The sequence below is a fragment of the Gallinula chloropus genome, assembly GCF_964237585.1.
Source record: "Gallinula chloropus genome assembly, chromosome: 4".
NCBI lineage: Eukaryota > Metazoa > Chordata > Aves > Gruiformes > Rallidae > Gallinula > Gallinula chloropus.
The window spans coordinates 45,609,960-45,898,317 of NC_140088.1; the positions used below are offsets into that span (position 1 = coordinate 45,609,960).

General features: G+C 38.9%; 3 protein-coding genes across 3 annotated transcripts; 1 reads left to right on the forward strand and 2 right to left on the reverse strand.

Annotated features, from left to right (window-relative positions):
• Nucleotides 1-51,790: 51,790 nt before the first annotated feature.
• FANCF (FA complementation group F) lies at nucleotides 51,791-52,897 on the reverse strand (the record flags this gene model as incomplete). The annotated part of the gene is made up of 1 exon (XM_084262891.1): nucleotides 51,791-52,897. One exon carries the CDS (start codon nucleotides 52,895-52,897, stop codon nucleotides 51,791-51,793), a length of 1,107 nt encoding a protein of 368 aa, XP_084119017.1.
• Nucleotides 52,898-81,566: 28,669 nt separating this feature from the next.
• On the forward strand, nucleotides 81,567-159,706 carry GAS2 (growth arrest specific 2; the record flags this gene model as incomplete). The annotated part of the gene is made up of 8 exons (XM_084263914.1): nucleotides 81,567-81,603; nucleotides 81,853-82,014; nucleotides 90,441-90,565; nucleotides 109,649-109,790; nucleotides 119,067-119,130; nucleotides 123,833-123,977; nucleotides 127,891-127,998; nucleotides 159,488-159,706. Exons 2-8 carry the CDS (start codon nucleotides 81,873-81,875, stop codon nucleotides 159,704-159,706), a joined length of 945 nt encoding a protein of 314 aa, XP_084120040.1. The 5' UTR covers nucleotides 81,567-81,603; nucleotides 81,853-81,872.
• A 5,800-nt stretch (nucleotides 159,707-165,506) lies between these two features.
• Nucleotides 165,507-170,318, reverse strand: SVIP (small VCP interacting protein; the record flags this gene model as incomplete). The annotated part of the gene is given in 5 exon segments (XM_084263557.1): nucleotides 165,507-166,266; nucleotides 166,892-167,005; nucleotides 169,184-169,234; nucleotides 170,145-170,240; nucleotides 170,244-170,318. Coding segments are annotated over 5 exon segments (351 nt in total). The 3' UTR covers nucleotides 165,507-166,251.
• Nucleotides 170,319-288,358: the final 118,040 nt, after the last annotated feature.

The window sequence follows — 288,358 nt, forward strand, 5'->3', positions numbered from 1 at the left end:
ACACAATGCTGCAGTGCTGGGCGAGTTCAAGCTCTGCTTGTGCAGCAAAGAAACAAAGCCTGTTTTTTTTCCTGGAACAGACTGTTGTTGAGATGAAGAGGTAAAGATACGCCAGAACCTTTTATTTGCTGCAAAGGTATTGTTGCTTACTTTAAAATGCAGAAGGGCTTTTCTAAGCAACTGTGGTTAGACCTGGCTGGCCACAGTGGTGAATATTGAAATTGTTTGCCAGGATACAGAATACCAGAATTGGCTGAGTTTGTGACTAATAGAAAAACAGTTTCTTTTGGGTTCAGGGTTTTTTTTTTGAGGATATTTTTGGTTTTGTTTTGTTGGTTTTTTGGGGTTTTTTTGTGTGTGCATACAATACTATATGATGTCTAAAGACAACCAGCTCTTTGCTAAGGTAATGTATTTTCTCACATACCATTTCACAATACCAAGAGCACTTTGATTAAAACTTCCAGATATATGCCGCACGCAAAGTGATTCAAATAGCCCATAGTTATGACATACCTGCAATAATCAAGCAGCTGGGTGTACATAAATAAAATGGAGACAGTAAACACAGCTTCAGTCTGAACGGTCTTGTCATATTTCATCCCCTCATTTTAATTCAATACTAAGCAAAGCATGGAAATGTTTACTTTTGTCTGATCTTTAATTCCCTAAATTTATGTGGAATCATGCACAGATGCTCTGGAAACCAGCCTGGAAAAGCCTGGCATTTTAATTGATCCCAGAGCCTCTTTCCTCACAGCCCCTGCTGCTACGAAGTCTGCTACTTGCTCCAAAGGGGCTGCGTGGTTGCCTAGCCACGGCGAGCAGTCAGGCAAGGTGGAGAAATCCAGGGTAGGAAGTAGCCAATCAATTTTTTAATTTCCCTGTGTAAACAGCAGCAAATCAGGATGGATTTTGAAATCTCATTAGTGGAAAGTGAGACGTATTGTGTGCATTTTAACATATGTATTAACTATATGCAGTGTCTTACAGCCAGAAATTATAAGCCTTTGGGCACGTTTCACAAAGCTTATTTCATAAGGCAATATGAATCTGTCATTTAAAACTCTGGATGGTTGGGGTTTTGCTTTTTTTGGGGGGGTGGGGGGGAGGGTGGGGTGTTATAATTTTTAATCTTCTATCACTACTGATTTATTAGTTTTAATGTTTCCTTATACAATTAGTTATTCATATTATAAGAAATGTACTTTCCTTTATACCTGAAAGGCATTGATGGAGTGGGAGAATGATATGCAGAACCAAATCCTGATGTCAGGAAGATTTAGTACAAAAAGAATTATATGCTTGTCCTCAAAGATTTTTAATTAATGTTCTCTTGGCATAGAAGTAAAAATGAGTGCAAATTTATCAGTGTGGTATTTGCAAGGCAGTAAGTTGTGTGACCCTTCCTGTGTAACAGGATGGGATTGGTTTGTTTCTAGGCGTTTAATACAGGTTGCCTAGGAGGCTTGTCTTTCTCTGTTAGAAGAGATTTTTTTCAAAGTATTCCATGTTTCCTGCTGTATCACCCCAGTAACTTCCATGGAGAAAGGATAAACATCATTTAAAACACTAACTATTTGCTAATTTCTAGAAAAACATAAATTCTACTGTGCCACTAGTAGTATGCCACTTCTGCCTTTGAGATCTCCACTGCCTTAACACAGCCCAAAATTTTAATCCAGACAATGAAGAGCATAATGTATGGTAGACAAAACATCTGACTTTACCATAAGATTATATAAGAATTTGTTGTGGTGATACACATGGAATTTGAAAACTATGATGCGTACCATAAGCTTTTTACTCCATAAAAAAATGATTTGAGAACAAATGCCACGCATACATACACACAACTTGCTGGAAAATGGCTTTTAGACTTTCAATAGGAAAATACTTTCAATAGGAAAATTTGCTTTGCTGGTTCCTTTTGGTACAGCGAAAGTATTAAATATGGACATTAAAGACTTCAGAGATCAACTATGTTTTTCAGTATTAGTAGGGGGGGGGGGGGGGAAAGAAATCATAGCCACATTCAGATCCACATGAGCTCTGCCACTGACTTAAAGACAACATTTCTTCCAAGGTTTGTACCAGAGAAAAACAAAAGCCACTGAGAAAGTGTCAAGGCTGGCTGATTACCGGAGGTGTGCATGGCAGGGGGAAAAGAGGAGAAGCAAGAAACTGAAGGAGGACCCTGCAAAAGGGACTAGGGAAAACTTTTCAGAAAAATAAATTCTAAGCCTATCTCCATGAATAAGGCAAATATAGCCCATACAATTCCAACCTAGCAGTGCTTTGGGGAGATAAGACTTGCAAAATCTAATCCTTACACTGTCCAAACCCCAAAGTTATTCTGAATGGAAACCAAACCATTCTGTCCACTCTGCCAGAGTGTTGCAGACTGACATCTCTGAACACTACTGCATTTCGAATTATTATATTGGTATTAAGAATAGGTACAATGATCCTCATTAAAATCTTCTGAATGCTGAGTGCCAATGTTTGTGAGCTCCTTGATGAGTTGTCTTTCTATAAAAATTAGAAGCTGACTGTGTCTGAATACTGGCAATAGGTAAAGATGACTGGAGAAAAGGCCAGAGCTAACTTTTCTGAAGCACAAAAAATACTATCCCCATTTTCTTAATCACAGTCAGCTCACATGCTTATTGCAACTTCTCCAAAGATTTCACTTCACACTCCATCACAAGCCTCAATGCAGATGTGTCCAGATGAAAAGAAAGCACATAAAAAAATGACCAGTGAGCCAGAAAGAATTCAAACAATTCCAGGACCTGAGTGCCAATGCGCACGTTGAGATGTGTGGCAAATCATCTGGTTTTGCGTAACTAAAAGGTCTGGTTTATTTATATCCAATGCCAGCTTGAGTTTTCGAAGCACTTCAGGAACAAGAATAGATTTAATTAAAAAAATACAAATAAAAATAATTTTTAAAGTGCTGTTCACAGGCTGTGAACTTGAACTCAAGAAAACTTCTTGAAAACATAACTACTTCTTCATACATATTTATACTCATTTAACTGAAAATGAAATTTGGCCCAAGGCTTATAGCTTGTCTGAAGAACCTTATCTAGAAGATAAATTATTTTAATAGGAGGAACACTGTCTATCCAAGACAATAAATTTTCATTGAGTGTGATTGATAAACTGCATTAATCTGCACAGAGTTGTACACACCTGATTTTTGTATCAGACCTATGAATGAAATAACTGTTAGAAACCATGTGACCTTTGTAATTACCAATGTGTCTGATACAAATGAGCACTGGTATGCTCAGATTGGAAAAAGTACAATCACAGCATTGGCAGGGCGAATGTGGAAAACGGTATTTTCCAAGAGCTCTCCTTACCAGGTATTTGGTATGCATGTTCCAAATAATCCCACCTTTAAAATGTTCAATTCTTATGTAGGGTAGCTGTATCCAGAAAAGCAATCTACAGCTGAACAACAGCTGTGCAACTGGAGTGTTTATTTAGAAAACTGTAGAGCTACAAGCCCTGAAAGATTTTGCTAAATGAAAAGCTACTGTTCCATATCCCTCCTTGGCATATATGGACCTACGTTCTGTGTCCTGAAACACTAAAACCTTTCAGAGGAATAGGAATGGGGTGAGAATTTATCTGCTGTTTTCTAGAAGAGCCAGCCCAGTCAGCTCCTCTTTTTCCCAACATATGAGACACTGACAAAATTGAATTACATTAGTTTTGTGTAATGAAGTAAAAGAGGCATGAAAATTCTCAATGTATTATTGAGAATTGTTGATCCATTGGAAGCTGCCTGGCAAATTCAGACCAGCTTCACAAATATGAAAGAGAACCATGTTAAACTGGATAGCAAAGAATTCCTTCCAGGGCCATCCCCACACTGCTTTGCCATCAGCCCATTTTGTCATATAAGGAAACACACATGTTCTTATATTTAAACATAATTTAAAGACCCTGACAAGCCTCTAACATTTAGAGTAATATTTTGCATTTAAAGTAGTGCTTTGAGTGAGCTAAAATTATCATAATAGTTTCATCTGTTCTTAATAATGAAATAACTAGACTCAAATAAAACGTATATTACTTAGGGACTGGCATTAACTTATTTTCATTAATTTTCATGAGACAAGGTGAAGCGCAGTCAAATTATACTAGATTTTATAATAAGTAAAAGATGAACAAAGAGGGGCTTTATGGGTGTTTGAGTGTTCAAAAAGTTGTTTGTTGATTTGTTTAGCAAAAATACTTTTAGTTGTCTTAGGGCTTTATATAATAAAGTTACTTACATATGAGCAGAAGGAAATCTGTGAAAGTATCCTCAGTAAACTGCCTCAGAAGGGAAAAAAACCCACCCCACCCATTAAGCATCAGCTGTAATCTGTAAAATCCCTTTGTTTACATTTCTTAACTTTGATTCACCCTATACGGACAATAATTTGATTATGAAGGTCAATGAAACCTGTCTTTATCAAGCGTAACTGAAAAATGGTACTTTTATAAAATGCAGAGACTTCCCTGTTTCCATCTCTCAGTTATTGCCTAGAGAGAATAGGGAACGTGTAGGAAATAACACTAAAGGGATGCTTCATTCTCAACAGACTATTGTGTCCTTGACCGTTTTGTTCTAGCCTCCATTCAAATTGCCAACTTACAGACAAAATGGTAGCAATTTTCTCTTGTAGATGAAAATCCAATAGGGAAAAATAGACTGACTTGTCTATTGTTTAGAAGACCTATGACTTCTTGAGTTTTCAATCATTATCAACATAATCTAATTCTCAATTTAGAATATCAGGTGATAACAGTGTCACAGGGACACTGGAAAAACAATATTTACTGAAAATATTTATTTTCAGTACATTGGCAGTTGCTGTTAAAACCAAAAGAAAATCTTGTAGATAGAAACTGAGTTCAAGTAAAAGAGGTATCCACACTAGCTTTTCGGTTGTTTGCTTGGAAATATTCCTTTACAATGAGTGAAAGAGGAGACAAAGATATCTTTTTCTCAGAGATCAGATGGCTGTCACAGAGCAGGCATTTATTTTACCATCTTTCAAATAGCATGAAAACCTCTGATATCTTTGATCAGTTCTATACCTCGCAGTCCAACAACTGGTAACAATCTTAAAATAGACATTTCATTTTAAAAGATCGGGGTTTTTTTCACATTCACCTCATTAGGTCTGAGGTGCTACAAAGAGGAATAAAAACAAAAGTAATTTTCTTTTGCAGGTTTGAGGGACTGCATTTTAGACTTCCTTTCTTCTGTATTACAAGACCAGCCATCAAATATTTCTTCTCTCTCCTACAATTCTTTACAATGGATTTTCCACTTCTTTACCTTCTTGGCCCTACATAAACATTAATTTTCCTCCCATTTCATTGTGTGCAACCAGAGAGGTGAAATAATTGTGGATGTTACCCTTTTTTCATTGTGGTAAATAGGAAGACTCTTTTCATGCTGACAACATATTCACAAAAAGCTGGACTTTACTCATCTTAACAGACATTTGCTTTTTAAAACTCTCAGAGGGCTTGACCATATGTTCAGCCCACATGTACACAGCCTGGTTAATTTAACCCATTAGAGTCTCATAGCTGCTTGAGGAAGTATACCAGGATTGTAAATGTAATTCTATAAAATACAAATAAATTTTCAGTGTTAGGACACTGAATCTAGGTTTTCTGTTCAAAATTCTTAAATAAATTGCAAAAGTCTCAGGCCAGAAACAAAAAAGTCATCTATTTAAACACCTCTCAGACACTGGAGATCCTTTCCTTTTGCATGGCTGTCATTACTGCAAAAGCAGGACTCGCCATTGGTGAGCTTATGCAGAGCCAGGCTTAATACTATGCTGGATCTGGTTTGTCATACCGAGGCTGAGATTTTCCAAAATATGCAGTCTTGGCCTTTGTTTCTTTCCATACACTAAGTGGAAAGAGAAATAGCTAGCATTGAGTGCTTTAAAATTCCCGTCCTTCTGTTATTTTACTTATTTATAAGAATATGATATTCTCATGTGACATTAAAGATAATGATTATTTGTTACTAGTTTCAGTACCACCTTCAAATACAACAGGCTCTACAAGATGCAGGGAAAGAACCATTCTTCCCTGGAAGGTTACAGGATAGAGGGCAAGCAAGAGGAAGAGAGGAGATTCCATCTCAGACAAGAAAGCAACTCAGGTAGTAAGAGACTTAAACAATCCCAGTCCTTAAAAAAATCATACTGAGGCCAGTTAAAATCTTGATTTTTAGGATTAGACTCACAACAAATAAATTGTAGATAGATAGAACAAAATATATAACCATAAAAAAGAAGATAAAGCTTTGAAAATGAAAATACAGTTCCCGTTACTTTTATCAGCTGGAAAGGACAGGTAGTATGTGTGGCTGTACCACATTTTGGACAATGGATTTGCAGGATACTTTGTTAGATATTTCTTTTATAAAGAAATGAGACAATAATAACTAAAAATACCTGTAACACCCTCAATGTCTCTCATAAGTGAAAAGCAGACAACCTAAATTACAAGAAATTCTTCTTGCAGAACTTCATCTGAAACACTAATTTTCAGGGCTAACGTTTCATTTTCTCACTATGCTGGCACCTAGGTAACAAATTTTAGGTACATGTTCAGGTTACATTTCTCTGCTTCTTGCACATTCCTTGTTAATTTACTTAATCCCCAAAGTGGTTCTGCGAGCAGGAAGCACACTATCTTTCCAACTTATTTTCTCAGTGACAGTAGAAATGCGTGACAGGGATCTGAGCCCATCCACTCATAAATTGAAGTCTAAATGTTTTAATTACAAGGTGGTTTGGGTTTTTTTTTTTCTATCCATGGGAGAAATTAAGGGAGACATGTCATTTAAGTAGCATTCATACCACCTGATTTTGGAGAACTGACTATCTCTACTCCTATAAATGAATATACAATCTCATTTTGGAACCAAATCAACTCAGAAGTTCTCATTTTCTCTCTTCTAATACAAAGGGTCATGGAAGGTGAGGTTCTAACTGAGGCACTGAATATAGCTTCCTAAAATCTGTTAGCAGGAGTACTAGCCCAGATTTTTCTTGAGGCCAGGAACTGCCCAGAGTACTTTTCTTCCAGTCACTGATTGGAAGCACAGCACGCAGGGTGTCTGGTAGAAACACAGACTGACTCTTTCTGAATTCCTTCAGCATTCAAAAGCAACTCAGCTGTTTTCATTTTCACTTGTTTCAATATCTCATTGCTATTTTTATATTTTAAAGGAAAAACTCTTACCCTTGCTGGTCATTCTGTTAACTGTGATGCCATTTTTAATCCCGTAACAGAGAGCAGCATGACGTTTCACAGTATGAGCTGTGACTGGTAGTTGTATAGTCTTCTTCTTTGTCACTTCAGTGCAGTGGATTATCTCATTAACGAGTTATGTACCATAGCATCCTACAGCACTTTGTAAACCTTACTCTATGGCCTAAATGTAATGAGGCTCAAGAGCCTGGTCCTGCCTTTCTAAAGGCAGATCACAGTTGAAATTCAATTCCACAAATGTGTGCATATAAAACCTGCATGTAACCTCAAGATCTGTAACTTTAAAGATTGCTTCAAAATTTTAAATTTTAAACCCTGATCCTGCCATGACACCTCCTGATGACTTTGGCAAAGCAGGATCATCTCTTAAAAAAAAATAAATTTAAAAAAAGTCACAACTGAAGATGTGATTTATACTGGGGTTCATCAGAGAAAACTTAAATGGATTACATGCGTGTGACATACATTCCTACTCTTATTATCTCTAACCTTTAATTCACTTTTTGTAATTTTTTATTGGATTATAATTGCCAGTCTTGACAGCAAATGATATTGGCACCACCAGTCACTGTCATTCAAAAGGGAGGAGGTGACTCTCCTGCCTGGAGCAAAACCCTGGGAGAAACAGATTTGCTGACGAAACGCTTCTATGGGATTAGAATAGAAATGAGCACCAAGATCTATAAATCTACTACTTAAAATGAAAAATAAGGAAAATTAAAAACATGGGATAATTTCAAGCTTTGTAGCCCTTACAGATTAATTTTGCCCACTGATAAAGCAATCACTGAACCCTAGAGTAGTTTGGGTTGGAAGGGACTCTAAAGACCTGACATAGGCAGGAACACTCTCCCCTAGTTCAAAGCCCAAGCTTCGGTTGTCCAAAGCCCCAGCTTGGCCTTGAATACTTTCAATGAATTTGGGGCAAGTCATAGGATACTATTTTTTAGATTCAGTGGGTATTTTCTATTAGAAATGAAATTTGGGCATTCTCTATTAATGTACCAGGCACTGGAACAGGCTCCCCAGAGAAGTGGTCACAGCACCCAGCTTGACTGAATTCAAGCATCTGGAAACTGCACTCCGGCCCATGCTCTGAACTGGCTGGCCCTGTGTGGAGGCAGAAGTTGGACTTGATGATCCCTATGGGTCCCTTCCAACTCGGCTATTCTATGATTCTATGATCAATAATGCAATGCGCTCAGAATAGAGCAGGCACAGGGTCTCACTTTACAAAGGGATTCTGCTTCACCCTTAATGATTAACTCCTCTTTAGCCAGTAGCAGTAGCTTGGTGGAAGGTCTTCCGAGTATTCAGATTTTTTGCATTATTTAGGAAGAAAAGTTTGCAAACATAAAAGCATAAAACAGAATACTACTTTTTATTAAAATAAAAATTGGAATTCTGATACTGTTATATGTTTTAGGGAATGAAGACCCTAGGTATAGGGTCAATGCACTTGTGATTTGATCTGCTTCCTTTACTTTGACCTTTCTTCTGGTAGTTAATGACACAATTTTGTGATTCTTGCTGAGGAAAATCAATTATTTTAGATTAGTAAAAATCATTCCTAAAATGTATGTGTGGAACAGAATTAAAACATTCTCAGTATTACAATATTACATTTAATAATCATGGATGTGTGGTAGCAATTTTTACATGTTTCACTGTGTAGCAAGAATTTCAGGTAATATTCCAAGCAAAATTGTATTTAATTGAAAATGTTCATTACTTCAAACCTGCACCATTTTTCTTTCTACAACTCCTCCCATACTTCATCTTCTGTAAGAGAGTTAAGATATAAAGTTAAATTCTGATCATGAGGTCATGTTTTGGTTTTATTCTCCAAAATTAAACCAGCAACAAAAGCTGCTAATGCAGACTGATTCTGCTGCACGTACTAATACAGACTTTGGGATAGATACAAATTGTTGTCACAAAATGTACTCGAAAGACCAGTGTTTCTGCATGTTCGGGAGAATGTCAAACTACAGCATCATTAACATTGTGTAGTGTCCAATAATTCTGTTCTCCCCATGGACAAGGACTGTGCAGAAATAATTACTTGGCAATCACATGCACTTCATCACTTCCAAATTAGATTTTAGTAATCCACTGCTTTATTTCCAGAGTAATCAAATTACTACAATGGAGTTTCCTTCACTTTTTTTCTTTTCAATTTCTTTCATTTGATATTTATTGCCACAGATGCAAACTGTGAGTTAAGCACAGTCAAGAGAAATGCAATTTGGGGAGAAACAGTTGGATAATGTGTTTTAAAATATGAATTAAAATGATCCTTTAAATCTTCTCCATTCTAAAGTAAACACACTTAATAAACCAATGATATAAAAAAGAACTAAAAAATATATCTAGAGAATACTCTGAAAAAGTTGAGATTTTGAAAAAGGAAATAAAAATCAGTCTGATCTCATAGGAATACCTCGTTCACTTTTAACACTATTCTTTCAGTGGAATCCTATTAAAAAAAAATCATTTAGTTACCTTAGAAAACTTTGGGTGATTTCATTTTGCTGCTATAATCTCACCAGAAAAATATTGAACCAATTTTTTTTCTGTGCTAATAAATAATTGGCATGTGAGAACCTGAGGTTTGCCTGGTCTGTGGACGAGGCAACAGGCCCACATTTACCAGGTCATGTCTATTGATCCCAGTATTTAATCAAGTGCTTAAATTTAAGCACACAAGCGTCCTGCTATTGAATGAAATTTGAGGAGTTGCTTACATAAAAACTGTACTTCAGGAATTCACTAAAGCAGATTTGAACACATTTTACATGCTCAAGCATTTTGGGTTGGGGTTTTTGTTATTATTATTAGTACTATCAATTTTCTGGATTGAGGACTTGGTGCAGAACAAAACCTATTTGAATTAATTTCAAAACTTGTAGACCCTCATGATCCACACAGCAAGGTGAAGATTATTTCTGTATTTTCTATTCCTCTTTTTATGAGTCTAAGACAGATTTTTATTTTTTCTATCACAAATAGGTAGGTCTGAAATCCAGCCTATTGATCAAGTGGTTATTTGTTCAACCAGCACTGATTAAACTGGACCTTTAGGCAATTACATACCTGGATTTTATTAAACTCTCAGTATGCCTTTTACGGATGATGTAAGTCCTATAAAACTAAACCAATCCCAGGACCAATCACTGCTTTCTGAGTCTTCAAAAAGAATAAACAGTGTTCTGTCTTAGTGATATATTTGCAATTAGAAAGGTATGCAGATCAAAATGCTAAAGGAATCCTGGACACTTGGAACCTAATGGCATGTTGTCTAGAAGCAGAGTTCTCTGTTACCTGCTGCCTTGATATTAATGCATTGAAATATTATTGCATCTTTATGGATAAAAGATATGTATGGATAAAAGTACCGAGGTAGAATGACACTCCAGAAATCAGTATTCTTGGTAGACTTAGAGCTTGGATCTTTATTTCTACAATAATCTAAACCTAATGTTTCAAATTAGAAATACATGCTACTGGTTATTATAGCAGAACCCATAAATATCTCTTTCACCACTCATAGTCCAGATTATTTCATATCAATTTTACTTCACGGAATATGTATACCTGCAGCTTCACAAGTCAGGACAAGAACCACATTTCATACTATTCTCCCACAATCTTTATTGGATTTTCAGTCTACTGGCTTGCACATCCTCTGCTACACAAAGGCATTCTCTAAGATCCTTTGATTCAGGTTACTTACTAAGAAGGACTTTCAGGCACCCTCAGGGGCACAGCTCGCTCTAGTTCTCATATGTCATGAAGTGACGGAATAGAGATTGCAATACTGCGGTCAACAAGGTCAGCCTTGCAAACCAGGGAAAAGAGTACCAGATATCTGTGTGATGAGGATCTGGAGAGCCTTTCTCAATACTAAAGAAAAGACACAGCTCCTTCCCCAAAGCACTACCTTTGTGCAAAAGATATTTCTTCTCCCCAACAGAGGATAAAATTCTGGCTTCACTAAAATCAGTGTGAGTTTTGCTATTGCTATAAGCAGGGACACAATCCTGTTCTGTCACATGTTCTCTTGTTTTGAAGCACAGCTAAGTCAGCACGTCTGTGCAAATTTAGCTTGCGGTATTACCACTGCAGAACAAAAAGGTGAGCAAGGAAAGAGGTCCCTATGTGAAGTCTGCATCAGCCTTCGAACCTTTTTAATAGCAGGAATACTTATGTTTGGATTTTCATCTTTCAACTTGAATGCTGATGCAAACTGCCATTCCATCAGAATTGTCTTTAATCATACTTTATGTTTTCCATTTTACACTTATTTAATAAAAATCCGGTGTTATAAACTCAAAAGCTCACAGTGTCTGTTTTCAGAATTAGCAAGTTCATTTAGCTTTTGTGAAAGAAATGAAAAAAAACCTGTTTTTTAACTACCGAAAGCCTAAACTCATTAGACATTTATATTAAGATTGGGTTAAAATAATGCAGACATTTTAGTAGAGATTCACACAGCATAAAATAACGCTATTTTTAAGGCAAGGGAAGCTACTGCAATGAGTCCATTACAGCCAAACATTCTGGTGCACTCTGGTGGCAGAACACTGAGATGTACAATAGCTTTGCTTTTTCTGCTCTAAAATCCTGGAAAAGACAGATTTTTTTTTAAATTTATTCTAAATGTATGTGTAAGTAAAGGTTCCTGTACTCTATTTAGCTAATGTTCTCACCTGAGGGAGAAGCTTCAAATTTAAGGCTACATTGCAACAGAAGCAAGGAATCCCTTACATCCAAATGATGCTGATTTGGACTCAAAATTTCTCTCCCCTCATGTCCTGGTTTCAGTCAGGATAGAGTTAACTTCTTTTGTAGCAGAGGATGGAATGCTGTGTTTGAGTGTTAAAATGAAAGCAGTGCTGATAACACCCTGATGTTTTTAGTTGTGTCAAGCAGTCAAGGACTTTTTCAGTTCTTCATATTTCTCTATTAGTGAGAAATGAGGGGACAAAGCCAGGACAGGTGACCCAATCAGGCCAAAGAGAGTATTACATGCCAATTACGTCATGCTCAGTATAAAGGGGGGCTGATGGGAGGAGGAGCAAGTGGCTCCAGGACGTGCGGTTTTTGGGAGACGGTTGGGTTCCAGGACGGCTCTGGGTGACATGGCCTGAGTTGTGGGTTCGGTGAGAAACTGCATTGTATATCAACAGTTTCACATATTTTTTTGCTCTAAAGTCCTGTTAGCATTGTTATATTTTATCTTTCTGCTATTTTAGTAAACTATCCTTATCCCAACCCACGGGCTTTTTGTTTCTTAGTTTTGGGGTTGTTATTTGCCCCTTCCTTCTCCCTTCCCTTGCTTCACACCGGCCCCATCCCCCCCCCCCCCCCCCCCCCCCCCCCGCCCTCTTCTTCCCCTCCTCTTTTCCTTTAAAGAGCAGGCAGCTGCGTGGATCAGCTGGGTTAAAACCACGACACCTCACTTGGAGTTTGTAGCCTTTCTTTCAGTGTTTTATGACCGATAACTGCTACTACAAAGTTGATGTAACAGGCATATGCAGGCACACGTGAACAATTGCGTAATCCTCTTTTACTAATTGTGTAATCCTAATTTTACTAATGAACATGCACATGGGAGTAAAAACATTATACCAGCCAAAGGACTGTAACACGGGAAGTGGAAAGAAACTGTGCATGCCATTGACCAACAATCTCCCGAACTGAACAGACAAACACTTGAGAAAGAGAGGAAGCCAAAAAAGGAGACTGAAGGTACACTCATTTTGCATCTGTTTAAAAAGCCACACAAGCAGATGCCAGTATGATATTCTGAAGCTACAAAATGAAAAAACAGTGCCAGAACTGCACTGAAATATGGTATGCACAAGACTGCCATCGTGGTTAACAGAATAAAATTGGGTTTTCTACAGTGGCACTTATTTATCTTTAATGGCTAAATATGGAGTTATTAGGAAGAAATCTCAAATATTCTGAAGAGAGAGAAAGGGGATATTCTACCCCTATAGGGAAAACTAAAAAGAATTTCTTATCCAAAAGTGCCTCAGACAGACAGATCAAGACAGCTAATTCATACACACCAAAACTGAGATGCAGAACGATGAAGTGTCTTGCCCAAATTCATTCTGCTGCCTAATGGCAAAATTGAATTAGATCTCAGGTCTCTTAAGTTCCTCTCTGGTGCTTATCCAATAAAGAGTCCTCCTTGGTGAAAGCATGTATCTTATCTTGAAAACCTAATGCAAAGGCGCTTGCTTTTGTAGAAGCTGTCTTCACCATAATCAGTATAGTCCAGCTGATTTTTCTAAATGGTTCTGTGATGAACTCTTGTTTAGAAACTGCTATACGTCTCAAGATAGATGCTGGTGACTAAGAACGTTATATGAGTGTATGTCCCCAGGAGAGTAGCTGCATTAGGACAAAATAAATACGTTGCCTACCATGAGCATTCAAGAGTCATTACACTACTTGTCTCTTTCTCAAATACATAGACCTGGTTCTTTTCACTTGCTTTCTAACCTCTAAATTTCTAGGTACTGTTTATTTCAAAGCATATAGGTTTCTCCTAGAAGCTTACTTTAAAAAAAAAAAAAAAAATCAAGATTCTAGATCTCTACATGTCCTAGATCTGAGGCTTTAAATCAAGACTAAACTTCATTAAGTCTGTGAAAATTACGAGAAATTACAGAAATTTACATAGCTGGAGATTACAAATAAGCAAGCCAGAACACAGGATAAGAAATAAGCAAAGATTCTCTGACTGAAAGACAGCAGAAAAACCCCCACAAAAATCCTGCATATGGAGAAGCCATAACATGTTAGTAGATCAGAGCCTATTCCTTCACTCCCCCTTGCCAGGAAGCCATAGATGGCAATAAAGTCTCCCCACAGCCTCTTCTTCTTCAGGCTGTACAAACCAAGAGACTTCATCCTCTCCTCATAAGACATCCTCTCCTCATAAGACTTCGCCTCCAGACCCTTCATCATAGAATCATAGGGGTTGGAAGGGACCTCGAGAGATCATCAGGTCCAACCCCCCTGCCAAAGCAGGCTCCCTAGCTCATATTGCACAGAGAGGTGTCCAGACGGGGCTGGAATATCTCCAGAGAAGGAGACTCCACCACTCCCCTTGGTAGTGTTTCCCAGGGCTCTGTAACCCTCACTGTGAAAAAGTTGTTCCGCATGTTGGTGCGGAACTTCCTGTGCTCTAATTTGTAGCCATTGCCCCTTGTCCTATCTCCACACACTCCCCAATATTTTTATGTCCCTCTTGTATTGTGGCACCCAAAACTGCACATAGTACTCCAAGCAAGGCTGTACCAGCAGAGAGATTATGTCTACTTTGTAGTATAGAAACATGATCAGAACTTCTGTTAATGTGTGTAGACTAGCTTTAAATTAGCTATTTTCTATGTATAGTAAGAATAATATCAGTTGTTCCTACCTAGGACCTGAACTCTGTATTCTACACTGAAAGTCCATGCCACAGCATCTGGATATTATCAGTAGCCCATGTTACACGGTAAAGGTTTCTACAAGGTGCAGTCAAAACTTTGGACTGAAAGGAAGGTATTATCTTTGCACAGTTTCAGAACCTTTCCGATTTAGAATAATAACTTCCATTTAACCAGCAGAGGTTATTTTCTGGTACACCTAAACATCATGAATGCTATCCTGCACCGCAAATGAATCCACTGAAACCAAAGAGATCCCTCAATACACAGAAAATATACCACTTTCAATTCTAGGCACATGAAAGGAGTTTTATTTCTTTGTTCAGATAAAGAGACACACAAAGTAACTTCGTTGTCTCAATGTTCCTTCACAGCATCATCACCTGACAATGTTCAGATAGAAGTTTGAAAAGCAAAAAGTCTTTGTTAGTGTAGTTTATTGTTTGTCAGTCAGATGAAAGCTCACCTTTGCATTATTCTACTGAACTGCAGTTGTTTGCAATTGTTTGCCTCCCCCACATTCTCAGAATGAATGAAGAGACAGAGTTTAAAGAGAGTTTACTTGAAATGACTCTTGAACATAAAAGAAAATATATCGGTAATCAGTCATTAAATACCTTCTAAATATAAATAGCTAGTTACACAATTCAGGGCCATGAAAACTATTGTGGTTTTTTTGCTGTAAAAAGAAAGGAAAAAGCAGTCTTCATTTAGGACTCTCATTTTGCCCTACACTAATGAGTTATCTCCCATTTTCCATATAGTTTTTAACTGGGGAGCAGAAGGAGTTGTTTGGGGAACTTGTTTCACATAGCAATTCCGAAAAAAATATTTACATCCTATCTGGATGTTGCCTACAGGCTGGTAGCTATCCAAACTGGTGGAGGAAATCAATCATTGGTACTGTACTAGGGGTGGTATGAGACAAGCAGTGTTTTATAGACAGAGAATGAATATATCCATTACGCCCAAAATCTGCTGCTTCTAGAGCATGGTTTTCCCAAGCTGCATTTCAGGCTCTGAGAGCACTCATATGCCAATAATCTGCCAGCCCTAGGGATACAGGAGTATGTCCTGCTCGCAAGGGATGTACATCTTCATCCTAGGGTATACAGAAAGAGAATTGGTTCACAAAACATACCACGAAAGTTTGTTACCAGCAGAGAATGAAGAGGTTGGGCAGCTGTGCCTGAGGAAATGAAGAATTTTACTTGACTTACTCTTCAGAGTACCTGCGTTCACAGCAATAGCCGTTTCAAACTACATTTAAGTACATTCGACCCTGTTGTGAGATTAAGTAGAAGAAGAGAGTTAAAGCAGTCAGCCCAAGGTCTGTTACCATAATTGGTTTTAGCATAATTTCAGGCTGGGGAATGCCCAAAGGATCTTAATCTGCAAGAGATGCTAGAGTGGGCTAGTACTTCTGCTATGCAAGGGAAAATCTTCATTGCTTGATAGTTGAACAGTACTGGAGAGAAATTGTAAACTGCATGGACAGCTTTTGGATGTGTGCACTGCCCAAAAATTTCAATGATTGCCTTAAGTTTCTCCTACATGGAAAATGTTTCACCATCCAGACACGACTGTGGATGCAAGTAAAAATTAAAATAAAGGATTCTCTTTGCCTGGCTCCTGTAAGATTTTGAGGTGTGGGAAGGAAAATTGGAATCAGTGGTCTTCAGATTTTTACTCTCTCAAGTGATTTTTAAAAGAAAATAGTTGCAAAAAGTCAGTACATTTAATACACCAATGAATATACAAAGTTTAGGGTTTTTTTTCTTCACTAAAGAACAGAAATGTTCTCATTAACATATACTTTGAGAATGAGTGTCAGACCTTGGTGACAAAGATTCACTGCATCAGATGTATATATACTAAATCCATTACCTAGTGTGAAAATACAATTTAGGAAAAATAGAGATGCAAAGTTTTAATGAGTAATCACATCCGTAAAGAAAAAGTGCCAGATGATTATGCTTGTCTAGGAACACTGAAGAAGAATAAAGACCAAAAAAGAGTTCCTTTTTTTCTGAAAAGAATTACAACAAACTTTTAAAGATATCCCCCCCCAATTAAATTAATGCCTGTTCTATGAACATTCACCATATTAGCTGCTATATTATCACAGGAGCCGGAATGTGCCTATTACATGATGATGTTGGGGAAGGTTTTTATTCCCTTTTTAGATGTGAATTCAGTGGAGGTGTGAACTGTGTTCAGCAAAGGTAATGTAGCCTAGCACGATTTCTGGTTTAATATCCATTGCTTCATTTAACTCCTGGAAATTTTTCAGATTGCATTATTTTCCATTTCATAATGCTGCAATACTGCCTTTTAACTGATGGCTCTTTCATTCCCAAAATGTTTTGCCTTTCAGGTTCTAAGTCACAAATTGATGGCCTGGCTCATTTGCTTTTTCAGGTGCTTGCAATAGAAAACTACAGACTCCATAAACCATAATTTAATCATGCTAGGCAGATAACCCAGAAGAGGCTGCTATCCCTCTAGAGAGAAGAGTGAATGCATTCCTGCAGAGCTGCAGGATAAAGAGTCAATCTGCCTGGGGAGGATGACCTGTGGAGCAACAGAAGGGAGCTGCTGGCAGCATCAGGCAAGGTTTTTGAGGGTCTTTGCCTGTGTTCATATCGTCATGTCCCGGAAGGGAGACAGAAAAAAACCCTATACACCAATTTCTCAGCAAATCTGGAGTAATCTTAAAGACAACAGAAATATTAGGTGAAAAATACATGAATTTAAGAACCAGTCCAATTCATTAATTACAAAGACACTTAGGGATGCGTTAGTATCCCCTTACCAGTATGATAAGAGATGTAGAATCTAGAAATACGCAGACAAGGAGAAACAGTAATAAGAAGTACAAAATCTAAAAGGAATATTAAAGCATAAAACCAAGCCTTTTAAAAATGGGAAATCAAAGACAATTGTTAGATACAGAGAGCAATTACACGGACTGATTATAAACTCACATTCCATAGATAAAAGGGTACGATCCTCATTCTGACACAAAAAGCACTGCAGTGTTCAGACTGGTATTGATTGGGCAAAATATTCCAAGTAATTTCAAAGCATAGCCTGGGACTAGACTGAGAAAGTAAAGTCAAAGGGCTTTCTTTCTAGCTCTGCTAAATAACACAATGTTTTATCTACATTAAATATTTCAGTGAATCATTCACTTTTCAGGTATCAAAAAACTTCACCCAGGTCCAAATTTCATGATTTGAGAACATTTATAATCAGCCATTCCAGAACTTCAGATCAAGGCAGCCTTATTTTATTAGGAAATCTGGATTTAGGACTGTACTTTCACAATACAAACCCCCTTGTGCTTATGAAAGGCTTTGAGAACCACAGTGAAAGGTGTTAATAACAACAGTCCCATAAGATCCACAAAATCTTCTCTGTAGCCATACTGGGATTTTACATCTCAGACAAGACAGCTCTGATAGCAGACTTTCATGTAGTTGCTTTCCTAGTTTAAACTATAGATTCTGGCACCTATATGGGTGGTGTTCTCCTCTACTGGCTTCAACATCTCCACTGGACAGCCCTGCTCAGTTTCAGCAAGTGGAGCTGCAAGTAAGGTTCCAATGAGGAAGCAGAGAAGATAGGAAGTTGTATAACCCTTGTCCTGGAAGCACGCAAGCCCTTCACTGTGACGTTTTGTTCTGATGGATATCTAAGACTTGCAGATATAAAACCTACAAGGAATATATAACCTGAACACATTTATCTTCTCTGCTCTTTTGGTCTACAACCTTCTTCCCCCATCTCATTTTTTCAACTCCCATGCTAGTATTTTTATCTTTGCTTTCTCTGATTTATTCTTGTTATAAATTCCATGAATTTGTTTGTTGTACTTATCATTGGCATTTCATGTGATATAGAAATAAGCAAATGATATGTTTGCTAAACTTCTATTTGTTTCCCACAGTCCTAGTTCTTAGATTTTTGTCTTTTAGCCTCCTGTTCAATATTAACATCCACCATTATCCATCTCTGAAAATATTCTCAACTACTCAGATCTTTTCACTGACTAAAATGCAGCTTGTTTGCAAACTTTTTAATGAATAATTCACAAAGGGAAAGAAAATCTCCATTTTAACAAATATGTCTTGTGGGAAACTATTAGCTGAATCTTCTAACATGTATTTTAGACACTGAATTCATCATTAAGAATTCCTGTTGAGACTGGTTTCATATATTCAGCAAAACTTATGTGCTGAAATCTAAGTCAGTTGATCAAAGAAGTGACATTTATTTTCAATGACATGATGATGATCATGTTCCTAAAACAAGTTCCCTGCAATTTCACATTCAAAATCCAAATCCCATATCCTGCAATACTCTCTTAAGGTTTCCTGTGTTAGTGAATAGTTATGTCATTAAATTAGTTTCCTACAATAATAATGGAAAATGAGAGCAGAAGGTAAGTCTACTGAGTTGATTTTGATAGCTGAAATAATATATCTTCATGGTTTCTGTTGCTTGCATTTGGCTAAGTAAAAGCATTTCTGCCCTAAGCTAAGAATAATGCTAGTGTCTTCAGTAAGCTAAAAAAAAACCAAAAAACGCAAAACCCACTGTGCATTAGAAATATGGCATAGCCACTTATTTATACGTGACATTGCATGTTAAGTGTGGTTTGCTCTTGTTCAAAAAAAAAAACAACAAACCGAAAAGCAAACAGAGATCAAGATGTTACCAAAAGTCCTCTTTGAAACCAACACAGAACTGTATTACCATTATCCTAAAAATTCAGTGTCTAAATACAAGGCCTTATTCATACAACTGATAACTAACTGTAAGAAGGGAAGTTGTAATGCAGTCTAAATGGTCTTCCAAATTCAAGTAGTAAAATATCTTAATCAAAACCTTAGCAAATAAACTTATCTTGGTTTTGTGCTGTGTAGCTGCTTGAAAATCATAACTGAATACAAACTGTGTTTTCATACCATTTTAAATAGTTTTACATACAAGTGTTTGCAAACAGCGATGAAGATTCTCCTTACAAAGAATAATTATCCTTGTAAATTATACCATTATAACCAGGCCATTAGGACACATGTACTTTTTTACTGCAAACTAAATTGAAAAACAGTGTGACTAATAGATTTGAAATATGTAACTTAAAAGCTGTAATAATTTACAACAGCTCCTATTTTATCACAACATCATGAAGCGATTACCATCAATATTACAGCACAAAGACGATAAAATGTTCTGAAAGTAACATATACACGTGTGCTACAGCCAATTTTCAAACTGAAACTTCTTAGCAGTTTCAAGGTTTTAAAGCCTATCTTCTGAGAGGGGTCCTGCTTGCAAAAAATCTAAGATTTCTTTAATAGGCAAGTGGATTTTGGCAAAAAAAGTCGCACAGGACTCTCTAAATTACCTTTCTGCACTTCTCAGTAACTGGAGCATAACTTCAGGTATCACAACCATTCAGGACTGTAAAAAATGTCTTCATGCTGAAAAGCCGATCAGTGAAGTTTTAACCTCATACAATCTGAAGCATCTGGGGCAAGAAACTCACAAAATCAAGTTCTGTAATAAGATAAGCATCTCTGTTCCCATTAGGAGCAGCATTTCTAGAGAAACAATTGTTTTTCAGGGTGTCAATTGTCTGATCACAGCAGTGACTTTTCTGAAAGTCCTAGACAGTCTGAAAAACTTGACCTCGTCTTGTGCACACAGACGCACATCCCAGCTCTAATGGCACCAAACAAAAGCCCTTGCTCAATATTTTCAATAAAAACACTGCTCCTGGATCTGTCAGTCACATGCAACAATCATTTAAAGCTCTGCTAGTGCAATAAGCTTGAGGGTTGATAAAAACAGCTTTTTCCACACTTTTGCAGGAGAAGATGCGCTACATGTCTGGATCATAGTAGAAGGCTGCCATCCAGAAAAGAAAGGTTTGCTATCTTACCCTAGTACTGTTATGATGCACTTCCACTATTCTGAATGATCAGAAAACCATAAAGCTTTCAGGAAATGTTATAATCCTCTCCCAGTCCAAAGGCAGGTGGTGAGCTGAGATCAAGCCCGTCTCACTCTGAGCATGGAGGCTACTCCAGAGACACACAGTTCTCCCTACTAGGAAGCACCCTTTGCCAAGCAGAACAAACTTTGCTGCTCATAGATTCACATCCAAAAGATTTCTACAATTATAGCATAATTTTTTTCAGTCAACAAGTGGTTACAGAAGTCAGAAAACAGCAGCTCGTGGAGGAACAGCTGCCAGACATTCTGTCCATAAGGACCACCATGGAGACAGTCGTTATTATGGATTCCTCCTCTAAGTGGGCATTATGCACAGGTCCTTATAGAAAGCCTCCCTTCACTCATAACCAGAGCCTGTATGCCCTGACAGCAATAGCATTCACTGCACCTACTATGCCAATGGCTACCTGTGTAGGGAGACCACAGCTACTCCCTTGCCTTTTATTTCACCACATGCCTGTGCTTCGCAAAGCATTGCTGCTGTGCTCAGCAGTTCCACTTCACCTTCCTGACTGCCACTGCACACCAGAAAACAGAATCAGTGAAATTCAAAAGGCCCTAAGGCATATGTAGTCCCACTGTGTCATAAGAACATATTTTGATAAAAATGTGTGCCAGGAGTGCACAATCATATTATCCCAGAGCCCAAGCACAGGAGTCCTACAACTGTGATTTCACATCCCCACCTCAAGGAATTGCTGAGATTTAAAATCCTACCAAAACGTAGTAGCAAAAGTGCAAGAAGGCAAATTTATTTCTTAAGTGGTAACTGTAAACTAGTGAACTGGCTCAAGTCACAATGCAAAATCATTAGTGAGCCTAAAACAGATGGTATCTCATTTTTAGCTATAGGCAAAATGCCAAATGACATGACTAAATAGAAAAAAAATCCCTATAGTATTGCATTTTTGTGCCTATTGAGCATGGAGACTGAAAGGCAGGAACATTTTTAATAACCTTTCTTTGACAAGCTTAAAGCCATTTAATGCTGAAGCCTGTCCTCGACATAAAGCCAAGAGAATAGGCCTCTAGAGAAAGCTCACTGCTGCACAGCTTCACCTCCCAACAAAACACATTATGCAGCAAACCCACATAATACTTACTTTCCATTAAAAAAAACAGACCCTCACCGGCTATCACAGTAGTGACCTTTCAATCCGGGCTTCTATAGCATTTATTGGCTGAAAAGTTGTTTCTGTGAATAGCAATTGTCTGCTTTAAAAACTGAAAATCTCTTTTCTGTTTTAGGGAACAGCATTTGTAAAGGCAATGGAGTTTGGTGTCAAAGTAAAGGTACCTAAAAGTAATCAAATATGATGTACTCAATGGCTGCTACCAACAACTACTTGTACTGCACAGGTTTTGCCAATATAGCAATCTTCATCGAAGCACCTTAAACTAATTCCAAACACGAAGGCCCTCCACATGAAAGTATTCCGGACATGAAGGGTTCACAACACCTTTGAGAAATACTTAATATGACAGATGGGTAAATTAATTAAATAACAGGCCAGGCTCTGGAATTCATTCTGGCCCATTTTTTGCTCCTTTGACATCAAGAAGAGGCCAAAAAGCAGCTCAATCTTTCCATCTCAGGATTCACCTGGCACGGAAAAGTCTCCAGCTGGCCTAAGTGGCACCTACTTAATGCTCACCTGGAGCAGGATGCCAAGAACTGTAAAGACACGAGAGCTGCAATTTCCCGACTGGCAGATGGCCCATTCCAAGATGGAAGGAGGAAGGCTGGATGATAACAGCATCAAGACTGCAATGATTTATGCTGGTGCTCAGATGAGGATACAATTTGATCTAGAACCTGAGAAATTACATTTTGGTGACTTTCTGCTCTTAAAAGATCAGTCTAGCAGATACAAGGAACAACTTTGACGGAGGCCTAGGAGACAATGTTTTGTCCATGTAGTGCACTGTGACTCTTTGGTAGAACTGAAAAATTTCAACACTTCACAGCCCTATCATACACACCCCATGTCCTGACACACCCCCATCCAGCTCCTAAACATGCATGCAGTAAAATATAGAAGAGAAACAACTCTATTTGGGGATAAAAGGCAAACAATACCACAGTCAAAAGGTGGCAATTTTGCAGACCAAAAGGCAGAATCAAGTTTTGATTAGCCTGTTGGTATTTTCTAGTGCCATTAAAGGAACTGGTGCTGAATTCTAGACTGATTTAAACCCCAGTGATCTAACGGGAAATCACTGTTGCCAAATCTTGTGATTTTAATCCCAGGTCTTGAATTAATTAGTGATTTACTGTTTATTGGTTTAAAGAATCCAAGCTCCTATTCATATTAAGTGAGGTTTTTTTCTTTTTCTAAAGGTTCTTAACACTCTGGGTGTAGGAAAATAGAACAAATCTGAAGAACAGAAGCCTTAAGGTACTAGCACAGAAGCCAAGGCAAAAGAAGTAAATGCATCCATTTAAAACACTTATATATTTTAACCAAATTTATGATTTGGAGTCAGATTATAACTCAAATACCAAAGCTGCAACTATCAAGTATTATAATAAGTATAAAAAGGTTTTGCTTATGCTGTGCATTTTGTACAGTTTATGTATTATTAATCAGTCTACTAAAGCAGAATAGGGAATTCTCAACAATAGGATGTTAAAATTGTTTTTTCCCAGCCCAGTGTCTCCCAGAGCTAAATTAGTAATTTAGCAATCTCTTTGCTCCTTTGAGCTCCAGTTATTGGCACATATTTTGCCAATAGATTGTATTTGTTTTAACAAAGGTTCTAGTAAGAACCTTTATATAGACACTGGACATTTCCTGCTTGCATTAAGGGGCTCATCTTGTCTCAGCTGTTTCATTTTCTTTTCAGCAGCCCACAGTGTCCCTGCTATAATAACTATGAGCCCCGGTTCCTTCTGTTCCTTTTCATAAGGATACAAGGGCATTGAGGCTACTTTCATTCAGAGCTTACTGATCTCTGTGTTTCATTTAACCCTTGCTGTGTAAGCTAATAGGAAATCCAAACACCCCCTTGACCTAACCCCAAAGAAGGTAAATCCTGCAGAAAAGTTATCAGTATTTTATTTCTGCAGTGCTGTTTGCTTCAGGCATACATGTTACGACCTCCTGCTTCTGCCACGCTAGATCAGACAGGGCAACCGTTTTACTTTTCAGTATAAATGAAAGGGATTTAAAATACCATTAGACAGAGAGGCAGCAGAGTCTGATGTAGCCCCATTAACGTGCACATATGTACAAAAAGTATGTTGTAAATACATTGGTTTTCCACTTCATTATATGTTTACTGGTCTTTTTTTCCACCTACTCTAGTGGAAAGTTCAGCAAGACATTATCAGATTCAAATCACTGTACTTTATCCTATTACTACTGATTTGCCTTTTGATGAATTAAATTACATATGTAATATGTGATAGTATAACTACATAGGGTCATTTTCAGAAGAGCTCTTTAAAGTTACCATCTTCTGTCTTTAATAATATTATTAAACCTTACTTTATATGATAAGTAGCACTTTTTCTTTCAAAAAACATGTATTATGCCATGCATATTGATGATGTATTTAATGTTACTTAATGGCTATATTGACATCTGATCAAGATATTTCTGTACCTTAATATCATAGAAGGTTTTGGGTTGGAAAGGACCTTTAAAGATTATCTAGTCCAAGCACTCTGCCATAGGCAGGAACGTCATTCACTAGCTCAATAAACATGAGAGCTGGAAATCAGTAACAAAATGTATCCTCCTTAACCTGTTTTTGGATGAGGTAGAACTCACGGGACACAGAATAAGAAATTTTCTTGCTCAAGCTGTACAACATCAGAACATTTATTGCAGCAGGTCCTGACATTCATTACATGGTACTCTCATTGCTGCATATGCTATTCAACCATGCAAAAACCTGTCAGAGATGTCTTGCAGCAGACCAGTTGCCCTTCCTAGCACGTGCCCTGCTCCAAAGAATATTCTTTTTAAGCTAGGATGGTGTTCCAGAAAGTTAGCTAGATTTATATAACCTTCTTTTTAGAGACTGCAGTTCAACTAGTCCTTATTAAATACGAGAGATTTTGTGACAGGTAACTCACAATAGGTTTCCCAATGGGCACGACAGCTCCCTTAACAGACTTTTGGCAGTGGCTCCTATGGGAGAGATCTTCATCCCTTCCACATCCTCAAAGGTTCCAGCCAAAGGGCCAAGTGTTTCTAAAGGCTCTGCTCTTCTTTGTCTTTCCATTTTAAGTACGATTCCCAGCCTCCAGCACCATTATAGTGGAGTAGTAAAACTTACCACTGCCTGCTTTATAACCAGGCTTTTTCTCCCCAGCATTACATCTTTAAAACCCCCTAAAATGCAGTTGCAGCATATACCCCATCAGGAAATTTTAAGAAAAAATCATGTGCTCAGAAGCCTTAGTAAAACAAATCAAAAATTCTTGTACCAGGTAGAAATGACAAGGACATAAAGAGGAACTTATCTGTTGCCAGTGACCTCATGAACAGCATATTTTAGAAAAAAAGAAGGAATGGGACGAAAGATGGTCCATGTTTCCATCCACCCCATAAACTGATGAAATGACTTGCCGACTAAGAGTAGGCACAACACAAATTCTGCAAACACTTTAATGTTTGCATACAGAAACATATAAGGAAGAATTTTGGTTCAGAGGGACTCCCATTTCTGCATGACCTCTTCATCCTTCCTTCTAACAGGGGAGAGGAGAAACAGGACACAATCCTGTCTTATGACATCAACATTACAACAACAAAAAGATTAGCGTAGTATTTTATCTGATTTTCTATATTTCGGGCATTCAGACAGAAATCTTAACATTTGAAAGGTATGATAAAGATCTAATTTTTGCTTCTGTAATATTATAGCAAATTTATTTTTCTTGTTATTTAAACATCTCTACTCTGAAATACTAAGCTTTTGAAGTTACAGAAGAAGCAGTGAATTTTATTTTTTCCATTTCCACTTAAAGTAAAGATTTGTCAAATTCTTTTACTCCTTTAGGTTCTGTGGGTTTTTTGTTTTGTTTTGTTGGGGTTTTTAAATGTTAAAATCTGTTGCGGTATGCACTGATAACGCTGCAACAATGGAGAAGTGACAAAGAAAGGTTTTTAAATAGGTACTTCACCTACCCTACTATTTTGGTGGCTAAAAAAATTCCCACTAAAGAAATTAGTAACATTGAAGTGTCTTCTGCAATAAGCATTCAAGACAAGTAATTCTGTATTGCTAAGTGATGATAAACCTTTTGTACCTCCTGGATTTCTGCATTACTTGTTTTCTTTCAAAAACAAGAGACAGCATGAGTTTATGCTGTCTCAGAAAATTCTCAGTAGAAAAGAGCTGAAATGGCATGATTGCTGTTCTCTACCTCCTGGAATATAAATTTGCATTAAAATATCATTTAGTTTGTTCACTTAAAGTATAAGGTAATATGACAAAGTATTCAGTAATCTATCTGGTATTTGTATCAGATACCTTATATTCCCTCAAAATGGCCCGCTTACCAATGTATCTAGTTATAAACCATAGATTGATAAAACACAGAAGTAGATTCGAACCAAGCCTGAACGCCAAATATATTTACCATTTTTTATTATATTTTGTACCAAAAATAGTTCAAAAGTTAAGAATCTTGAAGCAAAATTTAAACTTCAATTACAAAAAAAGGACATTAACTAGTACAGACACAGACAACATTTTCTGTTCTGTTCTTAACATAAACTTGCTATTCTTTCCCCTGAAGAAGTGGAATTATTGATTTTAGGCACCTGGTACATTTTCTTACTGTGACAGAATCATCTATACCTTTATTGTACTGAACACAAACGAGAATATAAGAATGAAGATAAAATTTGTTTAGCATAAAAATAAATCTGATTAATTAGAAAATACAAATAAAAATGTTAGAATGTTTTTAGCGTGTTTGTATGCATCCTATGAATGGGTATAACTTGTCGGTTCGGTATACAAACAGTACTGTTTTCTCCAGTATTTCAACCAAAAATATTGTTTCATTAATTAATGAAACATCTTGGAAAAAAAACCCAAAATTAATTTGGGTTCACAGATCTCTAGGCAACAAGGAACATCTAATTAATCTTGTATAGGTTTAAAAAAACACCTTACAAACCAACAGACATTTCCCAGAAATCCTGCAATTGCAGAGAAGCCAAACACTCTTCACCTCTGTTTGTGACTGTTACAAGAACTACAATATTTGCAAGACTCAGAAATGGGCTAGTGGCTACCATACGTGCTAGGCAGCTCTGCTGGGCACTGAATGGGCTTGCGACACAAGTCATTTTTGCTGTGAATCCTTACACAGCTATGGAAGGCTAAGGTCCCACACCAAGAAAGAGCTGTTCAAATGAAAGGTCCCTGAACAATCACAGTTAATAAATTGCCCTGAAACCATGAGGGCACAGCATGAACAAAAAATTTACAGGTGTGGAACAGATTCTAGCACAGGGGGAGAATCAAACTAGGGGTGAGTGGAATTTTCTCTACATTTGGCAGAATGTTTATAGAGAAAACACCATGGAAAGTGAGAAAAATTCAGAATACCAAATGTACTTTCCAAGTATCTGTGCCAAGAGTAGTAAAAATTTTGATTATTTACTCCATAAATGCTTTTCATATGTACAAGACCTATAGTAGGGCAAATGTGATCATATTATTTTTAAGGATTATTCTTTCCTGTTTATTTCAATCTAATAAAGAGATCATCTTATCAATAGAATAAAAAGAATCACTTAAACTTACTGATCCTCATTAATGAGCCTTTAAATTAATTAATGTATGTATCCATAAATCACTACAGTTACTGATAACTATATGGATATATACTAAAGTTCATTGCTGTACAAATAAACATTAAACTTTTTTTAGCTTGAAAACCAAAATAGTAAGCTAACTACAAATGAATTTTCAGATTTGTATTTCCTTAACTTTGTTTCCAAAATGAAAATAAAACCAACAGACAAGAACTGCTTAGTTGCAATGTCTTTAGTCAGCAGTTACCACATGAGGAAGAGGAGAGACATGTCGGGTGATGAAGCCATAAGAGAATGACAATTGTTTGCAAAAAGGTTGTTATCTGTTGGCCAGAAGTGATGTTAGTCTATTCTCAGGTTTCCATAAGAAAATGAGGCAAATACAGTGCAAACTAAATCAGATTCTGCCTGAGTCAGAAGACTGACGGGTTGATAGAAGAAAGTTTTTCTTGCCTACAATTCATTTGTGTAATTCTGTGGATCAGCATATTATCAATATCAAGAGTTATGAAGTAGCATTAAACCCAGAGATCAACATTATGAGAAAGAATGTCATTTGAGGGAGACAGGAAAGTGTAGTTTGCTAGCAGATATCTTGAGTCTCCCAGATGTCTGAAAAGAAAGACTACATCATCAGTCAAAACAAAAGCCGGTTCATGAACTGCTAAACCAGAAACTGAACACTCTTGACTTCATGCCAGAGAGGATGCAGTTCATCACAGTTCCACGTACTTAATCTCCATCATTGCGCTCAATACTGTGAAACTTTAGACCAGCTCTCCCGCCCCAAGGAGTTGATCATTAAAATTAACAAAAAGCAAGCCATGTAGACAATGCAGTTCAAAAATAACACACCATATTTTATGATATAGATGCACTAAAAAAATTGTAATTTGATATTCAAACTAAGCAATAAATTATAAGGGACCTTAAATCTGCAAAAGAATAAGAATTCTGTGAAAGAGGAAGATGCTAAATATTCTCTGATATAGAAACATGCCAGAAGGCAACTCCAAGGGAGTGATAATATGCAATCGCTATTGATTTCAGCTATACAAGTATAACTCACAAGCAACTTCCATGGTATCCATCCTTAATGTAGTTTTGCTTTTTCAAGTGTGTAAGTTTTGCACAAGAACTCATGATATTAGCGTGCACAGACCCTCTAGAAAGAAGATTCTGTATTCCCCAGTTCAGGTGTCACAAGGGAAAAGTCCACTAGACCATCCAGTAAGAAGAGAAACATCACTTACTAGGGCATACTCCATTACAGGCAACTATCTTAAAGATTTCAAAACCCGCTAAATACTCTGTCCTACAATCTAGCCTATGGCTAGCATTTCCTAGTTCCTTCGTTGGGTCTTTTTATATACCAGCAGCAAGGTCATGCATTTTATATATTTGCTTGGTACAAAGCAGAGTAGAGGATGGCACAAAGTTGTTTCATAGCTGATGATCCAAGATCTGTAAAAGGATAAATATGCTAGCAATGGTGAAAAAAACCCAAATAAAATATCTATCTGCAGGCCCTTCTCCCCTAACATTAGATTACTTCAATAAATAAGAAATTCTGATGTTATTAATGTATTTTCCTTGGGTATAAACCATTCATAACTGTGTATTCACCCAGCTGCATGCCAGTGAGCTCATAACTTTAAGATGTTTGTACAAGCACAGTACAACTGGGAATCTTAAAATATTTATAATGCAGCTGAGACTCTAGGAGTTTTGAAGTTATTTGTAAAGCTGCAGCCTATCCAGAGAGATGCCCAACATCCCTTGGTGGCTGTGTCCTAGCCTAGCAGCAAAAGGAGCGAGTGCAACATTGGATTTCTGGAAGATAGGTTATTCATCTCTTTCAAAATGACTCAAACTTGGAAAGTGCTGTTCAGTAGTATCCAAAAGCTTAGAAACATTTAAGACAATTTTGTTCTTTAAAGCTTATTTATTAAGAAACCTCAAAAAGTAGGTTGAAATTTTCCTTTTGTTATAACTTCCTTGAGTCATATCAGGCATGACTTTGGTCCTCAAACTTTTGAGGGACAAGCATGACATTAGCCCACATTCCATGTGCACTGCCATGCTGGTTTCCAATATACTAGCATAGGAAATGAATTGTGAACAGGCCAAACTGATGACAAGTACAGATCAGATACAGACTGATTATCTGATACTTCAGTAAAAAAATTTCATGTTTCAAGTTATTAAAAAAAGAGGATTAATGCCTAAATTACACCGAATACTCTCCCCACTACATCTCAATACTTATTTCTAACAGCCTACTTGTGTGATACCGAATTCCTTACATAAATTACTACAAGCTTTTTGTTCCATTCTTTAACAAATGCCCCAAAGGTCTGAGCTAGGAAGACACATAATGATTTTCTGGAAGCAGAGAAATCCACAGCAGGTAAAAACACAAAGTGATCAGCCTTGACAGGGACTGTGCCATAAGATGATGTGCTCCAGCAACCCCCAAACGGTGATTTAGCGCAGCAAACCCTTTCATTTGTCACTTCCAAATGCCAAACTACTACAGAATAACTACTATACAGATTTTCAGTTTGGCAATTTTTGTGAAATGGGGAAAGGCTTACTGTGCAGCATGTAATAGCCAGAACATCAAAACAAAATCTGACTATCCATTGCAATAAAATTAGACTCTCAGGTTTCAGTTTACACCCCTTTCATAAACTGAGGCACTCAAAACACATCAGTTACTCTCAGAAGCTCTTCCCACAGTTGATCATAAACTGTAATGCCTATCATATCATAGTGACAGAATTCATAAATTACAGTAAAATAAACCCCACATATCCCAGTAACATATCCCAGTCCTAAAAGATATTTCCTGCTGTTGAAAGGTTTGGGACTGTGAACTTGTCTGCACAGCAGTACCTGAGATTTGCAAGATAAAAGCAAATTTAAAAAGCTGTATACTTGTCTCATTATTACGTGTGTCACCGATTATCAAGTCTTGACACATAATAGTGATTGTAACAGAGGCTAATAATGTTTCTGACTGGCCTGAGACAAGATGCATTCAGAGAGGACATTTTTTTTCCACTGAAAACTGCTGTGGACTTTCTGTGGAGTAGAATCTCTGGTAGGATAAGTACACAGATGTTTGCGGCCCATCTGGTTCCCACCTTATTCATGCTATATTTGTATAAGTAGCATAGGTGGCTTGTCAGTCTTCTCAGAATTTATACAGGGTTATTGTTTTGTTTTTCTTTTGGATAGGTATTAAGCTTTCTCCCATTTATTAAGTCACTCGTCACATGACAGAGATCTCCCTTTTCTGATGTTCACTAAAAATCTGCATGCTTGCAAGCTATAGGACACCCACACTGGCTCTACACCTGATCCCAGTGGTCGAATAAAGTCTCTCACCAGAAAGATGTTTTGGAAGGGAAAACAGGAAACTGACTTTGGAGCAATGTCTAAACAACATAAAAGCCAATAGGCTGGGCCATATTTGAAAGTGATGAGAGAGATAAAGATGAGAGGTACCTCAGCAAACTAGCAATAAACAAAAAAATACATCGAAGCAGCCAATATCAAAGGCACAACAGTCTATTGGCATACACCAATATGTAACAACTGCAATTTTTCAAAGATTGTGTTAGTTTTATCAGGTTACCATAACATAATTTAAGCATTGTATTAAAAAGCAGGCCAGTACCATTGAACCATACTGTTTGGCTAAATGTGGCAGGCTAAAAATGTTTAGAAGTCCCAGCTAACCTTGTAACCACACATTTTAAACCTGTTAAATTTCATTAGAACAGAAAAATCAGGAGAGAAATCCTACTGTTCAAAGTAATGCGCCTAAATGCTTGTCTGTAGAAGAGATTACATTTTAGAGTTGTACTTATATAGAAGTATAGCCAAACTGATACGATCAGACCAGTGTAATTACCCCAGGTTAATACTTTGGTTACAGAGTAAGAGTAGCTTTATATTATTTAAAATAATAGTTGCTTGGCCAGCAAACAAGTAGTTGCTATAGGACACTTGCCATGCTCTAAAGCCTCAGTAACTTGCTCACGTGCCCATATCCCAACATCTCTCTTGGATGCTGACTGAACAAGTGGCACAATGCTTGAAAGTACAATTATGATAGCTAATACTGAATAGTCTTTGAAGTGAAGATGGTACATTCTTTGTTCTCTGTGGGAGTGTTTATAACATAGACTATGCTCTACAAACACGGTCTTTCCAATCCATCCCAGCCAACAGGGTCAGCTGAAGATCTTAAACATATTTAGTTACTATCTTTTACATAAAGATTTGATCTTATGACCAGTGTTACTTATGCAAACAAAAGGCATGACAGAAGTCCCCATGACCACTTTTGCACTGCAGTATATGGCTACGGTGCAATGAACTTAAGTTTTATTCCTAAATTCAGTGGGTAGAGAATGTTACACAATTAGGTCACCACTCACCAAAAACTATCCAGAAAGAATTAAAAGTATTATTTTTTACCATTCAACAGATCAGAAGGACACTACCTTAAACCTCACTGGGTCAGATCATTAGCCAATACAGCTGTAGTCTAGTCATGTTTGTTGCAGCAGGGGTTGTCTTGTGACAGGTAAAGACCCATTCCTACATCTGCAATGACTTGTCCATACCAGGTTTGTGGAACAGACTTAAGCTTCTGCTAAACTTAATTCATCTGCACTGAAGTAAGCTACATCTGCACAGCACCAGCTCTTTGTGACAATGTGCATTCTATTATCAATATTGAAAGCATATAAAGTTCAATGCTCATTAGGTCTTTGTTTATAACATTCTTATGGACACATCACTACTCCATATTAGCTTGGAAGTTCTCCAGTCATCTCACACTGGTTTGTGTCCCAGCAGGACAGACCCTTCTGAAGCCCTCCAAAATTCTGATCTCAATCCTATTTAAAACAGCTGTAAACTGCCAGAGCCTTCTCATCAAGGCTGCCCATAAACTGAACAGAGAAAACACTCCAGGAGTACCCAAAAGGCTTATTACATTATGGCACCCGGATACAAAGGAAGTAATGTGGAAAGAATCAAAAGAATAAAGTTCACAATCTGCCAATATCAGGAGGAAACGGAAAGCTGCCATCAGAATTGAGGAGAGATACTTTATTTCAATATTGTGGGCTTGAAATAAATTAGCGTGAATACTATCTGCAAGTCTCACAACTGAACGGATACAATACACAAGAAGAGATCCATAATGATCCAGCACTTAAACCTGTGAGGAATTCCAGAAAGACCCCAACAAAATGTGCATTCAGAGATCTCTTAGAACATGAAAAGCAAACACAGATGGCTCAAAAATGCAGAGGATTCCTCTGGTCTGAGTAAGAGGAATTAACCACTGTGAACTGGTTCTCACTTTGCTGAGGAATTGGCTCAAAGAATAACACCATAAAATCATGAAAAAGTACAGAGGCAATTTCTGAAGATCACCAACAGGCATGGCTGGCTTCCTCAAAAACACAGCAAAACTACTCTCTTCCAGAACAGCAAAACAGCTTCCCTGAAACAGTGCCCAGACCACAGGACCAACAGCACTAAATCTCTGCTTAGCACACGCTGCTGCTTTCCTCCCCTTCCACAGCAAACCTCAGCTCCCAGCAGTAAGATCAGTCGCTCTGGCACCAAAATTTCCAGCATCAATACTAAAGCAGCGTTTCAGCCCACAGGTTACTGGTGACAGCTGCTCAGCAGCTACAAAAGACTTAATGAATTTCAACTTGTACATTAAAAACATGGCTCCTAAAATTTTTAAGCAGCTATATTTCAAATTGTGATTTCATTATATTTGCACTTGTAATAGTTAAATATCTTTTGAGTTTAGATTTGAAAATATTTTTCAAGTACTGAGTGCTTAATAAAAATTTAATATAAAAATTATATATACTTCACTATCTCTATGTAAATATGTGCAAAAATATTATCTGAGATGTTATAGAATAAGGAAATATGATGAGTTTAATAAAAAGTGCATTTAAAATTGCATAATCATATCCCCGTAGACAGTTGGGAATATGAGGCACTGACTACATGGTCCCTCCACTCTGCTCCAGGTATTCTCATGTTACATACGGCATTCCAGAAGCCTTGGCCTTCCTGCCTCTTAACCACTGCTGCATACCCCTTTGCTTTCCAGAACCAGGGGAAGAGAAACTAATTTTTAGAGAAACTAAACTCTTTAAACTAGGGGATGCATCTTTATGCGCTCAAAGGACTGTAAGAACTTTCCTACTACTATTTAAAATAAAAAAACAACATTTTTTTCAAATATATATGTTAAAGACAATTAAGATTTTCATGCATCTACACCAAGACAGACTTGCAAAGGGCTCCTGTATTCATTGGGCACCCCAGTACAGCAGAAGAGAGCAGTGGTTCGTACTGCTACTACATGTCTTATGCAGAGTACCCCACCACTGCCCAGAGCATTATCTCCTCTTAAGCATGATGGCAAAGCTTCAAAACAGAACCCTTTTTTCCTTCCTTCTTCCCCCTCCTGTTACATGACAAAGAGCAGCAATCTCACACAGGCCTTATTTTTCAATCCATGTGTTGTTACAATTCAAATAATACGACACCTTAGGAACAAGACCTTGCCACTGAAATCATTTCAGAGAATATCCTTATAAAAACTATAACCTAGTAAAACACCAATCTTCCAAAACATACTCACGCAAAAGGTAAGCAACTGTGTGTCATGTTAAAATAAGCAGAGAAGGAAACATTTTCATTAATGAACTTGAATGTTTGAATTCATCATGGGGATTACAGAAAGAGGGGTGGGGGAGGGAAGACAAATTACTGTTCTTGGTAAAGGCCCCAAGGAAATAAAACAAGCAACATTGAACAGAGCTCAATTTTCATTTGTCACCAGAATAATGACTACTAAAATAATAATTAGATGACCTACAGATTTCTGTGGTAGCTGTCGATAACTATATCATGAACCACCTAGTAAATTTTTTGCTTTAAGATTCCTTAGCTGAAGGTATGTTGGTTTAGTGGCTCGAAACAACTATGGTACAAAGCCTCAATTATTTTCTTGCATGTATATCCCCATACACGGCTGCCTATGGGTCTGAATAGCAGGACAGCAGCTCTGCTATCATAATAACCTTTGACATTACCTTTAACTGCACAGTTTTACCCCACTTTGCAGGGCAGGCCTTTGCAATGAGCCTGGCACCCGGACCAGGTTAGTAAGTCCTACCAACAGCTGACTAAGCCAAGTCCTAACAGGGACTGAGTTTGGAAATTTTTTTTGCATTTAGGAGCACACAAAGACCAAGCTTGTAAAAGACTGTGGCCTGTATCTGCAGCTGTGTAAGCACTCTGACACAGGGTGCTCCTTCTCTCTCCCTTTGTCTCTTGCTCCACAATACAACCAGGACCCTGAGGCTAGCTAAGTGGCAACAGCGCTTTTGTGATACAAAGGACAGCAATCAAAAGTTTAAAACGTTAGGGAGGGAGAGAACCTAAATATTCTTCTGACGTCCTCTTGGCTTTATGGGAGTAAACCAATTTTTTTCTTAGGATAGCTACTGGGTTTGACCATCACTTGAAGACACAATTTTTCTGCCATGGCATTTACCCTGAGTAAAATTGTCAGTCATTATTTAAGTTATAATATTAGCACTATGCTCTTAAAAGCATGAACAGGAATGCTGCTTTCATGTTCTGACCAAAATAACTCAATAGTTTTTTTTCCAAACTTATTTCTTGGAATAAGTTTATACTAATAAATTGGATAAGACTTCCGCAGTTTTTTTCTTTATGTCTGTAGCTGTGAAAAACTTGCTGTGCAATCATAACGTAGAGACTTTGTACACATACTTTCTGCATATGAAGTAGATTAAGCGTATATTCTCACAAAACACTGGGCCAATTACTGCTTTCTAGCAGAGTAGCAAGACAGTAATTTGAATGTGTATTCATATGTTGATTTACTCATTATTCAGATAGGCAGAAATTGCCTATTCCACACCAATATGCAGAAGAACATTTTCACAGTGAGGGTGACAGAGCCCTGGGACAGGCTGCCCAGGGGGGTGTGGAGTCTCCATCTCTGGAGTGATTCAAGACTGGTCTGGACCTCTCCCTGTGCTACCTGTCCTGGGGACCCTGCTTTGGCAGGGGGGTTGGACCCGATGATCTCTTGAGGTCCCTTCCAACCCCTACAGTTCTGTGATTCTATGAAATTCACCCTGGGAAGAAATAAAAAGACAAAAAAAGAAAATAGAGATAATATTGACTATAGCAATTTAAGGAGTGACAAAAAGTCAACATGATAAAACAGAAGAAAGCTCCACTACAATATCATAGAAAGATAGATTCAAATACAATAGCCTCAGTAATCTAAGTCTGCAATGCTAAGAATATATAGAAATGTACAAAATATATACAAACAAGTCCGTGCATTTGTTAAATAATTAAGTTATTCTTAAAAGGCTGGTTCAATACCTTGCTGCCTTGTAAGAGCTTATTTGAATTGTAACTTAAAATGTTTTAAGTGAGAATAAGGTGTGAATAGACCTTATGTTGCCTTTTGCACAAGACTAATTTCAGCCCTATAGTAACACATAGAGAGAAATTGGCATTCTTCAAAATGTCACCCTGCTTGTCCTGGTAGATCCAGCCACCAGCTCCTGTTTAACAAATCTATATCCATTCTTTGTAGCTCTTTTATGGGAGGAAGAGGAAAATATAAAACAGCAGAATAATTATGGAATTATAAAAGCAAAATACAAATTAAAAAAGAAAAAAAAAGGGAAAACATGTTAGCTGTAGTGCCTGCACCCCATGTTCCCCACCTCCCTGGCTCAAGCTGGGCAGCACCCACTTGCCAGTCAGCTCCCAGCACCCACTTCCTCTGCTTTTACCAGCACCAGCGACTTGCGTGCTACCAGGATGCAGAATGGGTCCACCCTACATTTTCCTTCTTTCCAATAGAGACCCCTGTTGCATTCATAAGTAGATACCATGTCAGACTGTCTTGGAGATCCCTCTTTCTCTAGTCTGTGCTGTGGCAGGTCACCTGGCTCAGCCTTTTGTACTCCTGGGGCTTCCAAATTCCCCAGTAAACTTGATTCCCTTTGCTAATTTCTTGCCCAGCAGCAGAGTAAAAACTGACCTGGGAAGGAAATGACCACTCATATTACGAAGTCTCTGCCATGAGCAAATAAGCATCCATCTGAAATGCAATGAAGTCTAATTCTCTGTATCTAAAAAAATAGTTTTCATCAAATCATTAAGCATACCAAAACTGTTACCAATTACTTTCTTCAAGGGGACTGCAGAATTAGTAATCTAATTTTCCAGACCATAAAAGCTTCCCTAGATTGTACCAAAAGAAATATTTGATTTACTCTCCTGGTATCCTTTTGTACTTCTGCCTATGCATTCAGAGAGAACATTGCATGTTCAATCAAGGTATTTTAGAAGATAATTTGAGGCAGAAATGCAACTTGGCTCCAAACAATCCCGTACCACCAAGAACTTATGGCCTTCCTCATTTGATGATTTTTATTGTTTCCTACAGAGCCTGAGAAAAGAAACAAAACCACCCCCCACCCACCAGCCCCCCACCCCCAAAAAAATCCCACAACCTTGTGAAAGAACACATATATTTAGATGACCATTTGGGCAGTCCTATTCTGTAGCACTTTGTGAAGTCTGAACCTTCCCTCGAATCAAAAGTACACGGATGAAAAAATTTTGACCCTAAGCCAATAGATACATTACTGTCATGCAACAGAGTCAGGATTTGACTTACAATTTAGGTCTACATATTATCGTCTTCTAAGGTACAATAAGAAAATACAGGAAACATAATGAAAGCAGTTGCTTGCTGTTATTGAGGTGCCAGGGGGAAGAACTTTAAGTCCTTTCCATACTGGTCTCTACCAGTGACAACAGAAAAACAGTGTTCATGCTTAACAATCATTTTCTGTGAAGCATCAGTTATTTTACAAATGACAATTTCAGAACAGATATTATTAGGTGTTTCCTGTAAATAAAGTATTACAACACAAGAGGAAATTATGACCCTACCTGCTGAATTACAGAGCACATAAGCAGGCAACATTCAAACGTAACAAAAAACCTGAGGCCATTTTTGTGAAGCAACACTCAAGAAATCAAGCCACAGAAATCAATGAAAAGACCACTAAGTTTCCATGGGGATTTTCAGGTACATCAGTGAAATGGCAGTGAATTCACACAGCTTTATTCTCCCTACATCTCTATCAACAAAAATCCTTTGCGTTAAGAATACTGATGATAGGATGGCTAAACATGGGTCTGTACATACAATGCTAGTGAAGTAAATAATCTAACAAGTCCATAAATTAATATTAACATATTTCAAATAATCAGGTGGTATAGCTTATTGAAATCAGCATTTTACTATGTCCTACACATTTAATATCACAAAAATAATTCCAACCTGCATTTCCCACATTTTATTTGTATAGAATTTATTTTTTTTGCCTAGACTGATGGTTTTTTGCAGAAAAATTTAAAACAAATGTTGCTGACAACAACCACCTACTGCTTTTACAGCATGGAAAAGTTTCAGATTCCAGTTACTAAAGAACTCCATATGTGGGTTTGTTTAGGTTTGAGAGAAAGCTTAATTAATCAGCTGAAAGTTTATCAGAAATGCATTTAATGCTATTAAATTCTGCTACAGATTTAAAATAGTAGTAAAGGCAGGAAGACTTCACTTTCATCAGTTTACCCTTATTTCAGTTACTATAGTACAATTATGTCCAGAAAAAAATAATTAAAATATAACTGTGAAACATGAATTTTAACAAGTGCCAATCCTGAAAGTCTGGAACAGACAGAAGATCAATGCCCTGTATCACAAGCTGTTCCACTACTTGGAAGGTGCAAAATATTTTTTCTTTTTCAAATTTGGAAATAAGATTTTTTTTTTAAAAGAATGCACCAGAAGTGAGTGCACTAATGCACTTTTAAGACTAAATCTTAGCTGATTCACCAAAATATACTAAAAGTTAACTCTTTCAGCCTATGGCATCTGAAATGACTACATAAATAATTCATCAAGACAGCCCATCTTTTGCACTGGCACCAATGCTTTTTGACTAATAACAATGTTGACCCATTTTCTAATACTGTTGGTAACAAATAAAGAAAATACACAAAGTAAAATGCCAGTGCTTCCAGAAGAAACTGCTGCACATACCCGCTGCCCCAGCAGTATGTTCCCACAGATGGATCTTTCGCCATTGGTGGAGCACACACACTCTTGAGCTACAAGGTAAACCAGAACTGGAAACAACTCAAGCAAAGTTTAAGCTATGCCAGGCTAGCAGGGACTCTCACCCATGTAACAGGGTGACCATATAAGCACTTGGCCTCTCCCTAAGTGGGGGCAGGTGAGCCAGGCCACCTCCTTCAGCAGCAGTAAGGCTTGGAGGTCTGTGGAAGCATTGCATTACTGAGCTAGAATCCTGGAATGGTCTGGGTTGGAAGGGACCTCAAAGATCATCTAGTTCCAACCCCCTGCCATGGGCAGGGACACCCTACACTAGCCCAGGTTACCCAAAGCTCCATCCAACCTGGCCTGGAACACTGCTGGGGACGGGGCACCCACAGCCACTGTTCCAGGCCCTGACCACCTTCACAGGGAAGAATTTCTTCCTAATGTCTAGTATAAATCTCCCTTCTTTTAGATTAAAGCCATCATCCTTTTTTCTATCACTCCATGCTCTTGTAAACAGTCCCCCTTCATCCTTCCTGTAGGCCCTTTTAGGTACTGGAAAGCTGCTATTAGGTCGCCCCAGAACCTTCTCCAAACTGGACAAGTCCAACTCTCTCAGCTTGTCTTCACAGGAGAGCTGCTTCAGCCCTATGATCATCTTCTTGCCCTTGCTCTGGACTCAGTCCACCAAGTCCATGTCTGTCTTGTACCAGGGACCCTAGAGCTGGACACAACACTCCAGGTGGGGTCTCACAAGAACAGAGCAGGGGAACAGAATCACCTCCCTCAACCTATTGGTCACACATTTTTTAATACAGCTGGCCACCTAGGTACACACAGGCACTGTCAACTCACGTTGAGCTTTTCATTAACCAACACCCCAAAGTTCTTCTCAGGGCTGCTCTCAATCCATTCTCTGCCCAGCCTGTAGTTGTGGAAGTGGAGCAAATCGAAAGCACCATCCTCCAGGGCAGGAGAGGAACCGGGTTGAGCTGGGCTGCACAAGGACACAGCATGCTGCACAGAAAAGATACCAGAGCTGCTGCTGAGCCAATGCAGCTCAGTGCCCAGCACCAATTCTGGGTGACAATCAAGCTGCGCACTGCTGGTCTACTCATTGCTGTGTCTTGGCTTTGACTCTCCAGGCTCAGAAGCAGAGAATCACATGAGAGAAACTATCAATCCTCTTGGCCTTTCATAGGCCTTTGGATAGATTTATTGGTCTTGAAAAATTAATCCCAAGTAGTCAAATAGTGCCAATGGTTTTGTACCAGCGGGATACTCTCAAAGAAGAAACCACCTCTTCCCCAAAACCAAAGAAATAAAGCCCTGATAGAATGAAATGGCCCAGTAACTGTTTTGGAATTGAACCAGTGAAGGTATTTGGAAAAATAATACAGGCTGCCCATGTAGAAATAAAAGTTAATGGAACAGTAAAATGCCATGTCAGAAATTATATCTAAAGCAATAATCTATTTTCTCTCTTCAGAAGCCCAGTTGAAGTGGGTGCAACTTGTCAGAGTGCTGTGGCAATTCTATATTAGAAGAAAATTTGGTCCTTGAAACCTACAGATTCATGTCTGAAAACAAGAGATTAGAAGAACAGATTTCCATATATACCTGAGAACACTGATAATTTGGCTAGAGCTGGTTTCTAATGCTGCATTTCATTAGGAAAGCAAAAGGAAAAAAATGAAAAACAATGACTGCCCCATGAAAAATTAGAAGTATCTTATAAACCTTTGTTAGTTTAGCTGTTACGAGGCTATTGCATAAGTGCCCCATACTAATTTTATTGGCTCATAGTGCATATAATTTGAAAGTATTGTGGTGCCTGCATAAACCATACATATGGTTCAGAACATCAGCATAATCGTCTGTGGGAATGGTAATTTATGGTTCTGGAATAGAGATGGTGAACATAAATTATGCAAGGTAATCTCTAATCCCCACAATATTTCAAGGAATAGGACAGCCATTATGTAACAAGAAATGTCTCCTACACCTTTCTGACAGATGGGACATGAACATTATTGCATTTCCCTGTACCTTCAGGGCAGGTCACTCTCTCAGTTCGCTACAGTAACATGCCACTAATTCTAAAGGCTTCATCATTCATTCATTCAGCATTTCATTGTAGTGGAAAAGCTACCATTTTCCATTTGCTTCATAAGGACTTAATTACTTTTTACCACAGGAGTGCCAAAGGAATAAGAAAGTCACCTAGATGATGGCTACAACAGTGAGGGTGATGAACAATTTTGTTGGTAATATCAAATGACTATTTTCTTTTTCTTAAAAGTTGCCTTTGAACTGCTACAAAACATTTTATACCCGTAATTAAACAAAGAGAGATTTTCAATGAGACTCAAATATAAACAGCTGCATCAAATGGCCAGCTGTCACAAACTCGCTATATCACCCTGCACAAGTCACTTGGTTTCTTTGAACTTAAAGTTCTCCATTTGCTTGACATTGCCAATGCCATTATTTCCCTTCTTTAGAACTTAATTCAATTAAGAGATAATTTTTTGATGCTAGCTTTAAAGGGAGTGTATTTTAAATTTGAAAATCATGAATTTCACAATCTGGAAATATGATTTGACAGTGAAAAGCTGTTACACTTATTTCTCCTTTAAAACATTGGTATGTTTGAAAGTACATACAGGCCTATAGACTGAGATTTTGTAAAAACATATTATAATTCATATATGAAAATCCTAATTTTACATTTCAAGAACTTTCTTCCTGACACCAGTTGGTTTAGGCCGACCAAAGCATTTTAGTTACACTGTAGTACTGCATACAAGAGGCTCACAAAGGAAGACTGAAAGAACCAATGTTTCCAACCTCTGTAGTGGCAATTTACACTACAAAATATGAAGCTAAATACAAAGAGAAAACCAAAGGTTTCCTCTAATCTTGTTACAAAAAAGCTCCCTTCAGACCTTAATCAGTAGCTGAACTTTTTACCTCTAGGATATGTGCAGTGTTCAAGAAACACTGAAGTTGTGATCTTCAGCATAAAGAGCAAAATGCCACTGTGCCTGAAGCTTTTGTAGTGACAAGGATTCATCAGGTGTGTTATGACTGCATGTCACGGCTGCCAAGATGATAAAAAACCTTTGCATTTTAAGAGGCTCTGTATTTTAGGTTTATTTGGACTCACCTTCATGAAGACTGAAGGAGGAAAAGCTTAATCCAGTATCTGGATTATTTTTGCACCACTAGAAGACAGTAAAATTCTCTTACCTTTTATGTTTTTTTAATCTATTATTTTTAATTGATGTCAAAAGAAAATTAAAAGATTTACAGAAGGACCATCATCCCCATCAACACACACTAATTCTAGTTAACTTCAAGAATCAGAATACTCTGGGACAGTTTTTCTGCCCCACTTCAGGTGGGCTACTTGGCTTTAGTGCTCATCATACTCATCATACTCAAAGTGACAGAATCCTAGAATGTGTCAGGTTGGAAGGTCATCTAGTCCAACCCCCCCTGCAGTAAGCAGGGACATCTTTAACTAGATTAGATTGCTCAGAGCTTCAAGCCTGATCTTGAATTCCTCCGGGGATGGGGCCTCCACCACCTCTCTGGGCAACCTGTTCCAGTGTTTCACCAACCTCATCATTGAGAGCTTCCTCCTTATGCCTAATCTAAACCTATCCTGCTCTGTTTTAAAACTATTGCCCTTCATCCTATCACTCCTTACAAACAGTCCCTCCCCAGCTTTCCAGTAGCCCCTCTTCAGGTACTGGAATGCCACTATAAGGCCTCCCCCAGGCCTTCTCTTCTCCAGGCGGAGCAAGGCCAACTCTCTCAGCCCAACAGAGACAAGACTCAGGCTGTCATTTCTTCCAATTCATAATGCAAAAGTCAAAAGATACATTCCTTAATTTACCATTACTTAACATTTGCAGAGTCATCCTCAATCACTGCAAACTAGCAAAAACCATAGTAATGCAGTCATGCCATGTATTTTATCTTTGCAATGCAAATGTAAAAGGGACTGAACAAAGCACATGGATAAAGGTGATTGGATCTCATGGCCTTAAAATGTTTAGATGATCATCATGTCAGTTAAATCATGGCAGAACAAAACCACATGCAAGTGTTTAGAGACTGTGCTCTAATACAATGCACACATGCACAAAGAGATCCAGATCACTGAAGCATTACAAATCAAAATACAATCACTTTCTTGTGCTTAAAGTGCCCTATGAGGAACCAAAAGGTTAATGAGCAGGGTGGCTATAATTGCTTTTTTTTTCTAAATACCTGGCCCATAAACTAAACACAACTGCCTTTAAAAGCCCTGTATTCCAAAATTTCTACAGTAAATACTCTATTGGAATTTTCTATTCATGGAACTGGACTATAAATAGGGATATAATATCTTTAATAGGTTGCAGACACCATACTCTTTTCAAATATCCTGACTTTTCTAGAGGCTATAATGACAACAGTGAAATAGCTTAGATACCACTGGGAGCAATTTGTCAGTGCAGTGCACAGCGCCCAGTGTTTTCCTGTTGTAATTAGCGGCTAGTGCATGCTCACTACTACCTGAAGTTACTGTAGTAATTCCAGATTCAACCATATGTCTGCTGACTAGTGCAGTGTGCATGTGTCTGTCTGGATAATGCACCTTCTGTAAATTGTTCCTTTAATCCTTTGCAATTTATTTCATGTTTCAAACAGTCTTGAAACAGCAGTGTCAGTGACGTGTGGTTTTGACATTACTGAGAACACAGACAAAAATGATTTATAACATTTTTCCCTTTCTCAGATTGAGCAGATATAAAAACTGTCATATGTAGGAAAGTCACAGGACAAAGTTTTAGAGAACTTTACATAGATGGAGGGCATGAAGATAAGCATTTTACGTTGCCAGAGTTAATACCTTCAGAATCATTCCTCAATTACTTCAAAGCAGCAATTATTTTTTGACATTATAAACTACTTACATAGGAACTCCTGCCCTAATCTTTTGTACAGTCTGTCAAAAAAGTGTGCAGAATTTTTTCCTGCTTTGGTGACAATATTACCTGTTACATTTCACACCAAAACTCATGCTCGATCTTGCTCAAATACAGACAGTGACAAAGCGCCAATTACATTCAAAAGGAAGCAGTATTAAGCCTGATCCAGATAAAACATCTTCTCACCTCTGCTGGATGGACTCCAATAGTCTTAAACAATGATCACTTCAAAAATGCTACCATGTGTTCCATGCTACACTCGCCATGTACAGAAGATGAGGCTCCCAAGGTGTGACAAGCAGCAAGATACAGAATGTCACAGTGGGAAAGGGCACACAGTGGCACAGTGCTCAATTGCTATCTGTGGGGGGACGTTCTGCTGTGCAGGGAAACCATGTTTTTTTGTCAAATCAGAAAGAGCAAAAGTGGGATATCAGTGAGAGGTGGCAAGATGACAGCAGCTCATACTTGATGCTGTTGCAGTACTGTGAACTCAACACAAAACTCACACAGGGTCTTCACACTTTGCAAGCCAGTACCCTCTCCTGACCTATGCAACCACACACTTGAAGCATTCAGTTGATTCTGAAACAAAGAACATGCTGGCTTCAGTGACAGCAGCTAATGTCTTCTGGCCATATAAACATTTCTCTAGCTGTATCTGTCTCCCTGGGCCTTGAGCTATATCCATGCATTTACAGTAAATATATTTGCAAGAGGAATGATGACACATGCCCAGTTTAAACCTTTTCTCTGGAGCTCACAGGCTTGCCACCAGGTACAGAACCAGGTTGTTTGCCTCACAGCAAGAACTTGTACTTGAAAACAATCCAAACAACCCTGCCACAACACTACCAGTACTAACAGCAGGATTGTACTGCTGCTCATCTCACAGGTCTGTGCTGCATCACAGTCTTTGTGCTGCATCCAGGACATGAAATTAATCACACATCTTTTCAAACCTTACATCAGGAAGATGGAGAGAGCACATGTTCATACCAATACCTAATAGAATACTTTTTTTTTTAATCCTCACTTTTTTCTTTAACAGGCCATAGGATTTCACTTGCTTGGTCCTACTTTTAGCAAAGAAGCTTTTGCTTGGGGAAAAAAATGGCATATTTTCAAAAGACAGTCTCTGCAAAGGATTGCAACCAATGGAAAAAAAAAATCAAAGTGTTAAACTCTTCCAATAAGCTGATAGTTTATCATAGAAAACAGAATCTTTCTTTTAACTGTTTAAGCTTTCACATCATGGATCATGGATCTTATTTATGCTTTTTAGGTTAAAAGGCAGTTTGATGTGCCATTTGAAGGTGTGGATGGTTTTGATGCATTGTTGACTTTTGGCTCATGCAGTAACTAACTTACTGTGAACTTCATTTAAAAATAAGGTATTTAATTGACTACTCCAGTAGTAGCAAGAAATTCTAGTTACGCATTATAGAAATTATTCTGCACTATGGTCTTCTTATCATTATCTTTTGAACAACATTTTGTGCACATTCATGAGGAATAAAAGGGAAGGTGCTTTGACGCAGTTGGGGGAAAACAAACTTGTAAAAAAAAGCAAAAGATTCAGGCAAATTGGAGGTGAATTCAATGCTCAAACTAACTTGAAGTAAGTAAATGATGGGTCAGATGACTTCATTAGTAGAATTCATAAAAAAAGAAATCTTACTCAGGAGTTAAAAAAAAATCCAAACAAAGTAAGTGACATTTTCTTGGTTATCACTTCCAATGCCTGAAGATCCTTGAGTCACAAAAATGTCCAACTCAGCAGAATGCTAAGCACATCCTCACAAGTACCATCAACCCTTCTAGGACACAAACACATGTCATATTCTGCAGGTGGGAAGAGAACTCCATGTGTTCTCTCAGAAGTTTGGGCCAGACAAAGCAGGTATGTGTCACTTGTAAATATTAAAATTTCCTTTCACCCTATATTTTCACCATGTAAATAAATTTAAGCTTGAAGAGAGATAGCATTTACAAGGCAAATTATAAACCATCTCAACTCAGCAACTTTCACCTCAACATTAAGAACAATGAGGTTGTGAGGGACAACATACACAAATTTTGTCAATAACGTAAGGATTTAAAAGGCTTTTCCCCAGGGCATGGCATCTTTTCCTAGCTGAAAGGGCAAGGAAAGGCTATTGCAACATTAAACAGCTGATAAACGACCTTGCTGTCACACTTCTTTTAGGGATTGATCATGCCCAATTAATTCTTAGAAGAAATCAATTGTTCTTCCCTAGCTCATTTACATTAATAAGAAAATATTAATGATTTCACTGCCTGTAAGTATTGGAAATAGAGGCTGCATTTACATTTTGGCCTACTGGCATTTCAAAAGCATTCATTATCTCCTCCTACATGAGCAAAACAAATATACCCACACAATCCTTCCCAGTTATTCAGCATTAAAATAAAGTACTTCTCTAAGCTAACCAGTGATTGGATCATATACCAATTAGTCTTGTACTGCTGGCTCGTTTTATGGGTGTGATTTTTAATCATACACAATAGAAAGTACATAATCACTTTCTTCCATTGCTAACTTACATTGAAAGAAGCACCATGTACAGAAACTCAACACCACAATTACGATTTCCTGTTCAGATAGTCATAAAGTCTAACACACCATAAGAACAGGGCTACAAATGTGCAGGTAAAAGCAGTTCATATCATTTCATTCCTGGAAACAACGCTTAGGAAAACATTCAAACCAAATCTTTGTGGTGGAATTTAAAACTCCTGACTGCCAAAAACTTAAATAACACTTTATCAGATGCTAGGATTAGTTTCTTTGTGGGCTACACACTATGAATAGCCCGTGTCTGAGCATTCATCCTGGACTTTCTTCCCAGAGGGAGAAATATAATAAGAAGGTGCATTTCAAGACCAAAAAAAAAAAAAAAAAAAAATCAGACTTTGATTGCTGTATTTCTGTTCAGTGCATACTGCTGTCATTTCTGGTAAAACCTCGCAGTTAAAGGTTACAGTAAATTGATCACGTAATACTAAAGGAATTTATCATGTAATAGAAAAGGAATTTAAGAGCTGAATACCTAGTATTATTAATAAAACAGGTCTGTGGATAGAGACAGTTAGGGGATATAGTTTATACTATTACCTGATCCTACATTAAATTAAAGAGCTGGTAAAATCAGAATTGCAAGGGCCAAACAGACTCTCAACAGGATTTTTCCAATTGAAAAATCCCAAGTGGGTAGCCCAGCAGTGGGTATTTATTCCAGGCATCTCTTCTGCCTGTAGAAACAGCCCAGGAGCTTGGTTTCTGCCTTTGGACCTGAAGTTCAAGCCCATCTGTGCAGAGAGACTCTGCTGCCACCCTCTGTGGTATCTGAGACGATTCAAAACACTGACTGAAGTAAAATGCCAAACACTCCAAAGATTAAGGGATAAAGACCTCTAGTTGTTAAAGAATTGGCAAAATTATTACAATTACTATTACAATATAATTAATATGGAAATTAATGCCAGCAACTAAGGTACTGGCACACAAGGAATTAAAGTGGCACTGGTACATGAATGATTTCATTACTGAAGAGTAGCTACATTAACCAGTTTAACATCTTTTGAGGCTACATTTGAAAAATGAAAATAGTGCATACATCGTAGCTATGTGTATATATCTGATCTAGTTAATTGCTACAGACATCTCTTTCTGAGATACTTAAAAGAGTATATAGGTAAAGTAGAACAAACTTGCAATTTTTTTCAGGTTGCCTCTGATTTCTTAATCTGAAATTCAGTACAGGCATATTACTGATTGATAGAGTACACTGCATTTGGTCACAATAACATTTAAACACAAAGATAAAATACTGAGAGCAAACAGCTTGTGAGAAGGAGTTATAATAATTAACTGATAAAAAGCTATTTTTCCTGACCATACTTGTGATTACTCAAGTCTGTTTTACACCAAGGCAGATAAGATAGTGTTCTTTTGATCTCTCCTCTGTGAGAGTAACATCTATTTAAATAAGCTGTATCCTACCCTGCACACACAGCTACATTTCTCATTTGCTACCTTAATATTCTTCCCTGTTAAACCATTGATCCAAGCAGTCATTAGGGAATGCAGAGGCCGAGTGCTTTAGCAGAGCAATCAACATCAAATCAGAAGTAGTTTGGTTTTGGATTTTTTTTTTTCTTATTCACAACATTCACAGACCCGATACCGTCTCCAGCAGTAGCAAAGCCACTCAGTTTCAGTGAAGGAAAACTCTACTCTTTCTCCAGGGCATTCAGAAGGAAGCAGATTGCTTCTTTTTCTCCTCACCAACTCCACTTCTGTTTATTTAATTTACTTTTCTATAACTCTGCCCATCAAACTAAATGAGCTTCTCAAGCAGTTGGTTCCATGCTAGTGGTACCTTTTTGTTCTAATTCTACATGAGGATGATGCAAGGCCTTCACTTGCATGGTACAATGGTCATTCATCCAAAATCCTCATGAGGAACAGAATTTAAACCTTCCTTTTTTTTCCAGAAAGAGATAACTAAAATTAGCCACAGCTTTCCACTTAAGCAATACTTGAAAATACTACTGCCGTATGATCAAAATGTCTGTCTTATTTTACACACAAGAAAAAAAAACCCACTTTCATTGCCTCTGAAGAACATCAGATCCTTACTCATCTAGTTGTGGGGCAAGACAGAAACCTTGTGTGCAAAACAAGAATTCATTTTGATACATGGTTGGACTTGACATTTTGACTATACATTGTAAATTTAACATTGTCTGCTGCAATCTGGCTCATCTGAACAGTACCAGTCTGATTATATTTCTTCCTAGATGAACAATTTATTCTGCACTATTTACCCTTATTCAAGTATCTAAATATATACTGCAAATTACTAAAACATATACCTTATTTTACTCTAGATTTTGCTTAGTAGGGTTGTTACAAGGTAACACACACCTCACTAGAGAACTAAGGAAAAAAAAGTAGTATCCAGACAGCTCCTAGTATTTCACTTATGGAGAGGAGTTACACTACAGTTTGACAACAGGTGAAATGTTTTCCCTTTACTACTTAAAAATAAATAAGTGATAACAAAATGTATTTGTCTTGACTATTTCTTGGGCAAGGAAAACCCTCCAGATTCACTGTGTAAAACAGCATGTCTCAATACTTACCAATCTCCTGAAACAGGGATAGCAGTTTCTTCAATTACCAGTTTAACAAAAAGATAGATCTGTTTCTATTAATAAAAAGAGGAGCAGGGTGGGAGGGAAGAGGCTAGTCATTTCCAGTATCTTACTTCCTGTGACAGTTGAGATTGCTTAGGTTAAGAGTTTGCAAATTTGGGCTGCAAACTTCAGCATGCAAATACAAACTGGAAATACACAGAGGAAGGCAGCTACAGGTATCATACTTTTCTGTTTATACTTTATTGAAAATGGAATTCTAAAAATATTTAATTAATTGCCATTCACATGGCAACCTGGCAAACTCAACAAACATGTTGAAGTAACAGGGGACACAAACCAGTGTATTAATTTCAGTAAACGCCAAATGGAATTTGGTAATTGTGGATCTGGCATTTTTTTATTATGTATTTAGGCCACACTGGAACATTTTTGCAAAATTGCTATAATCAGGTGCTTCTGCCTCACTGAGGCTAAGCTACCTTTCACGATTCAGGTTTCCTATAACAAGGACAGAACTGGTAATCATATGTATGTGGCCCATAACTTGTCTGACCCTCACCGATTATTTCTTCACTTTCTTAAAAGTCACACTGAAGGGAGTATTACTTCCAGCTACTGCACTAGATTCTGTAGTTGCACGCTAGCAAAAGTGTAATGATATGTTACCTGGAAAGAAGACATTCATTTTCATAAACTGACACTTGACTGACATTGTCAACATACTGAGTACATTAGGAAAAATATCTACCCTAACAAGTGGGGAAAAAAAAAGACTTAACTCTCATTGAAGTTGTCACAGACAACTCAGGTACCCAGGATCAGTAAAGTTTTTTCCATTGTTGAGATCAATTATCCCTTACAGAGAGAGTGCCAGCAACTTCTACCCAACTCCTCCCATTAGATCTCGAAGCAGGAGAACTGATAGTTTGTTTTGTTACTGTAATATACACAACATTTGATACTCACCTTTAACATATAGCTGGGGTGTATCTCTACATAGGGAATGACTATGCCTAGTATCTATGGGTATATTATTCATCATAGCAAAAAGTATTCTAACAGGCAAAAATAACCCCTTAAGCCTGTTAAACACGTTAAGAGCAAGCCCAAGTGCAGAGTTTCCATAAGAAATGCCAAAACTACATAATGCAGTGTACTGTGGCTAGACAACATAAGTTCAAACTTCTGAGCAGTTTTTAAACACTTACAGACAGCGTTCATATTCCTTTCAATACCACAAAAATACTCAGTCCTGAGTTCCACTGACACTACTCTCAAGACAGACCACCATCACAAGTTCCAGGAGGTAGGACAACTGTGCTGAAGAAATAGTAAAACAGCTGTCACTTTTGGAATAAGTTAATCTGCAGATCCCCATAACTTTATTGCCTCATCGACACCATGTAGCAAGGAATCCAAAGAAAACAGCCATATTTTTGATAGGAGATTAGCAGCATGGCCGTTAACTATTTAAAGTGTGCTACCCTTGAGTATCACGGTTTTTTCAGAAGCGGGGGAAGAATACAAATTTATGTATGTCTTTATTTCCATGCAAGTTAGAATAGGCATTATTTCTCCTGCCAGAAAAACATTATTCATCCCCTTGTACTAATTGTTTCCATTTCAAAATTATGAGATCCCTCCCACACTGGTTTTGCGTTACAGAAGTATCTGTCATAGTTGCATACACTGTTTTGTCTTTTAGTATAGACTGTTATTCTAAATAAACAGTATAAGTTGTGTTGGAGCAACCCCTTGGGTTTTTTTTACAATTTATAAGCAGAAGCAAAGCACTTTCTAACTCTTCCTAAAGGGACTTCAACATTAGAAAAAGCTGGTTCAACTGATCTTGAAACTATATGAACAAGGGTTACAGGAACTCTTTCACAGGTAATCCATAGATTAATGAAGACTACTTTTTGCAATAGTTGCATATATTTTCTCCATCTTTCTCAACTACTATGACACTTTCTTTTGGTAATACTAGCTTACAGAAATAAATACACATGAACAATGTTAAATGACTCAAAGAAGCTACCTTGATCAAGTTTTGTTCACAGAAACAGATTAAACAAAAAAAGAAAAAAGTCATCTAATAAAAAATTTACTGTCCACTCTTCTGTTCCACAAAACAAAAGTCACAATGGTGGAAAAGAGGAGAAAATCACACAGAACACCCTACATTTTACTGCAGTTTCTTAGGAAATTCTCACATATTATCATACAATATAGCAACTAATAAAGCCTTCCAATTTTAGAACTTTTCAATAAGCCTTCCAGATGGCTTTCATTCACCATCACTTCAACCCAGGGGCTAAGTCATGTGCAAGAGCTACTGAAGTATTAGAGCAGCCACCAGAGCAGACAGCCCAATGAAGACAGCCTTTACTAAATTAACCCTGAACTCAGGGTTTGCACCTCTGAAACTCCACCTTCCCTTTGAGCTTTTGGTCAGCCTTCAATAGTTAGACAAGTGAATACTATGACCACCAGATAACTTTAACAGTTTCTGAACAGATAACTATTTATTCTACATTTGAAACAGGAAGTACCTTCTTAATTTTATTAAGTGAGCAACCAAGTATCAAAAAGGAAGACATAACCTCAATTAACAGCACAATTACAAAAAGTACCAGGACCCCCACACAGACTTCATGCTGTCAGAAACAGCATGATCAGCAGTCACACAATGCTTGGTTTTCAGTACAAAATGAGGTTTCACATCAAATTCAATTAAGTAAATTCACTGGATTTTAAGAATTTTCACGTTGCTTTTGCATTCATACACTAGCGCTCTGCTTTTCTCAGATATTCCTCTACTTCCATCAGTAAATCAGTCCACGGACTTAAGCCGCAGACCTTAAAGTCTCCATCCTGTGCCTTCAGGAGTTTCAGAGCAGCTTGGGTCTGTCCCCTGAGTAGTGCAGAACTCTGACAGAGGTAAATGAAGCGTTCCCTCAGCTCCTCCCAGGATAATTCAGTTTTGTCACGAGAACTTTTAATCCACCGTCCTTGCAAGGGGTCATAGAGCAAGTGGCTTCCCCAGCCAGTTAAGAGTTCCAGATAAGGTTTGCTGAATCGCGAATACTGGCCAGCTAAGGAGGCAAGAAGGCAGCCTGGGAGGTAAAAGCAGAATGCAGAAAACCGCTCCAGATTCCCCAGCAGCCAGGAAAGCAGGAGCCCAGCAACACATTCATCTCCTACTCTACTCGCCTGGTTTCCGTCTGGGCAGTTACCATCCGGCCCCCTGCCTCCGGCCTGCTCAGCGCCACTCCCCTGCCTCAGCAGCAGCAGCGATCCCGCCACCACCTCGAAGGCTCGGGTCTGGGGGAGCTGCTCCAGGAGACTCGACAGCCAGCGCAGCCGCTCCACGGCCTCCCCAGCCAGCGCGGCCTCTCGTCCCTCTTCCCGCAGGCGGCTCAGCAGCAGCTGTACCTCCGCTTGCACTTGCGGCTCCAGCCCTTTCAGAGACTGCAGCAGGCCGCAGGGCTGCGCCAGGAGGCGGGTGGCGGCCTTTCGGCGGGCGAGGAGCGCCAGGCTGTGAGGCACGGGGCTGGCCTCCCTGTCGGGAGGCTGCAGCAGGCTGTGGATCAGACGGCGACAGGCGGCGGGCGGCAGAGCGCGGTTCTCCAGTAGCGCCAGGCCCAGCAAATGCGGGCAGCGCCCCAGGTGGGAGAAGCCGAGTAGAAGGCTCGGCTGACCCCGCCGCAGCCGCCACCCCAGAGTCTCCCGGAGCCGAGGCCGGGTACGGAAGCGGTCATGGAGATGCTGGAAATACCGGGCCCACTCTAAAGCCCTATCCAGGGTCAGGGAGTCCCAGTCCCGCACCAGCGCGGAGCGGGAGACAGCCAGGAGCGTGGGCAGCTGCTCCACCTGCTCCAGCACAGCCTCCATGGCAGCCAGCCGCGACCTTGGCGCCACCGATTCGAACAGAAATCCCGCCTCTCGCCGAGAACCTCAGTCAGTCTGAACCGGCGAGGGCGGGGATTTGTAACTCTATTGGCTGGATCTGTCGTCAGTCCGACACGGCCTGAGCTTCCCTTAAAGGAGACTAACGGGCCGGCCGTAGCAGCCATTTTTGTCTAATCCCTCAGCGAAGGGCGGGCGGAGGAAGTTGAGCCCAATTAAAGCGTTAAGAAACGAGCAAGATTAAGTTGTTAAAAAAACCTACACCGCAAATAACAGCTAAGAGGCTTTGAATAACCCTTAGAATAATATTCCTACAGACTCCACAAAACCGCCAAATTTCTCAAAAGCAAACTTCCTGTGCCCCACACGGAGGGTGCTTTCCCATTTCTGTGCTATGCCCTGTGCCTGGAGGCTGACACTCAGCATGGAGCCAGACTGGCTCCCCAGTACTGCCCACAGCTTGGCACTCTGCCAGGGCCTATCCCTGCTCAGATGCAGCTGGGCTCTCCGCCACTGATCTACCAACTAATGGCTACCAACTAATAGCTTTGTACCTCATTAGCAGTTCCCCCATCCCAGGTACCCACACTAGGTCAATGGCTGCCTGCTTAGGTAATGGCAACCACCTACTCTGGCCTTTTGGTCATCAGCACAGGGAAGATATCCCACACACATGATCCCCAGACAGCATGGTGGAAATAGCTCCCCTCTGTAGGGAGGGGAGGCGGCCCCTTCTCCCCTTCCTGCCTCCACTAGCAGAAGGACAGCCTTACATGGCAGGCTAGAACTGTTACCCATAGCTTGCAGGGTGCAGTCTACCCAGGTGTTTTCCTCATCTCCACCCCCTCAGGAGTTTCTGCTAAGCTGAGAGATAAATCCATTTCCCCCATCTTCCTCCACAGACAGATATGTTCCCTCACAGCTTGGAGCAGGTTGGCTCAGCTTCCAGCAGCTTCTACAGGTGCCCCCTGACTCCCTACTCCTGAGGGGGTGAAGCAACAGCAGCAGGAAGTGCTCCTCAGGGAGTTCACCAGCATAATCCTGGCCAGTGAGCAGGTGTGAAGGCAGTAGAGAGACCTGGTGAGCCCCAGGCACCATCAGCTAGACCCAAGCTGACAGCAAAGCAACTGACGAAAGCAGCCACCAGCACTGGGCCTGTGGGGTGGGGACATTTCCTCCTCACCCACAACAGGCAGGTGAGCCAACCCTCAGGGCTGGTAATGAGGGATGACCCAAATCCACCTGTGAACCTCCCTGCGCACCTACTTCTGTAACAGCTTTCTGAAAGGAAAGAGCGGCACCTAGCAAAATATATGAGATTTGACTGGAATTTCTTGCAGGAACCAGTAACAGAAACTAAATTATAGTGCTGTGAGCTACAATGCTGTAGGTCAAATGATAATACTCTTTCTCCTATGCAGAATTCATGTTTTCTTCCATACCTCTTTGTGCAGGAAATGGTTTCCTCTGAGTTTCATATCTAAATGAACTGTGGTTTTGGGTAATGGAGTTAGTGTGCTATAGACTCTGGGTAGCAAGTATTCTTTAGCTCAGGTAACAAAGAACACAAATCTTGTAGCCTTTAAATTACACCAGACGTCAAACCAGCATAGGTGAAAGATCTTTCTCAAGGACTCTCAAGAAAACAGAGTTCTCTTCTGAGCTCTTATCCTATTTATTTCAGTCATCTATTAACCCCCCCCCCCCAACTTCATAGTCTAGATCACCTGTGGATTAAGGGCCTAACACAGCAATGAGAGTGAAATTCAATGGCTGTTCCGGTTGAAGGAGCTCAATCCCTCAGTGTCTATGAATATAACATATTTTAAGGTATCATTCTAAAATATGTGTTTTTCTCATCAAAATTCTCTTTTAAGCTGTTAACTGTTCCTGAAATAATAAACATAAAATCTGCTACAGGTAGGTAGAGATTTGTTGCATTGTTAAAAATGGAATTTTTTGTTATGAATAAGTTCATAATTACCTATCATCTGCCATGCACATAAATTCCAAAGCATATTATAATTTAATATACATTAAAGACAGCATGGAGTATGTAAACTGTTCAGTTACATACAGTAAGAAATGAGTGCAGCACTTTGGCACATTTTACTTAATGCTACTTGAGTTGAAAAGTGATAGAAACCTGAAGCAGCTGAAATATGGTTACATATTATGTACTTTGGCCTCTTCGTTAGGTTTAATACAGCTTCTCTTGAATTAAATGCTCTGACATACAAGAAGAAAACAGTTTTGGTGAATTCCAGACTCACGTGCTATTTTAGCAAGGGATGTTTTGGGAGTTGCATATGCTCTATGTCATAAAGACGTTTCCTTTTATGTCACAAAACTTTTCACAAGAAATCTTTCAGGTCTGTTCTTTTTGTTTATTGGATAAAGCATATGGGTTTATATTTTGCAAATTTCTCTGTATGTTTCAGTTGAAAGAAATAAAATAATCACATTTGCAGTACCAGGAAACTAACAAAACTAGGTTGTGAAAATCTAACCAAGCTGAAAAAAACACTGAGTAATATTGTATCTGGAATACTCTTGCATGTGAAGGAACATGGCCCTTGAGTTCTAATGGGTCTCTATAAATCTGACTGAAAAATGGAATTTCCATTTTATGAAAAAACTTAATATTTCAGCACTTGGTTTTGTCTCAAATTAGGATGAAAAGTCTAAATATCAGAATTTTTCAACAAGGGAATACAGTTTGACATCTCTGTAACAAAACAATCTACGTAAAAAATGTATTTCTGTATTTCTAGGTAGTGCAGCTGAATTTGAAGTCTCCAGATATTGTGGGGCACAGTTGGTGCACACAAGGAAAAATAAAACCTGACCTGAAGAACTAGGAAGGCTCTGCCTAAGAACAAGTTAGAAGATGAGTTCAAGGAACTAAAACACCACTTACGTAATAGATTGTTACACTGCAACAGCCCTTAAAAAGAGTAGTTTTTTTCCCATGGTCAGTATAGAAGAAACTCCTTTACTATTCTAAACTTTCTGTTGTTATTTAAGATCCTGACTATTCTCAGAACATGCTTTAGGAATCTTCTGCTGTGAGACCAGAATCTCATTTGTCTGTTGATTGATCTGCTGCTGCCACATAGTAATCAAAGTAAATTGAACAAATGTGGTTTCTTTCTCACAGGTGAATTGTTTTTCCTGTAGCTTGTTAAGTGCTAGTGCTCTCTCTTCTGTGGTTACTTTCAGCTTGAGTAGTTCCAGGGTTTTCTCTACTAACAGCAAGATTAGTAAGTGTTAAAATTTACGGTTTGTAGTTGCTGTTAACTTACATTTACCTTGTTGTTGTCTGACAGTGTTGTTGAGCTGTATTGGCATTGTTTAAAAGTATTTGTACAGTGCTGAGTTAATTTTTTACCTGTGGAATGTTAGTGGGATAATAGAGATACTGAGGAGGTAACTATTGCAAGACTGACAATGTGAGGTAGAGTTAACACTGGGGAAAGGGGATGAGGAAGGTTGAGTCAGACTGTTAGGAGATATGGTATGAGGACAGAGATGGGGGGGTAGAATGGTGAATAGATTTTTAGATAGCTCTATGTGTGTGAGTAGCTTGATTACTTTTTAAGAAAACAAGCTAAAAGTTTGGTTTTGAGTGTCACTTTAAGTCTCTGGTTGGTTGGTACGAGTCTGCCTTCCCCATTAATGACTCTTGTAGTAGTTTTTCACAGCTTTAGGTTGTGTTTGAATGTGCATTTCATGTCACGTGAACTAGGTAGTCTGGCCTTTTCCTAATGAGAAAGAAAAACTACAAAAATACCTTAAAATCATACAGACTACACACGTAGTTAAGGTGTCCTTCTATGAAGGATGGAGATAAGTACCATTTTTTAAAACTATTTTGAAGAATTATCATTTCATTACACAGCCTGAAAAGTAACCTCTGTGTTTTATCTGATTTAAAAACAAAAATGAAAATGGCTAGAAGAGAGAGCAGGGCACATTTTGTATGACAGGCTGGACTACCAATTTATATTTGCGACACATCAGATTGTTAAAACTCTCTGCTGTATGCTTCATACAAGTGATGCTGTGAACAGAGATAGCCAGATTTTATTTTTTTCCCCAAGTAAACACTATCTTTTATTTTAATCTCTAAATTGCACAGTAAAATAAGAAAAGTCCTTGAGAGTATTAATCTGCTGATGTGTTAAGCCATAGTAAATGTTTCTCCATTACAATGTTTGATTGGTAAGACACCTGGCAAAGAAATATGTTAAACAATTAAGAAAAGTGTCTGTTAAATACAGGAATAGGTAAGTCATTTCCACAGCTCCCTGAAAACAAGTCTACTTTTCAGTGAAGCACTGCAAAACAGTTTCACAATCCTAGCATTTTCTATGAATTACTGTGCTGTTTTATCTAAGCTGAGAAAGTAGTCAAGTAAAAGATTCATATGAAGTTTTATGGAACTGGTGCGTTTCTTCATTCTGGTTATGGAGCCAGTAAAATTCAGTCTGGCAGGGAATATCAGCATTAGAGGAAAAATTGGTCAAACTAGCCAGAATTCTGGATTCCATTGTTGTATTTGCCTTCCTGTCAGAAGTCATATTGGCTGCAACATGGTTATATTATTTTTCCTGAAAAGAAAGTTAAGTCTCTGTTTACTCAGTATATCTAGCATTCTAAAACTCCTAAATGGTTTTTCCTTGGGTAGGAGGAGTTATTTCAAATTACAAAAATGAATGCATTGTGAGATGAATGTTCACCTTCCAAATTTCTAGCACTAAGGTGGACTTAACTACATGGATGTTTGTTTAGCTGTCTCGAATTGCATGCTAGGCGTAAGGTTGCCACACTCATTAAGTAGGGACTTGTGTATATTGATCATTCTAAATTCATGGTCCATTCTTGTAGAATTTCTTCCTATTTCTACACAAAACTGGAAAACTGAGGTGGTTAGTGAACCTGATACCTGGAAGACTATGTCACCTCTTCTATAACTTCTGGTGAATTCCTTTAGAATTCTTTTTTTTTTTTTTCCAGTATAGTCTCTCATATCTCAAAAGCTAGCAAGGCTGTGGTGGGCTTTTGGCATGAGAACGGAACAAACGCATAATCAAATTGCATAACAAAGGTGTTGAACCTACTAATTTGTACATCAGTGTGAGCCTCAGTCTGTACAAAAGGCATTTCTGTCAGCAGGAGGATTTGCCCTGAAACCTTTTTGTGCTATGCTCCAGTTAGTATAGCATGGTAGGTCCTGTGTATGATGATTGTAGTGTATCAGTGTATTAATAACAGTGTCCATTTCTGATAGACCTGTGATTTGAGTTATTGATGTCAGTGACTAAGCAGCATTTGTGTAATGCACTAGAGTGAAAACTGATTGAAAATCCGTGTGCTGAAAGACTCCTGTATGTAACATAAGTCATTACTGAGATAGCCTAAAACCTACTCTAATTAGGCATTTTAGTTATGTCTGGCTATACCACAACTGAATTTTTTTGAAACTAAACATATGAACAGAGTTTTCTGCCTAGCCCCATTTCTAACTTTGACACCATGAATGAGGACTATACCAGCAAAGCTATGGTATAGCTTTTCAGTGTCATAGACATAAAAATAAGTAAAAATGAGTGGCAAATTGTGCCACTTTTTTCTGACTGTGAATAGATGCTTAGAAGTGGTGTAGTTACTGCACGCTTACAAAGCTCCCTCTCACTGGATAAACCACATTAAGTGATCATGTGTGCTTTCCAAAATCAGTTGCAGTTGTGTGTATTAGCTACAACTAGTTTTTTGCCTTAGCGTTGTTTGAGCTAATGCACTTAGGCTTACACTTGCTGTAGGATAAGAGCATGCAGTCAGTCAGTCAATGTTGTTCAGCTGATGAGTGGTAAGGTATTAAGCTGTGTGCTTTGATCACTTGCTATTATTTATGATACCTTTTCGAGAGGTTTCATTTGCTGTCTGTTATGGCAGAACATAGCAAGTACTGTGTATTTGAGTTTTTGCCTACGAGCCTTTTTCTGGGCTTCTTTCAAGTCAAGAAAATCTTTAATTACTTACATTCAGTACTTTTATGATAGGATCAGGTGCACAAATTCTTTTTAATTCCCCTTCTCCCCCTTTTTAGGGTACCTGTTATGAAATATCTTAGAGCTGTCTTTTTCAGAGGCCATATTACAGGCATCATCTGACAATAATATTCCATAAAGCAATATTATCTTTTGTAATTTTGGTATATAATGCTGTGGTACATGTATGAAGTAAAGCGTACTACAACTAAGCTTAGTCTAGCATCATGGGTTTAGTGTTTAACAATGAAGTGCTTTTAAGGGAGGGAAGAAAGAAATCTGTATGTTTAAGAATAGCATTTAAAAATTCTTTCCTACACGTAGATTCTGTGTGTTTCCATGACAGTTAAATTGCTGTCATTCACAAGAGTACAGGGAGATCTTATAAACACACTTTCAAGTTGGAATTGATTATATTTTTCACTTATGTAAAATATATATATAAAATTCCATGCAAGGCAACTATGTATAGAGGTATTTATATGTACGTCTGGATTCTAATAATGTAAGTCACTTGGATTTTTCACTTTCCTTGCTCTAATAACCTGAGAATATCTTAAATTGCCAGGTACACTAATATTGCTTCTTCATAGTTCTGTACAGTGTCTTGACGAATAATACATGTCCGTGTATACAGAGATAACTACACTAACACACACACCCATGGACATGCTGTATAGACATTTCTTTTTTGAGCAATAAGGCTTTTAAGTATCTGCTGTTTCCATTTTTGAGTCTCCAAAGCTTTTATGTGAATTCTTCCAGCACATTTCTCATTATTCTCTCAACCTTTCCTCTGCTGGATGGCTGGGGTTTCCAGACATATAACCTGAAATGTCCTGGGAGAATTTACATAAAAACAATAAAGCCAAGGAAATGGAAACCACAGAATATATACATTTTTTTTTCAGTCTTTGCTAAGAAGCTCATTGGTTAATATTTACAAAGGAATTCAATTTTCCATATTAACATCCTTTTCACTGTGAAACAAATGTGAAAGAGTGGGATGGTAAGAATCATTACTTAAGTGAATAGGGGGGCTATATGTTAATCTCATTCATGATTAAAAATTTTACTTTCCTCCATCCTAGAATTTCAGGAAGAACATCCCATGAAAAAAAATCATATAAATGCCTGAATCAAGCAGAGGTTAATGTGAAACTTTGAAGGGGTTTTCCTATTTAAGAAAAACTAAGGGGTTTTTTGTTTGCTTATTTATGTAAATGCATAAAAAGGAATATTGGTTTCTGTTATGTATACTCATAGCATCCTCTGAAAGCAAATCATTACAACTGATACAGCTGCTTATAAAATCAACAGTGCAGTAAACCAATTTTGGTTTCTATTGAGGGTCACTTGTTAATCATGAGTTGTGTACCTGTCTCTAGGAAATGTCTCTGGCAGGTTACGACTGGCCCTTCCTCATGGCAAGCCTCTTACATCACAGAAGCCACTACCAGAATTATCATACTGTCCTGGTATTTTCTGAACAAAGGGCATTCCAAGTGAATACAAGACAACTTTTTCCTTGGCTCCTGGGTTTTTAACTTAATGGTATTCCTTACAAAGCAGTTTTTCTCACATTTTACAGAAAGTACTGGTATTTAATTAGCAGAAATGCCCATAAACCAAAATAACCTGGTGTTAGTTTTTCACAGTGGTTAGGGTTTGTGTATTTCATATTAATTTAATCTTATTTTGATTATGTGACTTGGTTCCTGATCGAGTGCTGCACCTAAGGATTTCTATAATGGCAAAGGTTGGCGTCTTTGTGTGTATCCAAAAAGCATCACAATAATGTAATATTTGTATTAGAATATGCTAGTTCATAGCTGAAACTGAAACACTGCCATTAGCTTTCTCAGTAAGACAGGGAGGTAGCAGCACTAAAGGAGTGATGTAAACTTGCAGAAAAGAATAACAGTGAGCTTATAAAGAAAAAAGCAGCAGAGATGTGATTGTAGCATGTAGGTTTATTTGCATAACCCTAAAAGCCAGCAGAAAAAAACTGCTGTGTAGTTCATACCTGTGGATAGGATGAAGGTGAGGGGTGAAGATGAATTCCAAGAATTAAAGTCTCATTTTTTAGTAAGCAAGAGGGAATAATCATCTGGTATCAAACCCAGAAACAATCAAAATCATATTAATTCACTTTGTTCTAATGAATACAGCAAAAACACAGTTCTCAATTGAAACTACTGCTGCAAGTCTCCTCAGATTTCTTGATATTTCAATAGCTTCCCTTAGTTTGAAAGACATTTGTAACTGCATCAAGGAATAATTGCTCTCTAATGAATGTGTTGTAGTTTTATACTATGAATGGATAAAATAACTCTGATGAAACAATGAAAGACTGTGTCTGTGTTTCTTCCTGTGACATGCTGATGCTCACCAAGTGTTTAAAGTGTAAAGTTCTGTTAACTGATAACTTCTGACCCTCGAGGGCTGAAATTGGTTCCCTTGCTTTTTGTAGGAAGAGTTGGATCTAATATTTCTTAGAAAAGGGACAATATGGATCAAGTCTTCCAGACAAAACTTGCCTATGAGTGACTGTTCCAAAACACCTAAAGCAAGTGCCTTGCTACAATAGCAAGTCAATGGGAACCAGATGCCTAACGGTCTTAAGAGCTGTTGAAACTTGTGTATTAACAGAGATGCTTCTGTCTCAGTTAGGGGTCCTCATTCACCTAGTGAAAGCAGCTTGTGCAGCTGCCATGACTGAAGCTTTACAGGAGAAATTTAACAGCTTATAACCTAGGTGTACCTTGCCTAAATACCTCAGTCCTAGTGGATAGGTGCTGTGAACTGTAGTATAGAAATGATTTATCCAAGAGAATAGTCTAAAGTATTTCTATGGGAGTAATCTGAGTGGTTTTTTAATCTCAAAAATGAATTTGCTTCTATTGTCTTGGGTGGTCTTTGTTATCAAACAGTGAAATCACTATGTATGCGAGGTTACAATTTTCTACTGAATTAATTCTTTATCAAATAAAAGGGTTTGGGATAAATAAAATGTTAGCTTAGATAAAATCAGTGTATTTTGTTTAATATTTTTCACTTAACTTTTAGATGAAGATTTTTACGTTGAATTATTTTAAAGACAAAAAATGAAACATTGAACACGTTTTTTCAAAAAGCATTCTAATTCTGTAGTATTGTTGAGTAAGGACAGTTACTTTTACCTCACATTTGTACTCTAAGCTAAGGTTTTGTTTGGAAGGTTTGACTTTGAGTAAGACAGTTTGCAGCCTTCCACTGAAATGTTTTGAACCTTCTCTTATTAGTTTGAATGGATTCCCTGCAGTTGGAACAACTCTTCCCTGACCTAAGGTATTCAAAGGACTAGGAAAAGAAGAAAGGAGTTTGTCATTCCCAGGATTAAGATATGTGGCCTGGTTCAAGATTACCCGTTCTCTTGCTGGTGTGGGAAGAACTGCAGAAGAGGAAGAAAGGGCCGATATTCAAATGGAAAATGTTTGTTTCTCCTTTTGCTTACACTATATTGTTTTGTTGTTTGTTTCTCTGATCTAGTTTCCTGCTAAACATGTAAGTTTCAAGTTATACACATTGGTTGTAGGTAATTTCTCCTGAAAATAGACACCTTCTGCCTAACTTGCTAGTATGGCCAATGCATCAGTGTCTCAGGTAATTTGAAGTAACTAGTTTAGTGGGTAGTACTGACAGAGATACTGGTCAAAAATAACAACATGGATATTATTTCTTTTATTTATTTGTTTCATTTTACTTTTTTTGTTTGTTTGTTTGTTTTTTAATTAGGAAATTGTAAACAGTGACTTCAGTCCCTTTCTGAGTATTGCTTCAGTTTTAATATTAATGGACATAAGCAGAAGTTTAAAACATCAGATTTGGTCATGGCTTTCCCATTAAATTTGTCCCGAAAGTTTTTCAGCATCCCAAATCTTAACAGCTTGCTCCGTGTACCCAGACAGTTGTAACAGGTCTGTATGCTGCCATGTTCAGCAAAATCCATGTAGTTATTCCAAATCCTGAGGGAGAGTTTTGTGGAACTTTGCAAAACTGTGAGTCTCTGTTAGATTTTATTTTTCAGTGTCTTTTCAAGGAGAGATATTCCAGACTCTGTATCTAAAGTTTACACATTGTGGGCCCAGCATTCTTTGTACTTGCTTCACTTTTACAGTAGTGCAAATCTCTTGACTTTGGTAGCATTTCTTCAGTATTTGTCTTTTATGTCACTTCATGAAAAAGCAGTTGGTGAACTCAGTTTAATCATAGGGTATGTAATATAATAATCTGTTTTAATTAGGCTACTGTGTTTATTATTGTCCTGAGGGAGCTGGCGGAAGTGATTGCTGAACTGCTCTCTATCATCTTCAAGAGGTCTTGGAGAACAGGAGAAGTGCCTGGAGGGATACCCAAAATCACTCCGGTCTTTAAAAAGGGCAAGAAGGAGGATCTGGGCAAGTATAGGCCAGTCAGCCACACTTCTGTCCCCGGAAAGGTATGGAACACCTTATTCTGGGTGCCATCTCCAAGCAATTGGAAGAGAAGAAGGTCATGAGGAGAGGTCAGCATGGATTCACAAAGGGGAGATCGTGCTCAACCAATCTCATAGGCTTCTATGATTGTCATCACCATCTGGGTAGATGGAGGGAGAGCAGTGGATGTCATCTACCTTGACTTCAGCAAGGCTTTTGATACTGTCTCCCATGACATCCTGATAACAAAGCTGAGAGAGCATGGGATAGATGAGTGGACAGTGAGGTGGGTTGAGAATTGGCTGTCGGACTGAGCCCAGAGGGTGGTGATCAGTGGAGCAGAGTCTGACTGGAGACCTGTGACTACTGGTGTTCCCCAGGGCTCGGTGTTGGGTCCAGTCCTGTTTAATATCTTCATCAATGACCTTGATGAGGGAATAGCTTCCACCCTCAGCAAGTGCCGATGATACAAAGCTGGGAGGAGTGGCTGACACGCAGGAACACTGCGCTGTCATTCAGCGAGACCTGGACAGGCTGGATTGCTGGGCAGGGAGAAACCAGATGAGGTTCAATAAAAGCAAGTGTAAAGTCTTGCATCCGGGAAGGAACAACCATTCGTTTCAGTACAGGCTGGGGGATGACCTACTGGAGAAGAGCTCTGTGGAGAAGGACCTGGGGGTCCTGGTTGATGACAGGTTGGCCATGAGCCAGCAGTGTGCCCTGGTGGCTAAGAGAGCCAATGGGATCCTGGGGTGTATCAGGAGGAGTGTGGCCAGCAGGTCAAAGGAGGTGATCCTCCCCCTGTACCCTGCCCTGGTCAGGCCCCACCTGGAGTATTGTGTCCAGTTCTGGGCTCCTGGTATAAAAAGGACAGGGATCTCCTGGAGGGAGTCCAGAGGAGGGCTACAAAGATGATTAAGGGCCTGGAGCATCTCCCCTATGAGGAAAGGCTGAATAAGCTGGGGCTGTTCAGTCTTGAGAAGACTAAGGGGGGGATCTAATTTATGTCTATAAGTATCTTAAGCAGGGGATGCAGGGGGAATCAGCCAGCCCCTTTTCAGTGGTCTATGGAGATAGGACATGGGGCAATGGCTGCAAGTTAGAGCACAGGAAGTTCCGCACCAACATGTGGAAGAACTTTTTCACAGTGAGGGTGACAGAGCCCTGGAATAGGCTGCCCAGGGAGGTGGTGGAGTCTCCATCTCTGGAGATATTCCAGACCCATCTGGATGCCTATCTGTGCAGTATGAGCTAGGGAGCTGCTTTGGCAGGGGCGTTGGACCCGATGATCTCTTGAGGTCCCTTCCAACCCCTACAATTCTGTGATTCATAATCTAGTCTTCAGTGTTAGAGTAATAAAAATTAAAGTTACCCTAAGAAAGGTATAATTTTTTTTTAATCTATGTCCAGTGAGACTTAGTGGATGTTACAGCAGAATGTGTGAATCACCAGTTATGCCTTGGTAGGTCACTGTGTATTTTTATTTATCTTTTTTTTTTTTTTTTCCTACAGATCAAAATTTCACATGCATAACTACTGGGATGGACATAAAGAGGTCCTTATGAAGTATTAAGAGCCAAGCACTTGCCTATGTAGGCTGAATTATGGAAAATTACTTTTTTCCATCTTGTCTTTTGTTGAATGAAGCCTGAGGGCCACAGATACACAGTACAGTATTTTGGTAGTGAATTTCATGTGGAGTTACTAACATCCAAGTATGTCATGTTACTGTACTATGCACAGAACTGATCTGACTGTTCAGTCTTAGTTGTTTGGTCTACTTTGTTCCTAATTCTTCTCAGCTACCAGGTTAATGATATTTTGCATCAATTTATTTTTTTCACATTTGTTGAATTATGCCTTGATTTAATTATTTTGTGGGTTCTTTACCTAGGCTTGTGCCAGGTGAAGGAAAAACAACAAACTAAATTAAAAGATCAGATGGAATAATTTTTAATCCTGGAATTCTGACCCTGATTTTATTTGCAAGGAAGGCTATAATGTTCACAAGGAGGGTGGTGGTAGGGGAAACACGGACCCAAAAAACCAAACCACTCTTTATCTATAGCTTTCTCTCCTCATTATTGGTTTTGGGCATCTGGTTTCAATGTTGGTCTGAAATATGATCTTACTCAAATTCTCATAATGCATTTCAGCAACATATGTCATTAATGAAGGGAGCTGGGTAACCAGTCTCACCATTGTCTGTAATTCAGCCTACAACAGGCAGCAGGAAAGCAGAACAGTTTCAGCCATCCCCCAATTAGGAAAACATGCCCAAGGCATAGGCTATAGCATAAACAGAAATATGTCAGGCTCCTCCCTAGAAGAAAACTGAAGTATACACTTGGCTATGAAACTATTTTTATTCTGAACAAGAAACCTGTTGAACAAAACCAGATCCTTATTTTGACATTGGTATGGCTAATGGCAAGGATAAAGAATCATTCCTGATGAAGAGACTGGGATTGCAGGTGCTGAAGTAACATTTATGTAAAATAATAACCTTGTAAAGTAAAAATGTACAGAATTACAAAATCATATTTTTGTCTGAAAGAAACACACTAGAAATATAATCATTAGTCTTTTGTCGGCAATTATATATTCCCTTATCCCTTTTCAGATTGTAATGCTGTGAACTGGGAAGATTCTTCTGAAGGAAACTACCATTCTACAACATGTCCTTACATGAGGAATAATGTCACAGAGATGATTCTGGAATTGAGCAACTTCACAGTGAGAAGAATGCTTGCAAAAGAGATAATACATTAAAAAACTAAGATAGATATATATAAAATTTCTGTTGAATCTGGGACATCAAAATGTTACCTCTCAACCCTCCTGAAATATACTTAATAATCATCAGATAGATTGGAAGTCTGAAGCATCTGGAAGATTAAGTAACTTCCCAGGATCACACACAGATTTCTCGGTGTTTTATGACAGCAAGTGATTATCAGAGCCAAGATTATTCCCAAACTGTTTCACTTCCCTTCTTTAATGGCATATTACCAGATACATGGTTTGCGGGATGAGGAAGAAGGAAAGATAGAAAAAGGAAATATGTGCTGTACTCTTCTATAAATTGGATTAATAAATCAAGTGTTCCATCCTTATATAATTCTCACTGTTCACTAGCATCAAAATACTTTGCAAGAGATTCTTTATGAATGTGCCTGTTTTACAGATGGGAAAGTTGAAATAAGTGATTTGATGAAACACATACAACAAATAAATTTGCAGGGCTGGGAAAAGGAATCAAGTCTCCCACCCCCCCACAGGTCAGGAATAACTTATTAAATGATCTGGCATTCACCCTGTTTCATATTGTAGTGTAATACAGTGCAGAGGGAGTGTTGTTCTTTCTATTAGGAATGCTTCGATGATGCCACTTTAATAGAAAAATGAAAAAGAATGCTGAACTCAAAGCATTCCCTAAGGTATAAGATTGACTCACTGAACTGAGCAGTTGGAGGAAAAAAACCTGGAAAAAATAACAATAGAAGTAGTATCTCAACAATAGCTTCTAATTTGAAATGTTGATGGAGATAGTGTAGGGTTGAGGAATAAATGCTGAAAAGTAGTGTCAGAAACCAGGATAGAGGCTGGAGAGACTATGAAGGTAGTGTGGAAATGAAATCAAACTCACAGAAACATAAGTGATCACTTAATATTCACCTACCAGGACCAGCCTCTGTCTCTTCTTTTGCATTGCTGGCTAGGCAACAAAGCTTTTGAATTTTGTTGCAAAGGTGAGTTTAATACATGTTATGTATTTTGTGAACATGTATCACTTTGAATGAGGTAGAATTAATTATCTGCCATTTTTTACTTCGTGGCTAGAGTAGGATGAGGAGAGTAGAAATGAACTTGTTAGACAAAAAAAAATCTGCTGCTTTATGGGGTTTTCCTACTGAAACAGTATCCTAAATTGGATTGCAGAAGTTGTTCCAGTGACTAGGCTAGAGTAGCTCTATGAAATGTCTGTATTTTCACTAGGCAGCCGGCAAGAATGCAGATGTATTTGTCTCATGTAGGCCTGCACAGTGATACCTCTGTATGCCACATATTAGATTCTGCGTTGATCTTCATTTAGGTGTATCAGATCACTAACTAGCCTATTGAAATACATTTTTCCACATTCAGTAGAACACTGTGCTAATGTCTCTGAGAGGTATGGACTGGTATCAATGTGGATATGATGAAGTTATGAAGGCTTCGAGATGAGTCTATAGGACCATAAGAAGAGATTTAAAGCTATATCTGTAGTTACCTACGGTTCTCTCTTATGTGGAGTAATTGCTGATAGTTTATATTTGTTTATAAACAACATGGAATCATAAAAGAACAAAACCCAAAAAAAAAAACCCAACAACCACTTAATCTGATTTCATTAATGTTAAAGGGAGTTTCACTGTGGGTGTTGTGAGGGACAGAACGGGGCCCTGGTTTACCATAAATAGAAACTCAACAAAATATTTTTATAGACAGTCCAATAACAAAGGGAGTAAGTTAATGGGAAGAGAAATTGAAGAAAAGAGAAAAAGAAGGAAGACAAATGGGGAACAGGTGATCAGATGCTACTGCTCTTAGAACATTTTCTGTTAAAGAGAATTTTTGAGTTCTTAAATTAGTGTTCTAGTATTCTTGGTCTGGAAAACTTGTTACTTTGAAGAAACTGTGACGTGCATCTGGACTGACTGTAAATTGCTTCCCAAAGTACAGCATTTCTCTGTCAATTCCTGTGAAAATTACTTTGTGTAGTTGGAGTCAGCTACTATACACAGAAAAAATGATTGCAGAATGCTTCTGATACAAGAAGACAACGTTGCTGTGGTCACTGTTGGCATTCTTGTATCCTCTTTTTCTCATTGCTCTTCTTGTGCTGCATTCAAACTTGCTTAATTTTCAGTAAATAGTGTAATTGCATAGTGCCTTTAGTGGCAAAAAACAAGAAGATCAACAGGTACGACATTCTCTAGTCATTTATACTTTATTCATTGTTTCTGCTAATCACCTCAGTTGTGCTCTCCCAGCTCTGTTCCCTTGGCTGACCAAGATGTGGCCTGTGTAATGGCTGTACCAGCTTTAAGATTCGATATAGAAATGGGATGCCAGTCATAAATTATGTTGTATCCATTACATTTGATTGATGTTATAGTGGTTAGTAGTAGTGTTTGGAAATTTGGAAAGTCACCAGGAAAGCGTGATCTAGAGGTACACCAAACCAGATGCCTGCATCTCTTTGCCTACTGAGAATTTCAACCTCCTCTCTACATTCTCTCTCTCCTGGTCCCTTTTCTTCTTCCCATATAGTGACTGCTGCTTCAGCTCCCTGTGCATTGATAACCCTTTGATCTAGGTAACTTTGTCTCCCTGTTTGTAAGGTAACTTCTTAAGAAAATCCTCATAAAGCTGCAGAATGGTGGAGCATCCACAGATAATCAGAGATGGTGATTCTGACAGTTTTAGAAAAGGGCGAAGGAATTTCACAGGTTAAAATGGGCCATTGTGATCATCTTTGACCTTGTGATCCAGAATTTCATCTCTAATTATCTATGCATTGAGATTTATAATGTGCAACCAAGTTAGAGTAAATATTTTGGAATCTTCAATCCTGAATTTTTGTCCCAAAGAAAGTCTATGACATCTTTAGATAGAATTTGCTGTATCTTAGCCATCTGCACACATCTCCTATCTCTCTATAAGTCTCTTCCTACTGTTAAAATTATCCAAATGGCAGTGTGTAGAACCATTTTATCCTAGCCATTGGAGAAATTTTCCTGAGGCTTCCTGTGTGTGCATATGACTTCCAAACAGGCTTTACCTTCCTCAGTCACTGCAAGTTCTCTTTCACTTTCTCTGTTCTCCTTCCTATGTTTATCTTCAAATTATTGTTTGTGTATGTGCCCACTCATCCTCCCATCTGTTTGGAAGTAGGCTGTGTGAAAAATACTATCAGAACGTGTGGACTCTGAAAGTGGGAAGTGTGGGGAGCTCAGATGGTTTATTTAGAGCAATAGTGAAGAAAAATTATAGCATTTCTCAAGGAAATTTTTGTTTATTTCATCCACAAACACTAGCAAGGATGTTATTGAAATAACCTTATGTAGAAAATATATTTGTGCTATGGCTCTGAAGTTACTGTGTCAGCTTTGAAAGTCAAATTCTACTGTTTAAAAGTGAAACAGAGAAGTTGTAGTCTAGCTTGAGGTGTGAATCTCAGAGCACTCATAACTGTGGTGTCACTACTGAAACTTCTATAGTATTCATATAACATACATTTCAGATGCGTACTTGGCACAGCGTTCCACTCTGGCTGGTGTGGTATTTGATCTAACATTCAGTTTTTTGTTTTTCTTAACTGTTGTACTGGGTGTCACATATTGCTTGTCTACTATCAATTCTTTATGAAGTGATGGTAAGAAACTAATGACTAGAATAATAAAAGATAGGACATGTTTCAGAGAGATAGAGTGTCTATGAATGCATGCTTTTCTGCTGTCACCCAAAGTAAGGCTATTCTTTGGTACAAACTGACCGTATTGAGAAGTGCACAACCAACTTTAGCTTCAAAATCTGACAACTGCTTTTTCAGCCCTTCCCACTAGTACATATGTAAATGCACAAGGCAAGATTTATTACATGACATCTGGAAGAGCCTGGGCTTAACTCCCAATGTAGAATTGCTCCTAAACTTAGTAGGAATCTTGTAACTTCAAGGATACGTATGAACCTTGAGAAGCTTTTACTGGGAACGTAACTGCTGCTTAGGGGAATGTTGTCCAACTTCTGTGTAAAGTGACAGGACTTGTAAATATAGAAGACACCTTAACACAATTGGTCTTCTCAGAGTGGTTTTCATATTGAGGTGACACACAAATTGGATTTAAATTGCTGCTCATTATTAAAAACAACCAACCAACCTTTTCTCAAGGTCAGATAAAACCTCTGTTAAGATATTTAAGTGCATACAGGAGTCTACTCATCAGCTTACAATCTGTTCTACTCCAGTGTATTTTAGGATACCCAAGGTCTTTTTAATCCTTCTTCCCACCCCCCCTTTTTTTTTTCCTGACCAAGAAACATATAGTTCTTCTGTACTGATACTCACATAGTACATGGCTTGAGCTCATCATACTTAAATACATAAGCATGCTGATGAAATGTTCTCATTTAAGTAGCACTCATCACAGCAGTTAATAGTCCATCAGAACAGCATGAGTATAGGACTAGAATAAATAATGAAATAGGTGTGTATTCTGATTGGCTAGAAATTAAAATCTGCTGCTCAGAGAACAGGAATTTGCTTACAGTGCAATTATTGAAAAATAGCCCAATGTTAATTGTGCAAATCAAGTTTTCCCAGCAGATCAGAGTACAAAGAAGTGAATGTAAATAAAAAATAAGGGTCAACATGATGTGCTTGCCAGCAAGCAGGTTAAAACAGTTCTTTCAGTATAATTATACATAATGTGCTTTGGCTAGAGCATTTAAATTAAGTGGATATACACTGTGAAAAATAAAAACGTGTGCTATTTGATGGCAGCACTCTTATGGAAAGTGATAACGTGACACCATTAGGAAACTCAACAAGACAATCTATGTCCATGCGTTAAGAGAAGCAAAAGTCTGCACATCTGTTTCCCGCTATTGAATTCACGAAAGGGGCTTCTCAGTGCAGGGAATAAGTGAATAAACAACAGTTGGAGAAGGTTAGCTCTGACATTTAACAAAACGTTGAAATGTCACAGAAATTAAATAAAGTGAGAATGAAGTGACTGAAATAAAGTTGTGCTAAGAGTTAGCTTGGCAAATGAAGCACAGCCATACAAGAACCAGAAAACCTCTCCCCATCACTCTTCTAGGAGAATGATGATTAATTTACAAACAGCATACTTTTGGGGGGTTCAAAGTAGACTGCAAGGTGGCATGAAATGTATTTCGGAAAAATAGGTGGTAAAGCAGTGCTCCCCAAGATAAAAAAGCTGAAATTATGTTCCTTCAGACAGAAGATAAAAAAGAAATCAAAATATTGAGTGTTAAAAAGTCCTAGAGACAATTAGTCAAAATAAAGAGAGTTTTATCTTGGATGTGAAATTTCCCTTTCTCCTTTTTTTTTTTTTTTTTAAAGTCTTCACAATCAAGAGTCTTGGAAAGGGAGTAGTAATAATAAAAGAGAAATGGACCCAAGCACCAACCTCCTGCCAAGGGGTGTAATACAATATCTCAGCATTTCAAGGGTAAATCAGTGAATCAGTGTGGAACTGCGTTTGCAGGGGAAAAAAAAAAAGTAAGTATTAAACTTCCGTTCAGTCAGTGAGGACTGCTGAAGAATAGGAAATACAGTGCGGGGAGGGGAAAAAAAAAAAACAGCCAAAAAAAAAAAAAAGAGCAGGGTTTCCCAAAGAGAGCACGGAGCGGGAGCGGGCAGAAGTATGAAGAGCAGCAGCGCGGCTGCTGCCGGTCTGCTCAGCTCAGCTCGGGGGGAGGCAGCAGCGGCGGCTGCCGGAGGCGGGGGCTCAGCGGTACGGCGGGCGGCCGGTGAGTGCGGCCTCGGGAACCTTGCCGGCCCCGGGGGGTGGGGGGGGAAGCCCTGCTTGCCCCAGCCGGGCTCGCTGCCGGCCCCACGGCGGAACCCGCAGCCCGGGCTCCTCTAAATTGAGGGCGTTCCGCGTTTTTCGCCGGTTGCCTTCGAGTTCAAAGAGAAAGGGGTCAGGGAGCGAAGCGGCAAGGTGAGCTTTGCCCGGTCGTTCGTCGCTGTGGTGTAGGTGCTTTTGTTTCCTTCCCTCCGTGTCTCTGGGTGGCCGGGCAGGGGGCAAAGCAGCAGGGCTCGGCAGCGGGCACCACGCTGCGGGTTGGGGGCGGCTGCCGGCGCGCTAGGCAGCGAGGGGCTTCTTTCTGGTTTGTGGGGGTTTGTGTTTTGTTTCTTTTCTCCCGCTTTTCTCTGTCTGTCTGGAGTTTGAAAGCATCGCGGAGGCGAAATGAGAACATGCGTGGGTGCGCCGTGGTAAATGCACAAGCGGTTCTCCCGCAGGTCGCCGCAGCCGGCCCGGGGCATCCTGCGAAGGGCCGGGGGCCGCAGCGGGTTTGCTTAGTCCTGCCCCCGAGGGGCAGACCTGGGAGCAGCGCTTCCAGCACTCATGGCAAAGCCATTAGCTCAGTTTGACTGTGGAGGGGCCCCGAGGAGGACAAACGCATCCCTCCACAGCGCAGGAACCGGGTTTCGTGGTGGGTGAGAGCAAGGGAGGGGGAGGCTGCCGGGCGCTCGGAGCGGTGCGGGCAAAACGCGGAGTTGGGGGAGGAGTGGTGATAGTGGTTGCCCTTACGAGACTGCGTGTGCGTTTCCAGCCCATCTCTCGAGTGGTTCCTACTCGCTGTACTCTCTTCTACCCACCCCGTCCTCATCTCTGATTGATCTTTCGGGCCGCCCCGCGTAGTCCTGGGTTGCTCCCGGTGTAAGGAGAGGGAGAGAAGCAGACGAGTTTCGTGCGTTCACGGCGCTCGTGGGAAATGCGAGCGCCCGCATCGGAGGCTGCGGCAAGCGTCGGATGGGAGGGAGGTGGCAGAGCCTTCCTGCGGCGCGGGTGGCTGCGCCGGGGCGCTCCGGCCCTGACCCCTCCGCTGCCCCAGAGGGCAGGCTGGATGGGACCCCTGTCATGCCAAAAGTCGTCCTTTCAGATTCTTGTTTTGCTCTTAAGGCTTTGGCTTAAATTCAGATCCCAGGAGGACTGAGTTTGGCTTTAAGAGGTCTCTGTTTCTTCACTAGTGCTTTACGCGTAAGAAATGAAGGTTGCTTTCTTCCTTATCTAGGATTGCTGTCAGCATCCTGCTGCGGTGAGGTGTGCTAGCCGTGCCTGCTGGGTCTGCTGGCTTTGCTCCTAGGAGAAAAGGGCTCTGAGGGCACCGGGAAGGATGAATTGCTGCTCCTCAGTGCAGTCCTGACATTACATTGAAATGAGAACTGAACAAAAAAGTATTCTTCAGTTTGCATTTATATTAAATTATGAATGGTTTCTTCTCTGTGGAGTAGATGCTGTGCCAAGTGTAATGGTTTTATGATGGTTTTGTGATGTGGATTGTGATTTAATAGGAAATTAGCTGACATTCCTAAATTCACATCTTATGGAACCTTAGGCCATCTGATCAGCATTATACCGTAGTACCCTAGTTGGAACCACAGCCAGGCCTAGATGGAGGTGGTAAGGTGAGGAAGTCTCAGTGCTATCCTCAAGTTTCGAACTTGAGGGACTAACTCATTTGGTCACTTTATTTATTTTACCCACAGTTTTATTTAAATTGGCATGCATCCTATCCAAAGTACCTCTCTGACTCCACTTTACACCTCTTGGTTAAGCTCCGCGTTAATTTCAGGTTAGGATTTGGAAATGGAACTTAATAATTAAAAGAAAAGCTGATGAGTGGGAGCTAGCTTGTAATACTATCTGCACGGTTTGCTTGCAGCAAGGGACACATGCTCCTTGTAAGATATGACATGTCAGTTTAAATATATATTTCCTTTTCTAGTTGGTGGGGGTTGAAACTTCTTTTGTACTATTTTTTAATGGCAATTTTGCTTACATGAGCAGAAATACATACAGTAAGAGAGAGGCAAATAGAAGTCAACTTGAAAGGTTTTGGAGTGTTTTAGGAATCAGGCTTAATTTCCAGAAGTTAAAATTTTATAAGCAAGTAGATATTGAACATTCTTAAAGTTTTGTTTTGGTCTATGTGAGAAGGCCTTTTTGCTTTCCTTTTGGTAGAGAAGACATTATCAAGGCAACAAAATTGTTTCTACTAGGCATAGTTCTGAAAATGTCTAGGTTTCCAATGATTAGCTCAGATTTTTACGTGTGGTTAACATAATTTTGGTCTGGCCTCGGACCAAGGGCCTTACAGGTCTAAAGAAGCTCTTGTGCCAGGTTCTCTATCCTCCACTCAAAGTACTGCACACGTTTGTAATGAGTATATTCATAATGTGAAGGACAAAGGCTTCTTGTGATTAAAGTCTACTTTATCAGTGTAGATCACATTTTGATGTAAGCCCTTAAAAATTCTAATTGATTAATGGGTTTCAGATGGTGGTTCCCCTCCAGTGCTCCTCCCCCTGCTCCTAACATGTACAGTATGCTCCAAGTCAATCTGGGAAAGCTCCAGAAACTTGGGCTAAATTGGTTGTGGTATAGTTTAAAAGGATAATAAAATAACTAGAAAAATTGAATTTCCTTACAAAAATATGCTTGCTGCATTTGTGAACTCATGTTTTATCTGCCTGTTTATGGTAGTGAGAAAACTTAAGATTACAGATATAAGTGTTGAGGATGATGAGGCAAGAATGACCTGTTGTTACTTTGAGAATGAAAGCTTTGTAGTAGCTCTCGAATAGAATGTAGTATCAGAATCACTTGAAAAATGATGTTTGTTTCTACATACATAAAAAGGCCAAAGTGAGAGTGATTATTGTTCTGTTGTATCTGGAAACTGCAGGTGGTAAAGGTTGGCTGAGTAACATCTATCAAGTTAGTGACAGGTCTCTTTTTTTCCTACTGCTTCTTTTAGTCCGATTTTAAGGATTTTTGAGTAGGAGAGCTTTCACATTTTCACCTGGGGAAATTATTCCACTGTCTAGCAGATCTCACCATAGGGAACAGTTTCCTGACAATAAAAATATCAATTACAGAAGTTTTTAGTTACCTTTGTGGCTCCCAAAGGAAGACATTCATATATCTTTCCCCCGCCCCCTTTCTGCATGTGTGTATAAACATATGTATGTGTATCAATGAGGGGGTGAAAAAACAAGAGCAGCCTTTAGTTTGTGGACTAATCATATGCCCTCCAAATTTGCAATATATGCTGAGGCAGGAAAGCTGAAATCAGTTTTTCAATGCTAATGTGTTTATGCTCAGATGTGCCACGTGTGTAAAATTGGCACTTGCCTATGTGAAAGTGGCATTTGCAGGTATGGGTCCCAAACTGTGGGCAGCCTCATTTCTGCTTGCACAAATATACGTTTTGTTATGGCAACTTAATCTGTTTGAGTATTGAATCCTTTATTTAAATCTCTTTTACATCCAGCTTGCAGTTATGGTAAGTGATCGCTTCACACAGTCCACTTAAACTCCAGTATAGTTTCAAAAGTTTTGTTCTTTTCCATCTGCTTGAGGTGATTAGAACTAGCAGGGAGATCCAGCAGAGACCCTTGCCAGATACTCATGAGCTCTGTTCTGGCTTTTGATCCTCTGTCTCCTCTCTTTCCAGGATGGCTGCTTTCCAATAGCATTACCTTCTCCCTAAGACAGCAGGAGATTGTCTGCAGTTATAGCTGATACCCCTCTGTCAAAGCCAATGTGCAGTCTAGTGCTCAAGTTCCAGTTCTTTCAGAGAAAATTATTGCTGCTCTTGTCTGAGTTGTTGTCTGCTCTCTCTACTGCTGACAATAAAGCTATTGCACAGTTACATGCATGTTGTTTTGTTTTCTTCTGCAACTGATAGCTAATGTGCTTCCTCAATCGTGTAACCAGAGACCTTGTTTCACAAGCTTAAAGCCTGCAGATTTAAGTCTATGAAGGTGTAATGAGATAAGAGTCTTTGAACCCAGTGTCAAGGCAGAGTTATGCCATCTTCTGTTCCAGTTTTTTCAACTTTGTAGAGCAGCTAGGCCACCGAATTAGCATATGTGCAAATCTTGAGTCCTGGATGACTCTGGCTTGATTGTTAATTGAGCAGAGCCAGTCATTTAGCTTGCCTGGTAAGTGACAGTACCTGGGTGGCCAAATCATATGTCTCTTGCCCACTGTCACACTCAAACTGATATGGTGCAAAGGAGAGATTGTGTAGGACCTTGGCATCAGAAGTGATTTGATTCATCTCTATTTCCTTTATGGTTTGGGTTTTGGGGTTTTTTTGGCTACCTCCATAGACAATTTTAAAAAGCTTTTATTCTTTTCTAACCGAATACAAAGGAAAATACTTGTTTTGCTGGACATCTAATTTCTGTACTAATTCTTAAACCAAGTAGTAAAGAGTAAGTGACTCAGCAAGACTCCTTCATCTATGACCTGGAAGGATTTCATCTGTGAGCAAGTTAAAAGGAGCAGTTCAAGCCTCCTTTTGTTTGAGAACTAATGCACATGTAATTAGGAATCAGGCAGAAGCAACAATGAAGCTTGTGTAATACAGAAAGTACTGCACAGCCAGCAGCTACTTCACATAAGCAATTATGTGTCTCTGTTGGAACTGGATGGGTAATTTGGAGTAAAAATTTACTGGTTTGTATGGTTGATTCCTGGGGTGGAACACACGTATTTTCTGTGTATACATGCATACTTTTATATATACATTTTCCCTATATATTTTGGTTGTAGAGTACCATTATTGCGATTTTACAGGTAAGGAATAAGGTTGGAATAGAAAATTGAATTGAATCCAGGGATCTGCAACTGTGAGTGTCTAACTGAGCAGCCAGTTTTACTTTGTGGATTAAACAGTTTTTCCCCCTCTCTGTGTTTTGAGTACAGAGTGTATCATCCTTGAATCCTTTTGTTCTACCAGCTAACCCCAACAAAAGCCAGTGGAATTACAGAAGATTACTTGTTTGATTCTCACTGCTTTCACCTGGTGATCACTGACAACAATCAGCAGATAGTGCAAGTTACCCTGCTGGCAAAATAAAAGCAGGGAGCTACAATACACAGAAAACAAAATGTACTACTGTAAAGCCGAATAAAAACTTCACTGTTTGGTAGAAGCAAGGAGAGAGAAATACAGCCTTTTGGTGTGTTGAATCTGATACATGTCATTGGGCGTATTGTAAACTATCCCACACTGAATTCTTCAGCTAGACAATAAGTCTAAGAATTTGAGATGTCACCCTTTTATTGAGATGTAGAAAAAAAGACTGCTGCATAAATATGACCTGTAACAAAACAGAATGAAAAGTAATTAAAGACCTATCCTTGTCTGCATTTAGAATAGTAGGGGGGAAAATTGCTTTTTGGAGGATCAAAACATTTAGAGGTAAGTTTTGAAAATGCTTGTACATCTCATGAGCTTCAACAGTTTTTTAGAGAAGTATAACATTCTAAGAAATATTTGACATGTTTGTGTTGGCTAGTTTTAAAGAGCTGTATATATGATGATTGGATGTTGCTGTTACAACCTAGTGAGATTAGGAAAAAACAGTATTTTCTGGTTACTTGGTTCATACCTTATGAAAGGAAAGGATAAAATAGTTGTGGGAGCCAAAGAAGCTGCTTCAACTGTGGCAAAGTGTCTCTTCAATGCCACTGCCTACCTCTGTGGCAAGTTACTTCATTCCTCCGAGCAGACTCCACACTGCTGAATTGTCAATAAACTTTTATCCAGCTCACCAGAAAATAAGTATGTTAAGGCATTGTAAGGAGGTGACTTAATGGTATCTAAGGAAAAAATCGAAAGCCTGGCCTTGACTACAGGTGTGATCTTCAAAGGGTCTTGAAGGAGCTCAGGACCCAGTTGCTGTTCCTTTCACCTAACTTAGTTCAGCTTGTTCACAGATCCCAGCTAGTATGTGAGGAAGTTTTAATAGTTAAGGTATGGACTGTTACAACTGGTGAAGTAGACGGACAATGTAATGAAGCTTAGGTACTTCAGCAATGAACTATTGTGTAGCCTTCAGTTTAAATTTAAAGGTTCAGTAGCAGTCAGTGTTTGCGTAAAGAATAATTAAGAATTGGATAGCTTTTGATGCTTGCAGTTTCATAACTGACCCACAATAACAATTTGTGATGAGAGCTGCAGATAACAAAATGCACTTTTGTTCCTTGAAGGATGATTTTGCAAATTTTTGTTCTGTCATTGTTTTTTCAAAAAAATCTGAGCTAAGAGTTTTATTGCCTTGATTGTAACAAGAAAATGTTCTCAAGTGTAGGGCAGGTTTTCAGAGAAGTAGGGGGGAAGGGAAAATTAATTTCTTTCAAAAATGAAATAAAAATTTAAATAGAGGTAAGGTTGGATTGTATATGATTCATCTGTTATTCTTCAGTTTCCAGTGAAGACTCGTCATGTGAAATAGTTTTCTCATTCAGCAGTCCTCACTTAGCATGCCTGCTTCACAAATTAACTCATACGTTATTGTTAATTTAGGGCTACTATTTCAAGTAGACCTAGTCCCAGTATAGAGATGCCTGAATCATTTTCATCCTCTAGGGATTTTGTCACCTGTCTATCTACCTTTCCTCATCTTTCCCAATTTCCTGTTCTGAGGACCTGTTTCCTATTAAAACCAGCTTAAACTCAGAATATCCTTCTTGTCTCTGGATCTTCTCTCTTCTTGCCACCACTGTTACTACCTAACTGCAGCACCCATGCATCCTTTTAAATCAGAGCTCTTTGTTCTCCCACTTTTCTTTCCTCAATGAGTCTCAAAAGTTTCTGGAGGCTTTTAGACATCCTGGATGCTGAGTTTTATGAAGCAAGAGGTAGGTCAGTATAAAATTTATTTGGACACCCCTTTATTTTAGAGCCAAAGTGAAGTAACATCTCAAATCCCTGAATTCTCTGCTCTGCCTGTCCACTGGGATTAGCTTGAAGTGTAAACAGACTGCAGTGCTTGTTTCACAGCCAAACGGCTTCTAGAAATCTTCTCTCTTTTCTTTCCTCTAGTCTTAAAGAAATGCAACTTTCAGACCTTAGAATTACTTCAGGCCCACTAGTGGTAGCAACTTATATCATATTGGGCTGGATGTCGGGCATATTTTAATATTGGTGATTAATTAGCTTCAGGTTTCATAGGACACTTTATGTACATGGTCTTGGAAGTGATAACTTTGATACACCTTTCCTGAGGGGGAAAGAAAAGGATGCTGTATATGTAGTTTTCCTGTTAACACCACCCTGCTCAATGTGTGTACCATGTGTTATACTCCTAGCAGGGTAGACCCCGCTTAGGGTCCCAGGATAAATATTGCTGTGTGCATTCCAGAAATAGAAAAATACAGACTAGTTTAGGTTGGAAGGGGCCTCTGGTCAATTAGTTTTGCCTTTTCCTCAAAGCGTGGGTGAACTGTGAAATTATTTCCAATGAAGAGGTGCAGTGTCTAACTGGGTCCTTTAGTACAATGGTGCTTCTTTTTTCAGGTATATTTTTCCAATCTGTATGTCAAAAGAAACACATTGCAGGGGTTTGTTTCATAAATATATAGATGTGTAGGTGTTAATATACCCTAAAATTGATGAATAGAAGCATCTTTATTTTACTTTTATATTGTATATGAAGGGAAAATTGAGGAATGAGAAATATTTTTACCAATATAATTTCACAGGTGATTCAAGAGAATAAACCAGTTTCAGTTTTGGTTCTGATGATACCAATAGAGTTTATAGACCCAGAAATAAGTAAAATAATATTTTAAGAATTTTTCTGGAAAGAAAGTATATGACAGGTGTTTATACTTGATTTTTCCCACAAAATCTTTGAAGACAAGGTGGAGTCAATTATTTACTCTGCCTCTGTTTCCATCTTTAAAACAAAGCAGTGATTTGAAGCACTACATTGTCATGCTAACTCCTTAGTTGTTAGAATCCTTCAGACTAGATGATACTATTTTGAGAGACATTCCAGATTCATTTTTGCAGAGCCAACATCCTAATTCTCCTCTTCAGCCCCTTGTGCCCTGCCTCACATGAACAGGTATGATTTGGATTTCGTCAACCCGGAAACTATAAATCCAAGCTTTAATGGCACATGTTAGTCTATATGTGAAACTCCTTTTCTTGATAAATAAGGGGTTTTATTTATTTGGGGGGGGGGGATGATTAAAAAAATGTAAAATCTACTGATAATTCAGAAATGTGTATTTATACAAGGGAATAAAGTCGTCTTTAAGGTCTGGGTTTTTTTCTCCCCTCTTCAACTGAAAAAACTGTCTCTTACTTGTACTGAAAGCGGAGCCTATCTCAAAGGCAAGATGAATTTCAGGATTTGGGATAAGGTACTCTCAACAACAGTTAAAGCATATGTTTTTGTGAACAAGGATTTTAGTTACCCAGGGTATTGTTAAAAATGCTGGAGTATTTTAATGTGAGCATTTAAATATCCCACATAGCATTTCATATATTTAGAAATATCAGTTACAGCACACCTTTATGGAAAGGCAATTGTTTTTTACATTCAATAAACTTTTTTTTTTTTCTCTCTAAAGGAGTTGGGTTTGGTATTCTTATTATTCCATGCCACAATAGAATAGTACAAAGTGGCTGTTGTTTTGTTTTGTTTTGTTTTTTTTTTCTTTTTGGTTGTTTTTAAGGTCACTATTACTTCTTACCTGACTTGAAAGGTATGTGAAGGACAGAAAGAAACAGTATTTGCAGTGTATCATAAGCTGAAGCCAACTGGCATGTGTGATCGCAGTTGGCATGGGTCAGCTGGTTGACAATAGGCAAGGAACTATACCTTATGGTCTTTCCACCCCCACTTATTCTTTCTGGTGCCACCTATGTAAAGTCCTGAGACTGCTTGTGTGGGATTTCATCAGGCTACAGCCTAGCAGGGAAGGAATATCTCAGCTCATTGCTAGAAGCATTAGGGTCCAGGTCTGGCTTTCTGAAAAGAAAAAGAGAAAAATAACCTTCTTTCCTTAGCACACTTCTGCCACAAATGGGAGAATTAGTCCTTCAGGAACAGAGATATAGGTCCAGTGGGCCTAACCTCTCTGGCTGCTGCAAGAGTCAGAACACTTAACTAATATTTAACACATGACGTATTGTCTTACCTGAAAGAAAAGCCTCAGTAAGTTGTTAGTGAAGCAGAGGAGTGTTTGTATAAAAGGTGGAAGTGGGAACTGTGGGTGCCCAGCATGAGCTTTCTGAAGAAGTAATGCTATTCAATAAAGATATTTTTATGTTGTTGGAGTTTGTTTTTTTTTTTTTCTTTAATTATTCTGAAGCTGTAGAATAGATGGATTCCATTTGGTAACTGCATTTGTTAATTGCTGGTAACTTTGCCATAGTAGTGTAATTCAGTTGTTCCCATGTTTTTCTTGGGCCTGATTCAAAAATCTCTGAAGCTTTCTATTTATTTTGAATGGATATTGGATCAGGCATCATAGTGAGTTGTTAGCTTTGTGTAAAATGTTTATTTTGATTTGATTTTAATAATTTCTTGCAGAATATTTGGTTATGTGTTGGCAACGTGTATAGCTTGGTGAGTACAAATGAAGTTGATGTTTATCTGTATTATTTAATCTCTTGCAGTATGATCCATTGACAAAAAAACCTTCAATCATTGATGTTGTATTCATGTGTTAGATTTATATCTGTTTGTCTGACATCTCATTTCTTAGAATCATAGTTATTGTTCTTATCTTCTGCAACTCTAAAAAGAGAAGCTGTGAAACTTGATGTGGTGTAATGAAGTACTCTTTTGTTTGTTTTTATATATATAATGAAACAGGTACAGCAAGTGGATAAGCAATGTGTACTGCTCTGAGCCCGAAGGCACGTGGGCCTGGCCTTTCTGATATGCATCAATACAGTCAGTGGCTTGCAAGTAGACATGAGGCCAACTTGCTGCCGATGAAAGAGGATTTGGCCCTGTGGCTCACAAACCTACTGGGTAAGATACCATAAGACAGAATACAGACACTGGGCAGTAAGAGATCTCTGTACACTGTTAGCTGGGAAGTCGGTCTTTCAGACTTCTTTGTGTTTTAAAGGTAAAGGTAGTTATGATAAGGTAGCTACCTCTGCATAGTGCAACAGTTTGCAAGGTCAGAAGATCTAGTAAGTAGTTTGCCTCCACATTGTTTCTGTGAGTGGCTTATTTGAACTTTGTTATTAATGTAATGTTTGTTTTTTCTCCAATTTCTTTTTACATGTTCTTTTGCATGTATTGTCTGTATTAATACAATCAAACTGAATGGTGCTAATTCGTGCCATCAAGTACCCCTTCCATTTTTTTTAGTAGGCCTCCTAAAGAGCATGGAGGTACTGGCTGTCTTGAACAGAAGCAGCCATTAAATAGTTCTTTGCTGACCAAGCAGTCTAGTGATTGATAATTACCGCCCAAGGCAATGCATGCCAAGACTTGGGGAGGCTTGTGCTTAGAGGGGTCTGACCTAGTGGCTGCTGCTGGGACCTGGGGATTTACTGGTTGCAGCTGGACGTCTTGGTGTGTGAAGCCAAAACATGTTGATGAATGAGGATGCAAACCAAAAGCCAAAAAAACCCCCAGGTAGACACAAAGAGGAGCGAATGAGCGTATGTGCCTGTCAGGAAGGAAAGAGACAGTTCTTTGGCATATACAACTCATTCAAGAAGGCAGAATTTAGAAACTGTGAGCCAGGAAATAGTGTGTTGTTTGTTGAGAACATTCAAGGGAAAATGGCTTTTGTGTGATCTCTGTAAGTCGAAAGGATTCTACCAAAGGAGTACGACTTGTACAATACCTCATCCTAAGGGAAACATGCCAGCAGTTCCTCTCATTAAACAAAGAGGAGAAAATATTTCAGAGGAGGTAATGTTTACGTAAAGCTTTTGTTGATGTTATTTTGGAGAAAATGTGGATGGGCATTTTTAAATTTGGTGTGTGTGGTTTTGGGGCTTTTTTGTTGCTTTTTTTTTCCCCGGAAGACTGTTCTGGTGAGGCACAGGCAGTGTCCTGCCTCCATAAATGCTGTAGCTGAACAGTCTCAGTGATATTGTATGACAGTAGACACTAGCTAGTGTCCTTCGTCTGCATGTTCTACGTAGCCTCAGTTTTAAGGGGAAGTATCACTAGCAAGAAGAGATATAGCTGATAAATACTGTGTTCTTTCATTGTACTGACATAGTGCTTTTGCAGGTAGATGATACCTATTTTAGACTTAGAATAGTTAAGAATCCACAACTGCAAAAGTGGCTCTTATTTTATGTTACATCTTTGCATGGTACTTCCATTTACATTCATGAGTTTTGAATATACAAGTGTCTAGGCAATCCCATAACAAAATCCAGAAATCCTGACTTTTCATCCAATTATCACAAGACAGCAATCCAAAAGACTGGGGTTTTTTTTTTGAATCAGAAACAACCTGTTCCATTAAGGATTTAATATATTGTTGAAATATTTTAAATAATGAAGTTTTAGCAGGCCACTCTAAAACAAATAGAGAAGCCTGTTTGCAGTTTGTAAGAGTTCTCACAGTAACAAGTTTACAAATGAGGTCACTTTTCAGCAAGAAAGTAGCAACCAGCAGGTGGTTCTGAAATGCCAACTATAATTAAAAGTCTGTTTTTTGGTATGGACATCAAATTCTGCACTGCATAGCTAAATGGGCACAAGCTTCTTTTAATTAAGCAGCTTGAACAGTTGCTTCATGCGTTCCCCCACACCTTCTCACATCAGGCTCTTCTTTTTGCAGAGTTTGTCCTGAAGAACTGTTTTGAATTGCTGTGTAGACATTGGTATTCAAATTAATTATAAGTTAAAAATCACATTCAAAATAAACTAAGTGTAACTGAATTCAAGTAATTAACATTCATGTATTAATTCAGAATTCAAATTTGATTTAATTAGTGTATAATTTAGGTTAACTTGAATGAGAGGGAGGGACATATGAGTGTGTTGCTGTAAGACAAAATAGGTATGAATTTATAGCATGCAGGTACCTTATTGTAAACACCTGTTTCTACTCTCTCACATTTCAGCATCCAAAAGGATAAAAGGATATGCAAGACTTTTTGTTGGTTTTGGTTGTTTTTTAGTGGCTTCTTTTTCCTTCATGGGAGAAATAATGTACTTTACATTAATGGTCAGTAGACTTTCACATGCATGGATGTGGAGATAATATTCTATGTATCCACACTCTAGTTAGCTCTGCGATAGAACTTGTGTGGCTCCATTTTAAGTATCATTGTGCCACTTTTAGTACAATAGGATTATTCAATTTACAAACAAAACTAACATGCATTTCGATTTTTGCTACGTACGTTCATGTTTTGTTTTATCTATACTTTGTTCATTCATTTGTACTATCAATCAATGAAGGCATGGAATCTTTTTCAAATAAATACAGATTTTTTTTTTTTCCCCCAAAATAATAGAAAGAATTTAAGCAAGAATACAGCTGAACCTCTTTGAGCAATTGATGATGATTCTGGAAATTTTTATCAAGAGACAAATATGTCCTACATGGTGTTACTGGAAGTTAAAATGGTAACAGTTTTGCAGCAGCAAAGCCTGGTGTGGCTTTGCTTACAAACTGGAAAACCTCAGAAGAATATTGCGTTTTATAATGTGAATGAAGAGTTTTGATATTAGATGGAAATGAGGCACAGATAGAATTGGATCTTACCTAAGTCACAAATTGGTAGACTGAGATACATGATACAGCTGGACAATAACCATGAAAGAATTTTTCCCCCTGACACTTTGGTTGTCTCACTGTAATTTGGCATGGACATTATTGCAGGGTTGCTGCGGGGTTTGTTTGTTTTGTAATTACTCCTACTTTTGTATGCATTTTGCTAATTATGTTTTGAACTGTCAGAGGAACTTGCAGCTTCCGAGAGGACAGTTTGTCATTACAGCTCCATTGCTGAATAGATTTTAGCTGCCTGTGTTCTAGGGGCTGGAAAAAAAGATGCTGCAGATGAAATCAATGTGTCAGATGGGATTGACTCCTACAGTATTGTACATCATAGCATTCTCAAAGTGGGACATATTAGCCTTGTGGAGGTGGAGTTTCCATGCTGGAGGGAAGATTGGAGCTGTGAATGTTTCATCTCTTGCTTCCCTCTGCATAGCCCTGGTGGCGCAGTTAACAGAGTCTTGCAGTGGCAAAGTTAAGTCAATGTGTTGACCCAACCATCTTGTAAATCATCGTAATCTTTGAGTCTTGTATTTATTATCGGTAGAACCAGTGAAGCACTCAGCAACACTTTTGCTGCTGATGTGTTTCAAATTGAGTAGATTATGTATATATGAATACTCTTGAGAGTCTCATCACCAGTCTGTTGTTTAGGACAGCTGCATGGGGATGATTTCTTTGTTTCCCCTTTAGCTTTTATGTAAAGCTCTGATATTATTCCCCATTCCTGGACCCCATTTACCAGCTGCAAAGGGTTATGGTATTGTAGCTTTTTTAATTCCAGCTTAATTTGGCACATGGGGATAGACCTGTAAGATGTGCATGGGCATATGTCTGGGCTCCAGGGTTTCAGATCACTGAGGCATCTTCCTAGCTTTCTGGGCTTTAGAGGCTCAGAAAACAAGCTGGAGAATGCAAAATGCTGAGGAATTGGACATGTAAATGTTGAATGTTGCATTTTGGCCATGAGCCAGCAGTGTGCCCTGGGGGCCAAGGTGGCCAGTGGGATCCTGGGGTGCATCAAAAGGAGTGTGGCCAACAGGTCAAAGGAAGTGATCCTTCCTTTCTACTCTGCCCTGGTCAGGCCCCACCTGGAGTATTGTGTCCAGTTCTGGGCTCCCTGGTGTAAAAAAGACAGGAATCTCCTGGAGAGAGTCCAGAGGAACCTACAAGGGGGGTCTGGAGCATCTCCCCTGCAAGAAAAGGCTGAAAGAACTGGAGCTGTTCAGCCTTGAGAAAAGAAGACTGAGAGGGAATCTGATCAATGTTTATAAATACCTGAAGTGTGGGACACAGGGGGAAATGGCCAGCCTCTTCTCAGTGGGCTGTGGGGACAGCACGAGGAGCAATGGCCTCAAGTTGGAGCACAGGAAGTTCCACACCAATAAGTGAAAGAACCTCTTTCTAGTGAGGGTGACAGAGCCCTGGGACAGGCTGCCCAGGGGAGTGTGGAGTCTCCATCTCTGGAGATAGTCAAGACCTGTCTGGATGCCTCCTTGTGTGACCTGTCCTGGGGACCCTGCTTTGGCAGGGGGGTTGGACTCAATGATCTCTTGAGGTGCCTTCCAACCCCTACAATTCTGTGAAGCATGTAAAAGGTACTTGGTTGCAAAAGGGAAGTAGTCTTGGAGTAAAGGAACAGAGGTAAGGATGTTAGGTGAGGCACTGAGTTCAAGACCAGGTGTGGAATTTAAAGGTGTGTTGAAGGAGGTGTAACATTTGAGGGATGAAGGGTGGGAGGACTTCTGCAAGGAAGTTGTCTTTGATTCTGAATTAAAGCAAAACGTCCTCCAGCTTGGTGTTCTTGTTTGGTTGTCTAAGAGGATTCTGAAGCACACCTTTATTTTCAACGTGTGCATGTTCAGCTCAAGCCAGTGGGAAGCACAGGTTTTCAATACCTGAATATCAACACATTCATGACCCCAATATTTGGTGATTCTATTGGCACTGCTACAGTTTTGTATCTAGTTGAGTGGCTTTATCATTTTCTTCAGCATCAAAATGTCTTTGGGATTGTTTATATGTCCCATTTCAATTAAATGTAAGTGCTATCAAAACTATTTCTCTTACTGTCAGCTATTGTAGGAAACAGAGTAGTCTGGTCAGAAAAGAATGTTTTCCATGTGCATGCAATCATTGGCCTGTGTTTTCTTGATAGTTACTGCTTTTTGTTATCTTGGGTTTAAATGCCACACAATTTGAGAGGGTCAGGAGTTTTCCCAGTGGCATCTCAGTATTATAGAAGCTCACTGTTCTACTGATTTATTTCAGAGATTCACCCAAGAGTATTGTTTCCATTTGTAAACTAGTAGTTACAGTAGTGTTACCCCTGATGTACAATTAAAATAATCAACTGGTTGTGAGGCTGGAGGCAGTGTCTTGCATTGTAGTTATTAAAGTGTGGAACAACTCAGTGCAGTTATAGAACCAACTAGCTTTTGCTGGCTTATGTTAGTCTTTGAGTCCCTCTGTCACCTTCTGAAGACTGGTTGAGTGAGATGGCCCATAGGCTAGGTATCCTGTCATAGACCTCACAGTCTGATTGCATTAGGACCCCCAGGACTGGGTAGCCTTACGGATAGCTGCCCACTATAGTGGACAAGTTTCCAAATGGTAGGTGTTCAGGTCTATGTTTGTGTTTCTAAGGGGCATCTGGCAGTGGTGGTGAAAGAGACGGTAAGCAAAGTTCGCGAGGTTGGAGAGTGCCTCCATATTCCTGCGTTTTTTAATACTTCTAGTGTTGTTTTTTTATTATACTTAATGTTATTACCATTCTATAAAAACATTGCAACTGCTTTCTTGTAATTATAGGGGGAGTTATACATTTTTAATGGAGTTTAATGTTTTTTCCATACAAATACACAGAGCTATTTTTTTCCTTGGGCTATGAACATTACTCTCATTTGAATCAATATATTTCAACTGTTAAATATGTCAGAGTGTCTGTTTTAGCAAAGAAATGCCACCTTTTGGAGCCATAAAATAGAGTGAATTGAAAGCTGACACCTAATATATTTTTCATTGGATACAGATGTTCAATGCAAAACTCATTCTTTCAGCTTTCATAAATGGGAACAGAACTAAAATACTCTGGCTTAGCGTACAATGTGCAGTGACCAAGCCGCTAATGCAGCTCATCATTTAAAATAATACAAATATATTTTTAAATAGCAGGAGATAGAAGAATTTTTCTCTGTGTGTAAAGAGAGAATACCTCTAAATAAGATTTTAGGGTGGGTTTTTTTACTGCTTGGCCAGTGAAATAATAAATCTGTGTATCATAGGACAGAATATATATGTAGAATGTGATTTTTTTTTTAATTATTTTTTTTTTACCTGTGGAAAAATGTATGCTTTCCAAATAAAAAGAAAAACTGAGTAGGTTAAAAATATTTGAAACACATTTTTAGAAGAAAACAAGCCTATTATAAAATGCAATGTTGTGTTAAAAATGAAGCAGTTCCTATAACATATTCATTTTTCAAATTTAGGCTTTTTATGCCTTCTGCCAAAAATGCTGACGGGGCAAACAGGCAAATAAGTAAGCTGGAATGGTGATGAAGGCTTTTGAGCTGCTGAGATGTTCAATTCTTGTATCTGTGGGCTATTATAGTCTCAGTCCTGGATTCAACTGACTGGAGGCGCTGCTAAAATATTGCCAGTTACGCACAAGCTGCCGCTGAATGTTGGCAGTGTTGCTACTGCTCTTTTGCCTGGAGAAGTCATTTGGGTATACCAGAGCTAGGAAGTGGGCTGTATGGCTGTGGGATTTAAGGAGGAATAAAAACAGGGGAAAAAAACCCTTCACATTAAACAAATATTTCTGAAGTACAAATGTGTTCAAACAAGTTTACGGTCAACCCTTGTATCTGAGGATGGTTTGCTGGAAAGGTCTTATGTCTTTCATTTTAACTGACCACGCTGAAAAGACTCACAACCCTTTAAGGGATGCTGAAGTATCTAACAGTTTTCAGGCAAGGGCCTAGACAAATCATCTTTCCTTTGGCATCTTTTTAACCATGTTGCCTTATAATACTGCTGTCTTGGGTGTTACAAGTGACACTGGCTACCAAATTGCAATGTATCAGCAATATATTGCAGAATTAAAATTTCTTCTACTTCATTTTTGTTACTTTTGAATGTTAGTTTTTCCCCTTTCCTCTGGATGAAATGATATAGAAAAGCTTTCCTGTTTTTCTAAATCTACTTCTATTAGGGTTTTTGGACACACACACACACACACACACACACACACACACACACACACACACACACACACACATTTCATGGAAAATAAATTTCCCCACACAAGTAGAGAAGAAAGAAAAAGCAAAAACCAAACTTATTTTAGTCAGGTAGCTGCTTGTTGGTCAAAAATCTGTGGCAAAAAACTTGACCACCACTGGGCAGACTTCTGCTTATTGTCATGCTTGCAAACGAGAAGGTTTTGAGTAACAAAGAATGGGAGAGGGAACCACCCTCATTTTTTGTTAATTTTTAATTTTAATTTTTTTCAAGGTAGTCTGTTGTTACTGATGATTATTGTACAAAAGTCTATGAAAAAAAGGGTGATAGTGTTATTTCTGTTCCCAAATGACATATGTATATATCACCACAAACAAATAAATCCTGTCTTAATAAGAGCAAGAATTGATGTTCTCTTTCTATTTGTACAAGTTGGGAGCTGAAAAATACAGCTTCAGGTCAAAAAAGCGTCCAAGGAGAAGGCAAATTTTTCAGTATAAATATGAAAATGGAAATCTTCAATAAGAAATAGGAATATCTTTTACCTGGAAATGATGTTCAGATTCTAGAAGTTTAGTCTGGGGTGGTAAATGATTCCCTTCTTATTTGGTCTGTCCAGCCTGGTCAGCATGCACAGCTCCTAGTAGGATTCTTGTGATGTCTTGTGCCAGGACTATGTAATTATGGTGTAATGGAAGGTCAACTGGGCTCCTGTAGCCAGGGAGGACAATCTGTGGGAGCTGAAGTACAGCATCATCTAGCATGATAATAATTTATATATTTTGAAATCAGAGTATTTTAGCTTTGTTCTTTGGGTGAAAAGTTTAATTTGTGTGGCAAGTAGATACATTCCATGAAATTTCACTCTCTTTTTTTCTTCTCCTCTACCTAACTTTAATTCTGAAAAAGCTCTTTCAGAGGAGCACTGCAGTCACTCTAGTATGTTGTCAACTTCTTGCAGGATCAAGTCTTAAAGTTTGGGTTGGTTTGGGGTTTTTTTTAAAAGAAAATACAGTCCTTCCTGACATGATTTTTCTACTTCTATTACAAAATAAGCTGCATTAGTGTTAGCAACTCTTACACTATAGTATAGCTAACAGTGCATACTGGTGTAAACCATTTGCTTGCTGTACTCGGTGTCTTTTAAACCACTATGTTAAAAGCACTGGAATTTGATATGTAAAATGAGGTACATGGAGTCTACGCTAGAATTATTTTTCAAATAGCATATGCCTTCCCAAAGAAAGCATTGTTGTTTTTTTTTTTAATAATTTGCTGTATGTCTACCAGTCAATAATGAATATTAATGACTACTACTTCAAAATAAGGCAAGTTTTTCAGTTAAAGCATATTTCAAACTGTTGTCATGGTTTCTATTGCTTTTACACAAATGCAGTCTATGCCATTGCATGCTTTCTGTCACGCTAACTTTCTGTTTGCTGTTCAGGTAGAGAAATAACAGCAGAAACATTTATGGAAAAATTGGATAACGGTGCCTTGCTTTGTCGATTAGCTGAGACCCTGCAAGAGAAATTTAAAGAAAACAGCTTTGATGCAAACAAGTCTGGCAAAGTAAGTGTTGGTAAATGTTTCAGCATGTTTTATCAGGAGCTGAGGTACCTGTCTGTTTTGTACTGAGCTTTTTTTGGGCAGTGAAGAGATTTAATTTGTGGAGGTTCTGTAAATGGCAGTGAGATAATTGCTCTGTGTAGAGAAAATAGAATATAAAATTATGGGAATTGCTGCTTCTTGGGTAACAAGGTAACGATGAGATGGAGTTACTCAAAAAATGACTTGTAATTATATGGAGGATAAGACATAGGACAAGGCCTAGCAGAATGATGTGGTAGCTAATAGAGAAAATGTGATGCTTGTATTTATTTGCAAGGGGTCTATTAAGGAACTGTGGGAAGTGTCTTTTCCTCCCTAAACAGCTCTAGGGAGGCCAATAATAAAGTTGTATATTTAGTTTTGGTGCCTTGAGTTTGAAGGTCATGTTGGTGTACTAGAAGAGATTCAGTAAAGAGTTGCAGGAATGATGCAGAAGATAGGGAACTACAGAAGAAACTGAAGAGCTTTACAAAGATCAAGTTAAGATCTTCCTTGACCACAACTTCTTCCCTTCAATATCAGTGATTTTCATAGGACAATCTTACTGGGAGCAAGTAAAGAGTGCAGCAGGTTTCTTTCCAGAGAAGTTAAACTGAGTGATAGACAGGTGAATATATTTACTCTTAAACTGTTTTTATTATTCTTGTTAAATTCAGATAGATATATTTCTTGAAAGCTAAAAAAGGCCGGTAAACAGCATGTAAAAAACAGCCCAAGAACAGAAATCAGAGTGCTGCTTCTATTCTTTATGTTTTTATAACTAGTCTGTAGCAGAAATTAGGGCACAGCATAAATTTCATCGACATTTCTGAGTACTGACAGCCTTGTGTCAGCGGTAACTGCGTAAGTTGTTTCTTTGTTTATTTATTTTATGCCCCAAGCTCATAATTGCTGCAGAAGAAATTGTCTGGACTAAAGCAAGCTTTATTTAGTTATTGTTTAACCTTCTGTGGGTTGGTGTGGGTGCAGGGGGGCATTGTTTGCTTGCATTGGGTTGTGGGTTTTCTTCTTCAGAAAAAGGAAGAGATAGCTGGGAAGAAAGATAAGTAAAGAAGGAAGAAAGCCTTCCTCCACAAAGGAGAGAAAGACAGCTGGAACTCATATTTCATTTTTCAAATTATAATCAGGGTTTTGTTAGTACAAGTACTGGATGACTTCTGCGTTCCTTTTTACAATACAGTCCAGCTTGTCTTTGCCTAAGAGATGGTTAGTCTTATGGTAGCTCCAGAATGGAGAAAACACTTACAGCAGTCTTTTCAGTTGAGCCTAGGAACTAGATAGGCAGAAAGGGTAGTTACTTATTTTGGTGGTTTGTTTTATTTTTTTTTTCTTAACAAGCAAAAGGCACCATTATTGACAAAAGCTATTAAAAGCTTCTGTGAATGCCCCAAAGGTAAACTTGGTACAGAGTTCTAAAACATTCCCTTTTCTTATCTTGCCTGGCTGGTGTACTGGAAAATTAATTTACAGTCTGATATCTCAGAAAACCATGTCTATTTAATATAAAGTTCTCAGGAGAGTAATAGTCTTAAATTCTACTGCAGAGTTGTATTCAATATTCAAAAATACAAACTATGCTTTTGTTAGATGTCTAAATACTGCCTTGGGGGTTTTTGGTTGCTTTGTTGGTTGTTCAAGGCTTTTTTTTTTTTTTTGCATCGAGTTTTGTCTGATGGTGGCTTATTTGGAGAGAGCTGCCATTTGGAAAGATATCCCAGGAACACACCCATGTTTGGTACTTCTGGCTTTGCCACCAAAAAGAGGTAGAACTCCTCTTTTGTATTAACTGCCTTGGATGAGAATATGGTCTTCCTTGCTTCAGTTAGCTGATGCCCCTTTTTTTGAACCTATGTTACATTAGAAGCCAATTAGACATTTGTAATCCCATATGTTGTAATTACCTAGATTTGTTGGTCTTTTATTTGTCAAACTGATGTAACAGGCAGTGCAATTAAAGGGAAAAAGTTCTGTTCCACTGTTATTTTCTCAAAGTATATTATTTCATACTTAGTATGGTAAAAATTCAGAGAAATGGCAGAGTAATAGATTTGTGTCATTGTAGGCTATTAGGGAGCTATTTATCCTTTCAGATTGCAATTCCCTGTGTAGCAGTCCTAGGCAATAGGACTAGTCTACACATTGGAAAATCTGACTGTGGTGCCAAGGAAACTTATAAGCAGACTATACCATATGAAATTTAGCATAGTAAGAATTCCACAACCCTCCCCTGAATGAACATTATGTATTCTGTTAATAATACATGTGGAATTTTTAAGCCCTTTGGCCATTTCTATGTGCACAGGAGAACGGAAACATTATGGTCTTTCACTCAGGTGCCTTCACTGGCAGCTGGACGTTGTATAGAGTCCAGCTTCTATCAAAATGGATAACATGCTTTTCTGCCCCTATACATAACTTTAATTTTTTTAGATAGAAGCAGACTGATAACAAATGAGTGGCTGCCAGAAGGATCAGCTTGCAGGCAGCACCGGGTTGCAGCTGAGGGAGACAGGATAAGGCTATAGATAATCAGGGAAAAGTCATTCTGCAAGCTTGAAGAGTTGGTCTGCTTTCAGAAGTGAAGTTTTTCCTTGTATGGGAGCTACTTCCTAGATGGCAAAGCTCCATAAGATATTTGGGTTTAGCTTTGTCTTAAAGGAAGATGATGTATCTGTTCTGCTTGATCTATACTGTTGATCCTACACTGACTTTTGCAGCTCTTTGGGGCTCTCTGTCCAGTTTAGCAGCTGTAGTAACACTTGTAAGAAGACCAGAAAAAGTAATATTGCGTACACTGACACATCAGTTGTTTGCAGTAATTCCTTAAGTTCCCATTGCAGTACTCTGCAGAGTTAAATACTGTTGCTTCTGGTTCCCTAGAACTGTATCATTCCCTTCCTTATTAGGGAAGACTGAAATTTTGTCAGCCTTTCTAAGTGTTGAATAAATTGGGAAAGCATGAGCCAAAAATTTTGTGCCTCCCACAATATCAGATTTTTAAAGTATGTAAGGAAAATGGTGATATTGATATAAAACTTACAATTTTGTGTCATGTGGAGACACTTGTGGATACTGGGGACATCTTCAAAAGGCTTAGGAAGCTACTAGTAATATGGCTTCAGAATACAGCTTTATGAAACTGGAAAGGAGATGGAAAGGTGCACAATGCACCTTAATCAGAGGAAGGCAATGAATGAGAAACTTTTTGTTGAGTCACTTTTTACAAGTGACTGCATAGGTTAAGATTCTTCAGTGTGGAAAGCGGCAACATGGGGGCATCTGATGAAACTTGCAAGATCAGAAATGGTATGGTAGATGTTTGGTCTTTTCTATACAAAAACTATGGGACATCAGTTGAAGTAAGTAGGAGCCAAACAGAAAAAAGGGGGTTGTGGTTTACTAACTGGCTGGAAATTCCTTGCCAGTGAATGTTTACCTGGCTTCAGGAAAACACTGAGTAAGGTAATGGAAGAGAAATCTCTTGAAAGGCTAAGTATACAGAAACACAATCTAGATGGGGAAGTCCCATAGCTAAAAATGGAGCTCGAGAAAGTATCGAGAAGTATAGCATTTGCTATGGTCTTAGTCTTCTCTAGTCTGGGTTGGATGAACCTTTCTCTGACCCAGTAGAGTCACTCTTATGTTCCGTGTATGACTGGTTCTTTGGGCTCAGTACCTTGCTAGTTGTACAGATGGACATGAGCAAATCTATCCTTTCGCAAGGGCTGAACTTTAAATTAAATTTGTACTACTTCTTTTCTATAAAAGATGTGCCTCTAGGACTGCATCCCTACAGCTAAGAATAAATAATACCTGAGTCACGGGCTGGTATCTCGTCCTCCAGGGAAGTAATCAAAAGCACTGGGCTGGCAGCCTCTGCTGCCATTTACAGAGTATCTGCTAGTTGTCCTTCTGAGTGTAATGCCATCATAGGTGCTTTGGGATATCATAATTGATACTTTGAATGTGTCTTCCACAAGTCTAGCTCCCTAACCTTGCGGTATTCGATTTAATCATTCAGTAGTAAATTATTAAAAGCATTTCAGTTTCTAAAGATGAAGCACATGACAGTTCTTCATTTCAAAGGATGTTAAGTGCAGGATTCTTTTGTATATCGTAAAAGACAATGTTATTCATTGTTAAGCAGCTAAACCATGCTACAAAAACTAATGAATCTGAAAATAGCGATGTTTTTTCTGATCCTTTGCTTCAGACTGGTAAAGCTTTGAGTTTTAAATAAAAATGGATATTTTAAACAGGGAGGGCAGTATTAGGCTGGTCTTAATGTATAATTTTAAAGAAGTAATTTTTTCCTCTTTCTGGAGATTTTACACTCATAAACCTAATCATGTGCATGTATAAAAACTACAAGGAGTTGACTGATACCAGTCTTGATAAATGCTCAAGATTTGTATTGTAGTAAGTTGTTGGAACTACCTGTACTGCTGCTGCTAATGATCTGCTGTCTAGAAACTACAGACTTATTATTATAACAGGAGTTATTCCATAAAAGTGGTTCATGTCACAGGATGCCATTTTGTAATTTCTCCTATTGGCTTGTATTTCGTCTCTATGCTCTCCAGGCAGTATTTTACTTTTCCTGACAGATAGTTAATTTGAGAATTTCACAGCTGTACAAACAAATTCAAAGCATCAAGGCCTGTGAGTATGCAGAGAGTCCATGTTTGCTTGGGCTTAGTTTAGTAAGCCCATTAATTAGGATTTTAAAATAAATAAACTGTGTTAATAGTTATAACCATTTAAATAGGCAGTGCATAGTAGTTTGCCCACCATCCTTGAAGCTGCCTAGGTATTTATGAACATTCCACTGAAAACAATGTTTTCATGACAAGTGAATTAAAACAGGTTGAAGCTGATCAGCCTTTTGCTCCAATTTCTCAGAGGTTAATCAGATAAATCTCAACACAGATCTCTTAGAAATACTTTTGAATTGGAATCTAAAATTCAACCTTTTTTCAGGAAGCTGGAATCTCAATTTGATTTGGCATATAAAAGAAATAGAGCAAAGTACAAAATAAATCCAGATACGAATATATCTTAAGTCCTAAAATGTTTGACTCAAATACGTGTTTAATTTTATCCTTCCAGCAAGAACTGATATAATAAGATTAAACTGAATTTGCACTGAAATAAAACTTTTGTGTAGAAAACAGTAATTTTTTGATGTGTATATACACTTCCACTGCAACTGTCTAATCAAGCTAATTTTTGCAGACACATTTTCCTGGGCTTCCTAATGTTAAGAGATTTTGTCCATGGCTTACCTGTAGTTCTAGTATCTGAAGTTATTTTGCAGTTGTTCTGTCTCCAAAGCTTTTAGGTGCTCCTGGGAAATACACTTGGCAAGTCTGATACTTGGTGCATGTAGATCACTGTGACAGCATTGGCTTTTCAGAGTCATACAGGTTTGTGTAAGGTGAGATTTTGGCCTAGCGAGAGCACCTTGAGAGTCACGTTACACATTTTGAAAGTTACAATTAAGAGATCTAAACTAGGATTTGGGATGGAAGTTTTTTGCCCTTAATTAAGTTCTAATGTTGAAGTTGAATCTCAGAGGCCAAACAATTCAGCAGTTTCACAACTGAAAACTCATAGTTTGTTTTAAATGTCAAGATGTTTATTTTTCTGAAGACAATTATGCATCTGTGGAAGTAGAGGCAGAATTTTGTGAACTGAAGAACTTGAAAAGCTGGGGAATTAACTTGAAATCTGTCAATATTGAAAGAAGGAGCTGATGGCAAAAGAAGATTATAAACTGGGCGCCAAGTTAATTTCCCATCTCAGCTGTAAGTTTGTTTGAGTTTGGGAGAGTGCATGTCTGCACTTTCATTTTCCACATGTGTAATGTAATTTGGGAGTACAACAGTGTACGGTAGTGGCTTGATTTGTGAACATTATCAAGTGCCTTGAGCTCTTCTTGTTTGAACAGTATTGCCATCCATTTGGTGAGCTCTGATTAGTGTTAGGTAGTTCCCATTATGAAAGCAAACTGATATTTGACTCTGCTCATTTGCAAAAAACACGGAAACTCATCGTTCTCTAAATGTAGATAGGAGGCAAACCTTTGCTTAGGAATCTGCTGCTTCAAAGAGCTTTGTGTCTCCTCTGCAATGGGGCAACAAGCAAATGGAGCAAACCTAGTCTCCCTGAAATAGAGCATCCCATATCCAGTTTAGGATATGACTCCCAGTATCATAGAATCATAGAATGGTATGGGTTGGAAGGGCCCCCAAGGATCATACAGTTCCAACCCCCCTGCCACAAGCAGGGACACCAACCTCCAGGCCTGGATCTACACAAGGCTGCCCAGGGCCCCACCCAACCTGGCCTTGAACACCTCCAGGGACGGGGCACCCACCACCTCTCTGGGCAGCCTGTTCCAGCACCTCACCACTCTCTCTGTAAAAAAACTTCCCCCTCATATCCAATTTAAACCTTCCTTCCTTTAGCTTTAATCCATTCCCCTTTGTCATGCCATTGTCTGCCCTTTTAAAAAGTTGGTCCCCCTCCTGTTTCTCTGCTCCCTTTAGGGACTGGAAGGCTGCAATGAGGTCCCCTCACAGCCTTCTCTTCTCTAGGCTGAACAAGCCCAAGTCCCTCAGCCTCTCTTCATAGGGGAGGTGCTCCAGCCCTCTAATCATCTTTGTGGCCTCCTCTGAACCCTCTCCAACAGTTCCACCTCTTTTTTATATTGCAGGCCCCAGCTCTGGACACAGGACTCCAGATGGGGCCTCACGAGGGCAGAGTAGAGAGGGACAATCCTGTCCCTGTCCCTGCTGCCACCCCTCTTCTGATGGAGCCCAGGATCCCCTTGGCCTTCTGAGCTGTAAGAGCACACTGCTAGCTCATGCTCATTTTCTCATCTACCATGACACCCAGGTCCTCCTCAGCAGGGCTAATCATCTCCTGAACCAGTCTGAGTTAGTATTGAGTAACAGCTCTGCGGTTCCTCTAGCAATTTATAGGAACAAAGGATGTGTGTATGCTCATTCCATCTTTTCAATCTTTGCTTTGCATAAAGGGAATTATTTGAATGGAGAAACATTCAGAGATTCACAAGGAATAACAAATGCCTCTGAGTCTCCAAGAAAGCAAAGTGTCTGGTAGCAGCTGAAAAATGAGGAAATTTGTTTTTAGAAAGTCTTCTGTATCTTCGTATGGATGGATATGTTACCACCACAGGTTAAATGGCAGATGAATGTGCCACTGTAACTCTCCTTTCTAAGTAATCCAGGAAGACCTGTTCGAATCTTGGACAAGGTGGGACTCTTGTACAGATGCTGTAAGGTCAAATTGTTGGCTTTGTTTGCAGAAGACTCCACATCTGACAAACTACAGGAGGTGTAATAGGTCAGATTAGTATATTTTCACCTGAACTGATGAAATATCAAGCCAGGAAGAGAATTAGGAAAATATTCTGTAATTTCCCAAGGCAACTTGCTTGATTGGTGGGCTTGGCGGAATTCAGAAAGCCAGTAGTTTAAGATCAAACTAAACCTGAACGAAGTAGTAAAGACGCATTATTTTTGAAGGGCTATTAAAAATGAGGCAGCTAGTCTAGTAAAGACATTCTTTGGGCTAGATATTATACTTTATAAAATCCACACTGGACCTCTTTGAGCTTCCTTTACTGGAGTTGTCAAAAAGTGGGTGTGCATTGCAATAATTGAAAATATTAAAATGAAAAAAAGAAAAGGAAAAAAAGCAGGTAACTTTTTTCTTCAAGTAGAAAAAGGCCCTGCCCTAAAGAAATCCTTTCACCAAATGATTGACGTGCTGTGCAATGAAAATCACTAGATTTATAATTTCCTTTAATTTGGTCTTTTTGAAATATAATAGTACCTTTGAACTTAATGCATCAAAATATTCTCAGTTAAGAATAGCTTTAAGAGATTCCTAAACACAATCAGGTATGTGTGATTGCTATGAGAATATCCATAGGTATGACAGAGAGAACTGCTTCAATGTTTTTTTTTAATTCGGAACTCATATAAATTTTCATGCCTGAAGGTGTAATGTAAGTTCAGATTGAAAGGGCTAAGAAGAAATTTTCTCTCTGGACATTTTCTTCTATTGGTTGTTTTTTTTGGGTTTTTTTGGGTTTTTTTTGTTCTCTGCCTTTGAAGCATGTGCATCTTGCTCTTCTTAGACCCTGGATGGCCAAGCTGGAAGTCTCCAGATCTAATCTATGCGGTGGTTTTACTTTTACTGTAGGCTTCAATTTCTCAAGGTTATTTGTGTCCCGTAGATGGGATGGATTCCCAGCAAGTACAGTGAACTTGATGGCTTGAGCCTGTCTGCCCTGTGCAGAGTCCTCAGCTATAGCAAAGCCATGTTCCGGTGCTCTCTGTGAGTTATAAGTCTGGCTCTCTAGTCGAGAATTGCATAAATATAGTTAGTCTATGCACAGATTCTTCGTGGTCTGGGGCAGCAATTTGCTTGTCTGCACACTAGTACTTTGTGAAGATTTTTTTTTTTTTTGTGCAGTAAAAGCTTATGGAGCCAATTTCTAATCATATGCAATATAGATATGGCCCTTAGTTATTTGGGAGAAAAAAATGTGGAGCATTGTCTTTGTATATTAATCTTCATAGTGGCAGACTGATGTGGATATGAGAGGAAAGGAATAATTTTGTGAAATGGCTCACAAATGCTAATCCATCTGGAAGGAATCATTTCCATGAGACTGTAGAGCTGTTTGCTAGAGAATTCCTTGTACCTTTTTCAGACATGTCAATAGCTTTCTGTGCTCATGTTCAGCTGGATTGCTTCCAGTTTTCTTGCAGATATCTTAAGATTTGCCTGCAACAGGACATGTAGATTAACCCTGTATGCCTCAGCAAATAATTCTTACATCTAAGGCTTTTCTACTTGCTGGAGGATTGCATGGTAGGATAGAGTTGTTACTCACCAGATCATAATAGGAGATTTCTGAAAAAATGTAGGATATTCTGTGGTTGCCCGCTTAGCACCTTCCAGGTGAATACCTTGAAGAACTTTCCATAAGCTTATAGATGCACTTGAAGTGCAGTGTGTTGAGGGCAGAGCTACAGAACTCTGGAAGGAACATTGAAACATCATCTATCTCCAGATCCTTCTTCACACTGATACTACCTGTCCTTGGGAAAGCATGGTTTGTTCTCCTGTTTGGCTGGAGCACATTTGGTCTCTTGGCCTTGCTCTTGTCAGTGAACCTGAGGCAGGAATTCTCTGGCATACCCCTCCCTTGGCTCCTATCTGACACTGCAGAAATAATCAGAATTTGCATCTCAAGGTGGTTGTTGTGGGGGTGGGAAAGCAGTGCGAATGCATGCAGTTTAACTGCCTGTTGGATCCTGGTTTGGAAAACATCCTAATGACTCAGAAAGCAAATCAGGTCAAGAGGAGAACCAAACCTTGATTTCTTATAATATCACTTAACTAGAAGAGATCTCAAGGGTTTTGTTTGGTTTCTTTTTTCAGTTAACATTGCTTTTGTATGTAGTACTAATACTTAAGACATTTCATATGTTTTTATAGTATTTTACTATTACTTCAGTCTGGGTATTGCAAATAGGGATGGCATGGTTTCAGAGAGAAATATATAAACAACTATTTTTAGATTGACTGCATTTTGCCTTTCATGTGAAGTGCATTGTAACACTTTTTATCTATTTTAAGAAAACTGTAAAAGCCTTTGTAACAGATCTCTCTGTGGGGCTTTTTATTTAGACCACTACGAATAGTCTGGAACAGAAATTTAAGATTAGGTACTTGAATGGAAATTAGCCTATATTTTTAAAAGCTTGAGAAAATATAATTTAGACCAACTATGTTTATCTTAACTGTGCGGTTCTCAGGTCAAAATTAGGGTTAGTAGTTTTGGGGGAATAATGAATAAGCAAGAGCTAAAGAACTTGCTTCATTTACCAATAGTGAGTCTTGAGCTTATAATAATGAGCCAAAATTTCTGAATCAATGGAACTAGTAAATATACAGCCATAAGTGATGATTGCAATGCAGAAGGAGAAAGCAAAATTCGTTTTCAGGCATAAATACCAATTTATAGTTATCATAATTATGTTTGTTTATTTAAATAAACATGTATTCCCATTTGGCTTGTATGTGTCAATTGGCCCCATAGGCTTCAAGTACACAGTAAAGCTGTGTCTGCAACTTCAGAGACTGATTTAAGGCTGGTTTGGAAATTTGGCCGTATAGATTAACGTTCCAACATGTTTTTCAAATCACAGACACTTTAAAATTCTACACCAGCTTAGAATTCCCAGGCCTTCAGCAGTTTCCTTGTGGTTTCTAATTGGAAAACTCTCAGACAATCAGATTCTTTATCATAAAGGCAAAGATGCAATTTTTCTTGAAAAACATACAGGGCTTTGGAGAATCAAACTTACCTGTTGTGAGCTATATTTGAAATTCTTTCTGAATGTTTTCATCAGCTCCATAGAAATTGTATCTTTGTTAAACATCTGGAAATCCAAAATGTGAGCAGATAAAACATCTGACAAATTTCTGGTTTTATATTGCATAGATCTTGATCCCAGTCTTCCTTGATGCTTGGCTCATGTTAGGTAAAGCGCGATTTGGAACTCGTCTTACAGAAAGGACTGGGAACCCCCTACCCTTCCTCATGCTTCAGAAGGTCACAAGTGTGGGATTGATCATTGATGGAAAAGGAAGAGGCATGACTGTCATACAGCAGTAGACATACAGAATGTCACACAGCATTATTACCTCAAGGAGTTTGAACAGCTGCGTACATTTGTTATTCACACTTCTAGTGAAAGGGTATCTACTATAATTCCATAGGTTGAAGAAATGTGTTGGTTATTTGAACTATATTACACCACACTGTAAGTGGAATTATAGAAACGTCTTTTGATATGAAATTTTAGAAACTTTTAATGTGATTTGAGGGACTTCGACTATTCTGACTGAAGTTTTCTAAGCATTGTCATTAGTTTGGGTTCTTCTGCATTGATTAAGGGGAAAAAAGTGATTTTGAAATTACCTAGACTAAAATGAGTCTAGTTTGCCAAAATTTAATACTTTTAATATTTAACTTTCTAACACCATTTTGATAATGTGGTGTATAATAAGCCATCGTCATGGGTTAATAAGATGCTTTTTGAAAAGTCTCCTATAAAAATCCACTCAGATTGGACCAGTTTGCATCTCAAGGAGAAATTGCCGCTTATGTACATAGGTGCCATGTTCATTCACAGGTCTTGCTGTGTGACAATGAAATAACCATACACAATTTACTCAAATGCAATAATCCTATGTTTGTCATTAAATTCCAATATAAATGAGGGAAATTCATAAGCTAGGATTCTTATTCAGCTGACTGGACTAATTTAGCTCTGGCTGTTGTGGTTGTGATGGGGAAAAGTTCATGATCATGTATCAACGATGAAGTGTAATGTCATCTGAAAAAGAAACTCTGAGAACTGCCCCGTTCTCTTCTAACCGGATATTATTTAAGAAACCCATTCTGAAATGCTAATTTAAAAAATCCTCCAAAATGAAAACCAGAGGTCTAAGGACAAAGTACAGAGCATTTATTGAATGGAATAAACTATGGAATGCCAGGCTCTGCCCCTTGCATTTGTTTTGAGAAACACTGTAGGAGGTCTCTCTCTTGGTTCCGGTTTATAAATTTCAATAAACTTTTTTTTTTTTAATATTTTGATTGTAGTTTCTCTCTTTAATGCTGTATAATGGTAGTCTCTCTCTTTATAGCTACTATAACATTAGGGAAAAACAAACAAACCCACTTCGATTTTTTTGTGTTTGGCCAGCTAGCATTTTCAGGCTGTAGGTAAGTAGAGGTAATGGCTTTTAACTTGTGGTGCATACATGCCTGGAGTTTGTAAATTACTTCTGCAAGATCTCTGAAAGACTGTTAATAAAAGTGAACTTCTCAGTAGGCATAAATGTGTTATAATAATGGATGCCTGGAAATTTTTGAAACTCAATTTATAGACATCCCCAAAGCTTTGGACCGTAGTGACTTAGTCCCATCCTCAATTACACAAGCTCAGTGGGCAGAAACAGGATCTGACGCTGTTGTCAGCTTCCACTAGCTGTACCTTAGCTGCTCTCCAATGGAAAGTTATTGGTCTCTGTGTGTTATCCCACTGCCCAATAGCCAGCCTCTCTTAGGTGGTCTTCTGATCACTATGTCCCATGCATTTCCTCCTTTACTTTCTCTTTCCAGATAGTTCCAGGTAATTAATTTTCCAAATATCAGTTGAATCTTAACAGAAACTCATCATATGTCATATTTTACTGAGGCTTTTGCTTTGGTTAAATAGATGTCAAACATCATAATTTTGCTTCCATATATTGAAATGGACATGTACCTTGTCTATGTGTAAATTAGTTACTAATCAAATAATGAAACGTGCTTAAGCTGGTGAATGAAGCTTCTCCCTTACCAATTTTTGACAATATCTACTTCTGGGTATCCCAGCTGCCTGGTACGTTATATGAGGATTGAAGGATATACATGGATTCCTTGGCTTTGTAACACACTGATGGATGTAGGAGTTGCAGTGTTCATTTTTTATAACTGTCTATTAACCCCAACTGCTTTTGGAATGACGTTCTCATCCTTTACTATCTGACCAGTAAGCTGTTTTTTAGACAAAAAAAGTATGCCATAAATACAATTTCAGCTTTTAAAACTATAATATTGTTAGATTAAGCTTATTCCCCATCTACACTTAAAGTTAAAACTAGTGCTATGTGGAAGAAGTGAGAGAATGTGTTCTACTGTGATACTAATAGCAAGGCTAAACCTTGCCTTTAGTTCTGTATTTGTTTCAACATTGTAGGCTGTATGTTGTTAATGATGTTAATTATTTTTATCGGCATATCATAAACCTGTTAGGTATTGCTTTCTTAGAATCTAGGAAGTTGGTAATGAGTGATTTTTGGCTTTTGATGATCTCTGCAGTGATTACATAGGGTAAAAATCTGGTCAACATATAATCGTTGAACTTGAAAACCAACCTGCTATTCCATTAAAACGACATCTCTCTGCAGTACATAATATGACAGTGCAAAGACCATATTTCACTGAAGGACAATCCTAGGCCAATTTTTAATTTAATTACTTAGGGATGCTTGCTTTGTGGTAAGTGCAATGTAATTTTTCATTGATCTGGAAACTTTTGCTGGTTCCTTGTCTGTTGAAAAGTTTTTGGCAGTTTTTATTGATGTCTCCTAAGCCTTCAAAATTTTCATGTGAAGTCTTTGGTTTTTAAATTTTCCTGGACTTCAAATTCTATTGCAGCTTTGGGAGGGCTGGGATTATGGTTTTTTTTCTTAGGTTTTCTTTTTTGTAGGGGGAAATGCTTAATTTTAAATTCTGTATATGTATTTCCATATTCGGAGTTCCCTCTTCCAAACTTGCATATGTATTTAGGACGTTCTTTTGATTCTAGGTCCAATTATTATATTTTCTGAGTTTCTCTCTCGTAATAAATGGGATAAGGGGAAGACAAAACTCTGCCCACCCAGACAAGAAGCAGTTATCTTACCTTGTATGTATTATAGTTTCATTTATTTCTATATGGCTGAATTATGGCACTGCAAAGCAGTCTAATGTAAACCTCTTTTTTCCTTTGCTGATTGTCTCAGACATGAATTCTGTGATTTATAAATGGGATCTGAAACAGTTTAGGTTTGAGTACCTGAAAAATTAAGAATAACAGCTGGATAAATGATGGCTGGCCAGGGGTATTGTCACTCTGTGGGGAGGTGAATTATAACAGCTCAATAAGAGTAAATTATTGTAGCAGTGAGCTTCAGTTCGCTTTTGTTTAACAAATTAATAAAAGGCAAGGAGCAAAATCATATTTACAGATAAAATTGTGGCAGGAGTTCTCTTTTGTATTCCCTGTCCTAAAAATCTAAATCAAATTTTATAAGGGGAGGAGAGATTTTCTAGAAATACCTGAGCAAAATGAATTTAAGGAGGAAAGGAACAGCTCTGTGGCCAGTAGCAAAGTTAAAGGAAAAATTGGAAAAAATTTCTGAAATGGATATGTGTTCTATCTAGCTGATATCCTCAAATTCCAGTATGAATTTATGCTTCCTTAAAACTAAAAATAGTGACATGAGTGACACTGCTGCAGTCAGATACTGCAGACTCCAAATTGTAATTTGCTCCCCCATTTTGGTTAATGCTGGTCATGAGGTGATAAAAGCAGATTTTTTCCTATGAGTGCCTGGTTAACTGTAACACTCTTTTGTAGCAAACAAAATTGCTAATTCCTTTCATTCAAGTGTGAGTGACAGTTCAAAAAGTTGTGAAATCATCTATTCAGAGAGGGGAGTATGCAGAGGAATCTCCAAAATTTGGTTCAAGTCTACTATTTAAAAATGGGGCTTTTAACATGTATTTGTGGACCCTCATTTTGGAAAACAGTATGAAAGTACATTTTTTTTTTTTTCCCCAGGATTTCAGAGCACTGGTGTAAGAGAGTCCCTTCAGGGTTTAGAAGTGAACCTGACAGCATTTTTCCAGGATTGCATCATATGTTTCTCTCACACTTTCACATCCTGCATTAAACCACATGCATGCACATCAACAAGACAAGATTGTAAAAGGAGTGTAACTGGGGAACTGTTTTCGTGATATTTGATAGGAGTAATTGCAGCCACTGCTGTTTCAAAGCAACTGCGGTTATACTATACTATGTCAACAAAAGTCACTTTTGCCATATGGAAACCTAATTACTTCAGAATGATCTGTTAGAAAGCACTTTTGAGATAGTCAGGCCATTTATACAAATCAGTAAAAAATATTTCTGCATGAAACCTTTATTAAATAAGAGCTTTCATGTGCTATAGGTTGAGCATTACAGTAATACTTTTGGAAATATTTAAAAAAAGTAGACTTCTATTTAAAAGGTGGTATGAAAATTTATTAGGTGCTAAGAAAGTACGGGTATTTCTCTGGTTTCTGTGATAAATGTGATCATGCTATTGTTGAATGGAGAGGAGGCATTTTTGCTGTTCTCTTCAGCAAGACCCTGATATTTTGGGAAATGGAATGAAATAGAATGCTGCATTTGAGTGAGATCATGCAATGCAAGGATATTTGTGTAGTATTTATTCCATAAAATGACTTACCCTTTTTTCTTTTTCCTTCAATAATGCAGTTTTTTTCCTTTCTGTAGTCAAGAACATGCATTGTTTTTACATTTGGGTGCTCATCTTTTCTGACTGGTTTAAGGTATCTGATACTCAGGCTTTTTTTTCTGTCACTATGAAACTAGAGAATATCACAAGTTGGGTTAGTTCGGTGTGATAGTTCTCTACCTAGGTTCTTATTATTTGCTGTCAGTTGTTGTTAGTACAAAAAAGTACTTCTAAAAGACACTGTAATCCACTATTTTATAAGAAGTGTTATGAACTTTTAAGTTGCACGGTGAAGCTGTGTTGACTGATGTGTTTAAAGGCCTGTCTTGGTTGTCAAGGTAAAGGAGTGTAATTTATGGGTAGTCAGTTATGTACATGAAGTTTTAGTTGGTTTATTTGCTGACTAACTGCATAGATTTCTGACACGCAAACAATCTGTTCTGAATTGCTTTTCTTGAATGCATTTCTGTATTCAGTCATTATGACCTACCTATATCAGAAGACATGAAATATTTAGAACCAGATTTATTCACATGTTGATAGTACTGGGGAGCAGCAGTGACACAGGGAGAAAACAAGAGTTTTCTGCATTCCTACCAGGCATTGCAATGTCTTCCCAATGGCCCCTTTTAAGAAAGGCAGTGTAGGTTTTCCTGGCTATCTCCTCTCTTGTAGATGCTTTTGTGCTGCCAAGGGCATCTGTGCCAAGGACCAGTGCTGCAGACTTGCTCATGCCCTCTGGGCTCAGAGCAAAGAGGAGCAGATTGTTTGGGCCCATGCTGGGCCCAAATCTCTGATTGCCAGATGGCAGCCACCAGCCATATAGCACAAGATTTCTTTTTCTCCTGTGTTATTTTTTTTATGGATTTTTTTTTTTCCCCAGTTCAAATTTCCTGAAGTAATAGAGAGGTTTATCACAGATTTCCAGAACAGCGTTTAATACCCTTAGCATGACATGAGAGATTGTTGGCTGGGTTTTGGGGAATGTGGTGGGACAAAGTAGTTTAAAGGCACGGAATTGGCAGGCTGGAGTTTGAGAACTCTCTGGAAGGAAAATAATCTGGTATGATTTTACCTGTAATAGTCTTCTGAGTTGTTACTGGAGTTACTAACAGTTTCTGTAGACTTGATAGTTTTCTTCAAAGCAGAGCCTGAGAGCAAAATAACATATAGGCAACTGTGCAAAATCATAGAATCATAGAATTGTAGGGGTTGGAAGGGACCTCGAGACATCATCGGGTCCAACCCCCCTGCCAAAGCAGGCTCCCTAGGACATATCACTCAGATAGGCATCCAGGCGGGTCTTGAATATCTCCAGAGAAGGAGACTCCACCACCTCCCTGGCAGCCTGTCCCAGGGCTCTGTCACCCTCACTGTGAAAAAGTTCTTCCACATGTTGGTGCGGAACTTCCTGTGCTCTAACTTGCAGCCATTGCCCCATGTCCTATCTCCATAGACCACTGAAAAGGGGCTGGCTGATTCCCCCTGCATCCCCTGCTTAAGATACTTATAGACATAAATTAGATCCCCCCCTTAGTCTTCTCAAGACTGAACAGCCCCAGCTTATTCAGCCTTTCCTCATAGGGGAGATGCTCCAGGCCCTTAATCATCTTTGTAGCCCTCCTCTGGACTCCCTCCAGGAGATCCCTGTCCTTTTTATACCAGGAGCCCAGAACTGGACACAATACTCCAGGTGGGGCCTGACCAGGGCAGGGTACAGGGGGAGGATCACCTCCTTTGACCTGCTGGCTGTACTCCTCCGGATGCACCCCAGGATCCCATTGGCTCTCTTAGCCACCAGGGAACACTGCTGGCTCATGGCCAATCTGTCATCTGGAGGTGAGAACTGAGGAGTGACCTGAGAGGTGACATAATTTGATGACACTGCAGGTCTGCTTCCAGACAAAAAGTAACTGCAGCTTTATTTCCTTTCCATGCTCTCTGAAGTAGCTTATGCATGAGCCTGCAAGTGCCAGGAACACTGGAGCTGGCTTCTTGTTGTCTTGGTTCTGTCACTGTGGTGCTAATCCATGATAAGGTCATCCAGGATTTGTGCTTGAAGTTTAACCTAGTCATTCAAAAATTCTACTTTAATATGGTTTTATCAGATACGATTTGTTTGGTCTCTTTATGATGACCTGTTAACACATTTGGTTCAGCATCCAGGCATTACTTCAGGTACTGTAGTCCAAGCAGACGTATTATGGGAAAAGAATTGAATGCTGTTTGATTTTAATGGAGTTAAACCAATTTCTAGCTGCTGGTACTTTGGTTCTGTGAGAATATGGTCAAGTATATTGTATGTACAGTGACTGCTTTATGTAATCAGATTAATATATGGTGCTATGAAATGGCACCTCTCTGAAGAGTTGAATATAAAGAAGCTATGCATTTCTGAAAGGATTCATTCCTATTGAATATTAAAAACCACAGAATAGCTACTGTCAGGACCTGAGGAGACCAAATGCCTTAATAGTTGTGACCAGCCTCACCTAGGTCCCCAACTTGCTCTCTCTGCCCATGGCCCAGGAGCTCTCATTGACCTCAGCCCTGTTTCTTCCCCAAGCCACATTGTGGAAAGATATTCTCGAGCCTTGCTTCCAGGCTGGACTTTGTGGCCTCTGCTACAGCCTTGTGTCCAGCTTTATCTTCTACTGTTTCTGACTTGTCTTCCCAAACAGACACTAGACCTGACTCGTCAGTTCATCTTTGGACAGGACAGTTGGCTCAAACTGTTGTGTCCCCAGCACTGCCTTACTTGGGTGCTGTGGGTCTGCACCATGGCCAGTGAGTGTGGCCACTGCCTATGCTGGGGTCACTCTTGGCTGCTGGTTTATCTCCCTCGTGGAGCAGCCTATGTTTCCCATCTTGCTTCGGGCTGCTGTTAGCCAGTTGAACATTGCTTGTTCCTGTTCTGCACTGGAAGAAGAAAGTTTTAAGGTTTTTTTATGATGTTTTGTGTAAGATTTTAGTAGAAAATTGTGAAACAAAAGGCTTGTTTTGACAATGAATGACTTCAACGCAGGCTGGATTAGTTGATCTCCTTCCAGCAGGCTGCAGGAGAATTTTGTGGGATTCCTTATAACAGGAATGCTCTTTTAAGACTATTAGATTTGTCCAATTAAAATCTTCTGACAGGGGAGGTGGAGGGGGCAAAGATGGACAAATGCATTACTTTTCCCTAAAAGATGTAAATCACAAAGGAAATTCAACTGTGAAGCAGTCTGTAGAGTATAAGGAGTATTTGCCTCAGGTTACAGATACGTGTATCTTTGAAGAAATTAGTGTGATGTGAAAAGGGTACGAGTCTAGAAATGTGTGTGGTGCTAATAGTTGTTTTATTTTTTAATGAAAACACCCTCATTGGTCTGTGAGGAATGGGGAACTTTTTTCTCTTTTTTTTCTTTTTTATTTTTTCTGTAGTCTTTTGCAGACAGTGGCCTTTCTCAAGTGTTCGTGGTCTTTAGGTCTCAAGATCCATTGCTTTACACTACAATTCCATCTTAGTGTGGATGTGAAACTAATTCACCCTTAATTTTGGGGAAGTTCAGTTCCAAACTTAAAGACTGTCTTTATGGTTTTTTAGTTGCTAATATTCCTGATATTCCAGAGAAGTTACTAATATTGATTCATCTCTGAACTTCACATCACATAGCCCGTCATGATGCTTTTGAAAAGATTTTGTGGTTGACAACTTAATGCCATTAATTTGAATTAACTTCTCATTCTTTATTTCTTGACCATTAAAGAAGTCCAAGCAAATATGTTGGTGGCAGTCACCTGTTTATGCAAAGCCTGCATATTGATGTCATGATACTTAAATATTATGCTAGCATGTATCATTTAGCTAAATAGAGAACTTTTGTTTTTCAGACCTTACCAGTACGGAAGATTCCATGCAAAGCCAATGCTCCTTCAGGGTCTTTTTTTGCACGGGACAACACAGCAAATTTCTTATCCTGGTGCAGAGATGTAGGGGTGGATGATACCTGCCTCTTTGAATCAGAGGGTTTGGGTATGTATGTGTTTATGCAGTAATTTTAAACAACGTTTTTGTTTTGCCTTGAAATACAGAATGGCTCTCTTCATAGATACTGACTCCAAATCTGACCCCTGACCCCTTATCTGAAGCATAAATAAATAAAGTGCACATCAGTTGAATGCATTTAAGTCAATTTTAGGTGGAGCTTAAGACAGAAATCTTGATACAATTTCTTGCACGCAGATGACTTCTCACCCTACACACAGTTTTGATCATGGAATGCTCTTCTGTAGTTCGATATATACAATGGTGCTTTTCTGTTTCAGGAGAGCAGGATGGAAGTGCATGCTGAGTTTTGGCTGCAGATGTTGAGCTATTTGTGCAAATTCAATGTGTTGCTTGAGGCAAGATGATATGACATTTTTTCACTGCATCCTATACTAACCTTTTTTCCAGCTGATTCCTTTGTGCAGCTCTGGACAAAAATTATCCAAGATTAGTGCTACAGGGTGTTAAATGACAAGAATTGGACTGTTTAGGAAATTACTGTTCTAATAGTACATATTCTTCATTATTTTAACTCTTCTCTCTTCAAAGTTAAAATTAAGAGTCTTAGCACAAGAGTTTGTTTCAGCCAAATACCACGAATTGAAGTGACTCAAATGTTTGTTTGTTTGTCGTATAATACAGATAAAAGGGTAAAGCAGTTGTGCTGATAGACAGCTCAGGTACTGTGGAAGACAAATGAACACACTGTACTGAATCAAGAAGAGTCTCTGTTCTGCTCCTAAAATGGTCTTTGACTGCCCAGCTGAAGTTCTTATCAGTGTGGCAACAGCTCTGTTCACCTGCTTTTGCAGTCTTGCTCTTCCAGTAGAGCTATTTCTGAAGCAATTCTTTTCATTTGTCTTTTCTTTTATTCTCTGAGGGTTTTTAAATTAAATTATTTTATACCTTCAGGAGAAGAGACTTGGCAGAGGAGAAATTAGTATCACAAAGGTGAAGAATAGTTAAGGAGGAGATATGTATTGTCTCTGTTTTGTTAATTAAAACCTCAAGGTGAAATTTTCATTTGATATAGTAAATCATGTGGAAGATAATTGGATTTTCAAAGATTTGTAACGGTCAAGTTTGATGTTGCCTAGGACAAAGAAACTTACAAATACAAGAAGAAAGGAGACACAGTGCTCTAAGCAGAAGACTGTGGTTAATCCAACACTTCAATGATTTTAGACTTTGTAGTGCTATGGTAAACTCAGCAGTTAATTTTTACACACACGCTGTACTTTACCTGCCACGATATAACACTGATGTTCAAGATGACTTCCTCTCTCTGAAGTGGAATATGCCCAGATACATAGTGCACAAACCAAGTGTGGCTGTGTTAGATTTGTTTGAATGACTGATTTTCTTCACTGATTGAAAATGGGGTTCAGTTTTTTTAGTTTTTTGAGTAACTGTATAGAATGCACATGTTGAAAAGTGCTGGAAATAGGATTAGGATTTGATAATATACTGACATATTTTTGAACTTGATAGTGGGATATTGACCATGCTAATTCTAAAAATGATGAAAAGAGAAGCTGCTTTTCTCCCTCATTTTGAGCTAGAATTCTTAAAAGTTTTGATTTCATTTGAGGTTTTTCTGATGCATTAGAAATAACAATGAATTGACAGTTGCTGATCTAAAGCTTTTATGTTCCCCTCTCTCCCCCACAAATCACTTCTCCATTGCTTAGGAAATAAAAATTCAGCAAAGGCAAGTCGTGTCAAAGGTTCTATTCAAAGTGGTAAGAAACATGTGGGAATGACATTGCAGTGTTTGTACCCCTCATTGGAAGGCTGCTGTCTTTTTGATAATCAGCAATTGTGGTGAAATGAAGGTTACAGGGGTAACTGGTTTTTGTGTTTCATTGTGGGTTTTTTATTATTGTTAGTAAACTATTTCAATGTGCAAATTCCTAGTGATAAAGCAACCGTTTTCTCTCTATACTGAGGAACCTTACTATGTTAATATGCTTAATAGATTTGATTTTTATCCTTTTTTTACTGTATTCTGCCTGCCTTATTTTATGTAAATACTGTATTATTTAATAAAATGCACATAGTGAGATTTTCTTTCTGCAACTGTGTCACACAAAACATTCCTGAGGCCTTTTTCTGGCAAATTTCTGTTCTAGTATTGTAAGAGTGATTTGGAAGACTTATTGCACTAAAACATTTGAATGATCTGTATATGATATTGCTACCTCAAAAAAATGAAGTCTTCAGTGATCAGAAAAAATAGTAATATAATACCTAAGAAATTATTAATTGCTATTATTTCTGATAGCTTAAAAATAAGTTATTGTCCTGATGAATTCTGAAGTCTCTGAAATCCTGCAAATATAACTGCACACCAATACATCCAGCACTCCTGCTTTTTTAGCACTTAGATTGAAGTCATATCGTATTCCACATTGAGATGGAACTGTGTCAAGCAGACACTGTGACACTGTAGCAGATAGGTGCCATCCATGCCTGGGGAGCTTGCAGGTGAATGATGTTAATGGGAGTCTTGAGTGCTTCTAGAAGGTTGGCTCTGCAAAGTGTTAACATTCTAGGACTGGTCCAGCTGAATCGGTGAGTAGACCTGATGTTGCTTTGTGTCCTTGTCCACCACTTCTGCTCTGATTTAGTAATTTAATTATTTCATGTTAAGCACAGGTTCAAAGTCCTTGTTGGCTTTGGGCTGTCCAGCTGAGCTAAATAAGGAGACAAGATCCAAGTCTGTCTTCCAGGACAGGTTTAAAATTTTTGAAAACAATGCACTTGTACTACCAACCTGCATTTATCAGTCTATAATACATGTTTTGTCTTGGTGAACGTTATGGCACTAACTATAGCTGAAAATACAAGCTAAATGGAAATGTAGCTTTTGGTGAAGATTTATAATACACTGGTAGCATCTTTGACAGAAAAGTCTCAGAATTAATGCTTCTGCAAAGAAAAGGTGAATACTGTGTCTGTTGCATGAGTTTGAGAAAAAACATTAGCATCTGTAAAAAATACAGCAACACGCTGTGTGGGGACAGTCTTGAATGCTGCAAGATAGAGGGAGATTCTGCATGTTCTCTGCACTCATTGACCAATTTAGCATGCTTTTCAGATTTGTTTTTATAGTGTATTTAATGAAGAAGGAATTAACTTTTAACACCAAAAATCTAAGATTTTAAGGCCAAACATTTCTCATCTGGGTAAATCTTGAAGTATGCTGTCTTTGAATTCAGTTCATAGATTTCTCTTAGGTCAAAATTTGCCCCATGTTTAGGACCTGGAACCTAATGCAGTAACTCTTTTCAATCAAAAAGAAAAGTAGCTCTGTCTTTAAGTTTGCTTGTTATGTATATTTGTTTGCTTGTTATGTATATTTTGTAAGTTCAACTTTGTAGATTTTATGGCAGCAGACCCACACAACTATAGTAATTTGAATTTATGGAAGCATTTCTGGTGAAGGTGTTTGTAATTATGGTGCTCAAGGCTGAAATGTGTAATATTTGAAGAATACTCTTCCTATCCAAATAGTGAGAATGATAAGATGTTCTGTGATTACTTAAGTTAAAGTTTAAGTTATGAACAAAGAATTCTTTGTTGGTAACGTAGTGTTGTTGGATGATTATAGGATTTGGAACCAGTGAATATTCTGCATCTCTTCTATGATAGACTCTACCCGGCAAGAAAAGGGTTTGCCACCAAGTGTGCCAGCATGCTAATGTGTATGTTGCTTGTTTTGGGAGTTGTTGGATGATTTTATTGTATTAACGTTTTGTGCTTGTATATTCTGTAAATGTGCGTGTATACACACAGTATGTGACATGGACTTCTTTTGATGCAACTTACTGATTGTAGAGTTTAATGGACAGTGTCCCTAAACAAAGGCATTGGGTGTTATAATGGGAATAATAAGGCTTGAACACAAGTACCTCTGACTTCTATTCTAATGTTGGTCTGTCAAAGTTTTTTTTAAACAACACTCAAATGTTGATTGCTCTAAAATATTTTATGCATAGGGACAGAGGATTTTTTAAATTAATACTAATTTATCTAATTTCATATTACAAGATGGAAGGATTTTGAGCAGTCTTTAACAGTGACACATCTACAGCTTGTAATAGGGTATTAAATAGTACATGTAGTTGCATCAGAAAAAGGCTCTCTCCTATCTTTCACATTTTACTAAACAATTCATACTGTTGAATATGTCTCATTTTGAGGACTATAGGAGCATTCTGGACACTCGTATTACCATTGGATTAGCACCTTAAACTAATAAACTCTAGTTAGTCATTAGTGTTTAAATGATTTCTATGTTCATTCTAGATTAATTCTTTATTATCTGTAGGTCTACTGTTTGAAATGTTATAATTGTTTTGAGACATCCAAAAGTGATAATGCTGAAATGGGGGCCAGGGGTCACAACTCCTTGATTAACTATGTCATAGTAGAACTCTTTGATGCAGAAGCAAGGATGTGCTTGGGATAAGTGAACAAAGTGTCGTCAAAGTAATGTTAAAATAATATTTTTTTTTTTAAAAAAAGGACTACTGTAGGATCAGAAGAAAAAGAATTAAAGGATAAAGTGAAAGACAATAGGAAGATGGATCAAAGAATGAAGCTTTTGGAAAAACCTTCCCGAAAATATGCAGATTTTGATGGGAGTCAGGAGTCTGTGATAAATACACTTTGAGAAAACCTTCTCTGTTTCTACTGAGCTAGGAAATACTTTAGAAGCAGAAATCATGTTCACTTTTTTGTTTGAGCTATGTCTGAGATCTTACCAAGAAAAACAGAAGTTTAAGTTTAGAAGAAAAAGTGGCTCCACTTAAAATGCTTTACAGAAAAGTTTGGTGCAAAGGCTTGAAACTTGGTAGGGAGGTAGAAGAAATTTGTTCCTTTGTAGGGGCTGAGCATTCTACTAATTAAAACAAAAAAACAGCAACAAAACCAAACACAAACGAAAGGAAACCCATAAACAAAACCAAACCCCTCACCTCTGTTCTTGTGAATGCTCTTGGCTTAAACATGCTAAGCAAACACATGGTCTCCATATTCAGGGTATGTTCTGTCTCCTCACAGTCCCTGGGGCTGAGCAGCTCTGAAAGCAGAGGCTGTTCCTCCTCTGATCTTCCTGCCTCTCCTGGTAGCATCCAGGCACTGGAGAGGAGAGTGATGAAGGATGCAGAAATGTGATGCACAGTAGGAAAAGAAATAAAGTACGAGGAAGGAGGACAAGGTGTGAATGGTCAGGAGTGGAAGATCTGTAAAAGGAGAAGCAATAAGAGGGAAGCAGTATAGAAAGAGAAATTACAATGGGAGGAGCAGGGATAAAAGCTTGCTGGGACCTGATAAGGAAGTCTTGTTGAAAAAGAGACTGAAAGTGGGTTGAAAAGATGCAGGCAACGATAACAGAAGACGGGAAGGAATTGATATGAATGAGATGGAAAGGAAAAGGGTCTGTAACTGTCAGGATACTTAAAATAACCTGGACTTGAACTAACTGCTAAATTTTCACGTTCTTTTCTTGTCAGTGATCCAACTTGCCAGGGAATCTATTTCCATTCACCAGGAGATCTGTGTAGTGCGTGTATCTTCTACATTTGCAAATTGCTGCTTGCTTATAGTCAGCTACTGAGATGATTCTCCTTGTTAATGTTTCATAATGCAGGATTGGCTGATGGTTTTCCAAGTATATTATATGAAGATGTGAAAAGGAAATTACATATAATTACATATAAAAATTATATTAATGCTGCAAAGTTAAGTACTTGGGCTATAATTAAGGCTGGCTATACTGGCTGGCTATACTGGCTGGCTATTGTTTTTCTCTACAAGAGCCATTTATTAGGATGGACCTTGCTCTGCCAATATCTTGGTTATAGTATGGTTGATGAAGTGATGGGAACTCTTACTGGTGTGTTATTTTCTCCTCATTTGTTGCAAAAATCTGAAGATGTTTGGAAAACTAAGCACGATGCTGAACGATAGTACTTTGATGTTGTTACTGAATGGCATCAGAAGAAGTAACTGTGGCTCTATTGTATAGCTCCCATGTGCAGCAGGGGGATCCAGTCAGGTCAAAAAAGTTGAGGTGGTGCCTATTACTGAAGTGCAATTTTTAATACAGATTACAGTAGGTAATTGAGAAAATGGTGGATGTGGTTGCCACAGGATACAACAGAATACCATAGATGCAAGTGTTAGATTTGAACCTGAGTTTATAACTAGTCACTTTGGAATTAATTAGATGTAGACCTCAAGTGGTATTATACTCCATCTCTGGAGACATTAAAAATCCGCCTGGACACTGACCTGTGCATCTTGTTCTAGGTGATCCTGCTCTAACGGGGGAGTTGGACTAGATGATCTCCAGAGATCCCTTCCAACCCCTATCGTGCTGTGATTCTGTATGTGTAGTATAATTCTGTGTTTATAAACTGTGTACATGTGTGTAGCATACTTAGCTATGAACTGCAGCACAGCCTGAATTTAAATTGCAGTACAGTGAGACTTAAAATTTGAATTATGACTTCTGCAGCTTTTCTTTTCTAATGGCATACTGATTTTAAATTACAAAATAAGTAATCTCCATGCTATGTATTATCTCTGAAATACTTTTTGCTGTCTCTTGTATCAGATGACTTAAGTGCTTCAAAAATATTACCTCAACTTCTATAGGTAAAACTAAGAAAGGAAGTATAAAAAATTGTTTCTCTTCTCTAGATGGAAAAAAGCATAAAGGTAGCTTAAAAAAAAAAAAAGCTTAGGATGCAACCTTTTCAAAATGACTGTAAATACTAAGTTCTTTCTGTGATTGTGGAATAGCACCAGACAAAAAGTATCTCGAAATAAGTGCTCATAAATCAAGACGCTCAAAATGTTGTTTGCTCTAAAGGGCAATGGTCTTATTTGCTGCTCAAGGTTATACTGAATGTTTGGGACCAAGCTAGGTGTGGAAATGCAAACTTGTGTGCCTGTGGCTTTTGCCAGTCCGGAACATTCTTTCGTGAGGTGGTAGCCCATTAGCAGGAAAAATGAAAATCTTCCTTTGAGAACCTAAATTATTTCCAGTCTTGAAGTATATAAAATCATATTTGTTTGTCTCTGAAGTTCCTGCATATGTATGCTGGTATAGTCCTCAGGAATGCGAACGTTTTCTTGTGTTATTGTCATCTTATCAGATGACCAGATGTTTGGTTTTGTGATTGGTTATTGTCTGCACAGCTCTTCATCCTCTAACAATGGTTTCACTGTATCACATTGTTTGATGTGAAATGCATGAAATGTGTCTAGATTTTGTTGAGACAGATGTGCTAGAGAACTTTGAATTTTGTTTGGGTAGAAAAGCTAAGCATTAACAGAAAAAAAACCATTTTATCTTTCTTAATCAGATGCTCTTCAAGCACTATTTATAGATCTTTTTGCAAAATATTACTTGAGCCTCATTTTGTCTCCTGCCTTCCAAAGTCATTTAGATATGTGTATGTGTGAATTTCAATTTGGAAATATTAGACTCCCTTTGACTATTCCAAATCCAATTTATTCCATTTATGTTTGCGTGGATGCCTTATTTCTTAAAATCAAGTCGGGGCAGTCCCAACTGGTTTAGAACCAGAGAAGCAGAATGCGTTTTTAGGGGCACGAATGTAACACTTGAAAAATACTGATCACTACTAGAGGTATTTACCTCTTTGTAACATTACTGTGTTGGGGCAAGGAAGAAGATTAGGAATAGCTGAATGTCCATCTGCATCTTGTATATTCTTAATAACAGATGGATGAACGATACAAATACTTTTCTTAGTGCAGAGCCATTTTAACTTTCCCGCTCTGCATTTTCACTTCTAGAAATATATTTGGATGAGATAAGATGTGAAAAATGAATTAATCTCAAAATGCAAAAGATATTGAAATAGGCATTCAACTTGCACGATATACCATACATTTATTCAGGTCAGTGAAGCTGGAAATTGAACTTGCAGAAACTGAAAATCATCCCCAGTAGGTGTTAGTTATTTAGGGACCTTTAACTCTGTGAATTCCTGTTCTGCGTCTCATACGTACAGTATACAACAAAACAATGCCTTTCAGAGATTTAACTAGACATTGAAATATCTTTTTCAGGTGTGGTATTTTTCTTCATGCATTTGAGTTAGGTGAGTCTTCAGATAACAAAGATGTTTATACAGCAGATGACCATAACTTGTTAAATCGAAATTAATTATGTAGCCTTTTTTCTGATTTATGCAAATATTCACACAATTATTTTTAGTGCTCTTTCAGAAGTATAAGGTAAAATTCTTTCATTTCTTGTGGAGACTTCTAAAACCAGATTTCTATCCACAACATGAGGGTTTAACTGCAATAGATATTTCTGGAAGGATGACAATGTGCTCATTCCTTTTTTCCTTTTTCTTTTTTCCTTTCCTCTTTTGGGACTTTTGGGTTGATTATGCAAACAAACCAGTCATGTGTCTTTCCTCATCTTTACATTGTGGATTTTGCTTCTACATTTTGCTGGACTTGTCTACAGAATTTGACCTACCTGAATTGTGGGGGGAAAAAAATCATTATCTTGGATTCTGGTGGTATTTCTGAAGAAGTTCATGCTGTGTTACAGCTGCTTCTGAAGGTTAAAAGCTACAGGACCTGTGTAGAATCTAGTCATGAAAACTTGCATGCATGTGTACAGAAGAAAATCTTTTTGTTTGGTGGTGATTTTTTTTTTCCGTGATAAGCTGAATTTCTAAACTCTTCTAGTTTCACATTTTCTTTAATATTAGATGTATAGTGAATTCTGGACTGAATTTATAATGAGGTGTATGTTTGCAATTCTTTAATTTTTTTGTGATTTAAATAGGCTAAGAAAAATAGTGATTGAAAGGATAGGAATTATATTAGTTTGTAGAAATTATTACTTCTGTTATTAATTTATTTTTGACATTCTGTTAACTTTAGTGCTCATACTGTTTTTTAAATAGTTATGAACTGCTTCCAGGTTATCAAATAGCCCAAATAATTACTTTGTGATTTAGAATGGTGTTTTCAAAGGAATGAAAGGATACATAAATGGGAACTTCCTAAATCATCTGCACTCTGACAACCACTCCTCAATCCTATCCTTTTTATGTCAGTAAAATTCCATTGCAATCCAAAGAAAAACAAGCTTTTTCTGAGTCAGGATTTACAGTTGTTGATTATTAAGTTCCATTAATCACTAAGATCTTTAGCTTTTATTTATGAATGTTTTCCGTCTTCATTTTGCTTTTCCAGTTCTCCACAAGCAGCCAAGAGAAGTGTGCCTTTGCTTGCTGGAGCTTGGAAGGATTGCAGCAAGGTAGGTGAAAATATTTAAAGAATGAAGAAATATTTACATTCTTGACAGCAGTAGCTATTGAGAGACTTACTAAATCAGCACATCTCAAGCTAACTTTCATGCTCATTAGGTTCAAGAAGGATGCTTGTCTTGATGTCACTCAATAATATCTTGTGGGCAGTTGTTAACAAGTATAATAAAGTCTCTGTACTGTTATGTCAATTAAGGTATTTGTTAGATATCCTTGTATTAGCAGGGGGAAGATTGAGATTTTTTTTCTGAATAAAGTTTTGAGCTGTTTGTCCCAAGAGTCAGATCTCTCAATAAACAACTGAGATTTCATTAACTTTACTGATAATAAATTTATCTTTAGGTGACCTAAATCTGATATAAGCAACAGTGACTCTTGCCCCATTTATTTAAATAAACTTAGCTCTGATTTTCACCAAGAGAAGTGAGAAAAGAATTGCATTAACAGTCTGTGTTCCCTCTCAGTCAGATGTTTCTAGCTAACCTGGACCCTCAATACACTGCAGTGTTATCTATGCTATTAAGACAACAGTGACTTTTGCTAAGCAAGCAAAATGATGGTGATTAGAATGTGATTTCCACCCCTTTTTTGCTGATGCAGATTTAACCAGTGTAGTGCTTAGGATATGCTGCAAAATATGCATGCAGTGATGCTGCTGCCCCATCTTGCATATGAATTGTGGTTGTATTCACCCATGTATATTGAACTGGAGTGCCTTGCTATCAAACTAGCTTCATTGATTTCAGAAGAATTCCTTGTGTTTACAGTCAATGTGAAGGAGAACCCTGTTTATTCCTAGTTTAAGAACTGGTATTTTCAAGTTAAAACTGTAGTATAGATATTCATAGTTTGAGAAAAGCATCTGACTTGTGAAGATGCTTTAGTAAATGTGTGTCTCATCAAGTTTCAAAAAAGCCCTTGTCATCAGTGGAAGTCTGGAATAATGTTGGCCAGAAAAAGATTTCCGGTTTGCAGCAATTTATCGCCTTAAAAGCTGAATTCAGTCCAACATGGCCAAAAAAATTAGTTTACCTTTTCAATGAATATGAAAGTCTTCTGATATGTAGGTGCTTAATGAAATGATTTTCACAAATCTTAATTTACCTAAGCAAACAAACTGTGCTTTTGAGAGCCTCAGCTTGGAGATGTATCTTCTAGCATCCAGAGACCTTATGACAAGGGTGTAGCTGTCAGGAATGTCTGACCCAGCTTGATGACTTGTTATTATTGAGCTTTCTCAGGTAATGCAAGTAGTGTTTAGGCAGTGCTGGGTTCTGCTAATGTTGGTCGATTTACATCAATCTAATTTTGCAGTGAGACTTGATTTCTCAACACATCTACAAGGGAATCAAGATAAAATTTTACCCTTCATATTTGTCTTTTTATTCTTAAGCTTTCATGTCTCAGATATTCTCTTCTCCAGATGTGAAAATAAGTACTGAACCCGACAATATTTTTCATTTAAAGTGCATATGTATCTCTTTGCCTTGAAAATACTTTTATTTCTATGTATAATATGTGTATATTGCCATATATCACTAATGTATTTTTTATTTATGTTACTGCTTTGGTTTTGTACCTCCTGTAACATCTCTTTGAAAACAAACAAAAACCCATTTATAGTCTTACACGTTTTCCAACTGCCGGTGAGACGACAGCTTTATATAATTAAAAAAGAAATACATTGTGTCAGTTTTGCCTTGGGTGTGGTAAACTAGAACTATATGGCAAAAGGGAACCAGACACTTGTCTCCACTAAGCATGGGAAAGAGCACATTAAACTGACTTTGTTGTGCTACTTTAAACAGGAGAGAAATCAGATTTATTCTTGCTTTATCACCAGACCCAGTTTACTTGATTATATTAATGGTCTTCTTTCCTAAACAGAAGCTACAAAGATCTTTGAAAAGGTGCCTCAGTATATTTTGAAAGAATGAAAAGCAGACACTGAATAACTTCTTGCTTTTCCTTTTCTGTTTTAGAAGCAGAAAGGTATCTTCGAAGTAGCTTATCCATCACAAGGAGCCTGATGCTGGCACATAGCCCAGCTAAATCACTGTTAGTCTTCAGGTTCTATAACTCCCATGAGTCAGCCTTGGTCTCTCAATGAAAATAGGCTTGGGATTGAGGCACAAGTGAGCAGGAATGGGGATTGTTTGAGACAGAGTTAGAATTGAGCTCTGTTCTACTAAACCTGAACACATTCAACAGAAACTCTATGGATAAAGAGAGACAGTTAATGATTTGCCTATGCTTTAGCAATACTTTTAGCACATTCTCCCATTGTGTCCTTTCAGCCAAATTAAAGAGAAATGGATTGGATGGATGAATGACACAGTGAGTAGAAAACTGGTCTGACCATTTGGCTCAGTGGCAGTTCAAAACCCAGATACTAATAAAAGTAGAATTGCCTGATAAACTGTCCTGGATTTCAGTTGTTTATTAAAAGAGTTCTGAGGTAATCTGTGAAATGTCCATGGCTAAAATGGGCCAGCATGTGTGCCAGCAGATATAATGGGAGTAGAGTGATGAGAATGTTTATGAGAGGGAAGTGTCCTATAGGATGAAACTGAGCATTGATGATGCACAGGGCTATTGCAGTGTCTTGCACAGGTCCAACATTCTTCCAAAGTATTTTAAAGTAAGAGTGAATAATTTAAAGTGATGTGAGAACAGAATTGATCAGTATGTAATCTTCATAATCGAGGCTTTATGGAAAGTGCAATTATTTGCAAGTAGATGTATATGTACTGTCTGTGTGTGTGCTTAAAGAGAGATTGTATGATGGAAAACATCATATAATTATCTTTTGTGCATAAAGAATTAAGTTATTGGGTAGCTATTAAACTCTGGGGGGTTAAACCACCCCCACAGATCTTTTGAAATTACTGTTGAGCAATTTCAAGATCTTTCTGCTATTGTATTTAATTTTTCCTTGGTAAAGATGGGAAGTGGTGTTTTAAGAAATCTATTGGAGATCATGTTACAGTCCAGTGCAGCTCCATTTGTAGTTATGAGAAGGGAGGCAAGAAAAGAGCAGAAAGGAAATTCTCAGCATACCTTCAGACCAGAATTTGCACCTCTACCCGTCCCAGAAAAGATGTGGTTTTTACCATTTCAGTTTTCAAAAAAATTTTCCCTCTGGTTGATGGAATATGTGGAAAAAATGTGTATATACACTTGTTCATTTGTTTGTTTGTTTGTTTTTTTTTTTTTTTTAACTCCTCACCAGAGGAATTCAGAATACTGGAAGTATGGGGAACTCTTTCTGTCACAATAACAAAAATTTGAGTTTATGAAAAGCAGTAGAAGCAAAGGAGCCGCATTGCTTAGACTGGAAGAGTTTTATTTGATGAGTGGGGCTGCATGCAGGTGTAGCCTTAGAGTCCAGTGGGAATTTAATGATTTACAGCCTGTTGGCATCTGCAGACAGACAGGAAGTAAATGGATTGTATATAAGTGCTTGCTTCAATGTTGGATGACTTTTCATTAGGCAGACTGCATCAGTTAGAAGCCAATACAAGCACAGGTTTGGTTCTTAGTTTTCTTTGTATTAATTTACTAGGCAATAGTGTTATTAAATTAAAAGTTATCATAAAAACATGAAAGATGGTATTTGTGCTTATGCCCTTTCTCTCTACACTTTAACATTATTCTGTATTTCAGCTTTAATTTTCATAATGTATTTGTTACTGCTTAATATTTTAGTGTCCAGATCTTTACGTAGCTAAGGCAGCATAGTTTTGCATCTAGCCTATGGACCTTCCTGCTACAGAAGAAAATATGGTTTCACTTATGCAAGTAGTGTGCTGTGAGAAGCCTACCTGGCATGATAACTTTTCCAAGATGAAATCCTGCTCTGTAAGAGGAAATCTTTTGGGTTTTGGGGGGTTTTGTTCAGTGTTGGCAAATTAAAAACAAAAATAAGAGAACTACCAGTGATTAGGAAAATGGGATGGGCTTTTAAGCTTCTGACATCTGTGCTGCTTGCTGTAAGATACTGAATCACTTGCCATAAAGTTTTCAAAAGCAGGCATTGTTTTACAGAGCCTTGCACTCCAGGTGGTGTTTGAAACACTCTGTGCCAAAGTTGCATGTATTTTGTTTCAGTTGGAGCTACAAGTCTCTGCCACTAAACAGAGATTTGAAGACTGGCTGTCTAAAATAGCTTAGAAAAAGCATTAGCCGCTTCTGTAAAGCATTTGCCATATCTCACTTTATTTCTAAATTCAATGCAATAGTTGTATGCAAGATAACTTCTAATATCTTTTCATCTGGATTTCCTTGAAAAATACTACCACAAAATATAAGTTGTCAATTTGAAAAGATGTTGTTTGGGGCAAAAAAAGGGGGAGACAGGGAAGTGAAGGTACTGAAATGGAATCTGTCCTACATGGTAAAACAATTTTGTTCATTCACCAACATACACATTATCAGACAGGGAAGTTGAAACAAACCTGTATTTCCTGTAAATTTGATCAGCTGAGAGACTCCATCTTGATTCACTGTTTTCTATTAATTTGGAATGATGGCATTAACAACTGATACATTTTATACAGGTTTACTAATGTATGTAGCATTCTATTATTGCATGATAATGCAGTAGAGAAAGTAAAAGTTCTCTCCATCAGTTTGTTTTAAAATACGTAATACTTCATAAGGACTGGTAATTTGTTTGCTTGCTTCCAAAAGGTTTGGGGTGGAGCCTCCTGGATTAATAAAGTTGGAAAAAGAGATTGAACAAGAGGAAACGCTTTCAGCCCCCCTTCCATCTCCTTCACCATCACCAACAAAGTCTCCTGGGAAAAAGAGCACAGGGAAGCTGTTGGATGATGCTGTAAGTTGTGGGAGGAAGCTTCTTCCTGTCTGACCCATTCTGGCATTTAAACGTTTGCAGACTGATAGAGTTAATTTATTTTTGACCACAATTATTTATGCAGTTTGGAAAAAAAAAGTCATAGTGTGTAGGAAGGTGATCTGCCTAGCTTTGTGCTTAGGGCTAAGTTCCCTTCTTATCCTGTTTTCTTTTTCTGTTCACTTCTTGTTCATCAACTCCCACTTAGTGTTTTGTCTGTGAAAGGACTGAGTCAGGACTAGGAGATTTGGCCCATACTGTCTTGTGCAGATTGTTAACAAACACTTCTAAGTTATCTCAGCCTAATCTTTATGCTGCTGTTCAGCATGTTTCTCACGTGGTAAAAAAGCAAGTGTTTTTTCTTCACTCTTGGATTTCACTGGAGTCTTTGCAATATACTGTGGTGTTCTTTTCTCTGTTGCAAACCCGGAGGAGTTTGTTTGAAACAGCTGGAATCAGATGAAAAGGACACGTTTTGAGACCACGAAGAGGTTAAACTTGAAAAGTACAAATATATTCTATAAAAAGAAGCAGTTACTATGGTAACTGCTATATTACAAGGTAGATGTGCCACCTGGGAGTTACAAAGCACTTCTTGAAAAATCTATGTGCCACTTTTTTGTTACAAAGAGCAGATGGAGTATAACGTTCGTTCATTTTATTGAAATACTCTGTGCTATTTGATGCAAATACTTACATTCAATGTCTTTTGCATTTTGTATTTCTTCATTAACTTTGCAAAAGCACTCGCTTAGGTTTCAGCAGAAATGAGAAAGAGCAGTTACGTGTAGGAGGGTGGTGACTGCGTATGTTGTAGAAGCAGAACAGAGTACGAAGGTTGTCTCCAACCACCTCCTTTAATTTAGAAAGCAGTAGGGATAGAAACAGAATGGAATTCATCCAACTAGATTCCTGACCCGCACTGCCCCAGACACTCACACCATAAAATAGCAGCAGTGCTCATATAGTCCAGACACAAAATAAAATAGGATATAATTCTTCCCTCTGCTTCCTTATTTGATTTCAAAATTTCACTCAATAATACTACTGCGTCCTCTGGGATAGTAAGGTAATGGAAGCCTCAATAGCAGGATCAGCAGTGAAGGTCTCATTATTCTCTGTTTTACACCAGTATAAATCTGTTTGCTTTCATTCTTCACAGGACTATCAGGGCTCTATTTTGCTTACACAGTTCAAAACAGCCTTGAACCTGTTAGGTCCAGCTGCTCTGGGTTTTTGCTTGTTAGATGAACCCTGGTAGATGCAGCCATTAAAACATAGTTCACACTGTCCATTCTCAGCTTTGAATTTCAAGAGCATCTGCAGACCTGATAACTGCCATAGGTTATTATGCCAGAAATCACTGATTATTGGGCCATTGCCTCCTCTATACACAATCCCAGTCTTGGTACCACATTCAGAGAGATGCACCTTTTGCATCCTCAGCAACCTGCACTTGGATTTAAATCAGCCACTGACATCTTAGAATTTATTCTTATTGTATACTGACTATCCAAATAGTTTAATTCTCTAGAAATGGAGGCTATCACTCTGCCATTTGTTCACACAAAAATAATTGAAATAATCTTACAATAATTCAGTGATTGTACAATCCAACTGAGGACAACACAGCTTTGTGTGTGTAAAATACACATAGAGTTCCTCAGCTAAATGTTATTTTTAATGAAATTTTCACAAAAACACTATCCCCTGATTTTAGAAAGAAAGCTAAGCATAATTATAAAATATATTCCACAAAATAAAGAAATTCTTCAGATGGCAACATTGAACAATTATTTAAGTGGACAAAAGCTTCTCCAGCATTTTGCATCGACACTGACATGCTAGGTCAGCATTCATCCAAGAAAACTGCAGTGGTGCGATTTGAATGTCAAATAAGATTTTTCTCAACCAGATCTACCCCTTTGTCATTGATGACTGTGCCACTTTCAGATCACTGAAGAGTACCAAATTATTGCAGTTTTGCGAGGCTGTGCTGCTGAGACGGTTTTTGTAAGCAGCAGTTACAGTTTTCTGCCAGCCTCAGTGTAAACTTTGGACAATTCAAGGCCAAAGTCGCAGCTAGAGATAATCATAGCGCCTCTGAGAATTTTGCCACTGGAGCAAGGAGTGAGAAGATGTAACGAGCTGTGCAAACACCAAGGCCCGGAAAGGGCGGGGGGAGGAGGTGCTCCAGGTGCCGGAGAGAAAGATGCCCCTGCAGCCCATGGAAAAGGCCGAGACCCTACCTGCAGCCCGTGGAGGGGCTCCATGCTGCATGGAGCAGGTGGAGATATAGAGAAGATGCTGTGACCCTCCCTACGTTGGGATAAGCCCCTGCCAGCACTTGCAGCCATGAGGCGAATAAGAGACACAGAGATGAGCAAGAGAGAGTTTTGCATCGGAACAGGTTTGCTGGGGGAGGCTTATAACCCTGTGGAGGACTGGGACTGAGAGACATTCCCTGTGGGAAAGGACTCACGTTGGAGAAGTTTGAGGAGGACTGTCTCCTGTGGTTGGGACCCCACGGTGCAGCAGGGGGAGGGTGTGGAAAGAATGCGCCGCTCCACTCCTCCGCCCCCCGCCCAGGGCTGAGAAGGAAACCAACTTGTAAGGGACTGACTGAAGCCCCTATCTTCCAGTCTCTGCCCCGCTGTGCTCCGATCAGGGGGAAGAAGGGAGTGAAATCATGACTAGAGTGAAGTCTGCTAAGAAGGGAGCGGGGGGGAGGGTGGGGCGTGGAGGTGGGGGGGAAGGTTAGAGGTGTTTTAAGATCTGGAAGAGGAAAGCAGCTCATGAAGAAGTAATTGAAAACCCCATTTTTTTCCCAGTCCCTGCCACCCCCCATGCTGCAAATGGGGAGGAAGAAGGGAGCAAAATTCTGACTAGAGTCTGCTAAGGAGGGTGTGTGTGTGGGGAAAGTGTTTTAAGATCTGCTCACGCTTCTGACTCCGTTTTTTTACTGTTTTTTGTAGTGTGATAAATTAGGTAGTTTCTCTCTTCTTCACTCTGTGTTGAGTCTGTTTTGCCTACGTCATTGATGACAGAATGATCTCTCCCTGTCCTTATTTTGACTCCTGAGCCTCTTGATATATATTTTTTCCCCTGTCCAACTAAGAAGGGGAGTAATAGACTGCTTTTGGTGGGCATCTGGCCTCCAGCCAGGGCTAAAGCACCACACAAATATAATTTTACTAAGCATTAGTGCTTTGGGTTGCACATGTAAGGCCAGATTTTCACAAGAGGCTGAAGTCAAGCTGATGCATCTGATAAAAACCAGGAAATGAGTTTTCATCTGTTTTCTCAATCCCTATTGTTCGCAATGATAGAGTACTCTTGAGGCCCCTTTAATTTACCCTTGATTACACTAATGCCCTCTGGTGGGGATCGGTCAAAGGGTACTTCGCTATACTGGGAAGCAGCTTGGAATGAATTTGTTATTGTCACATTACTCTTTGTATAATTTTTTAAGGTGCTTCTGTATTTATATTTATTTAGAAGGGAAAATAGAACATTATAATGTCTTTGTTTTGCCTCTCAGCTTTATTAGCACTCTGACATTTGAACTGATTCACCACAAAATACTGAGAACACATCCAGAAAATTTCAGTGCTGAAGATAAGCTAATAAACTGTTTGACTTCAGTTAAACAGTGCAAATTCTATGTTGAACTGTGAACTCTATATTTTTACCTTACCAAAGCTGTAAATTCTTCCTTGACTTTAGAAGCTTCACAGTCTGGGATTACAGAAATTTAAAGAAAATTGCAAAAAACTAAGAAAATACTATCAATGAAGACTTAAACTGGTGATACCATGTTATGGCAAATGTCGTCTTGAATGTTTTGCTACATGTGTTATTTTAAACAGTTTCTACTAACTTCTGTGTTTTTCAGGTTAAACATATTTCTGAAGATCCACCTTGTAAATGCCCTAATAAGTTCTGTGTGGAGCGTCTTTCACAAGGAAGATACAGAGTTGGAGAGAAGATCCTCTTTATTAGGGTAAAGGTTTTATTTTTTTTCTTTTTTTTGTGGTGAACTGCCAGTATCTACTACCTTCTACTTTGCAAATGATATCCCTGATTAACAGGGGACAGTAATTTTTATTAACCAGCACTGACTGATTTTTATGATGCTGTTGGGGAATTAACAACAGTGGATTAACTGAATCAAGGAATTATAAGCATATGGTAGATACTTCTAGCTTTAGGTCACTGAATTTGCTCTGTGTCTGATCAATGGCAACCAAAAGACTTCAGAAATGGAGATGACTACTTCCTCTTCTGTCTGGTTTGAAAGAACATCTACTTTATTGAAACTGCCTTTCTCCCAGTTTGCTTTGAGTGATGGTATTTGGCAGGTCAGGAAACAGATCAAAGACTTCATGATCATTGAATTGCCAAGTCATGACTAAGACACATTTCTAAGGTAGGATGAGCAAAACACTAATGTCCATAGTACTACGTCTGATTAACATATTTTTCCAAAGCGAATGTTGTATTTCAGACTTCATATGTATTATATTGACTACCATAGCTCAAAGTTAATAGTTACTAATAATTGCAAATATTTATATTACCTGGCTGAATTTAGCACAAATATGCTATCCAAACTTAATTTTGCTCATCTTCTCTATACGTGTTTATGATAATAAAAATGAAAAAATGCTTATCGTATTATTCTGTAGTAATAAGATTAAGACTCTGATTAATACTATGCTTCTTTCCATTTTCTCTCCATATATACAATTCTTGAGCAATGACAAAATGATAGTTCTTACACAAATAATTGTTATCCCTCTTTTGCTAAAGGCACACAACCGTGACCTGATAAAACTGAGGCTTTAACACTTCTGAGAGCAAAAAGTAGTCAGAGGGACTTCTTCCCATCCGTAGAAGTCAAGTTCCTAGTTCGAGAGAACAGAATTCTTACTCTGTCACAAAGTTATGTTTAACTTAGAATGAAGTCAAATTTAGATAAGGATTTAGGTTTTCTCATGTGTGTAAAGTGGAGAATGTGTTTAAAACTGTGCTGAATAAGGATCGAGAACTAACAATTAATTCAGTAATATCTCAGATAGAAGAAGAAATACAGGATTTGTCAAAGATAGTTTGAGACTTAACTTGCTAGTATAAAGGATTGATAGCTTTTCTGTTTCACAAACAGTGAGACTTCTTTAAATTCTGCCGTATTTTTAGGTACTAGCTTCAAACAAGTTTGAAGAAGGTAATGTTCATTAACCAAGGATCCCAGTAATCTGGCACAGTTTAACACTTATTTTCTTTCCTCTGATTTTAATTTCAAATAACAATATAAAAGTATTTTTAATCTTCTAGTTTTGATAAATTTAAGGGTTGTTTTTCTGCCAAAATGGTGAGTGTCAAATTCCCTTTTGCTGGCTTCTTTGTTGCGCAACCTAGTCCAAGTCAGATTTCATTCCAAGTTTTCAAACAAAACACCCTCTTCATATCATGCTACTGCATTCCAAGTTGAATTGTGCCAAAAAAAAAAACAGTAATAGAGATTAGACATTGAACTACAGTATTAGTGATTGTTCCTACAACATTCATATAAATGGAAACTTGCTATAAACTTCAGTGGGAGCTAGTCCATATTCCTAGGTTTTAAAAGTCAGTTGTCTTTTGGTTAGTTTGAACTACATTTTGGAATGCTTCACTGGATTGCAGCAAATGTTTTACTCTTCGATCTACATGCTTTTGTGGTGTACATGAGTAGATTTATTAGCCTGTCTTTAGAATCCCTTGGGCACTTGTGAGGAAAACACATTTGAGGTGCATAGCTGACTCTTAATTTTGTTGGTGTTTGGCACCCTATTAGATATTGCTGAGAGATTTCCTCCTAATATTGTATGTTCTTTATGCAGCCAGATATATACCACTTGTTTATAACCCAGTATGTTCCCACTGAATTGAGATGAAATTTTTTTTTTGCTTTAAGTTGGCTTAGTATACCCATTATTGTCTCTGTTAACTTTCTCCAATAACCTATCTAGGCCTTAAAGCCTATATAGTTCCAGTGATGTAACCAGTATGCCATCTGGTAAAATGTTACAAGTGCTAAGTTTCAACTGGAATTAACACCTGTTAATTGATGGTTAAAATTGTGTTATTTTTTTTCCCCAGAAATTTTTAATAATATCATATCCACAATAAAATTATTTTATTCTGGCTTTATAAGTTCTGTTAAAAGGAAAAAAAAAGTCCAAGTCCCGCTTTTTGTTAATTTATATCTGTATATGCAATAAGTGAAAAAGGAGCAGCAAACAAAAGTAAAACCTGGCAGAATGTAGAATTCATGCAGATAACCCCCACAAATTTATGTGTGTAACTTCATAAAGTAATTTTAAGGAAAAAAACCCCTTTGGAATATCTAGCAAAATGGGGGGGGGGGGGGGGCACTCCTTCAAAATTTCAATTGTATTCTAGTAACTTCTATAGGCTCCATTAAAGTTGCTTGAATAAGGTTTTATTTAAGCATGAAAAAATATTTAAATTTGAGATGAAAATAAAACATGGAAATCCATGAAGTAATGCAAATGATGAAAAGCAACAAAAACATTAAAATACTTATGTCTGCTGGTAAAAATGCACGTCTCAAAAGTAATGTTTTTACACATGAAGTAGTTCTGTAATGCATACACTAAACATGATTGCAGTAAGGCTAATTTTTTTCAATAAACTTATCTGGTTCTGAATTCTTTTTCCTTCCATTCCATAGAGGAATGAAAGAGTCTAAATTCCACTTACACAAAAGTGATGGCAGATGTGTTTTACAGTAATGGATTATGCTACTAACTTGAAGTAAATAAAAGGACTAGCTTATTTAAGACGGAACCATTGGTTTAGAATTAGTATGATCTCTATATCTGTGCAATATACAACCAATTATTTGTCTGTTCACTCAGATCCTACCATTATGCCATGAAGATTAACTGAATTAATTAGTCTATTTTTAAAAATAATGAGTAACAATGCATGAAAATTTACTTTGCATAAATGCATGTAACTTGGAAAAAGCCACAGCGTTTTAAGTATATATTACTTGCAGAATACAGTAAAAGGAATTTAAATTAAGAGGGTTTTTTATAGTAAGAAATGTAATTCAAGTAGCAGGGGTGGGCTTTTTTTTTTAACTGTTTCAGTGCCTAATAGTCTTATTTCAAATTATCTTGTTTATTACATTGAATATGCACAAGAATGTGTGCTTTCCACAAACTAGCAAGCTTCTCTCAAAAAGATCTGCCTTATTATGGGTATGGACCAACATTTCAATCATCGGGTTCTGCACAATGGAAAAATTATTTTTTTTGTGCAGCTGGAATCAGATTAGATGATCTCATAGGTCCTGGCTTTAAAGCCTATCATTATTAGGGAGACCCCTGCCCTCCTCCAGTTTAAATTACAGCTTGCTTGTTCTCACAGTTACACTTTTTCTCCTGCTTCTCCCTCTTTAATTTTTATTTTTGTCTTCCCTTCCTGCCTTGAGCTTTCCTTGTGCAGGCCTAGCAGCCTTTGTGGACCTGGAAGCCCATGGGCATCTCCCATTTTACTTTGTACTTGATGATGCCATGCTTGCACTCAACAGAAAAGCAGCTACATTTCTGTTCTCTGGTTAAACGGTTGAAAGACTTTCCGTGATGGTTAGCCGCTATCTTTTTTTGGTAGTTCTTAGGTAGGTTACTATTTATTTATTTTTTTCCTTGACATACTTAGTTTGCATGGCTATTCTTGTTAATTTAGTGTGTAGAATGTGTGTGTATTGGGCATAATCTGGTATGCATTTTGTGAGTAGAAGTGCTTTGAAAAAAAAAAAAAAGCTGCGTAAGTAAAATTCTTAGCTGCTAATTTAATAGAAAAGCCATGGAAGTACTCCTTTTTACTTTCATCCAAATGATGTTCTTGTTAGTCTTGGTAGAAAATGTTTTGACAGGCGATATCTCCAATGCAGTATTCCAGTTCAGTGCAACTGACAGGCAGTGCAATAGCTCAGCAGTTTATTTTCACTAGTTTAGACCTATTTGCCTTAGTGTCCTCCTTTTGTGGACAATTAAATAGTATATCTTCTTTAATGCCCAGTGCCCCCGTCTAAGCCATAGTGCACAGTGAGACCACCTGGATGTTTGAAAAATCCTTAGCGAGTTATATCGTGCTTTTGTAGGATGTAAGGCATCTTTAAGAAGTGTCACATTCTTGAAACAACTGATACACCTGCAGTAATTTCTGGTAAAGGTATTTATAATTTATGCTCCTAGAGTCAAAGTTATAACAATACCAGGTTCCCAGTATTTAGAGGGAGGAGAAATCACTCTAAGGAGGTGACTCAGTGCAGGAGGCCCTGTAGAGTATGCTGAAACAGTGTAATATCTTTAGAAACAGCACCCAAGAATCCAGCTGTCTTCCTTTAGTGATGGGATTCAGGCTCATGAAGCTTTTGGCATGCTCTTAATGCAGCAAGTGCTTCCCAAGAGCTGAAGACGGCAAAGCAAGACCTTGCTGGGTGTCAGAGTTTCCTCTCTGGCAGGAATGTGCTGGGGTTAACTTGCCCTGCACACCAGTATCAGCAGTGTTTTCTGCATGGTAACTTTATCACACAAAACATTTCTCAATGCTTTAAAGGTAAATACAGTTGTGTAACAAAGCTAGATAAATATGGCATGCATTCTAGATTCCATTATTTCAGGCTTTTTTTTTTCTTCCCTTAGAAAAGGTAGGACAGAACCTTGGGACAGGCTGCCCAGAGAAGTTGTGGAGTCTCCTTCTCTGGAGACACTCAAAACCCATCCGGACGTGTTCTTGTGTGACCTAATCTAGGTGATCCTGCTCTGGTGGGGCAGTTTGGACTAGATGATTTTTTAAGGTCCTTTCCAACCCCTATCATTCTGTGAATGCTGAGAATGCCAGAGTAGACCAAATTATGTAATTCTCCTCCTGTTTGCCTATTCTATATATGCAATAGCATAGAAATAATACTTTTAGGGTCTATTGAACAATGCTTCTTAAGTGCAGATTTTTACATTTTATTTAACTACAATATAATATGCTTTTCCTTCAAAATTTCATTTACCGTTAATAATCTAGTATGGTAGTAATAGCTAAATTCATGTTTTAAAATTCATTTGCTTATTTAAACTAATTATTCAAAAAAATAGGTTGGTAAATGTTCTTGCTTGGAGATGAGAAAACTAAGGAAAGATGATTGAGGATTATGTACACTCAAATTTGCTGTATATGTTGTTCTCCTAGGATGACAACTTGCCTGTTCAAGCTGCTTGTGCTGAACACATGTGAAATTTAGTTTCTGAACAAAAATACATGAATGGATTGAAATATAACTTTTACTAGTTCTCCATGAATACCTGTCAGACCTCATCACTTGCTGTCTCTGCTGCTTGACCGGGTGACCGCTTTGTACATCACAAATGGAAGCAGTTGCAGCAAATGACTACCATGTTCTCATGGCTCCAAAATTATGTTTCTGTGGCTTCTATTAATTATTCCATGAATGATGCTGAGCAAGTGACAGCAAGACAGATGTAAGTTGGTAGACAAACACTGAAGTTGGTGGTAGCCCGCAAAAGCCAAACGATAAAACTTCTAGCTTCTGCAAGTGTGGAATTTGGAGTTAGAAGTGAATATGAAATGCCTAGTGCCATTTTTTTTTCCTTTTCTAAAAACAACGTTGTCTTGTAGTAATGAATTATTTCATTGAGGAATATCTGTGTCTGAAAACAAATTTTCCCAAATAGGTTGTTTTTTAAAAATGGTGAATACACAAGTTTTTCAAACTTTTTAAACAATGTTTTGTTTGTTTTTTAAATCCACTTGTTTTTTAAATCTCATAGAGACCTAATATGTGTAAAACTGATCTAAATTTTTTAATCATATACTACATGTTTTAATGGAAGTTTAGGAGCATCTCTTCTGCTCTTTTTTTGTCTTTAACTTTTGAAGTCCAGAGCAAAGTAAGAATCTATTGCTGTAAGGAAGTATTAAATAGAGCAAATGTTTGCTTTGGCAGAGATTAGTGAACTCCGGAGATCCCAGACTCAACTATTTATCTGAAGCGTGTTTTCCATAAAATGCCATCTATTAAACTGAAGACCAGATATAGATTATTCCTCCAGTCATAAATAAGCATCAGTTGATTCAGAGTACCTTGCAATGTGCTATCATGCCTTGCTTTCAATTTGCCAGATACAGATGTACCTTAAGGGAGTTTTAATTTAAAACAAAACAAAACACCCCTGATCATTAAAATTGTAGTGCTTTATCCAGTTAATATTTTGATCATGGCAGCAGATGCTACAAAATACTCCATTCAGATAAGCGCATGCAGAGATCAGAATTAATTAGACTGTTACAAGCTCTGCTCTCAAATGTAAGCCTTTTTGTCTACCCAACTAGATGCAACTCTATCAGCACTTGTTGCGAGTCAAAAGAGCACAAGAACCATTGCCTTAAACATGGCACTTACTGTTAGCTAGTAGGTTGTGATTGCTTTTGTAAACAGTGCTGAAATAACAGTAGTAGTCTTAATTCTGTGCCACACTACAGCACAGGGAAAAGGAGCTGTTTCCTCTGCTGTATTTACTGCCTAAAGCCTTTGACAGTCTGGCTTTTCTCATATCAGCTCAAACATGTGACCATCTTAAACACAGTAATGTTCATGTGAAGTTAAGAGTGGTTATTTAACCATAATGAAATGAGTTTCTAACTACTTGTCAAATACATAACCTTAATAAATTACTGTCTCATTGGAAGGAAGATTTAACAGTCTCCAAGACTGTATAAGGGAGAGGGGGGTTGTGCCTTGGTCTACACGTTTTAGACATGTTAAGCAACCTGTGCATTGGGTAATGAAACTGGTTTGTACCTCAGCTGTGTTCTGCCCCAGTAACCCCCAGTCTGAAGCCCTTCCTTTCCCTGAATTTTTAATTTCTTCTTCTTCTTTTGGATGAGATATGGGTGTAATACTTGATCTCTGCACGTCTGAATTTCAGCCTTTATCACAGATACAGTTTTGAGGCTTGCCATTGGAGAAATGATGTATTTAAATCAGCGTGCTTGATGCACGTGATTCTGTTGTGGCAGGGAGGTCCAAAGACATGATGTGTGGCCTGGGCCTTTCGGGTTAGCAACTGGCAGCTTCCCAGCTTCCCAGACCCCTTCTTCTACTGTTACTTTACATGGGGCGTATTAATAGGCCACTTAAGGGGGATCCAGCTAAGCCACAGAATGAATGTCTATTATACTTTAAAGAACAAAAGCCCCACAAAATTGACACAGAAAGTTTTAAACAGTTTTTCACCATTTTGCTCTAACTCATTGCTTTCCATGGAAGACAATTTGAGCTCAAATTAATTGATATTTTATACTATATCACTTCAGCTTCCAAAATCTCCCCTTGTTTCCTTCAATTGAGTATATTAAAAAAAGTTTAAATTGTTTAGTTTTTCTCTTTACATTTCAGCTTTCTCTTTCAATGTTGTACCAGGGAAACATTTTCAAGCACTGAGGTTGATCATAATATTAGAATATTGTATTGAAAAGTGAATGGAATTCTTTTAACTGTATGACGGGATTTTAAAATTTCTAACCTAAAAAGTTTCCCAGTCAAAAAATTCCTAAGTTTACCTTGCTGACACTTTTTATTTTTATTACTTGATCAGGGTGAAAATTAGCTGTACTGTTTCACTGCTTCATCTGTATCCACTGTACTGTACTACGAAGGCAGCCAGTGTTTCTGTGGAACCTGACGGATTTGCCGAGGAGCTGATACATAATGCAACTAACCTACTGATGTTTTCATAATCTGTTTTCTGGTTTCGGTTTGGTTCCTGTCCTCCACATCCTCACATTTTGTTTTAAATCCCAGCAAGGAAAATCTTAGTGAAACAGTCGTGAAGAGTAGCATGTGATGAAGGTGATCCTTCCTGGGGTTGCACGTACAACTGAAAAGAATCACTTGGTTTCCTGGATACTCAAAAGTCAGGTGAAGAATAGGTTGGCCAGAGTCTACAATGAAGTCTTCCTCAATTACTTTCATTAATTTAATTTCCTTGTTACCATTTCAGGTTCGTAAGCATTTTTCAATGTAGTAAGATGGATGTTGCTGAGATCCATGGTGTTGTGATGTAAGGACCAGCACACAGATATAGTGAAATTAAAAGAAAGGAATGACACATGTAAGAATTTTACAACAGTGGCATTCAGAGTTCTGCAAAGCCTTCTAACCAGTGTCATATAAATCAGGGAAAATGACAGGCTGGCGTTTTAGCTAAACAAGGTTTTCAGAAATGACTATGCTGCTTGTGCTAATTTCTTGGTTCAGGTTACTTAACTACTTCCCTGTGATTTACGAAGGGGCAAGAGGGAGAAGGAGTCATTTGGTGTTTCATAAGGCTACAAAGAACCCTGTTTCTGTTTCTTTCCCTCCTCCCCACCCCAGTCTTTCAAAGTATATATATTAGCAAGCCAAAGAATGATATCATGGTGCTTTCGTGCTGAAAGTGTACATTGTTCTCATGTCTCCCTTCTTCTCTTCAGTCTGCTTTCATGGAGCTGTGGGTTGTTTTTTAGGGGGAGGTTATTTAAATTAAATGTAGTGTTTCCGAAATAAGTTATAGGAAGGTCTGTGTAAGACAGTTCTGATCGTAAGTCCTGATTTTGAAGGAGTGAATGAAAACCTGGTCTGCATGTCTTGATATTGTTTCATTATCTTACAGATCCATGTATAATGTAGCTAATTTGCTTTAGGCTACTGTCTTACTTCCCTATTTTAGATAACATTTTCCAGCTCAGCAGAAGTGATAGCAACGTGGGGAGCGGGGGTTGCTTAGTTGTTAGGATTTATTATTTTTTTGTTATCAGACACTGCAATTTAAGTATTTAGTCTTGATCTAGCCCTGATTCACAGGCATGCAGTGTGTGTGTGTGTGTAATAGATGTCTGTAGCATTAAGTTAGTTCTCAGTACAAAAAAAAATTAGTAAGGATAAGTAACCTGCCAGTGGGTTAGGAGCCCCTGAACATGAGAGGAACAGCAGGGGAAAGACCTTTTGCTAAAGGTGCTAAGCATCCTGATCCCTTGTTCAACTAGTGAAAAGCATCACAAAGTGACCTTTACATACTAAGCTTGTGATGCTGCTTTTTCAACTCTATCTTTTCTCTACTGTGGTTTCAATTTTGTCCAGAAAACTGGCTTGAGGGTGAAGGCAGATAAGATGCCTTCAAGCTCAAAGCTTTATGCTGTGTAATGTGATGTCTGTAGTATGAAGCCTTTGCTGTAGGAAATGTGGAGATCAAGTGTTTGTACCAGGTTGGGCAATATATTTATATCTGTATAAAAGGTTAGTCTTCTGTAAAGCCAAGAGTCTGGATGCATTTGGCTTAGAACCATCAAGTAATGTTTTGCAGATTCTGGTGAATATTAATATATTGCCATTTAGTACTTCCGGAATTGTTACATACTATCCTCATTTTGCTATTAGTGCAAAAGTGGTCTATAAGGCCACTGAACTTGGTAAGATAAAGGATGAGAGGACTAATGAATATACTCTTCTGCCTTTTCTTGGTGCTTAAAATTCACCACTCCTCCTTCAAATTTTATAACTGACTTTTAGTTATTCCTCCAGTCTTCCAAGCCCTACCAAATTCCCACTTTGAAGAGATGAGAATATGCATGTGATGAGAGACAGTCTGAAGACAGCAGAAATTAATCTAGTCAGTGCCAGGAGGAGATTTCTCACAGTCAGTACCCTTGAGGTAAGACCTGATCTCTTCCTAAAATAAGTCACCAGGATGTAAGAGATATAGCGTAGTAGCTGTATCTAACTTACGGTGCTGCTGCAAAGGATTTCTTTGCAGGACTCTGGACATGAAGGCTTTGGCCATTAGTATCCTATTCGAATGGATGCACTCATTGACTTTTGCCCTACAATGTGTTACACTTGTACAATTTCAGTATATGATTTCAAGAAGGCAAGAATTTTCATGCTTCAATTATATATTATTTTTAATGATTTATCCACTATGGCTGAATTAAGAGATAAGGCTGTAGAAATTTAACAGGGCTGTAGATTTAATTAAGATTTTAGGAACTGCAATAGTGGTTCCTTCTAGGCAGCCCTGGTTATGTTTAGATGATGAAATAGATGTCATTTTGGATGCATGGGTTTCTTGAATGTCCAGATCAAGTATGTCAGTAGTTCTAGCTTCTCTTCTGTGGAAAGCTGTCAGTAAGAGGAGAGATAAGGTTAACTAACAGTTTTGCCTTCTCAAGGATTATGGTGTGGCCAGGGCATGACTTTCAGTCAAGGAACACAGGGAAGAGTGCTTTCTACCCCACAGTTCAGATGCAGCAGCAGTGAAGGGCAAGGGAATATCTGCAAAGACATTTCAGAAAAGAATGTTATCATAGGCTTCATATTGGAGCATCACTTGATCACCTTAATCCAAAAACAAGAGATAAAAAAAAAACCCTAAACACCTCACAACCCAATGAACACTAAAACCACCCTGAACCCTCCTCCTGCCCCCAAGTAATACAAATAAATGTCATTACTGTGCAAATTCATCTTGTAAACATTAATTTGGTTCTCTGTTGGAGCATTTTCAAAAGAAAATCTATTATCCTGACAGTAAGCAAAAAGCACTTTTCTGAAGGAAGTAAAATTTAAGGATGAAGTATTGAGGTATGCAAGTATTATTACACACTGGACTTGTCTAAAGCTAGTTCTTTTTTTTGTTAGAAAGTTTTCCATAATCCCTGCTATTGAAATCATGGTTAAAAAAACACACACGCAATGAAGTACTGTTCAATGCTGCACTCCTCCTCCTGCAGCATCTGAAATGGTATAAAACTCATTTGTGCTTCTGAGTAGGTGAAAAGTGGCTTGTCTGCTCTAAGACAATAGAATCACATATCGTCTAGCTATATGTGAACTAGCAGTGAGGAAAACACCTTTGCCAGGAGAATCAGTTCTAAATCAGAAACAAGTTTACATATTAAAAGGAAAAGGACAGAAACTCTAGGCTACTCTGTTACAGTAATCAGTGCCTTTTTGGCACTGAGAACATTTTCCCATTCCAAGATCTTTGCCAGAACCTAAAAAGATCTTTCTTCTGGTATTTGTGGAAAGATATAAAACTGATGAGTGCAAAGAGATCCAACATACTAGAATATATACAACAGGGGATTTCCATGTGACTAAATCTAAGTGCTGTCAGGTTACAGCTGGCAGCTATCAAAACTAAACTAAATTGCTAATGCTAACTTTAAATAATTTATTCCTGTGTCAGGAGAGTTATCAGAGTCCTAAAATCATTAAATACACCAAGGAAAAAGAGCGCTGCATGAAAAATCTGTGTGCTGTTTAAGTCTGATTTCTTCTTCCCTTGACCCCATCAGTTCTTAGTATCTTAACTTCCACACCAAGGAAGTGGCTTTTTTTGGTAGCAGTCACAGCACTTAAATGGATTTCAGGGCTTGGCACCTGGTCAGCCACTCACGAGTGTCATGAAGGTACAGTAAACTGTCCTGGAACTCATTCCAAAGATAATCTTGGAATTCTGCAGAAAAAAAAAAAGTTATATTATTACCATGATTTTTTCCTGGATCCATCCCATGGAAAAGTGAGGATTAGGCATAAAGTTAATATCAGGTGTACTGTTAAAGTAGGGCTGAGGAGAGCAAAAACATCAGTATTTTCTCTTTTATCACACAAATTTACCGAACTGGTAAACTGTGGCAGTTTCATGACCATGTAAAATGTATTGTGGTGTTCTAAACAATTTTTAAAAAAATTCAATATTACACATGAAACTAGATGAGACTATGATTCCAGCTGAATTTCACTTTGAGCTAAACTATTTTAAGATAAATGCCTGATTTAAAAACAAACCAAACAAACTCAGATGATTCATATGGGCACAATTTAGAACATCAGAAATATTTGTTAATGTTCTTGAGAACTAAAATCCCTGTAATTTTTATGTTACGTTCAGTATTGATGAAGCAGTACTGCAAGACTGTATACATGGTTCTGGTACGGTGGTCCCAAAATGAGTGTAATGTCTCTGACAAAGTACTTACCGTTCGTGAAATGAAATAGTCAACTTCAATATGTAAAAAGCATACATTTTGCAAGCTGAAATACAGATTCTTCATTTCTCTATGGCACTATAATTTCAGCATAAACCCATTTTAGGTTCAAATGCATTGGAAATTTGACTCAAGATCACTGCGAGTGCTAATCTGATGCCAAAAAGACAAGAAAAAGTGCAGCAAGAAAAGTTGGTAATAGTGAAATATTGTGCAGCCATGTCATTATATGTTAACATGTGCATATGCTACTGCCATCAATGCAATTAAATCACCTCCGATGCACGTTTGGATATCTGTGTTTAGAAGCTGGGAGAGTCACTACATACGTATTCTATCAGGAGTAAATTTCATGCTAGTTTAAATTCTCCAACCACTGGCACTCTTCTTGTTCTACCTGGTATGTGTTTTCCAATACTATGTATACTCTAACCAAATTCGGCTCAGAAGACTTTCATGAGAGCTGCAGTCACTTGAACCATAGTGGCTTTGAACTGAGGTGATATACTACAGATTACACTTGACTATATTTTGGGTCTGTAGCCAAATATTTTTATATTAAATTTATATTATATGTGGCTCTATAGTCAATACTATTGATTGCAGTCTCAGCTAAATAATTTCTGGTCTGTATCTTAAATTTCTTCATTTTCTTCTTAGTTGTTTATTCCATTCAGATTGTTTTCACAATTTGTAACACATTACTTTGGTTCATTACTTGCAATGTTGCATTCATAGATTTTTCAGTGACATAATTTCATTCCAACATTGTAACATCATACCCCATAGACTCAAACTGACATAATTTTGCAAACTTTGAGAGGATGCATTGTACTATTTAAAGGAAATTAAGGCTAAGCATAAACGTTGTTGAATTTATGCTACCCTCGTTCTCTCCTCATTACCCCAGTGTAAATTAGAAGACATTTGAATGAAACCTGTGGAGTTTAAGCTTACTTCAGGCCTCATCACTTAAAAGAAGAATCTCTAGTCTTAATTCAAGAAAAACCTGATACTTTCCAAATGTAATTTTCTTGGTTATGCATATGTATCTGTTGATTTAAAAAACAGGGGATGGAGGTAGGAGGCAGTTTCCAAATCTCTGCATCTTACTTTGGGACATCTGTGACTGTTTTCACAGTTTTGGTGTTGCCCTGAACTGTTCGCATGTAAGGCTGTGGAAAACAAATCTTGAGACTTCTGTGTTCTCTGTCTGTTAGATCTCACCTAAAAACACATGGACTAAGGTTTCCAGCATAGCTAAGAATCACGAAAGAAAAGAGCCTGAAGGACTCACTCTATAGGCAGCCAACCATTGACTTGGGCTACTTGTGCTTTGCACAGGTTTTCTGAAGTGTCTTAGAGAATCCTGTCAGCTCTTTTGAATAAAGTGAAACAGTGATGGGTGTAGGAATGTTATCTGAATATTACCAGCTCAATGATCTTTTTATTGTAAGCCCTTTTTCTCTGTTACAGATGCTAGTAACCAAAAGATTCTCCGGAGACAATTTTGCCATTAATTCTATAGCTGTGCCACTTCCAGTGACAGCTCAGTGTGAGCAGTTAAACTGTAGGGCAGAGTTGGCAGTGCAATTACTACTTGAGGTCTTAGGTTTCTTTGATTAGGTTTATTGCCTTCTTGTGTTACCTAATTCCAGTTTACACGGAACTAAACTTTGCCTGTATTTAGACCGTATCACGGAAGTAAAGACAGATTGTAAACTACGAAGAAATTGAGGTGGAGTTGGACAACATGGAAAACATCATGTTGCTAAAAGAGACAAGAATCAAATTTTTTTCAGGAACTGACATTAGAGTGAGGCCATAAGACAGCTCCAGTGCAGAGTCGTGCTGGCCCTCAGGGCTAAGATGGAGAAAGAGCGTGGAAAAGAGTGAAATAAAATACATAAGTGATGCAGGTGTCAAAGGCAACTGCTGTGTAACTAAAAAAGGCCATATAAGCCTGGACCGAAATTAATTAAAAATGTCTATTAGAATGAGTGCATAATATATTCAGTATAATTAAGCATCATTCAGTAGCAGTTGTGAACTACTCTCTGTTCACCAGATATGTGACAAATAAGATAGGAGGGAGCCATATACAAATGATGACCTTTAATTTTACAGGCTGTTCAGCTCGTGTTTTACCATACCATGGTCTACCTGCAGGGTTTATGAGTCTAGGAGGCTGGTTTTTAAAAAGAGGAAAAAGGCAGAGCTGCAGGGGAGGAACTATAAAAATATTTTAAAATAAAAAAAAAATCTTTTTCTTTTCCTAACTATTCTGTCCATTGTTTGTCCTTCTGTCCACATACCATTCTTTGTATACGTGACACTCCCCATATGCGGCAGGAGTGGCACTGGTCTGCAGCGTAGAGTTCCTTGCTGCTTATAGTAAGTAGTGCAGGGGTTCAATGCTTGATGCAATGTGGTGGTCTCCTGCAATTCAGCAATGGAAGGAGGTGGGAGCTGGAGTGGTAGAAACATTTCTGCAGAAAGAGCATGAGTGGGACGATGGAATTTAAAGCTCCTGCTATGCAACACCACAGGGGGAAGCAACTGGAGCCCAAGCCTTCAGTCCATGTAGACTAGAAGATTAGTTTCTGTATGTTGGGAATTAATATACATTTCCCTTGAGCTAAATTATGCTACGTAAACTTTTGGGGAAAGTTCCTTTTAGGGTGTGAGTTAGCAGCATGTCACATGACATGGCCACACCGAATGGTCACAAGCAGTCTTTCACCTTAAGGCCAAGCAACAGTCCCTACTGTGCTGGTATTAATATTGTATTGCATCTATTTGAGGAGTATTCTGGCCTTGGAATAACAGAAAGGTAGGAGACCGTTAAGAACAACAGTTCCCTGTTTTCTCCTCCTTGCTATTTTGGAGTACTGGATTGCCGTGGGGCACTTGTAAAGAGAAGGCTTGCATCCTTCTCCGTTTCTGTGTTTGTTCCTTTGCGCTTCTGTTCTTTGGCAAGTCTTAATTTTCTCTCAACTACATTGCAGGAAGAGAAATTTCCTTAAAGCTTGTGGGTTGTAGAAAGTGAAGGAAAAAAAACATCCTCTAGAGGAAAGATGGAGGGGAAAATAGACGGATTATGTTATTGAAATATAACCCACTCTTGAACTTGATAAATGTACCTCAGGGGTGTTTATTTGTTGCTGTTGCTATTAGTAGAAATTTTGTAAGCAATATCCTCGATGTAGCCACATTTTAATGAGGTTTTTTTCATAGAAAATAGTATGAAGAAGTAGCTTCCTTCTAACAGACTGTATTGTTAAATATGTTAAATGAATAAACCAGACAATAGCATGTAACCTTTTGAATTAGTCAGAATAAAGGCCAAATGAATTTCTTTACATTTCTATTCTAGGATCACTAAGCAACCAAGGACAAATGGCTTTATGTCTGTCTGGTATATTGTATTGCTTTTAAAAGCTTTTTAAAAGAACATTAGTTCTTTGGCACGGGAATAAATGGATTGTAAGCATATTACAGATCCACTTGAATCATTTCTGGGTTTTGGCACATGATCTCCCCTGGCCAGTGTATTCACATGGCTAGGACTTCCCTGGTCTTAGATTTCTTACTTTAATTAATAGCTATCATCATTGCAAAGCATTGTGTTGGTTTTGTGCTTGCTAATTTTATTACTTTTAAGCAAGCTGCAATCACGCTTAGTGAAGTGATGCACTATCATTTTTGGGTGCGTGTAGGTGGCTCAATAATTATAAGCACAGACCACCAATTTCGTCTGCAAGTGTTCAGTGAGGAGTCATGATAATGCATCTGTTAGTCCTCAAAACTGCTTTTACTTTCAACCAGATACCTTCTGACTCGTTTATATCAGTAATTGAAAACTACTTTTAATGGTGGTGTTTTATCCAGATATATGCAAAGATCCTATCTTTGAGCTAGCAAGCCAATACAAAGAAGAAATGGAAAAAAGAAGAAGAAAAAAAGTCCTTTGGTCGCCAGTCCAGAGACTTGAACTATAGAAGAGTTATTCATGTGCTGAAGGTCATGCAAAAAGTGTGTTTTAGAGCTTGTAATTAAACCTGCATTTGTCTTCTAAGTTTGATGAATTCAAATGGCATTATAGTCATTGTATGTATTTTTCCCTGTGGATTGGATCATACATCCCAGCACTCTGCCAGTCCTGAAAGTAATGCCATGAAAAGATAAAATGTCTGAATAATAAAGGCATTAGTGAACTTCTTTTATTAGGAAGAAATAAAAGCAAACCAACCCAAAACCATCACGGCAACTTGTGCACCCAAAAAAGTGCAAGTTATTCTGAGAATATCCAGAATAACACCAAATTTAACTGGCCATCATTTGTTGGGGCTCTCACTGCAGATTGCTTTGTGGGGGTCTTTCAGGGTTATTGTTACTTTCCTGGAAAAAAGATATAATGAAATAGCTTCCTAGGGAAATTCTAAAGGCAATGTCACCTCAATATAGCACAGATGGAAGGTGAGAGAGAGATGCTGCTAGGTGTAGCAATGCACATTATCGTTGTGAGAACTTCCCTTGGTACAGCAGCAAGCTTTTCATGGTGGATATCTAAGCCCAGGCACAGCAGGAGCAGTTGCTATCGACTTAAAGTTCAGTATAATAGTTCTTTTGTGGTGATTGTTTCTTGTGACATTGTTCAGCTTATGGAAAGCAAATTTGAGGATACAAGAAGAAAGAAGTAATCTTTTGCAAAAATAGGTCTGCATGGCAATTGAAAATAGGGACGTGCCTTCCCTTTCAGGTATCCATGCTGGACCGATGGATCTGTGTTTTGGTGGCAACACAGAGACAAGATTTTTCCTGTTTCCAACAATCAAATGAAAATTATACCTTCTTTTCTGTCACAGGAGCATACAGTCTTTGAACTTCATCTCATAGCTAAGATAGAAGGTGTGCTGCCATGGTGTGGGCCTCCTTTCTCCAGACTGTAAACACCTCAGGCTGTTGTCTTTCATTCCGCTTACTTGGTGGTGTCAGCCAAGTGAGGAAGGTACCAACATCATAGACTGCAGAAAAATACCTCAAGTCAAGCGCTGGTTGTGCTAATCAGTACAGAAAACTTCTCTAATGTCAAACTTTTTTTAGTTCTTCACAAAGATAGACCTGCAAATCTAAAATGCGTGGCATGCAGTTTATTACCATCCGGTATGGTCTGGAAAATTTTACTTCCCATTAGTTTACATTGTATGAGCAAGTTTTGAGTGTCTTCTGTGAGATCCTCTCCTGGACATCCTGTTTTGTTCCGCTCATGCATTTAACTGATGGTGGTGTTCGTCTGGCTCCTTGCGATTTTATTTATAACTGCAGTCCTGATTTTTTGTGTTGGTGTTGGGTTGATGGGGTTGGGTTTTTTGTAGAGGCTGTGCTAAGCAACAGAATTGCATTGTGATGGCTCTAGGCATGCCATTTTTAATTCATTTCTCAGAATGAATTAAGTGATGCCCTTGAGGGACTCATTAATGAGCAGTTGAGTGTGATCCCGTACTTTGTCATTGTGTTTTTGCTTGGTGTAACTGATAGCTCTTGCTGTCATACCTTCCCTTTGCTGACTAGGTTTTTAATCTCATGACTCAGACATTACACTATCCTAAAAGCGATTTCATCTAATGCAGGGCATTTTGCTGTTCCAGACAACATTTTTTTTTATTTTAAGTAATGTTATATTTGTAGCAGCTTTTACTAAAAAAGATTTTTTTTTTACAGATCCAACTGTAACATATAAACCCTTGAATTTTGGAACTGCTGAATGAATCATTATTACACATCTGTTTCTGTAAAGGTTAGGACAGAGTGGTGATATTTTTCAAATCTTTGGTTTTCAGTACAACAAAATGGTGTCTATCTGTATTACAATTTTATTAACAGGATATGGTCTAGTCTTACTCTGCTCTAAATCTGCAGGAGCTAACCAAGGTTAGGTCTGTCACGATAGACATGGTAAAAAACTCATACTAAAAGTCGATTCTGTTTGGGTTTTCAGATGATCAGATTAGACAAAGTAAGTGCAAGGGAAGTGAAAATAAAAATATTGTGTTCATGGAATTAATTTCTCAAGATCTTGGAGCAGGTCAGTCACACAAACTGGCCAATCACACACCCAGTTCTTGAGCCACCCTGTGTCACTGACCTGCTTGGACCTGAGATATGTAGAAGTTCAGAAAGTCATCTGGGAAAAATGTTTAAGAGCAGCAGTTGTTCAGGTTTTGCGTTAATGTTTGGGTTGGCAGTTTGGGGGTTTTCTTTCAAACTGAAATTAATTTTGAATGTTGGCAAATCAAAAGACCTTAAGCATAATTAAAAAATATATGGGTCATGATTTTTACCACTAAGGGAGCTGGTAGCATCTTCATTTCAATCGGAGATAAAGGATGGACATAGTGTTTTTCAGCACAACATTGGTTTCAACTGAAAGAAAATGCAGACATGCAAGCAGTAAAGAAATGAAGCTTCCAGAATTATGGGTAGCAGTGTGAACTGCCTTTAGATTCTAGTGATTTAAAACAGCCATGAGTGAAATTCAGCATGAACTCCCACTGTTAAGAGATTTTAACTCCAGGCTCTGAGCAATTTGTGTTCATGAACACTTTGTATCGATATGTCTCTGTGAGAGGAAAAATATAATTACGGAGATCGAAAGTTTTATTTTGACAAAAATACGTTCAGCTATTCAAATATTTTTTTGCTCAAGGACTTTTTTAACTTTCCTGTCTTCAGGCCTGACTGTCATATGCTCTAAGTGGAACGAATGACTTTTATTAACGAAATTTCTCTCCTTCTTCCACGCTTGGGAGAAACTTAATTCCAGTTAGTTGCTTTTTCTGTACTTACGGTGTGCTCCTGCTGCAGCACTGCTTATGAAAGCATCCTTTTAGGTTCACTGTCTAGAGAGGTCAGAACCTGTCTCATCCACTGAGGAAAGCAGCAGCAGCTAGGGAAAACAGCCTACAGTCACTTTTGTGGCAACTACTGCAAAGATCACAACTGCAGTAAAGTTATTTCTGGGTCTGCTGTACTGGTATCCTCGAGGATATGGGTGCACAAAGAAGGAAGCAAATTAAATGTTTTTAACTCCAGCTTCTGCATTAATATGGCATACACTTGAAAATAGCTGTTTGAAGCAATCTGGAATGTTGAAAAAATCCTGGCAGGGTTATCTGCAATCAGACCCATGCGATAAATCAATCCATGCTAGACGTATAACGTCTCTCTCACTTACTGCATGCTCGTCACTTCCAGAGGCAGGCACTGAGAAGAATTCTGTAGATGAAGATGGTTTTTTTCATTTGATTGTGGGAAATATTTTCTTTTATTTGACTGTTTTGAGGCTGTTATTCAGGAAATTGAGAGACAGAGTCTTGAGAAAACAGCTAGAAAACAGGTGGCACTTTAGGGTTCAAAAGAAGGTTTTCATGTACTTGGGCAGTGCTGTAATGAACATTTTCACATACACCCCACGCACGCCTGCATGGTGAAATCCTAGATTGGCTGAATTCAGTGGCAAAATCTAAATGGATGATCGCTCTCTGTGTAACTGCACTCTGCAAATGACAATAGCCTTAAATGAATGTAAATTAGGAGAATTTCATAGTCTGGGTAAAATTATTTTCTTTTGTACTTAGGTTTCTGTTTTAAATTTGAGCACTGTTTGTAAGTGGAACTTGTATTTTTATTTCTCATCAGATTTTGCCTCTAACACATTCTGTGCAGTATCTCATCATTCCGACAGGCAATTTCAGTAGTATTCCTTGAGAGGTAAAAACTTCCTCAACTTTAGAATGTGAGACAGAATTGTCCCCCTAGCTATTTGCTTTTAAGAGAGATTTCCCAAGGCTCAAAATGCTAATAGTAACTATCTACAATTCAGAAAATTATTGTTTTTAATTCAGAGGTAAGAGGAAACCCCTCTTCTTTTAAAACAATCACTCTCAGATTTATATTGGCAGCCTCATGCTTAGGTTTTCTAAATGTTTTTTTCTGTAAGGCAGTCTTCCCTCTCTGCATTATATGACCTTGGTACATCTGATTTTCCATGTCTCCCTCCAGAGACAGCATTTGCCAGTTTATGCTTTCTCTTTCACTTAACTTCCTAAAATCTGATTTCTTTTTCTGTGTTTAATCTGTCATAGCATCTCTTCTGCTGAGTCTTGCATTAAATGTTTTGCATGAGTCAGTACCATAGGTAGAAGTGACTAGATTTCCGTTAAATATCCCACATTTCAGTTGATAGGTTTGCTTTGTGGCTGCCCCACACGGGAAAGTCTGGAGGGGAAGCAACAAGGAACTGTCACCCTCATAGCCCTCATAGGCAACAAGATGTAGAGGCTCCCCCAAAGTGCCTGAAAATACACAGTCTCTTTACCTACAAATGCCCCTCCGAGCATCACTCCCACATCTAATTAATTTCCTTGACAATATTCCTCCTTGTCAAAGAAATAAAAGCCTCCACTTGTCAGAAATTCACTTGTCGCCTAATGAATAAACAGGTGTGTTTACTTCTGTCTGCATCAGAGTCATTTCTCACACACAAAGTGCTCGCCTACGCAGGATGTTTTTTTCGAACAGCTAGCGAGGTCTAGTGTTAATTAGACACCAAATGTGCACTATTACAAAATTCTCTAAAATTCTGTCAGAAACCAAAAGTAAGGTTTGAGGGATAGTTTAATCAAGAGTGAGAATCCCAAATGGCCAAACTCTGTTATTATTCAGTACATGCTCGAAGATGTATCTTGATTTTTGGCAAGTTAGGCAGGAATACTTTGAGTAATTATTTCAACGAGTCTTCTATATTCTGAAAACAGAAATAAAGACTTAGTTTCAATAAGTGCATCATTTGTGCTACAGACAATATATTAATTTGACCTTTCCCAGTGCTTTCCCTTTGTAAAAGTGCTTTATGCAGCTTTGCCTTTTCCTAAACCTCCAGCAGTCAATAGGCTGTTGTCCTTAAGTTGTCAATGCCATGTAGGATTCACCATCTAAGCCAATTCCTGGCTTCTTCAAGTACGTGGAAAGTGATCAGCTCCTGTTCTGTTACAATCTAGAGCTTTGCAAACATGGCTGGCTCCCTACACGTGTACTCAATCTAGAGCTGAACTGGTGGCACAGGCAAATTTTCTTCATTAGTTTCCATCCACGTGCATTAGTGTTTTATGCCATTATGCCAAGCATATTCACTTCATCTCTTGCCAAAAGCAGAAGGAGGAGGTTGCATTTCTCTAATGTGAAAGGGGGAAAAGTCCATTTTCCTATCTTGATTATTTCTTTTGTAGATGGTGAGATGTTATTTCATGGGTTCTAAGTATCGTTAATGGTAGAATGACTGAAGAAATGCTAGTCCTCAAGCTAGGACCTCTACACTAATCAAATTATTATTATTCTTCCTCAATGATTCAGGCTGATACATTCAGGCTTTACATTCACTTCCATGTGCAAACGGACCTTTCTTCTTCTTACCCTATTGATACAAAATTCTCAGCACTCCTGGTATTATCTTCTGTGTAGAATCATAGAATCACTAGGTTGGAAAAGACCTTTGAGATCAAGTCCAACTACATGTATCTCAGATCATGGTGGTAGGTATTACGTGCAGTTCTCTTGGTCATTGCTTCCGAATCTCTGCTGTCTCTTCAGATGACTGGGTGTCAGTTAAAATTCTGTGTGCTAGATCCCATAATTTGCGGGATAGTATTGTCAATCAGAGTTCCTGTTTGCCTTTTGAATCTTTAAATTGTCTTTCAGTAGTTTCAGTAATTACTGTTAGTTGTCCTGAGATCTCCCTCTCCATCCTTCAATATTCCATCAGTTCAGGGTTTCAGTGTGCTGCTTCATTCTTGCTTACTGTTAGGTCCCTGCTGAAAAACTTTCCTTCCCCTGGCTCTTCAGTAGTTACTAATGTTTCAGTGGGTGTTTCTGAGTCATCCATGTGTTATCATCTCATCCCCACATCCTGGGACACCTTGTTTTCTCCTTTCCTGTTCTGTCAGTACCTTGCAGTTACTGTACTTCTGATGAATCCACAGTGGCTGATCTTCATCATGACCCATGAATACTGTTTGACCAGATTTATGGGACCCTTGTTTTCAGCAATTGCTGTTGCAGCTTTTGGGAGGCTTTGTGCTGTTCTGGCATTAGCTTCTGCTGAAATATCAGATGCAAAAGTCTGGCATGTCATGCTCAGTAGCAGTGTAACCATGCCATTTGCCTGTTCTCTGACTGCTTTAGGGGGAGGTTGTGGTCCTGGTTACCCTCCGTTATTTCCCTCAGATTGTATGATGCTTTAGTAATTGAGCATCCTATTCACTCTGTTTTCTTACACAACTCATGTCCTTAGGTTTAAACGTTTCCTGGCTTCTTTCAGACCTTTATAAACTGCACTTTGAGCAGCTGTTTGTTATAAACCAGGATGCAACTAAGAAGTCATATCAACTTTTCCACATACGTATCTCAACCAGGGAAAAGCTTCAGGAAGAATTTATAAACTCTTCCCCTTGGTATTGGGTTTTAAATCTGATTAAATGCTAGTTGCTGAGTGGGGACTAAAACTCAATGAAATTTTGTTTCCATTCCGTATTGCTGTGATACTTGGTGAGAAGGGTTTGCCTTCCGCTGCATAAACAGTAGCCGAGGAGCAGGATTTGCCTCTACAAAAGGGTAAAAGGCAGAGTCTAGAGATACTTGTTCATACTGTCCCTGGATTCGTTCCAGGTATGAATCTAATTCATACCTGGAATTTACAATGAGGTATGAATTAGATTAACATTTTTAGCATTTTAACTTTCTTCAGCAGATGACTGGTAATATAGGTCATACAGATGCAATACGTTAATACATTAAACTTTTGGGTTTGAGCTATAGCAGCCTGATTTCAGTTGAATCACTAGATGCTGATTTTTGTGTGCCTTTGTCTTCAGCAGGATACAGAAATCTTCAGTTCCCAGTTGCATCATCAGCCCTGTGCTGCAAAACTGAAATTTCAACACAGTATTTCACAGGTGCTATAGAGAAAGAGTTTTGACTGATAAGGTAGTTTAACAACTTGAAAAAATGAACTGAAAAATTGTGAGGTGGAAATCTCCAGTGATGTCCAAAGATCCTCTAGCAGAAACTTGCAAATGGAATGAAGAAGGTTTGAAAAGAAACTGAGACCCAAGAGGCAAGGGTGTTCTCGTATCAGGTCAGCTTTACTTGCCTTGTATCTGTTACAGAGTAGTTTTCCAATATTTGGTGAGTGGATCTTCACCTTATTTATATATTGAAAGATTACCATTTCTACTTTACTGCAAAATCTGTTAAGAGTTGTAAGTGTTGAGTAATAGGTAATATCTATTTAATAATATATTATAATAATACTGTAGGATAATAATTATAGTACATAATTTTATATTTTTTATTAATACTGTAAGCTTCTATCACTCTACAACTGCTGAAAAACTTCTCCATCATTTTTGAGGCTCAACTATATAATAGAAAACTGACAAATGTCTGGGCAGGAAAGGCAATTCAATGAAAACACAGAACATAATTCAAAATCAAGCATTTTTCCTGTCGTAATTGGTGACTGTTAAAGGTGTCTGCTGATTGCCCACTAAACCTTATGAGTCTCTTTATGTCCTACCACATTATGTCTTAAATTACTTGAAGATAGGTGGCTTTTTCAAAAGAACGAAGTCTCACCATTAATCACAGAATCACAGAACTGTAGGGGTTGGAAGGGACCTCCACAGCTCATCAGGTCCAACCCCTCTGCCAAAGCAGGGTCCCTAGGACAGGTCGCACAGGGAGGCATCCAGATGGGCCTTGAATCTCTCCAGAGAAGGAGACTCCACACTCCCCTGGGCAGCCTGTCCCAGGTCTCCCTCACCGGGAAGAAGTTCTACATGTTGGTGCGGAACTACTCATTCATGTCAGTCTGAGGTGTGTATCTGAAGCAGTTGGAGTTAAATATGGTAAATGAGTAAATACAGTAAAACAAAATATGTCGCTGTACCCTGAGTCCTTTTTTGTTGTGTGATGATGCCCTTGGCACCAGTCCTGGATCAGGGATCCTGGCATGTGTGTAGTAGAAGACAGTATTTCTCCTAAAGCTGTGACTGTGTGTAGTATATTGCACCAGTAACTGTCCTTCTTTTCACTTTAGTACTCTAATGTACTAACAGTTCTTGTCTTAAAGAATGTGTGGGAATTAGTACTCAGCTCAGAAAGCCTCACTTAGTATATAATTAATTTCAAGAGACAAGGATAAAAAAAAACACTGTCTTTGTGAGTGATCTCCTAAATGAAGGGTCCTGTCTGCAGAGAGATGAGCCTAGTCGTCTTCAATGAATTTTGTTTGACCGAGGGAAGTGGTAGCCAAAATTCTGAAAAGGAGAAAAGCTGACACTGACACCTGCCCCCTTTTCATGTTTAAATTGCCCTTTGGGTGTTTTATATGGGTAAATTATTATTTAGATGACTTTTGTATTTGCATACACAAAGGCTGCTTGTTCTTCTGATATGTAACAAACTTTGAAAAAAAATAACTCAGTGAATTGTAAGAGGCCTCTTATTTAGTGTTAAGACCTGGTATAGATATGCTTTGAAGGCTTTGTTGGTGTGATATTCTACAGCTGCCTCACCTGGAGAAACCTATCAGGCTTGCCTGTCAGCAGCCACTGAAAAACAATTTCAGCTGAAACTACACTGATACAGTTTCTTCTATTGCCTGTTGGAATCAATATTTCTTTCACTTCCACCCACCCACTATGTTAGTCAGGAGACACGGGGAGTATAAGTGTGGTGGTGTTGCTGAGTGATCGGGAACTTTGTTAGGTTCTACAGAAAAACCAAGCTCTTCGTTCGGTGGGAAATACACTGTGACACCAAGCAATAAAGGTTACTCTGCCCAAAAATGAATATTTAGGGATTCTGATGAATGCCTCCATTCTGGTTAATTTTCAACCATTAATATTCACTATAAAATCAGGAATGTTTGCCTTTGATTTATTTTTGGATTATGGACTGAAGCAATGAAGTTCATTAATCCCTTATAAAGTATCGTTCCATCCCATTATTTGTACAACAATGTCAGAGATTATTTCAATAGACTGAGCTGAGACCTGTTAATGTGTTTGATACAGCCCAAGATATAATGTTCCAATAAAATCCTCTATAATTCAGAAAGTGTGTTAATTATACAACCCAGCTCGAGTACAGCTAGAAATATTGTGACAAGCAATTAGTGTGCATGCTTGACATCTTTTTTTCAGGCTGAGCTCTTTTACAATGCTTTTTCCAGCTAAGTGAGATTCATTTAGTGTGATTTACTACATATAAATCCTGAAAATGAGGGAGATGTTAATCCAGTGAGCTGTCTATTTTCCATGTCATTATCACGTTGTCTGCAGAGAGGGGAAGTACAGGGTCCTTTATTGGGGTTTTAGAATGACAGTGTGGAAACTTAGGGGAGGTCCCTAAACAAATCCATATGTTATGACTGGAGTGATACAAATTGCATCATTTGAAACTTTTAAAACTAACAGACATGATGCAAACCAGTTTTGTATAATCCTATATCAAAGCTAAGCAAAATGTGACTTAATGAGGGATAATGAGAAAAACGAGGAGTGCATTTTTCCTGGTTTTCAGATGCAGAAAGATGGGTGTTTGTGGGGTTTTTTTTAATTTATTGTTTGTTCTTTAATACAATTGGATCATAGAATAATTCAGGTTGGAAGGGATTAATATACTGTTACCTGCCAAAATACACATTAATATACTATAAGCAGATTACTTCAGTGTGGATGAATAATTAATATCTGGTTTTGGCTACATAATTTGCACTTTTTCAGCTTTGCAGAGCTGAGGTTTAATTTGCTTCCTTAGATGTGCATTTAGGCACATAAGCGAATTCTAAAAGTCTAAAATAAGCTTTATGTTTTATCAGACTCAAATGTTTCTCTAAGAAAGCAACACACAAATTCAATGACATTGAAAAGGAGAATTAAAGCCAGGAAAAAGCACAGTTGAGGGGAACTTTTTAGCTTTCCACTTCAAGGCTGGTTTTCTTCTATATGCTCTTGGGAATTCTTCTCACTGTCCCTGGTGCCCATAAGGGTGAACTCTATGTATGTAACAGCAGTAATGCCTTTTATAAAATGTATGCTGCAGCAGCTGTAAATTTTTAAAACAGGAATTTATCTAAATCTGCCCTGACTGATGTTCAAATCCAATGGTACTGCTGGATCTTGATATAAATGTTACACTGAACTCTAGAGATGAAGTTGCATACTTCTCTGATAATAAGGTATTTTTAACATCGGCAATAATGTGGGTTGCAGCTGTTAATCAGGAGGCTGTTATGCATTGATGACATTTTCAGGTCATTGAATTCTCAGGGAAGTAGAAAAGCTCCGTGTAGCAACAGTTAACCTGTACATTTCTGAAAATTCACTTCCCTGTCTGAATTAGAAGAATTGGAGTAAATGCCTACGACTGCTTACTAGGCATTTACTGCACTTGTGTGTCCTAGAAATCACGGAATCACAAATCACAATGAGTAAGCTGTCAATGGGGTCACATTAATCATTATGGGAAAGTGAGGTTGCTGTAAATTACTGTTAAGGACCACTAATCCCCGGTCACATGGTAGCACAGCAGCTTTTTCTTTTGTCCAGTGCCCCTGTGCTTGCTTGTGTCAGGTCTCCTCAAAACCTCCATGGAAGAAGCAGGAATTGTAGTGTCAGTCTGCTACTGGGTTGTCCCGTCAGACGCCAGCTGCTCCCATCATGTGCTGACGTTTGTGTAATTTCTCTCAATTTCGTTTTGAATCAAACCAGATAGACAGGGACTGTTTACAAGGGCATGTAGTGATAGGACAAGGGGTAATGTGATTGAAACTAAAAGAGAGGGGATTTAGATTAGACTTTAGGAAGAAAGTCTCCCCAGTGAGGGCAGCGAGTCACTGGCACAGGCTGCCCAGAGAAGCTGTGGCTGCCTCCTCCCTGGCAGTGTTCAAGGCCAGGTTGGATGGGGCTTTGGACAGCCTGGGCTAGTAGAGGGTGTCCCTGCCCATGGCAGGTGAGTTGGAACTAGATGGTCTTTGCTTTGAGTTGGAAGAGACCTCATTCTAGGATTCTGTGATTTTCAGACCAATTGTCAGACCTGTGATTAGCCCCCATTCAGCTCTCCTCAGTGTTCTCTTCTTGGCCAGTCGTCACCTGTTTGAAGGCTGGATTAGCATTGCCTGTTAACATGATCTTCTGTATGTTGAACTAATACTGTCAAAGGTTCTGTGAAGGCATACAGCTAGACAGGCTTCTCTGCACATTGCCAGTCTTTCATAAAGTCTTCCTCAGGGCCTGATTAGGCTAGACCTGGCTCCACACTGAATAACGTGAGGATTTTCAGTGTCCGTCTTCAAGAGGCCCAGGTAACTGCTAAGCATTGCAATTGCTGGGGACTTTGAGGACAGATTTTGCAGGATTTAGAGCTTTACTGTAAAACGGTTTTGCTGTGATGAAGGAATAAAATGTTAGTAGCTCACATTCATTAAAAATGAATTGAAATGTGCTCAATTTTTCTCTGTCCTAGTCTCATTAACTTTTCACTTGTGGAGTGCAACATTTTCTTGCACAACCACTGGTGTGATGCAATGCGTTATTTTGCCAGACATCTTTGGGTTTTATAGTCAAAGTGCTTGCAGTATGTGGCCTACATCGTTTCTGAAGTCAGCCTAAAATCACACCAAGTAACTCCAGGCTATGATTTGCTTTGGCTTGTCGCGTTTGGCTCCCAGAGCCCGGCCCAAGTTCCTTTTGAGCCTTTCTGTTGGCTTTTGCAGGACTTGGATCAGATGCGTAGTGTGCAATTCCTCCTCTCACTTCCCCTCTCCTCCATGAAGTAGTCTTAAGGACAGTCCTAATGTAATCTGAAGAATAATGATACCGGGCCAGATTTTTGGTTCCAATAAAACAGAAGAGATTTTTTTTTTCAAACAGTAAAGCTATGGTCATTTACATGAGCTTAAATATCTTTACATACAGCCTAATATGTCTTCAGTAGGCCATGAAACTCTCACAACGTATGCGAAAACCAGAACAGTTTAGACTGTATTTCACTTTAGGCCAAAGTCCTATGGAATGACAGCTTAGATCACCTAACTGTTATTATTTTCTGTTTTCTGTCTCGATAGAGCCTTAATGAACACTGAAACAATCTGTAATTCCTTCTCTGTGATGCTATTTTCTGGTCATCTGGTTTCTCAATTGTTTCCTTCACCATGGATGGAACTGTTCTAACAAGCAGAGATTCTAGAAGGAGATGCTTCAGTGACAGCCCTGCTTCAGAGACAACAGAAATAGTGAAATGGCAACCATAAACTTATTTAATTTTATTCTATAATTTTATTTTACAGGAAGGGTTTTCTCAGTTTCAGGTGGCTGGATAGCAGTGTGAAAAAACATGTATGTCACAAATTAGTTTACACTGATAACTGACTAATAAACTGTTATTGTAGAACCCAACTTTTTCTTTCTTAGCAATCTCATGCAACGAAAAAATCTGGATCAGATGGATCATAAAATCTCAAATGTTTCATCTTCAGCTGAAGTATGTTGAGGACGAAACTGCTCTTTCAGAGAGAAAGTAGAGCAAGTTTCCCTTTTCCCCTTTCCCTTTTCCCTTTTTTTCCCTTTTCCCTTTTCCCTTTTTTTCTCTTTTCCCTTTTCCCTTTTTTTCCCTTTTCCTCTCCGGAACAATTCTGAAGCTAGCAGAATTATTCTGGATTTTTGCTGGTGTTGCTAGCATCAAAATACAGCTGTAGGAGTACAATGGCGCTTTTGTGGCACAGCACAGCATGAACAATAACTATATTTAGGATGGAGGAAAACCCAGTCTCTATAGAAAGCAAGCATTCAATGAATTTTATAATAGTATAATAATACAAAGGGAAAGAAAAAAGAAAGGAAAGACAGAAGATGTAAATTTAACCTGAGCATCAGGAAATAACATACCAGCAGTAGGTTTTATTTGTCTGCACAGTAGTCCCTCAGGGAAATGGAACTAAATATACTTTTGCTAACTTTCCATTCCTAACTCTTAATCAAAAGTCCAGATACTAGCTGCTCTTGGAACAAGAACCCCCCTGTGACAATATGTGGAAGCTGAAATTCAGCAACAGTTAACTCCTTCCCACAGCAGCATCGTGTGTTGCAGTGGACTGAAGTTGGGCTTTAAATGCTTTTATGTGAAAAGGTTTTGGGGCATTTCCCAAATCCTTTTTGGACATTCAAAGAGGACAAAGTTACTAAATAAATTCTGTAGACTATTGTCTCAAGGCTATGTCACCATTTTAGCTGCAGTTTTCAAACTTAATACAAAAACCATTTGCTTCCTTTGTGATGTATTACCCAGACAAAAGACTTGATTCAAATCTCATACTGCTGAAGGCTGATCATACCATTGGCAGTTCAAAATGAAGTCTTGAAACTGAAACACAGAGCTTGAAAGGACAGAGAAAAAGTGCGGCTGGTGAAGATGTGAGTCTGATTCTTTCATGCCCATGTAAATCTTGAGAAGAACCTCACTTGTGAATAGCTCTTGCAGAGACTAACACTCCTACAGCCCAGAGCAGCAGTGCAGGTGGTTTCCTAAACTGGAAGATGTTAATTAAACTGAGTGCTTAAGTATGCTCTCACTGGGATGGATCGGATGTAACTTTATTTTGTGGTACCTGTAAAGCTGAATTAACTTCCTACTGTGTTTCACATAAAACCAAAAATGCAGAATCGAGAATTTCCTTGCATTAAAATGCTTGAAATGAAAAATTTCAAATAATGCTTCATCTCCAGGTGCTTATTCAGATGAAGAGTTTGATCCCTTGTAAGTTTGCTGTGATTTTTAGGAAGTTGTAGGGCTTTCTGTGCTCTCTTCACTCCAGGTCAATCTGTCATCTCACACCACAGAAATGAAATAACGTTACGCTGGGGTGTGTGTTTGGTGGTTGGACTGGGGTTGGGTTTTTTTTGAAGCATTGTGTTTTGCCTTTTATTATCTGTGATTTTGTTCGATTGGGAAATCGTTTCTGTTTTGTTACATGAACTGTATTACGTTACAAAGGGTGTACGTGCCATGCAATTCTCAATTGCAAATACTGTCAGCCCTCAAGGGAGATTTGCACACGTAGAAGAGCCCAGATCCACATCACAGCCATGAATCCAAATGTCATTACCCAGTATATGTTAAACACCTTCTAGCGTGCCTTTTACAGGGCCAGTTTTTAATTTCTGGCACTACAACTAAACGATGTTCAGCATTGCATGAGATGTGCTAATCAAAGCATTTTTCAGGGTGTGATTTATGATGTGGCTTCTATATAGAATATGCTGCTTTATGGTACCTCACCACTGTTTATTTGACTGTTCTGCATGGAGAAGTGGAGGAGAGAAATTAGCGGAGCTGCCAGCAGAATTCGCAGGTGCAGACATGGAGAAGTTCCTTTGGTACCTGGTGAAAATTTTATTTGAGTTTAGCCAGAAAATGAGCGTGGATCTGGAGGATATACATTCGAGATAGGTACCTAATTTGGCAGCTAGCTTCCCCTCGCAACCTTTGTGGCTCAGGCCCTAGTGTTTCTGGCATAAAGACAGCAAGCATAAGTGGTACGGAGTTTTCCACTAGTGGGAACCTGGGGACTTGTCTCATGGTTTCTTTAACACGTCAGCATAAATTCAGGCATCTCCAAACAGTTCCAGATATGTTTCTCATGTCCCACATTAGACTATTTTAATTATAGCAGTAGGCAATTTCAGGTAGAATGTATGTCAGCAATACTAAATTATTAAACTAAAAGGCACTTCATTTTCCTAAGTAACTTTTTTTTCTGATTTAGAGGAGAGAGATGAGATTGTTTGGGTTGCTTGCCTTTCACTCTCTTTACATAGGTCACCAGTCTGTGAAGAAAGGCTAGTTTCAAAACATGTAAAATGTAACAGCTTGTTTTCAAAAAACTGACCTGAAAAATATTCATGTTCCTTAACATGTTTATACTAAACACATGAAGAAAAGAATCACTGGGTGCTATAGGACTAGAAAAACACGTAGCATTGTTTACATAAAATACATAAATCTTCAGTTTTAAATACCACCATCTCTTTTTCTTATCTTTTTTTAAAAAATGTACTTACTAAATTCAAATGAAACCCATTCTACTATTTCTTTTCCTTTTATTGCAAAGTGGACTACTGATATGTCTCTGTGACTTTTAATTAAAGTAAGCACAGTTTTCCATCAGGAAAAAAATGTGATTTCCCAGGGAATGGCTCACTTTGACAACTTGTTTGTTTGTTTGTTTTCCCCTGTACATGTAATTTCAGATGCTGCACAACAAACATGTGATGGTCCGTGTTGGAGGAGGATGGGAGACTTTTGCAGGTTACTTACTGAAGCATGATCCATGCCGAATGTTGCAGATTTCCAGAGTGGATGGGAAAACTTCTCCAATCCAGAGCAAGTCTCCAACCCTCAGGGACATGAATCCAGACAATTATCTGGTTGTTTCTGCTCATTACAAAACCAAGAAGGAGATTAAGTGAAATAAGCTTCCCATGTGATTGGGACTCTTATGTATGTAGGTCCAAATTATTTTCTCAAATGTAGTAAATTTAGTTTACACTTTAAAAGGACTTTGGAAAATTTAAGACAGACTGGAAATGGCAACCCATTTGAAGATCCTTGAATTGTAGAACTATTTATTTCTAGTACTGTATCTTTTATAGCAAATTACCCTCAATAGGCTGATTACTACCGTCAGATAAGAAATAGACATATATTTTTAGCCAAATTATTACTCTTTAATATGTGAATGTATTCTTAGAGTTACATAAAGGAGTGGATCCTGTTAATGGAAGAAAATACACATTACAATATATTTGTATGAAAATCTTATTACATTGAGTCCTTGACTGTTAGGCTAGTTGAAAAATATATATGCAGGTGAAAAATGAATATTTGTGGAAATTATTTGGTAATTCCTTTTGAAATGAAGTAAAAATTGACTATTTTTATGGGTTGCAAGATTTTCTTAACCAGTAGAATACGAAGACTTTTTGCATGCCAAACAACTTCCCAGAGTGATTACTTTTAAAAAAAAAGTCCAAGACGCCCCTCCCCCACGCAACACATCCACACACCTTCTACTCTTTAGAAGCTAAAGACAATGCTCAGCGCTAGATCTGGACATTGGTCCTTCCTGTTGTTTACAAAGTTGCCCAATATAGAAGCATGGGGAAGTCGAGAGGTTGCCCCTTCCTCTGTCAGACAATAGAGAGGTACCAGGGGGGTGATGTCCTGAGACCTGCGAAGGGAAGCCATAAAAGATGCACAGCACTTCGCCCAAGGACGAGCTTCAGGAGATGCTATTCCCTCCTGAGTCACAAAACGCTATGCTGTTCTGGACTCTGAGCTTTTCCTTCCCCTTATTTTTAATCTTGTTGGTCATGGTAAACGTGAAATATTCATTACCCTGTCAATAGTGTGATTCACATTCTTGTAAATCATTCCCACACCTTTAAAATAGCTAAAGGCATATGGGGGCTTAGTTCATTATTCCGACTACTTTTCTGTGTTTATATTTGGTAATTTATGTGCCTTGTAACATCTTAGAAAAATCATTTTATAGGATTATTTCACTGACTATAAATTTGAGCAGAACTCAGTTGTTTCGTTAAAAATGAAATAAAATTTTTTAAACTACTCATATGTTTTGCAAGTCTTATTTACTGTTTGTAAGCTGCTCCTGAGCAGATGCCTGCAATATACCATACTGCTTGCTAATAATGGGGTACAGGGTGAACAGGGCAAGCGTTCACTTACAGGCAGCAGAGGAACACCTGGATTTTATCGAAAGCACTCTTGAATTATTTTTTTTATGTACCAACCGGTATTTTTCTGTAGTTGTTGATATTTATGATATCCTATGATCTGCTTCCGTGGTCTTGAAAATTAGCAGCAAAATACCTGCTGTCTAGACAGGGTCAAGACCTTCCTCTATCATGTTCCATGACGTGTAAGAATCAGGACATTCCACCTCACCACCTAAAAATACCTGCCAAATGCAAACAGCTCACAACTGCTTGGTGCACCATCCTAATAGCAGCACGTAATTCCAAAAGCGTTTACAGAAAACCTTTTATTGTTATTTTTGAGACAGTTTGTAGGAAGATTAAACATATACTCCAGCAGTAAATCCTTTGACAAACCATAGGAAGCCCCAGTTTTCATAGAAGCGATGTATGTAGCCCTTAAGGGAGCAGAGAACAGACCATAGCAGTGTGGTTCTAAAAAAATGCTGCACAGCTGGGAAAAAAAAAAAAGGATCTTTATCTGTACCAAGAGATCTGTTTTCAAATGAACAGAGAAGAGAAAAACCCATCAGACCTGTGAAAGTGTCAAATGTTTATTTTGAAAGAATGGATACTTTGTAAAACAGATACTCATATTTCCACTGTCCAAGATTAAATTTGCATTACATCTTTAAAATATTTGATGGTGTTTACATAATTCAAGAGCAGATAATCTTTTGAAAAAAGTATTCTTAAGTTTATTTTAAAGGTTCAACAAATAATCCCTGTAAATCCAAACAAAGATTTTAAATTAAACATGAATTGCTTTGTGCATTTGGACCATAGCTATGAAAATTGTCCTTTTTTTGATTCAGTGTGCTCAGGCATCTTAAAACTAAACACAATCACATTAAAACACTTCCTGACTGAAACCTTCAGCTTAGCCAGTTCCAGAATGGGAAACATATAAAGGATTTTTTAAAGTATTGCCACTACCACCACATCAGTGTAAGGGCTGAATGTGAGCGTTGAGGGAGCTAAAAGTCCTAAAAATCTGAACAGTTACGAGCCTCTGCCTTCTCAGAGTCCTCGCTGGGTCACAGAACAAACCCCTCAGGAGCTTTGGCTGGCTGGAATGAGTGACCATGCTATTGCTCCAGATGGCTGCATTATGTGTGATTGCTCTTTAAAAAATTGTAAAATTTTGAGTAAGCATCGGTGTGCTGGAAGCAATTCAGATGTAGTTTGGAAATGTAACTGTAACATCTGTTACTGCTCATTACAGGAGGTGCTTTCTGTCACCTTGCTCTTTGTATATTACCTGGAGTTTTTTTCTTCCAAGCAGGATTATTTACATAACTGATTGAGGATAAGGTTTCTTTCTTATCTTTATTATAGTGATAATTGCTCCTTCCTTTGCATTTAGTGATCTAAATCACTGTTTTTCCAACAGTGATTTAGAGATGATACATAAAAATCTATAGAAACCAGTTCAAAGGCTGATGGTGGGAATGAGTGGCGCAGGTAGGTGTCAATACGTGTGTGGGAAGGTATAGCAAGTTTCGTATAACTGAAGACCCAACACTGAATTCATTAAGTGTGTTCATTTTTAGATCAGGGAGATGAGCTGTTTGCTACGCCATGGTATTACAGAAGCATCTGCTAGAGAGGCTTCCGAGGGTTTGGTTCTCTCCAGGCTTGCATTTTGTACTGCCTGGCTGGCTGTGATGGGCAGTACCTGACAGGGAATGACAGGGAAGGAGTGTTTTTTCTTGGCTCAGTGCGTTGTACTGTGCTAACTCATGGTATGTGAGGAATCTAAGGGAAGCTGAAACTGGCACATGGCATCACATGAGGTCTTATGGAGCATCCGGAGGTTTTTCCATCCCTGTCCAACTGCTAGCAGCTCTGGTGCCTGATGAGCTGTTCCCTGATGACTTCGCCTGTCACTGTGCCAAATCCACATGCTGAAGTCATCTGTCTCCCTTAGGGCCCGCAGAGGTCCTACTCACCCTTAGGGAGTGTCCTGGTTTCGGCTCAGATGGAGTTAATTTCTTTCTAGCGGCGGATGGAATGCTGTGTTTGGGAGGGGGGGATGAGAGCAGTGCTGATTGATAACACCCTGATGTGTCTAGTTGTTGCCAAGCAATCAAGGACTTTTTCAGTGGTTCATATTTCCTTACTAATGAGAAAGGAGGGGGCACAGCCAGGACAGGTGACCCGAACTGACCAAAGGGGATATTCCATACCAATTACGTCATGCTCAGTATAAAGGGGGACTGGTGGAAGGAGGAGCAGGTGGCTCCAGGACACGCTGTTTTGGGGGCGGTCCGGTTTCTGGGCTGCACGGCCTGAGTTGTGTGGTTCAGTGAGAAACTGTATTGTGTATCAACAGTTCCATATATTTTTTGCTGTAAAGTCCTGTTAGCATTGTTATACCTATTTTTCTGCTATTCTAGTAAACTGTCCTTATCCCAACCCGCAGTAGCAGACGGCATCACTTTCTGTTACTGCAACAGAGATGATGCTATCGCCGTTGCTGAGAGTCAGCCTCTTCATTCCAGCTTACGAGCCTTCCTCTTTGCCAGGAGCTTTTCAAGCGATCTGCAACTGGAAACACTTTCAGGAGGGGGAGAGAAGAGGAACAGAGGTACTGCTGCAAAGCAAACAAAATGCCAGCTGCCTAGGTAATGTAAATGACTGGATGTGGCTTAACAGCCTTTGAGGTAAATAAACATCTAGGATTGGGGAAATAAGGACAGAAATTCCTATTGTGTTTCATGCTGGCTTATCGCAGCCGCAAGAGATGGGGTACCATTCTACAAGTGTAGAGCAACTCTGATCCATGTAGCTCTTCGCCTTCCAATTTAATGGTACACTTGGGTAGCCAACAGCTGTACACTACTGAACTGCTGGTGTTGCTCTCATGTGAGCTGACATTAATGTTACTAAAAATCTTAGCCAACAGGAGGTGTCTTATTTGCCCAAAGTACTTTCCAGGTTAGGATCAGCATGGCCATTTAAACAGTGAAATGGGCATGGTGTAGACACCTCTTAAAAAACATCGTTATCAATCAGCTGTAACTACACACCCCAAATCATCCAGCGTGTTTCTTAGCTGTAGGAATACATCTGACATTCCAAACAAGGACTCTGAAGAAGCACAGACATAGCTGGTTTTTACTCAAAGAACAGAGAGAGCGTACAGCAGTGGTTTGGAACTGCAAGAATTGCCTCTTAAAGAGACTCTACAGACCGTTGCTCCCACCTCCGAGAAAAGCTGCAAGGCTTTGAGAAAAGGCTGCAAGCCAACAGCTTTCACAGGACCGTGATGAGTGGTGTGGGTGTTCAGACAATGGTGGCCATCATTCAGTCCAGTGTGGGGCACCTTGACTGGTGGCAGCATCTGGGGTGGCCCAGAACAGGCCTATCTCGGGCTGCCTAGCAGGGATGGGCAGCACAGCCATCGGGCTGCTACATCCGAAACTCCTCCAGTTTTGACAGTGTTGAGACATCAACTGGTGACCTGGGAACTGCGATTTGTTTCACTAGGTTATTTCAACTGCTTTAAATTGAAGTCTCTGTGCTGGTAGCTCACACAGACTCTTCCTGTTCAGTCAGCATGCTGCCTCTTTCAGAGAACAGGGGCCTGAAGGAAGAGACTGGTGGTTATTGTCGTCCCCTCCCCCCCCCCCCCCCCCCCCCCCGTGGTTTTGGTGGAGCAGTATGATGGAGACTGAGAAGAATGTATTAACTTGGAAATACCCCAAGTGACCAATCAACAGTTAAGTGCTGCGTTAAGCGTCTCTGCAGGATAGCCCCTGTGAGAGATGTTGGATTGAAATCCACATTTCAAATCCATGTTTAGTGTATTTTATTATATTTCAATGCACTTTCAATGGACTTAAAATTTCGCTACAACCAATTAATACACAGAAGAGAGCAATTGCCAGCAATCAAAGGACACTGAAGGTATTCATCTGCCAAGGACAAAGCCTTTTAGCTCAAACACCTTTATATTAATACTGAAAAATCTCCCTTCTCCACTGAATTCCAAAGGCTAAGCCAGGAAACTCATTTTGTCAGGACTGTGCTCCTAAGACAGTGTGAGACACTATTTGGGAAAGTAAAGGAAAAAAAGATTTTTTTTTAAAATAGCCTCTATAGTTTCAAAGAGGTGGAAAACGGGGCCAGTAACCTACTGAGGCCAAGGATTACATTCTCCACAAAAAGAAATGTCCCTCATCCATCAAAGCAGAGGCTCAGGCCCCTGGTTTGGAAGTCTACTTGTAACACTGTAGTCTTGGCATTTTTAAATAATCAAAAGTAGCTTTGCACAGTGGCCAGGGATTACAGGTGTTGCCGAATGCGGAAGAGAAGTGACAGAGCTTTGGGCGGTCGGCTACCGTTACTGCACTGTAACAAATCCATTTAGATAGCACAGAAGCTGTAGGCAATGAACCACCACAGAGATGACGCAGAAAGTTGCTCTCTGATTTTCAAACTCCTCAGAGGTGCAGCACTGTCCTCTGGCGGTAACATGGAGAACCACTGGTAACTGCACTTTTTATTTAATGTTTAACTTCCAGTAGTCATTATAAATACAGACTCAAAAGAAATCCACATCAGAAAAGGAGAACAATAATTAGAATAAAACAGCTTTCTTGCTACAAGTACACAGGGTTTATCAAGGTTTCTGCTTTTTGAACTTCTGTCACCAACTGCTTCTGTTTGGAAGGACCCACCACAGATCTGCTTGCTTTTTTGAAAAAGGCACTACATCCCTAAGCAGGCTGAAAGTCATTAGGAAACTGGAGAGAAATGCTGTCACCCACATATTCAAATATATCCTTATGAACAACTTTTCGACACCAAGACTTAAGAGAAAGTAACTGTAGAGCTTGAAATAAGCATCAGAGACATCATTGCTGTCGGAGCTGTGCCTAAGGCAGTCATACGAGGACAGACATACATGAACTAACCAGACAGACTGACTACAGGTAAGGAGGCCACTTCCATGTGAGAAACGTCATCTTGCTCTCTTGACAGGGAAGCAGTAATACATGCACGTAAAACAAACACACACAGAAAAAAGATGGCCAAAAATTAGTGTTCAGAGTTAGTTTTAAAGTTTCTTGGTTTATGTTTCCACACCTGTCCTCCCACAATGGCAAACTACTGCTGAGTCTCCGTACGCAAACAGCGAAAGCCACAGGATGAGTAAGTGCCACTCGGCTGCAGAAACTGGCAAATTATTGGCAGTAAACATCACTCTTCTCTTCAGAAGCCGTGCTTCTTTATCCAACCTGCCACTGAAGACAAAAACAACATGCCATAGGTTTGTGTGATGACAGAAGGAAACAAACAAAGCTATCTCAAACACCACAAGATGCTAAAGTCCCCATTCTACCAGCACTTATATCCAGCAACTGGGGAAGGAGCAGCCCACCAGCGTCAGATTATACAAACTCCTGTCCCCACAGTTGTTTGGGAAAAGAGGTGAAGGCTACTGAAGCCTGTGTTTCAATAACCAGATACATGTATTGCCTCGGACAGATTCTGGTTCTTCATTTGATCTCTGCCTGGCCTTAGACCAAGTTAACGTTACAAAAGCAGTGGTGCTGTCAGCACCATCTAGGCCAGCACTGTAGTGCTGAGTGAGATAGATGTGAGATAGATGTGAGAAACCCAAAGCCATCTCCTTTTTCTGTGAACTCTGAGGGAAGAGAAACAGTCTTAATCAGTAGTACAACGGGACACCGAGCATGGGTCAACTCAGTGAGGAGCTTCCCAGTGCTTAGAGTACTGTAGAACCGATACACTGTAGGTGCAAAAACTGGGGGAGGGGGGTGTTATTTAATCTTGCAGGTGACAAAATAGGATTTTTTTGGTGACTATTAGGACAGTTGCACCATGTTGTTTCTTTTATGAACTTACTCTCAGCCCTCCTTCTCCTCCAGAACCTGAGGCTGCAATTCTTTTTTCTATTTCTTCCTGTTTCTTTTTCTTTTGCTCCACAGAATGAGCATTCTTAATGCCTCGAGAGGAAGCCTGAGATAAAAGACATTTGGGTAAGACCAGTTAGTTATCTTTCCAAGAAGCAACCAAACTGCAAGTCTTGGCAACAGCATTTTTAACTTCTGGTTTGTGTGACAAGACTGAAACATTAAGAAATGTCACTACTATGTAAACCCAGACCTTACAGGGTACTTCCTCGTACTGCGAGCTCTTGGTCCTATTGGTATATGAGGCTGGTTTTATTTCGTATTGTCACTCCATCCAGGTGAACATATTTAATGCACTTACACCTACCTACATTGCATCCTAAGGTGCAGAACCAGAAATTCCTGTCCCAGGAGTCCCATAAATTTTAAGTCTGTTTTGTTTCCAGTGCCGGGGCCTATTCTTGCCCTCACAAACAGAAGTAAGCGGGAAGAGACAATTCAGGAAAACAGGATTTCCAGGCATTTGAGCTGTTTTGCCATCAGTTCACTTCTTCCATCTCTTTTTATCAAAAGGTTATAGAAAGATTGGGTACAGATGATGGAAATAATGATGACAGCTTCTATTCTAACACTCAATAAGGGGACAGAGAAAGTCACAAGCTCTGTCCAGCTGCTACAAAAATTGATGGGAGCTGCATGCGCAGGGAACAAAAAGGTCATGGTAGCAGTGCCAGCCCAGGCTGTAAGAAATCCCACTCCTCAGCTGTAAGCCATGACCTCTGTGACAGCGTACCTGTCAAACAGCACAGGGTGCATGGATGCCAGTAGTACACAGATGAGAAACCTGTTGCCAACTACCTGCTGCCTAGCAATCATCTAAGGAGGAACTAGACTAGAAGGTAGGGATATCCCAACTCCAGACAAACAGGGTGAACCTAGAAAGGAAATGTTTTAAAATCTGATTCTCTGCTAAGTTTAGGATTATGATACTGCAGCGTAAGCAGGGAAATCAGGGACGCTCCTGTCTGAAATTCAACACCCTGATGACAAGCACAGTTCCCAATGGGCTACCAGGGCAAATCTTACCAAGAAATACTTAGACCCCATGATTCCTAGCTTTTAGGCAACAGGCCTTCCAAGCAAGTTAGGTTCCCTGACTGTCTCTACAGCACCCCAAAAGAAAGAATGAGTGGTTAAGGAACATGTACAGGAAAACACTAAGCAGAGAAGGACGACTGAAACAGGATGCTTGTGAGACATTCAGAGGATAAAATACTCTCACAGATAGTCCTGAAAAGTCCTTGGAGATGTTTTCTGGTCTTTGCCTTTCCTTCTTCCCAGGAAAAATTTCTAGCAATTGAAGAGCTGGATGGGGACATTCCCCCTTCACATGTCTCAAAAGTGTATTTCCTACGGTTATGCCTAGAAAACCCTTTGTGATTTAAGATTACACGTAGATCGCTTTTATTATGTAGTCTGACACACAATGGAAAGCTTTTAAAGGACTGTGAGGCATTACTCACCGTTGCTACAATTATCCACCAAACCCCCATAAAAGCAGGTCAACATGGTCCTTGTCAGTAGTGGTGATGTCTAAAGATAGATCTTTTAGTTACTGCAGATACTGCATGATTTATGTCCTAAGCCCTTTTTGAGGGGTATGGAAAGGAAGAAATAGGCTGGCTGGTTCTACATAGTGCTACAATGTTTGCATTCTACCTGTCTAACTTCATGGATACTGAACCTGTGAAAGCTTAGTAACCTTAAAAAGATGGAGTAAGTTAATACTACTTCTTTGCTAGAATTTGAGCAGAGAAACATGCACAATTGTTGCCAAGCTGACAAACTGAACTCGCAAGCGCCCATAACTTGCATTTGTAAGAGAAGTACAGGATCAGTAACACTTGAAATTGCCATCACAACTGCCTGACCAGTCTGTTTTGAAGTATTTCTCAATCTCTTCAAGGTTTTTTTTGGGGGGAGAGGGATAATAATGGTGAATGTGCCCTTCATTTCTTAGATTTTTTTTTTTTAACTACTGTCCAACTCTTTTCATCCATCAAACTCAGTTATCTTGGAGTGGTCTTTGAGCACTTATCTAGCTATGAAAAGCTACTATAAATAAATACAAATGGTGGTATACAAGTAAAACAGTAACACCATGAAAATATTTAACGATAATTCTCACAACCCAGGCATGACATCCACAGAAGCCCTAGCAACTTTCTCTATAAACCAGTTACCAAAATACCTTTGGAATAAATGGTATTTTATCAGACATTACCTCCATCTGCCTCTTTTCAGCGGCTTCCGCTAGCTGTCGTCGTTTTATTTCCTAAATAAAATGTGAAAGACAGTGAAACTCTATTTCAAGACAGCCTGTATGTTCTTTTCAAATATTTAATTATGACTCAAATCTGTACAACTAACTGCCACAGCATGCCAGCCTTAAGTCAATTTGCATCAGCCTTCCCTCTCCTCCCAGTCAGCATGAACACAGTGGGTTTAGTGAGCAATATTCTGGAAGAGCAGCTGCTGACCCTGCCAGAAACCTGTACTCGGCTCCCCGCGTTTCGCCTTCACTCCAAAACGTTTAGAGTGGAACAAAAGACGTGCCCTTTGCGAGTCTAAAAGCGGGAAAGGCCACTCTTCCAGGCCTAACTGGCTCCTTTTCTTATCCCCATCACTGCCCTCGGTGAGGGGTACCAAAGGGCCGAGGAGGAATTTCATCCTAGGCAGGCTGCCTAATAGCGAGTGTCACTGTACACCAGAGAAAACAGCACGGGCTTCTTCACGTTTCTGGTTCAAATGGGGTCAACTTGGCCTCGATTATGGCACAAGCCTTCTCCCAAGGAAGCCACCGGTCTCCGCAAGGGTACCGACGGCCGAGGCGCTGGTCTGACAGCGGGAGGCTGCGGTGCGGGCTGCCCCGGGCGGCCGCGGCCCCAGCCCCAGCAGGTGTTCCGTCCCGAAGCCGAAGGAGGATCCGCCGCAGAGCCGATGCCTCGGTCACCGCTTCCGGGGCGCTGCGGCAGCCATGAGGCCTTTCACCGGGCTACTACGGAGCACCCCAGGGGCGGAGAGAGGCCGCGCCCTGGCCTCCATTTTTTAAGGAATGCAGCCCGTTTGCCCCTTCCGCCCCGGCGGAGAGGGCCGCTGCTCCCCGCGCTCGTTCCCCGTCCCGGTAGGCCGGCCAGAAGGGGGGCGCGAAACGGGCCCAGCGGCCGCCGCGGTCCCGCACTCACCGGGTCGGGCGTCTCCACCACGTCCTTGACGGCGCCCCCCATGCAGGGCAGACACAGCCCCATGGCAGACCCCACCACCGGCAGGGCCGGCGACCGTTAGGGAGTAGGCGGTGGCGGCGGCCCCGCCCGCGGCCCCCGCCAGGCGCCGCGCTCCGGCAGGGCCCGCCCCGTCATGGGGCCGGGAGCGGCGCCCCGGCGTGCTGCCGGGGGCGGGCATGACCGGCTGCGGCCGGGACGCTGGCGGCCCGTGGGGGAGCCGGTCCAGGGAGGGCCGCACTCAGTTCTCTGGGGGTTAAACTACGCCCTACTTGTCCTCTCAGGGCAAAAGGGACAGCAGACTAAGTAATGCCTGGCGTGCTTCCGTGAACGCCATGCAGTGATTCGGTGCCTGCTGGAAGCGTTTCCGTTCCCCGACGCGGTGCTGCCATCCGCCGGCGGGGAGCGGGCGGTGCGGTCGCGCATGGGTACGGCTACCGGTGGCAGGAGAGCTCCGGTGATACCGGTGCCGCACGCCAGGAGGGGCCTCTCCCCATCCTTGCTTGAAGCCCTAACGTGGGTCTGCTGACGGTGACGCCTCGCAGGCTCTTTTGAAAGCTAGTGCTGATGTCGCCGAGCCCGGGCCTGCTCTCACGGGGCCGTACGTAGCCGTACCCCAGCTTGCGGCGTCCCTGTGTGCCACTTGCTCCTGAGGAACAGCTCGCTCGTGGGTATGAAGGCGTGTTTCGAGGACCTCAGGGGCTGGGTGGGGATGCAGGACCTGTGCAGCCCATTCTGGGTGGGGATGCAGCCTTCCAGCACCTGAAGGACCTACAGGAGAGATGGAGAGAGACTCGTTATTGGGGAGTGTAGTGACAAGGGGTAATGGGGTTTCAAGTAAAAAGAGAGGGGATTAGACCTTAGGAAGAAATTCTTCCCTGTGAGGGCGGTGGGATGCTGGCACAGGCTGCCCAGAGAAGGTGTGGCTGCCCCCTCCCTGGCAGTGTTCAAGGCTAGGTTGAACTACTAAAGGAGACTATGATGCAATTGCCATCACTGAAATGTGGTGGGATAATTCACATGACTGGAGTGCTGCAATTGCTGGTTACAAACTATGCAGGCATGACAGGCTGGGTAGGAGGTGGAGTAGCCCTGTACGTCAGAGAACGTGTGTTTGGAAGACAACTTCCTGACCCAGCTGGTGAATGAACCCACCAGGGAAGGTGCCCTGCTGGACTTGTTGTTTGTAAACAGAGAAGGCCTAGTGGGGGATGTGAAGGTTGGAGGACGCCTGGGGCATAGTGATCATGAATTGATAGAATTCTTAGTACTGGGAGAAGTAAGAAAGGGAGACACCACAACAAGCACCTTGGACTTCTGTAGGGCTGACTTTGGACTGTTCAGAAAGCTGTTCAATAAAGATTCCATAGGAGGCAGCCCTTGAGGGCAGAGGAGCCCAAGAGGGTTGGTTGCTCCTCAAGAAGGAAATCTTGGTGGCACAAGAACAGGCTGTCCCAGTCTGTCGGAAGAGGAGTCAGTGAGGAAGGAAGCCAGCTTGTCTGAGTAGAGAGATCCAGGAAGATCTTCGGGAAAAGAAGGAAAAATATGAGCTTTGGAAGAAGGGGCAGATGTCTTGGGCCGACTATAGGAATGTAGTGAGATCATGTAGGGAGAAAGTCAGAAGGGCTAAAGCTGAACTGGAACTCAGACTTGCCAGTTCTGTAAAAGATAATAAAAAGTCCTTCCATAGGTATATTAACAGTAAAAGGAGGGTCAAGGAGAATCTCCATCCCTTATTGGATACTGAGGGAAAATTAATGACAAGGGATGAGGACAAGGTCCTTAATTCCTTCTTTACCTCAGTGTATAATAGTAAAGATGGATATTCCCTGAGTACTCATCCTCAGGAACTGGCTGACAGAGAGAGGAAGAATAGCAAAATTCCCATGGTACAGGAGGAAATGATTAGCGACCTACTTGGCCAGTTAGATACCAACAAGTCAATGGGTGTCACAATCCGCACCAGATAAACTGCTTTGGCAGAGGTTAAACCCCCTTGCATTCCAACTGACCTCAGATTGCTCTGGGTGGCTGGGGGTGGCTGGGCTTAACCCCTGAGTGATGTCCAATTAGGTGCTTTATTGTGAGGAGGTCTTCACAATTCTTAGGAACAGAATTAAGACTTAAAACGGAGTCAAGGTTTAAGTTATTTTTTTTTAGCCTGCAACAAGTGTGCAGGAGAAAGCGGGGGAGGGGGGGGGGGGAAGAGAGAAGAGTGAGAAGGAGAGAGAGAGAGAGAGAGAGAAAGATTGCAATATCTACCATCACAGAGCTGAAGCGTCCTGGCACTCCGAATTAACTTCACGTCAGGTGGGGGTGGGGTTTCAGCGCTGGGTGCACGGGGCATTGCTCCACTGCGGACATGCACACTAACGTGGCAGTTCTTCTTGGTTATATACAGTTCAATGTTACTTATTCATTAGGTTACCTCATACACCTGTACATATTCATAACTTGTCCTGCTTTGTATTAAAATGAGTTCCAAGAAGTGATTTCCATAAACTCCTCCCAACTGCGCCTGCGCACTGCTGTTTGGTGGTGGTCGTTGAGGGTCGTGGGGATGAAGTCGGATGGCTCCTCTTCATCACCGCAAGTAACCTTCTGTTTTGCACAGGCTCAGTTACCCCTTGACTCTGATCCAAACTACAAGTTTGGTTTCAGCAGGTTTTGTATACCTGCAAGGACAAGGGGGAGCTTGAACTAGTTACAATGAAATGCTTTGCCTGCATTTGTGACCAATTAGAGACAAGCAAGGAATTCATCGAACAGATTAGGAGGAGGGGGGTACTGGAACTTGTCAAATAAGTCATTTTGTTTCCACAGAGCACATAGTCCTGGATTGTATAGTTTACTTAAAATATGGTGTTAGACTCAAACTTATGTCCCAATTGATGTTTCTTCTTTATCAGTGAGGCAGATCGTTCAAGTGAGGCATTGTTTATGGGAAGTCACCACTATGGCACTTCAAGCCATCCTGTTAGCAAATCTTCCTTAACCCTTTACAAGCGTCTTAATGCAATATTTCAGCAATGTTGAGACATAAGTCCACTGGTACAGGCATTTGTTGAGAGACACAGTACATCACAATGGGGCCAGATGGGATTCACCTGAGGGTGCTGAGAGAACTGTCAGGTGTGCTTGCCAAACCCCTTTCCATCATCTATCAGCAATCCTGGCAGACTGGGGAAATTCCACTTGACTGGAGGCTGGCAGATGTGACACCTATATATAAGATGGGCCGGAAGGAGGATCCAGGGAACTACAGGCCTGTCAGTCTGACCTCAGTCCCAGGGAAGATCACGGAGAGGGTCATCTTGGGAGCTATCATGCAACACATGCATGATGGCCAGGGGATCAGGCCTAGTCAACATGGGTTTACAAAAGGTAGATCCTGTCAAACTAACCTGATCACCTTCTATGACAAGGTGACCTGCTTAATGGATGAGGGGAAGGCTGTGGATGTGGTCTACCTGGACTTCAATAAAGCCTTTGACTCGGTTGCTCACAGCATTCTGACTGAGAAACTGGCTGACACTGGCCTTGACAGGTGGACCCTCAGCTGGGTTAAAAACTGGCTGGATGGGATGGCCCAAAGGGTGGTGGTGAATGGAACCAAATCCAGCTGGAAGCCAGTCATGAATGGTGTCCCCCAGGGCTCAGTCCTGGGTCCAGTCTTGTTCAACATCTTTATCAATGACCTTGATGAAGGGACTGAATGCTCCCTCAGTAAGTTTGCAGATGACACTAAACTAGGAGGAAGTGTTGATCTGCCTGAGAGTAGGGAGGCTCTTCAGAGGGATCTGGACAGACTGGACCGATGGACTGAGACCAATGGGATGAAGTTTAACAAGGCCAAGTGTAGAGTGCTGCACATGGGACGTAACAACCCTATGCAACACTACAGGCTTGGGGGAGACTGGCTGGAGAGCTGTCAGGCAGAGAAGGACCTGGGGGTGTTGGTTGACTGCAGGCTGAATATGAGCCATCTGTGTGCCCAGGCAGCCAAGAAGGCCAATGGCATCCTGGCTTGTATCAAAAACAGTGTGGCCAGTAGGTCTGGGGAGGTGATTTTGCCCCTGTACTCAGCATTGGTGAGGCCACACCTCGAGTGCCGTGTGCAGTTCTGGGCTCCTCAGCATAAGAAGGACATTGAGGTCCTTGAGTGAGTCCAGAGAAGGGCAGCCAGGCTGGGGAAGGGGCTGGAGGGCAAATCCTATGAGGAGCGGCTGAGGGAGCTGGGGCTGTTTCGCCTGGAGAAGAGGAGGCTGAGTGGAGACCTTATGACCACCTACAACTACCTGAAGGGAGGTTGTAGAGTGGTGGGCGATCGTCTCTTCAGCCAGGTGACAGGAGACAGGACAAGGGGAAATGGCTCGAAGCTGTGCTAGGGCAGGTTCAGATTAGATGTTAGGAGAAAGTTCTTCCCTGAAAGAGTTGTCAGGGCCTGGAACAGGCTGCCCAGGGATGTGGTTGAGTCATCTTCCCTGGATGTGTTCAAAAAAAGGGTTGATGAGGTACTTAGGGATACGGTTTAGCATAGGATGGGAATGGTTGGACTTGATGATCTTCAAAGGTCTTTTCCAACCTTGTGATTCTGTGATTCTGTGAATGGGGCTTAGGGCAGTGGGCTAGTGGAGGGTGTCCCTACCCATGGCAGGGGGTTAGACCTAGATGGTCTTTGAGGTCACTTCCAACCCAAACCAGTCTGTGATTTCAGGTGGGGATGCACGGACTTGTGCAGCTCATTCTTTGTGCTGAGGCAAGGTGCGTGTCTCTCATCCAGCAGCTTTTGGCCTTTTTGACTTGCCTGTGTAGCTGAAGAAGACACTATTTACATTGCTTTTCTAATAATTGATGCACATCCTGAGAGGTATGTGATTCCCCTCCCCCCCATTTTAATATGTTTAAATATTTATTTCACTAACAAAGTTCCGGGTTTAGGTGGATTAATGCTTTATTTTGCATTCAGTCTTTTGTCCTCTTTGAAATGGTTTGCTGTGGCTTAGTGCTGGGAGCTGTCATGCAAGAATTTCTGTTGTTGATTGCCATGCTTTGTCCATTGGTTTCCTCTGTTTACTGAGTTTTCCGGAAATCTTTTTATCTTTTCTGGCTCTTCCACTGTTTCTTTTTCTTAACATTTTGCCACCTTCTTTTCCAGTTATTTATAGTAGACTCCAGCATACCCCATTCAACAACATTTCCTGAATTTTAGTGTGCCCACATCCATCCTCAAGGATTACGTGAGGAGCAATAAAATATCTACCTGGCTTCTTTCCTGCCTGAGTGATTTTGAGCAATGTGCATTTTTTTCCACTGGTGTTCTTGTCCTGTGATCTATTTTATGAGTCCATGATGTCCTACATTAGTAAAGTACTAATTTAAGTTCTCATGTTTGTTCTCTGCTACTCTAATTAACCATTAGAGAAGAGTTGCTGCACAAAGTACTCTACACAAGTCAGAACACAGTCCTGAGCTTTCTGAACTGGACATTACAGGTCTTGCTGTCATTGGGACACTAGTGTGGCTGGTGGAAAGGGGAACAGAAGGAGAGTCACCTGCTGTCCGTCCATTGCTAGCAAGGATGAGATAGTCTGCAGGACCACGCAAAAGCTCTAGCAGAGCAGCTGGGCTCTGTTGCATTGGCTTAGGAGATGCGGCAGAGGTGCTGCAACTTTCCTGCTCCACAGTGTAGCGTGTTATGATTTAACTCTCTACTTTGAAATTCCATCAGATGGTAATTCCTGAGTGGGGCTAAAATATGTTTTGCTGCATCTAAAAAAGTGAAGAGGAAGGTCGATGCACACTTGGACAGAACTCTGCATAAGGAAAGAGAGCACAGCCTTCTGGTAGTATGAGCTGATAAGACACGTAGCTGAAAAGGTGAGTGCTTCAGGCAAAACTTGCTTCTTTAGAAGTGCCTGCAGAAGGCAGCCAGAAAGTTGTTTTGGAGAAGCAGCAGGAAACGCAATAACTTTTGTTCCATAACAAAGGGCTTATCGGTTACACTGAGGGTTTTCAAGGCTGATGCTTTTACTGCACAAGTTTTAGGGATAATCTTTTGATAGTCACTTAGATTGAGGTCCTGAGTATGTGTTATATAATTGACTTGAAAAAAAACCCCATATTTAATGCTGACAGTAGTAGTAGTGTGTGGGTTTTTAAAATGGAGTTGCTAGGCTGACTAATTTGTTGTTTGGGTTTTTTTTATTCAGGTGATGGATGTCTGTGTAGTGAGTTTTGAATATCTGTTTTAACAAGAAATTCATATTAAAAATATCAGTGCAGGTTTTTGGCAGTTTATTAGAAGATCTGGTAAATTTTTATCAGTTCATTCGTAATGGTTTAGTTAAGGTGGCATTTGTGCAAGAATTGTATTGAATTCTACCTTAATCTGACTTTAAGCAATGTTGATCAGTCTCTAAGTCTCATCTGCTCAAAATCCAGCAGATGGTACTGTTGACCAAAAAATTTCCTTTATTTCCCAAACCTATGACCACACCTTGAATTTATTGTTTTGTTTTGGCATTATGGGTGGTGTGGCTTTGAATAGGAATGAAGATGCTGCTATCTGCTACATTCCTGGAAGTATCAGAAAGCTGTTTTCAATAACTGACCAGGACTGGGCAGAAAAAAATAAAGGTATTTGTCACCCTGCACTATGTGTGCAGGATAATGCAGGTACAAGGGAAGTTGCTTCAAGAACCCTGGCCTGGTGACTCACAGGTTGATGACTTTCCCTTCCAGGGCAAAGATTAGGCTTTACATGGTACTCAGTCTGCCCCATAAATGCCAATTGCAATACCTCCATCTTCTGAAACATTTCATAATGTAATGCTGCTATTGAGAATCTTTTGAGTATGAGGTCTAAAACGGCACAGCAATTGTAGAGTGGATCTTTGAACATGGGAATTTATTGATAAGGGAGGATTCATATTGTTGTTGTTGCACATAAAGCTAGGGAGATAATCCATTTCTGACTAGTAAAGTCCGTGTAAATGCCACCTGCAATGTGGGGGAATGTGCTTATGGAAGTCTGTCAGCTGAAGAAAGCAGATCGGGCTGGAAGGAAGTGGTGCCACCTCTGTGATGTCCTCTTCAGGAGCATTCAAGTGCTCCATAAAATACGGAGCACTTGAATAAAAATAGGCCTTTAGGCATGCTGAATATACCGAAGTTGACAATGGTGCTGGTTTTAGACCCAGCTGCTTTGTTCCAGCTCTGTCGTTCTCAGGGTTTTCACAAACAACTGCATGTGTAAAGCCTTCAGTCCGCAGCACAGCTACTGGAGACGCAGGCTCCGAATACTGGTGTAAACAACGCAGGTCTGATGGCTTCTAGTCAAAACTTGATTTTATATATGGGGAAGATAGAGTTCTACCACAGAGGTCGTGACATCTTACATTCTTTCTCAAGCCAGTATACTCAGCGTTTCCATCAGAGGCCAGGTAAAGAAAGATCTTTTTGTACTGTTTCTGAACCAGAGTCTTAATTATTATAACTGTTTGTGGGCCAAGAGAAAAGAGACAGTTTCACAGGCTGAGCACAAATTAGTGACGTAGTATTTTGTAACTTTTTATAGGGCTGTATCTCAAGAGTTACATCCTGTCAGAATCTTAGATTTGTATCTGTCTTGAAACATGCAACAAGAAAGTTTCTAGACAGTGTCAACTTTTGGACAATTTAGAAAACTAGCTGTTAAATCATTAACGTCCGACAACAGGTATCTTATTTATGTTTATAATAGAATATTAGTGGTGAAATAATAATGACCTTTAATTTTTCCTTCTACTTGGATGTATGTAATTCTGCACAAAATCCAGGGAAGTACACGGGATCTGTAAGGAGCAGTTAGATCAAAATTCACAATTAATGCTTCCTAACAGATTAAATGTACTAGCTCTCAATATTAAGGAAAGTTTGAGATGGCTTTTAAAGAACATAGAATGATTTGGTGTTCTCTTTTATTTATTCTTCTAACTCATTCTTACTAGAGGTGAGTGAATATGGTGCAATGCTTAATTATAGATTACAGACTCAGATATTCAGTGTTCACTTGGTGAGCTTCTACTTCTTTTTAAAAATACATTTTAGCTTAGGGATTGCAGCAAATGTCAAAATGCTGTCCAAGCTTTGCATAATCTCCCAGAGTGCATCTTTGGTGAAGGCCCACGAAAACTTACTTCTTTTTTTTGTTTGTTTGTTTTTTAAGTGATGGCTTAACTTCATAAGCTTTCAGCTAGGCTTGGTAGTTTTCCTTCATTAGCAATGAATTCCTTCCCATTAGTTTCACGTCTTTCCTCATGGATTATCATCATCTACCCCGCAGAAGCAAGATGGCTTTTCAGATTTCAGGATGTTGCTAGCTGGTGACTAAAAGCTCGCATACTGCACATATAGCCTTCTGTCTATATGTTTTCCTTCCATGCAAAACCCCATACCCATGAAGCACTGAAATTTCTGGGCAAATTCAGTGTACAACTCAGTAGACTGATACCCTTTAATAAAATCAATAAAAGCATGTGGAAGTCCCATTCAATTGACTGTCCAGCATATAAACTCTGAATCCTGGTGAAGCTCCTTACTATTGCTTTTCTAGCTAAAACAAAGAATGCTTTTAGGTTAGTGTGCTGAGCATCTTCATATGATGCATTTATCGGTCCAGAATACCTCAGTCAGACAGTAATTAGGAACTGCCAAAAGAACATCTGTTTACAGTCACCACTTCTAAGGATAAATTTGCATCATGAAATAGCTTGTGCTTGAGTACAAGAGCAATTAAAACCCAGAAGGAAGATTTCACTGCTTTTTAAGGTCAATTTGCACTTTGCTTGCCTTTGTACCACTACAGAGTTTGAAAAATCACTGCGAAAAGCTCTTTTACAAGGCATACAGCAATGCATATGCTTTCTCCCTCTAGCATGTTAGCAGAAATAGGCTTTGAGTTATGGAGCATAAAATAACTTCTAAAAAATTCAGGGTGTTTTCCCACAGTTGGATAAGGATGGGAGCAGATGATTCTTGGCCTTTGTATGTTCCGCTTGCTTTCTGCAGTCACCTATTACTCTCTGACCCTGCCTGGGGCACCAGTTTTGGGTACTGAACAGAACTAAGCTGTCATGCATCTGGCTTCTGTGTAAGTAACCCTCGCCAGTTTGAGGGAGGAGTTCACAATCTGTTCCCTGCCGTAGTGTCTGTGTTCTGTGGGATCAGTACAGTTTTAACTTACCCTTTACAAGATGACATTCTCGCTGGAATTCTATCATGCTCAAAAGATGTTTTGATACAGCTGCTCCAAGGCTTTCCTGTTTGGGTTTTTTAGTGGCTGAGCACTCACTAATGTGGGTTATATTGTAGAGTTACCTCTTCAGACTTGAGAAATGTGTTGGCCCTTGCAAAGAGCATAGCATATAAAGGGTAAGGCTGTGAGAGCAGGAACGCCCTACCGAGTCTTCTACAAGGCTACTGTATTTTTATACATAAATGCACTTGTACAATATGTGTCTTTGTGGTTTGTTTTGGGGGATGGTTGGTTGTTGGGTTTGGTTGTTGTTTTTTTTAAAAAAACCTCTTGCATCTGCTCAGTGGGGGGAATATTTGGATTTACTTACACATTTTAAATCAGTATTGAAACGAGGAATGTTATATTATAGGAAGGTTATAGGAATGTTTGTTTGTTATAGGAAGGTTATAGGAATGTTTGTTATAGGAGTAAATGGTTGAGGGTCTGGCCAGTAGGTATGTCACACTCTTTATTCCATGGATGGCCTGCTTAAGATATGTAAACGACCAGAGATATAGACTAGATAACGAGAAACTCCCGAAGACTGGTGGCCCCCTGCTCAGGTAAGAGCCCAGCTTGCCTAGTACGCATGCGTGAAGAAGAAAGGTAAAAAGTTTATTTCTGAGGATGACTTTGAGCCTTCATCTTGGGACCCCCGACGACCACCCTCAAAAGACACTGCACCTGCGCCACTAGGAGGAGACTATGGAAATGCTCATCTTAATATGAAGCGGGACAGGCCATGCATATGTATAGGCGTGTTGGGCAATCTTATGAATTTTGTACGATTGGCTGTATAAATATGAGTGCGTTACTGTACTAGTTGCACGCGTCTTTGGAGGAACTATCCTCCGTGCATCAGAAATTGATGCTTGGCAGTCATTAGATACTGAAATATCTGACAGCATACTTGGCTAAAATCTATTTTTGGTTTTTTTCTTTTTCCCTTTTGTGAAGAGTATCAGATGATACCTTAAGGATAAAACTTTCAGTGAGAGGTGAATTACTCTGTCACCAAAACCCCGGGGTCCATGTTCTGGCATATATTTGCAATGTTCATGTTTTCATGGTCTCTTCAGTCATTTGGCAACCTCTCCCTGTGATTCCATGAACATAGCAATGGTTTTTTGCCTTACTTACCCTTCAAACAAGAGAAGAACACACCTTAACTTTACCTAGATGTGTGGACTATGTCTAGCGATAAATTAATGAGTAGTGATTTCAAGACTTCATTTACATTGTAGTGACACATCATTGTCTAACAAATAGCTAAAGGTAAAGGTAAAAATTAAGTATGTATCATCATACTGGAGTTCTGGGAACCTGGAATGACTAAACTTGTCTGAGCAATGTGGGAAAACAGGAACATTTGCCAAACCCTTGAACAAATGTATATAATTCCAGTATGCTTCTTAACAGTAAATCATAGAATCATAGAATCATAGGGGTTGGAAGGGACCTCAAGAGATCATCAGTTATTTATTAATCCATTTGAAATAGTGTGTTTTCTAGGAAATAATGTATACACACCTTATAAAATTATACAAAATTGTGCTCACTGTTGTGACTGACTGTATTTAATGAAGGCTGTAGCAACAATTAAACAGGAATCGCTGTGCAGACTTTACAGGGTCTGCGTCCTAGTAACTATAGTGAAAATCAAGAAATAGTGAAGATATGGTAAACCAACAGGATTTTGCCTGTGTATCACATTACCAACAAATCTTGTTGCAGTTAAGTTGTCTTTATTCAGTGGTGTTTGCAGAAGTGGTTGCAGTGGTGTTCAGAACACATCGGTTTCTGAGATGATTGATGTTTTATTCCCATGCTATGAGAGTATGAAAACAGGAAGAGGATTTCATGTTCCTAGCCCTTTACTCTCCTCTGATAAGATTAATGGGGAAGCAAGTGTATTCCTACTAATTGCTAGCTAAAAGGTCAAAGGAGCAGGCCACGGGCCTTTCCAGGGAAACACTTTTTCAGCTACAGCACGCGTGTATTTATAAACACACATAAATGCTTAATAGGCCCCAAAGTACAAAGTTTGCTTGGAGGATAACAAAGGGATTTTTCATTGCTATAGAAACAGCCTGCGAGTTTGATGTGCCTTCTAGGTAGAGAGTTTGCTGGTTCGTAGTAGGCTGGTTGGAGAGCTGTTAATTTGCATGACAAAGGATGCCTTGCCGCTGTTCATGAACTGAACTAGCGGTGCGCTGCTTTAAAATGCTGACCACAGAGGAGGCATGGGTATGGCTTGTCAGAAGAAGCTAACACAATAGCTTTTAATAACCTTGTTCCTTCATCCTGTGACATCTTAATATTTATACTCCCACATTTTGTGCCTTGCCAGCATTTCAACTTCCACATTCTCTTCTCTCAGCTGCTTCTTATTTCTACAATTTTCTGGCTACTTTTGTTAGTGGTGATCTTGTAAAACCCTCTGTCTGTATACTGACCCTGTTGAAGAATGCTGTCTCAGTTCTGCATTTCCACATGTGCTTTGTGGAGACAGAAGTGTTTGTGTCACTTCCTTAAAGTTTCCTGACACTTAACATGACCACATTTAGGTTTCATCTTTTTCTGATGCTGCCGAACTTGAGCTGCTGGGTGATTGCTTCAATCTGCCTTGCCTTCTCAAGGCAAAAAAGGTGTAGCTACTATGGGTAGTATTTGGGCAGCACCAACTCAGGCGCTTAAAGTAAACCACTACCCTGAGGCGCCTGTGTGCCCAAGATCTTTAGCAAAGGTCTTGAACTTGTGTCAGGACATATGCTGCTGGCAGGGATAAGGTGCCAGGGCCTTGGCAACTCTGGATGTGGGAAACACTTGGGAGTTTTGATGGCTGGTGAGGGAAAAGCTGTGCAGGTGAAAGTGGGAAGAGTAAGTGGGAAGCATTACCTCTTTGTGCTGGCTCTCACTTCAGTGTTCTCGACTGTGTCTTCAGAAGCAGCGCTCACTATTTTTAACTGGCTGCAGCAATTAAAAGGAAATGCTGTCTCTTCTGTGAACCGGAGATCAAATCTGAATCCCGTTAGTATAATTTTTCCATGGCAACGTTTTACCTGTGCATTCTGTATAGTTGAATGCAGAATTTGGGTTCAGGGAAACTATGTTCTGTGCAAGTAACAAGTTACAGTTTTTGAAGCAGAATTAAAAGAATTATGCACGCTACTGTAGGCTAATACGTAGTTTTGGGTGGGATGTCAGTCCTAACGCTGAATCTGAGTCACTTCCGATTTGCAGTAGACTATTAAATAAATGAGAATTACAAATTTCATTTCAAGCCTGCCCAGTTTTGAGACTATGAAGGAAAAGTTTCTCCCAGCACTGCAGATGGTACATACTCCACTGCAAGTTATGGCAATGGCATTTGTCACAAAACACACCTTGTAGAACTAGCAGGTTTCTCCTCCTTATCCTTAAGGACTCAAGGAGTTTAATAAAATCCGGACCGCAAATGAGTCATGAATATACGTTGTGTGTGATTGAAGGTTTGCAGCTTATCCCAATATATTTCCAAACCATGTATAAAATGAAGGTGCACAAAGTGTGAATCAGAGGTGCAGCTGACATGGTTGGCTGTGTTATCAAAATCTCATATATTATGGGAGCTGTTGAGATGCAGCAGTATTGGATATACAGATGGGCACTACTGGAACACTCAGGCCCTAATGTGGCACTGTGGAAATTGCTAATGCTACAGGTCTTTCTGCTAACTGCACTGACTTGCTGAAAACAAAGTAACGAAGAACAGACAATAAACAGCACATCGTAATAGGAAAATTCTATACATCTTTTTAACTGACTTGCAAAGCATTTGTACTACTGGCTTAAGTTTTCAATGCTGCTATTACGCTTCCTATTTATCTCAGGTTTCAATTTTTAACTTGTCAATGTCTAATTTCAGTTGGTATTTAATATATGTATTAGCAGAAGAAAATGCATCTGGTTTGCCTGGGTGAGAGGTGCGAGTTGTAGCTGTATTTAAAGAATTTCTAAAACCAGAGACTGATCTCAGAGGTATGAATTGTACTGACAAAAGGGTGGTTGTGCATCAGGTTAATAAGTATGCCAGCAGCATTACTGATACATGGTGTAAATTGAAAATGATCTTCCACAACATTTTCAACCAGATGTCTTTTTAAAATAGTATTCTAAATTAGGTTTGGAATATATTTCTATTCGGTACTTGAACTGGAAATGCACATGTCTTGTAAGGGAATCTCTGCATCCATCCTACTGTCTCCTTCCATCCTACTGTTTCTCTCCGTGTGTGTATATGTATAAATGCCCACATGATTGTCAAGTGTGGTATGACAAGTACTGTCATAGCAGCACATCTTCTCTATTGGATGCTGGTAAGAGTTCAACTTAAAGGAAACCAAGAGGAATGCTGGTGAGCACATTCCAGAAAGCCAAGACATGACTTGGAAAAATATCAGTAGAAAGCATGTTTGAACCATGAATAACACAGTAGCATTAGATACCTGATTATCTGTGACAGAATTTAATGGCAAGCAAATAATCAATGTATCATTTGAGCACAGATGTCTCTGAGTGTCTTAGGAATTACGTCTAGATATTTGAAGAACGGCTTTCTCTCTGTTTTTAACATGCAATTGTAAAAGCCAGCAGATGATTGATTGAGCAAAATAAAGTTCTTAATGATCAAGATCCCAGAACTTATTGTTCAACAAAATAAGCTGTCTTGGGGACTTCATGTTATAAAACCTAATATTAGGTTTGAACAACACCACAGACAACGCATTCATATCAGTAAAGGTGCCAGTACAGTAAATTTACGTAGTTTCTTATTTAATTGTAAAAGCTGCCTGCTGGCTTTTTTTTTTTTTGGTTGGTTGGTTGGTTGGTCAGTTTGTTTTTCCTCTCAAGCTTCCTGTTCATTTAAGCACTACAACTGCCAGAAAAGTTTGGAGCCTGAAGAATGTGCTTTTCTGGCTTAAAACTAAGTGAGTTACAAACCTTGATGCCTTTTAATGGGGAAGATCTTTTCATGTGGCCCAAGTGCTTTGACATGAAGTGAGAAAATTTTTGAAGCCCCAGTGAACTTTGGGGACTGTCAAATCCAGTATTTCATGGTGGCAATGGGACACACACACACACACACACACACACATATACGTTGCAATAACATTTATGTTTAAGTTGGCCATTGCCAGTGAGCTACAGCCCAATCTTCTACTAAGGCATGCCTTTTGCTTTTCCCTGGTGTCATTAAATTTAGTTGCTTTTGGTGAAGAAATTCTATTTAATCGAGGTTTTAGTGTGTTCACATACTCCCTAAATCCACCAGCTTTCTTTTATAATGAAAAAAAAGTGGGTCACAAGTTAAAGGAACTAACTTTAACTGCTGATCTAATGAAATCCTGCAGCATATGCTCTTCAGCGTGATCTTCTGTAATTTTTAACTTAAGTCCTCTAAGTAAAAAATGTCGCTTGACTGGTTCATGTAGTAGTGTTTAAAACCCCATACTGGCCTGATATATTCTGTGTCATCTTCTGTCAGCTACCTAAAGTCTTCATGTACAAAAGTACATGCTTTTTAGAGGCATTAATTCAGCAGTACTGAAGAATAATTCTGGTTGGTAATTGATTTTTACAGTGTTGAAGCTTCCAAAGAAAGCTTTGCTTTCTGCTGTTTGGAAAGTTTCCTTCTGCCTTCATGTGCATATGTATCCACGGGCTGGAAGTCATTGATGAATTACCCTGGAAATTAATATTTGCAGAATGCCATTTTCTTTGATTTTCACTTGCTTGATGCAAAGTAGCATGTGTTTACACATCTTTAAATTGCTGGATATTTAATTTGTGACTACAAGACTCTTCATGTACTCCCAAAATACAATAGGCAAGAGGCTATATAAAATATCAGGACCATAAGAATAGCAGCCATTACACTTAGCAAAGAATCAGAGGTGATGAAAAGAGGAATTATCTTTCCCCATCTTTAGAATTACATTCTTTATTCCTAGTATTCCTACAGAAATAATATCTTGTGTCCACTGATGTCATAGTAATATTTGCAAAAGGATCCCTTTCTGGGGAAACCGGTGAGACATAAGTATTCATGCTCATCCGCCTAATTAATGCTTTGGGGAAATTCCTAATCATGATGAAACAGCCTCTTCTAATACATCCGTTTCAGATGTCCATTATTAATTGCACATTTTGAAGAAATGATACAGTGTTACATCAGAGTAGAACCAAGGTCTTTCCCCAAGAACTGGGTAGAGAAGCTTGCCCTTTGGCACTGCAGAAAAATGCACATTTCTGACATGTTTCAACCTTGGAGGCTTGATGACAGGAATGTGTTATTCTCCATGCCTGTGCTTCCATGAGCTCTGATGCTCTTCCTTTATCTCCCCGTTAAGACATACGGACATGGAAGATCTTCGTGATCTTAGATAGAAATGAGTTTCCATTATACAGTGTCATTACATGCATAGTTGTTACTGAGACAATATAACACCATCACGGTTGAGAAAAGCCCAAGGAAGCATGTGTACACCTTTTTGGCCAGAGAAATTGAAGCACAAAGTCTTCCACCAGACTCAGCAGCAGGTTCTTAATGAAGTGAAGGGAAGTGTGTGGAGCTGCGGGGCACCGCCAGCCTAGTACCTACACCTCAGAGCTGACTGCTTAAAACATCAGCCAGTTCCTGCACAGACTAACTTCTCCCACAGCCTTCTGCAGGTCTCGGTAGCTATATTGAGAAGGTATGTGTCCCCTTTAATATGATATACCTGTTAATGACTTACGAGTGAGAAGGTGTGAAAAAGGCTTTTATATGTCTATATATATCTATATATCTATATAAAGATCACAGAATCACAGAACATTAGGAGTTGTACAGGACCTCAAAAGATCATCTAGTCCAACCCCCTGCCAGAGTAGGATGACCTAGACTAAATCACACAGGGACACATCCAGGTGGGTATTAAATTTCTCCATATATATATGCATTATAATATAGATGCATATATTTATGTACATATCTATAACATCTTTTTAAAATAAGGTAATTAAGAGGTTAGAACTTTTTACTGGAATGGAAACAGGTGATACTGTTCTTCAGAAATAGCATTTATGGTCTCGGTATTTTGTGAGAATGAAGTATAACTGCTTTATTATGGCTGTGTTTCCCGCAGTTTTATTTGATAATCCATCTAAGATATTTGGGGCTTTACTTTTCTTTTTAGTGCTTCTGTTATTCACTTAAGATGTAAGTGCTAAGCAAACCTCATTTATCGAATCTGTTAATCTCTGGATTAGCAGGAGTTGTTAAACTGATTTGCAGAGCTTGTTTTGAGAGCTATTAAGTTTCACCTCTTTCCCCATAGTTGATGGAGTAATGATTTTCAAGATTACTGCATAGTTTGAATTCTTTTCAAGGCAGAAATATTAATTTTGGAGACTTTCCATGAATGATAGTGGAGGTAGTGCTGCATTTCTATTTACTTGTAAATGTACGGAGTTTATGGAATATTTTTATTTTATACTTGCTATTCCAGAAGAAGAAATTTAATTTAGAGTCATTTCAAGATATTGGACACTCATGTGAATGAAGAGATGTGGTTCTGAGTTGAACTTTGTGTCTAATGTTGTAGATCTAATTAAACTAGCTGTATAATTTACAAATGAGTGAAAAAATCTCAGAGGAGTTGTCTTTTCATTTTAGGCTAGCTCCATCCTTTTTAATGTAGGTCAGAGAATGGTTTTATTAATTCATGGGTTTAAATAAATTTAAATGGTATTTTTTCTTCTGAAATTAATTCCATTATGGACAGTCCTATGGCATTTAGCAGGGATGAAACTAATAAGGTTTTCTACATAAATTACATTAGAAATGTGCATATTTTAAAGGAATTATCTATATTTTCTTAAAGAAGATTTTTGAACCCATCTCCAGAATTATATTGTAGGTATAGAACCCTTTCTTTAATGTGAGGAGATACTTTAGGATGGCTATTCCTTTTGTGATATTTTAATAAAACTTTCCACAAAGGTTTCCATCTTAAGATGTTCTGCTATAATGCATTTTGTGACATTTTCTTTCAGGTGAATCAGATGTTCTGTGGATTTGAATTTAAACATGAGGTGAAAAATATTTGGTTTCTTTTAGTAGAAACATAGCAGAGAAGTAAAGAGAACGAATGGCTTTGACCTTTCACATATGTTTAAGATGTGAAAGGTAAAAGGTCTTATGTCAGTGGGCCGTGACCTGCTCTGAGCCACGCTGGGCTACGTGGAAAGTTCCTGGCTGTGGACATGGTCATCCAAACACTTAAACATAATAACTGAGTGGAAAGTAGCCTGGCACCCTCTCACTCGCTAATAGGCACATACAAATAGATAGGAAAAATGTCTTTCAGAGTTTCTATTAGATTACAAGAGATGCAAGCATATATTGTAATTTTAAAAAATAATATTTTTATTAATATGAGAGGAATTGTTACTCATTTTCTGTTCATGGCTATATTTCACTTTACTGTGCCTAGTCAACTCATGAAAATAGCTTTTCTGTCTCATCTGCTTGTATCACAGCTGTTGTGGTTTGGCCGAGACAGCAACCTTAAAATATTTTTGATCAATACATAACATACTTACAGGTTGAGGGTTAGCTAACACTGTGGAGTGTTTGGCAGAAAAGTGCATCAAATGGGAGGCCCCGTGAGTGTATGAGCTACTGACACCCTGGGCAGGTATCCCTGAGGATGTCACTCGTGGGGATTAAAAAAATCCAAATGTGATGTCTGGTGTGTGCCATAGGACAGGGGAGAGCTTTGGTTCTGCTTTTGCAGTAACTTGGGGGAGTTGTGGACAGGTTTGAATTATTTGGTATTGAGGCTCTGGGTCACGGGAGAAGCGCTGTTTCTGAGAGCAGATGCTAAATGTCAATGCTTTCCTGTCAGAGATCTGGTGGCAGAAAATAGTCTTGGGAGATCCGAAGTAGTGTTTTAAATCTGAGGAAGAAGAAAACTGAATCATGCCTCAGTCCTGTGCCATCTCGCCCATGTGTCAGTCCTGGCCCATGCGTAGCGAAAGTGTGCGCTGTGCTTGCGATATGAAAGTCCATCCTGCCTTTACCCTCTTCTTCCTTACTTCCTTTAGGAGAAAGACATAATTCAAAACTTCTAGGAAATGTTTCCAGATCTCTGGTCCAAGGAAAAGCCGAGAGCGAGGTGCTGAAGCTCTGAAGAGCAGAATTCAACATATGCTTAATACTTATTTTGTTAGCTAAGTATGTGGCCAGAGAAGTGACTGGCTTTCTCTTTGCCAAAGTCTGTGATGCCTAACACAAGGCTTGGCACCCTCTTTTCAGGGTGGGTATTTTGTGAGGTACTGCAGTGCTATTTCTGATGTCAAAATCACTTTATAATCCTTAAGATGCATAATGACTGATTACAGTCTAATACAGTGTTCATAGATGTCATTATGATTATATAATGACTTCAACGTGCATGACAGCCTGCAGCTGTGGGCCTCCATGGAATAATTTTACTCTGGCAAGTCTTTTCAAAACAGCTTCCTCCCAGTTCTTCCTTGTCACCAAGTTTGAGATAATAAACTGGAGATAACAATGATTTTCTGAAGCTTGTCTATTATTAAAAGCCAGCAGCAGCAGTAAGGGTTGAATATTCAGCTTGTGGGGATTTACAGTCTCTGCAACAAAATCACGTCAGAATAGCATGATGTGTTTAGCTGCCCTGGATACTGCAGTGCTGCTCTTTCCTTGTTAGAGAGTGGGGACCCAACAGATAAGAATAGTCCCTCTTAAACATTTCTGGAAAGGCCCCAGGGTAAAAGAAATAAAAAGTTTTGAGCCCTGGGAAGTAACAGCCATGGAAGGAGGGTTTTGTGGCGCTGGGGTTGTCACTGGTCAGAATGGCCTTGTAAAGGAGGTTTGTGCCTGTGACACACTCTGCAGAGCAAAGCTCAGGCTGGGGCTCGGGCCAGACACTGTTTGATGCCCATGGCACTTGATCAATATCCAGTGTTACTCCCTCTGACTTCATCATTGCGTAATAAAGCCACAGGACTCGAGTAGCACCCCGGGCCACGATAAGAATATAAAGTTCCTATTAATGTAAACAACTAAGAGTCAAACTGAGCACTTGGAGTTATGGCAAATTTGGGTTATCAGTTTACTACAAGGTATTTTTCTTTTGAAAGATGGTTCTTCTCCTGAGTATTAGTGGAGTTTTGTCCATGCACCAAGCAATCGATACTGTTATAGAGTAGTTTGTTACAGAGTAGACTTCTGGATGGTATATTGGGGAAAATGGCACAATATTGTACTTTCAGACAGCCAAATTTGTGCTTCATTGCTAGCAAGTGTGATGTATGGTGGGGGACTGACTTGAATTTTATTGTGGGCTCTCATGCCAGTGAACCTGGCCTATTAACCACACTGGGTTTCTGTGTGCCACTGTCAGCATCCAACCATAGTACCCTACTATGTAGACCAAATCACTGCTCACCTCCATCACTGTGCTTTCAACACTTCCCATCTCTGTTCATAAATGCAACATTCTCTAGTTGCAATGTCACCACTCTGGGTGAACTCTGAGACAGCTTTGCTGCTTGTATAAAGTGCATGCAATTTGAGAGGTTTTTCTCTGGTTGGAATGGATCCTCTGTTAGATTGTTGTGAACATCAGTACCTGAGGTACCCTGATTTAACACACAAAATGTAGAACAAATATTTTTGGAAGATCAAGGTAGGAAAAAAAGTGCATCCTGTTTTTCTTGAGTACTGGACTATTCTTTGTCAGGAGACTTGAGAAGTAATCAGTATGCCAGTTGATTTTGACTGGTAAATTTTTTATGAAAAGACACAGCCATTCCATTAAAAAAAACCAGAACAAAACATAACACAACACACACACACCCCAGCTCATTTCTAAACTTTCAGATTATTTTCACTATTTGTTTTCTTCTCAGACTCATTTCTGTTGGATATTTTGAGTGTGCTTAATGTAAAATATTTTGCCTGTACTGATGTGTGAGCAATATCTTTGGAGTTCATTTTTTCAGAGCAGATGTGTGTTACCCTTTAATAAAGCAGCAAGTTTCATTTTCTGGTTTGAACACTTTACCCTTAATATGGTATCCTGACCTTGTATAATTGTCTTCTCTAGCCTGCTCAGTGGGCTTGTTTTTGGTGTGCTTGTTTTGTGTCCTTCATGAACTTGCACTAACCTTGCAGCTAATCTAATATTGATTTCTTTCCCAGAAGTTCATTGTTTGCAATTGGAAGTATTTTTCAGTTCGCATGCTACTCTAATTTTTCACTGCAAAGGACTTACAGTGCATAGGTTGCTAGCTGAGATAGTGAGGACAGGAGATCCACAAATGCCGAGCTCCTCATCTCACGTGTGAGCGCTCCTGAAATACATGATCACCTTGGCCAGATTTCATACATATCTAAAACATAAAATAAGATTCCAGTCAACATTAACATACTCATGACAGTGGGGCAAATACTGAATTCTGCTATGCTTTTATCATGAAGGGAGAGTTGCACCTTCTGCCCAGGAAAGCTTTAGGGGCTCAGTGCAAGGCTGGAAGCCAGGGAAAGTTACACGGAGTATTTCCATCAATAACAGCACTTGCATTTCGGTCCTAGTACTTACTGAGTATGTAATGTAGGTTTCTGACTGAAAACTAGGTATTTTGTTTCCCATTTCAATTACTCTTTAAAATGAATCATCCATCCTAGAGTTTTAGCATGTGAATAGCCCCAGTGATTGCAGATTGAATCAGATCAGGGTTTAGAATAAGACATCTGTGGAGAAAAATACATTTACCAACAATGTAAATATTGTATTCAGATACAAATGTGAATTCTCTTGAAATTATGCATTGATTTAGAACAAATGAAATTATATTTATCTCTTTTCTCTCTCTTAGCACTGTATCCTACAATGCAGGAATACTTGCTTACTACCTCCTTTATGTGGCTCTCTTCTAACACCTGCATCCTTTCAGTCCCCTGGGCTGCAGACAGGACTAGCAGATTTTGTGGTTCATATGAATACTGTTCTTGATGACCACATTAGCTTGAAACTACTGTAAATCAATTTAGGGGCAAATTTGGAGTAAATTTTGGCCCAGTACATTCAAACCAGCTATTAAAATAACTTGCAGTTCTTGAGCTAGCTGCTGAAAAGTGTTGCCTGCAGCAGGCTCTGCTTCCTGCTGCTACCATACCTTTCCAGAGCTGTTGCTGGCATTTGGTTGTAGACTGTTGCAAGCTTTGTCATGGTTTTTTTAGGTCAACCTCATGAGACCGTGAGTACACTGGGTCCCGCTGGTGTCTTGCTTCTGGAATGCCTTTTACTCCTTTGTCCCGAAATTATTTTGGTAATTCTACCTCTGAGAGGAAAGAAATGAGGACTTAGTCCTTTACGCAAGTCCCCAGTGCTTCAAAAGAAGACTTAAAAGCTGTATGCTAAAGGTTAGAGCAGTAATGCTGAGGCAACATGCGTACAAGCATGAAAATAATCTGTCTAGTAAGTTTAATGAATCAATGGACTCCCACCTTTCTTGAGCAAAGGATTCCTCCTGTTCAGAGTATCTAGCACTTCATACCTGAATCTGTGGGGGAGGGTGGGGGGACACTCAATAAGGGCAATCTTGTTATGTATAAGAGTTCGTTTAAATGGAAATCAACTATGGCTACAGCAGGCAAGAAGATTGTTTAGGTGACTGACTTTTAGCTTTTCAGGTAGAATATTTGCCCTTCTACTCCATTCCTGTTTTTCTCTCACTTCCCCGGCAAAATTCAAGAATAGATAAAATGACTGTTGTCTGCTGTAAGATTTCACTGGATGGTGCGTGTTAGCCCTCTCTTCTCCCCTGGTGCTGTCTGATTCCATTAGGTGCACAGGTACGCAAGGGATATTCCACTACAGTGGGTGTTTTCCCCATGCAGATTCTACAAGTGTACAGCCCCCCGGCAGTAGGCCTGTCTCCCAATTGCCCAGTTTCTTCCTTCTCTGTTTCTGCTGCTATTCAGCCCTCTACTATTATAACCTCTATTTTTATGTGAAAAGGGAAAAAAAAAATGTTTTCTCTTACTATGTCCAGCAGAAATACTTGAAGTAGTCTCTTCCACCCTAAAACTGTGCCTGGCAGCTGCTTGGCTCTTGCCCTTCTGGCCTGTTGTGTAGTTAGTTCAAAAGGTTAGTGCTGATGTGGTTTTAGTACAGCAGAGAAGCAGGGAGTTAGCACATGGGTTTTGAAAAACTGCAGTAAGCCTCGGTGTGATTATTTCTTTTAATAGCTCATTTCTTGGTTATCTTTATGGTTTTTGTTTTTTCTGCTTAAAGAATATTCCCCACAAGCCAATTCTTTGACAAGAAAGGTGACCCTTGTGATGAATGTGGAGACTCACTTTTCACAACATTGTACTAAAACACCTGCTGAAACTTTATCTAAGCCTATATATGGCATTCACACCTCTTTTCCTGGAAACCAATTAAACATTTCAGTTCGTTCTGTAACAGAAATGATGCAGTTATGTCAGGTTTCTGCCTCGAACTGATGAACTTTAGCCTGACAAAGGTACTGGTAGCAGAAGTAGGTTGTGGAATGAAAAGTCAGAGGAAGCATATCCACTGTTACCTGAATTATGTTTTCTGCGTGCATTAACAAGAAAACAAACACCAAATTCTCTCAACACCACTCCCCCACCCCCCCAAGACAAAAACCTTTTTCCGAAGCAGAACCAATCCCTGCTTAGGCATCTGTGTTTAGACAAGTACAAACTGTGCTCACAACTGCCCCAGTTTGTGGAAGAAAGGCTCACTCAAGCATGAATCCTTTCTGGAACCCCTCTATATCTTACAAGGATTAAAGATGCCAAATCTCAGTAAGAAGATTTTGAACAGTATCAGAGAGCTTTATGCTGCATGCTCATGCTCTGTTCTGCCTAAATACCAGACTTGCCGGGGACTGTCTGTGGGTTGGGAATCCTTGCAGAGAGTCAGGGGTGATTCCAAGCCGGACCATGGAACTATCTAGAAACCTGGGGAGCAAAAAGAGGATTCATAGGACCAGTTGTTGAAAAGCAGCAAGAGTTTGTCATCTGGTGTGTTTTCTCTATTTGCTGTTCCATATAAATCAATTTATTATGTAGAATTTGCCATTAATAATGAAATGGCTTTTTGACAAGCCATTCTGTGAGGTTTTGCAGCGTTACAAGTTGTGGTTTAATGCTGCTGGTGTTGCGTTAAACAGTGAGCTTGCAATGGCTGCTGGTCTGCGTGCCTGCAGTTATTTTTCAGGCATTGAAACTGTCCTGTATGCATCTTGTGCTTATGCAGATTTTCAGTCTTTTACTGGTTTTGGACAAGTAAATCAGATAAAAGAGTCATACTATTAAATGTAAAGGCCAAATCAATCCCAGACTTCTTTTCCACCTCAGTTCCTACTGAAATCAGTAAGGCATGTCCTGCAGCCCTTATTCAGTGAAAGGTTTGCTTATTTGTGGCTGGATCCAGCGCTGTATTAGTTATTTTAATTCAGTGGATGTACATCCCCTCCTTTCTTTCTCCCAAAGGAAATCTGGCAGCTTGTCTGTTCCAGAGGCTGTGAAATATTGGCAGGTTTCAAAACTAAATGTGTCAGGCTCTCTGACAAACAGTCAGTCAAAGGGCAGACGTGTTTCTATAGCTTTCTCTGAAACAAGCCAGCTCTGCACTAGAGAGAAACTGGCTCAGTGAAATAAGAGCTGCAACAAGGCATTTCCCAAAGTGCCGTCTGCAAATGTGCATTAATATTGGAGACTGCGCGGGCTACACCTTAAGCCTACTCTGCTGCTCCCAGTAAAGGAAGAAAAGTATCGGACCCACGAGGCTGCGGGCCTTTTCTTTATGCTATGACCATGCTGGTGGTCATTTGACTGGCTCTGGAATCAGTCAAGGAACCGTGGTGGGAAGACCCCAATGCAGTTTTATTTACCTCCATTCTGGAGGAGCAGACTCCTCCACCTTTAAATTTTTGAGTTTGACGGTGCATGGAGGATTTGGACTGGATGATGGAAAAGGCAGGAGTTTTTGTTTGAGAATAAAAAATGAAGTGTGGTCCATATGTGTCTAACATCACATGTACTCCTGTACTAGATGGAATCATAGAATGGTTTGGGTTGCACAGGACATTTAACAATGATCTAGTTCCAACACCCTTCCACAAGCAGGGATGACTTTCACTAGTCCAGCTGCTCAGTGCCAACCTTGGTTGGTTGTGAAGTGTCAATCCCATGTGTTTGCAAGAGTACAATGCAAGAATGGCTCTAGGGATTTCCGTTCAGGCTTATGGTGATGTGGTAAGAACACAACAGGGTGTTTAACTTGTTCTTCCTGGCATTTTCAGTGGAACCTGGACAGCCCAGGCATTTAGAGATGTCCTGAGATCATAAAAATTAGAACTTGAAGGATTGCAAAGGGTAATCTTTTAACTCTTAACTTTAGCCATCTGCTGGTATTTCACCAGCAAATTAATTGTTTCAAAGTGAAGCCTTGCAAAGCTGGAATCAAAACTCAATAGCTTTGGTGACTATTAAGCAGGTATCATTGAATCAAAACTATAGATGTGTTTTCAGTTCTTACTAGGAGACTGTACAACCAGGGGCTTCTAGTGATGTGGAAGTAATAATCCTGGCATGACATGATTTAATCATGCAGCCCCTGACTTACTGCTACGTTTTCAAAGCTGTCAAAATATCATCACTTTGGAGATTCCCTACCTCCAACATGATGTTACTTAGTTCACTTACCCTATCCTTGCTACCTTTAAAAGAGGAGTTCCAGTGTTTCCATTAGCTGGGGGATTTCTGCCAGAAATGATTTTAAGTCTGCTGTGGAATGAACAGTTCATTAAACTGGGAAATTATTTTAAAGTGTTCTAGAGCCTGAGGCTATCATAGCAATCAAGGTTGCAAGTGGTCCCTTGCTCTAAGGCATATTTTCTTCCTGCTTGAGAGGATCAGGGATTTGACTGCTTCTTGAAACATTGCACACACAGAGTTTTAGTTTGGAAGTCATTCTTTGGTGGTGCTAAACTTGTAGGTTCATTCAACTATGCTTCTTGAGGGTGGGAAGAACCTGTGTCCTCTTTGAAACCGGTTGTAAGATGCCTTGATAGATTAATGCAGCAGAAACTAGAACTGCTAAAATACCACAAAGCAGATTGTGTGCGTTTCTGGTCTGCTTGAAAGCAGGAAGGGGAAATCTTTCAACAGATTGTTTTTGTGAGACTGATAGCCAAATGCTACAGATTTTCAGAGCTCTGCTTTAAATAAAAAGTGCTCTAATTGAGGGCACGTTCTTTTTAGTGGTGTTTTTCCTGTTTTCCTTTTTTCTTTTTTTTTTTTTTAAAGGCAGAAGTTGATTTTTAGAGTTCCATCTGTAAATGTTTGGATTCATAGCTGTTAGAATTGGGAAAGGTACATGTAGCACTTTAGGAGCAGTTTACAGACAAAATATATTTATGATGATGTAGTATGTAGGAATAGATAATATGAAATACAAAGAGTCCTCTAAGTAATAGAACTGAGTTGTTGTGATACTCCTTTGAAGTAATTTGCTCACGTTGGGAGGAAATTCAATGAGTCATGTATATCTGGAGATAGACTGATGCCATGCATCATGCTGTGTAGCACAGTATGTTCTTTGCTGCGCTTTGAATGTAGAAACATAACTTTGAGTATAACTAAAGAATGCTGATAAATATGCCATAAGCCAGGAACAAGATAGAGGAGGACAGCAGGGATGTCATGATCAAGTCTTACCAGCATTAATCACTGTGATTGAAAAGTATCAAAAATGATTTTTAGAGAATTCTGTCATGTGTAAATGATGTTTAAAAAGGCTGTTGGAAGATAGTGCTTTTCACTAAAGAGAAAAGCAAGCAACATGTATTTTCATAGGGAATGTAAGCATGCTGGGAAGGAGACTTTTCTTTCTCTGTTGACACCAGGAAAATAAACAGGCTTTGCTAATGAATTTTGAAAGAGGATAAAGTTGGCATCATGGTTCATGATCCGGTTTTCAGAATACTTGAAACGCACTGGTGAATAGGCATGTGTTTTGTCTTTCACTTCAGGGGGAACTTGCCAGAATTTCATATATTAAGACAAGAATCACCATAGATTCATATTCAGTTGATGATGAAAGAGTGCTGAAATGAACTTGTTTCTTTATTCTATCTGATACGGGAGATTAGCTTTGATTTTGAACTATTAATGTTTCTCTTGAATACTCTGTATTTACCATGTCAAGTTCCTTAAATCAGAGTGGACGCTTTGTGTGCATTGGGAAGCAAGGTGACTTCCTGATCTAAATTTTTTTAAATACTATTATTAATCCACAGTTTTACTACAGTTTTGATAATTTTTTTTTGAGCTCCTCAGTGTAAGATATAAGTAAAAACTGTCATGTTTATTTTCAGCATGTGTCAAGGTTTCTCCAGTGACTGTGCAGAAGCTTTTAATCTCTAAATTCATGGCATTTCACTTGTCCTCCTTGCAATGAGAAAAATGTCTACATCTTGGGAGTCATAGTTATTTTATTCATCATCTGTTTATGAATGAACATTGTCTATCTTTCTGTATGTTTCTAATATATTCTTACTGCAGTTAAAAGTTTTGGCTACCTACTAGGGTGCCTGGTAAGCAATGTGTTGCAGTGATACAGGGTGTGCAGCTGACCCAGAGGAATGCAGGGCTTTTAATGACAGGGCTCTGTGTCTAAGGAGTCTCCTCAATCTACTGTTGGCACTAAAAGCACAGTACAAATGAGCAAAGCCAGTTCAGAAAACTTATGTTCAAGCACAGTATAGCTCCTTACTCTTGCACAAAATCTCTGATAAGCAGTGGAGGTTGTATATTGCTGTAGTGTTTGTATATTGATGTAGTGTTTTTCTGTAGCACAATGCAAATCTAAGGTGTCTATGTGACTATGAATTGTGAACTGAAATGTATTTATTGTGAGCAATACTCTATCAAAGTGACACAGCAAATATAAATCATAGAAAAGATCTGCCGACTTCTTGTTTACTTGCTTTGGGGAAAACTTTCCTACTGATCATTATCCTGTATTTATCATGCCTTTCTGATACTTTGTGTGCTTCTAGCTCCAATCCATGATCATTATAATGATAACATTTTGAAGTCCTGTATGAAAATAATGTCAGTGTGGAGTAGGTGGAGAAATGTAAGCATGTGAATGTTTAAAAAGTTACCTTTTCTCCTCCTCACTGTGTGAGATGTGTGGAGGAAAGAAACTGTGAGTGCAGTTATTTTGATTGGCATAAATGACATTTTAGCAACAGTTGGATGAGTAAAATCAAGTTTTTCAAACCACTCTGTTTTCCTGTGTCAGCCGGCATGTGAATAAACACTGTGGATAGCAATAAGTATGCCAATTCATTGATGAAAGGTCATTGTAACAATTTTCAGGGAAAATAATCACTTAAGTTAGAATAAGAAGTAGTGCTGATGTCTCCATAAAGATAAACAGTATTTCAAAGTACCTGTATACGTCATCTTGGGCAACCAAAATTGCTTATGGTTGCCATGACATCTTAAAAATTCAACTCTCTTAAATGACATTGCTTCTGCCGTGTGTCCTGAAATGCTAGCAATTGTCAAGAACTTTAAGGTGGAGGAAAATCCTCTGTAAGTAGGTTTCATGAGATCCAACTGCTATTTTGATACACAGATAAAAAAGCCTTCCACTTCTTGACAGCCCAAGGGAAATTTGGTATTCATCACCATACTGAGTAATGAAGTATCTTTTCATGACGGATTTCTTAGTTTAGGAGACATTCTGTTTGCAGTAATAATGTGGGAAAGGAAGCAAGTCCCCAGTGGAGGCGCAGAGCTCTGAGCTGAGGCAGACTGGCTCTGCTTGGGAACATTTTCAAATTATTAGAAATAATTTTGAAGTTCCACAGGAAAAAAAAAACAAAACAAAATGAACTCCACAAGAAGAACAACAAAAACACAAAACCACAAACAGTCAAAAAGCTCCAAATCACTGGAAAGAGCAGATTATCACAGTATTGAGGCACTGTGTTAATTCCTTTGTTTATCCTAATATAGGCAACTGTTTCTTAACGTAAAATAGATTGGCAATTCAGGTTAAATATACTCTTTACAGGTGATTGCCTGCACTGTTTAGTTTCCTTAAACACTTGATTAACAAGCATTAATATTATCTCTTGTCACTTCAAAGGGCTTAAATCTTACTGCTTTCTCTGTTTGGAAATGAGTTGAAGAAAAGCTGGAACAGTGTGTAAGAGTCTAGGGATGAGCTGAGGTTTTGTTTGGAGCTCTATCCAAGGATTTGCTGCATGAGATGCTTCTGGTTTTCCCAACTGCAAAATGGATACAATTACCTTTATTGTTTTCACTGACGCTTGGGTTGCTTCTCTTTACACAACATTGATAGCCTGAAGTAGGCAGTTCCGCTGCAGTGCCTGTGAATCTGTAAGATGTTATGGCAGTTAGAAATTGCTTGGATCAAGCATTGTGTGCAACTGGTCAGAAGGATGGCTAGAAAACTTTATCGACAGTGCTGGGCTGGTACCAGATTTTGTCAGAATTAGGCTACTGGCCCAAATACAGCAGTCAAAGACTGGTGGCCAGTTGTCTGTGAGATGTGTGTGGTAGGCGCCCTTGCCTGGACTCTCTTATGTTCTCTCCCATGCTTAGCAGGCCAGATGATGAAGTCCTTTTCAGTGAGAAAATGTCCTCTATATTCTCTGGTAGGAGAATTGTTGAGATGCTACTCCTTGCTAACATCTCTAGGACGTGATATGCTGTGCTTGACTGTCCCAACGCAGTGCTCAGCTCACTTGGTGGGTTACTGGTTTCATGTCTAGTACCCAGTGAGTCTAGGATGTTGGTCGTTCCCACACCCATGAGATGGATTGTGGAGTAATATAAAAATGATCTTCCTCACTCTCCTCTTGATCCATTTGATCGTTTCCTTTGGTGAGAAGGTTAGTCCATCTGGCCTGAAATCTTCTTCAGTTCTTTGAAGAAAGGTAATTCAAGTGCTTCTCTTTATTCATTGTGCAAGCCTAGTGTCATTGTAGCGGTTGAGGGTTCAATGGGCCCTTTGCCATTGCTGAAGGGCTAAAGTGTACTTTTCTTGCATAATCTCTCATGGTTCATACACTTTCTTCCTTTTTCATATACCTTTGTTGACTGTACATTAGAGAACTATCTTGCTGCTACTTTATTTCACAGCAAAGGTCAAGTGCTTCCTTTTTTTTATCCCTCCCCACCTCCAAACTTCCACTCAATTAAATTTGTGGGCATGCCTTTCTTTTTGAGAAGTGCACTAAGCTACTGGTCTGATGGATGTTGTCAGTCCCCAGGACTCCAGGATAAATTATATGGAATCATCCTATTAACACAGTCAGCTGTATCATTTTTGCAATAGCAACTATAAAATCAATATGGAGAAAACGTTCAGATAAATCAATGGCTGAAAGAATGATAGAGGTTCATTGAAACAGAAATAAGCTTTAAATATACCAAATGTAAAGTTATTCCTATAGAAATGAGGTGTGCAAGCTTATTTCAAATGAGAAATTTCTCTGGAAGGTAGCAGCTAAAAGGAACTGGGGGTAACAGGAGTGAAGCAACAAAACATACTCTCTGTGTGCTGCTGTAATCAAACGAGGTGAGATACTCTGCAAGGGGATGAATAAGGGAGCAGGAAATTGGAGCAAGGAAGCGATAAGTCTTTTTACAGCACTGGTGAGTGTGGTGATACAGGGGTATGGCATTGAGTTTCAGCAGCTGTTGTGACATGCAATCGATGATCTAAAGGGCAAAAAAAAAAGTCTGATTCTTTCAAAGGTAAAACATTCATCATAATAAAAGGAGGATAGGGCTATTTAATACTTCACAGTCAAAGAAGAAAGGGAAGAGGAAGTGAGAAGTGACAGAATACATGTAAATCTAACAGGAGGAAGAACCACAAATACCCCACAAGCCATCCACTGACCACCAACACTCGTCATTCTGGTGGTTCCCAGCAACTGGAAGCCAGAACCGGACGACTTTGAGTTGGAATCTGATTTTTTAAAAAAATTTCTCTCTCCCTGCTACCTCCACCCCCTTTCCTCCGCAATATGGTAATCAATCGCTGGAGCTAATTATGAGGGAAGTTTTAATTCTTTCCATAATCTCACTGCTGATTTAAATCAGGACTAACCGCATCTGTGGGAAATTGGGTTTAGCAAATGCACATTTCTGGGTTCAGTGCAGAAGCTACTCTGTGAAAGCATTTGGCCTTATAGGAGTGAGGGTAATAAACTAATATCCCTTCTCAATTTATCTGTTTATTCAGGGCCTGCATGACCTTTTCTGTCATGCCAGCTTCATAGCCAGCCCCACACCACTCGTGGATCAGGCATTTTGTGCAGTGCAGGCTGATTAAAGGAATCGATCAGCTCTAAACTTTTCTCGCTATCTTCTTGCTTGTAGTAAGGGACTGGTATGATAAAATTAACTATATATTTTTTCCATTTCTGTGTTTATTTTATTGAACAACAGGTGTTTTCATGATTAAATAAGACTACCCTGCTTGCTATGGTGCATAATAAATTCACCTACTGGATGCTGCTTCAGTTTTTGCATACATACATGCACATGTATGCTTACTAAAAATATGCATGTGAAAACAAAGGGGAAGGGTTCTTTAAAAACAAATAAATAGTGATAGACTGTAAGGGAAAGGCAGTTATTAAGCCACTTGCCTCGCCTTTAATCTGATAACAAAGTTGAGATCTAGGTAATATTAACAACACTTTCAAGATATGCAAAGCATTGCTATGGGTGCTGCTTCTCTCAATGAACAGTTACCGTTTCTGAATTCCTACTGTTCTGTACTTTGCTCTTGGAGGCCTCATGTTCCTCTTGGCACCAGATATTGGCTATTCTATCTTTAAAACCAGGCTTTGAGTGAGGCATGTAGGGCATGTCATAAAAACCATCATTTCAGTTCTTTTATTTCAGTTGATCATATGGACCAGCAATCCCTGTCACTGCTGTCCTTCCAATTTTGGGTTTATATATTAATCTCAAAGCAAAATTCTTATTAAAGCAGCAAGTTTTGAGGACAGCATTGAATTTCTTTTTTGTTACTGGGCAGTGCTTTATGATTTCACTCAAAGCTTTGTGAACTGTTCAGTGGCCATGAGCCAGGCATTGTAGACTAGATCCTTGGCTAGTGTAAATGGCTTTCACACTTAGTGCACCACTGATCCTAGTGAAACTATGATCCTTTCTAATAGCTGAGGACCAAACCTCTCTAAATCCCAGAGTCTGAGAAATTTTATATGGCCATCAGTCCAAAAAAAGACTGAATTTTATCAACCTGCTTGCTGTAGCTCTTTGAAGTGCTGCTGTGAACTACTTACCAACTCCCATATACTTAAAGCGAGTGGCCCGATCAACTGGTTGATCATCAAAGTTGCTCTTTAATACATATGGGAGGAGGAGTCTTTTGACTGTGTGCCTCTGAATTGCTTTCCTCACTGAACTATGTGTCACAATCTGTTCCATACAACAGCAGAGACAAAAAAAACTCTACTGGGTTGGAGTCCTTAGTCACCACAGCTGAGTTTCTGATACCCTGGAGATAGACTGCAAGACCAAAAAAAAAGCGGCATACAATTTCTAGTTTATTAGTTCTATTTCACTGGTATGATATTGCTTGTTTTGTCCTAGTTTGTGTAAGTATGCAAAATGGGGGTATGAAAATGACATGTATTGGAAATGTGTTGACTGACTTGATAAAATTTGAATTCCAGCGCACTGGAGCATTTTCTGGTCTCTGCACAAAGCTGATAGTTTGGCATGGGTTCCACTATTTTCTACCCAAAAAAAGCTTTTATTATGCTTGTGTTTCCTATCAAAAATGACACTTCTAGAGAAAACAGTTACTTTGGACAGCAGACTACTATATTTTTTTCAGTTAACATGAAGTGAATATTTATGGAAAATCTCCTATCAGTCGGCTAGCTGTTTGTGAACAGCTTGCAAATACAGATAACGGGAACTAATGCAACTCCAGCTTTTTATTCAACAATCTACCCAGTGGCAAAACTCATTTTTTGTAGAACTTAATTTTCATAGTATGCATCACTACAGATCATCCCCAAATTACTATTTTTTGAGCAAGTCCTTGGGGGTCAAACCTACCAAACTCCACCACCAAACCAGAAATAATTTTGACCATCTGACAAAGCCAGTCTACATCCATCACAGCAGACTTATTTTTGCGTTCATCTAGCTTTAGGAACATAATTACAATGGCTTCTGGATATAGCATAAACAAAGATCTTTCTCTTTGGCCCAGTGAGGAAATTTAAATATGGCTATTCCTGCTGTGACTGTATTGCTAGTGGTTCATTACTGCAAGAGGGTTTTTCCAAGAAATCACATGTATGTATATTGCAGCTGACTTGAGATATGTAGGGACTGTTTTTTTGAGAGCTGTGGGAACCTGTTGTTTCTATATTCTGCTTCACAAAAAATTTATGTCAGGTCTGTGTCATCCATTGCTTACAAATCTTGTAGTAGTACCCAATCACTTGCCAGAGTGGAAGACAACATTGGTTTTTAATTTTGGGTGATAAAAATAACTAGATACTTCTCTATTAATTTGCACTGTGACCAGATTCATCAACTTTTCATAAATTAGCTCACTTGTTCAATTTGGAGGTGTTTCTGCCTGCTCTGTTTTGGTTTTGAATTTTTTCTGGCTTTGTTAGACATAGGAATGCTATACTCTGAAGCGTCTCCTTAACCTGATTCCCTTTTGTGGAAGTGTTAAATATTTGTTGGCATACCAAATAGAGCTGACATAACTAAAGCCCAGTGACTGGTGGTTAGCTGGGAGATAAGGAGTCATCCATCCCCGTGTCTGTGCTGTTCAACGCTTTCTTTACATGAAGCATTCAGTAGAGCAGCACGGAAAGCTGGGTTTCCCTGACAAATAATCAGATACCCAACACAGTGGTCTATGAATCCTTTTTTCCCTCCTTTTCTTGGCTCAATGAATAATTAATTAATCTCTGTGAAGCAGTTTAGCATCAGTAGAAAAGATTGATACCCTTGCCTCCCCTGCCTCAGACTGTCCCATATCTGGAGGTTTAAACATTTCCTGTAGCAGCTTAAATAAGACAAAGGATGGAACTTAGCTCCTCTGATGTAGCTTCTATCATGGGTTTAACACTGGAGGTAACGAGGAGGAGAAGCCAGACTGGTACCATTGCTATCTCTTTCTCTGACACCTCATCCACCAGATACACTTGCAGATCAGGTCCCAAATGTGGGTCCTGCAGAGGCGGTGGGTGTCAGAGAGGTCAGTTTTGCCAAAGCTGCATTTAGAAGCCCAGGCATTTACTGGATGGGCACTGTCAGAACTTGTGAAGCTCTTGAAAATGCTTTAGGCAGTGTTATATGTGTATGAAGAATCTTAATATGGAAAGTTTAGGTCCTGTGGATTTTGAACTGACTCCGCAGTTGAGTACTAGCTAAGGTAGGAAGGAACCTCAGTTTGTGATGTTTGAACCTTGTTTCTCTGCCAAGTGAGTTCCTATCTCTGTCTTCCCTAGAGAGAAGAGGAAAACAAGACAGGAATGTCAAGATTGACTGTTTCTATAGTGCACAACAAACTGTGCTCTAGTTTAGGGTGGCTGTATATGCTAAAATAACTATGTAATACTTTAATAGCTATAGTTAAATGTCTTTTAAAGCCATTTGCGAACAGTGTTGCTTTTCCTTAGCTGTGGGATGAGAGGCTTCTTGGAAATCAGCCTCAGGATTGAACTTTTTGGCATGAACTTAGTTGTTAATTGATCGGGGAAGGATGTAACAAGTTTGTCTGGGCTAGAGTTGCTTCAGAGGGATGACTGAAAGCAGATGCTGTGTATGAGCAATAAGGACTTAAGAAAGGCTGTTTGATTTCCACAGATGTGAGTCCAGTGTGTGCAAACAATAAAGAAATGTTCTTGTTTCTCCTGTACAATTCAAGAGCAAAACCTTCACTGAGTCAGAGCTGAGGTGCAAAGAGGAGGATCCAGCAAGGACAAACAGGTATCTGCCTTGCCAGAAATTCCACCTTAGATTTCATTGTCTTTTCCAGCATTAGAGCCTCAGACTACAGTGTAATCTATGTTATCTGTGGGCAAAACCCATTCATCTCGGTGACAATAGCATTCAGTATTTGTTTTGTAGCTGTACCCGTACCACTCTCAGAGCTGAGAGCTTTTAGTTTTCCCAGATGGGGGAAGGACTATCATTCAGATGCTGGTTTTGTAGCCGTAGTTATAAAATGTAACACATCTACTTGTATTCATTTGGGATATTAAACAGAGGAAAGGCATTGGAAAATTCTCACACTAAACATTGATCTTCTTGTGATTATTTCATGAAATGCTTGTACACATTTCTCTTTAGGATGGGAGCGCTGCAATATCTGTCATACAGTAACAGCTGCCAAAAAACCAGGCAGATGCTGTTCGTATATATAAGAAAAGGTTTGGAAAAATTCCAAAAGATAAGTGGAATTCCTTCTCCGAAACTTTTTTATATCTAGTTAGGTTCAGTACCCAGCTGGCTGGTTCATGATGAATTATGTTTATTTTATGAAAAATTAATTTGAATTACTATATTACGTGGTAAACATGAGCTGCAGAGAAGGGAAATAGCAGGGTGCCTCTTGGAAATTTGGAGTGCCGGGCATCTAAATTCTTCCCTTCCTGACACCACCACAGTCCATGTTTGCAAGCTTCCCTACAGAAAATAATATAGCATGTAATATAGCATGTATTACACACACACACACTCCTTCCATTCCTGCCCCACCCTACCCCAAGCCACTGTAAGGCAGCAGTAACAGTGGAGAGTTTTTGTCCCCTAAATGAGAGAGCCCACACTCTTCTGGTATTCCTTTGTGTAGCACTTTAATAGCTCTTTTAACGTTTTTTTCGGGGTTAATGTGGAGCTTTGTGTTATTTAATGATGCAAGTAGACAATACAGACAGTAGCAAATATCCAATATATAACCTGCATTCTGGAAAACAGAGCAGAAGCCTTATCCCAAAATACTGCCATAACCAGTTCATGTAGCTCAAATTCCCGTATATTCCTGTGTGTAAGCCTTTTATGAAAAAGCCTTTTCAACTTGCATCTCCCGATGCATGTTACCAGCTAAATACACTTCTTCAGGCTGATTCGCAGAGAGCTTTGATTCAGCAATGAATCAGACCAGAGATAAACATTCATTCCTGGTGTTTGCAGTGCTCTAATTTCCCTGCTCAAGGCAAGAAAACAAATGACACTAGAGCCCTGGAGCTTAACTGCAAGGCATTAGCAAAAATCTCAGTGGAAGTTCTTTTAAATTGGTGATATCCTTACGCTTTGTATGCCAACTTCTGTTCCCAGCTCATTAGGCTGTCTGGGTTGTCTTTCTGTTCCTGGTGCAATCACACGTTAGGTATTATATAAGAGAATGCTTTAAAAGTGCAAGATGTAATCATATTTTTATAATAAACACTTGTATGGGTGCATGTATAAAAGTATGTGTTTTATAAATTTCAGCTATTTACACAAAGCTGGGTTGGTGTTATCCACATGTCCTTTCCTACAGAAGACTACTACTTGGGTCATGGGCATTTACCTAACCGGGATAGCTTAGTGAGTTTTCTCTGGAAAACATTTCCATACATGTTTTGAAAAGTATTAGGAATGTGCATATTATCAGCTGCAAAAATTTCTGTTAAGCATGCATTGCTTCCAACTTGGAGGTTATAAAGATTTTTTAATTATTCTCCAAGATAACATAATGAGGTCGATACTTTCATGAAACCTACCTGAAATAAAAATTCTCTTGTTTGGGGCTTTCTTTCCCCCCTCCCCACCCTCCCACCCCTTTTTTTTTCTTTTTTTTTTTTCCCTAAGCGTACTGATGGCTGTTTAGTCATGCAAATTCATGTATAATTTAATGCAACAGCACTTTCTTGGAAGTCAAGAGATTTTGAAAACGAATAATAACATAGGCTAGAGTCCATTGGTAAAACATCACAGCAAGTCACTCCTCTATTTTCTACAGGCCTGTGAAAATATTCATGACCCTAGCCAGGTCCCCAGTCTTCCTTATATTTTATTTCCTTTATTCTTGCAGACTATAAAATCCCTTATTTTACCACTGTGTTTTTCAGAAACATCTTTCTGACCTTCTGAAGTCTGCAAACGACTCCTACATGTAAATGAAATGGTAATCAGTAAACTGTTTATTACCTAACAAATGAGAAATTCAGTTACATCTAATAGCAAGTCAAGTCACGCTTGGTATTTAAGCTTATTTGTGTGTTCGTCTGTTGTAAAACAGTGTATATTCCAGCAGAGGATGCTTCAAGGTTACCTTAGAGTGTTTTTGCCCTATTTGAGTTCCTCACACAAATGAAAACTGGAGAACTATTGACTCACCCCTACGGTTTTTGGTGAACTTGGAAAAAATGGCATCCTCCTATTTTGTCTTGTTCATGGATTTGATGCATTACTCTTACAGCCACAAAGAGATACAGTTCTGTTAAAATCTGCTTTGCTCTACAAAAACAGATCCTGACCCAGAGGTATCACAGTCATAAAAAGATTTTGAAACAGGCTGCAGCACATTCATCTCTGCCTTGGCTCAGAAAGAACACACAATTTTCCAGCATCTTCTCCTTTCTTTTTATACGGATCATGTCTGAAAGAGGCCAGGTGCCTAACCAGATCTTGCCTGCGAATATGTGACACTGTTCCTATGGTATTTGGATTAGTTCATACTGATTGCTTGGGAATTTTGGTGCATTCAATCACAATGAGGGTTTTTTCGAAGTAGCAAGAAAGCACTTGACAGGATGAGGTGTGGAAGTATGCTGTACAGACAAACAATATCTGCTAAATAAGTTCTTTTATTTCTCAGAATTTTTTTCAAATGAAAGTACTGAAATGCATGCTAAGAAATAGGCTTTGTGTTGTGTGTGTACTCCCAAATTTACTGATCTCTGTACTAACACGACTATTTTTCATCTTCGAAGATTGCTGAAGGAAACACTGATGGATTTATTGTAAGTGATGGCTTCTATGCAGACTGTTAGAATCACAAGCTCTCCAGTTCTCTTAATTTTTAAACCAGGATCTAAGGCACTTAAATAAATACATGCTTTCATTCAGTCAGGAATTATGACGTGCTGCGAAAAACATTGGGTGAAGTTCTAGTATTCATGTGTTTTGCCAGGATTCAGGATGTCTAATACCTCATAATTCTAAGATAGCCTATGCTTGAAAGGCATAAAATCAGAAAATTGATTGAAGACATGTAAACAAAATAGTTATTTCTGGGAAGAAGCATAAGGAGAAAAGTGGTTAGATTTGGGTGGGCTAAATATTAAATTAACATTTGTGTGGGGCATACCTGAAGACTGTAATAACTGAAACTGCCGTAGCTGTGATTGTACAGCTGTCTCTTTTGCAAATAATATCCTGGGATTTCTTGATATCACAGCTAGTGCCTTCTCTTTCAATTACTCGTCTGTTTATGCACATACTGGAGATACAGACCATTTTTCCTATCAATAAAACTTGCTTTAGATATGACCTTGCCAGGGATTTATCAGCACAGGTTACAGGAAAAATGTTGATTATTAGTAGAGTCTGTGTGTCCTGCCCATATTCTGGAAACAGCATAGCATTGTGGGACGTGGTAAAGGTACAGCGACTGCCTTTTTTCCAAATATTATTCTATGATTGGTACATAGGTTCTTTGCAATGTAAAGTGTGTTTTTTGATAAATGTGAATAACTGGGGGGGGGGGGGGGGGTAGGAAATTAAGGTGCTTTGCTTATCTTTGATTATTCCTGCTCTACGAGGATTTAATGGTGATTTTGCGCATGAATATTCTACATAGAATGGCTTTCTATACCTGCTGCAGCAAGTTTAGTGGCTTCTGACCCGACTTTATTCTTAAGAGGAATGGGTAATGTAGGATTTTAGTATCTGACAGGATATTAGAGAAGAGGGGATATTTATTCACCTATATTGTTCAAAGCAGAAAAGAACAATTGCAGTCCAACTCTCCTGTGCCCGGAACCATTATTGCATTCAGATACCTTTAGAAGCAAAGTGGTGTATAATAATTTGATTGTAGGGCACTGCCCACCGCTTCACTACTGTTGTACTATCAAAAGTAAGTCTGATCATGTCTGCTTCTCCCTAAGGAATGATGGGAAAGGAAGAAATTAAATGGGAAACAAGGCATCTGTGGCTATACCAGTCCTGTGTAGTTGTAGAAATACTTTCTTACCTTTTTTTAAACAAGAGTCAGGAGTGTGCCTGGCATGTGAACCACTTTCCAATGGCAGGATCTACTTTGAGAGGTCTGCTATGATGTTTAGAAACCCATTCTTACATTTTGGTGAAAGAATCTCTAATTTCTTCCAGAAATCCACAGCTCCCCTTTTCTTCCTATGTATGATTAGGCAGTAGTGTAATGAACCAGTATGAGGACTGTTACCTAAAATTCTAGTTAAACTGATCAAATCTGAGTGTGTTATGGATATTTTCAGATCTTGTTGGGGACAGGGCGATGTGAATTACAAATAATGGTGTACCTAGGAGGAAAGCCTTAGGTTCAGTTGGAACAATGTAGAAACACATTGTTTGTGTGAGTGGATGAGGGAATAATATTGTAGGTCCTTCATACACTCTTGAACTTGCACATCTGTAGGACACCAAAGGCAATTCTCTGTAAATACCAGATATCGCCACAAATGCATTAGGTGTAGAACTGCACCAGAGATGGGGCTGGAAACATTACTATTATAATAAATGGTATGGGATAAAAAGGGAGAAGGGCAAGTCCTCAAACACTGTATTTTTCTGTATATCGCCAGATCTGTGTCATTAATTTTTGCCTAAATATGCTATTTTGTTTACTCTAAAAGAATGACTTCTTTCTCATATTTTTTTTTAAATGAGTTTTCTTGAAATAGTGCAAGATGTCTCAAAGGGCTGAATAGGGATGCGAGTAGTGATGTTGATCTCTGTGAAGATAAAGTATATGAGTTTGAAGATGCTGCTGTGGTGAATACCCCAGGAACTTTAGTATCATTTGTCTAAATCACTGAAGCCACACATACTTTGTTACTAAAATTGGGAGAGCTGTAGGAAACTAAGTAAAGAAAGCTGTCTTTCAGATATGCTTATTAAAAACCTGTATGTGTAAGTGTGTTTTCTGGCACAGTTTTGCAAACCACAAAAATCTGAGACTGACAAACGTTCTGCTTTCTAAAGGTGTTGGAAGAGCCAAGGTTGGACTCCTTTGACTCATTTTCCTTTGCGCTCCTGCAGTTGTCCTTGGAGCTTTGCATAAGTTTGGCAGTGTACCAATATTGTCATTCTTTGACAGATTATAAAGGAGACAAGGTCTGTGAGAGAAGTAATATCAGATACGGTTGGAAAAAACAAAGTTTTGCATGTATGAGGTTGAATTTAAACAAAATTAAGCTGGTAAAAGGTCTTTCTGCATCTATCAATAGGCATAACAAAATAAACTACCTCCTACAACAGTCCCCATTTAATCAAGTTTCTGTGTCTATTGGAATTTATAAGACACTCTGTGAAAAAGCAAACTGCAGTAAAAATATACAGTAAGAACCTCCGTTATCACTATTTTGATCTTGGTGGGTCTTAATGTTTTTGTACCATAGCTAGCTTCAAATTACGTGGCAGGTGTAGGTGCGTTACCGACTCTCTGCCTTCCTTAAGTAAACGGAGAGAGAAGTAACTCTGCCCATCCCAGTTTAAAGAGGGATCCTGTGGCATATTTTCTGCACTCTTGTGATTTTGCAGAGATAGCATAATGACTGTGGGGGCCTGGAGTGTAAAATTAACTTTGCCCTGAAAGATTTTTCATTTGAGATGCTCTGTATGTATTTATCCGAACTGTATAGCTTTGATAAAGGGCTCGTGTGTTTCTGCAGGCCAGTAGTGTTAGCAGCAGAAAGTCTGGGTTCTGGTACTGATTTAGTTTTCATAGAAAAGGGAGAAAATGTGTAAAAGCGCCTCTGAGGAAGGTACCTTCAAGTGTGGCATGCAGCTTGAGAAACAAAGCTTCAAGCACTGCCAGGTTAACAGATAACGGGATGGAGCCTTTAGGCCATGAAGCTCGGGGAAACTAAACAGGGTGGCAGCATCGTTGCCGGCCCCCTGCTGGGACAGGCTCCAGGAAAAAGTGTCCTCTATTGTTAAGGTGTATCTGCTGTCTGACGAGGTTTTAGAAGTTCTGTTAGCATGATAAGATAGAGATGCTGCTGTGACAGCAAAACGTTGACCAATCAGATGTAGCCCACGAACATCGTATGTTTGAAAGCAAGCATGCCGTCTGCAGAGCATATGAAAAGGAATGATTCTTTACAATAAATCGATCTCCTGGAGAGAGTCCAAAGAAGGGCCACGAAGATGATTAGGGGCCTGGAACATCTCCCCTATGAGGATAGGCTGAGTAAGTTGGCACTCTTCAGCCTTGAGAAGAGAAGACTAAGGGGGGACCTAATTAAAGTTTATAATTATCTTAAGCAGGGGATGCAGGGGGAATCAGCCAGCCCCTTTTCAGTGGTCTGTGGGGATAGGACAAGGGGCAATGGCTGAAAGTTGGAGCACAGGAAGTTCCGCACCAACATGCGGAAGAACTTTTTCCCAGTGAGGGTGACAGAGCCCTGGGACAGGCTGCCCAGGGAGGTGATGGAGTCTCCATCTCTGGAGATATTCAAGACCCGCCTGGACGCCTATCTGAGTGATATGTCCTAGGGAGCCTCCTTTGGCAGGGGGGTTGGACCCGATGATGTCTCGAGGTCCCTTCCAACCCCTACAATTCTATGATTCTATGATTCTATGATTCTATGACTCTTGCTTGCATCAAGCTGTGTCCCATCTCTCTCCGTCGCGGCATTCAAGGATGAACCAAGTCTAACAAATGCAGAGCAATGTGTACAAGCAACATGTGTCACCCACCATACTCTGGTGACTTAGTTTGTGGGAAGACTTTGAGTTTATCTGATGTGCCTATTCCTTTGTCATTCAATTTTGGCTCAGATAAACAAAAGGAGGGTAAAATGTCAGAATAAAACTGTCACTCATCAAATCTATGCTGCTTTCTGGTCTGGGAGTGTTAGTGAGAATACCTACGGTATATGGTGAGAAAGGGCCTGCCTTCATAATTATTTTTTCCCCTCCTTTTTCCTTTATGGGTTTAATTAACTTTGGGCATGGGAAGAAAAGGCATGAAATAAGAACTAATTCTAAAATCAAAATAATCTCCTGTTAAGTCCCTCAACTTGAGAGGGTACCTAGAAAAGTGAAGAAGGTGGCCTCCCCTCTGTCCCCTTGCATCCACACAATTTTCCATAGCAGGCTTTCTAAATAAGGCCAGTAAACAGAGAATTGGTTTTTGTTGTTTATAAATAACTGCTAGCTGCCACAGCTAATCAATATGAACAACCCCTAATCAATCTAGCCCCAATATAGGGGAAGTCAAAGCAATTGGATCCTGTGATGTCAGAAGATTGAATTTATCAGGATCAGACAAGATAGTTTTCCTGCCTTCCAGAATGATGTAGAAGCTATTGTGTCCTGTTTTATAAATTATTATTATTTTTAAAGGTTCTACAGCCTTACTCTCTGCTTATTTTTGTATGTTACATGAAAACAGAAGGATTATGGATCTTTTTATGGAGTTCCCAATATGAAAAGCTTCCTGGTACTGCTGTTAGTTTGTTACGAAAAGGGCTTTTTTCCTGTTATGATGTGAAGAGTAAGCAAAGTACTGCTCTTAAAACTCTACTGCAAAGCTAGGTATAATTCCATAAAGTACTCCCTTTAAAAAAGGAGCTAACGTACATGACTCAGGTAATTTAGAGTTTACTGTGGGGTATTTTTTATCCTGCAGTGATTTGTCCTCAATATCTGGCTCTATTTTTCTGTTTTAAGATGGCAAAAGAAGGTAACATTCTCCTTTAAAAGGAACCCAACATCTTTTTTTTTATATGGGCATCTTAATTTTTAATCTTTTTCTAGCCATGAAGCTTCCATATTATTTTTGCATCTGTTTTCTCTCTTGGACTTAGGTGAGATGGGGGGGGGAGATGTTAGCATATGAAGTAAGTGCAACAAGAGCAGCAGTATTCTGTAGTGCGAGGGGTGAGTTGTAGAGTCTGATACTGGAACTCTTTAACTAGTTTTCTCTTTGAATCAGAAACCAGTGAGACTTTCTCATTGGCTGTGCAAAATGAATTTCATTTATTTTATTTATTTTTTTTTAAACTGGTTCAATCTCAACTGTGATGGTTTTTGATAAACTCCCTCTGGCGGTTGGTGCCCTGGGAGTGGTTGGCTCTGGGCAGCCTGAAGGGTCCCCTGCTCACAACAGAATCGTTCCAGTTTTTGTGGTGGAAATGCTGATGAGAGTGGAGCAAAGAGACAGAGACTTTCAAGCGTGTCTTTCAACCACTGCATCATTTCTCCCACATAAAGCCAAGGAAAGTTTTGCTCTGTCTGTTTGATATTGGCCCTCTTACAGCCTTCCCACAACTTAGTGTCAGCATTCATGCTTCTCCATACCCCTGTTGCTTTTATCCTCTTCTCCTTCCACATGTTAACTGTGGCCTTGTCCTTTGCAGCACCTGACTACCCCTTCCACTCACTACCTGAAGTAGTGCAAGAAGATGCTGTTAGGATGCTTTGCCTTTCTTTGAATCATTGGGTTGGTTCCCTTTTCCACTGTGGTCAAAGAGATGTTTATTTTCCATCCAATGTAACCCTTTATAACCCTTGTATTTGCCTCTCTTTATTATCTTCCTTCTCTCTTTCTCTTTTTGTCTGCTTAGTGATGCAAGCCTCATCTGAAGCTTGCTTGGACTCTCACATATATGCCATCTTTTCTCGTATCTCTGTACTGTAAATATTCAGATCCCTCCCAGTGAGTTACTCTTCTGGATGCTCATGACGCTGCAAAAATTCAGAGAGAATCTGGAGAGACGATCTTGGATTTTTTTCTTTTTGTGTCTTAAATTTGTTACCTTATTAGGGCCACTTTCTTTTTTCTTACTGTGTTCTTTATATTTTTTTCTGTGTATTTTTAATTCTAAATTTATTCATATTTAGCTTCTGGCCTCTGTTGGTCTTTCCAATCCTGAAGCAGTATCCCCTTCCAGTCAAATTATGCTGAGAATAAAACCAGTTCCTGTGATTTCTTGAAAAGATAAAGGTTAGGCAATTGACAGGCTGTCTTAATTTGTAGTTCAAGGATGAGTGAATATACTGTAAGTATATTTGAACTTCTTTTTTTTTTTTTCCTCAAAGAATGGTGGTGAGATGTGCTGAATCTAAAAACTTGAGGTGCCTGGAGGAAATATTTGTAAATATCCCTCATCTGGAGTCAGCTTTGAAAGTCAGTCATTTGGGTCACCTGGACCCCAGACTGACAGTCAGTGATCTTCTAGCCTTTGTCTCCAAATCATTTGAACTGTCCTGGTCTGTTTTCCTTTAAACTGGAGCTCTCGATGCTCCCCCTGCATTACACGAAGTGCATTTTCCTTACTGCTTGTGGTGCAACCTTCTCAGTGCTTCAAGTGGTCTGTGTAGTGTGTTTTCCTATTTTCTCGTGCCATCTGTACCCTGAAAAAGACCAAATGCTTCTGTAATTATTAATTCTTTTAAATTATTCATTCTTTTGAAAGATTAATGTAAAGGCAGTGTGCATTTGTCCCTGTGTCTGCCTTCTGTATGTGTATATATATATGTGTATATTTTTTAAGAAGTACATGAGGTGTCCCAGCAACACAGTACGGAGAAGGCAAGTCAAGCAGCTTGACTGCTTTCTGTTCCCAGGCTGCTGTCCCTGCAGAAATGTTTCCTTGGTTACATGGCATCAAGGCGGTGCATCGCTCAGTAGTTGCTTGTTCTTTGGAAACTAATGAACACCATTGCAATCGTCTCCTAAATGGAACATTGATTGTATGCTATTGTGTCAAGGACTAAAATTCACTAGTAATTTACTCCAACGGGCATTATCAGAAGACTGTGTGCGTGGTCAATCAGTGCTGTTTAGGTTTGGGGTTTTTTTTGGTTTGGAGGGGTTTTTTTGATATATCTAACAAAAAAAAATTCTGGGACCAGTACTCATAAAGATAAATAAGTCAGCTGTGAAGCTCACGTAACATAATCGAGCCCTTAATAGTCTGGTGAACTGAAATTCTTAGAAACATTGACGAGTTTCACTGCCTACAGAGAAAAATGGCTGAGTTGAGGAGTATATGAAATCTAACTTTGCTGTGCTGTCAGGCATATTATTTTATTTGATTTATTGCATGCTTTTTAAAAATAAACCGTATCTGTTGAACACTCAAAAGATACTGCCCAATTTTTAGAAATTTGGACACTGTTATTAGATACAGCACTCTGTGAATGTCTCATTAATGGTATGTCATGGCAACAACCTTTTTTTGTTTGATATTCTGCTGTGAACTCATTGAAGGATTGCATTTGCTCCCATTTGCATTGTAGTAGCATCTTATTTGTACTTGGCTGTTCTTTCTCTTATGGTTTCTGAATTCTTAGGCTATATATTCTAATATCTGTTCTTAGTTCTTGATACCAGTTTGCACTGAACTGCATTCCACAGCATCTTTTACCAAAGCTGAACATGCTGTGCAATATGAGATTTCTTGGTAAACAACTGTTGGTTTACTTTTGCACCACCAACAAAGGCTTACAATTGCTGCGCTTCTCTTCCATAGGATTCATAAAGATAATGAAAGTCCTATTTCAAGAATAGATTTCCAAGGGACCTTCTTTAGACCAGCCTTGATTCGATTATGCTTTGACATTTTCCACTCCGTCTTTTCTTAATCTATCAATTAACTGTTTATTACCAAATGTAATAACAATTACAGTCAGCTACAGTGTAAAAATTATTGTTGTACAAGACCAGATTTATGAATACAAGACCCTTATCTCCACAATAAACACTAATTCTGAATCAAAAAATATCTGAAATTAAGGCTGAATGGGTATTCTTTACTGATTGAAACAATCCTTAGAAGTTAAGTGATATTCTTAAAAGCTTATTTCTTCCAGGATAAGAAGAGTGAAATTTCCAGTGATTGAGGGTAAAAGGAAATTAGAATGCCCTATTCTGAATTAGCTTAGTTCAGAATCAAAGTTCTTTTATGGCTTTAATTACACTAATATGAATTAACTGAAATAATATTACTCTCTAAAATAGTCTCCCATTTAGGTTATGAACTCAGCAAAATGATTTTCAACAGCTAAACTTATTTTGGAAGGAAAAAAAATCAGCTTTCTTTAGCAAAACCTGTTTGCTCTAATGTGTCACCATTCTTCTCTTTAGCTAGGAGAGATGGGACATTCTTAACAGGAGATATTTCTTGATACAAAACATAGGTACAGTAAGTGGTTTTAGCTTTCTATTTACAGGGTCTTGTCTTCAGTGGGTAAAGAAAAATAAGACTGAACGTGGTATATCTGTCATAAAAACTATATTTGGAAGCCTTTAGTTTATTTGCGTGTCTACATGCCAGTGGCTGGTTTGGTCTGCATATGCTTGAAAACAATTAAGGTGCATTGAGCCAGACCCACTCTTAAGGTGATAGACCTAAATGTCAGCCAAGGAAGAGCTGATCACATCTTCACAGCCCAGTAGAGAAGTGGAATTAGATCATGACTTTCTATACCTGCTCCTGAAATTGTTTCTTAAAGAATGAAAAAGCTTTTCTCCAAAAGCAGCTGAGGTGTGGTGGTTTTGGTTTTTTTTTTTGGTTGGTTGGTTTTCACAGAATCACAGAATTGTAGGGGTTGGAATGGACCTCCAGAGATCATCAGGTCCAACCCCCCTGCCAGAGCAGGGTCCCTAGGACAGGTTGCACAGGGAGGTGTCCAGACGGGTCTTGAATATGTCCAGAGAAGGAGACTCCACACCCCCCTGGGCAGCCTGTCCCAGGGCTCTGTCACCCTCATTGTGTAAAAGTTCTTCCGCATATTGGTGTGGAACTTCCTGTGCTCCAACTTGCAGCCATTGCCCCTTGTCCTGTCTCCCCAGACAACTGAAAAGACACTGGCAATTTTCCCCCATGTCCCATATTTAAGATATTTATAAACATTAATAAGATCCCCAAAACATTGATAAGATCTCCATTGGTTTGGTTTAGGGTTTGGGGTTTTTTTGTTTGGTTTTTAGAAAGAAGGCTATAAAGTTACAGAAAAATTGAAAATGCTTATAAACATTGTAGTGCTTTATTTTTTATAATACCTGATAATATGCCTACTTATTTTTAAAATTTTACTAAATAAATTCCAAGGTTAAAGATAAATAATTAAATACTGATTAAAACTGGCCTTCCACGTGACTTTTTGAATGTTTTATTCAGCTCTAGGTGATTTATTCTTTTTTCTGTTTAATGGCAGAGGTTTATAGCTGAAGAAAATTAAAAAAAGAAAAAAAAGCCACCCACATTAAGCATCGAAACCTCAAAACCATGCAGGCAAATTGATCTGGTGCCTTTCAAACTTTCAGTGAAATGGCTTCTTCTGACCTAGCTGGCTAAGAGCCTGTGAAATTCTAATGAAAAGTCATCTTACAAGAAGTAGCAGATGCACTTCTGTAGTTTGTATGGGTCTCTGTCCCCCTGCTTCACCTCCCCATTTTTGTTTTAGATGGAAGAGGCTGTTGCTAGGGGTCTGGATAAATCAAAGGGAGGCAGAATTGATAGGTAACTGTTGAGAGCTGTTGGATTGCTCTGGCAGCAGCAATGTTGGGCCCCACACTGTGCTTTGAAGCCCAGGGAGTTGGTTCAGGATATGGTTCAGTGATTAATTTCATTGCACATAAGTAATAATATCAATGATTTTTTTTTTATTTTATTTAAAAGTAGTGGGGATGCTGATTGACCTGTTCTTCCTTGTAGGCCTCAAAATGTCTTCTGTTTCTAAAGAGTGTGATACTTTGATATAGGATCATTGTGAGACTTAAGGGACTTTTTCAGGTTAGAAATTAGGAGAAATTTCTTCTCAGAAAGAGTGGTTGGGCATTGGAATGGGTTGCCCAGGGAGGTTGTGAAGTTATCGTCCCCCAAGGGAAAACTGGATGAGGTACTTAGGGGCATGGTTTACTTAGTAATATAGGTGGTAGGGGGATGGTTGGACTAGATGATCTTGGAGGTCTTTTCCAACCTTTATGATTCTATGATTTTCTTTCAAAAATAGAATGGGTCAATCTGTCCAGTCGTGGACACTATTTGAAATAGGTTACTGGACCATTTATATGCTAAGAAAATACAATACGAACCACTTCACCTATTTAATGCATTACAATATCTGTACTGCGATTAAGTTGTAGTAAAGTACAAGTTTACAAAATGCAAAAGGACAAAGTGAGAGCAGGTGTGCTGGTAATCATATTTCAAGCTGAAAACTCTCAATACAATTACTGTGGGAATGTAAATGACAAAAAGCCCCAAACACATTAATAGACTTTGTATCGCTGTAAAAGTCAGCAATGGCAAATAGGTGAGTTTGTAATTTTGAGTACGTTTTGGTAAACCAACTTAGCGGATTGGTTTATGATAACCAAGCTTATGATAAACTGGCATTAGCATTATGTTCTCTTAAAATATTGTACAGCAGCTGATGGAGAAATCTTCGTAGTCACCTAATCTTTATTCATGTCTCTTTTGAAACATACTGTGCTGTGCATAAAGGTCAGCTTTATCTACTTTGAAATGGCTGAAATTTAATTAAATATGCTGTTCTAATCAGAAGAAGAACAAGATGTACTTTCTGGTTTTTGGAATCCCATCCTGTTCGTAAAAAAGACCATAGCTTACAGCACAAATAGCTAAACGTATAATATTGATTCCTATTCTTTTTTAATCAAAATTCTTTACACTATGGTTCAAAAGATTTAACTTCCAGGACTTTCACAACAAATATAAAGTAAGTAGGACCACAACAAATAAAGGTAGCTGGACTTGTCCCCTTGTACAGTGGAACTGAGATGAGCTGTCTTGGCTTATAACCAAACTTTTTCATCCGCTTATTTCTTTTTACTATTACTGTAAGAGAAACCAGTCATAAGCAAACCAAAGCAATTCAACAAAGTGTCTGGGCAGCAAAACCCCCATGAAAGAAATAGTTCAGAGCAGGTTTATAGTTTGTTCTGTCCCAAAGAATATTTTAGGAATAAAAAAGATTCTTTCCTGAGAGAAATTGTGAGCACTGGGGAATTTTAAGAACCAAATAGATAATTTCAAGATTAGAGAGGAGATTTCTGTCTCAGCACTATCTAAATGTGAAGTAATTATTTTTGTAATCTCGCTGACATTGTAAGTATTAATTAAGCACACATTACAGAAGCTGGAAACCTTTTAGTATTGATAAATAGGGACAAGTCAAGGTCAACAGTGTGTCTGGCAAAATATTGCAGAAGTATTACTGAATATTCAAAAATCACATGATAACTTTACAAATATTGGTGACTTTGTAAATCCTGTTAAAGCAAATTATCCAACAGAAGATTTGGCATTTACAGGACTATTCAGACTTGTGGTATATACAGCTATTTTTTCAGAGGAGATATCTAATTAATGTTCATATATACTAGTGCATTACTTTATGCACAGCATCAGGAATAGGAAGAACATAGGATTAATTTTTGTCTGTTTTTTAAAAATGCATTTAATTCAGATCCCAGCTGGCATTATGGTTGTTTAGGATGGGAGGAGAAAATACAATGTTCTAGTCTTTGGGAAAATCAGTAATTTTTTATATAAGAATGGGCCTTATTGGGACTATTAACTCAGTTCTGAAAAAATACCAGAAAACTCACTGTTATTGGAGGAACTGCAGTAGAAATGGCTACCAAACACTGCAGTGATTCAGAACTCTGTGAATTATATCCATATTCTATCTGAAATGCTTCTCTATTTCAGCACTCAGAATCCTTATTTTAACCATAATTTATGATGAGGATGTGTTTGTAGTTATAGAAAAAGGTGCTAGATCTGTCAGTATTGAAAGGCTACAAGTTCATACAGAAAGAATGCTTGTTGTATTTTCAGATGAGACCTTCCCTGTATTGCAGTAACATTGAGATTAGACTACGGCAAGGAATAATGCCTAGATTACCAAGCATAAGTAAAAGTTTTCAGTCCAATATCTGGATTCAGGGAAAGAGGTGGAAGTAGCAACAGGCATGTAATAACCATATCCTTATACTGAGCATAAAACCAACCCCAACTCTGGACTCTCTGAAACAAGGCAGCAATGCCAAACTGCTTTAGGATGTTCAGTCCAGTTGTAAAGAGGAAACACCTTCTCTGAAATGGACGAGTTTTTGTAGCATGGAGATGAAGAAGAAATTGAAGGGATTTTCACTGAGAAAGACTTTCATTTGGACCTTTGGTCATTAAATAGTTTGTTGGGGGTTTTTAACATGCAAAGGTTTTGTCCTTAATAAGTGAAGTCACACTGCTTAAAATTAAAAATAGAATAAAGAAGTGCTTTATACTAAGTAAGGAGGAGAAATTGAACATAGAGTGTATGCAAAGTATGCAATGATCAGAGTTCTTTAGTTGAAAACTAAAGAAAATGAGAGATGTTTCTGTGTCAGGGTTATATAAAAAAGCTTTTAGAACAGTGGGAAAACAGAAGAAAAGAGCCATTTCTTCTTGTCTTGAGACTTTTTAATCTTCAAATACTTGGGCTTGAAAAAGTTTTCTCCCTTGTGACAAGCAGGCAGACAGGAGTGGGAGCAGCAGTTGTGTTGGCTTAATAAAATCTGAAGTGCAGTACACTGAGATCTGCTGAGAAATTAATGCAAAGATTGTACAGGTCACTGCTGCAAACACCAGAGAGGCACTCCTGGGAGCAGCAATCAGCTACTCTGTGTTAACCTCTCTGATGAAGGAGAGCCGAAGCATTCTGCATTTGAAGTTGCTAATGTTCATCTCAGTACTCCACTGTGAACACTAAGCAGGGTAGAGAACACGAGGGTGGATTTGAGATCGCTGCCCTGCTTCCCCTGCCACAGCAGAATGAAACACAGACTCTGATGGAGTCAACAAGTGAAAGATCAAGTTTTTCCAACTACTGCAGTGAGCCCTGTGCCAGTCTTGGTACAATTGTTCCTCTGTGGGCTGGTAGAATTAAATATCCAGTAGTAAAATCAATATCAGCAGCTGAAGCAAATGGGAAATTATTCAAGCTAGACAGTGAGCGTTTCAGCCTTATTTTCAAATATTTTCAAACTTAAACAATAAATCCTCTGTGCTTTGTGGGGAATATTTCAGCTGTGCAGGTTGGAAATTGAAGTGTTATGCACATTGGAGATAATGGGACAAGCTAGATTTTCAGAACACCTATAACAGCTTTCTCAAATTTGGCATCAGTGTCTTGACAACAGGTATTGGGGAGCTACATTTTATAAATAACCCACATTTGCCAGATGTGTCTAAATGGGTTGGCGTCTTCAGAAAAACATTTATGTAATTGCTCTCAGACACGTAAGATGTGAACTCCCTATACACTTTAATTTTCTCTGTATCTTTTATGTTCATCCATCAGGAGAAAAACCGCCCTCCCACCCATCTCCGATGGCTGCTCTGAGATGTAATTTGTGCACAACAGCTGTCTATTTATTTGTGCTTCTCTGACAACTTTGCTAACAATTTGTATTCTCTGGGTCACTCCCTGGGTAGCAGGAGGATGATTAGAAGGTGGGAAGTGCGAGGCAGAGTCAGGTGAAGCATCCTGTGTGGTGTCACTTAGGAGGTCTCTTGTAGAACTGGGAATAAAATGTAGCTGTCTTCACTCACAGATCTCCGCAGCATTTGAAACACCAGTGCACACATGGGACCATTACTGACTAATATGACTGACAGTTAAAATAATCCACTAATTTGCTGGCAATCATTCAAGTAATGTGTCGGTCTGATGAGTCTGCAATTTAACAAATTTAAAGGGTTTCTATTGTATTCCCCTACTTCCCCTGCCCTCCCCAAGGCTTCTAGACTTAGTCTTCTATTTCCAATGTACTACTTTAAACTTCTATTGAAAGCAGCGTAGATTTTTATTATGAATGAACAGTTCTGGGGATAGAGAACAGCCCTTTGAAATGCTTCCTCCTGTATTAATTTAATGGACAATATTTCTGACTGTGCTTCTTGAAAAAGGACATTGCATGTTTGATGAAACTTTATGAGAGGATTGTAAAATACCTTCTGTGATATATTGCTTCCACTGAAAAAAAAGGCAAATAAGACTGAAGTGGGCGGAGCAGGATAAATTCTTGGCTCTGCCTGAAATGGGTTTAAAAAAATTGAAATTGAGAGACGCATGAAGGATCTTCCCTGTGAGTGCCGGTCCTCAGTGTGCTTGCTGTAGAAGAGATGAGAGCAGATTCTGGTTTGAGGTCTCTTTGTTTCTAACTGCTCAGGTTTGGGGATTGCTGAAGTACCCCCTCAGACTCTCCAAAGCAGGATCTATGCACATCCAGCTGGCTACATGGGGTTTTCATGTGGTTTGCTGCCTTAGTAGCAAAGAAGCCATCATAGGTTGAGTAGCTGGCCCATTAATTCATCACATCTTTACTGGAGTGTGCACCTTGAGTTCTTAGAGACATGTTAATGTTAATGATCTGTCATTTTTCATTATGATAAGTGAAAACACTCTGCCTATAGAGCTTGTCTGAAGAGTGAATCTCTGAAGGAAAGTGTCACTTCAGTGTTTCACATTTATTCTCTCTCACTGATTCCCAGGCAAATTGTATTGAATTACAGTACAAAAATTATGACATATTTTAACTGTGAGCTTCATCTGAATATAGGAATCAAACCCCAGACTCGTGGCATTATGGATTAATGATGACAATAAGGACTGTGGCAGAAGCATTGGTAATTCTGATAATCATGTTAAAAGGAAAGGAGGCCGACTCATTCTTCAGGCAGACTGGCTCTGCCAAGTGGAGAGCAGAAAGAGCTCATGTGCTGTTTTCTATAAAGAAAAAAATTATAACATGAGCAGAGCAGTAACTTGCGGTGAATAAGAGATTCACATGTGTGCATATATACGTATATGTAAAATCATTTTTCTGTTCACAAATTGTTTGGATTTCATGTTTGGGGTGGTGGTTTTGCACCCTGGTAAGATGTCTTTTTTTGCAAGCGTATACGTTGCAATTTGATACAGAATACTCCAGAGGAGTAGCTGAGATGATTCAGACCCAGAAAAGCAGAGGAGCACGTGCCTGAGCTGGTACTGCTAGCCGTAATATTGATTTGACTTGAAGCTGGAATGAATTTGTTGAGCAAAGGTCTATGCAAAGGTTTTATAATACTATTTGCAGCTGCAGAAATCTTATCACATTGTATGAAAAACAGATACATGCGTATCAGGTTGGAATCCAATCAGTGCTGTTTAATGTAGGGGATGACACTTGGCCCTTATGTTTCAGCAGGTGACCACACCTTGCTACTCTTGATGCATTAAGTTGTTCCAAAAAGCAGTGATCAAAGGGAAAAGCCTGTCTGACAGTTAAAAATACCAAGCTGGGACTCAGGAGACCTGAATTCTTTTCATACCAGTACTGTCCTTGACTTCCTGAAAACAAAGATCGTTCTCCTCTGTGAACCATTTAGCTACCTATTGACGAAATGTGATTTTGAAGGTCTCACAAGTTAAGACTCATGAGCATGTCTTTAGGGTACATTTTCCAAAATTCTGGCATTAGTAAAATCTGTGATATCCACAGGCATCAGAATCTCTGCATTAATCTTTTCTCAATTCTGCAAAGGGGGAGATAAATGCACAGAGGACTGGAAGTGGTTTTCTGACACTATGCTTTAGAGGCCTGACATCCTGCAAGTAGGTAGAATTTTTGTTAGATATATCAGAATTAGGATCAGGTTTTATCATTGGATTTAGCAAAAACCACAGACAGGAAGTTCAATTCATGGTTCTTGAGGTATGTGACTACAAGGTAAGCTTTTGTTCACCTGTGTTAGGCAAGTAGTTTGACTGGAAAAATCCTCAGATCATGCTGACTGTGCAGCAGAAACTCATTGCAGTGGCCTGCTTCAAGGACTGGGGTGAATTGCTCTGTTTCCGCTGCTCTGATGCCTCACTTTGATTTGTTTCTAAGTTTCTGTCTAATTTAAAATGACTATAGATATTTTTTCTCCTTAGATTTCAAAACATCATTAAAAAAATTTCTTAAAATAGATCCTTTCTGAAATAACACCATAACAGTAAGGGAGGAAAAACTGGAATGTTAGTCACTGTTTCAAGTTTCAGTATCCATGCTCAGTCTTCTCTCATTCAATGCCTGTTTATAAAACCTTGCATTAGAGTAATAGCAGTTCTGAAGAGCATGTAACAGGATTTTGCCCTTAATCATTAAAAGTCTGCAGTGTAGTGACATTCCTGATACCTTCAGCTTATCCTAGAATAAAAGACAGTGTCAGTTTAATAGCTGCACTGGAATGATTCCATGGCCGACACAGATGTAACTCATCGGCTCACTGGAAGCAACTGGACTGTAGGAGATACAGTGTGGTTTAGTTTGGGGAGGTACGTGCTTTTGAAGTGAATCTCATAATTGTCCCTGTTGTGCTCTGCTTTGTATCTCGGAGCAGTCTTGGAGCACAGGGCATGCATTCCAGACACCAACAGGCTGTCTCTCATGGGTGAGATGAGCTCCAGCTCATCTCAAGTGTAGGTATTGTGGATGTCAGGCCCTCAGCATCAGTTGCTACTTCTTCCCTTTGCTAATGTTGATGTAGATTTGGTCATGACATCTAATGATGTCAGTTTCGTTGTTGTTTGGCTTTTGCAGCAGCGCATCCCAAGATGGATAACCTTAATTATACTGTGAGGTACAGCAGATTTTAAGCTTTCATAGCTATAATGCTTTCTAAATGTCAAGTGTGGTTTTGGTCATGTGGCTAAACCTGTGGCTGTTGCATTAGGAGGTACTATGCTGGAGGTTGTTGCCGAAATCAGAAGCTGATTTGAACAGGTGACAGAACATTGTTTGCCGATGCATCTCCTTTGTCTCAGTTCCTGCCGTACCAAAGCTGCCTTTCACATGCTCAGGCCTCTCGTGAGCCTGACTCGTTGAAGAATGGCATTTGTTAGCATCCAGTCCTAGACCCGACTGCCCACAAGGAGTGACATGGTCCCACCAGGAAATAGGATGCATAAGGTTAAAAAAAAACCCTAAAAAACAATGCCAGTTTACTTTTGTAGACAGAAAAAATGGTCTGAAACAAAACACGGTATTTCTGCCTGACTGAAGAAATGCAACGCAATTATCAACATCTTATTCCACTTGAAATGCAAAATAAACTCTTTTTAAAAGAAAAAATATCTGCAGTTAGTTTTCCTGGTAAAATATAAATAAATTGGACATTAAAAACCCAAACAAATAAGACCCCTGTACAAACCCAAAACAGTAAGAATTTACCACAGCAGGGAAGCTTTATGGTTTGGTTTTTTTCTTTTTTTGAATGATTGTGCAGGGTAAAACTGGATTAGTGTGCTTAATGTAAATGAAAAAAAAATAAAGGTAATGTTAACAATATGTAGGATAAGAAGCTTAATTTAATGATGTTCTTGAGACCACAGAGGACCAATCTGACAGCTTTATATGCTCTACGTAAAAATAAGGAGCAGATAAATTATTTAAAAAATTTTAAAATAGTAAATGAAACCATTTGCTTATTTTAATTAGATGTTTAAAGATGTATAAAACCTTCTCTGAGAAGGTCTGCATCTACTTAACTTCAGAGAATCCTTCTTAAGTAAAACGAGTCCTTAATCAGCAATTCAAGGAGTCTAAATGAATCATCAGGCAACTACTTTACCCTTTAAATCCCTACTTGATGATGATTTGATCCACGGCAAATATTTAAATAAATGTCAATGTAGACACCCATTGCCCACTCCTGGGGAGTGTGGGGGTCAAGTATCTCAATGTATAATAGCAAAGGTGAAAAACAGGGAGGCTGCCTGTAAACAATTACTTTTGAAAATGTTGCATTTGAGGAAAAAAAGATGAACTCTAGAAATGAGAAAAGCATAAAAGTGTAGAGCACTCATCTTAATATACCCCCTTTCTCCTTCATATCAACTCTAAACATCCCCAAAAATAGAAGTTAGCTTATTGACAGGACTCCATAGGATAACTACAGAAATTTCATTAATTGCATACCATCATGTATAAAAAGGGAGTTTATTGTATTTAACGTGCTGCTGAGTGCATTCCTTTCATTGTTTTTACGAAGTCAAAATAATAGTCCCTATCCCTGCTATTCCTTTAATTAAGGGTTTGTTCAAGCTGCTACTGAGCATCCCTACACTCACAAAGGCAACCCATGAAACCATTAAAAAAACCCTGTTCAGTATATTAATTGCAATTGGAGAAATAGGTTTGCCTAGTGTAGAGAGCTTCTGGATGGCCTTACTGCCGCTCCCTGCTGCATCCGCATCCTTTCTTTCCTAAACTGACAGATGGCAGCGAGCAGCCACAGAGCACTTTGGCTTCTATTTCAGGCAACAAAAGCAATGAAATAGGGAAAGGGGAGTTCACCTCTGTGGTTCAGAAAACATTGTGGAATAGGGTTAATGCTGACAGCCTCCTCTTATCTGGCCAAGCAGATTTATTTCCAGATCTCACATTTCCAGGCTATTTGTAAAGGTCTAACTTGCTGCCGTAGATTGTGTGCAATTCCTACCGCATCTCGCTCTTTCCTGGCAAGTCCAGGCTTCCTGTGTTTTGTGTCCAAACAACAATTACTTTCAGAGTGAAGGAGTTACTATTACAGAGGCTGTTACAACAGCCCACACTGTAGTTCATTCGGGAGAGACACCTGTGTCACCCAGCTCTTTATTTGGTTGTTCAAGATGACAAAATATAAAATGTTTGAAAAGATCTCTCCAGCAGCTAATGGAAATACACAGCTTAGAAATCACTACATATCTCAGCAGAGAGCTTTTGTTACCCTTCTACAAGCACTTCTTGGAGAAGATGCAACGTGACTTTGCGGTGAGGAGCAGACCAGATGGGATTCAAGCAGCGGGGGAAAAGTCAGTACAGTTTGTATAGAAGACAATGAGCGAGCATAGGCCAGAAATAATACTGTCCTATTTAGCACCTCTGACATTAAATATCCTTTTTATTTAGGTGACTAAATCTGGATTAGGTTTCTCAGTTCTGGGTAGTGTGTCTTAAGATTTTTGCTGTCATGACAAACTGAAGTAGGTGTTTTCTTCATGCTGCCAACTCTGGAATTCTACTTTTAAAGTATCTTTTTTCAAAGTGTTAGTAAAAATTGGGGAGGAAAAACCTCCTCAAGGCAAAACTGCTTTTTAAAACTGTAGGAATTAAAAATATACTAATTACTTAGCACTAGAGAAATGAGGCAAAGAGAGTACTGAGTCTAAATGTACAGAATAGAACCAGTGATCTTGGCATCAAAAATTTCAGACATTTTCAATAATTCTGTATCACCAAAAGACCAGCAGGACCTCCACATATCTGTGGAGGATTTTCTTAATAAATTGAAGACTGTATTTTTGCTCAGAAGGACTTTCTGCTTTGCCCTTTAGGAAATTGCCTCTTGTTTATTAAAATTTCTTTGTTTTCCAAAATCCCACCTGTTCCCTAGGGATGCTCCTGAAGGAGCAGCAAGCAATCCCAATGGCCAAGCAGCACTTGAGGAGGCTGCTGTGTAGTCACCCCACGTGGGCAGCACTCAGTGTCCTAAAGTGGTCTTCTCAGTCACGTTTATCCCACCAGAAATGTCTTCTGCCTTCAGAAGTCTTCTGCCTTCTGTCTGCTGGTGGGGCACTCTTAGTGAGGTCATGGCATCTCTCTGGAAGTGAGGGGGGTGTTTCACTGCATTTCTTCCCCTGTAACACATTAGTGGCTCTGTCCCGAAATGTTTTTGTGGTTGTTCTTTTTCGGTTTGCAACCTGGAAATTATTTCTGTGTAAGTCTTGTGTGATGACTGGAGGTCAGTGTTTAGAAATGGTGTCTAGGCTGGGTACCACAGCAGTCCTTGGCCTAGGAGAGGACCTAGGCCTGCATCCTGTTTCCCCAAGGGTAGTACAAATCCCCATGCAGGGGGGCATTCCCTCTGTGCTTACGGTAGACAAGCTTCTGAAATAAGTGGTATGGCTGTTTTCAGTTTGTGGAGCATAAGCATTCATTGGTGTGTTGCTTGGGGGGAATGATATGTGCATCCCAAATCTATACAAAGATGCAAGTGGAATTATTGTGAGTTGTCTTGTGAATGACATGACGTGATTAACCCAAAGTCTTTCCCAGCACAGGAGCCTGTACTCATACAGCTGTGATGCTTTAGACTAGAGAAGAATCTCCTGTATTTCTTTTGTCGGATGCACCGTCTTGGCTGCAGCATACTAGCACAGGCACACTTCTTCTCTGTAAGGGGAGAATTAATGGTGAAGGATCTGATGGGCAGCCCTTCTAGACTGCTGTGAATGACGTAGAAAAACAAAGGGAAGGGTCAGGGTGGTACAGAGAGACGGAGACAAATAAAACAAAGCCAGCTCAAGTCAGAAGCTTTTCGATGAGGCACTGAAAAGCCCATCCCTGGGGCTGAGGAAGTGTGCTGCAGATAGAGCCATGAAAGACAATTCAGATGATGATGCAGTTGTTTTACCAGTATAAGGTGTTGGAAGTACATCAGCAAACCAGAACTTTTGGAATTTCTAAATTCTGTCTCCTGTAGATACTGGGATAATGCTTCACATATCAAAAGAATTTTTTTTAACACTTCTGAATTCTGCAAGATGCTATGTAGGAAGAGGGAAGCTGAGAGCTGAGCATCTAAAGGCTGTCAGAGGTCTGGCTTTAGTTTCTATGTTTCTCAATTTAGTAGCTTTCTCCAGTACTATTTTCCATGTAGTCCATTTTAATTAGGGATCAATATATAATGTCCCAGCAGTTTACTATTTCACTCGTTTCAATTGATGTTGATTGCTTCAAGTATGTTCGAGACTGTGTAGTGGGAAGGTTGCTCAGCAACTGCAATATGCAGACAATAAAATGACGTGGACTTGGCCATTAACAGTCTTTAGGGATGAGTTTAATATTGTTCCACCCTACATTGACACTAATCTGAGGCTGCCTGCAATACCTGCTGCACTTGAGGATCTGTGTGTCAGAGACAGTCTAAATCATATTTCCCCTGGTTTATTGGGGCAGCTTGCTTAAGGGCACATCCTGTAAACAGAGGGTTATGTGTGGGACCATGAGTGCAAGTCGGTACTCAAGTCAGTTCTCTCAGGGACAGTCTTAAGCGTAAGAGACCTGCTCCCAATCCCACTGAAAACTGTTCCTGTCTTTCCTCTTGGGTCAGTGTTAGCTTAGACCATGCTTTCAGAACAAGACTCATATTCTAAGATTTCAGTATTTGAATGCCTGAGAGCTTTATTTTTATCCTCTTCAGCCACAATGTTCCAGCAATGTAATAAAAGTTCATTACAAATTCATTATTGTCTATTTGTCTTTCAAAGCACAAGCTTGGGCATAATCTGATACAGATTTCATTGTACTTAAGAAGAAAAAAAATTTTTAAAAGGTAGAAATTCTAGTTAACAATTCCTGTTGAAGCTCCTGATCGCTCCTAATCAGGAATCAACCTCAACCCACTTAGTCTTCCTACTTCAAAGTAAGTTTCTGTTTTGAACTTTCAGCAAATGTGGGTATAGCAAAGATTAAAAAACAAATGTGCTGTTTTCCAGAATTTTCTAAAAGCTGTGTAGTCCTTGTACTTCTAAAGGAAAACAAAACAAAAATAAAAAACCCCTCAGAGATCCTTCTATCTTGGGGAAAAAAAAGAAATTTGCTCTTGGCACCACCGGGCAGTGATAGAGCCTATGGTGAGAAGATCACGTTTCTATTAAGAGAATGGAACAGAAAAATGTCAGGGATAACACAAATAAGGTATTACCGCCAATGCTTTTAAAATAATTTGTACTGATACAAGTATTAAGGAGGTGCTTTGATAAGCATGCTAGTAAAATGAAGCCTGTGAATTGGAAAGGCACCGTAAGGTACTAAACAGGGTACTGATGTTCCTCCTTGAGATACAGCAGACTTGAGCCTGTGCTGCTTGGAGTTGCTGGGTTTGGGGTGGCAGCCTCCCAAGTCAACCAGATAAGAATCTACTAGCTGGACCAAAGAAATATTCCTCCTTGGCTGGAGATCAATCTCTGTGCATGTGTCCACAGCTGTCACATGCTTACAGCTGTCCTCTCTCTCCGAATTCCTCTCGTTTCAGTTATGAGAAACAAGAAGGCAGCTTTAGATATAAGCAGAGGATTTTCTTCCTGGCTTTATTGCTAGTCCTCTGGGCAACTCTGTGGAAGCCACAACTGTGTGTGTCTTCTCCCTCTATAACATAGTCATGGGACTGTTTTTGCTTTGTGCCCCATGCATGATGATGTGTCTGGGCATCGCTGGTGTCGCATTCCTTTGAACCACATGATGTTCCAGGAAGTGGTGCTGTGGCTGTAGTAAATGTAATGCAAAGCACGGAGATGGTAGAGTAGATTTTCTTGGGAGCCTGGGGTTTGGCATCACTGATGCTTAGAAGCTGAGGTTAAGCATATGTAAGGAAGTCCATAATGCATGCATGAAGTTCTCAGCCACTGAATTGTGCCAGGCAGAAGACAGCAAGGATATGTGAACAGAAATTAGAGCTTTTCAGGTGTTAGGCTATTGTTTTATGTTTGAATGATGTGTTGAAGAGTCCTTCGATTTTCATATGCCTAATACTTACTATAAGCAAAGTCTCTGTTTTAACTATTAGATCCTCAGCGTATATCACCAGAAACTCACATGGTGTGCTTGACATAATTAATGTCCATGTTAAGTGCATTTTTCATTAGTTTTAGAAAAATAACACCCTCTGGTCCCTCACAAAAATATAAATGTATGCCTAAGAGTTCAATTTACTTGCTTTCATATCAGATAGACTAAAGGCAGAAAGACCCTGACAGTGTTTCAGAAGAGGTGAGGAATTTTCCATACTAATAATGTAAGTGAGAATTGTCGGAAGAGACCTGCCAGAGCTCACCCCCCTGCCTACCCTCGCCTGGCAAGGTATCTTCAAATTATGCCTGAATCCCTTAGAGCTGACGTCAATGGCAAAACTTCAATTGCCTTGAGATGGGAGAAGGATGAGGCCTCAGCAATGCCAGTCATAGTTGTGAATGATAAAAGCAGAAATGCAGTCTTAGTACATGGTGTGAAGTTATTTTTGTCGATTTCCAGAATCAGCAGGGATGAAAATGGTAGATAGTTTTGCAGGTCATACATTTCTTCTTACCTGGGTCAGATTACCTCTGTTTATGAACTCATTAATGGAGGAAGCATTTATTCTACAAAGTGTTGAGGAAGAAGGGAATGTCCTAGCAGCGGCTCCTCAGAAGGGTGTTAGATGAATGCATTTTTGATGAGCTATCAAGCATCATAAGAGCCATGGACCTCTGTAGAAGCAAATCAAACACAAAACTATCTTTTCTGTGACTATACAGGACCTTGCATGTGACAGAAGCCACTGGTTTGAGGGGAATTAATTTCTGGGCTGCTTTTGAACAGGGATTTTCAATGCACTTTGTGCTTCGATGCTTAGTTTCCTGCATGTTCTTTCTATTTTAAAGCTTCATAGAACTTGGGGTGCTTGGAAACTGCCTTGAGGTAGAGAGAGCTCTGATAATTAGGCTCTTGCTTTTATCCTGGGAGTCAGAGACTTAGTACTGCTGAACCACAGTGGGCAGCAGCTTTGGCTGAAACTTTTTTCTGAAGTAACTTGCTGAAAAGGAAAATTTTATTAGGGAAAAGTTGCTTTCAAGGATTTTTTTTAATTCATTTAAAAATAATAACTTAACATATATTTTATACTTCTATCATTTAGGCTGAAAGTTTTGGAGACTCAAAACTGCTGGGTTTTTTTTTTTCATGTGTAATGATATGTAAGAGATACAAATAAAAACAGACTTAAAGCCAAAAGCATGTTGAAATGGATTATTCTGATTGATGTGTGTATGAAATGTATCTATGTTTGCCACTTTCATTTTGGGATTTAAAAGTATTTTTAAATATCCTGCTTATCTGTATGACAGGGAAAACGTCAGAAATCTTCATCAACTTCAGACTTACAGTGACAGTTTAAGTGCTTCTACTGTGTAATGTTATTGAGCTGAAGAGAAAATTAGTATTTTTAGAGTTCTGTGACTGAATCTATAGGAAAAGAGGATTGAGGGGAAAAGAAAGTCCAATTAATAAAGCATGTAGGAGATTACAACTTTCCATAGGGAAATAATATATAGTGAGTTTGGAAACTTTGGTTTGGAAGTTGAAATACGCACTGTTTTACTTAGTTGTTCAGATTTCTGGTTTTACTAGATGAGAAGGATTTTTCTCTTAATCTTAAATGTGATGAAACTTTTTGGTGCCTAAGGCGCTGGAAAAGCAATATTGTTAGAAAGGTTTGTGTACCTGTAAGTCTATATGCAGAGATGGTTCCTTTGAAAACAGCAGTGTGAAGAGATGAAAAAGAGGTGGGTGCAGGGCGGTCTAATAAAATCTGTCTGTAACCCGGTTCTTCACAAGTTCAGTGCCCCAGTGGGGAAAGGGAATTCAAAACAACATTCAGGGAATTGCTGATGCAGGCACTTTTCAGCAAAAAACATGTTACCTCCTCTGGTGTCTGTGTATCTGTGGACACTCTCCACTAGCCCAGGTTGTCCAAAGCCCATCTAACCTAATCTAGAAAGTTTCCAGGGATGGGGCATCTACCTCCTCTCTGGGCAACCTGTGCCAGTGTTTCACCACCCTTATCGTAAACAATTTCTTCCTTCTATCTAGTCTGAATCTACCCTCTTCTATTACTCTTTGTCCTATCACAACAGGCCCTAATAAAACCTGCTTCTTCAAAATAAGATGTTACCAATATTATTGGGAAAAGACTTATAATAACATGATGATTACTGATAGTGTGCTGAAAGCAGGGTACCTGATCCATTGCTCTATGTTCTTATGGGCAAATCTTCCTCTTCAAGTCGTCCCATGCAGTGGGGAAACATCTAAAGTTAAACCTTGAAGTGAAAGGCGCATTTCATGATTGCTGGAGCCTTGTTAAAGATGCTCAGGGACCAGTTAATCCAGACAGTCTTGCTGGATCTCATTCACAGGGTCTGCATTGGTGTAGAAGATGGAGAGAACAAAAAATAATCAAGATATAAAGGCAAGATGAAATCATTGGGTTTTGGCCAATTCAATTTACTATATAATGGTCCCTTGGAGGGGGTGCTGTTCATTGGTGTTGTAAACATTCCAAAAAATATCGTTTTATGCAAAGATTAACTAAATCTCAGGACTCACTAGATAAGAAATACTGCATGTGATTAATTAACATCTTCCTGTTGTATTTAACTTCAAGATTTCTTCACATGCACAAATTTGATTTTGAAATGGAGATTCTAAATTTTACATTTTACGTGGCAAGTTCATGATTACGTATGCCTGAAGCTTAATGAAGCTGCATTAACTTGTTTGGCATGGCTCCAAAATGTAATAGCCCATGGCACCGTCTGTCACCTGCAAAGTGGATTATCGTTACTTTTCTTCATTTTGCTGGGTTAAGCAAGTATTTATGGATATTGTCCCAGAAATGCTTTTTTAAACAAACATATGGTATGAATTCATTGGGCATTTCTCTTGCTTTTTAATCTTTTGGAATAAAGTTCCCTCTGAAAAGATTTTTTAAAATTATTATGGCAGGTTTCAGATTTGATTTTAATTCTCTGCCATAGTGAAGGCAGTAGAGACTTGTGTGAAATTATGACAGTTACACAAGTCATGCCCCATCTGCTACACTGTCATGTAGAATAATTATTCTTCAAAGTTGAACTTCCAAGATAAAATAACCTTATAATGTAAAAGAAATTTGAGGGTATATTTCATTAGAATTTCTGGTATCAGTGGGGAAAGTCAAAGTTATTTTACTTATCTTGAAAGCTTGAAGGGAGCTATGAATAAATACTTACCTATCCATTTAGTGTTTGTCTGCAGTAAGTGTGCTGGGCCTTCAGTGGGATCTTGTCATTTTATCTATCTGTCTGTCTGTCTATCTAATCTCTCTCTATTTTTGCTTGGAAATTTGCTCAATCCACCTTGTATAATAAGCACATCTAGCTGAGCTCTCATGCCAGACCCGGACTTTCAGTCCTTTTTCGATGTTACGCTCCATGAGTGGCTCTGGACCACCATTTCCTAAAGGGATGAAAGAAGTACCATCGCCTACTATGGAAGGAGAGGTCAAGAAAGTTTACATAGCTATGGCATTGTTTGCTTTCAAAAAATCAGTTTTCAATTAGAATTGTAATAGTTACTTTTTCCTGGTTTCAAGAAAAAAAAAATGGGGCAAATGAGTTTTGGATTGACCACACACAACTATTTTAAAAATTATTTTTTCATTACATTTTTTAGAAAAAGGATGGTTCTCGTTCAAAGAAATATTTTGTTTAATTTTAAAATGATTTATTCTATTTGGATATTTCAGAAAAAATTGTTTTTTCTCAAATTAAAACCTAACTTGACATTCCATCATAAAAAATGCTGAAGTGCCAAAAGTTCTGTGTCTTGAAGGGAGTATAGTTTGTTCTTCATAATCAGTCAATTGAGTTAAATCCTACACCAATTCAGAAGTGCCGCAGACCTGAATCTGAACAAGTCAGTGAAAAAATGCATTCAGCTTTAATTTTCATCAAGTGTAGCAGTGAGTGATATTACCAGACAGTTATATATAAATTTCAAATTTAAAGTACTGTTCTGAATGGGATTTAAATTCTGATGAGAGAGGAAGGGGAAAAGAAGGAAGAGATGAATACAGGACAGGTTTTTCTCCTGTGAATATGTTTTCAAAATTTGATCTGTTTTTGAGAAACTTCCAACCCCCCTTTCCATATGATTCCTGAAATTGTGAGAACTTTTTCAATAGTTTTGTAAACTGCTTTGATTTTTCATGTAAAAGAAACTCCAGTGTTTACCAGCTAAGTTATACAGCACTAGATGTGTCAGTCCCTGCAGTAATTGTTGAACAGACTGGTTTGATTCCAGAAGTTCTCAGCATCTTCTGCACAAGGGCTACTACCTTTACAGTCTTTTATTTATTTTTTTTCATGTATTAGCAGTGTACTCAGAGAAATTGATATTAATGCAAAAAAAAGTAAGATTTCGGTCTTTACAGGTGTAATCAATAATAAATGGTATGTCTCCCTTTTAAACGTATGTATCCTTTTAAATTTTTCTTGCAAAATGTTTTTGGGAGGTTTGAAACTGATGTGTGAAAAGTTACCATTCAACTCGGGGGGGGGTGAGGGGGAGTGATTTGGTATCTAAATATACCATGGCCTCATTGCACATATATTAATGCATGTAGAGCTTCTTGACAGTGATGGCAGGATGTTGCTCTTCAGAAGGATACTTTGAGGGCTCAGTGGCTCTGGAAACACCAGCTGTATGGCAATGGATCAGTAATTCTTCGTTGTTTTAGCAAATACACGTCTCTCTCTGAGTCTTTTTTGAAATGGAAAGAGTATTTTATGCTATTAGTAGTCAGATGCTGATGCATCAGGTGCTACAAACTCGAGATGGTAGATTCACTGGAGTGTGTCTACAAATATGAGCACTCAGTTGCATTAGAGAAAATACTGTGGCTTTTTTCCTTTATTCAATTTGCATTTTTATGTTATGCCACTCTGGATTGTACAAATCTTAACACCCATTATTAGAATTATGCTTAGCCCATTTCTCCATTTAGAGAGTTTTTCCCCAGAATTATATCCTCATGCAAAGGAACAAAGACAAATTACAGTGTGTTTTCAAGACTTGCTAACAGCCTTCAGTGATGCTAAATCCATTGCCTGGAATCGAGCCAGAGAGTTTTGAATGGAGGTAAATACTCGCGTTTTCACAAATGTGTTACCTTTTCTATACACCTACACGAGTCTACATGGGGTCTAATTATTTTTCATAGGGTTATACTTAGTAACTGATTGCAGATGGCTTTTAGACAGCAGGAAAGAGAAAAATAAAACTTTATGTAGAATTACATTGAAACTTTCAAAGTGCAAATGCATTTATTTAACAGAAACTGTCACCCTGAAAACATTTCTTGCATCAACAGTATGCACTTCTGATTAAAATATGTTATTATTTTGTTCTTGTTCCCTACATGTTTGTTTATATTCGTTCACTGTCCATTGTCTTTATGTTTTCATTATAAACACTTTAAACAGAAAAAAATACTTCGTTCTGAAGCCACAGTGAAGTTGTGACACTCTGACACCCTGGTACTTCTAATCAGTAACACAAGACACAACCATTCTGATATATTACAATACTTCATACTTCTCATTGCTGGTATAGTATAGAAATCCTTTGAAGACAGGCTCTGAAGGATGCTGAAATGAGTATGGTCTTACCTGGGATTCTTTTCTCATGGGTTGAAGCATTGCTTGGAGTAAGGTTTGTTGGGGGGGTAATTTTTATAAAACTTGAATTTACTATTTTTGTTTCTGACTTTGAAGAGTAAAATGAAACCCCCAGTATACTACTTCCCTCCTCAGGGAGTGAAGGGAATGGTGGGGCGTGACATTATGGTGGTAATTGACTCTCATTGTGCTGTCGTGATTTGTGATGCCCTTGCCAAGGCTTCACTTGCCTCTGTGAAACCTCTGCTGTTGTTAATGTCATGACATAAGCAGCCCTGGAAGCATCAGGATACAACTGAAAAGCTGTTCTTCATTTAGGTAACAGGGGTATGTGTCTGTAGTATGCCAAGTTGTGTGAAATTTTTGGTGCATGTGCATATTTTTTTTAGAGGTCAGACACATGGTGATGACCAAGATGCATAGCATAGATTTCACTGGAAAACCTTTTTTTTCTGTAGAATCGCTGCACTGTGGTCTAGCAGGGATGCTAAAGTGTTTTATGTATATTTAGCAGAAGTAGTAATAGTATTGGCCAATATGAGGCAGCAAGAATTTTCTAATAGTGTTTTTTATTCACAACCAGGAATGATTAAAGTTGTTTCAAAGAGTTTATATGAAACTACTGGAGATTTCAGTTGAAGCAATTGATCTTGGGATGCATCATTTGACAGCCTTTGCAATATTCAAGTTAAGTAGGTGAAATATGAAGTGTAGGACCTGAGAGAAGGAAGAAATTCAACTTGACTTTCTGTTCTTAATTTCCCTAGGCTACCTAGGAGCTTTTCAGCTGCTGGCACAAATTTGAACAGCCTAAAACCTCCTCCAACTTATATCCCAAAAAAAGAGGACACAGCAGCCTGCCCCATGGCTTAGAGGTAACACGAGAGCAAGGACGTCATGTTATTGCGCTAATTGTTTCAGATAAGTCCCCTACACAGAGTGACTCTGAAGAAACATGGAGCTAGATTTCTCTGGACCCTGGTGGCACAGCTTCAGGGCCGATCACAGTGTATAGTGAGAAGAAAGCAGCTGAAAACCCACGTCTATTTTTTTTAATGACCTTATGGTAACTTGGAGTTTTTACTGCTTGATATAAGTAACCAAACTACTTCTCCCTTCCCACCTAGATTAATGAAACAGTCCTGTTGACAGGAATACATGAAGGAATTAATCCTAAAAATAAAGAAAATATAAGACGGTAAAACAGATGGTTCACTGATATCATTCAGATTGCTGCAGAGGGGAAAATATAAGAGATTTCTGAGGGCTAATCAGTGCTGTGAAAGCACTGCCAATCTGATCTGCTCCGGTTTTAGCAGAAGTGGAAAGGAAAGGGGATTATTGATATTGCTTTCCTTGCTTTCAGGATTGAATTCTGAAATGCTTACACAAAAGCCGAAAGAAAACTCTTGGTACTGTGGAGTCCGTCTACCATTTCATCAGTGTTGTCTTCCTGAAGGGACAGTCAGACAGATGGAAAATAAGTATATCTTCCCCTTTCTCCACTGGTTTAATAGGAATAAACCCCTCCAGCAAACTCCTTAACATGCAGTTTTCCCTTTTTTTTTTTGTCTTTTGTTTTCCTTAAAGCTCTGTCAATTATGTCCCATGGCACAAAACCAAGAGGGCAGAAGAGAATCTCGCTAGTGCCGGGAGAAAGAAGAGAGTCACAAGTAAGTCTCCAGCTCCATTGCGATTTTGGTGCAGCAACCTAGTTGCCGTATAAATCCAACTGCTGCAAGTATAAACATTGTCATCTTGTCCTTGAAAATACTGACTGAAACAAAATCTATTTTCCCTCTGAGTCTGAATTTGTGCTTTATTACCTTCATTATTTTCTTCATTATTTCTGTTTGCAAACTGAGCAGTGAGGAAAAAAAAAGTATGTACCATATGTGGATTTTTTTTCTTCTTAAAAGAAGCAGGACATAAAATGCCATTGCCATTTCCTCAGACATTCAGCGACAAGGAATTTACATAAAGCTGTTACGCTTTCTGCTGTTACTTGTTTGTTCCAGTCCACACTACAAGAAAATAAAGATGGAAAAAACACATTAGCTCAGCTCTCCCCAGGATCAAAATCCCATTTTAAAACCAAAATTTCAAATATAGAGTCATATTCTTTCTCGCTACCTTCTGCGTTTGTACATGTGATATTATCCCATGAGAGTTTTACTTTTGCTGTGCTTTATGTGAATGTTAAGCTTTAGGATCCTAAGTTGTTACAGCATTTTGGCCTTGACTGTTAAGAAAGCTTTTAAATTAAACTTGAGATTTTTTTGTAGGTCATTGTGACCTTTTTATTTTTGCATTATACAGACTACTAACTGTGGGAATGAAAGCTGCAGTTCACAAATATGTTTACAACCATATAAATGAGGATGTACATTAAACTGCAGGGCTTAGAAAACCTAAGTAATGAGCATTACTTGTACCTTGACAAAGCAAAAAAGCATGATTAAGGATAATTGTAGGTAACTGTCATCATGAGAGAAATGTTTACGCAGTCAGAAGTACCAAACAGCATTTAAACAGTTTCTCCAAAGGGAGCAGTAAGGAACTAATGGATGCCAGTACATGCTTTGACAACAATTTGAATTAAAGATTTTGAGATTTTTTTTTTCCTCCTTCATGAATTTAGAAAAATGGTTATTGCAGTAATTGTTGGTTTTAATGAACACTCAGAAATTTTCACTCTTACCCATGTTATCACATAGCTTCTTTTCTTTGAAAAACCAGAATTTGAAAAACGTTTCCTTGTAAGCTTCCTAATGCTGCCTTTTTTTTTGGCCAGGCCAGCAATCCATCTTATTGAAATGCAAGTTAGGTTCATGTCTAATTTGGGCAGGGATTTCCCTTTTCTTCTTGGAGGAGTAATATTACAGCTCCAGGTACTTTTGTCAGTACCTTGGAGTAAATGTATTGGAAATTGCCGAGTGCAGAATTCTTCCTCGAATAGGAGATCCAAGGAGATGGTTGGATTTGCCCTCTCCAGGTGGTTCCAGAAAAAAAAACAAACAAACAAAAAAAGCCCCCATTTTGTTTTGTAAGGATATCAGACTATGCCTTTTATTTTATTCATAAGAAAAGCTAGAAAAAGATTAATCATACTGGAAATGTGTGTGTAGACTAGCATTGTCTATAAAGAGATTGGATGGTTAGCAAACTTTTCTGGATGGCTTTGGTCCCATCTGCAAGCTCTGGAAAGCCTAACTTTGGTGATCTTGGGGAAATCTCTAGAATTAAAAAAATCTGAAGTATGGGACTAAGGAAAAGAAAAATGTTTTGTTAACTAAAATTCCCCCCCAAATGCCTTGTCAGTGATCATTAGTTTGCTGTTGGTTGTGGAGAGGTTTGTTTTCTGCAGGAAGTGAGACTGGGCTATCTCTGCAGCTACTCACGATCCACAGAATGGCCATAAAATAAATCCATAAAAAGTGAGAAAAATGGATTTGTGAGCCGTGATAAGTGGCGATTCAGATGCTAGCTCCAAACTGTCAGCGTGCAGTGTGCCTAGGCAAAAGAGCTTCTTTTGAATTGTGTGGCATTGTGCTGCCATCCAGAGAGACCTGGACAGGCTGGAATGCTGGGCAGGGAGAAACCGGATGAAGTTCAACAAAAGCAAGTGTAGACTCTTGCATCTGGGAAGGAACAACCGTTCGTTTCAGTACAGGCTGGGGGGTGACCTACTGGAGAAGAGCTCTATGGAGAAGGACCTGGGGGTCTTGGTAGATGACAGGTTGGCCATGAGCCAGTAGTGTGCCCTGGTGGCTAAGAGAGCCAATGGGATCCTGGGGTGTATCAGGAGGAGTGTGGCCAGCAGGTCAAAGGAGGTGATCCTCCCCCCCTGCCCTGGTCAGGCCCCACCTGGAGTATTTTGTCCAGTTCTGGGCTGCCTGGTATAAAAAGGACAGAGATCTCCTTGAGAGAGTCCGAAGAAGGGCTATGAAGATGATCAAGGGCCTGGAGCATCTCCCCTATGAGGAGAGGCTGAATAAGCTGGGGCTATTCAGTCTTGAGAAGACTAAGGGGGGGATCTAATTAACCTCTATAAGTATCTTAAGCAGGGGGAATTAGCCAGCCCCTTTTCAGTGGTCTGTGGAGATAGGACAAGGGGCAATGGCTGCAATTTAGAGCACAGGAAGTTCCGCACCAACATGCGGAAGAACTTTTTCCCAGTGAGGGTGACAGAGCCCTTGGACAGTCTGCCCAGGGAGGTGGTGGAGTCTCCTTCTCTGGAGATATTCAAGACCCGTCTGGACGCCTATCTGTGCAATATGAGCTAGTGAGCCTGCTCTTTCAGGGGGGTTGGACCCGATGATCTCTCGAGGTCCCTTCCATCCCCTACAATTCTGTGATTCTGTGATTTATCTGCATTTTTATTTATTAATTTTTCTATATGTGTCAACACATTGATTTTCATGATGACTTATACAAAAAAAGACACCTTAATAGCATTTATAGTTATTTCACACTGCACGCATATTTCAGGATCCTGGCAGACAGTGGTCATGATTTTTTTGATGTTTCAGTGGTAGAAGAATAGCACTTCTCCAATAGAGCGAGGGTCTGTTTTATGCAATTTGGATTCCCACAGCTCTCCCGCTGCCTTCTGATGAACTAACTTTTACAGGAGTGAAATACGATCTCATTTTGTTTTATGCTAAGCTATACTTCAAAGCTAGAGAAAATTCAGTGGCCTCGCGATGAAAATTATTCCCAGAAGACAACAGAGGAAAAAGTTTCAGAGAAAAATGACAATGCCACAGGCAGGAAGAGTGGTTTATCTAATGAGTAGTATAAGGAGTTGTATTAAAAAAAAAATAAAAAACCTCCGGTGATAAATAAATGCAGCTTAAACTCCTACCAACCTTGATCAAAATCCATCACTGAGACCAGACTCCCGTTACTGGATGGTACGAGATGAGCTGTTGCTGGTGCTAGGGATTAACAATTGCATATTAAGCAAGTTCTATATTGGTATCAAAGTACGTGCCGACTAGAAAGCTACCTCTTAAACTGGTTGTACTGCTTCCATTTTCAAGGAGATTATATGTAGAAGCTGAGTTTTATGCAGTGCATGCTAATAACACTTTTACAGGCAGAGCGGAAGGCTTTAGTGCTGTCATGTGTCCCCAGAAGCTGCAAAAGACTTAATTTTATCTGGAATTATTTTGCCTGACCAAGAGCTTGGTAATGCGGATATGTATGGAACAAACCTCTTTTGTCTGAATGCTAACAATTTGAAAGTGAAGCTGTGTGTTCTAATTAACTGGGATCAGTGAGATACGAGCACCTGCTTGCTATATTTGCTACCAGCTCAATTCTGAAAAATTGGCCATGCTTGGAGGTGTATTTTTGTTATTGTTTCTCTCACCTTTAATCGAGAGGGCTGCAAGTGTGGGTGTTCTCAGCAGGGGAAGAAGAATCTGGCAGAAATCTCTTCAGCGGGTGATACAGGTGCAAACACTCAATTAGGCCACAGATGAATAAGCCCAAGGTTCTTGTGCCAGCCCTCGCATCCATATTGGCATTGCCAGTAGTTCATCACAGTGGCTCTGTATGAGTACGTGATTGAACAGATTTATTCAGAGAAGTGCCAAGGTGTGCTGGCAGAGCCCACACGGTGTTTCCCAGCCCTTCCCCCTCCCCAACATGCTGATTTCTTGCTTTGTTTTACAGGGAAGTTGAAATTCCTGGGGCTGCTAGTCTGTGGGATGCTACCTTTCTGCATGAAAAATTGTTCGTCTCGTACGCAGCATCTCCCAGAAAGGCCTGGAGAAAAGAAGTGCTGTAAGACAAGGGAAAATAATTCTAAGAATCTTTGCGGTCTGTTCCTTCCACAGCCTGCCTTGGCGGAATATAGTACACATTTAAAACAGAGTGATGCATCCCAGATAGCTTTAAAAAGCGTTGCGTTCAGAGGTGGTTCTTTCTACATTGTCACTAGGTTTCTACTCCTTTCTCTATTTCTCTTGCTTCACTCTTTTTTTTCAAGAGTACTGCAATTTAAGCTCCTACCTGCTCCTTCTCACCTTGAAATTGTAATCCTGTACTTGCAACATCATTTTTCATTGCGGTAAAGCAATGCTGACTGCCAATTACTGGAGTGTCACTTTGAAAGCCATATTCTCAAAGAGTGGAAGGGCCATTTGCACATACAAATAGGTATTTTGAGTGAGTTGCGCTGGAGACAGTGCTTTGCTAGTTGGTGAGTGAAACTAGAGTCGTCAATGTCAGGCCCCAGCTTGCATGGTGAGATAACTAAAGTTAGAGAAATGCATTGCTAGTAAGACCGCCCATATCAATATATGTCAGTAAGTGGAAAAAAAGGGGTTAAATTAGTAGTCTGTTCACAAGACATTTATTGTAGTACGTTATAGTACATGTGTTGTGTGCTGTCTTGCACTGGAAGCAAATGAAGCATTGGGGCTAACAAGCTTTTCTTAGCCATAATAAAGCTTTCTTCTCCTTTAATTTAAATGTGAGCTCACAGAAATAATCCTAAAAATATTCTTTATATTTATGCACAGTTGTCTGTGATTGGGAAAACATAGGAAGATAATTCACTAATCTGAAAAAAAAAATAATTTGCAAGTACCTGCTATTTAGCAACATGGAATATTTTTTAATTATTGTGAAAATATGAAATATTACCAGCCAGCCTGCTAAACAAGGCATTTCTTTAGTTTCTCTTCAACTTTCTAAAGAAGATAAATAGTCCACTATGTATTTCTGGACCCTATTTCATTCATGGATAAGACATGTTAAGTAATTGATCAAGGATCTCAACCATGAAAACCAAAGATTTAATTAAAAAGGTAACTGTTAAAATGAGATCAAGTTCAATAGATGAAAAATTAGACATCACTGAAGGGATCAGGAAAAGCAATTTGCATAAAAAAATACAGTAAAAGTAAAAGAAGAGGGAAGCAGACTGAACTCTTTCACCAAAAAAAAAAAAAATTTAAAAAATGTTGAATTCACAACTTTTAGTTTTTAATTCCTACTTGTGGACCATAGGTCCCATTAACTCTTTGCATGTCTTCTGTGTAACAAAATCTAAAACCAAAACCCAAACCAAACAAGCCCCAAATAAAACTCCCAAAACCCAAAAAAACACCCCCACTCCAAAGCTTTGATTTTGCAGATACTTTTTTTCTTCTGCGAGTTTTTGTTTTTTGAGTAGTCCTATTCACTTCTAAATTTCACAAGGCAGATGAGTGAGATATTATTTTAAGATGTTGTCTTTTGATGTCTTCGTGCATCCCAATCCCTTGCATGTTTAAAATAATAAAGCACCATATACAGAAGAATTTCCACTGACTTTATGGGGGGGGTGGTACTCATAGGGAAGCCATAAGCAGCTTAGGTTAGGAGCTGCATGCTAAAAAGCAGGACCATTACAGTTTGTACACCTGTGGTGTCCAAAAGGTGCTGCCGCGCGTGACGGGTGTCTGCATGCTGCAGGCGCTGTGGACATGCCTTTCTCCAAGAGAAAATTCATCTGTGCCAGAAAACAAGTTCCGGTGTGGGCTTGTTCCAGATGAGAGGATATCCTCTCGCTTCAACTGGCGGTGTAAATCTCATGCTTTATTACCTCGCATTTAAAGTACAGGACAAATGGATTTCATGTTTCTTCACTATCAGAGCTGTGGGTAAGGCAGTGTGTTATTTTTTGAAACTGTAATATCGCACCAAAAGAATATAATAGATATTCATCTTTGTTTAAAATGTCACTGGAAAATTCTGGATGGCTTGATGATTGTGGCCGTTCCGATTATTTTATACAATGCAATGAGATCAGAAATGCTAGTGCCAGCTCAGTGGTTTTTCAGAAGGTTAATACATGCCTTAAATTCTCTTATTGCTTCAGACACTGTAGTTAATACAAGTCAAAATTCAGGTATTAAATATGCTGAGTGTTTTCATCTCCTTGCAATATATACTAAGGGTTGATGATACCATTGCAGTTTTAAAGGTGACTGTTGTCTGTTTTCATTGTGCTCATACTGTCCCCTTCTTTCAGCCTTATAAACTTTTGATGATTGTGACTTTGCAATACTCCTTTTACCTAAGCAGTAGAATATGGACAAATATTGCAACCTTAGTACTGTGATCTGTTGGAAGCGAGAATTTTCTGAAAATAACCCCGGAAAATATAGGTTCTGGAAAATAAAATCTATCAGAAGGAAATATTTAGGGAAACATGCTGGTAGCCCCCAACTGCACTTGGAGTGGGGAAGGAATTCAGACCAGAACTTGATTCTAGTCTGTTCTGTCTCTCACTAGAAACTCTGTTGCTTTCAAATTTTCATTTTAATTTGAAATTAAAATTCTTTTTTTTTTTTTTTTTTTTTTTACTTTGCTGAAACAAGGTGTTTCTGCCAACCTTTTTGATGGAGTCCAACAGGGAATCTCATCTCCAAGGAGTATTAAAGGACATTAATCACAACAGTGGAATACACCAGCCATGCTTGTATGACATTCACACGGTCATTTATTAGGAAATTAGAAGTATATATGTTTCGTGTTTTCCTTCAAAAAAGGTGACAAAATTAACAATGTTAGATGTCCTCTGTGCTTATGGCAGACCGAGCGCTGAAATAATCTGTGGTGATTCTCTGAGCAGTTGTTTATCCAGTGCTACGATTCAATATTTGGAGGCGTGCAGAGCCCCAGTGAGCTCCACAGACCTCTGCTTAGATGTAAACATTTTCCTGAAGAAATCTGTCTGATAAACTGTAGCTGTCTTCTGAAAAGATCCATCTTAATTTGTTCAGTTTACTTCAAGGGGTAAATCTCCCCTGCAATTTCTATGACCAACTCAACAGGCTGTGTAGAAGTAAGGGTCTACACTCAACACATGAATTACACCTGCTGCTGCTGTCTGATGGAGAGGATGATTTTTCTACTGAGGTAGACAGAGTCTGAAGGCACCGTATGTGCAATTTTGGCATTTTTTTCCCCCCAAGATAACATCAGTACATATAATCTATTTCCTCCCTAGCCCCTTAACTGAACATTTGAAAGTTCCTCAATCTGTCGTACCTGCAATTCATTAGCCAATAGTTTTTACACGCATAGGGTTTTTCAAAATGAGGGAAAGAAAAGCAATTAATAGTGTGGTGACATACTCAGCAGCTCTTCGCAGCAGAGCTCTTTACACAGAAGGAAATTTCTTGACACATCTGTTAGCTACTGTCAGATGCAGGATGAGAAATTGCTATGGGCTATTAAAATGTATTTATTAACTTTTGTGGCCCTGTTATGCCTAATTATTATGACATAAGTATCAATTAAAAGTGTAGCCATTTTAATTGCATTAGTTCAATTTGAAGGTAATGTCTTCTCTGTGGTGGACAGAACAGATAATTTTTTATCTTCCCAGGATTGGAGATAGAGTTTTCTACTCCAAGACCTATTTCCAGATAAAAATAACTTCATGTTGGGACAGGATTTTCCATGCTTGTAACAATTTAAAAGAACTTTTTTTTTCCCCTGAAGTTTTTTCTTAAATACTGGAACATATACAACTTTGAATTAAACATCAGATAATGCACTAACTCTGGAAAAGCTGAAAATCCAAATTCTGAGTTAGAGGAAGCATGTGCAGGACTCAAGGTATAGCTCTTAGTCCATTTATAATTTACAGTAAATATATTTTTTATATATATACATATATATTCCAACCCAAAGTATAGCTCTTAGAGCCTTTATCACTGAAAAGTCAGAACAGGCGGGCATTATTTCTTTCATATACAAAATGCAGATGTTCTTTTTTACAGTTAAAGAAATGCTTGAACAAATGGGGTTTTCTTAGTTTGTTAGTTTTGTTTTTTCTTACACTACACAAAGTTTACAGAACCCCAATGTATAAGCAGAGTTCTAAGGGAGAAAAATCCAGAATGGAGCCTCCAGAGAGACAGAACCTGTGCAACTCTGCTGGTCTGCAGAGACAGATGGATGTGCAGATGACAGGGAGACCCAGGCCCGGGACAGAAATGCTCCTTCACATATGAAAGCACTTTGGAAGTGTTTCTGTTGCAGTCAGTTTTATTCCTGGTTGCTGCAAAGTAAGTAAACCATGAATCCAGAAATAGCTGCATCTGGTATTGTTTATTGAGGAAGAAAATGGAATTGTCTGCTAATAAGCTCATACTAGTTAAAATGTAGTATTTACTACAGCTTCCTATGCTTACGAATTTGTAAGCTGAACAGGATCCAGGCAAAACAATTGGAGCCATGTTTGTGCAGACAAGGGACATCACTTGAACATTCCTCACTTGAACATTCTGCAAAAAAATCCCTGGGCTTGCCAAGACAACATTCACAGAAATAGTTGGAACCACCACTTGAGGTAGGAGCCACCAGTGCTACATGCAGCATCACACCTCAGAAATGAAGTGGGCTCTGCAGGAAAGGATGAGGAATCATAAACGTTTCTTAAAATGTGACAAATATATTAATAAACACATAGTGTTGAAAAAAAGTGCTGTTTGACTAATAAGTTGAAATGCTGATAGGTTCAGAGAAGGGGAGAGATAAAAGATGGTATCTTGGGTAAAATCAAGATAAAACACAGTGATCTTCCAAAGTGATGTGGCTAGGAATGAACAGATCCTCACAGTGATTGTCCCGTATCATCTACTAGAGATAATTGCAACCCAAAGGGTTGCTGTAAATTTAACCTAAGCTAAATATCAGCACATGGCTTGCCATATTGAATGACAATTTGAAAGAAAAGCTAAAAGCTGCAGCTGGTACAGGCAAGTACCTGGTAAAAGAAGAGCTAAAAAGAGAAACCGTTCAAGGTATGAAAAAGAAAGTGTATAGATGCAGTTGCAGTTGATACGCATTTTGATGGCTACATCCAGCCCTGCTGTGAAAATAATTGAAATATTTCCTGATACCACAATGCCACTGGAGGTAGTCTAAGTTCATTTCCAGACGTGGTCTGCCATTTATTTCTGCAACATTTCTTTAACAATATATATTTGAATTCTCACCCTGCATCAAGCCTGTTGGCAAGTGCATTTTAGACACTGAAAGATGTTAATGCAAAAATGATAGGACCTTACAAACATATTGCAATGAGGAGATTTCTTTTGCATATATGTTCACCCCAGGGACTTCCCAGAAATTAATTTACCAAACATTTGAGTGGAAAGAAAAAAAGAGTGAAAGCTACAGGAAATAAATGTCTTTCTTCCATGAGTACATAATAAGAAAGGGGGAAAATGAAGATGATACATTATTAAGCAAATATAAACCAGGGACTTTGTAAACAAGGAAAGGAAAAGATATTTTGATTGTTATGGGATAAAAACTTAAAGTTATTACAAATTATGTCACCTGAGATAAGTAAAAATGATTGGTATGCAGTATTAGAGAGAGAGATAATAAAAATATGAAGATAAGGGAGAGCAATTACAATTTGGACATGCATTTCTGTGCCAGGCGTGTAGTACTGATCATTTAGCAAATTTAAAGCTAACTTGTGGGTTTTATCTTTATTTTCTAATGCTGCTGCTGTTATTTAAGAATTTTCCAGGGGATAGCATAGTGTGCTGAGAAAAAGAAATGAGGTACATTAAAAGCATTAAGATGATATAGGTATTTCCCAACTACAGATTAGCTTTGGGAATTGCAGAAATTTGGGTTATAACTTTCAAGTTAATGTTCAAGGTATAGTCACAAACAGGAACATTTTCATGAGTGGACTTGGGAGCCGGAATGCACTGCAACCGGGGAGTCTGGATGCTGGGTAGATTAAATGTCATCCTTTTTCTTCACAACAAATTTTATTGTTTCTTAAACAGCACCACATAATGCCTGCAGAAAACAAAACCTGAAACTTTTTTGAGTGTTTCATTTAGTACATGAGATAAACTGCAGACACTCGTGCACAGTAGCTTCTGACTCTTCCAACACAGCTCCTGCTCATTTTTCACAAACAATTTTGTTTTCTCTTTTTGGGAAATAAGCTAGCTGCTCCTGGCCATGGGAGAAAACAAGAAAATGCCTCTAAATGAATCCAGGTGGTGACTGTTCTCTTAGCCAAAAATAGATTGTCATTCATCAAGAATTTAAGATACAGCCAGTATTTTAAAATAATCCTGAAAATACAGTGGGGGTGGAAAAGGGTGAAAGCTGATATACTATATGGAACAGGTTATTTTTTGTATGGAACGTGACTGTGTTTGGAGTCTTTGACACAATTTGGATTCGGTGTGAATTCTCATTATTTCAGCAAGTTTATCCCATACAATGTATCACAGGCAGATGGGCAGGTGGTAGGGGTGGCAAGGCGAGTGAGGGGAATAGGGAGCTTCAGGTGGCACTTGAAAGCAGTATACTTGACAGAAATACTGAGCCAGAAGAGAAAAAAGCTGTGATGTGAAATGACAAAGAAAATGCAATCTTAACCTTAAAATCACAAATCGAACATAGTGTTTCATATATTACAGGTGCTCCAGGTTAGTGGGGATTTTCAACCACCCAGTGTCAGTTTTAGATCATGGCCGCGTATTTCATGCCTGTAATTTGATGACTGTACATATATAGTATATGTTAAGCTCATATCTAGGGTTTTTTCTTTGTCTAATTAAAGATCTACTTTTATCAATTGTGCTTTGCAATCCACTTGAGCTTTCAGAGTTTCAGTCAAGCACTTGAATTTTAAAACTCACGGATTATTGCTTTGAGCACCAGGCATCAAAGCGTTAATACCACCATTAAATCTCATGGTACTTACTTGTCTCTCGTGTTTTCGATAAGCAGTATTTTAGTTCCTCATTTAAATTAGCCACTTCATCTAAATGAGAGATTACTCCTCCTGTGGCTTATTCTAAGGGGCTGGACTTCCATGGAAGAGTGTTCTTTAAACACCTCATTTTGTAAATGGTCATTAGCAGTAACCATTGGAAGACTATTGATTTCCATGCAGTCTGGAAATTTATGGAGTGCTGTGTAATTACAAGTGGCTTTGAGCAGTGGAATGTGTATAATTTGATGGTTTATTTTGACTATTTAGTTGCATTTTTAATAGGGTTGTTAGGCAGCTTATGTGTGGTTTTGTATGGAAGATAGAACATAGGGCTGAGCTGGACCTCATACCTCCTAGCAGTCAATTAGCATCGTCTTCAGGAACTTGTTGGATCGGATGTCTTTAGTGGTTGTTGAATGGACATCTATCCCATTACCATGTCAGTCTTTCAAGTGGCTGTCATAGCCCCCATTGGGAAGAAATGTTGCACGTCTACCTTGCATGTAAAGTTCTTTTAGCTTTATTTGAATCCAACCTCTACTTTCTTCACTCTATACCCCTAGATTTTTGCTGGAGAAGATGGTGAAGAACTTCTCTGTATGTGTTGCTAGTGATTTATTGGTAGCTCTATCTCTGTCGTTTTCATTAATAACTTCTCAGCCCCTTTCCCTTTTCCCCTTCCCCCTTTCAGAAAAGCAGCAGTGCCTGGTAAAGGCACTTAATGAAACTGTGTGTTGAGTCCAGGAATTATGACTGAACATGAGTGGCACTTGTCAGTTTTAGGAAGGGATTCAATTTGTTTGACCTTGACTTCTGATTACTGATACATCTTTCCATCCCCCAAAGGTTCATTCACTGCTTCAAACTGAAGTGAATTATACCAAAGCCAAAAAGGAGAGACTTCTGGATGAGAGGGCTGCAGAAAGCAAGCAAATCCAATGGAAAGATGCAACAGTGGGATGTATTCTTTCATAGAATAAGTACACTGAGTGTACTTTTTTTTTTTCCAAAAAGTACAGATGAACTTGTGCTATTATGCAGCTCTGAGATACAGGGTGTGTATTAGGCTAAGCCGTGAGGTGACAGTATTACTTCTGTTACTAAAGCTATTACAGTCCTAATATACAAATCTAGCCATGTCCATTTGAATATGAATCATAATTCAACACTGAGTTGTCCTGCGACAGACCTCTGCTTAAATTAGGTTATTTGCAACTGGAAATAGCTAAAGGTAATGAGAGAGAAATAGAAAGTCCTGTGTTTAAAAATATATCTTTCCCTGACTTTATTTTTTTGTCCTTTTCTAGTTCTAATTCCTGATTCCAACCAGGTAGGTCAGAAGAAAATCAGGCGTTGCTGGTTGCTTGACTTCCGTGACTCCCGGTTCTATTTTAAGTTTCCAGAGCATGTTTTTACACAATCAGATCATTATTTTTAATTGAAAACTGTCCTGGTAGATAGTGGAACTGTACTACATTTCCTCATTAGTGTTTCTGGAGAGCGATACTGAGAATTTTCAGAAAGTGCTTTGATGTTCTCACAAAGATGCTATGTAAGTGCAAAAAGAGTCAGTTGAAATATTTTTCTAGACAAAACTCTCTTTCCATAGGTATTTAATTTGGTTGCTAATTTGATTGCTATTAGATTTTATCCCCTGATAAAAAGTATATATAACTCTAAATTTCAATTTCTTGTAGCTATATTTACTGCATTTTTATTTTTGTGTGTGCGAGGACTGAATAGCTAAGGTAGAAGCTGTTGATTCTGTTTTTCAAGTATTTTGCCTGTTAGAAATTTATCATCTTGATTTAACCAGTTTGCTCTCTTTGCTACATGTAAGTACTTTCAGTAACAGCCAGTGATTGTACTAGACAGTAGTCTTTAGAGTTTCCAGTGTCTGCAACCCAGAGCTTAGATGTCTTTTTTCATCAGAAGCATTTTAAGTGACTGAAACTTCATGACATGTCAGAAGCAAGAGCAAATTAATTAAGTAAATGAAATGTTAGTTGTTGCTTTAGACAGAAAAGCAATCCTTTTTTGCAGGAAAACTCTCCCAAATTTTGGCTTTGGCAATATCAGTTACTCCCGGTCTTGTGATCCCGATTTAGGCCATTTCCTCAGGGAAGCCAATAGGTCAAATTTAGCTACTATTTCATTGAAATGCCTGATCTAAGTGGAAGAAAGACACTCATTTCTGTTATGAAACACTCCTCCCCCCACACCACCCCAGCTTTTGTCAAGGTATTACAACCATTGAAGTGTTGAAGAAGCTGTAAGAAGGTGCATGGACCCTGAACCCTTTTTGCATGGCTGTTCTGCTCAGCAGTTCCCAATAGCACTTAGTCAATAAGAACAGCAGCTCTGTATGATGGCCAAAAGGAAGGTAATTCATATGCTTATAACTTGCAGAAGACCCTATTGGAATCTGCACAGTCAGAGGCTGTTGTAGGTGGGAATTTGGCCTATATATTGAAGACAGATAAAGCTGGGAAGATATAATGAAAATAAATATTTTAATATTTTGCTATATGCTCTAGCTCCTGTACTTGTTGGTGAGTACTAGCATACAGCTGAATGCCGTTTTGAGGAGTATTTGTAGGCAGTAAAAGCACCCAGGTAAAGGTAACAGGACGTGTTTCAATGGGCAATCACAGTCATTTTTTACTTAGCACGTGACGGAGATAATAGTGCTGGAATGGACTCTTACTGGAATGGAAAGGCCAGAAAAGCTGCAACTGGATAGTTGGCTTCTGAGAAGAATGGAAGGATGGACTTCTCTGGGACAGAATAGACCTCTAGTTACACAGCTATGAATAAAGCAGTCCAAAGTCTGTGCTTCTAAGAAACACCCTCATTTAAAAATGTTAAAGAAGCTTTAAAAATTATACATTTTTTACCAAAACAATCTGATTCTTATGTCAGCTTGGTCTTATCAACACAAAAGCAATTACCTTATTAAATCATAATCTTACTGAATCAGAGGAAATATGCAATGTGATTTGATAAACAGCACATAACTTTAATGGGTACCCAATGACCATTGCACGAATTAGTAAACATCATAGCTAATTTCCAAATACTTAATCTCTGGAATAACTGTGTTTGCTCTGGTTATTCTTCTTTATGAAACATGTTCTCTGTAACACCCCTCAGGCTTCAGTGCATGCCACAGATTAGTCTTAGTCCTTGCTTGGGAGCTGGTTAGCAGGAGACCACTTTCCTACTTGTTGCTGTATGCAATGGAGAGGCCATTACAGTTGTGGTCCATTGGTACTTAGCAATTTTGGGATTCCTGAATGCAAGGATTGTGCTTATTCCTGCCCAAGATCAGAGACTTAGAATCTGTTTAATTTTTCTTTCCTCCATAGGCAGGCCAAGCCACAGCTTTGTTCTTAATTGAAAATCCTGACTCTGATCGGATAATGACAATAGGCTTCTATATATAGACAATGCTAATTAAGGATTACCTGTAGTCTGCCTGTAATTCACACTGCTGGAAATTAGAAAAAAAACTTCTATAGGAACTAAGGTCTCAGCTGATGGAAAAATGTTATTTCAGCTGCTCTGCTGCCAAGCAGAAGGGACCTGACTGAGCAAATCCTGCACCACTCTTCCTTTTTGCCATGGCAGGAAAAAAGGAGATTCATCAAATACATAATACTTCCAGTATGTAAGAAAGATGCAGTATGTACTCAGTGACTGCTGGTTTACCTGTATTTCATTCGTATCGTATGTCATTTATGAACACAGATGCCCAGAAGTGCACACATTGTTATCAGGAATATAAATATTGAATTTTCACAGAAACACTAGCCTGATTAGTGATGGAAAATGAAAACAAATTTTCTGAAGGGCTCTTACAACCGCATGTTAATCTGTCCAAGGTAATGATAAAACCTTTAAAGTAGTGTGCTGTAATTACAGCAATAAGTAATTAGTACATTTTTAAAGGGCAGAAACTGTGCTGTGCCTGAATTCAGTGGAGGGTAGCCAGGCAACAATGTAAAATGGCATTTTATGAGGCAAATGTAAAGAAACATGCTTTGTCCTGAAATATAATTATCTTTAGATGGAAACTGTCCAGGTACTTTTATTGAGAGTCGAACTCTCAAAAGCTGGAGCTGTCTGAAACAGACATATATGCAGCATACATCAGAGGTGTGACATGAGTATCTTAATTTGTAAAAGGCTTCCAAGCTTCCTACATAGATGGAAGGCAAAGACAAAATGGCTGGGCAACTTCCCAAATGAGGGAATGGAGGAGTTTCATGGGAGGAGGGTAGACATGCACAGTGATCTCTAACAGATTACTAGTGAATAACCCATGGTGCCCTCATTCATCCTCTGGATACATATTTTGGTTGTTCCCCCTATGGTTACTCATTCCCATGTTCTTTCATAGGTGGGTGAACCACAACAATCACCCCTCTGTCAGCCCCAAGAAGGTGTTTTTGCAAGAAAGCTAGCTGTAATTCAGTGAAGGAAGCACTGCCTCAAGAAGATGGATGAGCCTGTGCCATGCTTGGCACTTCCTGGCTCACACCCTTCCCTGGAGCTACCTCCGCTGCTCTTGGTAATCAAGCTTGTACTCAGGGCCATCCCAACAGCTTAATAAAGGCATCCCTGGCTTCATGCCACAAAGACCCTTTTCTTGAAGGCTGCAACTCTGTCCTATCTTGGTTTAGAAATTTTGAGCAGAGAGAGAAAATACAAACCAGGGACTGATCTTTGGGAAAGATGTTTTCTGTAATGTGGGCAGAGACATTAATAGGGTTTTTTAAATGTTGTTTTGCTTTTAGATGCAGAATTAAATTATCAATGAAGGTTTCAAAGCTCTTTGCCTTTCTCGGATCAAGGATGAAATGTGAAAGAGTAAAAATCCATTGCTGTCTCACAGCACCTTTCATAGACTATTTTTAAAAGATGCTTAGAAGAAGTAGTTAGTTAAACATCAGTAACTCTGTTTGTTGGGTTTTTTAAATAGTAAATTGTCACCTCCTGCTCAGACAGCAAGACAGACCATCTCATCTGATTCCAGTTTTCAAACCTGTGTGCCTACAGTTAGGCTCTCATGTCCGGTACAAACTACAGGTGTTCAGAATGTTGAAAACAGAGATGAATTTGCCTATTGCCCTACCATTGACAAAATCAGAGCTTGTACAGTGTTACCTTGACTTCAGGTCTCCTGCTCTGGATAGAAGACCACAGTTACTGAGATCATGTAGATATTTCATGCTACAGTCACAATACAGAAAGGGATTTTAAGAAAAGATAAAGCACTAATCTTTGGTATAAAGTATGCAAAATTTTGGAAAGAGGTAGGGATGGGGAAGATATTTGGGTTTTATTTACGTAGAAGGGGTAGATTTGATTTATCCAAAGAATTTTGTTTTAGAAACCTTTTTAAATTCTCAGTTGTACTAGATGCCAAATACTGTATCTTTGGATTCAGAATTCCCTATTACTGGCCTGATAAGAAAATATAAAGGCATATGGCCAAGAAGAACACTGGAAGACAATTATCATCTGTCTGTCTGTTTATGTATCTGTCTATTTTTAACAAGATAGCTATCTCTCAGAACACAGGGCCAGAAGGTTTTCTGGAGGGACTGTTACTCTCTTCAAAAAGTTACTGTCTTAAATGCATGCATATATATACACATGTAAATACATGTTATTTCTTATAACAAGTACTGCTTCATAGCAGTAAGGACTGCATGAGTGTGCCACTCTTCTTCCAGAGATTTCATTTAGAAGGATGTGGTATTATTTCAAATGCATTCTTTTCATTGTGCGAATGTGCTGTGAGGTAAGAAGGAGAGTGGAGGCTGAAAGGAACTGAATTATATTCATTTTGAGAAGTTAGACTAAACCAGTGACAGGTGACTTACTTCCAATATCAGACCACAAAAATTGACATCTATCAGAGTTAAAGACAGAAATGACATTTGGAAGACCACTCTTGTGTTATATGCTGGGAAGTTACGTTAGGAAAAGAATGACTTGAAGTATTTAGGAGCTAAACACTGTGCACACTACAACACACCTTCCAGTTTAGTTACGTCCAAAAGGAATCAAACCAGTGCACTCGGAGACTGAGCTGTGGAGAGACAAAACTACAGCAAGGCAAGTAAAATGAGAGATTTGCTTCCATGTGCTTCTGGTCTGAGCTGCAGTGCTGATGTAGTATATTTATTATGTCCATGTGGCTATTTCTGCTGAGAATGAGATGAAATTTCCTGTGCACATTGTATAAAGATTAGGTCTGATGCTTGGTTAGTCAGAAGGGGAACAGTTTTACAAAAAAAGAAAGTAAACCTGGCTGAGTCATCACTTCTGGGAACAAAAGGTTTAGTGAAGTAGAAGGAAAGAATAAAGCATGGAGTAATGTGGAAGATTAATGAAGACCATTTCTGTGTTTCACTTTTGTGATCTTGCCTCTTCAGCAGAACCTTAGGAAGTTGCCCTGATCATTTTTTGTTGGTTCAAACTGTTACGAACAAGGAGGAAATCCAAATCCATATTTTCACCAACATATTTACTATAGCTAATGGACTTAACATGATGGAGGTTGGAAAGAGCTTTGGTCTGCTTTTTGACCACTGGTCTTATATGCTGCAAATTAGAATATCCTTTCTTACAGACTTCTGAATACAGGGCTTGAGACGGGCAAGATAGAAAAGATAGATAAATAATATAGAAAAAAGTTTTGTGTTCCAGATCCTGCCTTGTAAAGTATATATTGCGTATGTGCGCTTCAGACAGATGCTTTCAGTTTTGTTTTTTTGAAGAGTTCAACAAAATGAATTTTTGAGAATGTTTCCTAGATTGGTTTTGGTGTAATTGTTGGGTATATGGAACTTTCTAGAGCAGTATTCTAACACTTTAGTTTCCATTGTACAGGAGGTACACAGTGTCATCTTTCTAGATTTTCAGGTTTAATTTCTGCTCAGAAATTAACTGTTCATTTCAAACATTAAAATTTTCAATACTTTCAAGAACCCCTCATGCCCTTAGTCATTACAGATAATGTGAATTAAAATTCAGCTTTAAGTAACAGCAAATTGTATTATAGAACATGTTTATAAAGATAATGTTTAATTGAAAAGTGTGTTGGCCAAACCGTTTCTCTGAACATTAGCACCGTGTGTATCACAAGCAGCAGGCAGCAGTTGGATTATGAAGAGGTTCCAATGTGCTTTAAAACAGTGTAAGGATGGAAAGACAGCATTAAATGAGCAGTATACTGTCAGACTCACATTTGTCTGGGGAGGACAAGGCTTATATTACCCTTTAGAGAGGATCCTGTGTGTTGCTGGTGCTGCATACACAGGTGGGATCGGTCATGTCAAAGTAGGTGAAGCACACATGTACAGTCTGAGTTGGTAACCATACTGATAATCAGGGCTGCTTTCACCTTAGCAATTTGTACAAATATTGTCTTTGTGCTGAAGCCTGTAACAAACCCCCTTTTATCCACAGCTGCTGCTATGTTCTTTGATCATTGGATTTGAACAGAGATGTTTGATATACTAGCTTTTCTGATTAAACCCTTCCATAGTCTGTCCCTTCTGGTTCCAGCTTTCTTGCATTTAAACTCTCATGTGCTTGAGTTTCCATTAGAAGATTAGACATTGGGTAAAAGGGGGAGAGAAAGCTAGAATTCCTCACCAGCTGGGTAGGTGTGAGTGTACTTGGATGAATTACGCTAGATACAGTTTTGACCCATCCCTGTAAAGTTTTGGCATCCTTGTGTCAATCCCTTGAGTCCTCTGGTTCTCTGTATCGAATCACTGGGACGCATGTCTCTCTAGAATTATTTTTATTTATAGTTGCTATTAGTTGTCATTCCATCTAGGCAGTGTAGGATCCAGTCTGAGTCTAAACTTGGTGCCAATACACCCTAGTGATCTACTGGAGTACCTGTATCTACTGGAGTACCTGCAGGGCAACAGAGCTGAGAGCAGGGGAGAATTAGAGGAAGTTCCCTAAATTTAAGGTTACCCTTAAGGATAAAGAGAAATGGCCCAGCAAGCATGAAGGCTGTGTATGCCTCATTACTGAGTACAGCATACACCATCTGAAGGTGTACCAGTTTGTGCCGTATGCTACATTCATTTATGGCTATTCATGCTATTGATGTAGTAACACATGTAGGCACGTGCATTTGTGTGCCACATCTGGCCCATTTGAGTTGCTGTATTAACAAAAATTATTTGCACTCATTGCTGTGGCTGAAGTAATCCAGTTTTGTTTTATTTTTCCATTTATATTGTGAATATATTTACATAAAATATGAACAGATATCTCCTGATGAGTAAGTATTCACTAAAGTTTTAAATTTCGTGGGGACAGGAGATTCTTCCCTCAGTATTTTTTATATACTTTTAGCACATGAAGGTTTTGGTATCTTTGCATGCTTCTTGCCAATGTTATTTTTCTGGCGCAGAGAGATCACTTTTCTATTTTGAACCTTCAGCCCTTTTTGTGTAAGTTCTTTCTTTCTCCCTGAGTATTAAGAACAAATCAATAAAAAGTGAAATGTTAAAAATATTCCCAAGCTGCACATAAAACAAATGGGATTTTTAAATGCTGAGTTGACATCCTTTCCCATCATGCTTCTGAATGAGTTATAGAACTGAGATCCTGACCACATGCAGTCATTTAATGGATCCCAGGCCACTTTTTTCAAGAGTAGAGGCAAAAGCTGCAATGTCATGGCTTAATTTCAACTGGATAATTACATTCTACTTACTCAAAAATTCCTCACTGGTTTATGTTAGAACAGATATTCCTAATTTTTCTACTAAACTATTGTGTTCTGCATCGCTAAAAGGCTTTTGCCCTTTGCCCCAGTAGAAATGCTTGTTCCCTGACATTTCAGTAATGAATGAAACGATTGTTACGTATCTAATTTGCAGTAAAATTTCCTAAAGCTTCTCAAATGACACAGGAATTATGAAAATATAGCAGATACTCTGCCCCTCACAGCACAGTGCACTTCATCACCCAAAGGTCTGGAAGAGATATTAGGAAGCGTAAGCATAGAAACAGCATATGAAACATATTCATTATAAGTATATTCCTGGCATTACATCTAGCTTGTAGGTGGCATTTGATGCTCAGGTGTGTGTACAACAGCTACATGTGCTTATAATATAAATTAATTTAAGATTACACAGCTAAAGCTAATTTATTTATTTTTTAAAATCCCACCTGACAACACTCTTCTAAATATGTTGACACTATATCTCATGCAGGTGGAGCACAATTCTGCTGAAGGTTCCTGGGAGCTTTGTGAACATAATTTCTATGAAAACATAATTTAGCTGAAGCCTGAGAACTGTGGGGACCCTTGGTGCAATGAGAATACTAAAGTATCTCAACATGACTACACTATGTGAGATGAGGAAATGAGTGGTGGACATTTAATCAGGTACCTCGCCTTTCCCCCATTAGGGAGGTAACTTGAAAAAGTTGGAAGCTATGCGCGCTGCTTAGGTGTTTTCAGTCATCCTGTGTGAAGTTTAACACCATTAGGAGCAAAGCTATTTTGTTTGCAGTCTCTCCATTTTAGATGATTCAATGTAAAATGTGTTCATGTGTTATAGTTTGAGCTCTTCTAAAAACTCATCAGAATGGATAGTCTGTTTTCCTCTCTCTATAACTCCCAGTCCAAGGCGTATGTTTCTGCTGCTTACCTTGTGGCGCTTACTTGTCTGACCAACTTTATTTCTTACATGCAGAAGGGTCATATAGGGTCAGAGCACAGGACTCTGTCTCTAATGATGGGCAAAACTGAATGCCCAATGAAGGAGAGAAAACTCATATAGTTATACCCCTCCCAAACACCCTCCTGCAATTTGTGACTTCAAGACTTTCTAATCCAGAACAGGCATCAAGGTATGTGATAGCCTTCAGTGGCTTTTTCAGCAGAAAGCTTGGCAGGGTAGACTCATCCAGTCCTTCCTTGAACGCTTTGACACCAAAGCTTTGACACTTTTATCACTTACAGCAACCCTTGGCCAGAAGCCACTGGTTAGCTGTGTACTGTGCAATGGACCACATCCTTCTGTTTGCTTTCAGCCTGTCAGCTGGTGGAAACCAGGTAAAACCATCTCCTACCGGAGAAGGCAGTGAACAGTTGATCTGCTATCCTTTGTACAGCACTTCATGTTTCCCCCATGTCTGCCTTACCTCCCTTTGCTCCTGTCTTCTAGGATGAAAACTCCTAACCTTTATTGTTCTTTGGACACAAGTGTTTCCTACTCTGTGATCATCCTTGTTGCTCTTCTCTGAACCTTTTGTTATTTTTGAGATGGGAAAGCCAAACCACATTATTCAGTGGTCCAAAGTTCTCTCTTTTGTTCTTTCTTCTTTTCTTGTAGTTCTTAAGACTTTATTTGCTCTTTGACTGCTATTGAACTCTCTGCTGATGTTTCCTGAGTTATCTATCATAATCCCAAGATTGCTTTCCTGGTAAAGGTCAACTCAAAGCCCATTATTTTACTTCTGAAGTTAGGATTGCTTTTTACTGCTTGTGCCGTATATTATTCTACACTAAATTTTATCTGCCTGTTGACACACAGCTTCTCAGTGTCATAAGGTCTTTCTAGAATTCTTTGCAGTCAGCTCTTCTACTCTGAATAACTTTCTACCATCAACAAAATTTTCCACCTTGCTGTTCAGTGTATTCCTATGATAATACAGATATGCTAAACATCACAGATCTCAATGCAGAATGCTGTGAGATCATTCTTGACTGCAGAAAATTATCCTATTCTCAGCTTCCTACATGTTCAGCAACTATTTTACCTGGCATGCTTTATGCTTAAATACCCTCAGAGCCTGTAGTAAGGGTTGGGAATCATTTGGAAGTGTAAATGGATTGTATCAACTGAATCTGCCCATGTAACAGCCTTCTGATTCCTGACAAAAGCATCAGGTTTGTGAAGCTTCACTTTCCCTAAAAGTGCCGATAACATTTATCCAAGTGCTTCAGTTCATCATACACATTCAAGAGTAAAACAGTGAAAAAGAGAGCCAAGAAGTAAATCTGGAGCACTTTGCTGTGTCAGCAAGGTGAACTGATTTATCTCCTAAGCAGATGAGCACTGAGCATCATGCTGGTGGGTGCTATGGACCTCTCCTGTCAGCAGCAGTGATATGATGCTTTGGTCAGGGCATGAAACCAGATGTGTGGTGGTGATGTGACTCCATGTGCAGCAACTGTGGTTTCTTCCACAGCAAATGGGCATGGTGGCTGACTCATCTCACCAACATTTTCTGATAGAAGAGGAGCAAGGCAGTTGATTTTTTAAAATTTATTTTTATCTTTATTTTTCAGAAAAAGTCCAGTATTTTAGCATGTAAGGGCAATATAAGTTCTCTCAAAATCATGCCATTTTTCAAACATGGAGATACAAGTCTCAGGGGTTATCCATGCCAATTCAGGGAAATTACTGTTGTACTCGATGATCTTAATGGTCTTTTCCAACCTAAATGATTTTACAATTCAAATGTGCAACATTTTGTGTCTGCGAGTTCTCGCAGGTGTGAGGTGCCAGGTGTTCTCTTCCCATTCAGCTTTTCTTATCATCATCAGAAACCAGGAAGAGAGCTATGGATTCACAGGTCCCTTTGTGCTGGTCTATTGTGGGACAATGTGCTGTAAAGATACCCTTTTAAGTAGCAGTCTCTGCAAGAACCTGATATGGGTTAAGTTCTTTGACCGGACTAAGTGGAATTTCTAGGTGTACTCCAGAGATTCCATTTAACTTCTCTGATAGATCCAGTTATTTAAGGCAACTTGAAACTTCTAATTGAATTTTCAAAGCAAAAATGATTTAACTGTATTTTGAAACCTTCAAAAGAAAAAAAAAATTTTTTTAATTGTCTCATATGTAACTGCAGAAACATGCAATGTAAGTTCTGTCACTCTAATAAAATATACAGGAAAAAAAGAGAGGTCATTTTGCTTACTCAAATGTCCTACTGACTTCAAAACAACAAATTAAAATGTAAATTAAAGTCTCTCTTTTAATTTTTGCAGATGCAGAAAGACTGTGAAGATAAACTTCAAAGCTTCTGATGACTGTCTCTCCTACGGAATTTATGAACACCATTATAACATGTGAGCGTAAGATAAAAAATATCTATTGGCTCTGTTAGGCTATTGTACTTCTTTTTTTGCTTCAAATCAAATACCTCAGTTCAGTAAATTTAGAGAACTTTAAAGTCTTCCAACTGTTACAGTGTTCAAAGAGTAGATTGAGCATGTTTAATAGATGGAGCCAAACGATTTTTACCCAGTCAGTTAACTAATTAAAATCTAGGAGTACTCCATTACTAGGAAACCGAAAATGCATTTGTAGTTTCCTCTATTTTGAATACAGAGTAAGTCCTTTTGTTTGATTCCAGGTGGTAGCGGTTATCCATGAATCTGAATTCTCCTATGCAATTGTTGATGTCTGTTTTGTAATGCTGTGTTCAAACTCAGTGGAGAAAAGTTAAATAAAAATAAATATATTTCATTGAAGCCATCTTCTTTATTTCTAGCTCTTCAGTTTCAGATAAGGTATTTCGACTGATACACCAGGCAACCTACACTTGCAGGTTTTTATGTCTGTGTTTCATTTTCCACATTAAAGAAGGTTGCAACTTCAGTGTTTTAAATAGAGAAAGTAAACACCTGTATAACCTCCAATTTTGCCAAAATTCACACCATGCAAGCATCTGAATAATTTTTTTATTGTTTTTTCTGGGCCTGCTGAGCAAAAAATTAAGATTGTAACACATAAACAAGTAAAAGAAGGTACATTAATTTTTTAAAAAGAAACATCTTTAATGAAGAAAGGTTGTTCTCTATATTTTCTATAAAGGCAAAACTTATGGTAATTTCATATGTAAGCTGGTTGCAAAAGCAAACATATTTATGCACAAATATGTAAATGAAAATATTTGCTGTTATTTCTCTTTCTCCTTAACACAGTTGGACTTATTGAAAATGGTTAGAATGTCCCATGAAGTGGCAGGAGAGAGGGAAAGTGACCTCCATGGAATGGATAAACTGCCTATAAGTCAAATCTGGTTGCCTTCTCCTACTAGTCCGTTTAGGAACCTAATATTAAAAATAACATGTATCTGCTGGAAACCTTTAAGGTAGGGTATGTATAAGCACTGAATTCAGCAAGCCAGAAGAGACCTTGCAGACCCATGAGATTCAGGGCACCTTGCCAAAAGCTTTACCAGCCATCCTGCTGGTAAAATCATCTTGAAAAGGTGAGGCACTGCTAGGCTGAGTTATATACTTGGGTTATTTATGAGGTGTGGGAAAGAAATGGCATCTCTGAAGCATTGCTGAGGTTTTACTCGCCTTCCACTTACAAAGTGATCAGACCTGCCAAAAGACATAAAACTTCATTTGTTCCTGGCTTTTCTCTGTCTTTAGATGTGAAGTTTCTTTCTCTCATGGTACTACAGCACAACACTGCTGTATTTTCCACAGTCCCTTTCAGGAAAACAGACCTTCTCCACATCACTATCTTGATAGAAAATCATCTCTTCCCATGACTCCATACTTTGTTCGTTGGTTTCTCTAGGGAATTTCAGTTTTCATCTTAGACAGCTGGGCTAATTCAAAGGCTGACAGACACATCTGAAGTACAAAAACTAGATAGCATGTTGATAAATGATAGATTATTGGGGGAGGGTGTTTGGTTTTGATTCTTTTTGTTTGTTTATTTGGGGTTTTTGTTTGGTTTTTGTCCTGCTGTCCCTCACAATATAGTTTGGATGATGGGCTCTGCCTGTTACATTTGCAACCCTTAATAATTTCTGGAAGGAAACCGCCATTCAAATGTGCATAACATCATTCTTGATCACAAAACAGTGGGCAGTTTCAAGTTGCTGATAACACATGCAGTTACAGGCAGCAGGCTGTGATTTCTTTATGTTGTCCGTAGGTGTCGACTTCCATAAATTCCTATACAGATTTTTATTTAATGAGTCTGCCTAAATTTTAAGTGTTATAAATAACTCTCTACTTTTTGTAGGCTTGCTAGGGTTCCCTCTGGTAAGTCTAGCAGAAGTCAAGAAACTGTATGTGTATAGTTCCATGATGTATACATGTGGATCTCTCTAGATTTAAAGTTGCTTTTGCAGTCAATGAGAACACTAGACAAAGCTTATAGTGTCAGTGTTCACTCTTGTCCCATGAAAACTAAGCTGATGTGTGACAATTTCTAGGCTGTACTTTCATATAGTGTAACAATAGATTACACTCCAGTGTGTCCTAGTAAACAGCAAGCATTGACATCTCTTGGTGCTTTTTAGAATATTGCATTAATAATGTGGTGGGTTTTTTTACAATCTTCCAACTGAAGTTGCTGGAGATAACGAGGTCTTGTCACAAGAACTGTCTTCTGCTGTACTTCAACTGCATTGCTGGAATCCGGCTGCAATAGTTGTCTGTTCCCCTTATAACATAGTAAGGTGGCTTTTTCCTGAAGTTCACGTACGTTGACTCATAAGATTTACTTAATCATGTCATCAGTGTTTTTGTCTTGATTAGATGCCTCTGACATCTTAAATAATGTGCATTGCTATTTTTCCTTCCTCACGCAGTTGCAGCGCTGGGACATACAGTTTGTCCCCTGCTCAAAGCCTGTCAGTTCCTGTATTTTCCTTCTGACTTGCTTGTGTTCTCTGAGTCACTGGCAGCAGAACTCCTACATTTCGTTTCAGCTCTCCATGTTTTGTTTTTTTTTCTGTCTGAGCTTGCACGCCTGTGTTCTGCTCATGCCATTGAGAGGTCTTTTCCTCTGCAGTTCCACTCTGCTTGGAGCATCCCTTGTTCTGCAGGACTGCCCTCAGGTACAAGATGCGTTGTACCAGTGACACGGCAGTAGTAGCATCTACTTTGTTTTCAGTTCCTTTCTTTGAAGTAACATCCCCCCCACCCTTTACCATGCATGTTTAAAACTTTGTCTGCAGGCATATCCTGTCACAATTTTCATCAGATATCTATCTTTCTTTTCTCTCTCAGCATTTGGGAGAGCGGGGGCAAGGGGGGGGGCGGGGGGTGGTGGTGTTGGGGGGGTGGTATTATTTTGGCAGCAGAGGGCAGGTCCATAGCATACAGTACAGTATGTCACAGATTATGACATGTGACTCTATTAATAGCACTGATTAAATCACTCTGAACTAGAATTAGTTTAGCTCCGCATTCAAACTAACTAGTTGTGCTGAGAATTGAGAGCTGCTATTTTTAGGGCTTAAAGGACAGTGCTCCTAACTATAGTTTCTTTTCCCTGCACAGAATTTGGGTTATGTTATCCCTGCTGCCAAAAGCCAACTCAAAATTTATGTACATCCGTGCTTGCAGGCTTGAGATTTAGTTGACGCATGGAGCTTACATTCCCTTCCTGAAAAGGGATTAAATTCTCTCATGAGCTAATGTTTCAGGGTAAATAAGCAGATTGTATAAAGATTGTCACTTACAATGAAAAGTTCTTACAGCACCTGAACTAAATAACACTGCTGAGGATGTGCTGAGCATCAAATTTTCTCTTACTAAAGGTAAATTGCAACTATCATATTTTAGAAAGAATTCATTAAAACTTGTCTTATCTACTTAATTAAAGACAAGTGTCCCTATATTTAGAGAGACAAACAAATTAACATAATATGCCTCAGCTTCTCCTGAGGAATGTAATATTCTTATCTCTAGAACCTAATTGCTGCAGTTAGGGTTTTGTTAGAAATGAATTGATATTTGCTAAGAGTACAGGTTTGGCATATGCAGAAAACATGAGCGATACCCAGATGAAACAAGGTATTTAAATATTAATATAGTGTTTTTCTAATAAGAGAAAAACTATTAGTTTAGCAAATTAATCCCAGTGCATTGATGTCTTCCATGGGATTGTAGTGCTTTGTTAATCTATCACATTACAGAAAGATTCTAAGTAAAAGCTATTTCTATCATAGTAAACTGTAGCAACGTGTAATAACAGGGAAGATTAGTTCCTGCCTACACAGTTAGGCAATGTATTGACTTAATACAGTTCATGCACATACATAATAAATAGGAGTTTATTATAATATGCATGCAGCCATCTTGAATACACTGATTAGCAACATAATACAGTCAAACATAATCATATATATTTGTATTGTGTTGAGTGCAAATTAAGTCAATGTATGTCAATGTTCTGTACAAGCTGTGTTCAGCAGACAAGCTGTATGGAGACAAAAGACCTAACAGATACTTGTTCCAGTAAATCCTTGTTGGCAAGTAAATATTCCGCAGACTATAGCTCTCCTTGAGAAGAAATGAGGCATGTACTGGAACAGAAGCAATGTATTAGTGGGATACACTAACAGTTTAGAAAAGAATTTGTAGCAATCAGTGAGGTTCAAGTAACAGCTACATTTTTTTTCCTGGATCTCCAGTGGGAAGCCACACCTGTTGGGACGTGGAGCAAAAGCAGCCTTACAGATGACTGGGAGATACTTTACCTAGACCTTCTCACACTGTGTTTATTTACCTTTGGTGAATGCAGCCTTCTCACACTGTGTTTATTTACCTTTGGTGAATGCAGCCTTCTCATTCCCTTTTACTGACCTGGGTCTTTTAGCCAGGGAAGTGCTAGAGAGATGAGATCCCTGGCTTCCGGGAGACATAAATTCCCATGTATGTCTTTCTTTATTCTGACTCAGGGAGTTTGTCACCTTACCTCAGTGGTCTTTGCGGCCGTCTACTTGTCCCAAGTACTTGACTAAGTTGGCAACATAATTGAGTAATCTATTTAACATGGCTTACAGCCAGGTTCCTTGCTAATGGCAACAATGTCCCATAGCTAGACTGTTTTTACATGCCATAGGTGTGAGAAAAGCTGATCCAGGATTTCCCTTCCTTGCTCGGTGTGCCAGAGGGTCATGAATAGCTTCTCTGGGTCATGACACCATCGTGGCTGAGGGCGCTTCTTGATCTTCCCTCTATTCATTTCTTGAAATTTAAATAAACTCCAACCAGACCACAACAACTAAAAACATCCCAAGAAACAAAACACCCAACAAACCCTGAACTGCCAATAGAAGTAACAGGTCTGTAGGAAGACGCATCTCTGTTACTTGGGAGATGTATACAAGTAATTTGGAATGTGGTATTAATTACTTGCAGTAACGAAACTGTCAGGGTGATTTCCTTCAATGTGGCTTGACTATTAAATTCAGTTTACTAGGACCATCTTCTGTATAACTCTGTCAATATAGCATTTATCATCTTAAAACACTTAAAATGCATAGATTTTTTGCTAAGAGGCAAATAGATTTGTGTTTGGTATCAAGTAGCATTGTTAACACGTTAACTCAGATAAGAGTTTAGTGTGAATGACTGTTGTCCAGCAGGGGAAAGGCCTGTCCTGGCCAGGGAGAAAAGAAGGGAGAGAAATCATGACTAAGAAGGGAGGGGTGGAGGGAGGCGCTTTAAGATCTGGCTGCACTTCTCATCACCTGACTCTGGTGTCACTGGCTGTGCAGTCTAGCTGAAAAAGGGAGTGACAGAGCGACTTTGGTGGGCATCTGGCCTCCAGCCAGGGTCAAACCACCACAGTTGCATAGTGCTATTATTTGTATTTGTGACCAAAACAGGGTGATAATACTACAAGGTTTAATTATTGTTGAGAAGTGCTGGCAAGTCATCAAGAGCTTTTCCATCTCTCACGCTGCTCCACCAGTGAGGAGGCTGGGGGGACAAAAGCAGCTGGGAAGGGGACACAGCCAGAACAGCTGACCCCAGTCACCAAAGGGATATTCCATGCCATATGATGTCATGCTCAGCATATAAATCTGGGGGAAGAAGAAGGAAGAGGGGGAGATTCGGAGTTACAGAGTTTGTCTTCCCGTGTAACCCTTACACGTGATGGAGCCCTGCTTTCCTGGAAAAGGTTAAACACGTGTAAGCATATATATATGCATAATGAATTTAAAAAGAGGGATAGAATATGATGCAGCTCTTAATGAAAACTTCCAATGGCAGCAAATACATGACTGCTTTCTTTTGCACTGAAATTCAAGCATTATGCATACTTGAACATTACCCACCAATTAAAAGGCAATTTGAGAGAAGTAACAGCATCCTTGGTGTCAAGGGAGCCAAGATTCACAGTCGCAACTGACGGGCTCCCCTGACTGCAGCTTCAGAGACAGGCATTTCAGTGACACATAATTTACAAGATAGAACCATGTTATATGAATTATGTAAATGACTCTGAATTATTATTCTGCCATCAATAATACAGCAATTTTAGGGACTCCAAATTTACCCAGTAGGAGAGGGTTTTATGTGGCATATGGAAATGAACCAACCATATGCGCTTCTTATGCTTAAAACAGAGAGATTTGGACTGTGCAATAAGCCTGTAACATTTCCAGGTCAGAAAGGATTTTTCTAAACAGTAAAGAATCTGACCTTGCTATTAAAGATAAGGGGAGTCCCACCGGGGAAGGGGAGGGACGACTACTCTGGTTTGTTGCTGGTTTTACACTGTGCAGTCATCCTGTTTTGAATCTTTCCTAAAAATAACCCAATTCTGTCACTCTAGGCAGTATACTCATTTTGTGTGTAGAAGCTACATTTGTATAAATGCTATAATTTTTTTTCCCCCTGTTAAAAGGAAATGTTAAAGTATGAGGACTTGATGTAAAAATAATGAAATCTGTTTGCAGCTGGTGAGAGCCACCCAATCTACAATGAGTAAGGATCTGGTTTTGGACATAATTGCATAACAAAGGTTCATTAACTACTCTAGACTTCTAACAAGAAAACGAAATTAATTAGAATGTTATTAAGAGTGGCATTCCTTAAAAATACTTTAAATTGAAAGTTCTTTTAAAAAAAAGCATTGACCATCCTTGAATACAACTGAGGATCCTCAAAAATGCCAAGCTTCAGGAAAATAAAAAACCTAAAAAACTGTGATATATGTCATGTGTGCTTTTTAGATAGTAGAAGATGGGTTCCTTCTTATTTAAAAAATAAATTAAAAAGGAAGAAAGTTAAAAATGTAAGAGAAAAATCAATGTTTAATTTAGTAAAGAGTAACTCAAATATGCTGCAGGTGCATATGGAAATTATCCGCCATTTGGACTTGAGGAAATAAGGTCACAAATCTCCTTATTATAGGCACGTTATAAGGTAACTTATAATTTATTGCTTACAGAAAAGCTATAAAAACAGTCTTTAATACCTTTGTAGTGTTCCTAGTTCCTTATGGTAGAAGCTAGGAAAATACAAAAGTGAAAAATGGTGAAGAGAAATGAGATGATAAAAAAGAATAAACCACTGGATCATGACAGTTAAGCACTTCAAATGGATAAATGGGAACCAAAGTTTTGTGGGGGTGTCATCATTACTTTTTTTTATTAAATGTTGTGCAGAAGTAATATCTTTAAAAAGAATCTTTAATAGATTCTTTTTCATTTGTAAAAATATATAAAACAGCCTCTTATTTTTTCACAATGGGACCTGAAATATTTTTCCTATAGATCTTTCCAAGGTGTAGATGTTCCTCTCTACATGTGTTCTTTTGCCATTTTGTTAATATTCCCAAAGAAATATTGGGAATGAGGCTGAGCAGGAATGAAAAGAAAGACAATTATAGGAAGATGGGTAGTTTCAATTTGGTGGGGCGTTATGAAAGTTAAAAAGTGATAATTTTATGTTAATGTCATTTAAAAAAAAACCCCACAATATTGGCCATCATTAAACACAAATACTATCTTGCCAAGGATGAAATATGAGAAATTATCAATGAAACACTTCACCTTTGTTTTCTCATACTGGTGTCAGGTTATTTAGGATACGGTATGTGCTTTACCCCTGAATTTAAGGAGGAAAAAACCCAAGCAAATATTGACCATAGCTGACCTTGTCTACTGTGTATCATTAATCTAACAGTTACATCAAGCAGCATAAAATTAGGAAACACATATTGATCTCAATGGTGACCTAAAAGTGATGTATGTGGTGGTATCTCAATCTACCTCAATGTGAACGAGGACAATTTTACTGTGGTTTGACTTTTCTGTCCAGAAATAACTCCAAAATATCAATGATTTCTGCAGGACAACGTAAGGTTTGTGCAATGTGCCATGCTAATGTAACAAGAAAGTGGACTTCTAAATTTGCCTGCTTACCCTTCTCTGACCAAGGAGAGTTGACTTTGATTTTTAGAAGGCCAAAGGCAAGTATGGCTACAGAGAAAAGGTTCAGGATGTTGGTTTTGCAGTGTGGCTGAATTACTGGACTACTTCAGTCCAGCATAACACATATGATTTTAAGTTATATGGCAAAGCATTGCCTACCAAGGCCGCAAGTAACTGATGGCAAATAAACACATACAACAGAACAATGAGGAGGAATTAGTGGCTGATGAATGAAGCAGCGTTCGTTAAGAACAGACCATAAAAGCATGGACCGATTAATAAAAACTTCCTTCGTACTTTTGTGTAGCTAATGTAATTCTGCTTGGCAGAGTACTGAAGTGGGCAACTGGAATTACTAAAATAGTAAATGTGGTCAATATTTAAAATTTTTGGAGTCGATAATGAGGAATACAAAAACTGTGAAATTTCCTGGATCATAGGGTATTTCTCTCTACAGGGAGACAATTAATTCATTCTCTGTTGCAGAGATTTCTTTGATCTATGGTCAAATACAGTATTAATTTAACATAATTATTCTTAAATTGGAATTAAAATTCTGATAGCGCTCGTACTGTAGTCTGTGTATTGAAGAGACTGAGGTCAGTATTTGATGCAGCCTCAGTTTATTGCCAGTTGCTGTTCTACAGCAGCTCCAGGGCAGACTTCGGCAGCTCTTTTCCAACTGTCTGGCAAGATATGCTGTTAGAGCTCCTACCCATAATGTCAGCAAGATACAGACACATCAGTATTTCTGTCTCCTGCAGATTCTGTTCAGGAAATGCTAGCTAGTTGTGTGGGCAATACACAAATGTCAAATGCATTGATGGAAGGAGACACTAACAATAACATTAAACACATTTAAATTGAATTGACAGCATGAAAGAACAATTTTTGATCCTTTTTTTTTTCCCCAAAAGAGTAATCATATAAAGTAGTTGCAGACCAGATGATTCATTTTGCATTCCTTTGAGGAACACAATGAAATTGTTAGAAAAACATTAATACATTTGATGCTAAAACTGTTCTAGCTGACTTTAATGTACAGCCTTAAAGTATTAATTTTCTTTATAAACTGATGTAGCAGTGGAAGTCTGTGCAAAACATCTTCAGTAAAATATAGAGCTTGAAAATTTGAATCCTCTTTCCCTCCAACAATATTTCAGTTGGTGCCTAGGAAATAAGACTTCAGCATCTGAATTTGATCCATGTTAGATTCCGAGTTTCCAGCAGCCCTGGAAGCAGCCTTTTCTAAAGTAGATTAATTCAATAACCTAAATGACAGCATGATCACTGCATCCTGTCCATGTGACACCTGGGGTGAAAATACCGCAGAACAGTCTGTTTTGTACAGACTCAGTAGTGTCCTGAGTTTTGGAGTTTGTGAGAGAAGCTGGTTCTGCAGCGCTCCATTCCCTGCCGTGCTGATAAGTACCTGATTTGCAGCTGATAATAAATTTCCTCTTCATTAATTACAGCTGTTTTTCTGCTGACACTTTATGTAACCAATACTAGATATTCCCCTGCTAATGAATGTGATTAAACTGTAGAAGATAATGGATCAAAATAGAGCAATATCAACTCTGCTATGAAAGAATGTAAACACCAGTATTAGCATGTTATCTTCCAGCAGCTTGCTGCTTTCCTCACCACATTCGACTTACTCTATCTTGATTTCTAGCTCTGAACATGATCAATGCATATGTCCTTAATTTCTCATGGGGAGGGTGGCAAGCATTGTAATAGATGACTTCAAAGCATAATGGAAAGAAAAATGCAATGAGCTGTATTTAGGACTCTCACCATTTTTTTCCCCTCATCATTTTGACTGATGAAAATGGAGCAGTATGATCTATGTGAATGTGTAATCCTTTTCTTACTCGGGAGGCTTCAAATGCTTTCTTGCTGGGCTTTTGAAATGGCACAATTATGACTGAATTGCACATTGCCAAGAAGAATTCCATTTCTCTAAGAACATAGTCAAGCAAAATTATCAAAATTACAAAGAAGTTATGGTTTATTTGAGCCAGCAAAAAGACTGACCATTTTATCAGCTTTTCTTCTTGTCACTACATGCAGTTTAAGATTTGCACATTCCTATTAACTTTCCAATTTGTTTCTGAAGATGGTATTATGCATGCTGTAGTAGAAATGAACTCAATTTTTCCAGAAAGACGGGTAGAGAAAAAATGATGGGCAGATATCAGCTAGTGTTTTCAGCATTTACATCAGTAGGAGCAGGGAAAATTTAATTCAGAAATGCCATAGCTGTAGACCCTTAAAACTGAACTTGTGTTGAAAAGGGTTTAAGTCTTTCAGGCAAAGCGTACTACCCCCAGCCTGAGCACAGCCGTGCAGAATGTCTATCTCATATCTTTGATGAAGTGAAAAACACCATCAATTACTGCTCTAGCTTATTATATAACTTGATATAAGCCAGCATATATTGCTAGCTAACTGTACGTAACATATTTTCACACAGATAGGCATAAATGTTTGCAGGAAACCTGTAACACGTAATTGCTCAGAGTTGCACTTGCTTTTTGTTTGTGCCAATTTTTGAAAAGTCTGCATGTGGCTAAGGAGGATAAAAATTGTAGTAATTAGAAAAACAAGACTATACCTCCTTATACACACATGCAGAAGACAAGGTGATAGAGTTGTCTATATTTCCCAGTTTATTTTTTATTGAGATCAAGCTAGTGAGTTGCTATTTATACTCCTTGCATACTGTGGTGTTTTGCATTATCGTCAATATACTGTTGCATGACTAATGTGGTAGCCTGCTGGAGCATTAAAGTAGTATTTTATATATATATATATACGGGCCCTAAAATATATGTTAGATATCCTTTTTTTTTTTTTTCAAATCTTAATTTCAGCTACTTCTGTAAAAGAAGGATTTTGCCATATTGAAAAAACTTTCCTCCCAGCATTAATGGTAAAGCTTAAGAAGGAAACATTTTATTTAATAAGTGTAGGGGGTATGTTGTTTTCAGAGATGATGCTCTTAAGTAATACAAAACTGTCATAAGAAATTCCTTTTGTTGTGAAAATACTGTGTTATGATGAACACTAACTTAGAGACCCATTTAAGTAGAGGTGATAGAAGCATCTCTACTTAATGTTAAGGTAGGATTCCTCTACAGGCAATTGAGTTAATGTAGGATTAACCTAGGATTCCTTTACAGGCAATTGAGGGATATGGGATGCTCCAGAGGAAAATTCATATCACCCATCTGAAGTATTTAAAGACTGGATAGGATTGCTTACTTCCTGGAGAGGTCTGCCCACCCTCATTGCAGAAGGAACACAGATAAGTAGTATAGCAGAGATAGCTACTCCTTACTTAATTAAGGCTTCATGACATATGAAGAGTGGAGCTTAGATTTATTTTTTTTTTCCAGACATAAATAAAATTACTGACTGATGAGCTAAACAAACAACTGTGCTTTCCGTAGAAATAATAATAAATAAGTTTTGAACTCGATCATTTATAGAGGCCCATGAAAATTATGTTACGGCAAAAATCTGCATGTTCACCGGAAAAACAGGATACTTACAGGTTCAGTAACTTGCCTGTTCATTGCCTAATATTTTCAGATGTATTGCATCAGTGGCATTTGGGAAATGAATTGACACATCAGTCATAAATTGAATTTGGGATACAGCTTCTTCATCGTTGGTAATACACATCTATTGTGTATTGCATACTATTGTATCCAGAAAGTTGATCATTTTCATAAGTTGGAAACATCTAAGAAAACGTTGGTGTAAGAGAGCCGGGGGTCTAATTATATGGGAACGTCTGCTGTTGGACAGCATATGTCATTTGCCATTTAGATACCATAGTATTGCAACTCTGTAGTAGTAGAGGTCTTTCCTCGCTGTGAATTTTCAGTCTGTTAGCTTGAAGAATACCGGGAGGAGATTGCTACCACAGAGCTGACAAAGAAACTCATTTAAATTAGAAGCTACCGCAAACACACTAAATAATCAAAGAGAGTTTTTCCTGAGGTGTTTTTTTGTTTGTTTCTTTTCATTTCATTTAAATCTCTTGAGCTGTCAGAGAAAAGGATTTTAATTTAGTAAGTCAATAAAACCTCTATTTTACAATGAATTGTTCTTTGTGGGCTTTTTTTTCTGCCTAGGCTAAAAGCTGCCATTCCGTGGTGACTGATAACTCATTTTGTTTCTTTGATTTCTTGCTGGGCATACTCAAAGAGCATCTTTTAACTTACAGCTTGTTTCCCTTTCTGCTTCTGATTGGTTTTGCTGCATGTTTATTTTGTTACCTGTGCCTAAAGGCTGTTTTCTGAGGTGGGAACAGTCCATGCATCTCCTGATTTTTGCCATATGGTTTGGTTTACTGCTCTCTGTGACATCCTCTTGATTACATTCGTCAGCACATTCCCTAAAAGGCAATTCTGGCAGTACTCTTTGCATATGCAGAAATAAGCATTTGCACTTTGCTGTTGGAAATTGCTGAACAGATCTGCTGCCTCCCAGTGTAACGTCTCCCTTTCCACTTCCTTCGATGGCTGTGGGGAAGTGTGTTTTGGAGGTAGATGATGCTGTTATGGATTTCCTTAGGGAGGAACCGGTGTTACTGGTGTGTGAAATGCAGAGCTGTGCTGGTGATGGGAGGGAAGATCAAACTCCTGGTGAATTAAGGAGAGGGAATTATGGGAAGGGACATTTGTTAGGCTATATATTCCTTATCTCTTTCCAAAAACAGAACACTATAATAATCTCTCTGGCTGAAACTCTTTCTGTGAAGACAGTTTACGCAAACTCAAACTTTATTTTATGCCCCCCTTTTAGCCAATGAGGTTACATAACAGTGCCATTTTATTGTATTTGATGAAACTACAGATTTACAGCTGTTTCAATGTAACTGATTTTACAGGCTGAACCTTTTCATGGATATTACTGAATTATTTGAAGCAGTACAAAAAAAAAAGAGGTTTTGAGTCATCTGTGTAAGTGTGAATAAAAAAAAATCGCGTGTCATACTGTTACACATTGTGCTGGCATGTTCCTTTGCTACCCATCAGTTATGGTGCAGGAGTTTTCCATAGTCATGTGTGCACCTATTAAATTACATCGGTGAATAAGTTATTTTCCCTAGTCCATTATTCTCACTCTTTGCCTCCCACTGTGTTTTGGCTGCCTTTCAAAACTGAGCAGTACCTGCATGCTTTAAAAACAACAGCAAATGATCCCTCTTGAATTAGGATTGTCCTCCATGTTTTCCAACATGTAGCAATGAATCCTGCCCTTCAGCTGGTCTCCACTGCCAGAATTAATCTGTCTCATCTCACTTACTGATAATGCACAAAAAATAATCATAATGCATCAGAAAGCACATCATGAAATATTATCTTTTGTAGATGTTATGGCAGAAGAACATATCTGCATCTGGGAGAAGCTGAAGATACAGATAGCTGGCTTCATTTTAACCCAGTGGCTATCGAGATTAACTCAAAGTCATGTCCTTCAAAACTACAAACTCTAATCATCGTTCCCTGAGTTTGCTCACACATATTGCTTTGTTGGACTGATTGGAGATGAATTATCTAGGTATCTTTAAAACCAGAATGTACATTGTTACTTCCTCTAAGCTGATCGCAAGAACTTCCATCTAGTCTCACTTAGAAAATGATATCACGTAATTCCTGGTTAATCGATGTGTGGGCCAGAGACTGTTTAGGAAACCCATTTGAAATTTGCCTGTTTTTTCCACTAAGGAAAGAGAGTTCAGATCTTCAAGCTGACAGTGAAGGCAACTGGCACCTAGAGCAACTCCTGCTAATGCTCAGGAGAACTCAATATGTCAAGAGCTTATGGAGATTGGAAAAGCTGCATGGGGATCCCTGTGCTGCTAACACTCCCAGAGTGACAATGCAGGAAAGACATCAGTCCTAGTAACCTCATCTCTGGGGCTCTAATTCCAGAGACAATTTTGCTCACAAAGTGAACCCACGAGCAGGACTCCGGGGAGATAGCACCACTGTAAGATGCTCACCAGAATAAATCAGCTGTTTTTTAATTTGTGTGATTTTATGAAACACGAGCGTGAGAGCAATGAGCATGTGCTAGAATGAATCTGCAGGTTGCTACTGTTGAAATGAGAGCTCTGCCATTTGTTTGGCTGGCCACAGGATTAGCTTACAGGTTGGTGTGTTAAGATAATTGGCATGGAGTTACTGCCATTTGCTGGCTAATAAATAGGAGCAGTTGAGAAGCTCTTTTAGTTGTGATATCATGAGTGAATTGTGAGAGGATGCTGTGGAGCAGGAGTGAGTCACTGCAGGCTGTATAGAATTAAAGTAGCTCTCTTTGGTATCCACAGTTCTTGTATAAAGCTCTTAAGAATGTAGCTGAGTTGTTTCTCAGTACAGTAGAAGGTTAAAATGCATGTACAACAATATTCCTCAAGTAAAAACAATATCCTTCAAATGCCTCTATGGATTTCTAAGATGAATTCTCTAGCTCCTTCCTTGGATGTAGTGAAGTAGTTTAAGGGTACAGTTCAGCTGTGTGCTTCTTTGCTACTGTATTTTAATGGAGTTTTATCAGCCTTTTGGAATGCTTGCTAAGTATAATACCTGAAATGAAAGCGAGTCTATTTTCCAGGAAAAAAGCTAAGAGAAGTTAACTATGCTAAAGTACCTAAGAGAAATTAATGAAGGGAAATTTAACTATGCTAAATTATGGGGACATTGTTGTAAAGAAAGTGCTGTTGAAAGGCAGGTGAGAACAGGTGCTAAGAGTCATGTTAAGATATTGGAACAGGTCAGAAAATGGAGATGCATTTCAAAACAGTTTTTTAAGCTCCTGTACAGCAGAACATTACTTGGAGCGTTTCAGTCAAATTAAGAAAAGCTTGGGTGTTTCTGTAGTGCAATAGGAATAGCGAAGTGGAGGGGTGTAATGCTTTCTTTGGTCTGCTTTCTGTCCTTATCAAGTCCTCAACATGCTGCTTTGAAACAGCAGGTCCCTCTGAGGACAATGTACAGATAAATTTTCTGTGAATCAGATATTTCTAAAGAGCACATGTATTTACCTTTGATAAATGCCTGATTTCAACAAACGCTGACATTATCAAATAATTTCCCTAGGGGTTAAATACTTAAGCTTCTCTACTGTAGTGTTATTCTCCATTGGCCAGTTCCTCAACTCTTTAATACTTTCAGTACTAACAAGTCACCTGGATTGTTTGCACCTGCCAAACAAAGGACGGCAAGGGGTGCTTTACTGCCTTAGGTATCCTTTGAATTTCAGAAAAGTATCATCCTGTGGTATTTAACTGACATGTAATAGCCTTGGATAGCTTATTTTCCCATCTTATTTTGCACCTTAATAATTGTATGGAGAAAGAGTTTCTGGATAGTGATTGGGTGTGATCAGGTTTTGTTCTTGTGTTAGCTTGTGTGAACTGAAAAAAGCCCTCAAAAAGTAGTTGCATTATTAAAGACAGCAATAGAACTCATGGGACATTAAAGTAAACTTCCCTAATTACTATAATTTAAATTTACAACATTAATACCCAGAAAACCTATTATAAGTAAAGGCTTTTAAGCAGGAGAGAATTAAATCCACTAAATTCCATTAGTGACATCTGATATAGAAACACATTAAGAAGGCTAAACACCACAGTGGTTGCTTAGTTAGTTAAATCCATTAGTATTAAATACATTTATTTCATCAGCTGCTCGGTTCAAGGGATCCAAGCTTGAAATCTGTTCTTTTGAAGTGAATAAGGTGATTTATTTTTTTTTTTAGATGGGAGGTAAACAGTGACTGGTATCTCACAGGTTTTGCATATTATATGCATACCTTGTCATTACACGAGAAATAATATGTAATTTTGACTTAACAGCTTTCAAATACATGAATGTTGAGAGAAATATATGCAGCAGTGTGAGGTAAAAATTGACATAGTCTAGTATTAGACCCTTTTTCCAATATTAACCCTTCAAAGACAACCCCTACAAAAAGGGACTGACGTTCTTGGGGAGCTCAGTCCAAAGCAAAGAGAAGCAAATGCAAATCATTCGTTTCCTTTGGGTTTAATCAGGCTTGGATTTTATTTGCTTTTAATGAAGCCATGCAGTTAAGAGAAAATTAAAGTAAACAAGCCTAGAGCATTGTGCAGGAAAGCCTTGCGCATCAGAATGCTCGCAAACCTTCAAAAGGGAAAATTTTCTTAAAACAACCAGAAAGATGTGGGATAAGCAATAAACATATCTCCTAAGAAAAAGAACTTTGGCAAACAACTCAATGGGAGTAGAGGGCAACCATCCTAGTAGAGAATTACAGGAAGGATATGGATGAGTTCCACTAGATCAGGTTGCCCAAAGCCCCTTCCAACCTGACCTTGAAGAAAGCAGAAATCAAGAAGATGGAACTTCTTAATATCGATTTTGTCAGAACACGTTAGAAAATATTCTAATGAGTGTGGTCTAGATGGTGCCACTGTGAGTGAAGTTCATAAGTAATTTCCACTAAGATAGTTATGGGTTTTTTTCCTTAAATTCTGGACACTTAAAAGCATTTCTTGCCAGCTGCACTGGGTTTTTTAATGAGTGTTTGAGACTCACTGAAATTTATTACACTGTCATTAACAGATTGGGTTGGGCTTTTTGTTGGATTTACAGGTAATTACACTTAATGTTGTGATTATTTCCATTATGGTGTGTACACAGTTGATGCTTTAGTTTATAGTTTCACTTATAGTCTGATAACTGATGACTTAACTGTTATTCTTTTAACTTCAGCTTTCTACTAGTGCATTGGTATCCAATGAATCTCATGAAGGGAGATTTTGCCACATTCTTGAGCCACAGTTTTTATTCTTAGATTTTTAAATAAATTTACCTTACTGTTAACTTTCTAGGGGGGGACAAAAATATGTGTTTTTTTAAACCATTCTATTCTACATTTGAATGAGATGGAGTTTCAATTTTTCAGATTGTCCTGGTTTTGATCAGGATGGAGTTAACTTCATTTGTAGCAGCGGATGGAATGCTGTGTTTGAGAGTTAAAATGAAAGCAGTGCTGATAACACCCTGATGTCAGACAGTCAAGGACTTTCTCAGCTCTTCATGAGAAAGGAGGGGCGAAGCCAGGACAGATGACCCAACTGACCAAAGAGAGTGTTCCATGCCAATTACGTCCTGCCCAGGATATCGGGGGGCTGTTGGGAGGAAGAACAGGGGCGGCTCCGGACCGCGTGTCCCAGAGCCGCCCCTGTTCTTGGGGGACGGTGGGGCTCAGGGACAATTCTGGGTGGCACGGCCCGAGTTGTGTGGTTTGGTGAGAAACTGCATTGTGTATCAACAGCTTCATATATTCTTGCTCTAAAGTCCTGTTAGCATTGTTATATTTTATCTTTCTGTTATCTTAGTAAACTATCCTTATCCCAACCCACGGGCCTCTTAGTTTCTTGGGTTTGGGGTTATTTGCCCCTTCCTTTTCCCTTCCCTTGCCTCTCCTCTCCTCTCCCCCCCCCCCCTCCCCGCCCTTCCCCTGCTCTTTTCCTTTAAGGAGCATGCAGCTGCATGGATCTCGGCTCTCAGCCGGGGTAAAACCACGACACAGATGAAAATAAAAGTGCTAGAGCACAGTGAGAATTGAGCTGTCTGTACCCAGCCATTCTTATCACCCTGCTGTGTGACTGCCTTACCCAAATATTCAGCACATTAGCAACAAATTGTATTTCTTTCTCTTCCCACTTGGATTAGGTCCATATTCACTTATATTTGTTTATGAAGAGGCATTAGACAGTAAAATTGGGATGAAAAAAGGATACCGTGAAGTTTTTGATAGACTTGCCAGTACAATAATATTTTAAGAAAGGATTCTACAGCGATGAGGGAAAAAAAAAATCTAAAAATCTCTTTATTATTATAAATCATGTCAATTCCGAAATTTTGCTTCTACAGAAATCTTCTGTTAACCTTCCTGCAAGTTTTTAAGAGCAATTCTAAGTCTGTCCTCTCTTCTGCCTTGACACCATTTAATTTATGTTAATGTCTTCTAAAAGAGGAGTCCTTGCATTTTTCTTTGTTCCACCAACTAGGAATAGGCAAAAGTTTTCTGAGACACAGATTTCAAATCAGATGATCAAAAAGATTTAAGGAGGACTTAATTTGTTATAAAACCCCCTCATAAACTTTTTTTTTTTTTTAATTTCCCTGGCACAAGATGCATTTGGGTCTTTTTATTTCTTTAGAAGTCCAAAGCTTCCAAACTTGCTTAGATGCTTTTCAGCAGTTTCAGGAAATGCAAAATATATCTCATCTTGCATGAAGTACTCCACTTTTATCACCTGAGAGGATCTACACACTGCCGTTACACCTAGCTTTGCAGAAAGCAGGATATGGCTTCTTTGCCATTTAGAATACCTCAGCAATCACTATTTTTTTTCTCTTTCTTGCTCTGTCTGCCTCATTGATTCAGGAAATTTAGGTTCAACATTGTATGTATTTCTATAACTATCAGCATGGGGACTTGCTTAGGAACAGGTGGAGTATGGGGTCATGTTTCAGGAATTTATCAATACAGGGCTAGCTGTGTTTACAAACAAGCCAGACATGAGCAGGTTCGTGTATAGTCAGCTTACATATTTCTGCACCTGTTTCTTCCTCTTCTCCTGCTTCCTCTGGAGCTGGTCTATGCAAAGTCATTTTGGCCATTTTGGTACATAACCTTATTTTGAAGTCATGTGAAGTCCAGGCACAGGTGTAGTGATAATGAAGTCATTGGAGAGGGGGGGGAAGCAAACCCCAAAACCTCTATCTTGCTTTCCAGACAGTGTTTTTCCTTTTCATCAGAAATGGTTGTTGGTTTAATTCCTGAATTGCTGGCAGGTTTACAGTTGCTTTGTGAAAGATCTGACAGACCAGACATAGGACTGAAATACAAGCAACTTGGGAAACGGAGCATAGGCAGCAGCTCAGGTAAGAAGAATAAACCGTATGTTATTGCTACTTCCAGAATCATAACGTCTTTGGTTGATAAACTATTTCTCTGTGTAAAAGGACTTAAGTGGAACATTTCCAGCCTGATGTATTTTGAATAGAAGCAGGCTTATTATGAATTCTCTGGGGTTTTACAATGATTCTGTGAACAACAGGAGGCAAATCTGCAGGCTTTTCCCATTAAATTCATGCTGGTATGTACTTGTCTCTATTTTATCATGGATAATGATAGCTTCACGGGTGAAAAAGCTAGTCTTGTGATTTAAAATGTACATGAGAGGTATTTTGGCAAGGAAACTATAGGTCTGTTGCTATGATGAATATAAGATGTGATACTCATAGATTATTTTTTTTTGAGTCTTTAAGTATTTTTCAGATGTCACACAGACATTACCAGGGAATGAGAAATACCCGCTTTCTAAAGACATGCCAGTATCACGTCACCACACGTGTCCCTTTCTTCAAGGAAAGGCTTGAACACCTGGCCTGAGAAAGGCAACTTCTAGGACACTTGTGAAGCTGTCTCATGTCATGATGCGGTATACCTGCCAGACCCTTGCAATTATTGCTGCAAGATGAAATGGTAAAGGGGCCAAGAAACACTTTGTTCAAGAATATTGCAAAAAGCCACAGAGGGTAATGATGGCTGATGCGTAACAGCGTGGGATAAGGTCATAGCAAGGAAAAAAGAAACAACAGAAATATAGCAGCAGTCACTTCAAGAAGACTGCCTTCTTTTGTAATAAAAGTGCTCCTCCTTATTGTACACCACTGTTAATGAATTGAAGGTGAAAGGAAGTCAAGGCAATTTGTAATGAGAGTGCTGCCTAAAGGGTTTTATTTTGTTTAGTTTCACTTATATTCTTACCTAAACCTACTCAGTAATGTCTTTTTAGCAAAACCAGACAGCAGAGAAGTCTCTTCTGCTCCAGATGTTTTGGGGGAGAAGAGGAGCTGAGAGACAATGGAGGCAAGTTGGGGGGGAGCAGAGTACTTCTCCCATTCCAGACGTTCCCAGACACTCATCCAGTGGGAAGTGAGCAAGAGAACATAGGTGTTGAGTGATCTATTGCTTTGCTGCAGTATGTCCTTCTATTAATTTAATGCTAAATTTACCAGAGGCAGGTTTAAGTATAAGATCCATCAGGACTTAAAACAGAGATGCAACACAAAACAAAAATGATCATTCTGTCTTGTCTGTAGAGCTGGGCAGGGAGAAGTTTAATGAGGTTTAACAAGGGCAAGTGTAGGGTCTGACATCTAGGGAAGAACAACCCCAGGTACCACTGTAGGTTGGGGACTGGCCTATTGGAGAGCAGCGTAGGTGAGAGGGGGGACCTGAGGGTCCTGATGGACTGCAGGATGACCATGAGCCAACAGTGTGCCTTCATGGGTAAGAAGGTCAATGGTTAGTAGGTCGAGAGAGGTCCTCCCCCTCTACTCTGCCCTGGTGAGACTGCACCTGGAATATTGCATCCAGTTCTGGGCCCCTCAGTTCAACAAGGACATAGAACTCCTTGAAAGAGTCCAGCGCAGGGCCACCAAGATGATTAAGGGAGTGGAACACCTTCCTCATGAGGAAAGGCTGAGGGAGCTGGGACTCTCTACCTTGGAGAAGAGGAGATTGAGGGGTGACCTTACTAAAGTTTATAAATACATAAAGGGTGAGAGTCAGGAGGGCGGAGCCAGGCTCTTGTCAGTGATGGCCAGTGATAGGACAAGGAGCAATGGGTGAAAGCTGTAGCATAGGAAATTCCGTGGGAATATAAGGAGAAACTTTTTCACTGTGAGGGTGACAGAGCCCTGGGACAGGCTGCCCAGTCTGGAGTCTCCTTTCCTGGAGGCATTCAAAACCTGCCTGGATGTGTTCCTGTGTGATTTAGTCCACATGATCCTGCTCTGGCAGGGGGGTTGGACTAAATGGTCTTTTGAAGTCTCTTCCAACTCCTAACCTTCTGTGATTCTGTGAATAAATTAACTGAAAATCTGGCTGAAAGAAAAATTACATTTTATTTTTTAAACTTTATACTTGGACTCCAAACTCAAGGGGTTCTCAATTCCTAAATTTTTGGAGAACACATTATTTCTCTTTGTGTGATTTCATTTTATTTTTTTTTTCATATGGAGTTCTAGCTGTACCACAATAGACTAGTCAAAGTACCCCCCGGGGGATTTATTCTTAGGACTGGAATTAAATAGTGCATCAAATTCATAAGAGTCCATTTCATTCCTGAGATATTTAGAGTCTCTGATGCAGAACGTGTATTAAGTTCCATTGAAGTGCAGATCTGTCTCTAGTTCTGCTGTTTAGGTTTTGTGTTTTCATCACTTCCATGCAGAGTTACAGCAAGTACAGACAAACAGTGATGGAAAATTAAATTTCTGACTCAGTCTAAGGGGTCAAAACCAAACAGGCATGAGAGAGGCATGCTTACTACTGCTGCTCATTTTTATAGCCATAGTTCAAGAAGCTGCTTTTATTTCACAGTAAATAAAGGAGGAAGCCAAATAAGTCATGAATCATGGTTGGTCTGAGCAATGTATAAACAAGACTTGAGAGTGACGGTAGGTGAACAGTTGGGAAGAGTGACTAATCTAATTAGGCCTTCAGACAGGGGAAGGCTGGGTGAGTAATACTGGAAAATAAGAAGGCAGAACTTTGAATTTCAGGCCATGCTGATAGGAAGAGAAAGGCCAGGACTTGCAGAGATAGTCTCCAAGTCAGTAATAGGCTGAAAGAGTCCAGGAAGAAATGAAAGCATTCAGGGGGAATTGTTGTCTACCCAAAGGTTGTATGTGAGTTATATATGGGAAAATAAAAATTAGTATTATCAGAGAAAGGGCAAGGAAGCTGGATACAGAAATGCAAGAACCAATCAAAGTTAAGAAAAAATGGGTAATGCTTTGTTCTGAGAAGAATAAGAAAGCTTACGACATGAAAGCAGTTGGGAAAAACTGCCATGAAATTGAAATGAAATTAGAAGTCACATGGAAGTATAGGCATTTAATAAGGCATTCTGAAGTATCTATGTGTTTTGGTATATGTGTATATACATATATAAAAATAAGGCTGATCAGGTGTCTGAAAGACAGTGAAGATGATCTAGGTATGATGGAGGCAAATGTTTCCTAACACTGTAAACTAATGCTTAATGCTTTCAGGAGGGTTGTCAGTAGAAGAAATGCGCTTTTCCTACTAGAAAAAAAGGAATATTGCTAAATTCCAAAGTGAATCAGAAATCTTAATCAGGTGCTAGTTTAATTTGCAGAGTGTTAAATGTGTCCAGGTTTATTTCAGACTCCTGAAGATGGCTACTTAAGTAACTGGTAGAAAGTAAATCAGAACATTTCAGGAAACCTGTAACTTGAACATAAAGTTGGGGTTTGTTTTCCTGGGAGTGGAAAGAGAAAAAGGAGCGGGTCTGCTTTTGTAGTCTCCAAGTGGCCCTATGTTTTGTTAAACACCACAGATCCTGATGTTCTCTCCCCCATTAACTTCAGTAGGAATATCAGTGGACTAAGAAACGGCTTGGAGTGATCAAGAATCTCAAAACCAAACTTTGCAATAGATACAGATCCTGTAAGAAGTAAAAGTCTAAATCTCCCCTTCGCCTTGGGCTATAGTACTTCTGCCAGCAAAAAAATCCCTTATTTCAACACAATAATTTTAAAGTAGAAGTCAGAATATAAGGAGAAGCAAATAGTGCTGAGTAATTCTGCAAGGATATCTTAATGCTAGAAATTTGCTTGCAACTTTTTGCCAAAGCATTACTTTATAATCTGTCAACTGTTTAGCCATAATTACAGCTTCTCTATTTTGTCTCTACATGACAATTTGTTTCTTTTATAATTTTTAATTTCCCAGGAGCTCTCATTAAGGGTTGAAACCATTTGCTTGATTTCCCTTTATTAAATATACTGAAAAGTCAGCTGTCTTGGGAATAAAATACAATTTCATAATTGGGAACATGCGCTTATTCCCTGGGCTGTGTTTTTGCTGTATTCCTATTTCAATGCCTTCTCTGAGAGTAAACATTTAGGATGGATAAGTAAACCTGGAAAGAAACAAAACTTACTCCAGATTTTTCTCCCAATCTCTTATTTTTTTCCTCATATAGCATTTTTTTCCTTTAGAACGATTTATAGAATTAGCTGGGTAATGAAGAATAAATTTAGAGCAGGTTCTAGTTTTGAATTGAGAGCTCCACATGATGGCAAAGATATATTATTCTTTGCTTTTCAGGGTCTGTTCTTGTCATTTGTTTTACAGCAGTTCATTTCCCCAAGTAACTCTCTCTCTTGATGGAGTAAAGGTAGAACACAGCAGTAACGAAACATCCAGCTGAGCTGAATATGCTCACAATGTATCTTTAGACTTTCTGTCAACACTGCTGTGGAGTTTCAGTGCTCTTTCTCTCTAATTTAATGACATTACTACTTTGTCATCTGTATTCTGGTGTGATTCCAAAAATCCAACGTAGCTTCTCTGGTCTTTTGTGCCAACACTGTGTGCGGGCAGAGATGAGCACATGGAAATTACAGTACTGGGAATTGAAGTTGCTTGCCCAGGGTCAGAAACTAAGTTAAAAAAAAAAAAAAATCTTGCTTAATTACACATTCATTATGCAATCCACCAGACCACGTCACCTCCTTTTCTAAACACAATGGTCTTACTCTGGTGTTTTCTTTTCCTCCATATGCAAGTTGCCTTTAAATCCAAACTCAACATTGGGACGTTTCCTATCACTAGTGTTCTGTTTGTTCTGATGTTCTTCATATTCTGCATCCCTTCTCCTGTTGCTTTGTGACTTTTCTTCTGTAGATCTATGTCCACTAAGCACTTAAATATATCCATTCATCTATTGATTCTTTGATTCAGTATTATAAAAAGAGATTTATAGTTATGGAGATTTGTGATGTGCAAATGGGTGAGAAAAAAAGGACATCAGGTGTCTTTAGGACAGATTCTTTGTATTCTTCGCTTTATTCTGCAAACTTTTGCTCTCAGCATGCTCAGACAGTCGTAAATAAAAAGAAGGTAAAATGGCCAAAACCACAAGGGAAATATCTGTAGTGTGTTAGTCTAGGGGCTAATACTTTTTTTGTTTTTATAACAACCCATAACAGGTCAGTATGTGAGACCTACATTTAATTCTTTCCTGTTTGGAGGCACTTCTTCTGCAGATTTCTACACCGGAGAAGACTTTTTTTAGTTTTAAAGTGCAGAGTCATTTGCTACAGGAGAAGTCAATAGGTATCAGGAAGTTAAAACAAGTATTTCAGCTGCCATACGCTCCCTGGAGATAAAACATGGCATGGGGGATGTGCCATATCACTCTCTGTGCTGTAATATCTGTGTGGAAACTGTAGCTTTCCTTGCAGTGGGAGACTGCAGAAAAGGCTGGGTCCTTCAGGGGCATTTTCTTTCTGTTGCTCCATCAAGAAACCTGAATAAATTTTCTCTTGTTCTTTAGAGCTTCCCATCTGCTGTGTGGTTGTGAGTAACAGTGATGGGGAGAGTCAGAGAAATGCTTTGCTAGCCAGCTGAGAGGGAGACCTTTGGAGTGCAGATTATTAAGAGAAAGGTTTTGCAGCCAGGGCCTTTTCTGCCATCTCTGCCTGGAGCTCAGACAGCTGGAGCAGGGAGCTCTGATGGATCTACTGGAGGCAGTTTGAGGAAGTTCTTGAAAATTAATTACTCTTTTCTCGGTTTCCCTTGGGTCTGCCTTGCAGCATAGAGTTTTTGCCAGTGACATGTGCGGATAGGCTGGGAATAAATGATATGTCAGTAGAAAGGATTGCTGACACTTCTATACAGTCAGCAGATAGATTCCTGGAGACTTTGTCTGTTACATCATTGGAAGTCTTTCTAAATACACATACAAATACCAATTCCAGTGAAGACACTTTATCCTTTTCTTTAACGCTCTCCATATCTGAGTGATTTCACTAAATCTCAGGTGCGAAGAGTATCTTTCGGTGAAGTTATTTAATGCCCTGGATGCAAATGTTTTTTCTCCTATGTGAAACTATTTGCTGGTGGAGCTCTAAGTACTCTGCAAACACTTAAGTTTATTATATTTATTATACCTGTGATTTACATTGGGCAGATGGTGCAAAAAATTTGCATGTGCTTAAACGAAGGTCAAGAGAGGTTGAAAAATATTCAAATTGGTTGGGAAGGGATCAAAAGCTATTGTCAGATCAAACAGTTGTGTGAGCATTATCTGCTGCAATTCCTGTTTTTTCACAGAATAACCTGTATCTGCAGCCTGGAGTCCCTAATGAGACTAGGTGTCCATGAGCTTTCTTCTAAACAGGTGAGTAAAGGAAGCTTTTACTTCCTATTCCACTTGCCATGTTGTTGGGTTTTGGGTTTTTTTTAAATGGCCCCATCCCATCTTTTCCAGGACTAGGAGTGGAAATCACCTGAAATGTGCTCATAAAGCACCTCTGAAGAGTAGATGGCACACATTCCCTTTCTGTCATGCAGAGGACAGATCAGGATCTTGCTGGGTCAGGGTGAATTAGGCAGGCTTGTCACGGCCTATTGGAGGAGCAGTCCTCAGTTTCAAAACACAATGGCCACTTTCTATGTGTCATAGATACTTCAATTTTGCTCATTTGTTAACATCTCAGCTGCCTGGCATCCCAATTTCCTACAGCGGAAGAGTGTTTGTATCCTGGTTTGTTCTTTTTTTTGTGGGTTTCTTTTTTTTTTCTATTAAGTTCAATCATAAGCTTGGTGCTAACTGTTTCAGCTCCCTCATTAAGGAGCAGTCTCACATGCTTGCAGAGCCTACATGTCATCTGCAGAGCTGATTTTCAGCCAAGTAAGTTTGCAGTCCGGTCATTCACTTGAGCAGCTTGCTTTAGGAGAGCTAAATGCTCAGTTTTGGTCACTTACTGGCTCTGACCCTTAGATGCTACTGTTCAGAGGCTTCTTTTCATCAGCACCCCAACACTTCCAGTTAAATCTATGAAATTAACTTCCTGGGTGGCTAGAAGTGCAAAATTGGTTCCTTCCAAAAAACATCTATATCCCTGCTATGACTGTCCTAAGGGGACAATGAAATAATAATAAAGCATATCTTTCGCTTGAAATGGTAGGAAAGAAACTAGTGTAATGAGGATCAGCAATTTTTCCTTATTACAAATGAAAAATGGCAGAAGTAATGAAAATGGAAATGACTTAACAGATTTTGAGATTTATCTGGCTTTGGATCTGGAAATTGGATTCTGAAGTGCAGAAGTAGACCTGTGTGAATCAGTGCAGAGATCATCAAACCCACAAAGAACTCGCAGGAGGTTTTCTTCATAATCCATGTGAAAACTACTAGTATTTCTCCACGTGTAGTTACCAGCACTTCTCATCCCCATTACTAAACACAAGAGCATAATTGGCTTTGCAAATTATATATTAGAGGGTGCATATGCATTCTGTCACGTTTTGCCAGTAATAAGGCAGTTGCAGATTATTACTAATAAAGAGGAGTTGAACTAGGTAAGATAAGCTGCCAAGCTCAGATAGAATTTTTACATGTGTGTCTCACAAATCTGTAAGTGGGGTTACAAATCTGTAAGGTTGTGTTCTCACATTTAGTCCATGTTTTGTAAGGTAAAGCTGAAAGGAAAACACTGTGTTGAGCGTACTTGGTATGAGAAAAGAACCTCTTTGACCCTTGTTCTTCTAATGACTCACATCAGGCAGCACTGCATTGCATGAGCAACCACATCAAAATAGGAAAATTGTAAGGGTTTTCTGGTTTTCAACTGGCTTTAACAGGACCATCAAGAATAGATTATTTGTGATAGAGTGTGCTGAATACTTATTGGAGACAACATTAAAATCTCTGCCATCTTCTTGTTAGTGTATTCTCATTTTGATGCATGGGATCTATGTTTTTGTAACACTTGCCCTTCAAATATTCATATGTGAAACTGAAAATAAATGTCTGTTCTTTCTCCTGTCAGTGCATGAAAAGACAGGGCCACTGAGAACTCAAAAACCACTGACAGTAGTAACTTATGCTAACAACTGTCTAGAAACATGTTATAAAGAATACATATAAGCGCTCTCTGAATTGGAAGGGAACGGTGTGTATGGTGCTGAATATATAAAACATTAAGGCGTTAGATATTGGTTAAATGCTGGAGTGAGGCTGAAACATCAGATAACTGTGGAACTGTTTACTGCTAGATGTATTCCAATGCCATGAACATTATTCTCAAAAA